Source organism: Oncorhynchus gorbuscha, linkage group LG01 (assembly GCF_021184085.1).
Source record: "Oncorhynchus gorbuscha isolate QuinsamMale2020 ecotype Even-year linkage group LG01, OgorEven_v1.0, whole genome shotgun sequence".
NCBI classification, from domain to species: domain Eukaryota; kingdom Metazoa; phylum Chordata; class Actinopteri; order Salmoniformes; family Salmonidae; genus Oncorhynchus; species Oncorhynchus gorbuscha.
Window position 1 is genome coordinate 17,103,168 of NC_060173.1, and position 285,883 is coordinate 17,389,050.

General features: G+C 43.7%; 2 protein-coding genes and 1 pseudogene across 3 annotated transcripts; 2 read left to right on the top strand and 1 right to left on the bottom strand.

The window, feature by feature from the left end:
* Positions 1-41,052: 41,052 nt before the first annotated feature.
* Positions 41,053-222,363, bottom strand: LOC124040076 (annotated as a pseudogene).
* Positions 66,131-78,008, top strand: LOC124033870 (leucine-rich repeat neuronal protein 3-like). The gene is made up of 2 exons (XM_046346251.1): positions 66,131-66,573; positions 74,508-78,008. Exon 2 carries the CDS (start codon positions 74,891-74,893, stop codon positions 77,006-77,008), a length of 2,118 nt encoding a protein of 705 aa, XP_046202207.1. The 5' UTR covers positions 66,131-66,573; positions 74,508-74,890; the 3' UTR covers positions 77,009-78,008.
* Positions 222,364-273,521: 51,158 nt separating the features above from the next.
* On the top strand, positions 273,522-282,389 carry znf277 (zinc finger protein 277). Of its 2 annotated transcripts, XM_046346262.1 has the most exons (12): positions 273,522-273,540; positions 275,431-275,538; positions 277,780-277,996; positions 279,286-279,374; positions 279,488-279,570; positions 279,981-280,183; positions 280,431-280,563; positions 280,705-280,769; positions 280,923-281,019; positions 281,132-281,174; positions 281,441-281,615; positions 281,847-282,389. In XM_046346262.1, the coding sequence occupies exons 2-12, from the start codon at positions 275,505-275,507 to the stop codon at positions 282,031-282,033; spliced, it is 1,326 nt and encodes a 441-aa protein (XP_046202218.1). In that variant the 5' UTR covers positions 273,522-273,540; positions 275,431-275,504; the 3' UTR covers positions 282,034-282,389. The 2 variants fall into 2 exon arrangements, with proteins under 2 accessions (XP_046202218.1, XP_046202227.1); XM_046346271.1 differs by lacking the exons at positions 273,522-273,540; positions 275,431-275,538 and adding an exon at positions 276,146-276,934.
* Positions 282,390-285,883: the final 3,494 nt, after the last annotated feature.

The window sequence follows — 285,883 nt, forward strand, 5'->3', positions numbered from 1 at the left end:
AAGCCGATTTCTTTTTTTTTCCTCCTGAACTTTTTTAGGCTTTCCATAACAAGGGTGTTGAATACTTATTGACTCAAGACATTTCAGATTTTCATTTTTTTATTCATTTGTAGAAAATAAAAAATAAGTGAATTCCACTTTGACATTATGGGGTATTGTGTGTAGGCCAGTGACAAAATATTGATTTAATCCATTTTAAATTCAGGTTGTAACACAACAAAAAGTCAAGGGGTGGGAATACTTTCTGAAGGTACTGTATGAATCTTATCTAGTAGGCACTCTCTCTGTTACTGTGTGTACCTTTTTGGCTTGGTTTGGTTTGGCTTGGGTTGAGTGACCATATTATGTAGTCACTGTGAGCACTGAACTGGTTCTCAGCAAATATCTCACTTAGAATATTTCTTATATTTTCCCCGATTGCTGCTCCTATCTCTCCCTCCCTCCCGCTGCTACCTCCAATGGGGTAAAGCCAAGGAGTTAGGGCCTGAGGCTAAACGCCCTGTGCGACCCCCTCTGTATGTGGGTTCCACTTGTCAGGTGATGGTGGATATCAGAATCCATAATTTAGCACATGATGCCTCCCAGAGGAGGCGGTGGTTCAAGAGCTGGTGACCCAAGTCTCCCAGCAGCACATCCACTGTCATGACGCCTTGAATAATCACATTTTCATGAATATTAAAGCTGCCCAGATATGAAATGCAGTCAGATCATTTTATTCTACCCTTAAAATCTACAACAACAAGGCAGATGTATATCCATGCAGTCCAGACTCTCCCTGAAAACAAACCAATTTGCTCAATGAATTGTGTGAGTGGCTGGTGAACCATTACTTATGCACTGTAGGTTCACTGCATAATGTAAATGAACCAAAATCAATAGATCGAGGTTAATCTAATCTATGCTATATTTAAACCGTAAGAGCTAGTGGAGTGCGCTGGAGTCAAGGTGGTCTCACACCTCTGTGGTTGAAAGCCCCCAGCCCCAGTGCTTTTGAAGATAGCAGGATAGTCACCGCTGACATTTGGAGGTAGCGCTCTTCCAAGCGTAGGGGAATTGAATTTCAGATGGGCATCGCTCATAGCGCCATGGCCTGTGCTCAGTTTAGACATGTTGCAGCATGAATAACCAGTAAAGTGTAAAAGGAAATGGCTCAGACTCCCCAAACATCAGGTCCTGAAATCCTCCTTTAAGTGATTTTGACACACAAATCCACTTTCCTCAGCGTTTCACCACTGTTAAAATCACATTCTCTTCACTCGGTTATATGAATTCAATTTACTGTTTCATTTCTATTGCTGTGTCAGTAATATGATTGTCATGTTCAATAAGATAATGCTGCTCACCCAAGGGATTCCTGGGGTACTGGAATAAAAGGCTGTGACAGAAGCTGTCCTCTTGGTCATTCTTTAACAGTTTTAAAGCTTATTTGAATGATATGTTTTCTTACAAATGCTTGTTTACTATGAAGACTGGAGGAGCCACTTTGAACGGTTTACAAGCTGCCATGTCTGGAGGCCTTTATCGTGTGGCAAAGATATGCAAATGGTGTACACTGATATTGTTAAGTCAATATGAAGTCAAATTAATGAATGGGTTTTGTATTGCTATTTAGAACAACAGCGTAAACATCAATATATATAAGTATGTATGATTTTTGCCATTCCATGAACAGTGCTATTTTTGAAAAGCAAACAAAATAGAGATTAGTACTAACAGTAATAACATACTCAAAATAAGTATTGCAGTAAGCAACCCCTTGTTTCCAATTTTTAAATTCCCTGTGTCTTCAATTACTGTGAGTCGTTAGATATTGATGGAATTTTTATTTTTTATTTTTTTATTTCACCTTTATTTAACCAGGTAGGCAAGTTGAGAACAAGTTCTCATTTACAATTGCGACCTGGCCAAGATAAAGCAAAGCAGTTCGACACAACGACACAGTTACACATGGAGTAAAACAAACATACAGTCAATAATACAGTATAAACAAGTCTATATACGATGTGAGCAAATGAGGTAAGATAAGGGAGGTAACGGCAAAAAAAGGCCATGGTGGCAAAGTAAATACAATATAGCAAGTAAAACACTGGAATGGTAGATTTGCAATGGAAGAATGTGCGAAGTAGAAATAAAAATAATGGGGTGCAAAGGAGCAAAAATAAATAAATAAAATACAGTAGGGAAAGAGGTAGTTGTTTGGGCTAAATTATAGGTGGGCTATGTACAGGTGCAGTAATCTGTGAGCTGCTCTGACAGTTGGTGCTTAAAGCTAGTGAGGGAGATAAGTGTTTCTGGTTTCAGAGATTTTTGTAGTTCGTTCCAGTCATTGGCAGCAGAGAACTGGAAGGAGAGGTGGCCAAAGAAAGAATTGGTTTTGGGGGTGACTAGAGAGATATACCTGCTGGAGCGTGTGCTATAGGTGGGAGATGCTATGGTGACCAGCGAGCTGAGATAAGGGGGGACTTTACCTAGCAGGGTCTTGTAGATGACATGGAGCCAGTGGGTTTGGCGTCGAGTATGAAGCGAAGGCCAGTCAACGAGAGCGTACAGGTCGCAATGGTGGGTAGTATATGGGGCTTTGGTGACAAAACGGATTGCACTGTGATAGACTGCATCCAATTTGTTGAGTAGGGTATTGGAGGCTATTTTGTAAATGACATTGCCAAAGTCGAGGATTGGTAGGATGATCAGTTTTACAAGGGTATGTTTGGCAGCATGAGTGAAGGATGCTTTGTTGCGAAATAGGAAGCCAATTCTAGATTTAACTTTGGATTGGAGATGTTTGATATGGGTCTGGAAGGAGAGTTTACAGTCTAACCAGACACCTAAGTATTTGTAGTTGTCCACGTATTCTAAGTCAGAGCCGTCCAGAGTAGTGATGTTGGACAGGCGGGTAGGTGCAGGTAGCGATCGGTTGAAGAGCATGCATTTAGTTTTACTTGTATTTAAGAGCAATTGGAGGCCATGGAAGTAGAGTTGTATGGCATTGAAGCTTGCCTGGAGGGTTGTTAACACAGTGTCCAAAGAAGGGCCAGAAGTATACAGAATGGTGTCGTCTGCGGATCAGAGACTCACCAGCAGCAAGAGCGACCTCATTGATGTATACAGAGAAGAGAGTCGGTCCAAGAATTGAACCCTGTGGCACCCCCATAGAGACTGCCAGAGGTTCGGACAGCAGACCCTCCGATTTGACACACTGAACTCTATTAGAGAAGTAGTTGGTGAACCAGGCGAGGCAATCATTTGAGAAAGCTGTCGAGTCTGCCGATGAGGATGTGGTGATTGACAGAGTCGAAAGCCTTGGCCAGATCAATGAATACGGCTGCACAGTAATGTTTCTTATCGATGACGGTTAAGATATCGTTTAGGACCTTGAGCGTGGCTGAGGTGCACCCATGACCAGCTCTGAAACCAGATTGCATAGCAGAGAAGGTATGGTGAGATTCGAAATGGTCGGTAATCTGTTTGTTGACTTGGCTTTCAAAGACTAAATAATAATAAAGTACATTCAGTAATGATACTCCATACTTAGTTGTTATTAAAGGTTTGCCATGACAGTGTAATTGTAAAAAAGTAGCTACCCACTGGACAAAAAATAGTTGAATCAGCACTGTTTCCACTTAATTTCAACAAAACATATCTATGTGATGTTGAATCAATGTGGAAAACTGATTGTATTAACATCATCAACTTAAGGGCATTTAGTATTTTTCCCACCAAACTTTTAACCTAAAGCCAATACATTGTTTGTTTGTTTGTTTAATTCACGTTGAAGTTCAATTCCAAGATGACCTCCTAACATGACCCATCTCCATTCATTATTTTCAAAGAGGACCCTCCATAATAGTCTTGATGGTTAGACCAATACGTAATCTCCCTTTTCCCAGGTCAAATCCAAAATGGGCCTCCTTGGTTGACCCATCTCTAGTCATCCTTTTAGAAAGTATTGATGGTGAGACCCTAGCCATCTCCATTAGACCATCCTCAGGTGCACAATAACTCCGCAGGATGTCCCTGCTGATCTGTGTTCAATGGGCATTGAACTTATCACAGGCTCTTGAGGAAATCTGTATTGACCTGTGTTTCATGACGTACATTAGAGCCTACTGGCTTTATTCTACCATGGTGTCCTGTTCTGTCTGACCTTCCTGAAGGGGAGTAAAGGAACAAGAGAGTGAAGGTGAACTTCTGGAACTGACATATTTGAGCCAAAGTTGTCATTAATAGGACTTTGACAGCTCTTTAACAGTGTCAAAACAATGTTCTCCAATGAAGGAATAGGTGTGAAGGCAAGGGTTCATGGAAATATATTCATTGTAGGGCACCTGGAGCATAATAATTGTCATTAATGTCAATACAGGTCTCTAATTGTCTCTAATTTGCTCCATGAAGCCTTTGTCCAATTGCATGTACCTACACCAGCCATGTTATACCTAATTAAAGATCACAACCTTTTCTCACGGATAGTGACGTGTTATTGTTATTTATGTTTGAGAAATGGTTGTCACTTGTATTGTAGGGGAGATTAAGAACTCATTATAATTGATTTCTAATAATAAAATAATTATACTCATACATGTTCCATAAAGGATTATTTCACCGTTTATCACAACTGCCAGCACTATAAAGGGGCCAAAAAAATGCTTCCTCTGCTACAGAAGAAGTTCAATAAGGCTTTTTGCCACTATGATTTGGTAACACTGCATTCAGTTTGAAATCTGTTTTACCTCAGTTGTACATGGATCCAATACAGAGTAATTCAACAGCCAATCTCAACAATTACATTTCAGTTAATGATTTCAGTAAAATGACAGGGCAGGGACACACCACATATTTTTAAATCTCCTGAACCATCTCCTGTGAAAGTAATTTTTTTGCTGCAAGAATTTGGGAGATAGTATCATGGAGATAGTGTCAACATGAAGCCAAATGATAACTCGTTAAAGTAGTCTACTGTACAACTGCTAAGTAGCTCAAGGACGATGTGCTACACTCACAGCCTGTTCTATTGGTGCTCTCATTCAAGAGAGACAAAGCATGCTGTAGAACCCGTCATAGGTGGAGAGGACATCATGAAGGGTGCTTCCATGTGGAATTTAGAATTCTGGAACCCCACAGCATTTTCGAGAATTGGCAATCTCATCCTCAAATATCAGTTTGTCAACCTGTGGATACAAGCTATAATGTGATGAAAATACTGTGTTTTAATATCTAATAATACATACATCATTATCTTTAAATATTACATCATTAGGTTAACTTTACATGACAAATATATTAAAAGCGAATTTCTTGATAAATTATTAAGGATATGTATTCATGGTTGTGGCTTATGGAGAGTATATAGATCTATTGAAGCTTAATTCAACATGCCTGGTAATACTGCCATTAATGTTATCGTTACAGTATTAAACTCTCAAAACATAGCAAGGCCTACTTTTTTCCATTTTCATTTGCATTATCTTTCCAGACGAGGATGTCGCCTGCAGATAGTGAACTTTAATTTCTGTCCAAGGCTTCAAAAGAACTTTATCATCATGCAACTTTAAATATGCAAAAAGGAGTCCTCATCAGTTGTTATCTCGCTAAACCAATATTATTGTCATTGTCAGTGAAAAGCGCTGGACATGGTGCTCTCTTGGTGCTAAAATGGATTGATAAAAAGCTTCAGCATGGCACGTATAGAGGCTTAGATATTGCCAGAAGCTTTAAGAAGAAAACAAAGGCCTGGCTTAACCTTTTCAAAATACAGCTTGTTAGTTATTATTCTGTGTTATTGGTTATCTTCTGGCACAGAAACCTTTCCAGACTGCATGATTCCTTTATATAGGACTTATATGACTCCTAGAGCAAATGCCCTTCTTTCCACCCATCTCCAGTGAGAACTCTGACTGAAGTCTCACTGCCGAACCACCATCAACAATGGCCGAGAGCAAAGTCTTGGTGCCATATCCAACTCTAGCTTTTCAAAATGGAAGATATCCACTATAACAGGCCTAAAGGACACTCCTCCTGAGTACAGAGTCAGCGGTAGAGGCAAATACTGGAGGCGTAGGGGACATAGATAGACCTCTAGTGTGTAGGGGGTCAACTGTTACAGCCTCAGGGCAGTTCATGATGTTTGTGAATACAATTGAACTATAGATGCTGACATTGAATGAACTTATGATTGTTATTGGCTATTCATATGGGTTTTAAAGGTGTAATGATTCTTAACATTCTGCCAACCATTATCTATAACTACTGTCGGTTGAATAAAACAAAAAAAATGTTTTAAAAATGTTACTTTTGCCTTTAGACATTCTTCTACCCCAATCTGGATGGATATTAAGTGTTGATGAAGAAATAACAGGTTCATGGGTGCTCAGTGCTCAAATTGACTAACCATATACAATTATCTGTATTATTATTTGACCCTGCTGGTCATTTATGAACATTTGAACATCTTGGCCATGTTCTGTTATAATCTCCACCTGGCACAGCCAGAAGAGTACTGGCCACCCCTCATAGCCTGGTTCCTCTCTAGGTTTCTTCCTAGGTTTTGGCCTTTCTAGGGAGTTTTTCCTAGCCACCGTGCTTCTACACCTGCATTGCTTGCTGTTTGGGGTTTTAGGGGTTTTAGGCTGGGTTTCTGTACAGCACTTTGAGATATCAGATGATGTACGAAGGGCTATATAAATACATTTATATAGGGTGCAACAGGTCTGCACCTCAGGAGTAAATGTCAGTTGGCTTTTCATTCAGAGTTGGCCGATCATTCAGAGTATTTCTACCGCTCCTGCTGTCTCTAGAGAGTTGAAAACAGCAGGTCTGGGACAGAGGTAGCACGTCTGGTGAACAGGTTAGGGTTCCATAGCAGCAGCCAGAACAGTTGAAACTGGAGCAGCAGTACGACCAGGTGGACTGGGGACAGCAAGGAGACATTTAGGCCAGGTAGTCCTGAGGCATGGTCCTAGGGCTCAGGTCCTCCGAGAGACAGAAAGAAAAATAGATAATTAGAGAGAGCATAATTAAATTCATACAGGACACCAGATAAGACAGGAGAAAGACTCCAGATATAACAGACTGATCCTCGCCCCCGGAAACATAAACCATTGCAGCATCAATACTGGAGACTGAGAGAGGAGGGGTCGGGAGACACTGTGGACCCGCCCAACGATAGGGCCAACCTGGGGGGGGGGGGATCACATGGATAGGCAGACCATTCCTTAAAATGGAGCTCTATAGGAGAAAGCCCTGCCTCCAGCTGTTTGCTTAGAAATTCTAGGGACAATAAGGAGGCCTGCGTCTTGTGAACCCTGTATGGTTCCGACCTTGAATATGTGGACATCTATAAGTACCTAGGTGTCTGGCTAGACTGCAAACTCTCCTTCCAGACCCACATCAAACATCTCCAATCGAAAATCAAATCAAGAGTCGGCTTTCTATTCCGCAACAAAGCCTCCTTCACTCACGCTGCCAAGCTTACCCTAGTAAAACTGACTATCCTACCGATCCTCGACTTCGGCGATGTCATCTACAAAATGGCTTCCAACACTCTACTCAGCAAACTGGATGCAGTCTATCACAGTGCCATCCGTTTTGTCACTAAAGCACCTTATACCACCCACCACTGCGACTTGTATGCTCTAGTCGGCTGGCCCTCACTACATATTCGTCACCAGACCCACTGGCTCCAGGTCATCTACAAGTCCATGCTAGGTAAAGCTCCGCCTTATCTCAGTTCACTGGTCACGATGGCAACACCCATCCGTAGCACGCGCTCCAGCAGGTGTATCTCACTGATCATCCCTAAAGCCAACACATCATTTGGCCGCCTTTCGTTCCAGTACTCTGCTGCCTGTGACTGGAACGAATTGCAAAAATCGCTGAAGTTGGAGACTTTTATCTCCCTCACCAACTTCAAACATCAGCTATCCGAGCAGCTAACCGATCGCTGCAGCTGTACATAGTCTATAGGAAAATAGCCCACCCATTTTCACCTACCTCATTCCCATACTGTTTTTTATACTGTTTTTATTTATTTATTTTTCTGCTCTTTTGCACACCAATATCTCTACCTGTACATGACCATCTGATCATTTATCACTCCAGTGTTAATCTGCAAAACTGTATTATTCGCCTACCTCCTCATGCCTTTTGCACACATTGTATATAGACTCCCCTTTTTTTCTACTGTGTTATTGACTTGTTAATTGTTTACTCCATGTGTAACTCTGTGTTGTCTGTTCACACTGCTATGCTTTATCTTGGCCAGGTCGCAGTTGCAAATGAGAACTTGTTCTCAACTAGCCTACCTGGTTAAATAAAGGTGAAATAAAATAAATAAAAATGTACGGCAGGACCAAATAAGAAAGATGATTAGGAGCAAGACCATTTAATGCTTTGTAGGTTAGCAGTAAAACCTTGCTCCGCTCTGCTTTGCTCACCACACTGTAGCACCATACACAATACAGTATTAATATCCCACAGCAAACACTCCTACTCATCTTGAGGAGTTAGACCACTTGTTAGGGGTCAAACATGACTTAAAGCGCCGGTTTCTCCCACAGCCTTTTATTACAATAAAGGACTGGTTGCTCCTGCTGCTTTGAGCCTTGTGGACCAGGAGCACAAACCACCACGTCAGGTTAATTTAAAGTAAAAGAGACAATTGTTCTGCTCCTAGCCTCCTACTGTACCATGTACAGTATGGTGGTGGTGTGACCTCAGTTGAAGGAGGGTTAATTCCCTGCGCTCCTCTACAGACAGGAGCCACTCACTGTTTAAAATCTATTACAGGGCCAGAGGATATGCCTCTTGATAATCTTAAAGCCTTTGGGGTGTAGGGGTTGGGGGACATTCTGAGGCGAGGTATGAGCTCCAAAGTCTTGGAGTGACCCTGGACGCTCTCCGATTAGCATAATTGCATTTCAAGCTGGTCAAGACCGTATCTAAGAGAGGAGCAATCAAACCGTCAAATGAGACATGGTGCGTCACTGACTGCCTCAAGATTTCATTACAGAGTAGGTAAAACCGACAAGGGGCAATACCAGGCTAAAAACGATTGGAATATGTATGAACACATTAGAGAGTTGTTTCTTCAATGATTGGTTTTTATTCCCCTTTGCTCATTGTAACATTCAAAGTTTAGCAATGACTCATCTCTTTGTTATTGTTCTCAAGGTATTCTCACTTTAAGATTGGCTGTGGCACATTGGTGTAAGGTAATACTATTGTAGTTATACAATATTGTATTGTAATGCAACCCTCAGGGGACGAAGGAACAGTGAAGATAGACACAACATCGGTCAGCAATAACATACTAACAAGCAGCAGAAAAGAACTGTCCTTGAGGGTTAGAGACATCATCCTGACATATGGCTGACTGATGCTCCTATTATCTCAGGATATACCATTCGGTCAGAATTATTAAATCACTTCATGCATAAAATCTCACTGCGTATGATTTAATGTATTTGTCAGCGAGACAACACATCCTGAACAGACCATAAATTGTGGATAAAAACAATTCTGAATGGAAGGTGGAGTCCTCTTTTTCTGTCTCCGTCTCTCTCTCTCTCTCTCTCTCTCTCTCTCTCTCTCTCTCTCTCTCTCTCTCTCTGTCTGTCACTCTCTCTGTCTTTGTCTCTCTCTCTCCAGTGACAGCAGAGCAGAAGGTGTTTTTCTAAAGATTATTTCCTGAGTCAGTTGGTTGTGTGCCTAAATAAGGGCATTTCTCACCAAGAGGACCCGAGTATCCTAGCAGCCTAAATAAGGGCATTTCTCACCAAGAGGACCCGAGTATCCTAGCAGCCTAAATAAGGGCATTTCTCACCAAGAGGACCAGAGTATGGTAGCAGCTACAGCATGCATGGTCTGTTGGCAAGGTAACGGAATATAAGATTATGAAGAGGCCACCTTTTCAGCTTTTTGTAAACATGGTAAAGGCCAGTAATAACTCAACAGTTCAAAGGTGCTTAAAGTCGTCAGTCTGTAGTACAAACACTATGTTGGATATTCATGCTTCTTAGCTAATATAATGAAATATGGTAGAATCAACTCAAATGTATTTATTATTAAAAAGAAGTATTGGGACAAATTGCTATGCCATTGGTGTGCATACAGATACTTGTGTTTGCATGGATTTACAGGAATTTATGATCTTGGGACTGGAAATCTTACAGTATTCCATTTCAGACTATTTGAAGATGGTTCTCTGTTGAGTAATTATGCATATTTTATCATCACAGCACTGTGTGTGTTGACTCAGTGTGAGGGCCGAAGACACCTGCAATGAGACTTTCTTCTATGAGCCAGACATAGCTGTTCCCATCGCAAAGTCAACAACAACCATTTAGCTACATTTGCTAAATTTGCTAGTAGAAGAGTTCATCAATCAGTTTTATGTAAATCTGGCTCCAAAAAGCATGAATAAAACCTCAATTGTAGTGAACTTCCTTTTCTCTGTTGCAGTCTATTGATGTCAAATTATGAGTTCAAACAAATATGTAATGTTGGGATTGAACATGGATCTGGGGATTCAGAAGAAAGACTATAATAATAATAAAACATAGCCTACGCTCTTAGAAAAAAGGGTTATTTGACTGTCCCCATAGGACAAAAAGGAAAGGGTTCTAAATGGAACCTAATAGGGTTCTACCTGGAACCAAAAAGGGTTCTTCAACAGGTTCTCCTATAAGGACAGATGAAGAATCCTTTTAGGTTAAAGATAGCACCTTATTTTCTATGAGTGTACTCACAAGCAGTGGAAGATCTCTCTTGGCAGTAAATACTTTCATCATGTCAGCACAACAGCATTGTAACGTTCAAGGTTAATTAAAAGTACTCTCCGCAATTTGACATTTGACTTCCTACCTACAGCAGCCAACAACAATGACATAATTCAAATCTGTCAAAACACAATTTGTTGATGTTGATGCTGTCTGTAAGTAGGAAGTCACTCCTTTGTGTATGATGATGTCATCTTGTTGAGTGTACCTTTAAGATTTACTGGTATGTTGGAAATTAAACAAAAACGAACACAAATGTATACAACATTTCAGGTTGTTGTTTTTTTAATACATGTCACAGGATACACTTAAACACCATGATTTTAACTTCCTCTCGAATTGCACTTAGTATGTACATAATGGTGCCATAGCAGATGGCTGCCATTTTATGGGTTCCTAACCAACTGTGATATTTTTTGTGTTTTTTCGCATTGTTTGTAACTTATTTTGTACATAATGTTGCTGCTACCGTCTCTTATGACCAAAAAGAGCTTCTGGAACAGCGATTACTCACCTCGAACTGGACAAACATTTTTTCTTTAATGATGTCATGTTTTGTCATTTATTATCATGTCTTGTCTCTGTGCTTCCCTTCTATTCGTTTCCCTCTGCTGGTCTTATTAGGTTCTTTCCCTCTTTCTATCCCTCTCTCTTCCCCTCCCTCTCTCCCTCTCTCGCTCTCTCTCTCTATCGTTCCGTTCCTGCTCCCAGCTGTTCCTCATTCTCCTAACTACCTCATTTACTCTTTTCACACCTGTCCCCTATTTTGCCCTCTGATTTGAGCCCCTATTTCTCCCCTTGTTTTCCGCTTCTGTCCTTGTCGGATCCTTGTATGCTGTTCGCTATTCTGTGTCCTGTCTCGCCCTGTCGTGTTTTACCTTCTTCAGATGCTGCGTGTGAGCAGGTGTCAAGGTCTGCTACGGCCGGTGCCTTCCCGAAGCAACCTGCAGTCTGTGGTCGAGTCTCCAGTCAGTCCTCTCTACTGATGAGTGGAATTCTGTTTTCCTGTTTTGTTTTCACCTTAATAATATCCAGGATTATCACTTTTGTCTAGAACTGGAATAAAGACTCTGTTTTCGTTAAGTCGCTTTTGGGTCCTCCTTCACCTGCATAACAAATGAGTCCAACGTGAAGGATATACTGCTTCTCCGAGACCAGGCATTAGTGTGAAGAAAAGAGGGAAATACAGGAGGCGGAGATCGGGGTGCTTTGTGAGACTTCGTCGGCGAGTGGGTAACCCGCCTCTACCATCCATTCTATTGGCCAACATGCAATCACTGGATAAAAAACTGAATGATCACCATTCGAGACTATCCTACCAACGGGACATTAAAACTGTAATATCTTATGTTTCCAGAGTCGTGGCTGAACGACAACACGGATAATATACAGTTGGCTGGGTTTTCCGTGAATTGGCAGGACAGAACAGCTACATCTGGTAAGACGAGGGGTGGGGGTGTGTGTCTATTTGTCAATAACAGCTGGTTCGCAATGTCTAATATTAAGGAAGTCTTGAGGTATTGCTCGCCTGAGGTAGAGTACCTCATGATAAGCTGTGTACACACTATCTACCAAGATAGTTTTCATCTATACTTCTCATAGCTGTCTATTTACCACCACAAACCGATGCTGGCACTAAGACCGCACTCAAAGAGCTGTATTAGGCCATAAGAAAACAAGAAAATGCTCATCCAGAAGAGGGTGCCCTTAGTAGCCGTGGACTTTAATGCAGGCAAACTTAAATCATTTTTACGTAACTTCTACCAGCATGTCACATGTACAACCAAAGGAAAAAATCTCACCTTTATTCCACACACAGAAACGCATACAAAGCTCTCCCTCGCCCTCCATTTGGCAAATCTGACCATAATTCTATCCTCCTGATTCCTGCTTACAAGCAAAAATGAAAGCAGGAATTACAAGTGACTCGCTCAATACGGAGGTGGTCAGACGACGAGGATGCTACGCTACAGGACTGTTTTGTTAGCACAGACTGGAATATGTTCCGGGATTCATCCAATGACATTGAGGAGTGTACCACCGCAGTCACCGGCTTCATCAATAAGTGCATATGACGATGTCATCCCAACAGTGACCATACATACATATCCCAACCAGAAGCAACAGGCAACATCCACACTGAGCTGAAGGCTAGAGCTGCCGCTTTCAAGGAGCGGGAAACTAATCCAGACGCTTATAAGAAATCCCGCTATGCCCTCAGACGACCCATCAAACAGGAAAAGCGTCAGTACAGGACTAAGATTGAATCCTACTACACTGGCTCTGACACTCGTCTGATGTGGCAGGGTGTGGTAGACTATTACGGACTACAAAGGGAAACCCAGCCGCAAGCTGCCCAGTGACGCAAGCCTCCCAGATGAGCTAAATGCCTTTTATGCTCACTTCGAGAAAAGCAAAACTGATGCATGCATGAGAGCGCCAGCTATTCCGGACGATCATGCTCTCCGTAGCTGATGTGGTTAAGACCTTTAAACAGGTCAACAGGGAACACCTATATGAGAATGTTGTTCATTGACAACAGCTCAGCGTTCAACACCATAGTGTCCACAAAGCTCATCACTAAGCTAAGGACCCTGGGACTAAACACCTTCCTCTGCAACTGGATCCTGGAATTCCTGACATGCCGCCCCCAGGTGGTAAGGGTAGGCACCAACACATCTGCCACGCTAATCCTCAACACGGGGGCCCCTCAGGGGTGCATGATTAGTCCCCTCCTGTACTCCCTGTTCACCCATGACTACATGGCCAAGCACGACTCAAACACTATCTTTAAGTTTGCTGATGACACAACAGTGTTAGGCTTGATCACCGACAATGATGAGACAGCCTATAGGGAGTAGGTCAGGGACCTGGCACAAGACAAATGAGTTGATTGTGGACTACAGGAATAGGAAGGCCGAACATGCCCCCATTCACATCAACGGGGCTGTAGTGGAAGTAGGTCGAGAGTTTCAAGTTCCTTGGTGTCCATATCACCAACAAAATATCATGGTCCAAAGACACCAAGACTCTCGTGAAGAGGGCACGACAACATATTTTTCCTTTCAGGAGACTGAAAAGATTTGGCTATGAATGGACTATGACATGTTCACATGTATGACAGAAATAGAGAAAGTGTGTAGGTAGGTGTGTAGGTAGGTACAGTATATATATGGCCATGAGTAAGCCTCTCCTCAGTCTTCCTCCACCTCTGTTGTGTCCATGTGCCAGTTCAGCAGGGGTCTCTGCTCTGGAGGGAGGGACGGCTAGATCCTCTGCACCGATTTGGCGGTCAGATGATGTGGGAGGCATGGCCGTGGACTAACCCTAGACACCTATGGAGAGGATGATAGGAATAGAGTGAGGAAAGGAGAGAGACGAGGAGAATGGAGGAGAGAGAGAAGGACAAGGAGGAGAGGAGCCTGGTCAAATAATTATCATACTATCGCTCATTAAATTATCATTAGAATCAAGGGGCAGTTCTATGGCATTAATAACATGGCTGTCGAAGGCTTGATGGACAAAACATGTACATTGTGACTAGTGTTGGCCGTCTTTTTCAAGTAAAAAATAACATGGTAACTGGGGGCGGGGCGTCTGATAATACTAAAAATGTTTCAAGAAAATGTTTCTATTCAAAACAGTGTTTTATTTTTAAGTAAGGTTATTCTCTTAGTTGAGTTGTCACGACAGCAGTTAAATAGACTTTGATTTGAATACAGAAATAGTAGCAGCAGCATATATGATCAGTGAAAAAAGTTAAATGCAGATAGTTAAATAGTTAACCAAATAGCTACACGGACTAACTATTTAGAAGTAGAGGTCGACCGATTAATCGGAATGGCCGATTAATTAGGGCCGATTTCAAGTTTTCATAACAATCGGACATTGGTATTTTTGGGCACCGATTTTGTCGATTTTTAAAAATATTTTTATATTTTTTTTATACCTTTATTTAACAAGGCAAGTCTGTTAAAGAAAACATTCTTATTTTCAATGATGGCCTAGGAACGGTGGGTTAACTGCCTTGTTCAGGGGCAGAACGACAGATTTTCACCTTGTCAGCTCGGGGAACCAATCTTGCAACCTTACAGTTAACTAGTCCAACGCTATAACCACCTGCCTCTCTTTGCACTACACAAAGAGACTGCCTGTTACACGAATACAGTAGAAGCCAAGGTAAGTTGCTAGCTAGCATTAAACTTATCTTATAAAAATCAATCAATCATAATCACTAGTTATAACTACACATGGTTGATGATATTACTAGTTTATCTAGCGTGTCCTGCGTTGCATATAATCGATGCAACGCTGGGGGATGATTAAACAAAAGCACATTTGCAAAAAAAGCACAATCGTTGGACGACTGTACCTAACCATTAACACCAATGACTTTCTTAAAATCAATACACAGAAGTATATATTTTTAAACCTGCATATTTAGTTAAATGAAATCCAGGTTAGCAGGCAATATTAACCCGGTGAAATTGTGTCACTTCTCTTGTGTTCATTGCACGCAGAGTCAAGGTATATGCAACAGTTTGGGCAGCCTGGCTCATTGCGAACAAATTTGCCAGAATTTTATATAATTATGACATAACTTCTTATGGCTGCAGGGGCAGTATTGAGTAGCTTGGATGAAAGGTGCCCATATCAAACGGCCTGCTCCTCAGTCAAGGGGCGGTATTGAGTAGCTTGGATGAAAGGTGCCCATATACAACTGCCTGCTCCTCAGTCATAGTTGCTAATATTTGCATATTATTATTAGTAATGGTATTAGAACACACTCTGAAGTTTCTAAAACTGTTTGAATTATGTCTGTGAGTATAACAGAACTCATATAGCAGGCAAAAACCTGAGAAATTCCATTTCCTGTTTTTTTTCTGGGGGTGGCTGATTTTCAACCAAGGTCTAATTGAAATTACAGCGAGATATGGATGAGTTTCACTTCCTACGCCTTCCACTAGGATGTCAGCAGTAAATAGAACTTTGTCTGATGACTCCAATGTGAAGGGGGGTCGATTGACACAGGAAATAGTCACCACAGCCATGAGTGGACCATGCTTTCACCAGGCGCGTTCACAGGGGAAGGACTTGCGTTCCACCGCTCATCTGAAGTAATTCTAATTCTCTGGTTGGAACGTTATTCAAGGTATATGTAAACAACATTTTAAAGATTGATTCAGTACATCGTTTGACATGTTTCTATTGACTGTTACAGAACTTTTGGACATTTCGTCACATTATAGTGGACGCCCTTTGTGACTTTGGAATTGTTTACCAAACGTGCTAACCAAAGTAGCTAATTGGACATAAATAACAGACATTTTCGAAAAAATCAAGCATTTATTGTGGACCTAGGATTTCTAGGACTGCATTCTGATGAAGTTCATCAAATGTAAGGAAACATTTATAATGTATTTTCTGGTTTCTGTTGACTCCAACATGGAGGCTAATTTGGCTACTGTTCTGAGCGCCGTTTCAGTTTATTGCATGGGTTGCTTTTTCCGTAAACTTTTTTTGAAATCTGACACAGCAGTTGCCACAGGGTTCAATTCTCGGGCCGACTCTCTTTTCTGTATACATCAATGATGTTGCTATTGTTGACTTAGAATACGTGGACAACTACAAATACCTGGGTGTCTGGTTAGACTGTAAACTCTCCGTCCAGACTCACATTAAGCATCTTCAATCCAAAATTAAATCTAGAATCGGCTTCCTATATCACAACAAAGCATCCTTCACTCATACTGCCAAACATACCCTCGTAAAACTGACCATCCTACCGATCCTCGACTTCGGTGATGTCATCTATAAAATAGCCTTCAACACTCTACTCAACAAACTGGATGCAGTCTATCACAGTGCCATCCATTTTGTCACCAAAGCCCCATACACTACCCACCATTGTGACCTGTATGCTCTCGTTGGTTGGCCCTCACTTCATACTCGTCGCCAAACCCACTGGCTACAGATTATCTACAAGTCTCTGCGAGGTAAAGCCCCGCCTTATCTCAGCTCACTTGTCACCATAGCAGCACCCACACGTGGCACGCACTTCAGCAGATATATCCTTTGGTCGTCTTTCCTTCCAGTTTGCTGCTGCCCATGACTGGAACTAATTGCAAAAATCTCTGTAGCTGGAGACTCACATCTCCCTCACTAGCTTTAATCACCAGCTGTCAGAGCAGCTTACAAATCACTGCACCTGTACATATCCCACCTATCTACCTACCTCATCCCCATACGGGTATTTATTTATTTATTTTGCTCCTTTGCACCCCAGTATCTCTACCTGCACATTCATCTTCTGCCGATCTACCATTCCAGCGTTTAATTGCTACATTGTAATTACTTCGCCACCATGGCCTATTTATTTCCTTAACTTACCTCATTTGCACTCACTGTACATAGAGGTTTTGTTTTCTTTTGTTCTACAGTATTATTGACTATGTTTGGTTTATTCCATGTGTAACTAACTCTGTGTTGTTGTATGTGTCGAATTGCTACGCTTTATCTGGGCCTGGTCGCAGTTGCAAATGAGAACTTGTTCTCAACTAGCCTACCTGGTTAAATAAAGGTGAAATTAAAAATAAAATAAAAATGTAATTACATTTTAATGACCAAAGGCTCGTATTTCTGTGTGTTATGTCATAATTAAATCTATGATTGTCAGGATTTGGCCAGGGTTGTTCCGGTTTTTGGTCAATAGATGCCCCCATTGTGCCTTTTGACCTTTTGTTTTCCCTTGATCCCCATTATTATTTGCACCTGTGCCTCGTTTCCCCTGATTGTATTTAAACCCTTTGTTTTACTCAGTTCTTTGCTCTGTGTTTGTATGTTAGCATCCAGCCCTAGTAATCTGTGAGCTCTTGTTGATCCCGGTGGACTCTCTTGTGGAGTTCTGTTTTTTGTTCTAGTTTGTTTGTTTTTGAGTATCCTTTTGAGGCTTTTTGTGCTGTGCCTTCCACCTTGTGGATTTGCCTTTTTGTCTTGGAGGATTGCCTTTGTTCTTGTGGAATTCCTTTTGAGGTTGTGGAGTTACATGTTTTTCTGAAGAACTTCACTTTTTACTTCATTAAATACACCGTCTCAAGTACTGCTGTGTCTGCCTCATCTTCTGGGTTCTGCTGACTATTCGTGGCTCAGTTGGTTTAGTGACTGTTTCTCACTCTGGAGACCCGGGTTCGTAACCGGGTCCTGACAGAAACACAGAGCCAGAAATGAACCCAGAGGCAGCCAGTTCCCAGGACCTTGTTGCCATGCTGTCCCACCACCAGGAGACTGTCCAACGCCACGAAGCCTCCCTGGTTCAGCAAGAGGCCTTAATGGCTAGACATTCTCATCTTCTGTCGGAGATGCTGACTTCCATAAAGCAGATATCTGATCGACTTACCCCGGCAACAGTTCCCGTCCCAGTACCTCAGATTCACGTACCCATGGCAGTTAACCCTCTGGTTGAACCTCGTCTTCCACCTCCCCAACGGTTCTCAGGTGATCCAAGTACTTGTAAAGGGTTTCTCACCCAATGTTCTCTCTCCTTCGAGCTGCAACCCTCGTCGTTCCCGACCGACCGGTCTAAGATCGCATATATCATCACCCTGCTGTTGGAAAAAGCCCTGGCCTGGGCTACTGCTGTGTGGGATGCCCATAGTTCCTGCTGTGCCAGCTACTCTGCCTTTGCTGAGGAATTCAAACGAGTGTTTCAAGGCCCAAGCAGTGGTCCTGACTCAGCCAAACAGCTCCTGACTCTCCACCAAGGTCGGCGCAGCGTGACGGACTATGCCATCCAGTTCCGCACGGTGGCAGCAGCGAGTGGCTGGAACAACGAGGCGCTCATGGTGTGCTTTCTGAAAGGCCTTTCCGACACTATGCAAGATTAACTGGCCACTCGGGAACCACCGGACAATCTCGAGTCCCTGATCAAGTTGGCCTCACGCATTGACCAGCGTCTGAGAGAGAGAGAACTCAACCGTAGACCTCTAGCCCCTATCAGTCCCAGCTCCGAGTCACCACCTTTATCCTCGCTGGCTCCACCGGAACCCATGCAGATTGGATGCATCTCCCAGGCTGAGAGAGACCGCCGGATGAGGGGAGCGACGCTGTCTATATTGCGGCAAACCGGGCCATTTCCGTTCCACGTGTCTCGGGCTCCAGGGAAACGCTCTGTCCCGTACAGACCGGGGGGAACTGTAACGGGAAACATAACATCCTCCCATCCGTCCAACTCCCGTCTGCTCATTCCAGTCATCCTTTCCGGGGACAACCACAAGCTTCACCTTCAAGCCTTGGTAGACTCTGGAGCCGCAGGTAACTTCATGGATGGTGTCTGGGCGAAGGAGAATGGCGTTCCCTCTGAACCTCTAAGTGACCCCATGAGGGTTACTACATTGGATGGAAGCCCTTTGGGATCTGGACTTGTCACTCATGTCACTACCTCCTTGCAACTTTCAGTTTCACAACACCAGGAATTGATGAACTTTCATTTGATCTCCTGTTCCGAGTTCCCTCTCGTCCTTGGATACCCCTGGCTTCACAGCCATAACCCTCACATCGACTGGTCTGTGGGCACTATCAAGCAGTGGGGTCCTACGTGCCAAGCTACTTGTATTTTCCCGAATTCCCCGAGTTCTACTCCCGAGTCTTTAGAATCCATCGACCTGACCCGAGTTCCCGAGTGTTACCATGACCTCAAACGGGTATTTAGCAAACAGAGGGCCACCATGCTACCACCCCATAGACCTTATAATTGCCCCATCGAAATGTTTCCGGGCACTTGCCCCCCCAGGGGTCGGATCTTTTCCCTATCTCCACCCGAACGAGCTGCTATGGATACCTACATCAAGGACGCTCTGGAAGCAGGCCTCATGCGTCCATCCACCTCCCCGGCGGGAGCAGGGTTTTTCTTTGTGGCCAAGAGAGACGGTGGATTACGTCCTTGCATCGACTACCGGGGACTCAATGCCATAACTGTCCGTAACCGTTACCCGCTACCCCTTATGGCCACAGCCTTCGAGCTGCTCCAGGAAGCAGTTGTTTTCACTAAGCTTGACCTGCGGAACGCATACCATCTTGTGCGGATCAGACCTGGTGACGAGTGGAAGACCGCTTTCAACACGCCTACTGGTCACTATGAATACTTGGTGATGCCCTTCGGCCTGACCAACGCCCCAGCGGTGTTCCAAGCGCTCATAAACGATGTTCTTAGGGATATGCTTAACATATTTGTGTTCGTTTACTTGGATGACATCCTCATCTTTTCGAGCTCTCTTCAAGAACACACTAAGCATGTCAGACAAGTACTCAAACGCCTCCTAGACAGCCATCTGTACGTTAAGCCGGAAAAATGTGAATTCCATTCATCCCGAGTACAATTCCTGGGATTTGTAGTGGAACCCGGTCGAGTCCAAATGGACCCCAGGAAGGTAGGGGCGGTAGCGGATTGGCCCACCCCCAAATCCGTTAAGGAAGTTCAGCGTTTCCTGGGCTTCACTAACTTTTACTGCAAGTTCATCAAGAACTTCAGCTTGGTGGCAGCCCCTCTCTCAGCTTTAACCAAGGGTGGCAATGCAAGGTTTTTGTGGGGAAGAGAAGCTGAGACAGCCTTCCAAGGTCTCAAGCAGCGCGTCCTCTCTGCTCCCATCCTGATACTACCGACTACGGATGAACCGTTTGTGGTGGAGGTAGACGCCTCAGAGGTTGGTGTTGGAGCTGTCCTGTCTCAGAGGGGTGAAGACAAGAAGCTTCATCCGTGCGCTTTCTTCTCACACCGGCTTACCCCGGCTGAGAGGAACTACGATGTGGGGGATCGTGAACTCCTAGCGGTTAAGATGGCATTGAAGGAATGGAGACACTGGCTCGAGGGGGCTTCTCACCCGTTTCAAGTGCTTACGGACCACAAAAATCTGGAGTATATCCAGCAGGCGAAGCGGTTGAACTCTAGACAAGCTAGATGGTCTCTTTTCTTCAATCGTTTCCAGTTTATCTTCACCTATCGGCCCGGGTCGAAGAATCTCAAACCGGATGCCCTGTCCCGAGTCTACGCTCCTGCCATTCGAGATGACACGGACATGCCTGTCCTTCCTGCTGCTAAGATCGTGGCTCCGATCTCGTGGCAAGTTGAGGATACCGTGAGACGAGCTCAAGCTATTGAACCGGACCCGAAAGGAGGTCCTGCCAATCGGTTGTTTGTCCCCAAGGCAGTGAGGACTCAGGTCCTTCTGTGGGGGCACTCCTCTCGCCTCACCTGTCACCCGGGCGTAGGTCGCACCTTGGAGTTCATCCAACGTAAGTTCTGGTGGCCTACCATAAGAGAAGACGTTGCCACTTTCGTCAATGCTTGCCCCGTGTGCTGCCAGGGCAAATCTTCTCACCTCCGCCCGCAAGGACTCCTTCACCCTTTACCTGTTCCCCACAGACCCTGGTCCCATATCTCGTTGGACTTTATTACTGGCCTTCCTCCATCCCATGGCAATACTACTATCCTAGTCATAATCGACAGGTTTTCAAAGGCGGCCAGGTTCGTCCCTCTGACTAAGTTACCTTCTGCCAAGGAAACGGCTGAGTTGGTAATTAATCATGTGTTCCGAGTCTTCGGCATTCCTCAAGATATGGTTTCTGACAGAGGTCCCCAGTTCGCCTCAAGGTTTTGGAAGGACTTCTGCCAACTCATGGGGGCTTCGGCCAGTCTATCTTCAGGGTACCATCCGGAGTCCAACGGCCAAACAGAGAGGATGAATCAAGAGCTGGAAACCACCCTCCGATGTATGACTCGTAACAACCCGTCCACATGGTTGTCCTTCATTGTTTGGGCTGAATACGCGCACAACACCTTGCGCTCCTCCTCCACTGGTATGTCCCCGCACAAGTGTCAGTTTGGCTATGCCCCTCCATTGTTCCTGGACCAGGAGGCAGAAGTCAGAGTGCCTTCAGCCTTGAAGTTCGTCAGACGCTGTCGGCTTATGTGGAGGATGACCCGTCTTAATCTTATGCGTTCCTCACAGAGGTACCAACCCTGCGCCCTGGCCAGAGAGTCTGGCTCTCCACAAGAGACTTACCACTACGGGTGGAGTCTCGCAAGCTGTCCCAAAAATACATCGGTCCCTTTAAGGTTGCCAGGAGAGTTAACCCTTTTTCTTATCGCCTACACTTACCCAGATCCCTTAAGATTAATCCCTTATTAAAACATGTTGTTTTTTCTCCCCTTGTCCTGGCAGACAGACCTCCCCCTCCGCCTCGTGTCATTGGAGGCCAGCCGGCTTATACCGTCCATCGGATACTGGATTCCCGCCGGGTGCAGCGGTCCTGGCAGTATCTGGTGGACTGGGAAGGCTACGGTCCCGAGGAGCGCTCCTGGGTTCCTGCCAAAGACATACTGGACCCTGACCTCATTCGTCAGTTCAGGGCCCTCCACCCTGAGAGAGCTGGTAGGAACGTCAGGAGCCGTTCCTAGGGGGGGGATTCTGTCAGGATTTGGCCAAGGTTGTTCCGGTTTTTGGTCACTAGATGCCCCCATTGTGCCTTTTGACCTTTTGTTTTCCCTTGATCCCCATTATTATTTGCACCTGTGCCTCATTTCCCCTGATTGTATTTAAACCCTTTGTTTTACTCAGTTCTTTGCTCTGTGTTTGTATGTTAGCACCCAGCCCTAGTACTCTGTGAGCTCTTGTTGATCCCGGTGGACTCTCTTGTGGAGTTCTGTTTTTTGTTCTTGTTTGTTTGTTTTTGTGTATCCTTTTGAGGCTTTTTGTGCTGTGCCTTCCACCTTGTGGATTTGCCTTTTTGTCTTGGAGGATTGCCTTTGTTCTTGTGGAATTCCTTTTGAGGTTGTGGAGTTACATGTTTTTCTGAAGAACTTCACTTTTTACTTTATTAAATACACCGTCTCAAGTACTGCTGTGTCTGCCTCATCTTCTGGGTTCTGCTGACTATTCGTGGCTCAGTTGGTTTAGTGACTGTTTCTCACTCCGGAGAACCGGGTTCGTAACCGGGTCCTGACAATGATTTGATAGAGCAGTCTGACTGAGCGATGGTAGGCAGCAGCAGGCTCGTAAGCATTCATTCAAACAGCACTTTCGTGCGTTTTGCCAGCAGCTCTTCGCAAGCACAGGGATGTTTATGACTTCAAGCCTATCAGCCTAATGGCTGGTGTAACCGATGTGAAATGACTAGCTAATTAGCAGGGTGCGCGCTAATAGCGTTTCAAACATCACTCGCTCTGAGACTTGGAGTAGTTATTCCGCTTGCTCTGCAAGGGCCTCGTCTTTTGTGGAGCGATGGGTAACACTGCTTCGAGTGTGGCTGTTGTCGATGTGTTCCTGGTTCGAGCCCAGGTAGGGGCGAGGAGAGTGACGGAAGCTATACTGCTACATTGGCAATACTATAGTGCCTATACGATCATCCAATAGTCAAAGGTATATGAAATACAAATGGTATAGAGAGAAATAGTCCTATAATTACTATAATAACTACAACCTAAAACTTCTTACCTGGGAATATTGAATTCTCATGTTAAAAGGAACCACCAACTTTCATATGTTCTCATGTTCTGAGCAACATGGCACATATTGCACTTTTACTTCTCCAACACTTTGTTTTTGAATTATTTAAACCAAATTGAACATGTTTCATTATTTATTTGAGGCTAAATGTATTTTTAATGATGTATTATATTAAGTTAAAATAAGTTGTCTTTCAGTATTGTTGTAATTGTCATTATTACAAATAAATAAATAAAAATTGTCAGATTAATCGGTATCGTCTTTTTCTTTGGTCCTCCAATAATCGGTATAGGCGTTGAAAAATCATAACCGGTCGACCTCTATTTAGTAGTCTTATGCCTTCTATCCCCGAGCCATAAGACTGCTTCATTGTTAGTTAAATAGTTAACCAAATAGCTACCTAGACTATTTGCCCTTTTTGCACTAACTTTTTTGACTCATCACATGCACTGCTGCTACTGTTTATTATCTATCCTGTTGCCTAGTCACTTTATCCCATGTGTATATGTGTACAAGTTACAAGTTATCATTACTTATTGTGCATTTATTATTACTTTTCATTATTTTCTGTTATTTATTTTCTATTATTTCTCTGTTTTCTTTCTCTCTGTATTGTTGGGAAGGGCTCATAAGTAAGCATTTCAATGTTAGTCTATACCTGTTTTTATTTGATTTTATGAAGAAAGAAAATGATGTTGGATCGACTACTAAATATTTGGTTTGTTATTCTTTTCCCACATAATCATGTCTCTGTCAATTAATCAGTGAGCACAAGGTTTACAAAACACACGGGCAAATGTCAACTGCTAATAATGATGCCTGTTATCTTACAAAAGGCCTGTTATTTTGCCTAGAAATGAGAAACACAATAATAATTTGGTTAATCTTGACGGTAAGGCTGAGCTTGGCTCATGCCTCAGGGCTTGTTCAGTGAGTAAGAAATGCCACCCTATTCCCTACATAGTACACTATTGACTAACGCCCTATGGACCCTGGCACAGGTCGTGCAGGGCAGGTGCTCAAATTGAATAGCTAGAACCAAAGATGAAAGGTTAGTATATTTACATGAACCACTACTGGAGTGGGCTATAACATCTGATCTTCGCTAATGTAGGCTAGATCAAGATTTCTCAAAGTGGGGTCCATGGAGTCCCCTGGGGTCTGCAGCCAGATTTCAAAATATACAATGTAATATTATTAAAGGCCCAATGCCGTTGTTTAATATGAATACCAAATCATTTTTAGGTAACAAATAAATACGTTATGATAATAGTTTTTTCACCTGTCTTTGTGCTTGTCTCCACCCCCCTTCATGTGTCGCCCATCTTCCCCATTATCCCCTGTGTATTTATGCCTAAACGAACTGTTGCCTGTTCGTTTTGTTCGTAGAACCTACCAGTGTTTTCCACCTTGCTCCTGTCTTATCTAAGTTCCTGTTTTTCTGCCTGTCCTGAGCCTGCCTTCCGTCCTGTACTTTTGCCCCACTACTCTGGAATTACCGACCTCTGCCTGACCTGACCCTGAGCCTGCCTGCCATCCTGTACTTTTGCCCCACTACTCTGGAATTACCGACCTCTGTCTGACCTGACCCTGAGCCTGCCTGCCGTCCTGTACTTTTGCCCCACTACTCTGGAATTACCGACCTCTGCCTGACCTGACCCTGCCTGCCGTCCTGTACTTTTGCCCCACTACTCTGGAATTACCGACCTCTGCCTGACCTGACCCTGAGCCTGCCTGCCGTCCTGTACTTTTGCCCCACTACTCTGGAATTACCGACCTCTGCCTGACCTGACCCTGAGCCTGCCTGCCGTCCTGTACTTTTGCCCCACTACTCTGGAATTACCGACCTCTGCCTGACCTGACCCTGAGCCTGCCTGCCGTCCTGTACTTTTGCCCCACTACTCTGGAATTACCGACCTCTGCCTGACCTGAGTCTGCCTGCCGTCCTGTACTTTTGCCCCACTACTCTGGAATTACCGACCTCTGCCTGACCTGACACTGAGACTGCCTGCCGTCCTGTACCCTTGCCCCTGTTGTTGTAATAAACATTGTTACTTCGACACAGTCTGCATCTGGGTCTTACCTTAAATGTGATACTGGTGGGGAGGGGAAATGTAAAACTACCTGTTATTGGCAGAGAGGTTTGAAACTCGCTTTGATATTGGTCTATTAACCAATTCCACCTGGTGATGTCACCAGGCAAGCTGAAACTTCCGCCCATGCAAACCTGCTGATTAGAAGGTCCTGTGTAGATTGTACTTTCAACCAGCAACTATCAGAAAATGACACTGATCAAATGTTTTCACACTTTTACAGTGTTTGGTTCATCATTTGTTGTACAATTGTACAATATGGTACAAAACACAGGAAAAACTGAATTTTGACTGCACTGGGCCAAAAGTAGTGTACTATATAGGGAATGGGGTGTTATTTCAGACACAGATGAGAAGAAGGCCTTTCTGATTGGCTCCCGTGGTAGTACATGTCCTGGGGGGTGATGACAGCACCACATAGGCCTCTGGCCATGGCTAATTGTGAAAATGTTTGAACCACCAAAACCGCTGTAGTTTAAAAACTCAGTGGATTATGCTAAATCAATGATGCACGTTCGTCATTGAACTACACTTCTTCCTGACTGATGAGCTGTAGGATACAACATGTGGATTTGGAAAGAATTCATATTAAATAGAATATCATATTCCTTTAAAAATGACTTTGGTCCATGGTTCATTGCTGGGGTTTCGGCACCGAAAATATATCTATAATTATGGTCAAGATTTCCAGATATTATAGTACCAGACAGAACAACCAGAACAGTGCAACTCCATGAGATGCTGTATATTACAGAACCTTCCTTCAATATTCCCCTAATACATTCCACATCAAGCCATCTCTCGTGCAGCAGCAGCATGTTGAGCAAGTGGAGCTTTAGAGTTGAGCTCTGGCCTGGGGATCAGTGTCATTCTCACAGGAGCCAGCAGAAAGTATTCTATTCCACAGAGGAGAGGTGTCAAAGAGAAACAGAGGTTGTGTCTCAAATGGCACTAAAGAGCCCTATGAGCCATGGTTAAAAGTAGTGCACTTATGGTACATTTCCATCAAGGATTTACTCGTGTTTCACCCAAAAGGCTCAGACTTTTGTGTTTCCACCTTCACAGCCTGTCCCCAGTGTATCACTGGGCTGTGGCTTCAGTGGACCTGCTCTGCCTAGGTCCTTGTCGATGGTACATTTCTGCCGGCATTTACATAGCAATGGCTAACTGTGAACATGGGTTAACATCTTCCACAGTTAACACCTTCTCAAAAAGAACTGTGTTGCAGGGGTTGTTGATTCTGCTGTTGATTGTGCCTCTATTACAGTAAAAACTCCACAGAGGGCAAGCACTGGACCACCTGCATGAGCTATCGCTGGGTGTCAGCTTACTGCATTGAAGCAGGCCATGCTAAATCAAGCCAATAAAACAATGGTATAGAGGGTGAGGACAGAATGATATATTGGTCCTGTATTGCAAGGACCAAATCCCAGGAAAGACCCCTGTGCAATACAGTACAGAATGACGCTAGTCCAGGCCACTGGGTCAAACTGAGAGGCCATAATGGACAACTAACCTTCCAATACTGAATCACTGCACTAAAGTGAGTGTGTGCTATGTGTTTCAAATCAAATATAATTTCATTGGTCACAACACATATTTAGCAGATGTTATTGTGGGTGTAGTGAAATGCTTGTGTCTCGACCCCGCCCTGTGCAACTGGGTACTGGACTTCCTGACGGGCCGCCCCCAGGTGGTGAGGGTAGGCGACAACATCTCCCCGCTGATCCTCAACACGGGGGCCCCACAAGGGTGCGTTCTGAGCCCTCGCCTGTACTCCCTGTTCACCCACGACTGCGTGGCCACGCACGCCTCCAACTCAATCATCAAGTTTGCGGACGACACAACAGTGGTAGGCTTGATTACCAACAACGACGAGATGGCCTACAGGGAGGAGGTGAGGGCCCTCGGAGTGTGGTGTCAGGAAAATAACCTCACACTCAACGTCAACAAAACTAAGGAGATGATTGTGGACTTCAGGAAACAGCAGAGGCAACACCCCCCTATCCACATCGATGGATCAGTAGTGGAGAGGGTAGCAAGTTTTAAGTTCCTCGGCATACACATCACAGACAAACTGAATTGGTCCACTCACACTGACAGCGTCGTGAAGAAGGCGCAGCAGCGCCTCTTCAACCTCAGGAGGCTGAAGAAATTCGGCTTGTCACCAAAAGCACTCACAAACTTCTACAGATGCACAATCGAGAGCATCCTGGCGGGCTGTATCACCGCCTGGTACGGCAACTGCTCCGCCCTCAACCGTAAAGCTCTCCAGAGGGTAGTGAGGTCTGCACAACGCATCACCGGGGGCAAACTACCTGCCCTCCAGGACACCTACACCACCCGATGTTACAGGAAGGCCATAAAGATCATCAAGGCCTGTTCACCCCGCTATCATCCAGAAGGCGAGGTCAGTACAGGTGCATCAAAGCTGGGACCGAGAGACTGAAAAACAGCTTCTATCTCCAGGCCATCAGACTGTTAAACAGCCACCACTAACATTGAGTGGCTGCTGCCAACACACTCTCATTGACACTCACCCAACTCCAGCCACTCTAATAATGGGAATTGATGGGAAATGATGTAAATATATCACTAGCCACTTTAAACAATGCTACCTTATATAATGTTACTTACCCTACATTATTCATCTCATATGCATACGTATATACTGTACTCTACATCATCGACTGCATCCTTATGTAATACATGTATCACTAGCCACTTTAACTATGCCACTTTGTTTACATACTCATCTCATATGTATATACTGTACTCGATACCATCTACTGTATGCTGCTCTGTACCATCACTCATTCATATATCCTTTTGTACATATTCTTTATCCCCTTACACTGTGTATAAGACAGTAGTTTTGGAATTGTTAGTTAGATTACTTGTTGGTTATCACTGCATTGTCGGAACTAGAAGCACAAGCATTTCTCTACACTCGCATTAACATCTGCTAACCATGTGTATGTGACAAATAAAATTTGATTTGATTTGATGCTTGTGTTCCTAGATCCAACAGTGCAGTATAATCATACAATTCACAACTACTCACAAAATTCGACGGGGAGCACTTCTTAAATGAGTTGGACGTGAGGGATATACTACAGACACCCGACCAGGCCCAGATCCCCGTAGTTCGCTGGAGAAGGAAACAGAGGTTTCACGGAAAGAGATCAGGGTGCTTTGTGAGGATCAGGTGACGAGTGGCTCTTTTGACCTTGCCTTCCATTCTGCTAGCTAAAGTTAAATAGCGGGAAAATAAATGGGACGAACTGAAAGCATGTACAGTTGAAGTCAAAAGTTTACATACCACTCCACAAAATTCTTGTTAACAAACTATAGTTTTGGAAAGTTGGTTAGGACATCTACTTTGTGCATGACACAAGTAAATTTTCCAACAATTGTTTACAGACAGATTATTTCACTTATAATTCACTGTATCACTATTGCAGTGGGTCAGACCTTTAAACAACTTGTCAAATTCCAGAAAATTATGTCATGGCTTTAGAAGCTTCTGATAGGCTAATTGACATAATTTGAGTCAAATGGAGGTGTACCTGTGGATGTATTTCAAGGCCTACCTTCATACTCAGTGCCTCTTTGCCTGACATCATGGGAAAATCCAAAGAAATCAGTCAAGACCTCAGAAAAAACTTTGTCGACCTCCACAAGTCTGGTTCATACTTGGGAGCAATTTCCAAACGCCTGAAAGTACCACGTTCATCTGTACAAACAATAGTACGCAAGTATAAACACCATGGGACCACGCAGCCGACATACCACTCAGGAAGGAGACACGTTCTGTCTCCTAGAGATGAACGTACTTTGGGGCGAAAAGTGCAAATCAATCCCAGAACAACAGCAAAGGACCTTGTGAAGATGCTGGAGGAAACAGGAACAAAAGTATCCATAGTAAAACAAGTCCTATATCGACATAACCTGAAAGGCCACTCGGCAAGGAAGAAGCCACTGCTCCAAAATCGGCATAAAAATGCCAGACTACGGTTTGCAACTGCACATGGGGACAAAGATCCTACTTTTTGGAGAAAAGTCCTCCAGTCTGATGAAAGAAAAATAGAACTGTTTGGCTATAATGACCATCTTTATGTTTGGAGGAAAAAGGGGGAGGCTTGCAAGCCGAAGAACACCATCCCAACCGTGAAGCACAGGTGTGGCAGCATCATGTTGTCGGGGTGCTTTGCTGCAGGAGGAACTGGTGCACTTCACAAAATAGATGGCATCATGTCATGAGGGAGGAAAATTATTTGGATATATTGAAGCAACATCTCAAGACATCAGTCAGGAAGTTAAAGCTTGGTCACAAATAGGTCTTCCATATGGACAATGACCCCAAGCATACTTCCAAAGTTGTAGCAAAATAGCTTAAGGACAACAAAGTCAAGGTATTGGAGTGGCCATCACAAAGCCCTGACCTCAATCCTATGGAAAATGTGTAGGCAGAACTGAAAAATATGTTTGCGAGCAAGGAGGCCTACAAACCTGACTCAGTCACACCAACTCTGTCAGGTGGAATGGGACAAAATTCACCCAACTTATTGTGAGAAGCTTGTGGAAGGCTACCCGAAACGTTTGACCCAAGTTAGACAATTTAAAGGGAATGCTACCAAATACTAATTGAGTATATGTAAACTTCTGACCCATTGGGAATGTGATGAAAGAAATAAAAAAATGAAATAAATAATTCTCTCTACTATTATTCTGACATTTCACATTCCTAAAAAAAAGTGGTGATCCTAACTGACCTAAAACGGATTTTTTTAAATGTCAGGAATTGTGAAAAACCGAGCTTAAATGTAGTTGGCTAAGGTGTATGTAAATTCCAAACATCAACTATATATGCTACCAACGGTACATTAAAAACTAATATCTTGTGTTTCACCGAGTTGTGACTGAACGACGATGTAAAGAACATACAGCATTTTACTCTCCATCAGCAGAACAGTAGCTTCTGGAATGAAAAGGGGCAGGGGCCTATGCATATAAACTCAGAAATAAAGAAACATTCCTTTTTCGGGACCCTGTCTTTCAAAGAATTTGTAAAAATCCTAATAACTTACAGGACGGACAGCTGATCATCCTCGCAGTGGCAGACCACGTGTAACAACACCTGCACAGGATCAGTACATCTGAACAGCACACCTGCGGGACAGGTACAGGATGGCAACAACAACTACCCAAGTTAAACCAGGAACGCACAATCCCTCCATCAGTGCTCAGACTGTCTGCAATAGGCTGAGAGAGGCTGGACTGAGGGCTTGTAGGCCTGTTGTAAGGCAAGTCCTCACCAGACATCACCGGCAACAACGTTGACTATGGGCACAAACCCACCCTCGCCGGATCAGATAGGACTGTCAAAAAGTGCTCTTCACTGACGGGTCGCGGTTTGTCTCACCAGGAGTGATGGTTGGATTATGCATTTATTGTTGAAAGAATGAGCGTTACACTGAGGCCTGTACTCTGGAGCGGGATTGATTTGGAGGTGGAGGGTCCGTCATGGTCTGGGGTGGTGTGTCACAGCATCATCGGACTGAGCTTGTTGTCATTGCAGGCAATCTCAACGCTGTGCGTTACAGGGAAGACGTCCTCCTCCCTCATGTGGTAGCCTTCCTGCAGGCTCATCCTGACATGACCCTCCAGCATGACAATGCCACCAGCCATACTGCTTGTTCTGTGCATGATTTCCTGCAAGACAGGAATGTCAGTGTTGTGCCATGGCCAACGAAGAGCCCGGATCTCAATCAAATTGAGCATGTCTTGGACCTGTTGGATCGGAGGGTGAGGGCTAGGGCCATTCCCCCCAGAAATGTCCGGGAACTTGCAGGTTCCTTGGTGGAAGAGTCGGGTAACATCTCACAGCAGGAACTGGCAAATCTGGTGCAGTCCGTGAGGAGGAGATGCACTGCAGTACTTAATGCAGCTGGTGGCCACTGTTACATTTTTTGGACCCCCCCTGTGCTCAGGGACACATTATTACATTTCTGTTAGTTCTGTTAGTCACATGTCTGTGGAACTTGTTCAGCTTATGTCTCAGTTGTTGAATCTTATGTTCATACAAATATTTACACATGTTAAGTTTGCTGAAAATAAACGCAGTTGACAGTAAGAGGACATTTATTTTATTTTTTTTGAAGAGTTTATGTAAACAATAGCTGGTGCTGTAGCTCAGTTGGTAGAGCATGGCGCTTGTAACGCCAGGGTAGTGGGTTCGATCCCCGGGACCACCCATACGTAGAATGTATGCACACATGACTGTAAGTCGCTTTGGATAAAAGCGTCTGCTAAATGGCATATATTATTATTATTATTATTATTATTATTATTATTATTATTATTATTATTATTATATTATTATTATTATATTATTATTATTATTATATTATTATTATTATTATTATCTAAGGAAGTCTCGAGGTTTTGCTCGCCTGAGGTAGAGTATCTCATGATACGCTGTACACAACACTATCTACCTAGAGAGTTTTCATCTGTATTTGTCTACATACCACCACAGACCGACGCTGGCACTAACCCGTACTCAATGAGTTGTATTCCGCTATAAGCAAACAGGAAAATGGTCCTCCAGAGTCGGCACTCCTAGTGGCTGGAGACTTTAATGCAGTGAACTTAAATCAGTTTTACCTAATTTCTATCAGCATGTTAAAGCTCTCCCTCGCCCTCCATTTGGCAAATCTGACCATAATTCTATCCTCCGGATTCCTGCTAACAAGGAAACATTTAAGTAGGAAGCACCAGTGACTCGGTCTATAAAAAAGTGGTCAGATGAAGCAGATGCTAAACTACAGGACTGTTTTGCTAGCACAGACTGGAATATGTTCCGGGATCAGTCACTGGCTTTATCAATAATTGCATCGAGGACGTCGTCCCCACAGTGACTGTACGTACATATCACAACCAGAAGCCATGGTTTACAGGCAACATTCGCACGGAGCTTTCAAGCTGGACTCTAACCCGGAAGCTAAAAGAAATCCCGCTATGCCCTCCGACGAACCATCAAACAGGAAAGTGTCAATACAGGACTAAGATCGAATCGTACTACACCAGCTCCGATGCTCGTCTGATGTGGCAGGGCTTGCAAACTATTACAGACTACAAAGGGAAGCACAGCCGAGAGCTGCCCAGTGACACGAGCCTACCAGACAAGCTAAATAATTTATATTCTCACTTTGAGGCAAGTAACACTGAAACATGCATGAGAGCATCAGCTGTTCCGGACGACTGTGTGATCACGCTCTCCACAGTCGATGTGAGTTAGAACTTTAAATAAGGTCAACATTCACAAGGCTGCAGGTCCTCACCGATTACCAGGACGTGTAATGCGAGCATGCGCTTGCCAACTGGCAAGTGTCTTCACTGACATTTTCAACCTCTCCCTGTCTGAGTCTGTAATATTAGCATGTTTCAAGCAGACCACAATAGTCCCTGTGCCCAAGAACACTAAGGCAACCTGTCTAAATGACTACCGACCCATAGCACTCACATCTGTAGCCATGAAATGCTCTGAAAGGCTGGTCATGGCTCACATCAACACCATTATCCCAGAAACCCTAGACCCACTCCAATTTGCATACCGCACCAACATATCCACAGATTATGCAATCTCTATTGCACTCCACACTGCCCTTTCCCACCTGGACAAAAGGAACACCTATGTGAGAATGTTATTAATTGACTACAGCTCAGCGTTCAACACCATAGTGCCCTCAAAGCTCATCAATAAGCACCTCCCTCTGCAACTGGATCCTGGACTTCCTGACGGACCGCCCCCCAGTTGGTAAGGGCCATGCTGTACTCCTTGTTCACTCATGACTGCACGGCCAGGCACACCTCCAGCACCATCATTAAGTTTGCTGATGACACAACAGTGGTAGGTCTGATCACCGACAATGACGAGACAGACTATAGGGAGGAGGTCAGAGACCTGACTGTGTGGTACCAGGACAACAACCTCTTCCTCAACGTGATCAAGACAAAGGAGATGATTGTGGACTACAGGAAAAGAAGGACCGAGCACGTCCCCATTCTCATCGACAGGGCTGTAGTGGAGCAGGTTGAGAGCTTCAAGTTCCTTGGTGTCCACATCATCAACAAACTAACATGGTGCAAGCACAACATGACAGTTGTGAATAGGGCACGACAAAACGTGTTCCCCCTCAGGAGACTGAAAAGATTTGCCATGGGTCCTCAGATTCTCAAAAGGTTTTGCAGCTGCACCACTGCAGTATGATGAGTTGCATCACTGCCTGGTATGGCACCTGCTCGGCCTTCGACCGCAAGGCACTACAGATGGTAGTGCGTATGACCCAGTACATCACTGGGGCCAAGCTTCCTGCTATCCAGGACCTCTACACAAGGCGGTGTCAGAGGAAGGCCCTAAAAATTCCCAAAGACTCCAGCCATCCTAGTCATAGACTGTTCTCCCTGCTACCGCACGGCAAACGGTACCGGAGCACCAAGTCTAGGTCCAAGATGCTTCTAAACAGCTTCTTCCACCAAGCCATAAGACTCCTGAACAGCTAATCAAATGCCTACCCAGACTATTTGCATCCCCCCACACTGCTGCTACTCTCTGTTATTATCTATGCATAGTCACTTTAATAACTCCTACATGTACATAATTACCTCAATTACCTCGACACCGGTGCCCCCCACACATTGACACATTGACTCTGTACCGATACCCCCTGTATATAATCCCTCTATTGTTATTTACTGCTGCTCTTTAATTATTTGTTATTCTTATCTCTTACTTTTATTTAGGTATTTTCTTAAAACTGCATTGTTGGTTAAAACTTCTTATGGCTGTAACCCCGTTAACGGGATGATATGACAACAGCCAGTGAAAATTCAAACCATCAAAAATCTCATAATTAAAAGTCCTCAAACATACATGTATCTTATACCGTTTTAAAGGTAGTCTTGATGTTAATCCCACCACAGTGTCCGATTTCAAATAGGCTTTACAAACGATTAAATAAGCACCACAAACGATTATGTTAGGTGACCGCCAAACCACAATAAAAACAGCCATTTCCCAACCAAAGAGGAGTCACAAAAAGCACAAATAGAGATTAAATTAATCACTAACCTTTGATGATCTTCATTAGATGACACTCATAGGACTTCATGTTACACAATACATGTATGTTTTGTTTGATAAAGTTCATATTTATCAAAATATGAGTTTACATTGGCGAGGTACATTTACTAGTTCCAAAAACATCCAGTGATTTTGCATAGCCACATCATTCAACAGAAATACTCATCATAAACGTAGATGATAATACAAGTTATACATATGGAATTATAGATATACCTCTCCTTAATGCAACCGCTGTGTCTGATTTTTTAAAAACTTTGCGGAATAAGCAAACCATGCAATAATCTGAGACGGCGCTCAGAAGAAATAGTCACAATAGCCGCTTTGTTGGCGTCAACATAAACAAGAAATGACATGATAAATATTCCCTTACCTTTGAGGATCTTCATCTGAAAGCATTCTAGGAATCCCAGGTCCACAATAAATGTTTGTTTTGTTTGATAGTGTCCGTTATTTATGTCCAAACACCTCGCGTTTGGTATACATATCCAAACGCTCATTCTGATCAGTGTTAAGTCGGACAAAAACTTCAAAAAGTTATATTACAGGTCGAAGAAACATTTCAAACTAAGTACAGAATCAATCATTAGGATGTTTTTAACGTGTACTGTAGCTTCATATATTCTGCTCCCATTCAGTCCCACAACACAGTAGAAGTCTCATTCAAATTTCTATAGATGGTTGACATCTAGTGGAACCCCTAGGAAGTGCAACATCATTAATATCTCAAGGGGATGTCATTGGGAACTGTGGTGAATACATACGAAGCTCAGATTTCTCACTTCCTGTTTTGATTTCTCCTCAGAATTTTGCCTGCCATATGAGTTCTGTTATACTCACAGACATCATTCAAACAGTTTTAGAAACTTTAGAGTGTTTTCTATTCAATACTACTAATGATATGCATATATTAGCAACTAAGACTGAGGAGCAGGCCGTTTACTTTGGGCAACTTATTCATCCAAGCTACTCAATACTGCCCCCCAGCCATAAGAAGTTTTAAGGGCTCGTAAGTAAGCACTTCACTGTAAGGTCTACACTTGTTGTATTCGGTGAATGTGACAAATAAAATTTGACTTGATTTGATGTCAAGAAATATATAAATATTAGGACGAGCAATGCCGGCGTGGCATTGACTAAAATACATTAAAATAGAATACGGTATATATATATGAAATGAGTAATGAAGTATGTAAACATTATTAAAGTGACTAGTGTTCCATTATTAAAGTGACCAGTGATTCCATGTCTATGTATATAGCGCAGCAGCCTCCAAGGCGCAGGGTTGAGTAACCGGGTGGTAATTTAACAGTCTGATGGCCTTGAGATAGAAGCTGTTTTTCAGTCTCTCGGTCCAAGCTTTGATGCACCTGTGCTGACCTCGCCTTCTGGATGGTAGAAGGGTGAACAGGCCCTGGCTCAGGTGGTTGATGTCCTTGATGATCTTTTTGACCTACCTATGACATCGGGTGCTGTAAGTGTCCTGGAGGGCAGGCAGTGTGCCCCCGGTGATGCGTTCGGCAGACCGCACCACCCTCTGGAGAGCGCTGCGGATGCGGGCGGTGCAGTTGCCGTACAAGGTGGTGATACAGTCCGACCGGATGTTCTCAATTGTGCATCTGTAAAAGTTTGTGAGGGTCTTAGGGGCCAAGCCAAATTTCTTCAGCCTCCTGAGGTTGAAGAGGCGCTGTTGTGCCTTCTTCACCACACTGTCTGTATGGGTGGGCCATTTCAGATTGTCAGTGATGTGTACACCGTGGAACTTGAAGCTTTTCACATTCTCCACTGCGGTCCCGTCGATGTGGATGGGGTGTGCTGCCTCTGCTTTTTCCTGAAGTCCAAGATGAGCTCCTTCATTTGTTGATGTTGAGGGCCCTGAGGTTAATGATGAGCTTGAAGGGTACTACGGTGTTGAATGCTGAGCTATAGTCAATGAACAGCATTCTTACATAGGTAATCCTCTTGTCCAGATGTGATAGGGCAGTGTGCAGTGCGATGGTGATTGCATCGTCTGTGGATCTATTTGGGGCGGTACGCAAATTGAAGTGGGTCTAGGGTGTCAGGTAAGGTAGAGGTGATATGACACTTAACTGGCCTTTCAAAGCACTTCCTTACGATAAAAGTGAGTGCTATGGGGCAATAGTCATCTAGTTAAGTTACCTTTGCTTTTTCGAGTACAGGAACAATGGTGGACATCTTGAAGCAAGTGGGGACAGCAGACCGGGGTAGGTAGAGATTGAATATGTCCGTAAACACTCCAGCCAGCTGGTCTGTGCATGCTCTGAGGACACGGCTAGGGATGCCATCTGGGCCGACAGCCTTGCGAGGGTTAACACTTTTAAAAGTCTTACTCACGTCGGCCACGGAGAACGAGAGCCCACAGTCCTTGGGAGCGGGCAGCGTCGATGGCACTGTGTTATCCTCAAACAGGCAAAGAAGGTGTTTAGCTTGTCCGGGAACAAGATGTCAGTGTCCGCAACATGGCTGGGTTTCCCTTTGTAATCCGTGATTGTCTGTAGACCCTGCCACATACATCTTGTGCCTGAGCCGTTGAATTGCAACTCCACTTTGTCTCTTTACTAATGTTTTGCTTGTTTGAATGCCTTATGGAGGGATTAACTCCAATGTTTGTATTCAACCAGTCACCTTGCCATGGTTAAATGCAGTGGTTCGCAATTTTAGTTTCCTGCGAATGCTGCCATTTTAATAGTCACAGTGGGAACAAATCCTATACACTTCCAGATGAACGCAGTCACCGTGTCCATGTATATGTCAATGTCATTCTCAGAGGCTACCCGCAACATATCCCAGTCTGAGTGATAAAAACAATCTTGAAGCATGGACTCCGATTGTTTAGACCAGCATTGAATAGACCTTAGCACGGGTACTTCCTGTTTGAGTTTTTGCCTATAGGATTGGAGGAGCAAAATGGAGTTGTGATCTGATTTGCCGTAAGGAGTGCCTTGTAGGCATCCCGGAAGCGGGAGTAGCAGTGTTGAGCGTTTTAGCAGCGAGAGTACTACAGTCAATGTGTTGATTGGAACTTTGGTAGCATTTTCCTCAAATTTGCTTTGTTAAAATCCCTAGCTACAATAAATGCGGCCTCGGGATATGCGGTTTCCAGTTTGAACAAAGTCCAGTTTGAACAAAGTTCTTTGAGGGCCATCGTGGTATCGTCTTGAGGGGGAATATACACGGCTGTGACTATAACCGGAGGGGTACGAACAAAGGAAAGTTGTATTCCTGGTCGTCTTGCGGGTGAGTTACCATTACAAAAGTTATTTCTTGCTGTATGTAATAACACAAAAAACGTTCTGGGCTAATAATATAAGAAATGACACACAAAGAAAACAAAATACTACAAAGTTGCTTGGGTGCTAGATGCAGAGCTGCCGTATCTGTCAGTGTCATCTTGTTTGTGGTGTGGCAGGTGCTCATGGTGTGGATTTAGGTCCATTTCCTGTGATGAACGGTCCTTTAGGACTTACTGTTTGACATGGCAGGGATCAGGAATGATCCGGAATAAATGATTAATCAGCCACTTCGGGATAACGATAAAGAAAGACAAAAGCAATGTGTTTTAGACTTGTGCATTTCTTAGGTTTCAACACACACAGACAGATGCCAAGACTTTCATAAATACACTATAAAATTCTTAAATGACATTTCAAGGCTGCGGAGGTGAGGTGAGGTGGCCTAAAAAGCTAAACTAACTGTTCCACTGTTCCCTCACACAGGAGAAATGAGTGCCAAGGCCTTGTAGACATCAGGGGCCTGTGATAAAAGACTCCAGAATACCAACACCTCTCCCTTCTTCCTCAGAGGTCTTAGTGTAGGGACTGGGAGTGGCAAAACGAGCTACTAAAGGTTGTCAAATAGGAATGGATTTGGTACAATACTCCTTCGCTAATTGCTGTAGTTGGGTAGGTGATAGTCACTGTGACATTTATTGACTTGATCTGGACAACAAATATGTTTGCCATATTTAATTTATAAATATCAACAAACATAACATCATTCAATTACCACACCCTTATGCCGCTGAGAAATGGGTGATTTTTCAGTGACCTGAAAAAGAATAAGATATCGAAGCACCACAATACTATAAAGCAACATTTATTTTTGTTGTTTGGCCTCCGTAAACCCATAGACAAAGCAACCGTTGAACTCAGTTTCAGGCATTCAGCATATTTCAAGCTACAATAAATACATAATCTGATTTAGACAAAAGGTATTACTAGGATATTTGTTTAGGTCTATCTGACCTGACAGCTCACTCAGTGACTACATGTTACACGGCACTTTATACTGCACCTGGCTCTCCAGGAAGCCCAGAGAGCCTATTGGGTCATAGACGAGTAGAAATAACAAAAGAGAGAGAAGAGAAAAAAGAGAAAAAAGAGAAAGAGAGAGAGAGAGAGAGAGAGAGAGAGAGAGAGAGAGAGAGAGGAGCAGGCAGGTAAGTGCTTTACTGAGAAGCGTGTTTATTCACTTCCTAGCAAAAAGGTTCCGTGCCATGTGACCCATTTAAAATGAAGTCAGCACAATAGAAAAATTGAACATTTCTTGCTCTTTGGTTGTTCCTCTACCGCAAAATGGACTAACTTTCATATAACCAGTATCCAGATATTTTAGTAACAAATAACATTTCACATCGGTGGAATACACTTTTTTTGTAAATCCAGACAAGCACTAAACATGTATTGTTATACATTCTACTATTCACCGGTCAAAGAAGCTCAAAGCTTTTTTCTTTTAAATACATTTTAGGAACAGATCCTATAGCATTATGTGGAGTACAGCATGTACTTGAATATGGTATACATCTTGGTCCTGCTAGAAAAACATGAATAGTGCAAAGAGAGATTAAGTATAAGTAAAAATGAGGACAGCAGCTATTTCACTTCTTAGCTGTTGTGACCAGCATATCTGAGAGATGGTCTCTACTGTGTTCAGGAAAACAATACAAACTAACGGCACAATGTCAGTAAGACCAATACATATATTATATATTGAGGTGATACGTAAAGTAGGCCTAATACGCATGCAGAAATATTTTTCATATTTGCATGCATACTACACCGTATAGGCCTACATAAGAAACCACAAGAGGATATGTATTTCCAGTGTTAGGCTTATGTGTCTCTGCATTTAGATATACTATAGGATAAAATGAGTAAAGGAAACAGTTTCACTTTTAATATTCTGTTCAAGGCATGTAAATAAACTGGTCACAATAAGGTAATCCACAAACTCCTCCACAAAACTTCACTCTAACCAAATACTTATTGATTGTAATCCAGCTACAGACACAGTACTGACATAGAACCATCCAAAACCAACTTCAATCACCTGGTGATACCCCAAAAAACAGCAGCTGGGTTTGATGGACCCAGTTAAATGTCAAGTACAAAGTAGTTCCTTTAAAGTATTGGAACGCCACAGATAGATCATTCCCTAGCCTCTGTTCTGCTATGCTGTTTCCTTCCTCCATCTAATGACAGCTCCCTGAAATAACTTTACTCAATTATGACAATTGGTTACTTTTTCCACCACTGGTGCCACCTACCTGCCTGCCTACCGTGTGGAGAAACTGTTCGGAGTTTCTTCCCTCTGAGGGACCAACTTGTGCTAATGAGCAGAACACAAATTACACATTTGGAACCCAGGTTTGTTCGCCAATGCACGGCTATTAAATTATTTTCATTTTCCTCATTAAATCTCCCAGGGTCTATTTAGGCCCATTGTTGAAGTTCCAATGTGGAACTGCTGGACACACATCACGACTCAGACAAGCTGTGCTTAGCTTTTCAATGTCATCGCCCAGAGCCTTATATTTATATCCAAATATAACACTGAGTTTACAAAACATTAAGAACGCCTTCCTTATATTGAGTTGTACCTGAATTCGTCAGGGCATGGACTCTACAAGGTGTCGAAAGTGATCCACAGGGATGCTGGTCCATGTTGACTCTAATTTTTCTCATAGTTGTGTCAAGTTGACTGGATGGCCTTTGGGTGGTAGACCATTCTTGATACACAGGGGAAACTGTTGATCATGAAAAACATACCCCATTCAAATGTTTTGTCTTGCCCATTGACCCTCTGAATGGCACTCATACACAATCCATGTCTCACTTGTCTCAAGGCTTAAAAATCTTTCTTTAACCTGTCTCCCCTTCATCTACACTGATTGAATTGACAAGTGACATCAATAAGGGATCATCAGTTTCACCTGGATTCACCTGGTCAATTTATGTCATGGAAAGAGCAGGTGTTCTTAATGTTTTGTACACTCAGTGTATATAAGGCTTTTATATTCTAATATGCTTTTATATTCTAATATAAGGCTTTTTTATTCTAATATGCGTTTATATTCTAATATAAGGCTTTTTTATTCTAATATAAGGCTTTTATATTCTAATATAAGGCTTTTATATTCTAATTTATGTATTTTATATTCCAATATAAGGCTTTGGCATGGGCCATTCCCATTGTGTAGTGGAGAACTTTGAGCAGAGTAGTGTACAATAGGGAGTTTAAGCAGAGAAGTGGCTTACCGGTCCACAGCTGTTGCTGTCCAGACTGTGGCCTTGATGGTCCCCCTGGATACATTAGTGGCCGTCAGGGACTCTCAGATAGCGGTTCTTATAGCCAAGCGTCCTGGAGAGAGAGGGAGGGCGGAGGTTTGGATCAACACATTTGTATCAACACATTAGCCAGTTATACAACCCAAATTTACTTCAGAACCTAGCTATAAAAGAAAGGCAGTCATTAACATTTATTGAGCTACAGGCTCAATTGAAAACCACAATAAAAATTAGACAAACATTTTAGAGACGAGAATAAAATTAGTCTATCTACATCTGCATTTAGGAAATTGTCCTTTAGTTTCATTATGGTTCATCACCTTTCTACTAAATCATCCATCTGCCAGTCGTCCTCTCATATGCTCCCTTTAGATAATAATCTAATCACCTAACAAGGACAAACTGAATGAAGACCAACATGCTTGTGTGTAATGACTAATGAGATTTTTTTGTTTATTTTTATTTAACCTTGTCACGCCCTGACCTTAGAGAGCTTTATATATCTCTATTTTGGTTTACTCAGGGTGTGATTTGGGTGGGCATTCTATGTTCCTTTTTCTATGTGTTGTATTTCTTTGTTTTGGCCGGGTATGGTTCTCAATCAGTTGTCTCTGATTGGGAATCATACTTAGGTAGCTTTTCCCCACCTATGTTTTGCGGGTAGTTATGCTAGTAGTTCTGTTTAGTGTTTTCTGCACCTGCCTGTTTCGGTTTTGTTTATTATCTTTGTTACTTTGTTATAGTGTTCAGTTTGAATGAAAAGCATGGTCCGATTATTCCTCTTCAGATGACGACACCCGTTACAAACCTTTATTTAACTAGGCGTGTCAGTTAAGAACAAATTCTTATTTACAATGACGGCCTACCAGAAGGGAAAATGCATACTCCTGGGAGAAAAAAAAATATATGTATATATACAGTGGGGAGAACAAGTATTAGATACACTGTCGATTTTGCAGGTTTTCCTACTTACAAAGCATGTAACGTTCTGTAATTTGTATCATAGGTACACTTCAACTGTGAGAGACGGAATCTAAAACACGAAATCTCCGCGTCCACCTCCCATACCACCGGTGCTACCAGACATGAAGCTGGAAGGATGGGAGTCGGATCGATGGGCCGCTCCTCGGTGTCATACAGGCGGGACAGCAGTCGCCCAAGTACCATACGCACCAGAGACACGTGCGCGGCGCGTGTGGCAGAATAGATCAGTATATCATCGATATACACTACCACACCCTACCCGTGAAGGTCCCTGAGAATCTCGTCTACGAAAGATTGGAACATGGCTGGAGCATTCTTCAACCCATACGGCATGACGAGGTACTCATAATGGCCAGATGTGGTACTAAACGCGGTCTTCCACTCATCTCCCTCCCGGATACGCACCAAATTATACGCACTCCCAAGGTCCAGTTTTGTGAAGAAATGCGCCCCGTGAAATGATCCCACCGCCGTGGCGATGAGAGGTAGCGGGTAACTAAACCCCACTGTGATGGAATTTAGACCTCTATAATCAATAGACGGACTTGGACCTCCCTCCTTTTTCTTCACAAAAAATAAGCTTGAGGAGATGGGTGACTTGGAGGGCCGAATGTACCCCTGTCCCAGAGATTCAGTGACATATTGTCTCCATTGCCACTGTCTCCTCCTGGGACAATGGGTACACGTGACTCCTGGGAAGTGCAGCGTTTACCAGGAGGTTTATCGCGCAATCCCCTCGTCGATGAGGTGGTAATTGGGTCGCCCTCTTCTTACAGAATGCAATAGACAAATCGGCATATTCAGAGGGATTGCGCACAGTGGAAATCTGGTCTGGACTCTCCGCCATCATCGCACTGATGGAAACTCCTATGCACCTACCTGAACACTCCTCTGACCACCCTCGGAGAGCCTCCTGTCTCCATAAATCTCAGGATTGTGATTAGCCAGCTAGGGAATGGCCAGCACCACTGGAAACGCAGGTGAATCAATAAGGAAGAGACTAATCCGCTCCTTATGATCCCCCTGCATTACCATGTCCAGTGGAACCGTGGCCTCCCCAACCAGCCCTGACCTTAATGGTCGGCTATCTAAGGAGTGCACGGGGAAAGGTTGCTCTAACGACACCAGGGGAATCCCTAGTCTTAACGCGAGCCCATGATCCATAAAGTTCCCAGCTGCGCCTGAATCGACTAGCGCCTTATGCTGTAGAGAGGGAGAAAACTCAGAAAAGGAAATTAGTTGGAACATATGACCAACAGGGAACTCTGGGTGAGTCTGGTGCTGACTCACCTGGGGTGTACGAGGAGTGCTCTGCCTGCCATCCCAACTCCCAGACGAGCTCCTCCAGCACCGATCGGCAGTGTGTCCTCTCCGACCACACCTGGTGCAGGAGCAGCCTTCTCCTCCGGTCCCCCTCGATGCGCCCCCCCCCTAACTGGAGTGGGAGGGCCTGGAGGTGGAACCAACAGGGCCTGTTCTGGATGCCCGCGGGCAGCCAGCATGTTGTCTAGGCGCATGGACATGTCAATAAGTTCATCGAGGGAGAGGGTGTCGTCCCGACAAGCTAGCTCCCTGCGGACATCCTCCCGGAGGCTACAGCGATAGTGGTCCATCAGGTCCATCAGGGCCCTGTCGTTCCACCCCGCCCCAGCGGACAAGGTCCGGAACTCCAGCGCAAAGTCCTGCACGCTCCTCGTCTCCTGTCGTAGGTGAAACAGCCGTTCACCCGCCGCTCTGCCCTCCGGTGGGTGGTCGAACCCATCAGACAGGAGACGAGGATGCTCACGCTCTCCTCCCCCGAGGGAGTCGGACGAACGGTAACCAGGTACAGCTCCAGCTGTAGTAAGAACCCCTGGCACCCAGCTGCCGTTCCCATCGTACTCCCTGGGGAGCGCCAGACGCAGAGCACCGGATCCGGACGCCGGAGGAGGGGTAGGTGGTGCTGGGGGAAGAGGAGCTGGGGGTGAGGTAAAGAGGCCACTCCTCTCCCATCAGTCCATCCTCTCCATCATCTGGTCCATTGCCGACCTGATACGGTGGAGAATGGCCGTATGATGGAGGACTCGCTCCTACATAGATGGGAGAGGAGGTGTAGCTGCTCCTGCTGACTCCATTTCTTGTGGTGCGGGATTCTGTCACGATCGCCTGGGGTGGTGAGTGCAGAGTCAATTGCAGAGAGAAGAGGAACTGGGGAAAACCATCTTTATTGGGATTCCCAAACAAACGCCCAAAAACAATAGGCGATAAATAGCCAGAAAAATAGTCCGACCCAACACAGGGCAGAAACGGACAGGAACACAAACACGCACACCCTGACTAACAGAAAACAATCCCGCACAAAAATAGGCGGGCCTAACAGGGTTAAATAGACAGAAATCAAGAAACCAAAATAAGCGACAGGTGCAACCAATAAGACCAAATTACCAGTATAGGAAAAAGGGATCGGTGGCGGCTAGTAGACGACGACCGCCGAGAGCCGCCCGAACAGGCAGGGGAGCCACCTTCGGTGGGAGTGGTGACAAATTAGCCTTTTAAAATGATAAACTTGGATTAGCTAACAAAATGTGCCATATGAACACTGGAATGATGGTTGCTGATAATGGGCCTCTGTATGCCTATGTAGATATTCCATAAAAATTCTGCCATTTCCAGCTACAATAGTCATTTACAACATAAACAATGTCTACACTGTATTTCTGATCAATTTGATGTTATTTTAATGGACAAAAAATGTGCTTTTCTTTAAAAAACAAGGACATTTCTAAGTGACCCCAAACTTTTGAACAGTAGTGTATCTTTTTTAAAGGGAATAGGGTGCCATTTGGGACATAACCTCTGTTTGATCAGTTCTCTACAGACTAGTTAAGCTTCAACTATTTTGCCTCTCATCGCCTTTGTGAGGAGTGAGGACAGGTTGGTACACACCATCAATCACCTGGGTACTTAGCTGTGACTGATGTATGGTTCATCACAGGGACATTTTTTATTATGGGAGAAATTACTTTTTAAATTACAATTCTTCTCCTATTCTTTTCTAGGTCAATGTTACATCTGACTACTCTTTAGACCAGGGATGTCAAACTCATTTTGGCCTGGTGGCCATATTCAGTCTAAAACGAGGTACAGAGGACTGAACTGAAAAGTGGTTATATTTCCATGCAGTCAAAATTTGCACAAAATATTCCTCAATATTCTATCATATTTTGCAAATCATATGCTCCCTGACTGTCTAGCTTTCATTCTGGTGATTATTAGAGAGCTGGACACAGTCAAGAAACTGTATGAATGTAGGTCCATTATAATTTCTACAGTTTCAATTTGGTTTTAATCATTTGAAAGTATAGTTTGCCTCTCCCCCCCAAAAGGTTACAAAATACAAATACATAAAAAATGTATACCAAATTTTTGGTTTGTTTAATATATATTTATATTATGTTTGACACCACTGCTTTAGACCTTGGGACAGAAATATTGATTTGGCTGCTGGGAAAACTAAACTTAATGTCTGTTCTCCAGCAAACTGAGGTTCAGTGAATGTCAGGGGTTAGGTCTACATACAGTATCTGAACACAACCAATACAAGAACATACTACTGGCTCCTTCAAAATCTAGTGATCTAGAATACTTTAAAAGTAGGGCATATCTTATCTGTAGTGTCAGGGTATGCGTGAAGGGCTGTAGGAAGTCAGGTGCAGGAGAGCAGATATTTGGTAGCAAACTGGAGCCTTTTATTTGGCGAACCAAAAGGACACGGCACAAATGAACACGAAATACAAATACGGGTTGAACATAACCCAGCGCAACCGGCCTAACGTGCGCATACATGAAAACAGATAAACAATACCACACAAAGACATGGGGGAAACAGAGGGTTAAATACACAACACACAATGAGGGAAATGAGAACCAGGTGTGTGGGAAAACGAGACAAAACAAATGAAAAATGAAAAATGGATCTGCGATGGCTAGAAGACCGTCAATGTCGACCGCCGAACACCGCCCGGACAAGGAGAGGTATCAACTTCGGAAGAAGTCGTGACAGTAGACTAGTCTGCAGTTACACTTTATTAAACCATCTTCCTTTATAAGCAGTGTTCATATACATGTATTAGCCTAATAAATTCATATCAATTGGGGCATATACTACATACTTATAAATAGTTTCTCAAATGGTTTATTAATGAACATTACTATAAGGTGTTCAGCTACCCCTGATATGTTCAGGCAAAAGAACAGTCAGAGTTTTGTGGGAAGACAAAAACAGGATTATAATCCCAAATGGCACCGTATTCCCTACATAGTGCACTACTTCTGAACAGACCTCTATGGGTCCTGGTCAAAAGTAGTGCACTAAATAGGGAATAGGGTGCCATTTGGGACGCAGGCCATAATTTATGTTTAAAGTGAATATACAGACTACTGAATGGATGCTATTAGCATGCGACTCGCTTCCCGGCAGTGTCTAGCAGTTACAAAGGGTTGTGGGGAGATTCAGGAGTTCAGGAGTTTGGGGGAGATTTTCAAACAGTCTCAGCGTTGAGTTGTCTTAAATATTTATGCTCCCTAACTCTCCTATTAGTGTTGTGGGTTTATAGTAGCTGCCTGGTACAGTGGCAGTTGGATGGGGTAGGCATACAGGGCACAGAAACACATGATAATGGACATATAAAACACGATAATGATGACAATGAGGATGATGGCGATGATGACGATGTATAACAGCTTGAGGTGAATTAGACAAGTTAAATCAAACTTAGGCCTGGTTCCAATATCCACGCTAGAAGGAATAGCACTGAGAATGTGTTGGGCATGCATCCTAAGTGGTATGCTAGCATGGACATGGGAACACAGCCATGGTCTTGTTCACCAGCCATGTGTCTCACAGCCTGCCTGGCACCCCAGATTTGGTTGTATATACCTCCAGATAGCTACAGATGTAGGATCTTAATTTGAACACCCTGTTACAGGAGAACTGCTGAAATGTGTAATTTCCTCTTTGAAATTTCTGACTTGATTTTCCCTTACAAAAAATGTATCAAGGCCTACAAAAATGTTCATAATTTCCTGTTGCTGCAAAATTATTTTCCTGCTGTAGCAAACTGCCTCAAATTAAGATTCTACATCTGTATTAATCATATACTTTAAATTAATATACATTTCCTCTCAATGTACAGTATGTCTCCCAGTCATCAGCTTTACAGCATAGCAACAATTTCCCTGACAATATAGCGGCATAACACTTGGGCTTTCTGGGGTATTTAAAGCTTTGATTAGATTGTAACACATTATTTATGTCCCGTAAGCCATCCTTGTTTGGAGATGAATCTCCAAAACGGCCCTATATATCGCTGAGGAGGAGCTAAGCTCAGAGGGACACACACGCACGCACGCACGCACGCACGCACGCGCACGCACGCACGCACGCACGCACGCACGCACGCACGCACGCACGCACACACACACACACACACACACACACACACACACACACACACACACACACACACACACACACACACACACACACACACACACACAGAGGGCTGTAATTGGCTGAGAGGTCTAATCCTCTGTCAGGCAGAGAAGACAGTCTCTCTGTGCATGGCGAGATTAAAACCATAGCAGTGATTTATAGCATGGCTGGCCCCAAAGGCAACACACACACAGCGACCATCCCACCGCCCCCCGTCAGCCATCAAACCCCCATGTTAATTATTCCACTATCTCCTCCCAGGCAATACAAGTGACCTGTAATTTGTTCAGCTGCGCCCATCACAAATTGTTGCCAGAGTGAATTACATGGCGACAATGTGTTATGAGTAGTGGCACCCGCCTCTGTCTAATTCTCCCAATGTCATTTCAATTAGAGCTCCACTGACTATCAACTGTTCGCTTTGGCTAATGTCGAGATTAGAAAGCCTGGCTAGACTACACTCAGTGTTTCAGGGGAATGAATGTAATGATTGTCTTTGCAACTTTGCAAAATTAACTTCACTAGGTCACATACTGTATTTCTATTGTACTGTAACTAAGACGCTGGTAAATTTCTTCATAAACCGGGAGGTCCGTATTTCCATAAGTCTTACGGCTTTGGAGAACGTCCCAGTAACAACCAAGCCTGAGCCCTGTATTTGAATTCACGCTAGCAAAGCAGCTGTGACGGAATATAGACGATCCACCCTCTGATCAACAAAAGAGGTAATAGTCCTTGGTGGCCGATTCCCCCTGCTGCTCATAACAGTCACAATTGTAATCATTTTGTGTGTATGTGTGTGCATGCGTGCGTGTGTGTGTGTACCTTTTCAGTGTGGCCATCACTGAGTGTGACTCCCCTGTCACCTTCAAGGAGAACACTGGGAGGAGGTGTTATATGTAACGAGTCATGCAGCCACTACCACCTTAGACAAAATGAACCTGTCCCGAGTCACAACTCATATAGTCACTACTACCACCTAAGACAACATGGACCTGTTCCGAGTCACAACTCATATAGCCACTACCACCTTAGACAAAATGGACCTGTCCCAAGTCACAACTCATATAGCCACTACTACCACCTTAGACAACATGGACCTGTCCTGAGAAACAACTCATAAAGCCACTACCACCTTAGACAAAATGGATTTGTCCTGAGACCCAAATCATATAGCCACTACTTCCACCTAAGACAACATGAACCTGTCCTCAGTCACAACTAATTTAGCCACTATAACCACCTTACACAACATGGACCTGTCCTGAGACACAACTCATATAGACATAAAGTCAAGACCCAAGTGTCAAATCTTGAAAATGTGAATTTTCTTTCCAACTTGTATCACCATCTAAAAAAGTGCTTTCTGGATAGTTTTTCGAAATTATTTCGATTTTTTTTTGTCAATTATACATGTATAAGAACTGTATGAATATACTTTTGTCGATGGACGGACAGTGATAGTGGTTCCTCTCCATCGCTCGATGGTGACTTGAGAGAGAAGTGGGACTCTGTCGTTTTTTTTTTTTTTTTAACATCCAAAATGACCAGGGGCGCCGCAATTAGATGGGCACGGGTGGGGGACCCCTTGCACCCTCCTGACGGCATTCAAAACCATTAAAAAAATGTTCTCCTGGTAACCTGTTCCTATCACCAGGTGCACGGCTGTCCATTTTCAATATGTTTCAATGGGCATTTACCCTCACAAATTTGACATGCTCAAAAATACAGCAGAAATTCGAAAATGACTGCCCGATGAACTCGGGATGGCCGGGCAGTGATAATGTTTCCTCTCCATCGCTCATTGTGTTGATTTCATCATGTTCATTTGGTGATGGTTTATCACTGTTTAATCTGATTGCAAATGTACTTTCCATTTGCAATATGTTTCAATGGGCATTTACCATCACAAATTTGACATGCTCAAAAGTACTGCAGAAATGCAAAATTGACTGGCCTGCTGAACTCGGGATGGCCAGGCAGTAATAGTGGTTCCTCTCCATCGCTCGTTGTGTTGATTTCGTCATGTCCATTTGGTGATGGTTTTTCACTGTTTAACCTGTCTGGGCTAGGTGGGATGGTAGTGTCCCACCTGGCCAACATCCGGTGAAATAGCAGAGCGCAAATATTCTAAATACACCATTCGTAATATTAAACATTCTTGTAAATACATGTATCTTACACCATTTTAAAAGCTTGACTTCTTGTTAATCCAACCGCTGTGTCAGATTTTTAAAAGGATTTATGGAGAAAGCATAACATGCGATAAACTGAGGACTACACCCCACACACACACAAGTATTACTAGCATTTTCCAACCAAGCATTAGCATCACGAAAGTCAGAAGTAGCAATAAAATAATAAATTACCTTTGAAGATCTTCTTTTGGCAATACAAAAGGTCCAATCTTCACAATAAATGGTCATTTGTTCGATAAAATCCATTTTTATAGCATAACACAAAACATTTTGGAAACGGCTTGTGTCATGAATTCCATTTCCTTCAACTTTCGACGAACCATTCTATGTATTACTCACACTAAACTTACGTTTATATAGTCATGGTTGGTTTCAATGCAATCCTCTGTTTGTTAGTAACACAACCATACTTGATGGTTCTTTTTGAGGGATGTATTGACCGAAAGGAACTGATTTCAACACACCAAACAATGACCTCCTTGCGCGCCAATGATATGACCAGTGATTGACTGTCCCAATGACCACTGATCGTCTTGAAATCTAGCTTGATAGGTAGCCAATGAGCTGAGGTAAACGACAATATCTAATGGTTATACCCGGAAAGACCAGCTCTTATATGATAGTCGAGCATAACACAGCCATTTGCCATTGAAATTTCTACCTGAAGGAGCCACATTGTTTGCACTGAGCAGTATTGAGTCAATAACAGGAAGGAACAATAAGGAACAATAACTCCCACGGCTCCTCTGGAGGTCTCTCATAAGCCTAAATTGCACCCAACCCTGATAGACCAGGCGTGGAGAGAGAATCCCGGTGATGAAACAGTGGTGGTGGGAAGACGGCAGCCAAGGCTTCCCGTCCCACCCCCATATGGGGAACCTCCTGGAGCCGAGGGAGAGATAGAGGAGGAAAGGACAGGATTTAGCAAACTGATTGAGAAAGTGGATAGAGGTAGAGAAAGGGAGAAAGTTGAGAAAAGTTACAAGATAATGGGACATACAGAGAAAACGCTTGGACCTTTAAATTAGGGCTATTTTCTGGGAATTGTCTCGGTAGTTCGTGCTGGAGTTTACGACTATTATAATAATATGGTTACTTGCGTCTCAAGCATTTCTATAGTGTTGGTGGTCAAGGGGTAGGACTCTTGCCTACAACGTGGGGGCCTCGGGTTTGCATCTCAGCCAATGGACTAAAAGTAGTTCTGATTGTAATTCAACTATTGATATGTTTTGCCGGGAGAGATACGGTTGTTAGTATTTGTTTAAGATTTAAACTGAATGTTTGAATTGCTTGTTTAGGATATAGTGAAAGATTAATTCTTTCTAAATGATAGCGAGGCGATTTCGATGTAACACAGTGTCTGTTGCCTAAATGATCTGCTGGAATAACGTATTGAGAATGGAGTCATATTTAAATGACTGAATCATAGAAGAGACAGTTACCCAAATGTAATGAATTCTAAATAATAGCGGAGAGATAATGGTGATAGAGTGGTGCTAGAGTGATAGAGTGGTGCTAGAGTGATAGAGTGGTGCTAGAGTGATAGAGTGGTGCTAGAGTGATAGAGTGGTGCTAGAGTGATAGAGTGATAGAGTGGTGCTAGAGTGATAGAGTGGTGCTAGAGTGATAGAGTGGTGCTAGAGTGATAGAGTGGTGCTAGAGTGATAGAGTGGTGCTAGAGTGGTAGAGTGGTGCTAGAGTGATAGAGTGGTGCTAGAGTGATAGAGTGGTGCTAGAGTGATAGAGTGATAGAGTGGTGCTAGAGTGATAGAGTGGTGCTAGAGTGATAGAGTGGTGCTAGAGTGATAGAGTGGTGCTAGAGTGATAGAGTGGTGCTAGAGTGATAGAGTGGTGCTAGAGTGATAGAGTGATAGAGTGGTGCTAGAGTGATAGAGTGATAGAGTGGTGCTAGAGTGATAGAGTGATAGAGTGGTGCTAGAGTGATAGAGTGGTGCTAGAGTGATAGAGTGATAGAGTGGTGCTAGAGTGATAGAGTGATAGAGTGGTGCTAGAGTGATAGAGTGATAGAGTGGTGCTAGAGTGATAGAGTAGATAGAGTGGTGCTAGAGTGATAGAGTGGTGCTAGAGTGATAGAGTGATAGAGTGGTGGTGCTAGAGTGATAGAGTGATAGAGTGGTGCTAGAGTGATAGAGTGATAGAGTGGTGCTAGAGTGATAGAGTGATAGAGTGGTGCTAGAGTGATAGAGTGATAGAGTGGTGCTAGAGTGATAGAGTGATAGAGTGGTGCTAGAGTGATAGAGTGATAGAGTGGTGCTAGAGTGATAGAGTGATAGAGTGGTGCTAGAGTGATAGAGTGGTGCTAGAGTGATAGAGTGATAGAGTGGTGCTAGAGTGATAGAGTGATAGAGTGGTGCTAGAGTGATAGAGTGATAGAGTGGTGCTAGAGTGATAGAGTGATAGAGTGGTGCTAGAGTGATAGAGTGATAGAGTGGTGCTAGAGTGATAGAGTGGTGCTAGAGTGATAGAGTGATAGAGTGGTGCTAGAGTGATAGAGTGATAGAGTGGTGCTAGAGTGATAGAGTGATAGAGTGGTGATAGAGTGATAGAGTGGTGCTAGAGTGATAGAGTGGTGCTAGAGTGATAGAGTGGTGCTAGAGTGATAGAGTGGTGCTAGAGTGATAGAGTGATAGAGTGGTGATAGAGTGATAGAGTGGTGCTAGAGTGATAGAGTGATAGAGTGGTGATAGAGTGATAGAGTGGTGATAGAGTGATAGAGTGGTGCTAGAGTGATAGAGTGGTGATAGAGTGATAGAGTGGTGCTAGAGTGATAGAGTGGTGCTAGAGTGATAGAGTGGTGATAGAGTGATAGAGTGGTGATAGAGTGATAGAGTGGTGCTAGAGTGATAGAGTGGTGCTAGAGTGGTGCTAGAGTGATAGAGTGGTGCTAGAGTGATAGAGTGATAGAGTGGTGCTAGAGTGATAGAGTGGTGCTAGAGTGATAGAGTGGTGCTAGAGTGATAGAGTGGTGATAGAGTGATAGAGTGGTGCTAGAGTGATAGAGTGGTGCTAGAGTGATAGAGTGGTGCTAGAGTGATAGAGTGGTGATAGAGTGATAGAGTGGTGCTAGAGTGATAGAGTGGTGATAGAGTGATAGAGTGGTGCTAGAGTGATAGAGTGGTGCTAGAGTGATAGAGTGATAGAGTGGTGCTAGAGTGATAGAGTGATAGAGTGGTGCTAGAGTGATAGAGTGGTGCTAGAGTGATAGAGTGATAGAGTGGTGCTAGAGTGATAGAGTGGTGCTAGAGTGATAGAGTGGTGCTAGAGTGATAGAGTGGTGCTAGAGTGATAGAGTGATAGAGTGGTGCTAGAGTGATAGAGTGGTGCTAGAGTGATAGAGTGGTGCTAGAGTGATAGAGTGATAGAGTGGTGCTAGAGTGATAGAGTGGTGCTAGAGTGATAGAGTGGTGCTAGAGTGATAGAGTGATAGAGTGGTGCTAGAGTGATAGAGTGGTGCTAGAGTGATAGAGTGATAGAGTGGTGCTAGAGTGATAGAGTGGTGCTAGAGTGATAGAGTGAGAGTGATAGAGTGGTGCTAGAGTGATAGAGTGGTGCTAGAGTGATAGAGTGGTGCTAGAGTGATAGAGTGATAGAGTGGTGCTAGAGTGATAGAGTGGTGCTAGAGTGATAGAGTGGTGCTAGAGTGATAGAGTGGTGATAGAGTGATAGAGTGGTGCTAGAGTGATAGAGTGATAGAGTGGTGCTAGAGTGATAGAGTGATAGAGTGGTGCTAGAGTGATAGAGTGATAGAGTGGTGCTAGAGTGATAGAGTGGTGCTAGAGTGATAGAGTGATAGAGTGGTGCTAGAGTGATAGAGTGGTGATAGAGTGATAGAGTGGTGCTAGAGTGCTAGAGTGATAGAGTGGTGCTAGAGTGATAGAGTGGTGCTAGAGTGATAGAGTGGTGCTAGAGTGATAGAGTGGTAGAGTGGTGCTAGAGTGATAGAGTGGTGCTAGAGTGATAGAGTGATAGAGTGGTGCTAGAGTGATAGAGTGGTGCTAGAGTGATAGAGTGGTGCTAGAGTGATAGAGTGATAGAGTGATAGAGTGGTGCTAGAGTGATAGAGTGGTGCTAGAGTGATAGAGTGGTGCTAGAGTGATAGAGTGATAGAGTGGTGCTAGAGTGATAGAGTGGTGCTAGAGTGGTAGAGTGGTGCTAGAGTGATAGAGTGGTGCTAGAGTGATAGAGTGATAGAGTGGTGCTAGAGTGATAGAGTGGTGCTAGAGTGATAGAGTGGTGCTAGAGTGATAGAGTGGTGCCCACCGAAATGTTTTGATTCTTATGGATTGACTGATGTAGATTATACATTTTTACATGTTACTTTTAACTATTGGACATTTCATAAGGGTGAAGCCGAAAGAGAAGGGACAGTTGTAAAGTTTGGTTTTAATCGTACGATAGCGGTAAGGCAGAACGTGGCTGGAGGAGAGGTTATATTTTTGTCCACTGGTAAGAAGGGGAGAGTTAGTCACGCTCACTGGGCTATATTTGACTGTAAGCGATTCATGTCTGAATAGTTGAATCGTAAAAGTTTTGTGATAGTTTCAGGTTATTGATTCTTGGTTTAACTGTTTATAGTATAGTAAGAATATTATAATATAGTAAGAAACACGACTGTAAAAGTTGACCTCTATCATGGTTTTCCGTTGTGGTCTGATCAGCCTCATGGCAGGGCCATTTGGATAATGAATTCAAGGTAATTTGTGATACTGATTTTAAGGTAATTGATAATTATGAACAAGTTTATAGTTGACATATTTTTAATTTTAACCAATGAGAAGAAAGAAATGGCATAGCCTTGGATTAATGGTAGGTTTATGTTAAGTATTTAGAACCTAATCCTAGCCAACAGTAGGTTTATGTTAAGTATTTAGAACCTAATCCTAGCCAACAGTAGGTTTATGTTAAGTATTTAGAACCTAATCCTAGCCAACAGTAGGTTTATGTTAAGTATTTAGAACCTAATCCTAGCCAACAGTAGGTTTATGTTAAGTATTTAGAACCTAATCCTAGCCAACAGTACAGGGATATATGACATCTGTGGTGATTCAGGATTATTGAGAGCATTGACCTTAATCATAACCTTAATCAACCTATGTAATAACCTTACAGATTGCCACCATAGACAAGTGATTTTTCTAAAAATCCATGAGTTCAGACAGGGAGACAGTGAGACATTTAACACAATATTTGAAAACAACCTATATTTGATACTGACAGACAGTTAGTAGAAAATGCAGATGGAAGAGGGCTCCCCCGCCCTATGCGGAGGACTAAGGTGACCTTGATGGTCTGAGAGTGAGGAGCAGGAGACCTGGAGCATTACGAAGGTTAGAATATCATAATAAGCCAGGATTGAGAGGAGATAGCAGACACTGAACCATTGCCTAGAAATTATTATTATTATTTTGGCACAACAGGCCGAAATAGTAGCATTGACTAGTGCCTGCGAAATAAGAAAGGAGAGAAAGATTACTATTTACACAGACGAGCACATAGGCGTTTAAAACCACACAAAGCAGCACAGATAAATCTTAACGAGGATAAGACACTTGACAGAGACTTGTTACAGGATAACCATGAATGCAGATCCCAGGGAGAATTGGACATGTGGAAAATGAAAGGGACGATCCTACAAGATAATGTCAGATATAAGGATAATTTACTAATCTTACCTAAATCATTGTTTAGATATGCGGCAATATTAATACATGGGAAGAGCCATTATGTCGGCATTATGTCGGGAGATTATCCCGCGATTTGGACTGCCTGAGACTATTTATAGTGACAACATTTCCAATCAGGTGATAAATAATATAGGTTAAAGATTAAACATTGATTGAATGCATTAATTCCACGATTAAGAGTAGACTAAGGAAAACACATTTAAGTACTGGAATACATTGGGTAAAATGTTTGCCCATAGTGTTAACCTGTCTAGGACTGGGGTTCCGCTAGCGGAAATGAATCACTAACCTTTGATGATCTTCATTAGATGGCACTCATAGGACTTCATGTTACACAATACATGTATGTTTTTTTGATAAAGTTCATATTTATATAAAAAAATCTGAGTTTACATTGGCGCGTTACGTTCAGTAGTTCTAAAACGTGCAGAGAGCCACATCAAATTACATAAATACTCATAATAAACATTGATAAAGGTTCAACTATTATACATGGAACTTTAGATAAACTTCTCCTTAAGCTCTAGAACATGTATTTAACGTTTCAGAGCTCTAGGTCTGATGGTTCTTTGATAGTTCGAATGCAGGTAACTATTGCAGGCCCTGTGTGTCTGTAAGCCCCATACTGTGTCACTCCATCCTTGCTGTGTGTGTGTATGTGTGAGTTTTTCTTGGAAATCTGTTGGGAGAAATGAATGATTTACAGTTCATGAGGGTTGCCTAATCACACATAGGACGTTTTGGAAAGATCTGACCTTTTTAACCCGTTCGAAACAACCCCTATGCCCCCGATTTAGGGAACTTCCGGTTGGCACAGGAAGCTTAAAGTAAACACATATCCTCACTGGGGTAGGCTTTTACAGAATCCTGCGTTTTAAGTCTTTACGTTTAGAACTGACTTATTTACAGAGGGTTGAATGAGTGTGTGTTATTTCAGAAAATCACAGAAATCACATGGAGCTCCGAAACCCGCCTTAACACGTCGCAACTGGATCTGTAACTTTTTGGGAAAATAAAACAAATTTCTTTGACCATCATCAATTGTATATTGTACAATTTCTCGTAAATTACAATAGATAAATGGCTGGTTCTTGTTTTCCTGAAACTGGAGGTTCATGTATTTTGATGTGAAGCGGTCAAATTAGCACTCTATTTTTGTTTTTGACCTTTATTCACAGAAAAATTGCCTTAACTCAAAAAGCCTTGAAGCCTCGACGCCATCTTGTTTCTGGGCAAACAGCCCATCAGTCTAAACCTATGCTCACCAAGCTTCATCTTCAAAGTCTTTTCCGTTTAGGAGAAATAGCCATGTCATGATTGGTGTTGTTTTGTACATTTGTAATAAGTAGCCATTTGCCATCTGGTGGAATTTACCGTGGCAGCAGAAAAATTTCCAACATTTTTAAATTTTATAAAACGGAAACTGAATGTCCGAGTGACTTAATTTGATGACTTGCTGGAAGATCTGGCCCTGGTGCACGGCTCGACACTGTCGTCAAATTTTTAAAACATTTGCAGACGTCTATTAAGGGTCCGTATATTTGCAACATGGAGATTCTCATCGATCATATCATCGATCATACAGCAAATGCCGAAAAGTCTTCACATAGGAGTTCTTCACATAGGCCTTTAATGAGTGATTCTATTTTTATTTTAGACATCCTTTGTGTTTTAAGTTTGATTTGATAAAGCTATGGGGAAAGAGCTCGTTCTGTACGTACTTAATGAAGTCTCCCTCCCGGGCTATGACCCTCTTGATGATCTTCTGCTGGGGATTCTTGGGATACCTGGAACACACACAATAAATTATATCAATAAATATATTTGATAAAGATCATAATAAAAATAAAACCATGGTCACCAAATACACAGAGAAGAAAAATAAATAGAAGTTTTATGTCTTTTACGTTTGTACTGTAAAGCGACTCTATTTACTCTAGTCTACTCTTCAATAAAAACAACATTAAAAATACCCTATTCACAACAGTAGACAGAACTAGAATCACTATACCTCCCCAGCAGTAGACAGAAACATACTATACTGCAGTGAATATTGTGTAGGGTTCAGGTACCAGGATCTCACTCCTCCCCTCATATGTCGGTCTTCCCTCTCTTTCCTCTCCATCTCTCAGCAAGTGAACCTCACAACACAGCGGAACACAAACAAACAGTAGCAGGACTATGCTCATCCACAGCCCATGATAGAGAAAGATCATTCACTTTGTTTCTAATTAACCCTTCAAGTCCTACTCCAGTCCCCTCTTCAGCTCATTTAACACCTGAATATCTCAATAGGTGATCCAGGTATCCTCATGACACAGCACAAGCTCCCCTATTGTTCCTCAAGCAAGGGGGAGGTTGATGACACCAGAGGGCACCATCAGACCAACTCCTTGAATGTCCTACTCCTTGAAGTTTGCAGTTGTGTAGAAAACAACATTTGTTTTACCCTATAGTGTGTGTACTGTACTGTATTTATACTCAGAATATCACTTTTCAACTATGACAGACAAAATGAGAAAAAAAAATCCAGAAAATCACATTGTAGGATTTTTAATGAATTTATTTGCAAATTATGGTGGAAAATGAGTATTTGGTCACCTACAAACAAGCTGTCAGGACCTGGTTACGAACCCGGGTCTCCGGAGTGAGAAACAGTCCCTTAACCAACTGAGCCACGAATAGTCTGCAGAACCCAGAAGATGAGGCAGACACAGCAGTACTTGTGTCATGTTTTGTCTTATATTGTCTTGTCATTTTGCTTTTCCTTCTGTTCATTTTCCCCCTGCTGGTCTTTTTAGGTTCGTTCCCCTTTTTCTCTCTCCCTTCCTCTCTCTCTTCTCTCTATCGTTCCGTTCCTGCTCCCAGCTGTTCCTATTCCCCTAATCTATCATTTAGTCTTCCCACACCTGTTCCCTATCTTTTCCCCTGATTAGAGTCCCTATTTCTCCCCTTGTTTTCCATTTCTGCCCTATCGGATCCTTGTATATTGTTCACCGTGCTGTGTCTTTGTATTGCCCTGTCGTGTCGTGTTTCCCTCAGATGCTGCGTGGTGAGCAGGTGTCTGAGTCTGCTACGGTCAAGTGCCTTCCCGAGGCAACCTGCAGTTTATTATCGAGTCTCCAGTCAGTTCTCGTGATTACGAGTGAAATTGTTTTATGCTTTATTTACCGCTCCGATCTGTCTAGGAGTATTGCTATTTCCTTAAACTGGATTAAAGACTCTGTTTTCGCCAAGTCGCTTTTGGGTCCTCATTCACCTGCATAACAGAAGGATCCGACCAAAGAATGGACCCAGCGACTACAGACGCTCGTAACACTGCCGTCGAGATCCAAGGAGCCATGCTCGGCAGACACGAGCAGGAATTGTCTGCTGCTCGTCATGCCATGGAGAACCTGGCCGCTCAGGTTTCCGACCTCTCTGGACAGTTCCAGAGTCTTCGTCTCGTGCCACCTGTTACTTCCTGGTCTGCCGAGCCTCCGGAACTTAGGGTTAATAACCCACCTTGCTACTCCGGGCAGCCCAAGGAGTGCCGCTCCTTTCTCACCCAGTGTGATATTGTGTTCTCTCTCCAACCCAACACATACTCTAGAGAGAGCTCGGGTTGCTTACGTCATTTCACTCCTTACTGGCCGGGCTCGAGAGTGGGGCACAGCTATCTGGGAGGCAAGGGCTGATTGTTCAAACAATTACCAGAACTTTAAAGAGGAGATGATTCGGGTTTTTGACCGTTCAGTTTTTGGTAGGGAGGCTTCTAGGGCCCTGGCTTCCCTATGCCAAGGTGATCGATCCATAACGGATTACTCTATAGAGTTTCGCACTCTTGCTGCCTCTAGTGACTGGAACGAGCCGGCGCTGCTCGCTCGTTTTCTGGAGGGACTCCACGCAGTGGTCAAAGATGAGATTCTCTCCCGGGAGGTTCCTTCCAGTGTGGACTCTTTGATTGCTCTCGCCATCCGCATAGAACGACGGGTAGATCTTCGTCACCAAGCTCGTGGAAGAGAGCTCGCGTCAACGGTGTTTCCCTGCTCCGCATCGCAACCATCTCCCTCCTCTGGCTCAGAGACTGAGCCCATGTAGCTGGGAGGTATTCGCATCTCGAAGGAGAGGGAACGGAGGATCACCAACCGCCTGTGCCTCTATTGCGGATTTGAGGGACATTTTGTCAATTCATGTCCAGTAAAAGCCAGAGCTCATCAGTAAGCGGAGGGCTACTGGTGAGCGCTACTACTCAGGTCTCTCCATCTAGATCCTGTACTACTTTGTCGGTCCATCTACGCTGGACCGGTTCGGGTGCTACATGCAGTGCCTTGATAGACTCTGGGGCTGAGGGTTGTTTCATGGACGAAGCATGGGCTCGGAAACATGACATTCCTTTCAGACAGTTAGACAAGCCTACGCCCATGTTCGCCTTAGATGGTAGTCATCTTCCCAGTATCAGATTTGAGACACTACCTTTAACCCTCACAGTATCTGGTAACCACAGTGAGACTATTTCTTTTTTGATTTTTTGTTCACCTTTTACACCTGTTGTTTTGGGTCATCCCTGGCTAGTAGGTCATAATCCTTCTATTAATTGGTCTAGTAATTCTATCCTATCCTGGAACGTTTCTTGTCATGTGAAGTGTTTAATGTCTGCCATCCCTCCCATTTCTTCTGTCCCCACTTCTCAGGAGGAACCTCGCGATTTGACAGGAGTGCCGGAGGAATATCATGATCTGCGCACGGTCTTCAGTCGGTCCCGAGCCAACTCCCTTCCTCCTCACCGGTCGTATGATTGTAGTATTGATCTCCTTCCGGGGACCACTCCTCCTCGGGGTAGACTATACTCTCTGTCGGCTCCCGAACGTAAGGCTCTCGAGGATTATTTGTCTGTGTCTCTTGACGCCGGTACCATAGTGCCTTCTTCCTCTCTGGCCGGGGCGGGGTTTTTTTGTTAAGAAAAGGACGGTACTCTGCGCCCCTGCGTGGATTATCGAGGGCTGAATGACATAACGGTTAAGAATCGTTATCCGCTTCCCCTTATGTCATCAGCCTTCGAGATTCTGCAGGGAGCCAGGTGCTTTACTAAGTTGGACCTTCGTAACGCTTACCATCTCGTGCGCATCAGAGAGGGGGACGAGTGGAAAACGGCGTTTAACACTCCGTTAGGGCATTTTGAGTACCGGGTTCTGCCGTTTGGTCTCGCCAATGCGCCAGCTGTTTTTCAGGCATTAGTTAATGATGTTCTGAGAGACATGCTGAACATCTTTGTTTTTGTCTACCTTGACGATATCCTGATTTTTTCACCGTCACTCGAGATTCATGTTCAGCACGTTCGACGTGTTCTCCAGCGCCTTTTAGAGAATTGTCTCTACGTTAAGGCTGAGAAGTGCTCTTTTCATGTCTCCTCCGTTACTTTTCTCGGTTCCGTTATTTCCGCTGAAGGCATTCAGATGGATTCCGCTAAGGTCCAAGCTGTCAGTGAGTGGCCCGTTCCAAGGTCACGTGTCGAGTTGCAGCGCTTTCTAGGTTTCGCTAATTTCTATCGGCGTTTCATTCGTAATTTCGGTCAAGTTGCTGCCCCTCTCACAGCTCTTACTTCTGTCAAGACGTGTTTTAAGTGGTCCGGTTCCGCCCAGGGAGCTTTTGATCTTCTAAAAGAACGTTTTACGTCCGCTCCTATCCTCGTTACTCCTGACGTCACTAGACAATTCATTGTCGAGGTTGACGCTTCAGAGGTAGGCGTGGGAGCCATTCTATCCCAGCGCTTCCAGTCTGACGATAAGGTTCATCCTTGCGCTTATTTTTCTCATCGCCTGTCGCCATCTGAACGCAACTATGATGTGGGTAACCGCGAACTGCTCGCCATCCGCTTAGCCCTAGGCGAATGGCGACAGTGGTTGGAGGGGGCGACCGTTCCTTTTGTCGTTTGGACAGACCATAAGAACCTTGAGTACATCCGTTCTGCCAAACGACTTAATGCTCGTCAAGCTCGTTGGGCGTTATTTTTGCTCGTTTCGAGTTTGTGATTTCTTACCGTCCGGGTAGCAAGAACACCAAGCCTGATGCCTTATCCCGTCTTTTTAGTTCTTCTGTGGCTTCTACTGATCCCGAGGGGATTCTTCCTTATGGGCGTGTTGTCGGGTTGACAGTCTGGGGAATTGAAAGACAGGTTAAGCAAGCACTCACGCACACTGCGTCGCCGCGCGCTTGTCCTAGTAACCTTCTTTTCGTTCCTGTTTCCACTCGTCTGGCTGTTCTTCAGTGGGCTCACTCTGCCAAGTTAGCTGGTCATCCCGGTGTTCGAGGCACTCTTGCTTCTATTCGCCAGCGCTTTTGGTGGCCGACTCAGGAGCGTGACACGCGCCGTTTCGTGGCTGCTTGTTCGGACTGCGCGCAGACTAAGTCAGGTAACTCTCCTCCTGCCGGTCGTCTCAGACCGCTCCCCATTCCTTCTCGACCATGGTCTCACATCGCCCTAGACTTCATTACCGGTCTGCCTTTGTCTGCGGGGAAGACTGTGATTCTTACGGTTGTCGATAGGTTCTCTAAGGCGGCACATTTCATTCCTCTCGCTAAACTTCCTTCCGCTAAGGAGACGGCACAAATCATCATCGAGAATGTGTTCAGAATTCATGGCCTCCCGTTAGACGCCGTTTCAGACAGAGGTCCGCAATTCACGTCACAGTTTTGGAGGGAGTTCTGTCGTTTGATTGGTGCGTCCGTCAGTCTCTCTTCCGGGTTTCATCCCCAGTCTAACGGTCAAGCAGAGAGGGCCAATCAGACGATTGGTCGCATACTACACAGCCTTTCTTTCAGAAACCCTGCGTCTTGGGCAGAACAGCTCCCCTGGGCAGAATACGCTCACAACTCGCTTCCTTCGTCTGCTACCGGGTTATCTCCGTTTCAGAGTAGTCTGGGTTACCAGCCTCCTCTGTTCTCATCCCAGCTTGCCGAGTCCAGCGTACCCTCCGCTCAAGCGTTTGTCCAACGTTGTGAGCGCACCTGGAGGAGGGTGAGGTCTGCACTTTGCCGTTACAGGGCACAGACTGTGAGAGCCGCCAATAAACGTAGGATTAAGAGTCCAAGGTATTGTTGCGGCCAGAGAGTGTGGCTTTCCACTCGCAACCTTCCTCTTACGACAGCTTCTCGTAAGTTGACTCCGCGGTTCATTGGTCCGTTCCGTGTCTCCCAGGTCGTCAATCCTGTCGCTGTGCGACTGCTTCTTCCGCGACATCTTCGTCGCGTCCATCCTGTCTTCCATGTCTCCTGTGTCAAGCCCTTTCTTCGCACCCCCGTTCGTCTTCCCTCCCCCCTCCCGTCCTTGTCGAGAGCGCACCTATTTACAAGGTACGTAGGATCATGGACATGCGTTCTCGGGGACGGGGTCACCAATACTTAGTGGATTGGGAGGGTTACGGTCCTGAGGAGAGGAGTTGGGTTCCGTCTCGGGACGTGCTGGACCGTTCACTGATTGATGATTTCCTCCGTTGCCGCCAGGATTCCTCCTCGAGTGCGCCAGGAGGCGCTCGGTGAGTGGGGGGGTACTGTCATGTTTTGTCTTATATTGTCTTGTCATTTTGCTTTTCCTTCTGTTCGTTTTCCCCCTGCTGGTCTTTTTAGGTTCGTTCCCCTTTTTCTCTCTCCCTTCCTCTCTCTCTTCTCTCTATCGTTCCTTTCCTGCTCCCAGCTGTTCCTATTCCCCTAATCTATCATTTAGTCTTCCCACACCTGTTCCCTATCTTTTCCCCTGATTAGAGTCCCTATTTCTCCCCTTGTTTTCCGTTTCTGCCCTGTCGGATCCTTGTATATTGTTCACCGTGCTGTGTCTTTGTATCGCCCTGTCGTGTCGTGTTTCCCTCAGATGCTGCGTGGTGAGCAGGTGTCTGAGTCTGCTACGGTCAAGTGCCTTCCCGAGGCAACCTGCAGTTTATTATCGAGTCTCCAGTCAGTTCTCGTGATTACGAGTGAAATTGTTTTATGCTTTATTTACCGCTCCGATCTGTCTAGGAGTATTGCTATTTCCTTAAACTGGATTAAAGACTCTGTTTTCGCCAAGTCGCTTTTGGGTCCTCATTCACCTGCATAACAACTTGAGACGGTGAATTTAATGAAGAAAAAGAGAAGTTCTTCAGGAAAACATGTAACTACACAACCTCAAAAGGAATTCCATAAGAACAAAGGTAATCCTCCAAGACAAATAGGTAAATCCACAAGGTGGAAGGAATAGCACAAAAAGCCTCAAAAGATACTCAAAAAAACAAACAAACAAGAACAAAAAACAGCATTCCTCAAGAGAGTCCACCGGGATCAACAAGAGTACACAGAGTACTAGGGCTGGGTGCTAACATACAAACACAGAGCACAGAACTGAGGAAAACAAATGGTTTAAATACAATCAGGGGAAACGAGGCACAGGTGCAAATAATAATGGGGATCAAGGGAAAACAAAAGGTCAAAAGGCACAATGGGGGCATCTAGTGACCAAAAACCGCAACAACCCTGGCCAAATCATGACACAAGCAAGATTTCTGGCTCTTACAGACCTGTAACTTCTTCTTTAAGAGGCTTCTCTGTCCTCCACTCGTTACCTGTATTAATGGCACCTGTTTGAACTTGTTATCAGTATAAAAGACACCTGTCCACAACCTCAAACAGTCACACACCAAACTCCACTATGGCCAAGACCAAAGAGCTGTCAAAATTGTAGACCTGCACCAGGCTGGGAAGACTGAATCTGCAATAGGTAAGCAGCTTGGTTTGAAGAAATCAACTGTGGGGGTAATTATTAGGAAATGTAAGACATACAAGACCAGTGATAATCTCCCTCGATCTGAGGCTCCATGCAAGATCTCACCCAGTGGGGTCAAAATTATCACAAGAACGGTGAGCAAAAATCCCAGAACCACACAGGGGGACCTGCAGAGAGCTGGGACCAAAGTAACAAAGCCTACCATCAGTAACACACTACGCCACCAGGGACTCAAATCCTGCAGTGCCAGACGTTTCCCCCTGCTTAAGCCAGTACATGTCCAGGCCCGTCTGAAGTTTGCTAGAGAGCATTTTGATGATCCAGAAGAAGATTGGGAGAATGTCATATGGTCAGATGAAACCAAAATATAACTTTTTGGTAAAAACTCAACTCGTCGTGTTTGGAGGACAAATAATGCTGAGTTGCATCCAAAGAACACCATAACTACTGTGAAGCATGGGAGTGGAAACATCATGCTTTGGGGCTGTTTTTCTGCAAAAGGACCAGGACGACTGATCCGTGTAAAGGAAGGAATGAATGGGGCCATGTATCGTGAGATTTTGAGTGAAAACCTCCTTCCATCAGCAAGGGCATTGAAGATGAAACGTGGCTGGGTCTTTCAGCCTAACAATGATCCCAAACACACCGCCCGGGCAATGAAGGAGTGGTTTCGTAAGAAGCATTTCAAGGTCCTGGAGTGGCCGAGCCAGGCTCCAGATCTCAACCCCATAGAAAATATTTGGAGGGAGTTGAAAGTCCGTGTTGCCCAGCAACAGCCCCAAAACATCACTGCTCTAGAGGAGATCTGCATGGAGCAATGGGCCAAAATACCAGCAACAGTGTGTGAAAACCTTGTGAAGACTTTGACCTCTGTCATTGCCAACAAAGGGTATATAACAAAGTATTGAGATAAACTTTTGTTATTGACCAAATACTTATTTCCCACCATAATTTGCAAATAAATTCATAAAAATCCTACAATGTGATTTTCTGGATTTTTTTCTTCTCATTTTGTTGAAGTGTACCTATGATGAACATTACAGGCCTCTCTCATCTTTTTAAGTGGGAGAACTTGCACAATTGGTGGCTGACTAAATTATTTTTTGCCCCACTGTATATGACTGTGAGGGGACCAGGGAGCCAGAGGTACACAGGTGTTCAGTTCAGAGTGTCTGGCCAAATGAGGGACACAAAGGCATTGAATAATGACCTGCAGAAACCACACTTTGTTAAACGCTGCCTTCAAATCCCCTGGAGATTCAAACCCGAAATGCCAGTCTAAATAAGAAGCCACATCCATTCGCCATCCCTCCGTTCCATGTTTTCTCACTCAGTCTCCCTCTATCACTCTCTCTTTAACAAACACACAGACACATACACACTCTCTCTGTCACTCCATTCCTCCTACTCTATCCCACACATACACACACATTTAGTCTCTTCCTCCCTCCTTCTTCCTCAGGGATACAGGGGATCATGACTGATTGACAGCCTGCTCAGCCAATCAGAATTACTAGCAGCTCCAAGAACAGAGCCTGCGATTTGAAGAGGGATTGGACTGTGTGTGTATGTGTGTATGTGTTATTAATGACGGTGGAGCTGGCATCACCGGAGCAGAGTGATGGTTGATCAGCTGAGTGATCTGCTCTCTAACTGCGCTGGAGAAAAGGAGGGATAGACAGAGAACAGCCCCCACCCTATCGCTCTGCTCTGCACCCAGCGTCTTTAGCAAGCAAAGACACACACACAACCAAGAGAGCCTTTCTCTGCCTCTCAGCCTCTCTCTCTCTCACACACACACACACACACACACACACACACACACACACACACACACACACACACACACACACACACACACACACACACACACACACACACACACACACACACACACACACACACACACACACACACACACACACACACACACACACACACACACACACACACACAGTGGAACGATATCAGAGCTGGAGCTACCTATCTCTCCCTCCCCTCTCCTGGTTCCTTCTCTCTCTCTCTCTCTCTCTCTCTCTCTCTCTCTCTCTCTCTCTCTCTCTCTCTCTCTCTCTCTCTCTCTCTCTCTCTCTCTCTCTCTCTCTCTCTCTCTCTCTCTCTCCCTCCCTCTGCCTCTCTCACACACACAGTGGAATGGTTTTAGAGCTGGAGCTAAACCATCTCTCCCTCCCTCTCCTGTTTCGCGCTCTCTCTCTCTGCCTCTCTAGCGACGAAAGGAGAAGAAGACGCATGTTCTTGGAAATACACATGAAAAACCTGCTGTGATCTGAGTCTCACACTGTCATGCTGGACTATTGCTCTAAAGCATGTGGGTTCCAGGCATGAGGGTGTGTGTGAAGGGACTCACTTCCACTGGTAAGTTTCTATCTATCTCTCTCTCCTGTGTGTGTATGAGGCAAGTGTATTTGTTTGGTGTGGTAGAGGGTTGGTTTTCAGTGTGACAATGCGGTAGTCCTTGAGTTGAACCTGTGTCTGTGTGGAGGGAGTTAGCAGCCAAGAAGGCAGAAGGCACAGCCTGCAGTTATGTGGGAGGCTTGGCCGGGGATTGGGGTGGGGGTGGAATTGAGGAAATGAAAGGCTGAGGAGTCCATCACAGGCATTTTGTCATTGCTGCTTAAGGAAATGTTTGGATGAATATGTAGGATGCAGAGGTTTCAGAGAAGGAAGTGCCTATTATTGGCATCAGGGTGTATTTTGAAAGCGGTTTGAGAGATTTGTGGTTTTCAGGCTAGAGTGGAATGAAGGAGGTGTTATCTCGGCAGGATCGCTCTACAGGTACATCTGAGAGAAATATCAAAACTGAAGTATACTCGCCTCTGTGTGTCTGTCAGGGATAGAACAGAAGACAAGTCAGGGAATCTGCCATCAGTAGAAAAGACCAGAACTCAACGAGGTAAACCAATAATAAGCCCGGGGTAAAGAGACCCCTTTCCGTTTTCACTGATGGATCATAACACATAAGTACTGTCTGCGTTTACAGTTGGACACTATTTGACTGTATGCCAAGAGGACGAACCTCAAAGAGGATTTATTTAGGAGTTGTCCGCATCTTTTAGGAATCCTGGCGAGACAGAGCCGGAGTGCTGGGCTGTGGAGAACTCTCCTCGAACCAGAGGAAAAATACATCCCCACCACTGCCTGCTTAATTTACCAGAACAGCACCCCCCCCCCAACTCTCCATCTCTCTCTCCCACTCTCTTTCACCTCACCTCATCTCCCTCATTCTTTCTCGCCATCTCCCATCACCCGGCTGCATTTAGGGCTTGTTCATAATTAAACAACGTCACACTGAGGCATTTTTAGTGAGCAGCAGACCTCATTCAGCACGGTCACAATGTTAGCTACTAAATCGGGGTCAGAAAGATGACTGCATCATTCTGTTTTCAAGAACTAGCCTAATTATGCATACAATTGTCTATTTCTATGCAAAAAAATGCACCAATATCATGGGGAATACCCTGGCTACGAACATATTTAAAGAGGCAGTCGTCATATTGTCCTCTTCTATGGTCGTCCTGCTTTCCCAAGGTTTTCTATGCAGACGGGTGGGGACTGGAGTGATGAATCCACAAGAGAAAGCAGTACTGGTGCTTTAGACAAAAAGTGAAAGTGTACACGTTGAATCTGTGATGTCACTCTGCAGACATCACTAAAGCAAAGCACACTGACTGGTTGAACAGAAACAAAGTTTGAGAGGAATAGATCGCTACAAGATTCTGTACCTCACACTCAACACCATTCCATGCATTAACAATGGCTGTAATGTGTGCATCTCTCAAAAACTATTTACTCTATAAAATAAATAAAAATCAGCAGGCTAATTATAATATCAGTAATGTGAAATAGCATTACTATCAAACATGAATTATTTCTGATAAGTAGACGGGTTCTGTTTGTCACTAAAATCTTGACTTAAGATTCACAAGCCAACCTCAAACTCCTGTGTATAACATACCTTTGACAGATTTAGCTCAATTTGGTATTTTTTCAGGTGAAAACTTCCTTCCAATACTATCCTCCCTCAATAAAGCGTCAAATGAAAACCACGCCACACAACCTACCTACCCTGCAAAATCCCCACTACGAGAATATCGGTGTACCGTAGCACATGGATTCAAGGGATAAACAAAGATTGATTTGATACATTGGGAAAACGCATTCCCAGCAGATACAGTATGACTCAGATTCTGATACAATGTTTTTTTATAAAGTAAATCCCATGCATTTTACAGTCAGAGCAGCAGAACTAGTCCTACCTGAGCCTGTGGAAAAGGGCATGTTGACAGCTAACACCCCATGCTTTACCAGTTAATGTATTACGATTGGTATTTATGCAATGAGCTGTGATAGTGATAGATTAATCCATAGTGAAAAATGTGTGTGGTGAGTTCACTGTACCCTACTCATTTTATATGGTGCATACATACAAATAACATTGTAAATCAACAGGCAGGTCATGTTTACATGAATACCATACTGTGTGTGTGTGTGTGTGTGTGTGTGTGTGTGTGTGTGTGTGTGTGTGTGTGTGTGTGTGTGTGTGTGTGTGTGTGTGTGTGTGTGTGTGTGTGTGTGTGTGTGTGTGTGTGTGTGTGTGTGTGTGTGTGTGTGTGTGTGTGTGACAGTAGACCATATGAGAGAGGGTAGATAGGAGGAGGAGGGGATTGGTAGGAAGCCTGGGGGAGTTGACAGCTTAACATCGATCCCTAATTAATTGTTAAATTGCTGTTTATTTGCAGGCGGCGTTGAACAGATGCAAGGGGGATGTCATTATGCATGGGTACCACACAGTGGGTTGGCCTAATGAATGTAGCCATACAGCTAATGCTAATGACAGGCACGTTGCTAGCATAGCTAATGCAGGCTTTCATGGTGGGCTGCTCCGGCAGCAATGACAACATGTAGCAGACTGTCATATTGTAGCAGGTACCGCTAAAGGGTGATATTGTAGCAGGCAGCGCTATAGGGTGATATTGTAGCCGGTAGCGCTATAGGGTGATATTGTAGCAGGCAGCGCTATAGGGTGATATTGTAGCCGGTAGCGCTATAGGGTGATATTGTAGCAGGCAGCGCTATAGGGTGATATTGTAGCCGGTAGCGCTATAGGGTGATATTGTAGCCGGTAGCGCTATAGGGTGATATTGTAGCCGGTAGCGCTATAGGGAACACGAGGGAGCAGGTCACGTTGAAAGAACAGATTTAACTTGGATAGATTTAATGGTAAATCAATACAAAAAGAGGTGGGGGGGGGGCGGCAATAGAAGAGAGGGGCACTTGCATCACTCCATTTTCTTCACCCCACCTCCCCTCCTCTGATCCCTTCACCTCCGATCTGATCCCTTGACTTCCCCTCCTCCGATCCTTTCACCTGCCCTCCTCCGATCCCTTCACTTCCCCTCCTCCGATCACCTCACCTCACCTCCCCTCCTCCGATCACCTCACCTCACCTCCCCTCCTCCGATCCCTTGACTTCCCCTCCTCCGATCCCTTCACCTCCCTCCTCCGATCCCTTCACTTCCCCTCCTCCGATCACCTCCCCTCCTACGATCCCTTGACTTCCCCTCCTCCGATCCCTTCACCTCCCCTCCTCCGATCCCTTCACTTCCCCTCCTCCGATCACCTCCCCTCATACGATCCCTTGACTTCCCCTCCTCCGATCCCTTCACCTCCCCTCCTCCGATCCCTTCACTTCCCTCCTCCGATCCCTTCACCTCCCCTCCTCCCACCATCTCTCCTCTCCTCCCACCCACTCACCTCTCCCCCTCACCTCTCCTCCCTACACTCCCTTACCTCACCTTCCACCCCACCTCTCCCCCTCATCTCAGCTCACCTCACCTCCCACCCCCTCACTTCATCTCCTACCCCATCACCACACCTCCCACTCCCTCACCTCACCTCCCACCCCCCACCCCCCGCCTCCAAACTACAAGACTGTTACTAAACATTAGAAAAGTCAACAACTCTACTGATGCATCACAAAGTGGTGGCACATTTAATGCTTTTCGAGAAAAATTGGAGGATGTGACTGAATTGGACTTCTGGCACTGATTAAAAGACTGTGAAAAGAGATGTGTTGCTATACTGGGCTACTGTAAATGCACAAATAAAACACCACTTTGTCCCCAGCAGCTTTTAAATGGCCACTATTTCCATCCTCCATTTTCTATATCACACTGCCTCTTGTACATACCTGTTTTTAAGTACACATGTTTTGTTTTGTCTGTCTACTCTACCCCAACCCAATTCTATGTCACATTTCTTTGAGAAGTAACATGACAGGTATCAGAGACACTGCACATTCATTCATCAACATTCTAATTTTCACATTAACGTTAAAGAGATTAGCAACAGAGCAAATGTTCATTCTGTAGTCTAAAAAGCTATTACCTTCCAAAGATTCATTAGGCTTAACAACATCAAGACCAGTAAGATCTGTCACAATACCATGGTATATTAATGTGGCAGAATGTCAGGGTGTCACTTCCCCTTGGCGCGGTGGCGCGCTGCACATCACATCCTTTCCCCTCTATACTGTAGCTGCAGCATGCTTGTCACTCGCTGCCTGACTAGCTAGTGAATAAACATGGCGAATTGCAACCACTTCATGACATGTCTACTACATTAGGAGGTGTAGGGAAGGAACACACTGCACTGTGGCCCGTGGACCCTCATCTAGTACAGAGTCTGTTTCACTGTATGAAAAAGGACAGTTGGGTACGCTACCGTTCAAAAGTTTGGGGCCACTTAGAAATGTCCTTATTTTTGAAAGAAAAGCATTTTTTTGTCCATTAAAATAAAATAAAATTCATCAGAAATACAGTGTAGACATTGTTAATACTGTAAATGACTATTGTAGCTGGAAACAATGGATTTTTTATGGAATATCTACATAGGCATACAGAAGCCCATTATCAGCAACCATCACTCCTGTGTTCCAATGCCACGTTGTGTTAGCTAATCCAAGTTTATAATTTGAAAAGGCTAATTGATCATTAGAAACCCTTTCGCAATTATGTTAGCACAGGTGAAAACTGTTGTGGTGATTAAAGAAGCAATAAAACTGGCCTTCTTTAGACTAGTTGAGTATCTGGAGCATCAGCATTTGTGGGTTCGATTACAGGCTTAAAATGCCAGGAAACAAAGAACCTTCTTCTGAAACTCGTCAGCCTATTCTTGTTCTGAGAAATGAAGGCTATTCCATGCGAAAAATTGCCAGGAAACTGTTTTCAGCTGTGCTAACCTAATTGCAAAATGGTTTTCTAATAATCAATTAGCCTTTTAATATGATAAACTTGGATTATCTAACACAACGTGCAATTGGAACACAGGAGTGATGTTTGCTGATAATGGGCCTCTGTACGCCTATGTAGATATTCCATTTATAAATCTGCCGTTTCCAGCTACAATAGTCATTTACAACATTAAGAATGTCTACACTGTATTTCTGATTAATTTGATGTTATTTTAACAGACAAAAAACAAGGGCATTTCTAAGTACCCCCAAACTTTTGAATGGTAGTGTATATCAACCCCTTATCTGCCATACACCCCTCATCCATTTGGAGAATGTCAATATTCAGCACTTAAAAGTGGTAAAATATAGGTAGTGCAATAATTATTTGTGAAGTAGACAGCTTTCATATGGCTATACTGATTTCCCAGATATTCTTTGTTAGCATGCTAGTGACAGAGTGCATTGTTATCTTAATTCCCTATTTATAAAAGTAACAAACACGATTCCATTTTTGTAGTCTTTGATGGGATTTCTGTAAATGTGTTATATTTTTTGTGGTGTTTTAAAAGAGTGCTGCCTTTGAACTGTAACTAACTGTAGCATTTGGGACTTGGGAATGCAATGCACTCTCTACTAAGTGGCAGGCGGCTGGCCTGCCGCGTGTGGACTGATCCCTATGTTTCCTCAGCCCAAATGAGTCCACAGAGGTCAACACCCCTTGACTTAATCGCACAATCAATTGTTTCCTCTTACCACAACCTCCTGGCCTCGAAGGCCACATCTTCTACTTGAGAGAGAGGGGGGGTTAAATTATACATTAAATAATGGGTGCTCTGCTGATACAGCTGCAGCATATCAAACAAAAACACAAGTGGAAAATAAATCCCTAAGGGAGCTAAATAAGATAAATAACTAGAAAATATATTATAGTGCATGGCGTTATCACCCATGTTAAACACAAATAGACAATACATTATACAAGTGCATGGCGTTATCACCCGTGTTACACACAACGAGACAATACGTTATACAAGTGCATGGCGTTATCACCCGTGTTACACACAACGAGACAATACGTTATACAAGTGCATGGCGTTATCACCCATGTTACACACAACGAGACAATACTTTATACAAGTGCATGGCGTTATCACCCGTGTTAAACACAACGAGACAATACTTTATATAAGTGCATGGCGTTATCATCCGTGTTACACACAACTAGACAATACGTTATACAAGTGCATGGTGTTATCATCCGTGTTAAACACAACGAGACAATACTTTATATAAGTGCATGGTGTTATCACCCGTGTTACACACAACTAGACAATACGTTATACAAGTGCATGGTGTTATCATCCGTGTTAAACACAAGCAAGGAGTGTTAGCTACCTGTCGGAGATTAGCCTTTCTATTGAAATAGCATCACAAAGCAACAGCAGCAGCTTTCCAATGCATCTTCACCTCATCTCTACTATTCTTCCCGCAGCTAAATATACTTTATTAACATAATGTTGGAAGAACATTTACCACCACTCAAACATCCATTTGATCTAATTATGAGAGGAAGGCATGTGAGTGAAGTAACAACAGGCTCTTAAGTAATAAAAAGGGAAATTAGCGTGAGCTTCGTGGACACAAACAGGAGAGCATCGCTCATCCAGTTTACAATTTAATACTTGCTCTCCTTATTAGCATGGGGGTTATTTTCTTTTAAGTATATTTTTCCGATCTACTGTGAAAAACATATTTACATAATATGGTTACACACTCTACCACCTGGGCCATATGGAGAAATCTCTTGCCAATAAAACCATTCCCTTGTATGAAATAAAGGAGTCTGAAAATGATCGTTGCAAATGATAGCTAGCATTACCACACTTAAGTATTTATTTCAACACTTGACATAAATAGCTTAGCAATGAAACACCAAATGTGTGTGGATATTACACGTGCTGTATAATATCAGGCACAGAGCAGCTTGGACAGAATCTGAACACAGGTCCTACACAGATGGCTGAGCACAAGAACATTAGGCACACAAAAAAGAAACGACCAGCAAAAATATTTTTGCCTCTTGATTCCACCTGTGTGCGTTGACTGACTGCCATAAACAAGCTAATATATGCACAGTGCTCTGTCATAGGGAGTCTTCATCAGCAGCCCTGCTCTTATAGCCTTACAGACAGCTCATCTACTATCACACACGGAGCCGTGGCTTCTGCACTCAAGGTCACAAATGAATCAAAGCATCAATATGTGCAGTCGACATAAGCAAACCCCGGCACAGACCTGTCACCTGTAGGAACCACTTTGATTCAACTCCTCATACATAATGCAGGAGAGAATGAAGAGACAGAACAAGACCTGTAGCAAGCTTCAGAGATATTTTGGGAGAATCTGAAGTGCCTTGAGGTCATATACTCCAGTTGAAGTGATCGTGGGTAGTTGTGTGTGAGTGCGACAGTTGCTGCGTGTATGTGAATACATAGTTCACAACGGCAGAGTTAGGGTGGATGACGAAATGTAGCTAATTAGGGTGGATGGTAAAACTGGGATAGGCTCTGGCTCACAATGTTTTAGCTGTTCAAACTGTTCTTGATGCAAAGTTTTTGGGAAATGTTTTGGGGGGATTTGTATTACTGCTGTGTGCAAGATCGCTGTTTAAAATTCCAGATCCTCTGGCAGATCTCCTGCCCTGCAGGGATATTAAGTGACTCCAAAGTGCTATTGTGTGCATCCAAAATAGCACCATATTTCCTATATTATACTACTTTTGACTAGGGCCCATAAGGCTCTGGTTAAAAGTAGTGCACTATATAGGAAAAAAGGTGCCATTTGGGATGCACATTTATTAGCCACCAACCTGTCAAATAATATATATAAGGTCAAGTCAATCATAACTCAGAATTTTGATGTCGAAGTGAAAGCAATAAAATCAAACGAGCATAGAATATATGTCTCAATATTCCTAAATGTCAATATATGAAACAGTCTCCAAATAATGCCATGTAGTACTGAATGTATTTTTTTCTGATATTTTTCTCCCCAGATGGAAATTGACACGATGAGTGACTGTGATTGAGGATAATAATGATGGAAGACAGAGTGATCCATCCCCAGCCCAAGCCAGAGCGTTCCTCCTCAACCCTCCCTGTTCTTCACCGACAGACTCCCTGAAGGATACATTGACCTTCACACATCCAACTTGCCTGACAACCTGGCACAGTGTAAATTGAAGAAAGGTTGCTCCTTTACTCTCTGCCAAGGACTAGACAACGACTACAAAAAGGCCAAAGCTTTAGGGACCAGGCATCAGCAGAAATCTGTTCTGTCTCACTGCGGTAACAAATGAGCCTTTATTTGTGAAGTTAACAGTGCTAACAGCTGACTCCATAAGGACCCATTTCTAGTTCAAGGTAATAGGGGGCCAAGATGAAGAAGACTGCGTTCTTGGCTTGTTTGTTAGCGGAGCTTGCTCTGACAGCTTTTGTTCTGGCCTCGGAGGGGGGCGCTGCTCATTGTCCTGCATTGTGCCAGTGTGAGATACGACCCTGGTTCTCTCCAAGCTCTATTTATACAGAGGCTCCCACGGTGGACTGTAATGACTTAGGCCTATCGTCAATGCCAGAGAGACTGCCCTCAGACACACAGGTGCTATTGTTACAGACCAACAATATCATAAGTGTTGAGAAACCTTTGGATTACCTGGCTAATATCACTGAGATAGATTTATCCCAGAATAACATATCCTCTGTGAGCGATGTCCATCTGGGTCCACTTACCCAGCTACTGTCACTGCACATGGAGGAGAACTGGGTTCAGGCCCTGTCAGACAACTGTCTTCCATCCCTGCCCAACCTCCAGGAGTTCTACATCAACCACAACCTGATCTCATCCATCAGTCCTGGTGCCTTTAGAGGGCTAGGGAGGCTCCTGCGGCTCCATCTCAACTCCAACCACCTCAGGGGCATCAACAGGGTGTGGTTTCAGCCTCTACCCCGCCTTGAGATCCTGATGATTGGGGAGAACCCCATTGTTCAATTGTCAGACATGAACTTCAAGCCCTTGGTCAACCTACGCAGCTTGGTTCTGGCCAGGATGAATCTCTCCGAAATCCCAGATGACACTCTGGTCGGCCTCGACAACCTGGAGAGTGTTTCGTTTTTTGACAACCTGTTTGACAGAGTGCCACAGGCCGCTCTGAAGAAAGCCAAGAGCCTGAAGTTTCTGGATCTCAACAAGAACCCCATCGAGAGGATTCAGAGAGGGGACTTTGTGGACATGATCCACCTCAAAGAGTTGGGCATCAACAGCATGCCTGCGCTGGTGTCCATCGACAGCTTTGCCCTCAACAATCTCCCTGAGCTGACCAAGATTGAGGCCACCAACAACCCCAAGCTCTCCTACATCCACCCCAATGCCTTCCAGAAGTTGCCGAGACTCGAAACACTGATGCTGAACAGCAATGCCCTCAGCGCCTTGCACCACAGCACTGTGGACTCCCTGCCCAACCTGCGTGAGGTTAGTATGCACAGCAACCCCATTCGCTGCGACTGCGTCATCCGCTGGATCAACATGAACCTGACCGGCGTGCGCTTCATGGAGCCAGATTCCCTCTTCTGCGTGGAGCCGCCGGAGTACCAGGGCCAGCACGTCCGCAAGGTCCACTTCAGGGAGATGACTGAGATTTGCCTCCCGCTCATCTCGCCCGGGAGCCTCCCAGATCGTGTCACCGTTGGGAAAAGGAGCTCGGTGACGCTTCACTGCCGGGCATTCGGAGAGCCGGAGCCAGAGATATACTGGGTCACCCCCTCCGGGGACAGAGTCATGCCCAACAGCGTGTCTGATAAGTACTACATGCATCCAGAGGGGACCTTTGACATCTATGACGCTACCATGCTTGAGGCAGGGCTGTACACCTGTGTTGCTCACAATCTTGTTGGTGCAGACCTCAAGTCTGTGTTGTTGGTGGTAGATGGATACTTTCCACATCCTTCTGATAATGGCAATGCTTTACATGTGGACGTTAGATCAGTGCAGCCCAACTCTGTTTTGGTGTCTTGGGATAACACTCACGGTGGTCTTATATCCAACATAAAGTGGTTCACAATGGCGAATGCTAAGCATCCCTCCATGGCATACACTGCTAGAGTACCAACCGATGTGAAGGTGTATCGTCTCACCCACCTAAACCCCTCCACCCAGTACCGGGTGTGTGTGGAAGTCACGAGCATGCAGCTCGGACACAACAGGGACTGTGTCAATGTCACCACAAAGGGACTGGCTCACACCGTGGAGAGCAGTGAGAAGTGGGACACAGTGGTGATGGCTGCATGTGCTGTGCTTTTCATCGTGGTTGCTGTGGCTTGCTCCATCATATACACATCTCTGCAAAGCCAACACTTTTACAGGAAGTTGATGGTGGACCAAACTGAGTCAATGCTGGGTCCTAGCACCCGCCCCGGCTCTGCCTCTTCTCTCACAGAACTCTGTGTGGCTGGAGTCAAGGTGAAGGTGACTGTAATAGACTTGCCAGACAACTCCATGTAAAGAAAGAAACGGCCTTGGAGCAGGAAAATGAATGTTCTGGATTTTAAACAAGGTGAAAGAGTGTTGGACATGTGTGATTCATGTGCCCTCTTTTCATGACAATGACAGAGCATTGGGTTCTGGAACTCCTGGAACTTGGAACACATGATTGAACCATAAACCGGCACCCTCACGCATAAATACGTAACCAGCTAATCCCAGACCCACAGACTCTTTTATACAACAAAATTATGTCATTGCAGCAAAAATGTGCAGACAGGTATCTAGATTGCGATATACGGTACGTGGCTACTGATCGGTCATTCATGCAGTGCAACTGCAAAAAAGCACAGCACAAAGACTGTGTCGTCTCTCTCGGTTATTGACTTGTGCTTTATAACGCCTTGTGGAGATGTCTTTGTGGTCCACAATGAGGAATATTTTCTGTGCTGTTTAAATAACACTCAAGGGCCATAAGTAAGAAATACCACTCGTATACAGTTTATAATGGGCAAAACTTGTTAGACTAGTAGACAATAACAGTGTATATGTAAACAATTTTATGATCAAATATTTTTTTTCATTAAAAACAGTACATTGTATTTTAATCGAAATGTAATGCTTTCTCTTACTTACTTGAAATTGTAATTACGAAAGACCCAACTTCAAGGATGACTTGCTTAGAACAATCTGAATACGATATTGGGATGCTCTGAAAGGAACAATCTAAGCTTCCTTTATCAATAACATTCAGCTATCCATGAAATGCAAAATGTTATAATTCATAAATATGAATCCCATAAATCTTTTCATATCACTGTCTAAACCATGCAAAAGGAAAACAGTGTGATGTAGACAAACACAATTACTGGGACTGCCCTTGAAGGCGGACATTTTAACATTGTTACTAAAATGCAATCTCAGGCAGGACGACGTGTTTTGGCAATGACTGGGGAGTAAGAGAGAGTGTGTGTGTGTATATAACTTACACACGGTACTTTATATATGTGTGTGTGTGTGTGTGTGTGTGTGTGTGTGTGTGTGTGTGTGTGTGTGTGTGTGTGTGTGTGTGTGTGTGTGTGTGTGTGTGTGTGTGTGTGTGTGTGTGTGTGTGTGTGTGTGTGTGTGTGTGTGTGTGTGTGTGTGTGTGTGTGTGTGTGTGCGGCATCAGAGAAACCCAATGACTTTGAATTGCAAGATATTCTCTTTCATTTAAAACCCAATATGGATTCCTAACATAAACCTCAGAGAGGTGATGAATCGGCGTCACATGCGGACTGATGGGGGCATTTATCAGAGGGACTCCGCCATATATCAACTGAGTTTCAGCAGCTTGGACAGGGCTTTTAGAGTGGAGCCATTTGTCACCACCATGGGAGCTAAAATATGACCCATTAGAGCGCAGGTAGTGCATAGGTCAGCGAGAACACATGGAGGCTGCTAGTACCGGAGCGCGTTGCAGTGCGTCCCTTCCCTCCGTGACACTGGCGAGACACGGATGCCATTACAGGAACAGCTCAGCAACTCTTGGGCTCGTTTGTTAAGCACTTCACATTATCGCCACCCACTGAGAGGGGAAGGTGACAAATGGTGCGCAAAACGAGGACAAAGTGTCTACTCGGGCTAGAAGTCAGTATGAACAGGGACAGGATAGACAAGGTGCAGGTTCGACATATTGAAGGTGGAACAACAGTACTGCTGTAGGTATTAGAGATGTGTGTATGGTTTTATTTGACTGCACAGTGAGATAATTGCACAACAAGATAACAACAAGATAAGAATGCTCATTAAGGGAACTTGAGTCTTTAGTATATTCCCTGGTTCATAAGGGTAGCTTACTTGAAAGGAGAGCTCTCAGAGAAGAACTGACAGGACCTCCACGGAGGTTTCATCACACATTTTTACTCCTTCTTTTGCCTAGTTTGAACTCCAGATAACCCCACATGAGAGCAAATGATATGTCAACATGCAGTCCACTCAAAGAAAAGGAAATAATATCTCGTAAAATGTTCACACATGCAAAAAAGATATTTTCCAATAAAGGCCCGATGGCAATATGCCCTTCTGTTGTTATTGTTTGTGCACCACCTGGGGGCACGCAATATGGTGAGAAAAACAGGAAAGAAACAGGAAAGAAACTGTTACATATATTTAGAATTGCTCACATAAACTCCCACCGTGCCATATTACAAGGAATTGTAACTGTTAAAATTCCTTGCCGTAATAGCACTAAGAAACTGTTCCTAACAATAAACAAGTTCAACCCCTTTGGATATCAGTGTTTTCTGCGCACCAGTGTCAATCATCAGGGGTTAAAAATGTAGGTGCCATATCATTCAGTGAATTAAGTTAATATTGGAACGAGGGGATGTGTTAAATCACCCAATCCCTCACCAGTAACAGTAGAAACACTGGTGGGTGGCCCTCTTGTGTAAATATGATTAACCCACTGATCATTCTCTCAGGGAAACATACCCTGTATGACAAATAGACAGCAGATGATATACTGTAATTGCATTATGATAGCCATGGGGAGATCTGGGAAAATTAGCAGGCAATGTAATAAATTGTCGTTTTTAATATCATCTTCCAGCCAGGACAGAACAGTATTTGGTTGATTGCACATCTGTAATTAGGATATTATCATTGAAGGTGACAAATTCTTTGCATAGGGAATTCAGAGCTTTACACAGTGATTTATGTGAAAATATGGGATACAGGTGTGTATAGCCTTGAATGGCATAATCCTTGAATATTTACCCAACAACTAAAGAAATACAAACAACTCAACAGAGGAAGTAGAATATTTGTTCAATACATCGGTTAAATTAGCAGGTGTAGATACTCTCAATTAGAAACCTGTGCTGTGGTGCAAATCAAATAAACATTTTAGTCACAGAGAGTGACGGAGACAGGGTTTTTGTGCAGTCTTCTGCTGTTGTTTATTTTCATTTGTGGAAAACATCTGAATAGCCTAATGACCTCTAGTTGAAGTAAACAAATATATCTCATAATGTTTCCACTTCTAAAATGCCCAATTCATCTGAAACTTGTTTGGCCAGATTTTTTTCTACAAAAGGTTGTGTGAAATCATCCCATTTTGAAATATTGCCCCATTATCCTGTTGTATTTGGGATAGACCTCCTGCTCGTTGCTTGGAGTAGCCTACGACATAAAAATAAGAATGTTCACATTTCTCAAGCTTTCCTCAAACTGCACCCTGGGGCTTCAAGTAATTATTTCCCCACTCAGAGGTCCATTAAGATAAAACAACACTGGTGACTTTGTGTGATCTGGTATTGGGGCTTTGTGTGATCTGGTATTGGTGCTTTGTGTGATCTGGTATTGGGGCTTTGTGTGATCTGGTATTGGGGCTTTGTGTGATCTGGTATTGGGGCTTTGTGTGATCTGGTATTGGGGCTTTGTGTGATCTGGTATTGGGGCTTTGTGTGATCTGGTATTGGTGCTTTGTGTGATCTGGTATTGGGGCTTTGTGTGATCTGGTATTGGTGCTTTGTGTGATCTGGTATTGGTGCTTTGTGTGATCTGGTATTGGGGCTTTGTGTGATCTGGTATTGGGGCTTTGTGTGATCTGGTATTGGTGCTTTGTGTGATCTGGTATTGGTGCTTTGTGTGATCTGGTATTGGTGCTTTGTGTGATCTGGTATTGGTGCTTTGTGTGATCTGGTATTGGGGCTTTGTGTGATCTGGTATTGGTGCTTTGTGTGATCTGGTATTGGAGCTTTGTGTGATCTGGTATTGGGGCTTTGTGTGATCTGGTATTGGTGCTTTGTGTGATCTGGTATTGGTGCATTGTGTGATCTGGTATTGGTGCTTTGTGTGATCTGGTATTGGGGCTTTGTGTGATCTGGTATTGGGGCTTTGTGTGATCTGGTATTGGGGCTTTGTGTGATCTGGTATTGGTGCTTTGTGTGATCTGGTATTGGTGCTTTGTGTGATCTGGTATTGGGGCTTTGTGTGATCTGGTATTGGTGCTTTGTGTGATCTGGTATTGGGGCTTTGTGTGATCTGGTATTGGGGCTTTGTGTGATCTGGTATTGGTGCTTTGTGTGATCTGGTATTGGGGCTTTGTGTGATCTGGTATTGGGGCTTTGTGTGATCTGGTATTGGTGCTTTGTGTGATCTGGTATTGGTGCTTTGTGTGATCTGGTATTGGTGCGATCTGGTATTGGTGCTTTGTGTGATCTGGTATTGGTGCTTTGTGTGATCTGGTATTGGGGCTTTGTGTGATCTGGTATTGGTGCGATCTGGTATTGGTGCTTTGTGTGATCTGGTATTGGTGCTTTGTGTGATCTGGTATTGGGGCTTTGTGTGATCTGGTATTGATGCTTTGTGTGATCTGGTATTGGGGCTTTGTGTGATCTGGTATTGGTGCTTTGTGTGATCTGGTATTGGGGCTTTGTGTGATCTGGTATTGGTGCTTTGTGTGATCTGGTATTGGGGCTTTGTGTGATCTGGTATTGGTGCTTTGTGTGATCTGGTATTGGGGCTTTGTGTGATCTGGTATTGGTGCTTTGTGTGATCTGGTATTGGGGCTTTGTGTGATCTGGTATTGGTGCTTTGTGTGATCTGGTATTGGGGCTTTGTGTGATCTGGTATTGGGGCTTTGTGTGATCTGGTATTGGGGCTTTGTGTGATCTGGTATTGGTGCTTTGTGTGATCTGGTATTGGTGCTTTGTGTGATCTGGTATTGGGGCTTTGTGTGATCTGGTATTGGGGCTTTGTGTGATCTGGTATTGGGGCTTTGTGTGATATGGTATTGGGGCTTTGTGTGATCTAGTATTGGTGCTTTGTGTGATCTGGTATTGGGGCTTTGTGTGATCTGGTATTGGTGCTTTGTGTGATCTGGTATTGGGGCTTTGTGTGATCTGGTATTGGGGCTTTGTGTGATCTGGTATTGGGGCTTTGTGTGATCTGGTATTGGGGCTTTGTGTGATCTGGTATTGGTGCTTTGTGTGATCTGTTATTGGGGCTTTGTGTGATCTGGTATTGGGGCTTTGTGTGATCTGGTATTGGGACTTTGTGTGATCTGGTATTGGGGCTTTGTGTGATCTGGTATTGGTGCTTTGTGTGATCTGGTATTGGGGCTTTGTGTGATCTGGTATTGGGGCTTTGTGTGATCTGGTATTGGGGCTTTGTGTGATCTGGTATTGGGGCTTTGTGTGATCTGGTATTGGTGCTTTGTGTGATCTGGTATCGGTGCTTTGTGTGATCTGGTATTGGTGCTTTGTGTGATCTGGTATTGGGGCTTTGTGTGATCTGGTATTGGGGCTTTGTGTGATCTGGTATTGGTGCTTTGTGTGATTGTATCATTATCTAAACTCTGAAACAGGGATACTTCATCTTAGCTAATAAACCAGATATGATTATGAACAACTGAAAACATTGGTTCTTTTATACTTTGATTAGTTTTTGAATGTTTGAATGGGAGTTGAAGACTGCTCTCCCTTACTCACTTTTATACCCATTCTTTTACAAAATCATATTGGATAAAACAGAAATAAAACATTCAACAAAGGGAGAACACACTGATGACAACCAATCAGTGAGTGTTTTGTTTTCTGGGGAGTTGCAGCTCACCACAGGAAGCAGGAAATAGAAATACTCTCACAGAGCTGCAGTAGTACTAGAATTACCAAAGCCTTTTGTAATAAAACGATGGAGGAGGAAATGGTATTTTATGAGTCAATACACACTTTAAAAGCAGGAAGCAGGCAAGCTCTCCAAAGCATTCATCACTGCTGTACAGACCCACACTGTGGGCAGAGTGATGGAAGTCCGAAAGCAGCTACATCTTAAGCTCCTCCACTAATTCATTTATACTGAGCAAAAACAATTACTGAGTGACAGTTCATTGAAGAAAATCAGTCAATTAAAATACATTAAATTCAGAAATGACCAGCCAATCAGAATGAGTTTTTCCACAAAAAAGGGCTTTATTACAGACAGAAATACTGCTCAGCACCCCCACCATCCCCCTCAGACGATCTCACAGTTGAAGAAGCCAGATGTGGAGGTCCTGGGCTGGCGTGGTTACACGTGGTCTGCGGTTGTGAGGCCTGTTGGACGTACTGCCAAATTTTCTAAAACAACGTTGAAGGCAGCTTACGGTAGAGAAATTAACATTCAATTCCCAGGCAACAGCTCTGGTGGACATTCCTGTACTCAGCATGCCAATTGCACGCTCCCGCAAAACTTGAGATGTCTGTGACACATACTGCTAGTATTATATTCATCATCAAACATGATTACAACCTCTGTTCAATGTAAAATATCACCTACAATAACACTACCGGTCAAAAGTTATAGAACACCTACTCATTCAAGTTTTTTTTTTTTTTTTTTACTATTTTCTACATTGTATAATAATAGTGAAGACATCAAAACTATGAAATAACACATATGGAATCATATAGTAACCAAAAATGTGATAAACAAATCTAAATATATTTTATATTTGAGATTCTTCAAAGTAGCCAGCCTTTGCCTTGATGACAGCGTTGCATATTCTTGGCATTCTCTCAACCAGCTTCACCAGGAATGCTTTTCCAACAGTCTTGAAGGAGTTCCCACAGTCCGACTCATCCAAAACCATCTCAATTTGGTTGAGGTCGGGGAATTGTGGAGTCCAGGTCATCTGATGCAGCACTCCATCACTCTCCTTCTTGGTCAAACAGCCCATACACAGCCTGGAGGTGTGTTGGGTCATTGTCCTGTTGAAAAACAAATGATAGTCCCACTAAGCCCAAACCAGATGGGATGGCGTCTCGCTGCAGAATTCTGTGGTAGCCATGCTGGTTAAGTGTGCCTTGAATTCTAAATAAATCACAGACAGGGTCACCAGCAAAGCACCCCCACACCATAACACCTCCTCCTCCATAAGTTACGCCCGGTCCTCATGGGAGCCAGTTTCATTACAGTGCTTGATGGTTTTTCTGACTGCACTTAAAGAAAATTTCAAAGTTCTTGAAATGTTCTGCATTGACTGACCTTTATGTCTTAACTTAATGATGGACTGTCGTTTCTCTTTGCTTATTTGAGCTGTTCTTGCCATAATGTGCACTTGGTCATTTAATTAATGTGGCTATTTTCTGTATACCACCCCTACCTTCTCACAAAACATCTGATTGGCTCAAATGCATTAAGAAGGAAAGAAATTACACAAATGATCTTTTAAGAGGCTAATTGAAATGCATTCCAGGTGACTACCTCATGAAGCTCGTTGAGAGATTGCCAAGAGTGTGAAAAGCTGTCTTCAAGGCAAAGGGGGACTATTTCAAGAATTTCAAATATAAAATATATTTTGATTTGTTTTACACTTTTTTGGTTACTACATGATTCCATCTGTGTTATTTCATAGTTTTGATGTCTTCACTATTATTCTACAATGTAGAAAATTGTAAAAATAAAGAAAACCCTTGAATGATGTCACACCCTGACCATAGATTTTAGGTTGGGTCAGGGTGTGATGTGGGTGGGTATTCTATGTTTTGTGTTCTATGTTTTCTATTTCTATGTGTTTGGCCTGGTATGGTTCCCAATCAGAGGCAACTAGCAATCGTTGTCTCTGATTGAGAACCATACTTAGGTAGCCTGTTTTCCCATTTTGAGTTGTGGGTGATTGTTTTCTGTTTTGTGCGAGTACCTGACAGAACTGTTGCGTTTTGTTCTACTTTTGTTTCAGTGTTCCGGTTACAATAAACAACATGGACACTTACCACGCTGCGCATTGGTCCGGTATTTCCTATTCCTCCTCAGAAGAGGAGAAAAACCATGACAAATGAGTAGGTGTTCTAAAACTTTTCACCAGTAGTGTATACACAGGAAACATCTAATGAAAGGCAATTATGAGCAAAGACTCTACAGTATGTAAGATGTGAATGTAAATATATCAAATGTATGGTGGTTATATCCATAGGATACAATAAATTTCGTTCTATTTAGGTATATCATGGTTATATCTGTAAGGGATGACACTAGAGTAGCTAATCCACCCTTTAGATCTGTATAAACAGAATGTTTTTAGTTCCAGCTGACAATCAAGTGTCACCTCACATGTAGGCCTACAGTTCATCACAAGAGACTAAATCTGCTTTTCGTTCACTGGGCTAAGCGCTTCACAGCAGGGCGCAACTGTTACAGCAGCAACAACAAACTAAATACAAATCTATGCGCATGCACCCTGGCATTAGTGATAAAGCATTTTGAGTTGATTCCTAGTTAATTACCAACTCTATATACACATAGCTCCTCTTCCTGGATCCTCTGATCCCAGTGCTTCTTCATGGCTCCTGTCATTGTGAGCGAGCGCTGAGCACTGAGTGGTAGTGGCTAGCTTAGCTAGCTCTCAAAGGGAGGACTCAGAGAATTCCCTTCAAGCAGCGTATGTGGCATTCAAAAGCAGCGAGCGGCGCTATGCTACGCAGCTGCCTGCCACCAAAGGCCCTGCTATGATTACACATTCCTTAATGAATAATTTACCTTTTCCTAATGACCCGTTAAGCTGGTTCATTTAAACGTTGTCTTCCTCCTCCTAGTGCGGTGATTATAGCAGGTAGCCAAGGTGAGAGAGGTAGATTAGAGGGAATTACCAGCGGCTCAGGAGAGGTTGTCAATCCCCTAGACCTACCGTTGGAGCTAGTGTTGCTGGGGAATCTCTCTCATTAATGCTGAACTCAACACACTATGATGGTCAAATGAAATGTCACCTCAGCGCATGAAAACGTCTGATTAAGACTTGGAAAACCACACTGACACCAAGAGACAAACAAACTTTGTGTTGAATGGTCCTTCCATTCATCTGCCAGACATCCTGAGTTCTGTGTGGTCATCTTAGACAAGAAGTTTGTTTTCCTGAGGGAACATCATAGTGTTCTTAGTAGTCAACAACTTCACTACAATCTGAGATGGCCTTGTGCTTGCCAGTTATACCACAATCTGTTAGAGACTCTCATAGAGTAGGCTACTATTACCACAAAAGCACTTTAAGTAAACCAGCCATTCACAATGTTCCTTAGAGAACCAAAGCACCTTTTGGGTCAAGTATTTTTGGTTGCAAGAATGGCCCTCTATCCATTAATGCTTTTCTGCACACAGAGTGATGTATAAACATTGGTCTGAGCATAGAAGCTTTATAAATGCACTGATCTCTGTGACTCTGAGTTTTCAGCGTGCTCGGTTAGCAGGGCTTTTAGGGCGCTTGGATCCTCTCTGGAACAAGCTCCCATGCTGAGTGCACTTGATGGATGGCATTTTGGCTTAGAGGAGCGGAGTGCTTGAAACTAAATAATTCCTCACAGCCGTACAGCACATCACTTCCCATTCTGGTGGTAAGTGGGTAGCCTATGTGAGTGAGTGCATCACACTATATAACCTGTTACATAGGTTCAGATATATTCCGCTCACTAAGGCTTCAGTAACCGAGGAAACCAGAGAGCCTACCACAGGTCCTCTAGTACTGCTGAAGGTAGGGCACATCCGGAGCGTTGACTCCAGCTTGGCTTCTTTACTGGAGGCTCTTAGCACACTACAATAACCATTGGCTGGTACTGTGATGTGCTTTCTGTTCATCATCCTCTGTCTCCTTCTCGCTCTCTCTATTTCCTTTTCTACCCCCCCCCCTCATCCCCCCCACTCCCAAAAATCTGCCAAATCAGGAAAGATCACAGCCAAGAAACACAGGCCGCTATTTCGTAATGAAGCATTTAGCACAAATAGGTATTAACATTATTTGAATTGTAAATTAGTAAAAAAAGAGAACGGTTGAAAGCTCTTTGGGACTGAGTTGTTCTTGAGCCGCACCGCGGGACTCACTAGAAAGATCATTTTGGAGCAGCATCCTTATCAACAACTTTGATATGGTGACAGAACAGAGTGATGCAAACAATACATGTGTAGCTACTCAAACATTAAAAATGAGATGCTGGCTCAGTCAGTGCCGCTTCACCAGTGTCAGTTTCACAAAACCTTAATATGTAAACTACAAGCTCAATACTGCAATATGATACATTTAAGCTAAGAGAGATGCATCATGTGAACATTAGGGAGACAAATGCAACTGCTGTTATCACCAAAATGGGCCTGGAAAGAGACTCATGAAAAAAAAAATCCTTTCCAAAAATACACAAACAGAATCTCCCCAGCAGGGCCTATTTGAAGGTGACTATTAAGTATTGGCTGAAGATAACAGCATCACTAAAGACTAAAGGCTTAATGCATTTGGGTGATCCGCACTACCTAACGCCTGCCGTCTCTCCGACCGTCCCTCTGACCGTCAGTCTGCATGCTTCTAAATCGAAGACCATTTAGAGGAAGTGACAACTTCAACATCTCTCCTCACAGAGGCAGAGCCCGCTGTGCTGTAAATCTGTAATAACCAGATGGATCATCAGTTAAAACCTTTCGCGTCATTTAGGAAAAACAACTAATTATCCTCGAATCAATCAGTCAATCAGGAAGAGTCTCAGCCTGCAGACTGCAGATGCTGGGCATCAGCTAATCCTACAGCTATCTTGGAGCCGCCACCACCCCACTAAGGTTTCTACGTTTTTGTTAACAGTCTGATTGCAAGTAGCCTACATCACAACACATATAACCTTATATAATACGCCTTTTGAGTGCTGCTACTTTTAAGTAGAACTCTGTTAATGGTGGTCCATCTTCTCAATTCTTGTAAGAGTGGATGCACAATGCACCCAGCAGTAGCCTCCAGCAGAGTGCATCCAGCCATCCTCCATTATGGAATGGGCATCACATTTCTTTATATGTGGCTTTCTACACAACATCCTTTCTTTTGTCAAAAGATATATAGTCATGACCTACATTATTGGCACCCTTGATAAGATTGAGCAAAAAAGACTGTATAAAATAAATAATACAAATACTGAGATACAGTATATTTACTGAACAAGAATATAATATATCTGTCTGCAGATGGCAGACAGAGTGTATGGCGTTGTGTCAGCAAGCGGTTTGCTGATTTCAACGTTGTGAACAGAGTTGCCCATGGTGGAGGAAGGGTTATGGTATGGCAGGAAAAAGCTACGGACAACGAACACAATTGCATTTTATCTATGGCAATTTGAATGCACAGAGATACCGTAATGAGATCCTGAGGCCCATTGTGGTGCCATTCATCCACCGCCATCACCTCATGTTCCAGCATGATAATGCACAGCCTCATGTCACAAGGATCTGTACACAATTCCTGGAAGCTGAAAATGTCCCAGTTCTTCCATTGCCTGCATACATGTCACCTATTGAGCATGTTTGGGATGCTCTGGATTGATGTGTACGAAAGAGTGTTCCAATTCCCGCCAATATCCAGCAACTTCGTACAGCCATTGAAGAAGAGTGGGACAACATGCTACAGGACACAGTCAACAGCCTGATCAACACTACGTGAAGGAGATGTGTCGCGCTGCTTTAGTCAAATGGTGGTCACCAGATACTGACTGTTTTTTCTGATACACACACCTACTTTAAAAAAAAATGAAATCCATAGATTAGGGACAAATTAATTTATTTCAAATGACTGATTTCCTTTTATGAATTGTAACTCGGGAAAATCTTTGAAATAGTTTGTTTATATTTTTTTATTTCAGTGTAGCATGTTATTTTATACCAATACAATTGCTCACAGAAAAACATTTTGTTTAACAAGTATAACAATAAATACTCTAAAAGACAGGTGTCTAGATTATTGCTCCCTTTGTGAGGAAAACGACTTTCAGCCTTTATCTATAATGTTTTATGAGATTGAAGAATAAATTGGGAGGGATCTTAGACAATTCATACATACAGAATCTTTCCAGATCCTTGATATACTTCTGTCTGCGCTTATGGACTGCCCTCTTCCATTCAATTTTTATCTTAAATATATTTATTTAGGGGGTAGTATTGCAGATAAAATGTAGCTTCCATCAATGTAATTGTCAACATAATCTTTTGGCTGGATGGCTGGCTGGCACCCACCCAACCAACCAACCAACCAACCAACCATACAGTTGAAGTCGGAAGTTTACAAGTTTACACAATTCCTGACATTGAATTCTAGTAGAAATTCCCTGTCTTAGGTCAGTTAAGATCACCACTTTATTTTAAGAATATGAAATGTGAGAATAATAGTAGAGAGAATGATTTATTTCAGATTTTATTTCTTATATCACATTCCCAGTGGGTCAGAAGTTTACAAACGCTCAATTCGTATTTGGTAGCATTGCCTATAAATTGTTTAGCTTGTGTCAAATGTTTCGGGTAGCCTTCCACAAGCTTCCCACAATATGTAGGGTAAATTTTGGCCCATTCATCCTGACAGAGTTGGTGTAACTGAGTCAGGTTTGTAGGCCTCCTTTCCTCCTTGCACACGCTTATTCAGTTCGGTCCACAAACTTTCTATAGGATTGAGGTCAGGGCTTTGTGATGGCCACTCCAATACCTTGACTTTGTTGTCCTTAAGCCATAACTTTGGAAGTATGCTTGGGGTCATTGTCCATTTGGAAGACCCATTTGCAACCAATCTTTAACTTCCTGACTGATGTCTTGAGATGTTGCTTCAATATATCCACATCATTTTCCATCCTCATGTAGCCATCTATTTTGTGAAGTGCACCAGTCCCTCCTGCAGAAAAGTACCCCCACAACATGATGCTGCCACCCCCGTGCTTCCCGGTAGGGATGGTGTTCTTCGGCTTGCAAGCCTCCCCTTTTTCCTCCAAACGTAAAGATGGTCATTATGGCCAAACAGTTTTTGTTTCATCAAACCAGAGAACCTTTCTCCAAAAAGTATGATCTTTGTCCCCATGTGCAGTTGCAAACCGTAGTCTGGTGGTTTTATGGCGGTTTTGGGCCAGCGGCTTCTTCCTTGCTGAGCGGCCTTTCAGGTTATGTCGATATAGGACTCGTTTTACTGTGGATATAGATACTTTTGTACCAGTTTTCTCCAGAATCTTCACAAGGTCCTCTGCTGTTGTTCTGGGATTGATTTGCACTTTTCGCACCAAAGTACGTTCATCTCTAGGAGACAGAACACGTCTCCTTCCTGAGTGGTATGACGGCTGCGTGGTCCCATGGTGTTTATACTTGCATACTATTTTTTATACAGACGTGGTACCTTCAGGCGTTTGGAAATTGCTCCCAAGGATGAACCAGAGATCCACATTTTTTTCAGAGGTCTTGGTTGATTTCTTTTCATTTTCCCATATGTGAAGCAAAGAGGCACTGCGTTTGAAGGTAGACCTTGAAATACATCCACAGGTACACCTCCAATTGACTCAAATTATGTCAATTAGCCTATCAGAAGCTTCTAAAGCCATGACATCATTTTCTGGAATTTTCCAAGCTGTTTAAAGGCACTGTCATCTTAGTGTATGTAAACTTCTGACCCAATGGAATTGTGATACAGTGATTATGAGTGAAATAATCTGTCTGTAAACAATTGTTGGAAAACTGACTTGTGTCATGCACAAAGTAGATGTCCTAACCGACTCAAAACTATAGTTTGTTAACTACGTGGTGCACCGGTCTAAGGCACTGCATCTCAGTGCTAGAGGCATCACAGACCCTGGTTCGATTCCAGGCTGTATCACAACCAGCCATGAATGGGAGTCCCATAGGGCCCTGTGTCGTCCGGGTTAGGATTTGGCCTGGTAAATAAGAAGTTGTTCTTAACTGACTTGCCTAGTTAAATAAAGGTTCAAATAAAAGAATAATAAACCAATGTATTCAACATAGAAAACAGAAATACCTTATTCTGACCCTTTGCCATGAGACTTGAAATTGAGCTCAGATGCATTGATGATCCTTGAGATGTTTCTACAACTTGATTGGTGTCCACCTGTGGCAAAAGGCCTCCTGCTGGAACGGGGGCTGGGATTTAAAAAAAAATATATATATATATAGGACAAAACACACATTATGACTAGAGAGACACCACAACACTTTATAAAGAGAGACCTAAGACAAAAATATAGCATCGCAGTAACACATGACACCACAGCATGGTAGTAACACAACATGACAACAACATGGTATCAACACAACATGTTAGCAGCACAAAACATGGTACAAACATTATTGGGCATAGACAACAGCAGAAAGGGCAAGAAAGATTGATTGATTGGACATGATTTGGAAAGGAACACACCAGTCTATATAAGGTCCCACAGTTGACACTGCATTTCAGAGCAAAAACCAAGCCATGAGGTCGAAGGAATTGTCCGTAGAGCTCTGAGACAGGAGGCACAGATCTGGGGAAGGGTAACAAAACATTTATGCAGCATTGAATGTCCCAAAGAACACAATGGTCTCCATTATTCTTGAATGGAAGAAATTTGGAACCACCAAGACTCTTCCTAGAGCTGGCCGCCTGGCCAAACTGAGCAATCGGGAGAGAAGGGCCTAGGTCAGGAAGGTGACCAAGAACCTGATGGTCACTCTGGCAGAGCTCCAGAGTTCCTCTGTGGAGATGGGAGAACCTTCCAGAAGGACAGCCATCTCTGCAGCACTCGAACAATCAGGCGTTTATGGTAGAGTGGCCAGACGGAAGCCACTCCTCAGTAAATGGCACATGACAGCCCTCGTGGAGTTTGCCAAAAGACACTGTCATGACTGGCCTGTTTGGGTCAGGTTACCGTGGACCACACCACAAGAGACATCTCTCACACCCGCCAGAGGGGGAAGAGATCGAGAGGTATGGAGGTGGGGGGTTTTATGTAAATCTTAAGGGAGCAGGCAAAATCCATTTGTCCTCTCACTGTGGAGGAACTGAATGTATGATGGGCCTATAGAGAACCTACCTCAGAACAGTAATGTGCAATAAATGGACGTTGGGACAATATGTTTCGTCAGCCAAAATGGTAGTAATGATGATAGATGGAATATGAAAATGAATGTCGTTTTTGTTATGATATTTAAAGTTAAATGACGACATTATAACGAAAACATTGTAACTTGAAGAATTTTCATAATATTTACCTGATGTTTGCATACTGTACCATGTATGGAAAATGTCCAGATCAAAGAGAAGGTTTTTGTAAAGATGAAAAGTGAAGTTAGTTGTCTAAATGGGATCTGTGTAAAATCCAGACCTTGCCTCGTAACTAGTTATGCCCAGAGAACTTGCCCTAAACTATTTCTGGGGAAAAACATTTGAGTTAAGAATTAACATTGACTAGGTGATCACGAGCTGTAGCCAAGATCCAAATAGTTGTAACCCCAAAATGCAACACGAGGTTGAAGAAGACAAAGGGACCTTTTAACAGTCTGTGTTACGGATGAGTAGTTGTGTCTAAGAGGGTGAATTCAAGCAGGACTACCCGGTTATTCTCTCCAAGGAATCGTGTGTCTACACAGCTTTCATTCCCACGCTGGAACCACCTATATGGCTGTTTAGCCGTCCTCAGAAGACCCCTCTTTCAGAACAAGGGTGTGGAAACAGACCACTAAGAAGAAGGATACTGATATCGTGTGGACAATCCGAGAGTTACACCCGGTAACAACAGAAGTGTCGCATTCAGAGGAGAAGTCGTAACTCGGTCCACGAGGAGATACCCCCTCGGAGACCTTTGACAAGTAATTACATCTTTATATTCTGACCCATAAAAGCGGCAGTTCGGGACAAGGTTAGGGCTAAAATAAACATTGTTTACAAATGTACCCAAGTGTGCTTTTCTCTCTTTCTCTCTCTTTTGAAATCCCCATTTTGTGTAACACATGTAATATTGTGTCGGCCCTCTAGGGACCTGTTTCATTGTCCTAAATTCTAATCAATAGCCTATAATCATTTTAGCTTTTTAGTATATAAATAATCAACTCAATTGGTGTGGTACAGACTTATTTAGTGGGACTCTGGTTTATGCAAATTGCTGGATTATGCGACATTCAGAATGGGACTGTAGAGGAAATTAATTAATTAGTGACTGTTGTAAAATCGATATTCTGATATTCTTTGAGTTAATTTGGGGAATAGAAACTCAATGTCATGTCTTTACTATCATTAAACTGAAGACTTGTAGTTTTTATCAAAGATTCTCTGTAATTAGTATTACGCGATCAAACTGATTAATCATGTAACAGTAATTAACTAGGAAGTTGGGGCACCAAGGAAAATATTCAGATTACAATGTTATAATTTCCTAATATAACCTTTCAGATATTTTATCTGATCAATTAGTCTTCTAATTAAATATTTTTTTATTTTACCTCACGTTAGTCTCATTCCAAACGTCATAAATTGTTGGTTATCTGCACGAAACCAGTCTTCACTATGAGTCATCCATACATCAATTGTCTTAAATCATTTATTTATTACTAACTAAGTAATTCACAGAAATGCATAAACAAACAAACAAAGTCAATATGATTACAGGAAATGATAGGAGAATGTGCCCTAGTGGGCTAAACCGGCATCGCGGCTTGGTGAACACAATGGGGAGTGGGGGTCAGCTGAGAAGTCACTACAGAGTTGATAATTATAACAATTGAAATGCTAATCCTTTGCACATGAACGCTCACTCATTCGGGAACAATTGCAATCAATCAATATATTTACGCTCAGTGTGTGGTCTTGATCGCTGGTGAAAAGCTTGTTTCTTTCGTAGAATTGTCTGTCTCTCTCCCCCTCTCTCTCTGGTGCGGTTAGAGTGGATTGTTCAGAGTGACATTCCTTCATTCGTTATAGAATGGATGTTTTGGCGGTTGTCATTCTTCGAGTTCAATGATACCGAATTCCTAGCTGCAGACTAGTAATTAATATCAAAGACTTGTTCTTTTTCTGTCGGTATTGATAGTCAAAGAGTTTAACCACGTGGTATGGTTAAAATATTCAGCAATGGTCTACAACCTTTGTCAACTCTTAATGGAGAAAAACATGGTTTGGTTGAGAATTTCTCAAAGTTGGGTTTTATTCGGAATTGCAGAAAAGGGGCTGTCCCAGGATGCCTGACTCTAACTGGGCTCAGGGGTGGTCCTCTGATTTAGTTAAAAACTCAAAAGGGAATTAGAGTTTCATACATTAAACAGTCCAAAATCACATTACACACTTTAAAAAAAGTATCACACTCACTCATTCATCTTATACAACAATTAGATGTAAACCTCATATCTGAGGCTATTATATAAACAGCTTTATGGTAATGTGGCCACACCATCTCTCATGAGCTTCCCCAAGTTGTAACAAATGGACCAGTTCGTAGCTGGATTCTTCACCGATCTTTTATACCTTCTCCGGACCATGAAATTTGTTCGGACATCAAGTTCTGTGAGGTGGAAGAAATTCCTTTGTTCTCTATGAAAATTCACTCTGTCTCTTATACTGTGTGGCCATGAGGCAGGGTCTTCTCCTCAGGAATTTACAACCTCTCTCTGACCACAGCATCCTAGTTGAAGGAGGCAAGGGGGAGGCAGGGATAGGGGGATGGGGCTTGCTGTACCCAAAGAGGGCAAAGTCATGACATCAATAAAGCCAAACTTTCCCATGGTGCCCCAGGTTACTGAGTTACAAATTACCTGATTAATTTAATCACGTAATTATAAACAGTTAATTATTCGATGAACAGCAGTCGTCACATTAATCAATCGGCACGACAGCACCTAAAGATTCTCAGACCATGAGAAACAAAATCCTCTGGTCTGATGAAACCAAGATTCAACTATTTGGCCTAAATGCCAAGCGTCATGTCTGGATGAAAGCTGGCGCCATCCCTAAGGTGAAGCATAGCAGTGGCAGGGATGTTTTTCAGTGGCATTGCCTGGGAGACTAGTCAGGATTGAGACAAAGATGATAGAGTACAGAGAGATCCTTGACGAAAACCTGCTCCAGAGTGCTCAGGACCTCAGACTGGGGTGAAATTTAATCTTCTAACAGGACAACGACCCTAAGCACACAGCCAAGACAACCCAGGAGTGGCTTCGGGACAAGTCTCTGAATGTCCTTGAGTGGCCCAACAAGAGCCCGGACTTGAACCTGATCGAACATCTCTGGAGAGACCTGAAAATAGCTGTGCAGTGATGCTCTCCATCCAACCTGACAGAGCTTGAGAGAATCTGCAGGGAAGAATGGGAGAAACTCCCCAAATACAGGTGTGCCGAACTTTTAGCATCATTCTGAAAAAGACTCAAGGCTGTAATTGCTGCCAAACGTGCTACAACAAAGTACTGAGTAAAGGGTCTGAATACTCATGTAAATGTGTTTTTATTTTTAATACAAACCCAGTTTTTGCTTTGTTATTATGGGGTACTGTGTGTAGATTGATGAGAAAAAAAAATTAAAGACATTTTAGAATGAGGCCGTAACGTATAAAATGTGGAAAAAGTCAAGGGGTCTGAATATTTTCCCAATGCACTGCATATACACTACCATTCAAAAGTTTGGGGTCACTTAGAAATGTCCTTGTTTTTGAAAAATATATATTTTTTGTCCATTAACATAACATGTATCAGAAATACAGTGTAGACATTGTTAATGCTGTAAATGACTATTGTAGCTGGAAACTGCAGATTTTGTATCATTTTAAAAGGCTAACTGATCATTAGAAAACCTTCTTGCAATTATGTTAGCACAGCTGAAAACTGTTGTCCTGATTAAAGAAGCAATTAAACTGGCCTTCTTTAGACTAGTTGAATATCTGGAGCATTAGCGATTGTGGGTTCGACTACAGGCTCAAAATGGCCAGAAACAAAGAACTTTCACCTGAAACTGGTCAGTCTATCTTTGTTTTGCGAAATGAAGGCTATTCCATGCGAGAGATTGTCAAGAAACTGAAGATCTCGTACAACGCTGTGTACTACTCCCTTCACAGATCAGCGCAACCTGGCCCTAACCAGAATAGAAAGAGGAGTAGGAGGTCCCGGTGCACAACTGAGCAAAAGGACAAGTACATTAAAGTGTCTAGTTTGAGAAACAGACACCCCACAAGTCCTCAACTGGCTTCATTAAATAGTACCCGCAAAACACCAGTCTCAACGTAAACAGTGAAGAGGCGACTCTGGGATGCTGGCCTTCTAGGCAGAGTTGCAAAGAAAAAGCCATATCTCAGACTGGCCAATAAAAATAAAAGATTAAGATGGGCAAAAGAACACAGACACTGGACAGAGGAAAATGGCGGCTACTTTGAAGAATCTCAAATATAAAATATATTTGATTTGTTTAACGTGTTTTTGGTTATTACATGATTCCATATGTGTTATGTCATAGTTTTGATGTTTTCACTATTATTCCACAATGTAGAAAATAGTTCAAATAAAGAAAAACCCTGGAATGAGTAGGTGTGTTCAAACTTTTGACTGGCACTGTATGTTCAGTAACAGAGGTAGTACAGCCATTCACCATAGGCCAGAATGTATTGTTTAAAAAATCCATCTCCAACAATTTCATTCCTGCCCTACCATTTGTAGACGGCATGTACTAAAACACCACAGAGTCTTTTATATAACTTGACAAAGAGAAACATAAAACCACATTAATAGGATTAATTATTCTATACGTGATTTAAATATCACATGGCAACAACATGTGTACTATGAATGTTTTATTAGCCTCTGACATTTTATTGTTCTTATTAGCCCAGCATTCTCTTCATTATATCGTCCCTGAAGATTTTTCTCTGAATCTTATACATTTTGAAATGATGTCTATGCTGTACTAAGAATATGTTACGAGTTAGTTTCCTCTCACAAATTCCAGGCTGCAGTATGTTACAAATGAATATTCCTGAAGACAAAATGTATAGCGAAAAAGTAACACTGTCCTCCTGTTTGATACAGAGTTTGGGTTGTTCAGCACAGTGTGTGGGTGCGTGTGGGTGGACATTACCCCTGTGTATGTGGAGGTTACCTGTGTACTACCCAGCCAGCTAGAGCTAGGACAATGCTCTCCTCTCCTCCATGCTGAGACAGTGGGGCGGGTTTTTCTCATGAATCCCAGGCTTTATGAATCTATATTCCTGCAGACAAAATTGTTAGCTAACACTCCCCCCTCTGTACAGTACAGATGTTGTTTAGCACATTGAGTTGTGTGTGTAGACATTACCCTTGTGTCTGTGGAGATAACCTAGTACCTACCCAGCCAGGACAATGCTCTCTCTCTCTCCTCTTCTCCATGCTGAGATAGCGGGGTTGGTTTCTCTCTCCGCCAGGTGTCGTGCCATATGGAGGGAGTGCTGGTGTCAGACCTCCAGTGTGGAGTGATTTATGTAGCGCTTCTTTTATTCCCCGCTCTGCCAGCTGCCCTTTGAACCAAGGCCTCTCTATTACCGCCACTATTTTATTGGTGCCTCTCCTCCTCCTCCCTCTCTCCTCTCCTCCTCCTCTGGGATTACAGCTCTATCTTTCATTACGGCCAGTTAATATTTCACCCTATCCCTTTCATTATCCGCAGGCTGGAGAGGTATTGGCGATGTTACGCTGCTTGAAACAAGCAGGTGTGTTGGGAGATGCACTGCAGAAACCACACAGGTGCAACTTGTGTCTGCTAAAATGGTGTGTGTGGGGGAGGGGGGATATACAGGGTGAGTAGTACATGTGATGAGGCACACTATTCATTCATGTAAAGAATCAACTGTAGGACAAGAATCAGTATAACTCATCATTTATTTTTCAGCTGAACTTACACAATATTGATTAATTTATAGACATTACTATCATGTACCAGTTGATGCAGAGCAAGAATTTTCAGTAGTAGAGTACAAAAAATGGTCATATCAACAGCTGAGAGACTTTAAGGAAAGGGTAATACATTTGGGAAACACATGTATTTATCTATTTACTTTCCATGCTGTCTTGAGCCAGCCATGTCACCAGCCATGTTTAGCCATTGTTCAGTCACTGTTTTCAGTTTTCAACATTACATTACCACCCAGAAAGATGCTTTGAATTTCACTGCGGCACAACCCCCCCCCCCCCGCCCCAAATGCCACAAAAGATGAATTGAATGGTTCTCTCTTTAATTTGGTTGAGTCTGTATGTCTGAAACATTTGTTGAATCACTCCTCAAAGACTATACAACTCAATGGCAGGAAACGATTCTCTCCGACCTCCAAAAGTACACCCAGGCCACGTCCCAAATGGCACCCTATTCCGTATATACATGTAGTGCTCTACTTTTCACCAGAGCCCATAAAGAAGTGCACAATATAGGGATTAAGGTGCCATTTGGGACGTAGGCCCTGAGCTCAGCCGAGGGAAGTTGTAAAGCTATCGATCTCTGAGGCATTTAACCAGAAGCAGACTGACTCCACTGTTCAGACTAGACTGACCCATTGATCTAACCACACTGGGCTGCTTACCTAAGGTGACATATCCAATGGTACACACTGCTGAGGCATTCTTCAGAGGGGAACAGCACATTAGGACTCAATATGCTTTGTTGTTTCTCTTGGAGATAGCAATCTTTGGCAATCTTTGAAACTGTCATTGCCAGAATTAGCTTCTGATGAATTTCCAGGAGTTTGAATGTGAGGCTTATTTAACATTTAAAAAAAATCAGGAAATGTCACGAGCATCAAGACAGCGCTCTTTTCAGCACAGCAAAGAAAAGCATGTTTTGAAGTATTAAGGTGTGCCCGCGATGTAAAGAGTTTCAAGGAATTGGGTGCTAATCTGAGTATGGGATGTTTTTTTGTAGATTTGGTATTTTCCTTGACTCCGATGTAGTGACCATTGTCCAAGTGTGTTATTTATATGCTTAAGTTCTTGTGAAGCGACCTTCACAGCTTGCTTGTTTGTCCTCCCCCAGATCCAGTCAAACTCCTTATATCCTGTCATGTTTGCTGTACTTTGAACCTCCACATCTTTATTTTCTAGATAGTCTCATCAATAAAGGATGGGTTTTTGCCTTCTCGTATTGTGTGATAAAAATTTCAAAGAAGCACTTTTCCCCAGCCGCCTCGTCTCAGTAAAGGCCCCTCTTAGCTGCTCTGTCTCTCTCTGGCTATGGAAAGCTCCAATATACTTTCTCAGAAAACAGCCTCCTGCTCCTCAGAAGTGTTCATGTCATTTTTCATCTAATCAGCATCTTTCCAGTTCCTACATACAATTATAGCAATGACCGAAATGACCAACCACTGGAACAGTCATAAACTTGCCTGGAAGAAGACCCACGTGTATCTTGTCCTCACGCACAGTGAGGAAGATGGTTCGGGAGGCAAAGAAAAGACCAAGGGCCACAGTTGGAGAACTACAGAACTTGGCCTCATCTTGGGGTCACCAAATCAACAAGGCTATTTGGAAGGGTTGCCATAGAAAAAGCCTTTATTGAGAGCAACAAACCAATGTAAATCCTGGAGTTTGCTAAACGGCATTGGCACTTGGATAAGAACTGGGTGTTATGGTCAGATGAGATGAAAACATAGCTATTTGGCCATGCACACCAGTGGTGGGTTTGGCCTCGAAAGAAGAATGCAAATGCAGAAAATAACCTCATACCTACTGTAAAATATGGTGGTGGATCTTTGATGTTATGGGGCTGTTTTGCTTCCATTGTTTCTGAGAACCTTGTTAAGGTCAATGGTATCATGAACATTAACTCCACCAAGTACTAGGATATTTTAGGCAAAAACCTGGTTGCCTCTGCCAGGAGGCTGAAACTTAACCCCAAGTAGATTTTCGAACAAAACAATGAGCCCAAGCACAAATCAAAATCCACAAAGAAATTATCAATTGACCACAACATCTACATTTTGCAAAGCCATCTCAGTCTCCGGACTTAAACCCCATTGAAAAACTGTGGATTGCCTGTCAGCCCTGCATTAAAGACCAAAATTGGTCAAATAAAATTGTGATCAATAAAAAAGTATACCAATTTAATTTAAGGACCAAATAACAGCTGTGCCATATAGATTACTAAATAGTTGGGAAGAGATTTTCCATGTACCAATTCCATGGCACATGGTTTATGAACTGATACGCAAAACGACGCTAGATTCAAAACATAGAATGTTTCAATTTCAATGATTATATACAATTCTTGCAGCCAATATAATGTTATATATATATGTTGGATACAACCATCCCAGTTCTGCAGATTTTGCTGCGAAAAGAGAGGATCATTAGATCATTTGTTTTGGTACTGACCATATGTAAGTTGTTTTTGGTCACAGGTCCAGGAATGTCTGAAGATGTCAACATTTACCTGGAGTTAACTCTGTAGATACCACTACTGGGTGATTTGAAAGGTCCTAGTCAATCGATCTATGATATAATAAGAGTTTTAGCAAAAATGTTTATCTTTCATTTAAAATCCGTAGAACTATGTGAATAGAAAGGTTCAGAACTTTTGTGAAACATCACAGACAGTTGAAAAATATATGGCAAATACAATCCAATTTGGATGATGTTCAGAGATAGATGGGAAGGGCTGAATGGAGCTTAAGGGTGGGACTAATAACAACAAGATAACTAACGTAAAATATACTGTTTCTGTAAAATGTATATAGGTTTAGCACCTTTGTGAAACAGCTCAGTTAAAAATATATGACAAATAGAAATCAAACTGTATGGTCTTCAGAAATAGATTGGAGGGGTTGATGATAGCGGAAGGATAGGAGTAAAAACAAACAACAGATAAATAGATTGTGTCCTTAAAATGTAAATACTATGTATAAAATGGAAGTAGAAGCCTAAGTGTTGTTGTTCATTAATTTACTCCAATAAGGGGAGGGGTGTTAGGATTCGTGGAAATTAATGAAGGAAAATGTATGTAAAAAATATGTGTACATATGTACACTCTTGGCATTCCCTCAACCAGCTTCATGAGGTAGTCACCTGGAATGCATTTCAATTAATAGGTGTGCTTTGTTAAAAGTTCATTTGTGGAATTTATTTTATTCTTAAAGTGTTTGAACCAATCAGTTGTGTTGTGACAAGGTAGGGGGGTATACAGAAGATGGCCCTATTTGGTAAAAGACCAAGTCCTTATTATGGCAGGAACAGCTCAAATTAGCAAATATAAATGACAGTCCATCATTACAGTCGATACGGAAAATTTCAAGAACTTCAACTGCAGTCGCAAAACCCAAAATCAAGCTCTGAGGAAACTCGCTCTCATGAGGACCGCCACAGGAAAGGAAGACCCAGAGTTATCTCTGCTGCAGAGAATAAGTCCATTAGAGTTAACTGCACCTCAGATTGTAGCCCAAATAAATGCTTCACAGAGTTCAAGTAGCAGACACATCTCAACAACTGTTCAGAGGAGACTTCATGGTCGAATTGCTGCAAAGGAACCACTACTAAAGGACACCAATAATAAGAAGAGACGTGCTTGGGCCAAGAAACACGAGCAATGGACATTAGACTGGTGGTAATCTATCCTTTGGCCTGATAAGTCCAAATTTGCGCAGTGTCTTTGTGAGATGGCTTGGGATGAGTTGGACCACAGAGTGAATGAAAAGCAGCTAACAAGTGCCCAGCATACAGTTGAAGTCAGAAGTTTACATACACCTTAGCCAAATACAGTTGAAGTCGGAAGTTTACATACACTTAGGTTGGAGTCATTAAAACTTGTTTTTCAACCACTCCACAAATTTCATGTAACAAACTATAGTTTTGGCAAGTCAGTTAGGACATCTACTAATTTACTAATACAAGTCATTTTTCCAACAATTGTTTACAGACAGATTATTTCACTTATAATTCACAGTATCACATATTCCAGTGGGTCAGACATTTACAGTGCCTTGCGAAAGTATTCGGTCGGCCCCTTGAACTTTGCGACCCTTTGCCACATTTCAGGCTTCAAACAAAGATATAAAACTGTATTTTTTTGTGAAGAATCAACAACAAGTGGGACACAGGCATGAAGTGGAACAACATTTATTGGATATTTCAAACTTTTTTAACAAATCAAAAACTGAAAAATTGGGTGTGCAAAATTATTCAGCCCCCTTAAGTTAATACTTTGTAGCGCCACCTTTTGCTGCGATTACAGCTGTAAGTCGCTTGGGGTATGTCTCTATCAGTTTTGCACATCGAGAGACTGAATTTTTTTCCCATTCCTCCTTGCAAAACAGCTTCAGCTCAGTGAGGTTGGATGGAGAGCATTTGTGAACAGCAGTTTTCAGTTCTTTCCACAGATTCTCGATTGGATTCAGGTCTGGACTTTGACTTGGCCATTCTAACCCTGGATATGTTTATTTTTGAACCATTCCATTGTAGATTTTGCTTTATGTTTTGGAAGACAAATCTACATCCCAGTCTCAGGTCTTTTGCAGACTCCATCAGGTTTTCTTCCAGAATGGTCCTGTATTTGGCTCCATCCATCTTCCCATCAATTTTAACCATCTTCCCTGTCCCTGCTGATGAAAAGCAGGCCCAAACCATGATGCTGCCACCACCATGTTTGACAGTGGGGATGGTGTGTTCAGGGTGTTGCTTTTACGCCAAACATAACGGTTTGCATTGTTGCCAAAAAGTTCAATTTTGGTTTCATCTGACCAGAGCACCTTCTTCCACATGTTTGGTGTGTCTCCCAGGTGGCTTGTGGCAAACTTTAAACGACACTTTTTATGGATATCTTTAAGAAATGGCTTTCTTCTTGCCACTCTTCCATAAAGGCCAGATTTGTGCAATATACGACTGATTGTTGTCCTATGGACAGAGTCTCCCACCTCAGCTGTAGATCTCTGCAGTTCATCCAGAGTGATCATGGGCCTCTTGGCTGCATCTCTGATCAGTCTTCTCCTTGTATGATCTGAAAGTTTAGAGGGACGGCCAGGTCTTGGTAGATTTGCAGTGGTCTGATACTCCTTCCATTTCAATATTATCGCTTGCACAGTGCTCCTTGAGATGTTTAAAGCTTGGGAAATCCTTTTGTATCCAAATCCGGCTTTAAACTTCTTCACAACAGTATCTCGAACCTGCCTGGTGTGTTCCTTGTTCTTCATGATGCTCTCTGCGCTTTTAACGGAACTCTGAGACTATCACAGTGCAGGTGCATTTATACAGAGACTTGATTACACACAGGTGGATTGTATTTATCATCATTAGTCATTTAGGTCAGCATTGGATCATTCAGAGATCCTCACTGAACTTCTGGAGAGAGTTTGCTGCACTGAAAGTAAAGGGGCTGAATAATTTTGCACGCCCAATTTTTCAGTTTTTGATTTGTTAAAAAAGTTTGAAATATCCAATAAATGTCGTTCCACTTCATGATTGTGTCCCACTTGTTGTTGATTCTTCACAAAAATATACAGTTTTATATCTTTATGTTTGAAGCCTGAAATGTGGCAAAAGGACGCAAAGTTCAAGGGGGCCGAATACTTTTGCAAGACACTGTACATACACTAAGTTGACTGTGCCGTTAAACGGCTTGGAAAATTCCAGAAAATTATGTCATGGCTTTAGAAGCTTCTGATAGGCTAGTTGACATAATTTGAGTCAATTGGAGGCGTACCTGTGGATGTATTTCAAGGCCTACCTTCAAACTCAGTGCCTCTTTACTTGACATCATGTGAAAATCAAAAGAAATCAGCCAAGACCTCAGAAAAAATTGTAGACCTCCACAAGTCTGGTTCATCCTTGGGAACAATTTCCAAACGCCTGAAGGTACCACGTCTATCTGTACAAACAATAGTACGCAAGTATAAACACCATGGGACCACGCAGCCGTCATACCACTCAGGAAAGAGGAAGAAGCAACTGCTCCAAAACCGCTACAAAAAAAGCCAGACAACGGTTTGCCACTGCACATGGGGACAAAGATCATACTTTTTGGAGAAATGTATTCTAGTCTGATGAAACAAAAATATAACTGTTTGGCCATACTGACAATCGTTATGTTTGGAGGAAAAGGGGGAGGCTTGCATGGCGAAGAACACCATCCCAACCGTGAAGCACAAGGGTGGCAGCATCATGTTGTGGGGGTGCCTTGCTGCAAGAGGGACTGGTGCACTTCACAAAATAGATGGCATCATGAGTTTGGAAAATTATGTGGATATATTGAAGCAACATCTCAAATCAAATCAAAGAGCACATGGCATACAGAGTTTGGGCAGAGTAATACCTGTCATGCAGCGAGAGGCTGCATGCTCCTCAAACAGTGGTTGATGCATGGAGTGAAATAACCAAAGTAGCCCACCTGGCATGATAGAAAAACAAATTGTCGGGAAAGTGGCCTCCATTCACAGCCTCCATTTGCTAAACTAAATATAAGTGTAAATATAAGTGTTGATATTAGTTGGCAAGGTTCTTTATTTCAACATTGTGTTTTGGTATATTTCTAATACATTTTAAGACTGTTTCTGGTAGATGTTTTCTTAGAGCCCTTTTCCCTCAGTCTGATCAGAAATCAAAGTCTTTGCTTACCCCAATTCTTTGGGATGGAAAATTGTTCAAAATGTACATATGCCTTAATTTCTCAAAAATAGAAATACTCTTAGCTTTCATTTGACACACAATTTGTTGGTGCTTATAGGTCCTTTTTATAGGGAAAATCAAATGGAAATTACAAACTTCAGGAGCCTTTTTAAACCTCAAATACCCTTAAAGTTACATTTCCTGCAGGAAAGGTCTCCTGCAACAGGGTAATCAAATTAAGATCCTACAGCTGTAGCTTCAAAAGACAGCACAATTGACAGATGCCATTGAAATTATATCAGTGCCATCAATGCCCTTGATGGCTGTCTCACTGCACTGTCGGTGACTGACAGTCTTGCATGGTCAAACTTAACATGCTGCTCTGTCAGTCTTTTGATGGAGTGGATGTGTGCACGTGTGTGCGTGCATGTGTATGTGTGCCTGTGTGTGTGCCTGTGTGTGTGCCTGTGTGTGCATCAGTGTGTGTGCCCGTGCGTGTGTGTGCATCAGTGTGTGTGCCTGTGTGTGTGCGTGCATGTGTGTGTGTGTGTGTGTGCCTGTGTGTGTGCCTGTGTGTGTGTGTGCATCAGTGTGTGTGCCTGTGCGTGTGTGTGCATCAGTGTGTGTGCCTGTGTGTGTGCGTGCATGTGTGTGTGTGCATCAGTGTGTGTGCCTGTGTGTGTGCCTGTGCGTGTGTGTGCATCAGTGTGTGTGCCTGTGTGTGTGTCTGTGTGTGTGCGCTCGCTGATTTTGATCTGTCATTATCTCCAAGGGCATTTAAGGACTCTAAAGGTGGTCTTACAGGAAAATCAGATAACCATTAACTCTGCCAATCAATAGTCCCTGGTGTCCAAGCTGAACGCTCTGTGCTGGGCCGAGTAGCCAGGCCTTTATTACAAGAGGTTATTTATTTTTATCTTCATTTTTTATTTCACTTTTATTTAACCAGGTAGGCCAGTTGAGGACAAGTTCTCATTTACAACTGCGACCTGGCCAAGATAAAGCAAACAACAACACAGAGCAACACATGGGATAAACAAATGTACAGTCAATAACACAATAGAAAAATCTATGTACAGTGTGTGCAAAGGAGGTAAATTAGAGAGGTAAGGCAATAAATAGTCCATCGTGGCGAAATAATTACAATTTAACATTAACACTGGAGTGATAGGTGTGCAGATGATAATGTGCAAGTAGAGATACTGGGGTGCAAAAAAGAACAAGAAGATAAATAACAATATGGGAATGAGGTAGTTGGATGTGCTATTTACAGATTGCCTGTGTACAGGTACAGTGATCAGTAAGCTGCTTTGACAGCTGATGCTTAAAGTTAGAGAGGGAGATATAAGTCTCCAGCTTCAGTGATTTTTGCAATTCGTTCCAGTCATAGGCAGCAGAGAACTGGAAGGAAAAGCGGCCAAAGCAGGTGTTGGCTTTGGGGATGACCAGTGAAATATACCTGCTGGAGTGCTACGGGTGGGTGTTACTATGGTGACCAGTGATCTGAGATAAGGTGGGGCTTTACTTAGCAAAGACTGAAAGATGACCTGGAGTGGGTTTTATGACGAATATGAAGCGAGGGTCAGCCAATAAGAGGTGAGCATCATGGCAGAGAAGACACAACACACGCCTAGCAGAACCAGCTCGAGGTCCATGCCCTGGTCCAGATAGAGAGGGCTACAGTCCGGTGGGCTTAAGAACATTTAACCTTACTGCAGTATATTTTTCCTCCTTAGCCCCTTTTTTCAATTTTCATCTAAAATGACATAACCAAATCTAACTGCCTGTAGCTCAGGCTCTGAAGCAAGGATATACATATTCTTGTTACAATTTGAAAGGAAACACTTTGGGTTTATGGAAATGTGAAAGGAATGTAGCAGAATATTACACAAAATATCTGGTAAAAGATAATACAAAGAAAATACCAACCGTTCTTTTGCATTTTATTTATACCATCATCTTTGAAATGCAAGATAAAGGCCAAAATGTATTATTCCAGGCCAGGTGCAATTTAGAATTTAGCCACTAGCATCAGTGTATGTGCAAAGTTTTATACTGATCCAATGACCATTGTATTTCTGTTTAAAATGTTGTATCAAAACTGCCCAAATGTGCCTAATTTGTTTATTAATAAGTTTTCATGTTCAAAATGGCGCACTCTCCTCAAACAATAGCATGGGATTCTTTCACTGCAATCGCTACTGTAAATTGGACAGTGCAGTTAGATTAACAAGAATTTAAGGTTTCTGCCAATATCAGAAATGTCTATGTCCTGGGAAATGTTCTTGTACTTACAACCTCATGCTAATCCCATTAGCCTACATTAGCTGTACCGTCCCGTGGAAGGGACACCGAGTTTAGTATACAATGGAGAATAGTTAAGCTGGGCATAGTAAATATAAAATGTATCACAACACACTATAGAGATATACTTAGCACATAAAACATACACTAAATGTTCATGGAATATGACATCATGGAATATGTATTATTCTGTGTAACATTTGACAGGGCCCTGAGATCCTCAAAAGGTTCTACAGCAGCATCATCGAGAGCAGGCATCACTGCCTGGTACGGCAATTGCTCGGCCTCTGACTGCAAGACACTACAGAGGGTAGTGCATACGGCCCAGTACATCACTGGGGCTAAGCTGCCTGCTATCCAGGACCTCTACACCAGGCGGTGTCAAAGGAAGGCCCTAAAAATTGTCAAAGACCCCAGCCACCTCAGTCATAGACTGTTCTCTCTACTACAGCATGGCAAGTGGTACCGGAGTCTAGGACAAAAAGGCTTCTCAACAGTTTTTACCCCCAAGCCATAGGACTCCTGAACAGGTTATCAAATGGCTATTTGCATTGTGTGCCCCCAACCCCTCTTTTTACACTGCTGCTACTCTCTGTTTATCATATATGCAGTCACTTTAACTATTCATGTACATACTACCTCAATTGGGCCGAACAAACAGTGCTCCCGCACGTTGGCTAACCGGGCTATTTGCATTGTGTCTCACCCACCACCTGCCAACCCCCCTTTTACGCTACTGCTACTCTCTGTTCATCATATTTGCATAGTCACTTTAACCATATCTACATGTACATACTACCTCAATCATCCTGACTAACCGGTGTCTTTATGTAGCCTTGCTACTTTTATAGCCTCACTACTGTATATAGATCTTGCCTATGCCGTTCTGTACCATCACTCATTCATATATCTTTATGTACATATTCTTTATCCCTTTACACTTGTGTGTATAAGGTAGTAGTTTTGGAATTGTTAGGTTAGATTACTCGTTGGTTATTACTGCATTGTCGGAACTAGAAGCACAAGCATTTCGCTACACTCGCATTGACATCTGCTAACCATGTGTATGTGACAAATACATTTGATTTGATTTGATATAGCCCGTCTTTTTACTGTTGTTTTATTTCTTTACCTACCTATTGTTCACCTAATACCTTTTTTGCACTATTGGTTAGAGCCTGTAAGTAAGCATTTCACTGTAAGGTGCATTTCACTGTAAGGTGTTGTAGTCGGCGCACAGGACAAATAAACTTTGATTTGATTTGACAACCTATAAAACATAGACCTAGCCCTAGATGGTATGACTGTGAATAGAGAATGGAAACAAACTCTCAGGCATTTTGTCCTCTGAATCATCTAATGTTTAATTAGTTTCTCCACGTTTTAGTCCTTGAAAAAAAAAATATGCCAAAACATACTTGAGCACACCCATGAGATTGGATCTGTTTCATGTACAGGATAAATGAGAAACCTTTATTGGAGTAATTTGAGTATAGACACATGTTCAGTGTAACAAAAAGAGTGCAGTGTCACACAAGAGATTTGCAGTACCATGGACCGCTCCACACACAGCATAAAACACTCATGTGGACCTTTTATCACTGCTTTTCCAGAAAAACTGGGTTGCCACTTCTGTCACAACCCTGACCTGACAGTTCACTAGTTCAAAAGCACCTGAACAAAACTAACTACACAGCTTGTATTTAGTGTTATAAAGGTATCTTACTGGAACAGTAATGACCCTACTTAGCTACAGTAGTCTTCACTCCAGAACAGGCCCTCTAGTTTAACTTCACTGACAGACAATGTAAAGTAACAGGAGATATTGGATTAGTGGTCATCTTTATGACTCAATGAAGCTAACTAGTCATGATGTCACACCCTGATCTGTTTCACCTGTCCTTGTGCTTGTCTCCTCCCCCTCCAGGTGTCACCCTACTTCCCCATTATCCCCTGGGTATTTAAACTTGTGTTTTCTGTCTGTCAGTGCCAGTTCATCTTGTATTTTCCAAGTCAACCAGTGTGTTTTTCCTGTGCTCCTGCCTTTTCTGGTCTCTTTTGCTGGTCTTCCCGGTTTTGACCCTTGCCTGTTTTCTGGATTCGGCACCCGCCTGCCTGACCATTCTGCCTGCCCTGACCTCGAGCCTGCCAGCCACACTGTACCTCCTGGACTGGTTTTGCCTTTTGCCTGTCCACGACCATTCTCTTGCCTACCCCTTTTGGATTTAATAAATATCAAAGACTCAAACCATCTGCCTCCCGTGTCTGGGTCTCACCTTTTGCCCTTATACATGATAGGATATCGACATGCCTGGGTGGTTGACCCTGTGACCCCTGTAGAGCAACGCTGTTTGTAGGTCATCTATAGTGCAGCAGATCAATGGCTGTGACATGAGGCCCCTGACAGCTGATAGATAACAGCCTCCTATTGATTGGCAGTAAATAAAGTGATTGATGGATCGGCCTGAAAATGATTTGGTGACTGAGAGGAGAGGAGTGCATCTGGACTTAGCAAGCCTGTTGGTATAAGTCAGAAGAGGATAGGGAGTAGGAGTGGGAGGAGAAGCAAGAGGAGGCGAAGCAAGAGGAGGAGGAGTAAGAGGAGGAGGAATAGGAGGAGAAGCAAAGGGGGAGGAGTAAGAGGAAGCGGAAGAAGCAGATAGAGGAAGGACTACAGCCAATGATGAAGAAGAGGATGAAAAAGTGGAGGAGGAAGAAAAGGAAGAAGAGCAGGAGGAGGAGCAGGAGGAAGAGGAGGAGGATGAGATAATTAAGAGAGGGTGAAGATGATTTCTCTGGCAGAGTAATTAAAGGCCTTTCTCATCTCCGAGGATTTCTCTCTGGGTTTAATTACGGCCTGCGTCTTGCACTTTTTACATTAAACATGATCCAGCCTGGCTTTTGTGGCTCAATAGCTGCGTTTAGACAGGCATACCAATTCTGATATGTTTTTCACTAATTGGTCTTTTGACCAATCAGATCAGCTCTGAAAAATATCTGATGTGAAAAGATCTAATGTGATTGGTCAAAAGACCAATTAGTGGAAAAAAGATTAGAATTGGGTTGCCTGTGTAAACGCAGCCTACTATGGGTATTACATTAACCTATCCTCATTGAGATATATGCCCGCCTGCACACAGGGCACAGGCAGGCGCACACACACACACACACACACACACACATGCAGTAAATCCAGTCCTTTGTTCAGTTATGCTAATAACCTGTGGGGGAGCACCTAAGGTGATGGATGCAACTGTGACACCATTTCATAGAGCAGGACACTTCCGTCTTCTTTACCCAGCCCAGACCCATATTGGTGCCCCAGTAGGGGAGGTCACAGCCACAGTACAGTTAGCCACAGCCTGCCTTCCTTTGATATCTGACAGTGCCAACTTTCAATGACATATTCCCAGAAACCCAGCCCTGGCCAATCTAATCCTATTCTGGGAGGAAATGAAAGAATACGGAGTTGTCCTGAGAGAGGAAAATAAAAGATTGAGTTATGAAATTCATAAAATATTTTTTTGTTGTTGATGAGGACAGAAGAATACACAATCTAATTGAGTGATGAGGGGAGAAGATGGATAGATGATTATGTATGGTATTATGAAAACCTTTATGAACTATTATGAAAACTCTCCTGTTTACTGCTACGATATATGAACATCATAACTTTACACCCTTGTACAGTACAGGACATATAAACATTATTTACTGTTTCCCTTGTCTGGTGTGTGCTTTTAAAACAGATTATATAAATGTGTAAGAAATAAATACTTGGTTCATGGTTTCCTAGAATCATTATGGAGGATGGTAATCTAGGCCAGAACATTCAAGGAGTATGTGGGCATACACAATAGGACTAGCCTTGGACATGGAGGTTTCCTTGGCAACTGTTCAATTGAAGAGAGTCCACAGAAAGCCATGGAAATGAATCCGGCAGCCTTATGTGTGGTTATCTAAAGCTGAGTAGAGGCAGTTCGTATAAACAGATCTTTTAGCAGAGGGCCCACCCCCATCCTATCTAGTATCCGAATGAATAAAGCATTCTGTTTGGATTTCGTGCAGGGTTCTGACAGATCCAAACAGGGTTCTGTTTATATGGTTACACAGTTCTCTGCTGAACTACTCTTTGTTTTGTGATGCTGTTCCTTGGAATTCCTTCCTGGGAACTGGGTTGACCATTGAAACATGATAGTCTTTGATACCTAACCTACACTGAGCACATCACAACCTGCATATTTTAAAAGCAGTGTTTCACCCCTTGCTTCCCTGAATGCTTTAGTTTATAAAATATTTGATGGAGCAGAGGACATGGAAATGGTACTAGCAACAGTAAGTGCATGTCAACTAGTCCCTTGTGAACTGCATTATAAAGTCAAGCTCTATTGATTGCTGCTGACAAAACATTGTTGGTGCTTTTATACATTTCTTGAACAGTGGGAGAGTTAGTAAAGGCCACACGTTAGCAACATTGAGAGAACTAGGTGAAAGCAAGTCAGCTAGTAGAACATTTGTCTAAGTTGTATATCTAATAGGCCTAAAAATTTCAGTCTCTCGATGTACAAAACTGATAGAGACATACCCCAAGCGACTTACAGCTGTAATCGCAGCAAAAGGTGGCGCTACAAAGTATTAACTTAAGGGGGCTGAATAATTTTGCACGCCCAATTTTTCAGTTTTTGATTTGTTAAAAAAGTTTGAAATATCCAATAAATGTCGTTCCACTTCATGATTGTGTCCCACTTGTTGATTCTTTACAAAAAAATACAGTTTTATATCTTTATGTTTGAAGCCTGAAATGTGGCAAAAGGTCACAAAGTTCAAGGGGGCCGAATACTTTCGCAAGGCACTGTATTTAATATTTGATATTCTTAAAAGTAGCCACCCTTTGACTTGATGACAGCTTTGCACACCCTTGGCATTCTCTCAACCAGCTTCATGAGGTAGTCACCTGGAATGCCACTCATCAGGCCAAAGGACAGATTTTCATTGGTCTAATGTCCATTGCTCGTGTTTGTTGGCCCAAGCAAGTCTCTTCTTCTCATTGGTGTCCTTTAGTGGTGGTTTCTTTGCAGCAATTCAACCATTCGAGCATTAGACCGTTGGACTAGTAACCGGAAGGTTGCAAGTTCAAATCCCCGAGCTGACAAGGTACAAATCTGTTGTTCTGCCCCTGAACAGGCAGTTAACCCACTGTTCCTAGGCCGTCATTGAAAATAATAATTTGTTCTTAAATGACTTGCCTAGTTAAATAAAGGTAAATAAATGTTTTAAAAAATGTAGGCCTGATTCACTTAGTCTCCTCGGCTGCATTCTGAGGTGCAGTTAGCTCTAATGAACTTATCCTCTGCAGCAAAGGTAACTCTGGATCTTCCTTTCTTGTAGCGGACCTCATGAGAGATAGTTTCATCATAGCCCTTGATGGTTTTTGCAACTGCACTTGAAGAAACTTTCAAAGTTCATGAAATGTTCTGTATGGACTGACCTTGCCATAATATGGACTTGGTCTTTTACCAGATAGGGCTATCTTCTGTACACTACCGCTACATTGTAACAACACAACTGACTGGCTCAGACGCATTAAGAACGAAATAAATTCCACAAATGAACTTATAACAAGGCACGCCTGTTAATTGAAATGCATACCATGTGACTGGTTGAGAGAATGCCAAGAGTGCGCAAGCTGTCATCAAGGCAAAGGGTGGCTACTTTGAAGAATCTTAAACGTAAAATATATTTTGATTTGTTTAACATGTTTTTGGTTACTACATGATGTATTATTTCATGGTTTTGATGACTTCACTTTTATTCTACAACGTAGACAATAGCAAAATAAAGAAAAACCCTGGAATGACTAGGTGTGTCCAAACTTTTGACTGGTACTGTGTAAATAACGATTATATAACACCTGACACCTTAACCCCATGACACAAGCCTGATGTCCACAGAAAAAGTGTTTCCCACTGGAGAGGACAGACCATAGAGACATAACATGTTCTTTAGCTATGGGACAGACAGACTGAAATAGATGCAATAATGTCCTTTTTAGGGAGATATAACATTAAACGTTGTATTGCATTAAACGTTGTGTCCCAATTACCATTGACTAATTACCTCTAAATAAATAGTGCATTGCTGAATGCTTCCAGTATATATAATCAACAACTTATAACCAACAATGCGTGTTGTTTGTGAAAAAGTATCTCACACCCATTGCTACAGTATATCTGAGAAGCTGTCTTGACAGCAGAAGATGAAGAACATTATTTATGCACTATAGGCCTAAATCATAAAACCACAATACATATTATTATGAATTATCACTACCTAAACGAGCGATGAGATTGTAATGAGTGAGATTGTAATGAGTTAAACAAGGAAAACAGATCTCCAATATAATTTCATCCAAACAATTAGATTATTTGTTCTGGACCTGGGTAGATATAATAACTACTGTATGTCTGTCTGGAGTGAACCAATTTAATCCCCTGCATTTCATGAGTTTAATCAAGGAAATAACCTGCTAACAGGTCTTTTGAATGTGAAAAAATTGAATAATCATAATATTCAACCATTTGAGAGTCATTGCACTGAAATTCCCTATTTCACTCTACCCTTTATACTAGAGGAGAAGCCTTTTCTCCATGCCTCTGAATAGTGAGCAAACAAAGAGTGGGGAGAATAAGTGTTTGATACACTGCTGATTTTGCAGGTTTTCCCACTTACAAAGCATGAAGAGATCTGTAATTTTAACATAAGTACACTTCAACTGTGAGAGACGGAATCTAAAACAAAAATCCAGAAAATCACATTGTATGATTTTAACTAATTAATTTGCATTTTATTGCATGACATAAGTAGAGGCAGCCAGGAGAGCGGAGGCAGCAGGTAATGGGAGCCAGCGCTTCGAGGGAACACGGCTGGCAAGGAAGCCCGAGAGGCAGCCCCGAATATGTATTGGTGGGGGCACACAGGGAGTGTGGCTAAGTCAGGTAGGACACCTGAGCCAACTCCCCATGCCTACCAGAGAGCGAGAGGGACCGGCCGGGCACCGTGTTATGCCATGAGGCGCACGGTATCCCCGGTGTGTGTGCATAGCCCGGTGCGGTACATTGCAGCGCCTCGTATCGGCCGGGCTAGAGTGGGCATCGAGCCAGGTGCCGTGAAGCCGGCTCAGCGCATCTGGTCTCCAGTGCATCTACTGGTGTACATGGCACCAGCCTTACGCATGGTGTCCCCGGTTCGCCAGCACAGCCCTGTGCGGGCTATTCCACCTCGCCGCACTGGCCAGGCTACAGGGAGCATTCAACCAGGTAAGGTTGGGAAAGCCCGATGCTCAAGAGCTCCTGTGCGCCTTCACCGTTGGGTCTATCCGGTGCCACCTCCACGCACCAGCCCTCCGGTGGCAGCCCCATGCACCAGGCTGTCTCTCAGTCTTCTACCTACAGGTGCTCCCGCCTGTCCAGCGCTGCCAGAGCCTTCTTCCTGCCCAGCACTCACCTCCTCCTTGTAGGCCGTCTCGTCGTTGTTGGTAATCAAGCCTACCACTGTTGTGTCGTCCGCAAACTTGATGATTGAGTTGGAGGCGTGCGTGGCCACGCAGTCATGGGTGAACAGGGAGTACAGGAGAGGGCTCAGAACGCACCCTTGTGGGGCCCCAGTGTTGAGGATCAGCGGGGAGGAGATGTTGTTACCTACCCTCACCACCAGGGGGCGGCCCGTCAGGAAGTCCAGTACCCAGTTGCACAGGGCGGGGTTGAGACCCAGGGTCTCGAGCTTGATGACGAGCTTGGAGGGTACTATGGTGTTGAATGCCGAGCTGTAATCGATGAACAGCATTCTCACATAGGTATTCCTCTTGCCCAGATGGGTTATGGCAGTGTGCAGTGTGGTTGAGATTGCATCGTCTGTGGACCTATTTGGGCGGTAAGCAAATTGGAGTGGGTCTAGGGTGTCAGGTAGGGTGGAGGGGATATGGTCCTTGACTAGTCTCTCAAAGCACTTCATGATGACGGAAGTGAGTGCTACGGGGCGGTAGTCGTTTAGCTCAGTCACCTTAGCTTTCTTGGGAACAGGAACAATGGTGGCCCTCTTGAAGCATGTGGGAACAGCAGACTGGTATAAGGGATTGATTGAATATGTCCGTAAACACACCGGCCAGCTGGTCTGCGCATGCTCTGAGGGCGCGGCTGGGGACGCCGTCTGGGCCTGCATCCTTGCGAGGGTTAACACGTTTAAATGTCTTACTCACCTCGGCTGCATGTTTTCATTGCAGGTCGTGTCAGTGGCACTGTATTGTCCTCAAAGTGGGCAAAACAGTTATTTAGTCTGCCTGGGAGCAAGACATCCTGGTCCGTGACTGGGCTGGATTTCTTCTTGTAGTCCGTGATTGACTGTAGACCCTGGCACATGCCTCTTGTGTCTGAGCCGTTGAATTGAGATTCTACTTCGTCTCTGTACTGACGCTTAGCTTGTTTGATTACCTTGCGGAGGGAATAGCTACACTGTTTGTATTCGGTCATGTTTCCGGTCATCTTGCCCTGATTAAAAGCAGTGGTTCGCGCTTTCAGTTTCACATGAATGCTGCCATCAATCCACGGTTTCTGGTTTGGGAATGTTTTAATCGTTGCTATGAGAACGACATCTTCAACGCACGTTCTAATGAACTCGCTCACCGAATCAGCGTATTCGTCAATGTTGTTGTTTGATGCAATACGAAACATATCCCAGTCCACGTGATGGAAGCAGTCTTGGAGTGTGAAATCAGATTGGTCGGACCAGCGTTGAACAGACTTCAGCGCGGGAGCTTCTTGTTTTAGTTTTTGTCTGTAGGCAGGGATCAACAAAATGGAGTCGTGGTCAGATTTTCCGAAAGGAGAGCGGGGCAGGGCCTTATATGCGTCGCGGAAGTTAGAATAGCAATGGACCAAGGTTTTTCCAGCCATGGTTGCGCAATCGATATGCTGATACAATTTAGGGAGTCTTGTTTTCAGATTAGCCTTGTTAAAATCCCCGGCTACAATGAATGCAGCCTCAGGATATATGGATTCCAGTTTGCAAAGTGTCAAATAAAGTTTGTTCAGAGCCATCGATGTGTCTGCTTGGGGGGGGGGGATATATCTGGCTTTGATTATAATCGAAGAGAATTCCCTTGGTAGATAATGCGGTTGACATTTGATTGTGAGGAATTCTAAATCAGGTGAACAGAAGGACTTGAGTTCCTCTATGTTGTTGTGACCACACCACATCTCGTTAACCATGAAGTATACGCCCCCGCCCCTCTTCTTACCAGAAAGATGTTTGTTTCTGTCGGCGCAATGCGTGGAGAAACCAGCTGGCTGCACCGACTCCGGTAGCGTCTCTCCAGTGAGCCATATTTTCGTGAAGCAAAGAACTTTACAGTCTCTGATGTCCCTCTGGAATGCTACCCTTGCTCGGATTTCATCAACCTTGTTGTCAAGAGACTGGACATTGGCGAGTAGAATGCTAGGGAGTGGTGCACGATGTGCCCGTCTCCGGAGCCTGACCAGAAGACCGCTTCGTTTCCCCCTTTTACGATGTCGTTTTTTTGGGTCGCCGGCATGGGATCCATTCCGTTGTCCTGGGTGAAAGGCAGAACACAGGATCCGCTTCGCGAAAGTCATATTCTTGGTCGTACTGAGGGTGAGTTGACGCTGCTCTTATATTCAGTAGTTCTTCTCGACTGTATGTAATGAAACCTAAGATGACCTGGGGTACCAATGTAAGAAATAACACGTAAAAAAAAAAAAACTGCAGGAACGCGAAGCGAGGCGGCCATCTCTAGGTCAAAACAGAGTTTATATGGACAAATAAAACTCCTAGAATAGAAAGGAAAGTTTGACATTTTCCTATGTCTGAGGGTGGTTTTACCCTTCCAGAATTGGAATTGTATCATCTTGCCACCCAAGGCAATTACTTGAGACATAATGTATAGTTAAAATGCACTAAAGAGGAACAATGGGTACACCTTGAAGATGCACATGCTCATACCCAGAATATGTTTACCTGTATATTTTCAAAGGATACATCTAAGAACATTAACAACTTCGTAGTTAAGAACACTATACCAATATCGAAGAAAATGAAACATACTGTATTCTAGAAGAACCAATATTACTCCCTAAAAACACACCCCTAAGGAACAATCAATCCATGGATAGCTTTTCAGAATGAACTGATATATTGGTCCACATGGAAAGTTACAGGCATAGAAACTGTAAATGACCTGGTAATAGATACAATGGATACAGTTGAAGTCGGAAGTTTACATAAACTTAGGTTGGATTCATTTAAATCAATTTAACGACTCCACAAATTTCTTGTTAACAAACTATAGTTTTGGCAAGTCGGTTAGGACATCTACTTTGTGCATGACACAAGTCATTTTTCCAACAATTGTTTACAGACAGATTATTTCACTTATAATTCACTGTAACACAATTCTAGTGGATCAGAAGTTTACATACACTAAGTTGACTGTGCCTTTCAACAGCTTGGAAAATTCCAGAAAATGATGTCATGGTTTTAAAAGCTTCTGATAGGCTAATTGACATCATTTGAGTCAATTGGAGGTGTACCTGTGGATGTATTTCAAGGCCTACCTTCAAACTCAGTGCGTCTTTGCTTGACATCATGGGTAAATCAAAATAAATCAGCCAAGACTGATTTGTAGACCTCCACAAGTCTGGTTCATTCATGGGAGCAATTTCCAAACACCTGAAGGTATCACATCTATCTGTACATACAATAGTACGCAAGTATAAACACCATGGGACCACGCAGCTGTCATACCGCTCAGGAAGGAGACGCGTTCTGTCTCCTAGAGACGTACTTTGGTGCAAATCAATCCCAGAACAACAGCAAAGGACCTTGTGGAAATGGAAACAGGTACAAAAGTATCTATATCCACAGTAAAACGAGTCCTATATCGACATAACCTGAAAAGCCGCTCAGCAAGGAAGAAGCCACTACCCTAAAAGCACCATGAAAATGCCAGACAGCAGTTTGCAACTGCAGATTGGGACAAAGATCATACTTTTTTTTGGAGAAATGTCCTCTGGTCTGATGAAACAAAAAAATAACTGTTTGGCCATAATGACCATTTTTATGTTTGGAGGAAAAACGGGGAGGCTTGCAAGCCGAAGAACACCATCCCAACCGTGAAGCACGGGGGTGGCAACATCATGTTGTGGGGGTGCTTTTGCTGCAGGAGGGACTGGTGCACTTCACAAAATAGATGGCTTCAGGAGGAGGGGAATGATGTGGATATATTGAAGCAACATCAAGACATCAGTCAGGAAGTTAAAGCTTGGTTGCAAATGGGTCATCCAAATGGACAATGACCCCAAGCATACTTCCAAAGTTGTGGCAAAATGATACAACCAGTAAGTCAAGGTATTGGAGTAGCCATCACAAAGCCCTGACCTCAATCCTATAGAAAGTTTGTGGGCAGAAATGAAAAAGCATGTACGAGCAAGGAGGCCTACAAACATGACTCAGTTACACCAGCCTTGTCAGAAGGAATTGTGGAAGGCTAAACAAAACGTTTGACACAAGTTAAACAATTTAAAGGCAATGCTACCAAATACTAATTGAGTGTATGTAAACTTCTGACCCACTGTGAATGTGATGAAAGAAATAAAAGCTTAAATAAATCATTCTCTCTAGTATTATTCTGACATTTCACATTCTTACAATAAAGTGGTGATCCTAACTGACAGGGAATTTTTACTTGGATTAAATGTCAGGAATTGTGAAAAACTTAGTTCAAATGTATTTGGCTAAGGTGTATGTAAACTTCAGACGTCAACTGTAAATACATTTATTTCTATGACAGAATAAAAAAGAAGTGTAGGACTGACCAATGTAGATATTTTCGATTTCAAATCTTTTGAAAGTCAGAGCAATCTCGAAGGAATTTTATTTTAGTCCGAAAAGAATGTTCATCTGATAGGTAACATACAAAACCTTGCTGAGAGCATAGCATATCCAACTGACAACCTCTTCGAAAAAATATAAACTATTGGAACCAGGACTTAAAAAATAACTGATACTGGCAAGAGATGGAGGGAATGTTTGAACTTAACTAACAAAATTACAGTTATGAAAATGTATACTTAATCCAGTATAAACTATTTTATAAACTGTATGATTCGAGCCCTGAATGCTGATAGGCTGACAGCCGTGGTAGTGTATATAAGACCGTATATCACGGGTATGACAAACATTTATTTTTACTGCATACGTTAGTAACCAGTTTATAATAGTATTAAGGCACCTCGGGGGTTTGTGATACTGTATATGGCCAATACACTATGGCTAAAGGCTGTGTCTAGGCACTCTGTGTTGCGCCGCGCTTAAGAACAGCCCTTAGCCATTGTCACGGTTTTCTTCCTGGGAAGGAGAGGCAGACCAGGCGTGGTTGAAGTTCATGGTTCTTTAATAAGAGACACTTAACATGAACAAACTACAAAACAATAAACGTGAAAACCGAAACAGTCCTAACTGGTGCATAAAACAAAGACAGTGTCACGCCTTGGTCATTGTATCTTGTGTTTTGTTATATGTTTGGGTAGGCCAGGGTGTGACATGGGTTTATATGTTGTATTTCGTATTGGGGTTGTATTAATTGGGAGTGTGTATTATTAGGGGTGTGTCTAGTTAGGCTTGGCTGCCTGAGGCGATTCCTAATTGGAGTCAGCTGATTCTCGTTGTCTCGGATTGGGAACCGTATTTAGGCAGCCTGAGTGCGCGTTGTATTTCGTGGGTGATTGTACCTGTCTCTGTGTTAGTCACCAGATAGGCTGTATTTAGTTTCACTCGTTTGTTGTTTTCATATTTTCTGTTATTTCATGTACCGCTTTATCTTTATTAAAAGTCATGAGTAACCTACACGCTGCATTTCGGTCTGACTCTCTTCAAACAACAGACGAACAACATTACAGAATCACCCACCACGATTCACAGACCGAGCAGCGTGTGAACTGGCAGGATCTAAAGGAGGACGCTATGGACGCAGAAGCAGGGATTATACGACGTGGGAAGAAATCGACAGGTGGGCGGCCGACCCAGGGCAAGTGCAGGAGCCCGCCTGGGATTCCCTACAGCAATGCGAAGAGGGCTATACACGTATGGAATCGAGAAGGAAAGCATTTCTATACAGAGCGAAAACTGAAGGTAACAGGGGAAAGCGCAGAGAGAGAGTGGCTGAGTCAGGAAACAGACCTGAGCCTACTCTCCCTGTTAATCGTGAAGAGCAGTTGCAATGGGAGAGAATGCATCATTTGGAGATTTGGACATGGGAGGAGGAATTAGACGGTCAAGGACCCTGGGAGCAGCCGGGAGAATATCGCTGTCCCAAGGAGGAAATAGAGGCAGCTAAAGCGGAGAGGCGTATGTATGAGGAGGCAGCACGGCGACGCGGTTGGAAACCGGAAAGTCACCCCCAAAAAAATATTGGGGGGGGCTAAAAGGGAGAATAGTTATGCCAGGTAGGAAACCTGTGCATACTCCCTGTGCTCACCGTTGGGCTAGAGAGACCGGGCAGGCACCGTGTTATGCTATGGAGCGCACAGTGTTTCCAGTGCGGGTGCAGAGCCAGCTGCGACTCATACCAGCCCTTCCTATTGGCCGGGCTAGAGTGGGCATCGAGCCAGGTAAGCTTGGGCAGGCTCGGTGCTCAAGAGCTCCAGTGCGCCTGCACGGTCCGGTCTATCCAGAGCCACCTCTACACACCAGTCCTCCGGTAGCAGCTCCCCGCACCAGGCTTCCTGTGCGTGTCCTCGCGCCAGTACCACCAGTTCCAGCACCACGCACCAGGCCTCCAGTGCGCCTCGCCTGTTCAGCGCAGCCAGTGCTTTTCTCCTCTCCTGCGCTGCCGGAGTCTCCTGTCTGTCCAGCGCCACCAGTGCTCCCAGTCGGCCCAGCGCGTCCAGCGCGCCTCGCCTGTTTAGCGCAGCCAGAGCTTTTCTCCTCTACTGCGCTGTTGGAGTCTCCCGCCTGTTCAGCTCAGCCAGAGCCTTTCTCCTCTCCGGCGCTGTCGGAGTCTCCTGTCTGTCCAGCGCCACCAGTGCTACCAGTCGGCCCAGCGCGTCCAGTGCGCCTCGCCTGTTCAGCGCAGCCAGAGCTTTTCTCCTCTCCTGCACTGTTGGAGTCTCCCGCCTGTTCAGCTCAGCCAGAGCCTTTCTCCTCTCCTGTGCTGCCGGAGTCTCCTGTCTGCCCAGCACCGCCAGTCGGCCCAGCGTCACCAGTCTGCCAGGATCCGCCAGAAGTGCCAGTCTGCCAAGATCTTCTAGATCGGCCAGACAACCTTAATCATCCAGGTCCACCAGCCAGCCAGGGTTTACCGGAGCCTACTACCTGCCTGAGCTTCCTCTCAGTACTGAGCTTCCTCTCAGTACTAGGCTCCCTCTCAGTACTGGGCTCCCTCTCAGTACCGGGCTTCCCCTCAGTACCGGGCTGCTTCGGTCCCGGGCTGCCCCTCTATCCCGGGCTGCCCCTCTGTCCCGAGCTGCCCCTCTGTCCCGAGCTGCCCCTCTGTCCCGAGCTGCCCCTCTGTCCCGGGCTGCCCCTCTGTCCCGGGCTGCCCCTCTGTCCCGGGCTGCCCCTCTGTCCCGGGCTGCCCCTCTGTCCCGAGCTGGTCCTCTGTCCCGAGCTGCCCCTCGGTCCCGAGCTGCCCCTCAGTTATGTGGGGATCAGGGTGAGGACTATTAGGCCATGGTCGGCGGAGAAGGTGGATTATCCTAGGACGCGAAGGGGAGGAACTAGGACATTTATGGAGTGGGGTCCACGTCCCGAGCCAGAACCGCCACCATGGACAGACGCCCACCCGGACCCTCCCTATGCTCTTGAGGTGCGTCCCGGAGTCTGCACCTTAGGGGGGGGGGGGTTCTGTCACGCCTTGGTCATTGTATCTTGTGTTTTGTTATATGTTTGGGTAGGCCAGGGTGTGACATGGGTTTATATGTTGTATTTCGTATTGGGGTTGTATTAATTGGGAGTGTGTATTATTAGGGGTGTGTCTAGTTAGGCTTGGCTGCCTGAGGCGATTCCTAATTGGAGTCAGCTGATTCTCGTTGTCTCGGATTGGGAACCGTATTTAGGCAGCCTGAGTGCGCGTTGTATTTCGTGGATGATTGACTCTCTTCAAACAGCAGACGAATATCATTACAGACAGGAAACAACCACCCACAAAATCCAACACAAAACAGGCTACCTAAATATGGTTCCCAATCAGAGACAATGACGAACACCTGCCTCTGATTGAGAACCATATCAGGCCAAACATCCTGACCAACACTAAAACAAGGAAAACACACAAGAACTATGGTCAGAACGTGACAGCCATGGTATATTGGTCATATACCACATCCCCTCTGGCCTTATTGCTTAAGTATGTAATTTGTTATACAAAAGACAAGTGTAAAACTAAGAATTACACAATAATCCATACCTTCTGGGAATGCTATAAAGTCCAAAGTTATGGGCGAAGTTAGAAGGTTGGCTGTCAGGAGTATTACAATGTCAATGTACTTTTAATCCATCTGTCCGTCAGCTTATTTCAAGACATGGCATATGAGGGTGCAGTGAGATATCCTATGGGTTGGACAATAGTTCTTGTCAATCATCTTGAAAAGACTTATACTTAAAAATTTGACCTCAACCAAAACTCCACCATTAACACAATGGAAAGTTCAAATGCTTTGTTATCTAAATATTAAAAGTGCATGGGCACATTTTGAGGCCATGTGGCGGGGAGTGATGCGGCGCTGGAGATGGGGGTGTGAGCAGGTGTGTTTGGGCAGGTGTGTTTGGGCAGGTGTGATGCCGTTGATGTGTGTGTTGGTTTGTATGTTGTCGTTTGTACGTGTATGTTTTATATATATATATATATTTTTTTTTTTATAATCCACCCCAAAAATGAATAATAGACTCTAAATCTATGTGAATAACATTGAATCCCTGGCTGGAATAAGGGCTGGACTTGAATTAGCGGGGGTGTAATGAGCCCTGTGATGAGATACAGGCTGTGTTGGAATGTTAATGCTCATGAAATACCCTACCCCAAAAATGGTAGGAGGATAATAAATGAGTTCAGATAGTTGGTCATACCTAGCTATGGGGTGCACTGTACCTATCTGTTCGACATGGCATAAGGGCTGGACTTAATAATTGGCCTGTGAGTATAGTACAGTACACTACTATGTCTAGGTGCTTTCTTGCCTCTTCTTCATCCCATTTAATTGCCCCGTCGGTGAGAGGTTAATCTTGCATTTTTTTGTAGTCTGTACTAATTCCTCTTCTGGATCTGTTTCTGCGCTCTTGCCAACTCCTTATGGAATTGTCATGACAAATGTTTGGCTTGACAATGACAATGTAATAGACAAAGCACAAACAAATCTGGGACCAGGCTAGTATATACCTAGTTGAGGGGAGGACAACATTGTATTGCTCTCAGCAGGAAGAGTCAATAAACCCTAACAGCAGGGCAAAAGTCTTTATATCGCTCCATGACAACCATTTAAAACCTGTCATTGTTGTTTGTGTTCACGCATCGTCAGAAATGATCCATCTGGTTGATCATAATATTCTACCAAGAGCTCTTTCTTAGTTTAATGAAGCCTATTCACCACTAACACAGACAAACTCACAGTAGTCTACTACAGAGGGGTTTAAGCCTACATCAAGTAGCCACAGTGTATCTTGTCATGTGAACCTGTGCTACTAGTTCCTAAAACTTGCCAGCAGCCATCGGTGACTTTATGAGTATTCAACATTCCAACACAGCTAGTCTGGTTGGCATAATCCACATGATACAAGCTATGATATATGGGTTTAATTATGAAAATATCCCCCAGTTAATTAGGGGACAATTAAGTAATGTGACATGATCACCAAGTTTGTCAACATGATCACCACTGTTTGTTTGAGGACTCAGATCATGCATTCCTATTGAGTGGACTGAAAGTCCTTGGACCTCAAGTATAGGCTTAAGTGAGAGAGGGGGGCTTCAAACGAGTCAATGTGATTTTCAGTTATTCTATTCTTGTCTGTATGAAGTAAACTTAAGAAGGCCAGCAATAAAACAGGGACTAAAAGTAGAGTAGCCTAGCTCCACTCTTCTACTGTTCACTCCAGTAGCCTAGCTCCACTCTTCTACTGTTCACTCCAGTAGCGAAGCTCTGCCATTCTACTGTTCACGCCAGTAGCCTAGCTCCACTCTTCTACTGTTCACTCCAGTACCGAAGCTCTGCCATTCTACTGTTCACGCCAGTAGCCTAGCTCCACTCTTCTACTGTTCACTCCAGTAGCCTAGCTCCGCTCTTCTACTGTTCACTCCAGTAGAGAAGCTCTGCCATTCTACTGTTCACGCCAGTAGCCAAGCTCTGCCATTCTACTGTTCTCGCCAGTACATTTAACATTACATTTAAGTCATTTAGCAGACGCTCTTATCCAGAGCGACTTACAAATTGGTGCATTCACCTTATGACATCCAGTGGAACAGCCACTTTACAATAGTGCATCTACATATTTTAAGGGGGGGGGGTGAGAAGGATTACTTTATCCTATCCTAGGTATTCCTTAAAGAGGTGGGGTTTCAGGTGTCTCCGGAAGGTGGTGATTGACTCCGCTGTCCTGGCGTCGTGAGGGAGTTTGTTCCACCATTGGGGAGCCAGAGCAGCGAACAGTTTTGACTGGGCTGAGCGGGAACTGTACTTCCTCAGTGGTAGGGAGGCGAGCAGGCCAGAGGTGGATGAACGCAGTGCCCTTATTTGGGTGTAGGGCCTGATCAGAGCCTGGAGGTACTGAGGTGCCGTTCCCCTCACAGCTCCGTAGGCAAGCACCATGGTCTTGTAGCGGATGCGAGCTTCAACTGGAAGCCAGTGGAGAGAGCGGAGGAGCGGGGTGACGTGAGAGAACTTGGGAAGGTTGAACACCAGACGGGCTGCGGCGTTCTGGATGAGTTGTAGGGGTTTAATGGCACAGGCAGGGAGCCCAGCCAACAGCGAGTTGCAGTAATCCAGACGGGAGATGACAAGTGCCTGGATTAGGACCTGTGCCGCTTCCTGTGTGAGGCAGGGTCGTACTCTGCGGATGTTGTAGAGCATGAACCTACAGGAATGGGCCACCGCCTTGATGTTAGTTGAGAACGACAGGGTGTTGTCCAGGATCACGCCAAGGTTCTTAGCGCTCTGGGAGGAGGACACAATGGAGTTGTCAACCGTGATGGCGAGATCATGGAACGGGCAGTCCTTCCCCGGGAGGAAGAGCAGCTCCGTCTTGCCGAAGTTCAGCTTGAGGTGGTGATCCGTCATCCACACTGATATGCCTGCCAGACATGCAGAGATGCGATTCGCCACCTGGTCATCAGAAGGGGGAAAGGAGAAGATTAATTGTGTGTCGTCTGCATAGCAATGATAGGAGAGACCATGTGAGGTTATGACAGAGCCAAGTGACTTGGTGTATAGCCAAGCTCTGCCATTCTACTGTTCACGTCAGTAGCCAAGCTCTGCCATTCTACTGTTCACGCCAGTAGCCAAGCTCTGCCATTCTACTGTTCACGCCAGTAGCCAAGCTCTGCCATTCTACTGTTCACTCCAGTAGCCAAGCTCCACTCTTCTACTGTTCACGCCAGTAGCCTAGCTCCACTCTTCTACTGTTCACTCCAGTAGCCTAGCTCCACTCTTCTACTGTTCACTCCAGTAGCCTAGCTCCACTCTTCTACTGTTCACTCCAGTAGCCTAGCTCCACTCTTCTACTGTTCACTCCAGTAGCCTAGCTCCACTCTTCTACTGTTCACTCCAGTCGCCTAGCTCCACTCTTCTACTGTTCACTCCAGTAGCCTAGCTCCACTCTTCTGCTGTTCACTCCAGTAGCCTAGCTCCACTCTTCTACTGTTCACTCCAGTAGCCTAGCTCCACTCTTCTACTGTTCACGCCAGTAGCCTAGCCCCACTCTTCTACTGTTCACTCCAGTAGCCTAGCTCCACTCTTCTACTGTTCACGCCAGTAGCCTAGCTCCACTCTTCTATTGTTCACGCCAGTAGCCTAGCTCCACTCTTCTACTGTTCACGCCAGTAGCCAAGCTCTGCCATTCTACTGTTCACGCCAGTAGCCAAGCTCTGCCATTCTACTGTTCACGCCAGTAGCCAAGCTCTGCCATTCTACTGTTCACGCCAGTAGCCAAGCTCTGCCATTCTACTGTTCACGCCAGTAGCCAAGCTCTGCCATTCTACTGTTCACGCCAGTAACCAAGCTCTGACATTCTACTGTTCACGCCAGTAGCCAAGCTCTGCCATTCTACTGTTCACGCCAGTAGCCAAGCTCTGCCATTCTACTGTTCACGCCGGTAGCCAAGCTCTGCCATTCTACTGTTCACGCCAGTAGCCAAGCTCTGCCATTCTACTGTTCACGCCAGTAGCCAAGCTCTGCCATTCTACTGTTCACGCCAGTAGCCAAGCTCTGCCATTCTACTGTTCACGCCAGTAGCCAAGCTCTGCAATTGTCACGGTCATTGAATGAGGAGGACCAAGGTGCAGCGTGGTGAGCTTACATTTTCTTTATTTTAATCAAAATGACGCCAAACAAACCACTAAACACTACAAAAACAAACTGTGACGCTCAAAAGCAAAGTGCTTTAAACAGAGTCAACTTCCCACAAACCCAGGTGGGAAAAAGGGTACCTAAGTATGGTTCCCAATCAGAGACAACGATAGACAGCTGTCCCTGATTGAGAACCATACCCGGCCAAACACAAAAAGGATCTCTAAGGTCAGAGCGTGAACAGCATTCTACTGTTCACTCCAGTAGCAAAGCTCTGCCGTTCTACTGTTCACTCCAAATCAAATCAAACATTATTTGTCACATGCGCCGAATACAACAAGTGTAGACCTTACCGTGAAATGCATACTTACAAGCCCTTAACCAACAGTGCAGTTCAAGGAGAATTAAGCAAATATTTATCAAACAAACTGAAGTTTTAAAAAATGTGAATAAAAAGTAACACAACGACATAACAATAATGAGGGGTACCGGTACCAAGTCAGTGTGCAGGGGTACAGGTTAGTTGAGGTAATTTGTACATGTAGGTAGGGGTAAAGTGATTATGCATAGATAATAAACAGCGAGTAGCAGCAGGCAGTGTACAAAACAAATGGGGGGGGGATCAATGTAATAGTCCGGTGGCCATTTGATTAATTGTTCAGCGGTGTTATGATTTGGGGGTAGAAGCTGTAAGGAGCGGTTTGGTCCTAGACTTGGCACTCCGGCACCGCTTGCCGTGCGGTAGCAGAGAAAATAGTCTATGACTTGGGTGACTGGAGTCTCTGACAATGTTATGGGCATTCCTCTGACACCGCCTATTATATAGGTCCTGGATTGCAGGAAGCTTGGCCCCGGGGATGTACAGGGCCATATGCACTACTCTCTGTAGTGCCTTACGGTCATATACCGAGCAGTTGCCATACCAGCTGTAAAAAAATTTGAGGATCTGGGGACCCATGCCAAATCTTTTCAGTCTCCTGAGGGGGAAATGGTTTTGTCGTGCCCTCTTCATGACTGTCTTGGTGTGTTTGAAGCATGATAGTTTGGTTATGTAGACACCAAGGAACTTGAAACTCTCGACCCGCTCCACTCCCCAATTTCGTGTTATCCAATTGGTAGTTACAGTCTTTCATTGGTAGTTACAGTTTCATCGCTGCAACTCCCGTAAGGACTCGAGAGGGAGGCGAAGGTCAAAAGACAACCCAACCAAGCCGCACTGCTTCTTGACACAATGCCCACTTATCTTGTAGTTCACCATCAGCTCCTTTGTCTTGCTCACATTGAGGGAGAGGCTGCACCACACTGCCAGTACTCTGACCTCCTCCCTATAGGCTGCCTCATCGTTGTCGGTGATCAGGCCTACCACTGTTGTGTCGTCAGCAAACTTAATGATGGTGTTGGAGTCGTGATTGGCCACACGGTCATGGGTAAACAGGGAGTACAGGAGGGGACTAATCAGCGTGGCAGAGGTGGATCAGCGTGGCAGACGTGTCGTTGCCTACCCTTACCACCTGGGGGCGGCCCATCAGGAAGTCCAGGATCCAGTTGCAGAGGGAGATGTTTAGTCCCAGGGTCCTTAGCTTAGTAATGAGCTTCGTGGGCACTATGGTGTTGAACGCTGAGTTGTAGTCAATGAACAGCATTCTCCCATAGGTGTTCCTTTTGTCCAGGTGAGAAAGGGCAGTGTGGAATGCAATGAGGATAGCATCATCTGTGGATCTGTTAGGGCGGTATGTGAATTGGAGTGGGTCTAGGGTATCCTGGAGGATGCTGTTGATGTGAGCCATGACCAGCCTTTCAAAGCACTTCATGGCTACCAATGTGCTACGGGGTGGTAGTCATTTAGGCAGGTTACCTTTGCTTCCTTGGGCACAGGGACTATTGTGGTCTGCTTGAAACAGGCATGCTTTGAGTACACATCCTGGTAATCCATCTGGCCTCGCGGCTTTGTGAATATTGACCTGTTTAAAGGTCTTGCTCACATCGGCTACCAAGAGCAATATCACACAGTCATCCATTTACATTTACATTTAAGTCATTTAGCAGACGCTCTTATCCAGAGCGACTTACAAATTGGTGCATTCACCTTATGACATCCAGTGGAACAGTCACTTTACAATAGTGCATCTAAATCTTAAAGGGGGGGGGATTACTTATCCTATCCTAGGTATTCCTTAAAGAGGTGGGGTTTCAGGTGTCTTCGGAAGGTGGTGATTGACTCCGCTGTCCTGGCGTCGTGAGGGAGTTTGTTCCACCATTGGGGGGCCAGAGCAGCGAACAGTTTTGACTGGGCTGAGCGGGAACTGTACTTCCTCAGTGGTAGGGAGGCGAGCAGGCCAGAGGTGGATGAACGCAGTGCCCTTGTTTGGGTGTAGGGCCTGATCAGAGCCTGGAGGTACTGAGGTGCCGTTCCCCTCACAGCTCCGTAGGCAAGCACCATGGTCTTGTAGCGGATGCGAGCTTCAACTGGAAGCCAGTGGAGAGAGCGGAGGAGCGGGGTGACGTGAGAGAACTTGGGAAGGTTGAACACCAGACGGGCTGCGGCGTTCTGGATGAGTTGTAGGGGTTTAATGGCACAGGCAGGGAGCCCAGCCAACAGCGAGTTGCAGTAATCCAGACGGGAGATGACAAGTGCCTGGATTAGGACCTGCGCCGCTTCCTGTGTGAGGCAGGGTCGTACTCTGCGGCTGTTGTAGAGCATGAACCTACAGGAACGGGCCACCGCCTTGATGTTAGTTGAGAACGACAGGGTGCTGTCCAGGATCACGGCAAGGTTCTTAGCGCTCTGGGAGGAGGACACAATGGAGTTGTCAACCGTGATGGCGAGATCATGGAACGGGCAGTCCTTCCCCGGGAGGAAGAGCAGCTCCGTCTTGCCGAGGTTCAGCTTGAGGTGGTGATCCGTCATCCACACTGATATGTCTGCCAGACCTGCAGAGATGCGATTCGCCACCTGGTCATCAGAAGGGGGAAAGGAGAAGATTAATTGTGTGTCATCTGCATAGCAATGATAGGAGAGACCATGTGAGGTTATGACAGAGCCAAGTGACTTGGTGTATAGCGAGAATAGGAGAGGGCCTAGAACAGAGCCCTGGGGGACACCAGTGGCGAGAGCGCGTGGTGAGGAGACAGATTCTCGCCACGCCACCTGGTAGGAGCGACCTGTCAGGTAGGACGCAATCCAAGTGTGGGCCGCGCCGGAGATGCCCAACTCGGAGAGGGTGGAGAGGAGGATCTGATGGTTCACAGTATCGAAAGCAGCCGATAGGTCTAGAAGGATGAGAGCAGAGGAGAGAGAGTTAGCTTTAGCGGTGCGGAGCGCCTCCGTGATACAGAGAAGAGCAGTCTCAGTTGAATGACTAGTCTTGAAACCTGACTGATTTGGATCAAGAAGGTCATTCTGAGAGAGATAGCGGGAGAGCTGGCCAAGGACGGCCAGAACAGTTGTTGCACTCCTGCTTGCTTTAGTGTTGCTTGCCTCGAAACGAGCATGAAATGCATTTAGCTCGTCTGGTAGGCTCGCGTCACAAGGCAGCTCGCGTCTAGGTTTCCCTTTGAGGTCCGTAATAGTTTTCAAGCCCTGCAGGAGCAGTAGCCAAGCTCTACCATTCTACTGTTCACTCCAGTTCTACTGTTCACTCCAGTAGCCAAGCTCTACTGTTCCACTGTTCACTCCAGTTCTACTGTTCACTTCAGTAGCCAAGCTCTACTATTCTAGTGGCTAGTAGCCAAGCTCTGCCATTTTACTGTTCACTCCAGTTCTACTGTTCACTCCAGTAGCCAAGCTCTACGGTTCCACTGTTCACTCCAGTTCTACTGTTCACTTCAGTAGCCAAGCTCTGCCATTTTACTGTTCACTCCAGTTCTATTGTTCACTCCAGTAGCCAAGCTCTATGGTTCCACTGTTCTACTCCAGTGGTGGCTGGGGTCTTTTAGAGCACCAGGAACACAAAGTTAGCATTCTGTGTGTAGCTCCTGAAATCCAATGTCGCTAAGTGCTGGTCCATCATGCACCACAGACATTAACCTCTTGGTCCTACCTGGCACGCAGGCGTCCCATCTAGAGCTCTGGAAATGCAAATGCGCTACGCTAAATGCTAATAGTATTAGTTAAAACTCAAACGTTCATTAAAATACACATGCAGGGTATTGAATTAAAGCTACACTCATTGTGAATCCAGGCAACAAGTCAGATTTTTAAAATGCTTTTCGGCGAAAGCATGAGAAGCTATTATCTGATAGCATGTAACACCCCAAAAGACCCGCAGGGGACGTAAACAAAATAATTAGCATAGTCGTCGCTACAGTAGAGGGTCGACTTAACCTGTTAAGTCGACCCTCTACCTCTAATGAATGTTTTATATTTTATTGTGCGGTTTGTGTAGCGCCGAATATGCTAATTATTTTGTTTACGTTTCTATGAACTAAGTGCCTGCACCTTGTGAATTTGGATTTGTGAACTAAACCTGCAAACATAAAGGAGGTATTTGGACATAAATGATGGACTTTATCGAACAAAACAACATTTATTGTGGAACTGGGATTCCTGGGAGTGCATTCCGATGAAGATCATCAAAGGTAAGTGAATATTTATAATGCTATTTCTGACTTCTGTTGACTCTACAACATGGCGGGTATCTGTATTGCTTGGTGCCTGAGCACTTTACTCAGATTATTGCATGGTGTGCTTTTTCCATAAAGCTTTTATGAAATCTGACACAGCGGTTGCATTAAGGAGAAGCATATCTTTAAATCCATGTATAACACTTGTATTTTCATCAACATTTATGATGAGTATTTCTGTAAATTGATGTGGCTCTGCAAAATCACCAGATGTTTTGGAAGCAAAACATTACTGAACATAACGCGCCAATGTAAACAGAGATTTTTGGATATAAATATGAACTTTATCGAACAAAACATATATGTATTGTGTAACATGAAGTCCTATGAGTGTCATCTGATGAAGATCATCAAAGGTTAGTTTTATCTCTTTCTGCTTTTTGTGACTCCTCTCTTTGGCTGGAAAAATGGCTGTGCTTTTCTGTGACTTGGCCCTGACCTGCCATAATCGCATGGTGTGCTTTCGCCGTAAAGCCTTTTTGAAATCGGACATTGTGGTGAGATTAACAACAAGTTTATCTTTAAAATGGTGTATAATACTTGTATGTTTGAGGAATTTTAATTATGATATTTCTGTTCCGAATTTGGCGCCCTGGACTTTCACTGGCTGTTGTCAAATCGATCCCGTTAATGGGATTTCAGCCGTAAGAAGTTTTAAGTGGAGAAGAGTTTATAAAAATCTTTCTCTTGCTAGTCTCTCTCCACAAAGCCATTCTGTCCTCTAACATCAAAACAGCCTGTTTGTCTCCATACGGTGCTCCGTACGGTGTGGTGCTGCTCTCTTTGACGGTGTGTCCTCCTGTCTGACCCACAGGGAAATAATGAAATAAAAAGGAGAGCAAACAGCAGGCAGGTGAGCCTGCCTAAAATGCCTACGACTGCATATGGATGCACTTAATGCTAGTCTATCTGCTCATTAGCCTGCCAATTAGGTGGCCTAATTTCACACTGACATTTAGAAATGTTCCCCCGTTAATGGAAAAGCAACAGTGAGAGACAGAGAGACAGAGAGACACCCAGAGACAGAGAGAGAGGAGAGAGACAGGAGAGAGAGAAATAAAAGTATATCCTCTGAATAATGTTCAAGATGGAGAATCGTGAACTACTGGCTGCCCAGATTGAATGTAGTTAGTAGCGCAACATAACGATGACACATATAAATGAAGGTTCACTCAAACTTGAAAAATAACAAGCACTGCTTGCCTCTTGTCATCATTTATGTCTTTCAACATTTAATACTATAAAGATGTTTACTTCAACAAAGCAAGGGACACATTCTGAAAGCACATCATACATTGATAAAAATCCAGACACGAAGAAGATTCCACTTTCATATCAAAATGAGCTATTTTCTGACTAGGTCTTGAATAGTTTGTATACGGCATTCATAAGGAAGGAGCCATCCAGCTGCTCACTCAACAAATCGGACAACAACTGAGGATAGACCTCAGAAAACAGGCTAATGGTGCTGTGTCATCCGTGAGAGGGTATGAGAGACCACAGGGCCAATCATAAGCCTTTCAGATCCAAAGCCAGTGTCTCTCCATGCATACACCCAACCGCCCACCCACCCACCCACACAGGGCTCATAGCCTCATACAAGGATAGACTATAAAACCATAGAAATATAGTCGCATTCAGCATAGAGACACGAGGGGAGAGGGGGAGGGAGGGATAGGGAGACAAAGAGAGGAAAACAGAGACAAAGAGAGGAAAACAGAGACAAAGAGAGGAAAACAGAGACAAAGAGAGGAAAAGAGAGAAATGCATGAAAAGGGGAAAGAGAGAAGCAGAAAGGGGAGAGACAGGAAAAAGGGAGATGGGGAGAGAGAGAGATGAGTGGGAGGAATTAAAGCCTTGGGCTGCTGTTTATCCACCACCGGCACCCATCCTTCATGTGTAGAGCAGGACCCGTGGACGTAGAGCAGGACCCGTGGACGTAGAGCAGGACCCGTGGACGTAGAGCAGGACCCGTGGACGTAGAGCAGGACCCGTGGACGTAGGGCAGGACCCGTTGACGTAGGGCAGGACCCGTTGACGTAGAGCAGGACCCGTGGACGTAGAGCAGGACCCGTGGACGTAGAGCAGGACCCGTGGACGTAGAGCAGGACCCGTGGACGTAGAGCAGGACCCGTGGATGTAGAGCAGGACCCGACGGCAGCTAACCCTTCCATTTATTTATTTCCTTCTCTCTCTAAGTTCTCTGTCATATACAGTACACACAACATACTCTCTTGCACATACAAGCAAGCTCACACACAAAAGGTATTGCGGCACGCCAGACCATTAATTCAACAGGGACAGTTCACTTTGTCATTTTATCCCCCTCTCCTCCACTGCTTGTACCATAAAAGACATCAGTATCTGGAGATGAGGTCTAATTTGAGACAGATGGGAGTCTGCAGGTGTCTGGTGGCAGGATTTGAAGGAAAGATAAAGAGAGAGAGAGAGAGAGAGAGAGAGAGAGAGAGAGAGAGAGAGAGAGAGAGAGAGAGAGAGAGAGAGAGAGAGAGAGAGAGAGACCGAGAAAGAACAAAAGACAGTGAGATAGACCGAGAGAGACAGAGAAAGAACGAAAGATGTAGGGAAGGAGAGAGAGAAGAGAGTGGAAAAAGAGAGCAAGAGAGGGGGGGTAAAGACGCTGAAGCGTTTCCTGGGAGCGGTGCAACAGACCTGTTTGGCTTCTTTGAAAGAACGAGAGGGGTAGGGAAGGACAGAGAGAGGAAATGGAGATAGAGAAAGGCAAAGAGAGGGACAGAAAGAATGAGTGAGGTAACGAAGGAGAGAGAGAGAGAGAGACAGAGAGAGAAAGAAAGGGGAGGAGGGCGCAAGCATAAAGGTAAAGGTACTGGAGCATTTCCCAGGGAACCGTGCAACAGACATGTTTGGCTTCTTTGCGTCTGACAGCTGTGCAGCAATCTCGTACTACAGAACAGGTTTGATTTTTTTCAACCTCATCCTCGGTGTACATCTGTCCACAACTCAACAACACACTGAAATGAATGGCATTCTTATCTGAGTACAAACAATACCGTTCTGTACTGTAGCCTGGCTTTCTATACCAGACACCACCACACTGCATATGATTTTCATGATGCCAACAGCATGTTTCTTGTGCATGTATATAATAATACTACAGTCAAAATCCACTGGATATGATATAATGCTGTGAGGCAGTGAAGGAGAATTTCTGCAGGTGGGTAGTGTTTGCTCGCTACACTAAGTCCAACCAGACTCTTATTCATCCCACTGTCCTCCAGCATGCTATCAGAAAATCACCCCACTGTCCTCCAGCATGCTATCAGAAAATCACCCCACTGTCCTCCAGCATGCTATCAGAAAATCACCCCACTGTCCTCCAGCATGCTATCAGAAAATCACCCCACTGTCCTCCAGCATGCTATCAGAAAATCACCCCCACTGTCCTCCAGCATGCTATCAGAAAATCACCCCCACTGTCCTCCAGCATGCTATCAGAAAATCACCCCCACTGTCCTCCAGCATGCTATCAGAAAATCACCCCCACTGTCCTCCAGCATGCTATCAGAAAATCACCCCCACTGTCCTCCAGCATGCTATCAAAAAAATCATCCCACTGTCCTCCAGCATGCTATCAAAAAATCCTCCCACTGTCCTCCAGCATGCTATCAAAAAATCTCTCCCTCCCTCCCTTTCCCTCCACATTCTCCCCTCCCTCACTCACTCACTCCCTCCCTCACTCTTCTCTCATGTCTCTCTCTCTCTTTCTCTCTCGCGCTCTCTCTCTCTCCCTCTCCCTCTCCCTCTCCTTCTCCATCGCTCTCATGCTCATCCTTCTCATGTCCCTCTTATGTTCGCTATCTACTTCTCTCTCTCACTCTCCCTCCCTTGTCTAATTAAAATGGTGATAAGAACCAGTGACAAAAGAGGCAGACACAATTTATAAAAGTGACATATCTTTCTGACTGGGCCCTTGTGCTCTCACAGGCTGGCACTTAACATAATCAACAATGACTGTGGATGGGATGGGCAGCAAGGACTGGCACTAGAGACCTGAGATACTCACCAATGCTCGGAAGACCCTACCTGACCAACCGTACATAACGTCCACTCACAGTGCGTTAGCTTTACTTGCTGAAGTACCCGTGTGGCCTGACGTGGGCAGTTGGACACAGTGTAGCTTGACTCCTCTCAATCAATGGTCAGTTGCATACTGTGTAATATCATTTTTTGAAGGTTAATCATACGTAACTTCAACAATTTGTAACGTCAACCATAAGTAACATCAACCATTCGTAACGTCAACCATACATAATGTTAACGTTACTTTAGTTTTTGTGTGCTGACTCCTGGCCTGACATTGAAAGTGGACTTAGTGTTGCCGCTCAACCAGATTCAGTGGTTGGTTACATACTGTCGGTTCAATCAGACCACTGCTGTATTGTTACCTTCTGGGATAAATGGTCAATTAATTCAAATACAACAAGTGTGGGGTAATGTTCTTGCATTTACAACAGAAATGTCAGGGGCTGTTCATATCTACATTCAACATGACTGTAAATATACATTATATTTCTGAAAAACAATTAGCTAAACTAACAGAGTGCTATCTTCATACTAATGAGGCCCATTTTGTCAACCCATGTTATGCACTAATCAAGTCATTTGCAGTGTGCTATCAACCACGGAGTTCAAACCAACTCCATGTTAATGGTAGGAAAACCAGCTAATTGCTATAATACTAAAACTTGTCAATATTAGTTCAATTCAGGTAAATGTCATTGTAAATCAGAAAGTGTACTTATTCAATAAAGATTGGATAAAAAAATACATTTTGTCTGTCCAACTGTCTGTCACAGCAGCGCCTCTTCAACCTCAAGAGGCTGAAGAAATTCGTTTTGTCACCAAAAGCAGTCAAACTTCTACAGATGCACAATCGAGAGCATCCTGTCGGGCTGTATCACCGCCTGGTACGGCAACTGCTCCGCCCACAATCGTAAGGCTCTCCAGAGGGTAGTGAGGTCTGCACAACGCATCACCGGGGGCAAACTACCTGCCCTCCAGGACACCTACACCACCCGATGTCACAGGAAGGCCATAAAGATCATCAAGGACAACAACCACCCGAGCCACTGCCTGTTCACCCCGCTATCCTCCAGAAGGCAAGGTCAGTACAGATGCATCAAAGCAGGGACCGAGAGACTGAAAAAGAGCTTCTATCTCAAGACCATCAGACTGTTAAACAGCCACCACTAACACTGAGTGGCTGCTGCCAACACACTGATTCAACTCCAGCCACTTTAATAATGGGAATTGATGGAAATTGATGGAAATAAATCACTAGCCACTTTAAACAATGCTACTTAATATAATGTTTACATACCCTACATTACTCATACCCATATATCTCATATGTATATACTGTACTCTATATCATATACTGCATCTTTATGTAATACATGTATCACTAGCCACGTTAAACTATGTTTTTGGGTTTACATACCCTACATTACTCATCTCATATGTATATACTGTACTCAATACCATCTACTGCATCTTGCCTATGCCGTTCTGTACCATCACTCATTCATATATCTTTATGTACATATTCTTTATCCCTTTACACTTGTGTGTATAAGGTAGTAGTTTTGGAATTGTTAGGTTAGATTACTCGTTGGTTATTACTGCATTGTCGGAACTAGAAGCACAAGCATTTCGCTACACTCACATTAATATCTGCTAACCATGTGTATGTGACAAATACATTTGATTTGATTTGATTTGCCTGAACGAACTGGCAAGAGACATCAACATTTCATCACACAGCATTATATCAATCACAAGGGAAAGAGAAACAAACCATAGGACGTAGTACTTCTAGATGTATGACAGATAGATTATCTGTGTTAAGAGTTCCTAAAAACAGGCCCTTCAAAAGGCATTACACTGTGAGACATCTCAGACTCATAAATACACCCTCGCAGGAGAGGCCCGACATCTCATTCTGCTACCTGTCTTATCGTGGGAAGCCATCACCACAACGTATTTCCACCATCACACTGGGCTCGCTGTAACAGATGGTGTTCTATCTACTCGATGGCGTCTCATCCCACGGCACAGTACATCACAGACCAGATGCTCTGTGCCATTTTCACGCTGAAACAGAGTGTTTCCAAACGTCAGCAGGAGTCGATGTGGTGAATAGTGAATAGGGAATAGTGGATAGGGAATATGGAATAGGGAATGTGAATTGGGAACAGGGAATGAAATAGGGAATATGGAATATTAACACTTTTTTGGTTACTACATGATTCCATATGTGTTATTTCATAGTTTTGATGTCTTCACTATTATTCTGCAATGTATGAAATTGTAAAAATAAAGAAAAACCCTGGAATGAGTAGGTGTTCAAACTTTTGACTGGTACTGTTTTTTGCAAACTGATGTGTGGCAGGTATTAATGACAAAATAACATGTAGAACAGGCTACCCCACAACAAATGTGGGGCTCAAAACTGGAGGGGCTCTTTGCCCTGAATGACGGGTCGACACTGGTCAAAAGTGACTAGTGTTCCATTTATTAAAGTGGCCAATGATTTCAAGTCTGAGTATGTAGGCAGCAGCTTCTCTGTGCTAGTGATGGCTATTTAACAGTCTGATGGCCTTGAGATAGAAGCTGTTTTTCAGTCTCTCAGTCCCAGCTTTGATGCACCTGTACTGACCTCACCATCTGGATGATAGAGGGGTGAACAGCCAGTGGCTCATATGGTTGTTGTCCTTTATGATATTTTTGTCCTTCCTGTGACATCGGGTGCTGTAGGTGTCATGGAGGGCAGATAGTTTGCCCCCAGTGATGTGTTGTGCATACCGAACCACCTTTTGGAGAGCCCTGCAGTTGTGGGCGGTGCAGTTGCCGTACCAGGCGGTGATGCAGCTCGACAGGATGCTCTCAAATGTGCATCAGTAAAAGTTTGTGAGAGTTTTCGGTGCCAAGCCAAATTTCTTCAGCCTCCTGAGATGCGCTGTTGCACCTTCTTCACCACACTGTCTGTGTGGATTGACCATTTCAGTTAGTCAGCGATATGACGTTGAGTGAGAGGTTATTTTCCTGACACCACACTCCCAGAGCCCTCACCTCCTCCATGTAGTCGGTGGTCCTTCTGTAGCTCAGTTGGTAGAGCATGGCGCTTGTAACGCCAGGGTAGTGGGTTCGATCCCCGGGACCACCCATACGTAGAATGTATGCACACATGACTGTAAGTCGCTTTGGATAAAAGCGTCTGCTAAATGGCATATATTATTATTATTATATTAGTCTGTCTCGTCATTGTTGGTAATCAAGCCCACTACTGTTGTGTCATCTGCAAACTTGATGATTGAGTTGGAGGTGTGCATGGCAACGCAGTCATGGGTGAACTGGGAGTACAGGAGGGGGCTGAGCACACACCCTTGTGGGGCGCCAGTGTTGAAGATCAGCGAAGTGGAGGTGTTGTTTCCTACCTTCACCACCTAAGGGAAGTACAGGACCCAGTTGCACAAGGCGGCATTCAGACCCAGGGCCTCGAGCTTAGTGATGAGCTTGGAGGGTACTATGGTGTTGAATGCTGAGCTATAGTCAATTAACAGCATTCTTACATAGGTATTCCTCTTGTCCAGATGGGATAGGGGCAGTGTGCACTGTGTGACCTATTGGGGCAGTAAGTGAAGTGGGTCTAGGGCAGGGGTGGGCAACTTCAATTGTCCATAAACAAACCCCCCCTCTGGTCTGCGCATGCTCTGTGGACGTGGCTAGGGATGTGTCTGGGCCAGCAGCCTTGCGAGGGTTAACACGTTTAAATGTCTTACCCACGTCGGCCACAAAGGAGAGCCCATGGTCCTTGGTAGCTGGCCTCGTAGTTTGCACTGTGTTATCCTCAAAGCGGGCAAAGAACGTGTTTAGCTTGTCCGGAAGCAAGATGTCGGTGTCCGCAACGTGACTGGTCTTCCTTTTGTAGTCTATGATTGTCTGTAGACCCTGCCACATACGTCTCGTGTCTGAGCCGTTAAATTGCGCCCTCACTTAGTCTCTATACTCGATCCTGTTTGATTGCCTTGCAGAGGGAATGACTACTCTGTTTGTATTCTTCCATATTCCCAGTCACCTTGCCATGGTTAAATGTGGTGGTTCGCACTTTCAGTTTTGCACGAATGCTGCTATCTATCCACGGTTTCTGGTTTGGGTAGGTTTTAATAGTCACAGTGTGTACAACATTTCCTATACACTTCTTGATAAAACTCAGTGACCGTCTCGGTATATACATTGATATTATTCTCTGAAGCTACACGGAACATATCCAAGTCTGCGTGATCAAAACAACCTTGAAGCGTGGATTCCAATAGATCAGACCAGTGTTGAATAGTTCTTAGCACGAGTACTTACTGTTTGATTTTCTGTCTATAGGAAGGGAAGAGAAAAATGGAGTCGTTGTCAGATTTCCCGAAAGAAGGGCTGGTGGGCCTTGTATGCATCCCGGAAGTTGGAATAACAATGGTTGAGTGTTTTTCCAGCGCGAGTACTACAGTCAATATGCTGATTGAATTTAGGTAGCCTTTTTCTCAAATTTGCCTTGTTAAAGTCCCCAGCTACAATAAATGCAGATATATGGTTTTCAGTTTGCATAAAGTCCAGTGAAATTCCTTGAGGGCAGTTGTGGTATCTGCTTGAGGGGGGATATGCACGTCTGTGACTATAACTGAAGAGAATTCTCTTGGGAGATAATACAGCATTTGATAGTGAGGTATTCTAGGTTGGGTGAACTAAAGGACTGTAGTTCCTATAGGTTGTTACGTTACACCATGAGTCATTAATCATGTAACATACACCCCCACCATTCTTCTTCCCGGACAGATGTTTATTGTTTATTCGGTGAGATGAACTGAGAATCCAGATGGTTGGACCGACTCCGACAGTATATCCCGAGCCGTGTTTCCGTGAAACAGAGTATGTTACAATCCCTGATGTCTCTCTGGAAACAAACCACTGCCCTGATCTCGTCAACTGAACGTTAGTGAGTAATATACTCTGAAGCGGTGGGTGGTGTGCGTGCCTCCTAAGTCTGACCAGAAGACCGCTCCGAATCCCTCTTCTCCCCCGGCGTTGTTTTGGGTCAGCCTCTGGAATCAGTTCAATTGCCCCGGGTGGTGCGAACAAAGCATCTGCTTCGAGAAAGTTGTTTTCCTGGTCGAAGTGCTGGTAAGCTACCACCGCTCTGATATCAAATAGCTTTATTATTTAAAAAAAGAATAAGAGGAATAAAAATATTTAAAAAAATAATTATTATTATTAAATAAAAAGAGATTACTTTTTCCACCACTGCCAATGTTTTCCTGCCCTTGTTCCATTTATTTTAATTTGCATGTTCATTGTTATTTGTTGATTATACTTAGCTAGGTCCTTTGAGTTCAAGACAGCAGCAATGAATAGGCTGTGGTGTGTAACACTGTGAATTTTCCCAGGAAGCACATCTTTAGTTTAATTCATTCACAAAGTAAAATATGATGTGGATAACAAAAAAACTAAACCAAGCTCCGACCATAGAGATCCTATTAAATTATTGTTTTTATTCTATTGCTCCAACAACCAGAGCTGGGGTACAGTCAGGCAGATGTCCAAAGATTGACTGAAGTGGGGATCCTTTGTTGCTGGCTCAAAGGAAGTGAGTGATTGAGTGAGTGAGTAAGTGAGTGAGTCGTTTCATCTGGCTGAGTCATTTAAGACTAATTAAGCGATGGTTGCCATGGCCCCCGTCCTCTGGCTGGCTGACAGGTGGCAGTAGAACGCATGACCTTGCTCTCTGCTGGTTACTATGACAGCCAAGAGCTTCCTGGCTCCCCTCCTTTCCCCTGCCATGACACTGCAGGAGATTGCTTTGGATTGAGCTTCTTCGATGGTGTATTTCTTCTTTATGATTTGTTCATGATGCATCATGTGTGGTGGATGTTATTGGCTACAGGCAGTTAGGTTTGCAGTTTGTTGGGTCTGTATTTTGACAGTATTCAGTCGTACACTCACTTCTTATTACTCCAATGAGGATATCTTAAATTCGATGTAATGGAACAACATCAAAAGTGTCCTCCTCAAACATGATTGTAAGAGGCTGGCACACATAGATATTCATAGATCAAATCTAAAGATTTTCTTCTGTAACCTTTCTTTGAATCATCAATCATTGTCTTTATGATATAGTTTCCTGTCACATCCAAATAAGAATCTGAATATTTTCCTTTGTTTAACTGAGAGAAAAACAGTCCTGTGGAGAAAGATTTTGACCATGAAAGCTGCCTGCTATTTTTACAGATTGTTTTAGCTCTCCCCAGAAATAGCCAGTTTGTATTTTTCTAAGCATTTCCTGAATTCTCTCTATTTAGGGGCCTATCAAAACCAATGTCCTTTTGCAAAGCGAATGTTATGTGTTCACTGAATGCTTAGGTTTATTCATTGGGCTCTGTCATTTAAGCACTAAAGTAATTGTGCACTGGATCAAATGTTTGGTCTTAATTAGTAGAAGATTTAGTCATCCCTTTCTCATTTTGCTCTGTTTTCTGACTTGTTGTGTAAGGGATTATGGCTTTTTGTGTATAGGATTCAGCCTTGTTGTGTATTGGATTCTGCTTTGTTGTGTATAGGATTCTGCCATGTTGTGTATAGGATTCTGCCATGTGATAATTATCTTAAATTAATTTAGAGAAAGAGAAAGGCATGGCTATAGAAAAAAGAAAGCACTCATTTCTAGTTCAAATACAGCAAGCAAGCAAACAGTGCAAATTAATCTTACATTATCATAGGTCACTGAATTAATTTTCCAAATGGCAATTGGTGTGATTTCTCCTGGGAAAACTGACTGGCACGTTGGCCTGGCTGGTGTATTGCTGCATGTGAATTTCCAGTTAAGATGAGATAAGATGCAGTCGACATGATTTGTCGGGTAGAGGCATGCAACCTAGGGTGTATTCCAAATGGCACCCTATTCCCTTTATAGTGCCCGCTGGGTCCTGTTCAAAAGTAGTGCACTATATAGGAAATAGGGTGCCATTTGGGAAGCAGCATAACATGCTCTGTCTGTCAGGAGATGCAGGCAACCTAATGTGCAACTGAAATGGTAATCTCAGTCCTAACCCAGAACCAGTACTAACTGAAAGGGCTACTCGATAGTCACTCACTTGGCTCTGTCCAGTGGGTGGAATCGACAGGCAGTTATAACGTCATGAAAGTAATTGTGAGTCGGTGGGTGTGGAATTTATGAGGCGAAGATGTAATATAATTAAGTACTGTAGATGCACTTTGAAAGACAATTTAAACCAGAGCAGTAGTGGTAAGCCTATTCACTATTCACCTCTAGTCAGTCAATGAGGACAGACTAGACATTTCTGATGGTTTTATTTCATCCCATTTACTTATTTATCAATTATTGGATTGACATATTGATTGGCCAGAGAGGTCAATCACCAATCACATCACCTGGTTTCCCATACAGGTCTTAGTCAGTTAATGATATAGAATTTAAAATATACCTATGCTGTGAAACTACACTACAATTCACTTGATGATCCTGTTGAGACACAACAATATGCCCCTTGTAGCTGTGTATCATTTGCTGAGCTAGACTGTTTACCCATTGAAATGTAGGAGACCATTAGGAAACCGGTGTGAAAATGAGTAGATGTGACTTTGACTAATTGCCTCAAACGAGTTAGCCAGGAAGTTCAGGATTGTTTCCACTAATTAAACTTCAGCTGCTAAGTAATTGTTGTTCGGAGACCGAGAGGTCTGTAAGTTAACGTAACTGTTCTCTGGACTCCATATTGGACTAGCAGAACAACTCCAAAAGCCTTGAAGTGCTCTCTACCAGTAAACTAAGCTATTGCCTCACAAACCCACACACAACTCCAGCCATTACTTTAACAGGGCATGGCTATATTTTCCCCAGCCTGTAACTACTATTGGCATGGGACAGTTTATGTGTTACTTGTGTAATTAAATCTTTGGATACCCTTCTGAAATCAATGGGAAGTGCCAGCATAAAGCACAGTCATTGAGCTGGACACGGTCCTGTGTTGAAGGCCATGGTATGAAACAGTTTGGCTTGCAGCAGATATTGGATCTGTCCCAAATGGCACCCTATTCCCTTTATAGTGCACTACTTTTGACCAGGACCCATAGGGCTAAATAGGGAATGGGGAGTCATTTGAGACGCTTCCATTACACATCAATGACAGAACAGAACAAAGGCCTTGGGAGGATTCTAGAACTCCCCAGGAGGCTGGTAACATTATTTGAGGCTATATGACATCAAAGTCACTCAACGATGTGACCTCTTCCTTTTTAAAATCAGTGGGCCTTTGTACAGGTTACCATTATGCAAGCAATTAAGCCTGCGGTGTTACCCCACTTAAAGTAGTGCAGCCTCTCAGCTTGTTCATTTTTAATCCAGACCCATTTCTGGAGGTGGGAGTGATCATCGTTTGTAGCTACCGCAGGCTAATTTTCAGTAGACTACAGGGAGCTAAGATCTGCTGTTTGTCAATGCCACTGATGACTGTTGATCATATACAGTACATGCAATGCAGACTTAGTACATTGTGGTCCAAGCCAAGATGAAGATCCTATTATAGACAAAGATCATATTATAGACGAAAATCCTATTGTAGACGAAGATCCTTTTGTAGACGAAGATCATATTATAGACGAAGATCCTATTATAGACTAAGATCTAATGGATCCACTTCAGTATGACCAGCTTTTTGCCAACGGTGGCTATATCCCATATGGAACCCTATTCTCTATTTTGTACACTTCTTTTGACCAGGGCCCATATGGTAGTGCACTCTATAGGGAATAGGGTGCCATTTTGGAGACACACATAGCTTTTACACTTTTCTATCTGGAGGAGGAGATGTGTTGTGTGCCAATAACGTCACTGGACCTTAGACTCTAATATTATGCAAATGAAACGATCTAGTCTATTTTTTATGAAATATTCATCCTGTAAGGCATGGAAAAACACCTATATTTTTCTCCCTAGAATGGCTAATTTGAATTTTTGTGTGTCATATTATTGTTGTCTGTTTTGTTCCCAGTTCCTGGGTGTACAACCCAGTGGCAGGTCATTATGCACCTGTCTGTAAGCGGTGTCTGGTCTGGAATGCATCTCAAATGGCACCCTATTCTCCAAATAGTTTTTATTTAACCTTTATTTTGACAGGGAAGTCATACAGAGACTAGAGTATATTTTACAGATGAGCCCTGCATAAATAAATTATACACATACAATATACAAAATTAGAAAACAATTTAAGAAAAGCAGACACATATATCAGCATAGAGGTCTCCGGTCATTACTCTGAACTGACCAATGAGGACCAGAACATCTCATTTCAGAGAGCTCTGTAAATTGTTCTACATAAAGGGCTAAAAACAACTAAAAGCAGCTTTACCCTCTGTGGGGACCGAAGGGACCTCCAGTGTTATCCAAGCCTGGTTTGGTCATTTGTAAGTCTAAATTGAATTAATGATGATAGATACATAGTTTCTGCATGAGTGCCTTGCAGATAAACACAAGAAAATACTGCTCTCTCCTTACATAAAAAGTGGCCCAAAACACTTTTAGATACAAAACACAACGGTGAGTTCTATAACCATCATCAGTAATAAACTTAAGGGCACAATGGAAAACAGCATATAGTGGTTTTAGTTTAGATGCTGCTGCATGAATACTGTAAATACTGAACAAAAATATAATCACAACAAGCAACAAGTTCAAAGATTTTACTGAGTTACAGGAAATCAGTCAATTGAAATCAATTCATTAGGCCCTAGTCTATGGGTTTCACATGACTGGGCAAGGTTGCAGCTATGGGTGGGCCTTGGAGGGTATAGGCCCACCCACTTGGCAGCCAGGCACACCCACTGGGGAGCCAGACTCAGCCAATCAGAATGAGTTTATCCACACAAGGGCTTTATTACAGACAGAAATATTCCTCAACAAAAACGATCACGCAGGTAAAGAATGTGGAGGTTTTGGGCTGGCGTTGTTACGCATGGTATACGGTTGTGAGGCCAGTTGGACGTACTGCCAAATTCTCTAAAACGACGTTGGAGGCCGCTTATGGTAGATAAATTAACATTACATTCTCTGGCAACAGCTCTAGTGGGCATTCCTGCAGTCAGCATGCCAATTGCACACTCCCTCAAAACCTGAGACATATGTAGTGTTGTGTGACAAAAATGCAAATTTTATTTAGTGGCCTTTAATTGTCCCCAGCACAAGTTGCACCTGTGTAATGATCATGCTGTTTAATCAGATTCTTGATACGCCACACCTGTCAGCTAGATGGATTTTCTTGGCAAAGGAGAAATGCTCACTAACAGGGATGTAAACAAATTTGTGCACAACATTCTTGAGAAATAAGCTTTCGTGCATATGAAACATTTCAGCTCATGAAACATGGGACCAACCAACACCTTGAGTTTATATTTTTGTTCAGTTTTGATAAAATCCTCATGTTCTAAAATGGACATAAAAGTGGCCTGGACAATTTCCTTTCTATTAACAAAAGTCAGACATGCTTTTTTTCTGTAAAATAAACCAACCATGAACTTCAACTTCTTCACCAGCTCAGTGACATGTTTTTTAAATGACAGTTTGTCATCAAGTTTGATACAAAGATGTTTGTAGGAAAGAACTTGCTCAATTTGTGTACCATTCAAACTAGTCTTTACAAATTCATCTGGGTTATGCCCTAATTTAGTCTATCTTGTTATCTAGAGACTGTTATGTACCTTATTATGTACACTGTACATACTCGGAAGGTGTGGGTGGAGTGCACGCCTCCGAAGTCTGACCAGGAGGCCGCTCCATTTTGTTTTGGGTCAGCCTCTGGAATCAGATCAAATTCCCTGGGGGTGGTGCGAACAAGGTATCCACTTCGGGAAAGTCGTATTTCTGGTCGTAATGGTGGTAAGCTGACGTCGCTCTGATATCCAATAGTTCTTCCCGACTGTATGTAAATTAAGATTTTCTGGGATAACAATGTAAGAAATAATACATAAAACACTAAATATTGCATAGTTTCCTATGGACAAGAAGAGAGGCAACCCTCTCACCCCGCTACCATCCAGGAGGCAAGGTCAGTACAGGTGCATTAAAGCTGAGACTTAGAAGCTGTTTTTCAGTCTCTATCTCAAGGCCATCAGACTGTTAAACAGCCGTCACTAACACAGAGAGGCTGCTGCCTACATACAGACTTTAAATCATTGGCCACTTTAATAAATGGATCACTTTTCACTTTAATAATGCCACTTTAATAATGTTTACATACAGTGCCTTGCGAAAGTATTCGGCCCCCTTGAACTTTGCGACCTTTTTCCACATTTCAGGCTTCAAACATAAAGATATAAACTGTATTTTTTTGTGAAGAATCAACAACAAGTGGGACACAATCATGAAGTGGATCAACATTTATTGGATATTTCAAACTTTTTTAACAAATCAAAAACTGAAAAATTGGGCGTGCAAAATGATTCAGCCCCCTTAAGTTAATACTTTGTAGCGCCACCTTTTGCTGCGATTACAGCTGTAAGTCGCTTGGGGTATGTCTCTATCAGTTTTGCACATCGAGAGACTGAATTTTTTTCCCATTACTCCTTGCAAAACAGCTCGAGCTCAGTGAGGTTGGATGGAGAGCATTTGTGAACAGCAGTTTTCAGTTCTTTCCACAGATTCTCGATTGGATTCAGGTCTGGACTTTGACTTGGCCATTCTAACACCTGGATGTGTTTATTTTTGAACCATTCCATTGTAGATTTTGCTTTATGTTTTGGATCATTGTCTTGTTGGAACAGAAATCTCCGTCCCAGTCTCAGGTCTTTTGCAGACTCCATCAGGTTTTCTTCCAGAATGGTCCTGTATTTGGCTCCATCCATCTTCCCATCAATTTTAACCATCTTCCCTGTCCCTGCTGAAGAAAAGCAGGCCCAAACCATGATGCTGCCACCACCATGTTTGACAGTGGGGATGGTGTGTTCAGGGTGATGAGCTGTGTTGCTTTTACGCCAAACATAACGTTTTGCATTGTTGGCAAAAAGTTCAATTTTGGTTTCATCTGACCAGAGCACCTTCTTCCACATGTTTGGAAGCCCAGGTAGCTTGTGGCAAACTTTAAATGACACTTTTTATGGATATCTTTAAGAAATGGCTTTCTTCTTGCCACTCTTCCATAAAGGCCAGATTTGTGCGATATACGACTGATTGTTGTCCTATGGACAGTTTCTCCCATCTCAGCTGTAGATGTCTGCAGTTCATCCAGAGTGATCATGGGCCTCTTGGCTGCATCTCTGATCAGTCTTCTCCTTGTATGAGCTGAAAGGTTAGAGGGACGGCCAGGTCTTGGTAGATTTGCAGTGGTCTGATACTCCTTCCATTTCAATATTATCGCTTGCACAGTGCACCTTGAGATGTTTAAAGCTTGGGAAATCCTTTTGTATCCAAATCCGGCTTTAAACTTCTTCACAACAGTATCTCGGACCTGCCTGGTGTGTTCCTTGTTCTTCATGATGCTCTCTGCGCTTTTAACGGAACTCTGAGACTATCACAGTGCAGGTGCATTTATACGGAGACTTGATTACACACAGGTGGATTGTATTTATCATCATTAGTCATTTAGGTCAGCATTGGATCATTCAGAGATCCTCACTGAACTTCTGGAGAGAGTTTGCTGCACTGAAAGTAAAGGGGCTGAATAATTTTGCACGCCCAATTTTTCAGTTTTTGATTTGTTAAAAAAGTTTGAAATATCCAATAAATGTCGTTCCACTTCATGATTGTGTCCCACTTGTTGTTGATTCTTCACAAAAAAATACAGTTTTATATCTTTATGTTTGAAGCCTGAAATGTGACAAAAAGGTCGCAAAGTTCAAGGGGGCCGAATACTTTCGCAAGGCACTGTATCTTGCATTACTCATCTCATATGTATATACTGTATTTTATGCCATCAATTGCATCTTGCCTATGCCGTTCGGTCATCGCTCATCCATATATTTATATGTATATATTCGTATTCCATCCCTTAACTTAGATTTGTGTGTATTAGGTAGTTGTTGTGGAATTGTTAGATTACTTGTTATATTTTAAAAAAAAAACTTTTTTTTATTGAATATCCAACCATACAATATACTTGCAGTGAAGCCACTCAACAACTACACCACACCAGTCAACCAACAGACTCCCATTCAGAGCGACACACAGAAGCATTTAGGGTCAACGCCCTACATCTAGGGTCAACGATCTGCTCAAGGGCACGTCGACAGATCTCCCACAAGACAACAAAAAAACGGGGATGCAAACCCTCCAAGATCCCCCCCACAGTTCCCCATAGCTGTCCATCAACCACCCGAGACCGGCCACACAGTCACCCCAATAAAAAATAAAATACAAAATAAAATAAATTCCACCCCCCCCTCCCAATGCACCAACAACCAAGAAAATGAACACAGAAAACAGAAAACAACAATGCAGAAAAAACAAAGGACATCAAGGACAACTGTATATGAATGAGTGCATGTCTGGCACTATTTGCATATGTGTGAAAGTGTATGTATGTATTTGAATGAGTGTGTGTATATGCATGTTTACAAATGTAACAGTATAACCCTCTGCACACATCAACAACAGTCACCCATGAAGCATCGTTACCCATCGCTCCACAAAAGCCGCGGCCCTTGCAGCGCAAGGGGAACCACTACTTCAAGGTCTCAGAGCAAGTGACGTCACTGATTGAAACGCTATTTAGCACGCACCGCTAACTAAGCTAGCCGTTTCACATCCGTTACACAAACACCTGCACAGCCTCAGGCAAACCGGCATTAGCTGTAAAAACACTGCACATCAGTGTCATTCAAACTTACTTTTTACTATATTTTATTTTGACTTTATTTTGTATAATTTATCTGTTTGGCTGGAGACCATTCTATCACCTGCAACTCCATTCCCACAACCCGCAGCTTCACTCAGCCCATCCCACCTATCTCTGCTGGCCACCCAATCGAATAGAATCCACTGATTGCTAGTTGAAGATAAATACTTTTACCAAGAGTATTAGTATATTAGTAATTGACTGACCAACAAAATATTGTCAATTTTAGATCAATGCTATGCATTTTCAGCCATTCCTGAACCTGAGACCAGAAACAGGCTACCTGCAATACCATAATAAATAGTCTATTGATTCTGTTTCCTCACAACAAAATCTGCAGAACATCGATGATTTTCTGCCCCGAATATACAATATTTTGTTGGTGGCAAGAATTCTATATAATAATTTTAGCTGAAAAGCATGAAGTATTGAATCTTGCGTCATTTTATATATCAACTCATACACCCTGTACCATGGAATCGGTACATCAAAATCTCTTCCCAACTATTTTGCCATCTGTATGTAACAGTTGTCAACATACTGGTCATCAAATGAAACTCGTTTGCTTTCCTATTTATGTCATTTTTATTACAAGTTTTGATCCTTTATATTTGGCAGACTGACCAGTTCCCTACCTCCTCCCGCTGCCACCTGCCTCCTCCATTTTTGAGGTACGGCTGTAATCAATTGGTTGTACTCTTGGATTGAGCAGACCTTCCTGTAAAATTCAGAAACTCCACGAAAGGCATAACTCTACCATTCTAATTTACAATATAATTTAAGAACAAAATACCCTTTTCAAACATCTTTCCTATAAATACAGGTATTTTATCAACCAGCACATTTCAGTTCAGCCACAATATTTATTGTAATATTTGGTATATATTTTCAGGGGGATGAAATTTAAATTGTAGCCAGCTCTGCAATGCTTGTTTGAAAAAGTGAGATACTTAGAAACACATTTTTTTTTCAATTAATCGAAAATGAGACATGGCAATCTGCACAATGGCTAAAATGCCATTTTTAAACAATGAATGAGCTTTTCTTAGTAATCTACTTGAGAACCATTTGGGGTTCAAGTAAAACTTTTGAATAAGTGAAGCTTTTAGAGAGGTTTAGTGCTTTTATATTTAATAATCTCAACCCACCCAATTCATATTCATTATTTATTTTATCTGGTTTAGCATCCCAGATAAAGCTAAATATTCTTTGCTCATATGATTTGAAAAACAAATCATCAGGAGTAGGCAGCTCAATAAGTAAGTGAGTAAACTGAGATATGACTGTGGAGTTAATAAGGGCAATTTTTCCATAAATCTACAGGTATTTACCACTCCATGGTTGCAGGATTTTGTCTATTTTTACAAGATTTCTATTGAAATTCATTGTGGAGAACATATTTATATATTTTGTGATATGAATACCAAGTACGTCTACTTCAGCCCATTTTATAGGTAAACTGCAGGGTGGTGTAAAATGTATTTTTTAAAGATCCAATACGTAATATTGTACACTGTACACTAGTCCAGAAAAGTTATCTAGATCTTCAATGAGACATTGCAGGGATCTAGCTTGCGGACTTGATATAAAACTTGAGTCATCGGCATACATGGACACCTTTGTTTTAAAGCCTTGGATTACTAATCCTCTAATGATGTTATTGGATCTGATTTTAATATTCTCTCATCTCGATGGCCATAACGAATATATATGGTGACAGCGGACACCCTTGTTTAGCTCCTCTTAACAATTCAAAACGCTCTGAGAAGTAGCCGTTATTTACTATTTTACACCTGTGGTTGCTATACATTACTTTTACCCATTTTATAAGAGAATAACCAAAATTCGAATAATCTAGGCATTTATAAATAAAATCCAGTCTTACTTTACCAAATGCCTTTTCAAAATCCTCTGTAAAGACCAGGCCTGGCTTCTTAGATGTTTCATGATGTTCTATTATTTGTAGTAGTTGTCGTATATTATCTCAAATGTATTGTCTATGTAAAAAATCTGTCTGATCAGGATGAACAATACCTGGGTGCTATGCATTTTGCTAGTATTTTTGCATCACAACATTGAAGTGCAAGGGGCCTACAGTTTTTTAGACTGGATCTGTCATGCAGGTGAAAGAGGACCCAAAAGCGACTTAACAGAAACAGAGTTTATTCAAGTCCAAACAGGGAATAACAGAAATCCTCTAGTCTGTAGAGGGGAATAACAGGAGAAGCGGCCACAGACTGCAGGTCGCTTCGGGTAGGCGCAGGCCGTAGTTGACAGAGACACCTGCTCACACGCAGCATCTGATGAAGGCAAAAAACACGACAGGACAGGGCGATACACAATCACAGCAAAAACACGACAGGACAGGGCGAAACGCAATCACAGCATGGTGAATACTAAACAAGGAACCGACGGGACAGGAACGGAACACAAAGGAATAAATAGGGACTCTAATCAGGGGAAAGGATCGGGAACAGGTGTGGGAAGACTAAATGATGATTAGGGGAATAGGAACAGCTGGGAGCAGGAACGGAACGATAGAGAGAAGAGAGAGCGAGAGAGTGAGAGAGGGGAGGGGGAGAGAGAGGGATAGAAAGAGGGAAAGAACCAAATAAGACCAGCAGAGGGAAACGAATAGAATGGGGAGCACAGGGACAAGACATGATAATAAATGACAAACATGACAGTACCCCCACTCACCGAGCGCCTCCTGGTGCACTCGAGGAGGAATCCTGGCGGCAACGGAGGAAATCATCGATGAGTGAACGGTCCAGCACGTCCCGAGACGGAACCCAACTCCTCTCCTCAGGACCGTAACCCTCCCAATCCACTAAGTATTGGTGACCCCGTCCCCGAGAACGCATGTCCATGATCTTATGTACCTTGTAAATAGGTGCGCTCTCGACAAGGACGGGAGGGGGGAGGAAGACGAACGGGGTGCGAAGAAAGGGCTTAACACAGGAGACATGGAAGACAGGATGGACGCGACGAAGATGTCGCGGAAGAAGCAGTCGCACAGCGACAGGATTGACGACCTGGGAGACACGGAACGGACCAATGAACCGCGGAGTCAACTTACGAGAAGCTGTCGTAAGAGGAAGGTTGCGAATGGAAAGCCACACTCTCTGGCCGCAACAATACCTTGGACTCTTAATCCTGCGTTTATTGGCGGCTCTCACCGTCTGTGCCCTGTAACGGCAAAGTGCAGACCTCACCCTCCTCCAGGTGCGCTCACAACGTTGGACAAACGCTTGAGCGGAGGGAACGCTGGACTCGGCAAGCTGGGATGAGAACAGAGGAGGCTGGTAACCCAGACTACTCTGAAACGGAGATAACCCGGTAGCAGACGAAGGAAGCGAAATTCTGCCCAGGGGAGCTGTTCTGCCCAAGACGCAGGGTTTCTGAAAGAAAGGCTGCGTAGTATGCGACCAATCGTCTGATTGGCCCTCTCTGCTTGACTGTTAGACTGGGGATGAAACCCGGAAGAGAGACTGACGGACGCACCAATCAAACGACAGAACTCCCTCCAAAACTGTGACGTGAATTGCGGGCCTCTGTCTGAAACGGCGTCTAACGGGAGGCCATGAATTCTGAATACATTCTCAATAATGATTTGTGCCGTCTCCTTAGCGGAAGGAAGTTTAGCGAGGGGAATGAAATGTGCCGCCTTAGAGAACCTATCGACAACCGTCAGAATCACAGTCTTCCCCGCAGACAAAGGCAGACCGGTAATGAAGTCTAAGGCAATGTGAGACCATGGTCGAGAAGGAATGGGGAGCGGTCTGAGACGACCGGCAGGAGGAGAGTTACCCGACTTAGTCTGCGCGCAGTCCGAACAAGCAGCCACGAAACGGCGCGTGTGTCACGCTCCTGAGTCGGCCACCAAAAGCGCTGGCGAATAGACGCAAGAGTGCCTCGAACACCGGGATGACCAGCTAACTTGGCAGAGTGAGCCCACTGAAGAACAGCCAGACGAGTGGAAACAGGAACGAAAAGGAGGTTACTAGGACAAGCGCGCGCGACGCAGTGTGCGTGAGTGCTTGCTTAACCTGTCTTTCAATTCCCCAGACTGTTAACCCGACAACACGCCCATAAGGAAGAATCCCCTCGGGATCAGTAGAAGCCACAGAAGAACTAAACAGACGGGATAAGGCATCAGGCTTGGTGTTCTTGCTACCCGGACGGTAAGAAATCACAAACTCGAAACGAGCGAAAAACAACGCCCAACGAGCTTGACGGGCATTAAGTCGTTTGGCAGAACGGATGTACTCAAGGTTCTTATGGTCTGTCCAAACGACAAAAGGAACGGTCGCCCCCTCCAACCACTGTCGCCATTCGCCTAGGGCTAAGCGGATGGCGAGCAGTTCACGGTTACCCACATCATAGTTGCGCTCAGATGGCGACAGGCGATGAGAAAATAAGCGCAAGGATGAACCTTATCGTCAGACTGGAAGCGCTGGGATAGAATGGCTCCCACGCCTACCTCTGAAGCGTCAACCTCGACAATGAATTGTCTAGTGACGTCAGGAGTAACGAGGATAGGAGCGGACGTAAAACGTTCTTTTAGAAGATCAAAAGCTCCCTGGGCGGAACCGGACCACTTAAAACACGTCTTGACAGAAGTAAGAGCTGTGAGAGGGGCAGCAACTTGACCGAAATTACGAATGAAACGCCGATAGAAATTAGCGAAACCTAAAAAGCGCTGCAACTCGACACGTGACCTTGGAACGGGCCAATCACTGACAGCTTGGACCTTAGCGGAATCCATCTGAATGCCTTCAGCGGAAATAACGGAACCGAGAAAAGTAACGGAGGAGACATGAAAAGAGCACTTCTCAGCCTTTACGTAGAGACAATTCTCTAAAAGGCGCTGTAGAACACGTCGAACGTGCTGAACATGAATCTCGAGTGACGGAGAAAAATCAGGATATCGTCAAGATAGACAAAAACAAAAATGTTCAGCATGTCTCTCAGAACATCATTAACTAATGCCTGAAAAACAGCTGGCGCATTGGCGAGACCGAACGGCAGAACCCGGTACTCAAAATGCCCTAACGGAGTGTTAAACGCCGTTTTCCACTCGTCCCCCTCTCTGATGCGCACGAGATGGTAAGCGTTACGAAGGTCCAACTTAGTAAAGCACCTGGCTCCCTGCAGAATCTCGAAGGCTGATGACATAAGGGGAAGCGGATAACGATTCTTAACCGTTATGTCATTCAGCCCTCGATATCCACGCAGGGGCGCAGAGTACCGTCCTTCTTCTTAACAAAAAGAACCCCGCCCGGCCGGAGAAGAAGAAGGCACTATGGTACCGGCGTCAAGAGACACAGACAAATAATCCTCGAGAGCCTTACGTTCGGGAGCCGACAGAGAGTATAGTCTACCTCGAGGAGGAGTGGTCCCCGGAAGGAGATCAATACTACAATCATACGACCGGTGAGGAGGAAGGGAGTTGGCTCGGGACCGACTGAAGACCGTGCGCAGATCATGATATTCCTCCGGCACTCCTGTCAAATCGCCAGGTTCCTCCTGAGAAGTAGGGACAGAAGAAACGGGAGGGATGGCAGACATTAAACACTTCACATGACAAGAAACGTTCCAGGATAGGATAGAATTACTAGACCAATTAATAGAAGGATTATGACATACTAGCCAGGGATGACCCAAAACAACAGGTGTAAACGGTGAACGGAAAATCAAAAAGAAATAGTCTCACTGTGGTTACCAGATACTGTGAGGGTTAAAGGTAGTGTCTCAAATCTGATACTGGGAAGATGACTACCATCTAAGGCGAACATGGGCGTAGGCTTCTCTAACTCTCTGAAAGGAATGTCATGTTTCCGAACCCATGCTTCGTCCATGAAACAACCCTCAGCCCCAGAGTCTATCAAGGCACTACATGTAGCACCCGAACCGGTCCAGCGTAGATGGACCGACAAAGTAGTACAGGATTTTGATGGAGAGACTTGAGTAGTTGCGCTCACCTGTAGCCCTCCGCTTACAGATGAGCTCTGGCTTTACTGGACATGAATTAACAAAATGTCCAGCAACTCCGCAATAGAGGCACAGGCGGTTGGTGATCCTCCGTTCCCTCTCCTTAGTCGAGATGCGAATCCCTTCCAGCTGCATGGGCTCAGTCTCAAAGCCAGAGGAGGGAGATGGTTGCGATGCGGAGCAGGGAAACACCGTTGATGCGAGCTCTCTTCCACGAGCCCGGTGACGAAGATCTACCCGTCGTTCTATGCGGATGGCGAGAGCAATCAAAGAGTCCACATCTGAAGGAACCTCCCGGGAGAGAATCTCATCCTTAACCACTGCGTGGAGTCCCTCCAGAAAACGAGCGAGCAGCGCCGGCTCGTTCCACTCACTAGAGGCAGCAAGAGTGCGAAACTCAATAGAATAATCCGTTATGGACCGTTCACCTTGGCATAAGGAAGCCAGGGCCCTAGAAGCCTCCCCACCAAAAACTGAACGGTCAAAAACCCGAATCATCTCCTCTTTAAAGTTCTGGAACTTGTTAGAGCAATCAGCCCTTGCCTCCCAGATAGCTGTGCCCCATTCTCGAGCCCGGCCAGTAAGGAGTGAAATGACGTAAGCAACCCGAGCTCTCTCTAGAGTATGTGTTGGGTTGGAGAGAGAACACAATCTCACACTGCGTGAGAAAGGAGCGGCACTCAGTGGGCTGCCCGGAGTAGCAAGGTGGGTTATTAACCCTAGGTTCTGGAGGCTCGGCAGGCCAGGAAGTAACAGGTGGCACGAGACGTAGACTCTGGAACTGTCCAGAGGGTCGGAAACCTGAGCGGCCAGGTTCTCCACGGCATGGCGAGCAGCAGACAATTCCTGCTCGTGTCTGCCGAGCATGGCTCCTTGGATCTCGACGGCAGTGTAACGAGCGTCTGAAGTCGCTGGGTCCATTCCTTGGTCGGTTCCTTCTGTCATGCAGGTGAAAGAGGACCCAAAAGCGACTTAACAGAAACAGAGTTTATTCAAGTCCAAACAGGGAATAACAGAAATCCTCTAGTCTGTAGAGGGAATAACAGGAGAAGCGGCCACAGACTGCAGGTCGCCGGGTAGGCGCAGGCCGTAGTTGACAGAGACACCTGCTCACACGCAGCATCTGATGAAGGCAAAAACACGACAGGACAGGGCGATACACAATCACAGCAAAAACACGACAGGACAGGGCGAAACGCAATCACAGCATGGTGAATACTAAACAAGGAACCGACGGGACAGGAACGGAACACAAAGGAATAAATAGGGACTCTAATCAGGGGAAAGGATCGGGAACAGGTGTGGGAAGACTAAATGATGATTAGGGGAATAGGAACAGCTGGGAGCAGGAACGGAACGATAGAGAGAAGAGAGAGCGAGAGAGTGAGAGAGGGAGGGGGAGAGAGAGGGATAGAAAGAGGGAAAGAACCAAATAAGACCAGCAGAGGGAAACGAATAGAATGGGGAGCACAGGGACAAGACATGATAATAAATGACAAACATGACAGGATCTTTATATTTGCCATCTGGATCTTGTTTTAATAATAGTGAAATCAGACCTTCCTGCTCAGTACCTGACAGACTACTATTTCTATAGGAGTAGTTAAAACCTCTTATGGCTGCGAACCCCGTACAGAGATCAACATCATGGGAAATTTCGGAGTGACTAAGTAAAAATTCAACGTCGTAACATGAAACATTCTTGAAAATGCAAGTGTCTTACATCCTTCAACAGATTAGAATATTTTAATCAAACTTCACTTTGCGATTTAAAATAGCTATTACAGAGAACAAATGCCATGCTTTTGTTTGAGAAGAGCGATCATCAACAACAAACATTTTCCGCCATGACAGTTTTGACACATTCACATCTGAAGGTAAAATTATGACTTACATTCTGATATCTTGCTCTTATTTCTCTTCCTGAGGGTCCCAGTGATCAAATGAAGTGTCGTTTTGTTTGATAAAATCCATTTCTATAGCCTAAAACAAAACATTTTGTAAACCGTTTGTGTCGTGAATTCCATCTCTATCAACATTTGACGGAGCATTCGACGTAATTACACACACTAAACAATCGTTTATCTAGTCATAGTTGGTTTCAGTGCAATGCTCTGGATGTTTGCAACACAGCCAAACTTGATTGGTTTTTTTTTGCGGGGAGTATTGACCGAAGTGAACTGATTTGAAGACAACAAGCAATGACTTCATTGCGCACCAATAATATTAGCGAAGCTTTGTTAATTGACTGTATTTCTGCTCAATGACCACTGATCTTCTTGAAATCTAGCTGGGAATATAGCCAATGAGCTGAGGTAAACGCCAGTATGTGATGGTTATGGGTTGGACCACCATCCCTTGTTTGTAAACGCACGCGTAACGAACTTCATTCTCGCCATTGACCATCGGAGTAGTTGCAGTCACGCTTGTTACGCACAGCAGTGTTTTGGAAAGTAATATTTTGGAAAGTGTTTTTTCAACGATTTCATTGAAGACATCATGGCGAATAAATCAGGGAAAGCGAAGTCCAAGTCTAAGTATACAGATTTGCACCAGATTATAGAAGAGATTGATTTGAGGAATCTTTGAGTGAACACAGTTAGGATTCAAACATTGAGCTGTTTTTGCAAGGACAGGACGTACTTCTGGACTGGTAAGTGCTAATGCGTTTTATTTATTTTTTGCAAAAATATATATATACAGTGGGGCAAAAAAGTATTTAGTCAGCCACCAATTGTGCAAGTTCTCCCACTTAAAAAGATGAGAGAGGCCTGTCATTTTCATCATAGGTACACTTCAACTATGACAGACAAAATGAGAAAAAAATTATCCAGAAAATCACATTGTAGGATTTTTAATGAATTTATTTTCAAATTATGGTGGAAAATAAGTATTTGGTCAATAACAAAAGTTTATCAATACTTTGTTATATACCCTTTGTTGGCAATGACAGAGGTCAAACGTTTTCTGTAAGTCTTCACAAGGTTTTCACACATTTGCTGGTATTTTGGCCTATTCCTCCATGCAGATCTCCTCTAGAGCAGTGATGTTTTGGGGCTGTTGCTGGGCAACACAGACTTTCAACTCCCTCCAAAGATTTTCTATGGGGTTGAGATCTGGAGACTGGCTAGGCCACTCCAGGACCTTGAAATGATTCTTACGAAGCCACTCCTTCGTTGCCCAGGTGGTGTGTTTTGGATCATTGTCATGCTGAAAGACCCAGCCATGTTTCATCTTCAATGCCCTTGCTGATGGAAGGAGGTTTTCACTCAAAATCTCACGATACATGGCCCCATTCATTCTTTCCTTTACACGGATCAGTCGTCCTGGTCCCTTTTCAGAAAAACAGCCCCAAAGCATGATGTTTCCACCCATGCTTCACAGTAGGTATGGTGTTCTTTGGATGCAACTCAGCATTCTTTGTCCTCCAAACACGACGAGTTGAGTTTACCAAAAAGTTATATTTTGGTTTCATCTGACCATATGACATCCTCCCAATCTTCTTCTAGGTCATCCAAATGCTCTCTAGCAAACTTCAGATGGGCCTGGACATGTACTGGCTTAAGCAGGGGGACACGTCTGGCACTGCAGGATTTGAGTCCCTGGCGGCATAGTGTGTTACTGATGGTAGGCGTTTGTTACTTTGGTCCCAGCTCTCTGCAGGTCATTCACTAGGTCTCCCCGTGTGGTTCTGGGATTTTTGCTCACCGTTCTTGTGATAATTTTGACCCCACGGGGTGAGATCTTGCGTGGAGCCCCAGATCGAGGGAGATTATCAGTGGTCTTGTATGTCTTCCATTTCCTAATAATTGCTCCCACAGTTGATTTCTTCAAACCAAGCCGCTTACCTATTGCAGATTCAGTCTTCCCAGCCTGGTGCAGGTCTACAATTTTGTTTCTGGTGTCCTTTGACAGCTCTTTGGTCTTGACCATAGTGGAGTTTGGAGTATGACTGTTTGAGGTTGTGGACAGGTGTCTTTTATACTGATAACAAGTTCAAACAGGTGCCATTAATACAGGTAATGAGTGGAGGACAGAGGAGCCTCTTAAGCCATTGTGCCACAAGTTTGGAAGTATGCTTGGGGTCATTGTCCATTTGGAAGACAGATTTGCAAGCCAGCTTCAACTTCCTGACTGATGTCTTGAGATGTTGCTTCAATATAGCCACATAATTTTCCATCCTCATGAAGCCATCTATTTTGTGAAGTGCACCATTCCCTCCTGCAGCAAGCACCTCCACAACATGATGTTGCCACCCCCGTGCTTCACGGTTGGGATGGTGTTCTTCAGCTTGCAAGCCTCCCCCTTTTTCCACCAAACATAATGATGGTCATTATGGCCAAACAGTTCTATTTTTGTTTCATCAGACCAGAGGACATTTCTCCAAAAAGTATGATCTTTCTCCCAATGTGCAGTTGCAAACCGTAGTCTGGCTTTTTCATGGTGGTTTTGGAGCAGCGGCTTCTTCCTTGCTGAGCGGCCTTTCAGGTTATGTCAAAATAGGACTCGTTTTACCCGTTTCCTCCAGCATCTTCACAAGGTCCTTTGCTGTTGTTCTGGGATTGATTTGCACTTTTCGCACCACAGTATGTTCATCTCTAGGAGACATAACTCGTCTCCTTTCTTAATGGTATTACGGCTACATGGTCCCATGGTGTTTATACTTGTTCATCTGCACAAACAATAGTACACGTGGTACCTTCAGGCGTTTGGAATTTGCTCCCAAGGATGAACCAGGTCTACCATTTTTTTTTTGCGGTCTTGACTGATTTCTTTTTATTTACCCATATGTGAAGCAAAGAGGCACTGCGTTTGAAGGTAGGCCTTGAAATACATCCACAGGTACGCCTCCAATTGACTCAAATGATATAAATTAGCCTATCAGAAGCTTCTACAGCCATGACATCATATTCTGGAATTTTCCAATCTGTTTAAAGGCACAGTCAACTTTGTGTATGTACACTTCTGACCCACTGGAATTGTGATACAGTGAATTATAAGTGAAATAATCTGTCTATAAACAATTGTTGGAAAAATGACTTGTGTCATGCATGAAGTAGATGTCCTAACTGACTTGCCAAAACTATTGTTCGTTAACAAGAAATTTGTGGAGTTGTTTAAAAACAAGTTTTAATGACTCCAACCTAAGTTTATGTAGACTTCCGCCACAGTTATCTTCCGGGAGACTCTCAAAAAACTTGGCTTGACCACAAACCCAAGGGCTCTTTTAAATGTTACCATTGCAAACATTGCAGTAATATTGTACAGAAGAAGTATTTTGTTGACACAGCTTCCTAAATGGAGTATTACGTCAAGCATTTCATTAACTGTAAAACCCCTCATGTCATCTACAGATTGGAATGTCCACAGTGCAAGGTGTTCTACATTGGAAGGACAAAGAGACGCCTTCAAGACTGCTTAGCGGAACCCAAATACGCCATACAGGTAGGTAATGAAGACTACCCCATGGCAAGACCCTACAAGTCCCTACACCATGGCAACCCTGCCTCCCTACAAGCTATGGGTTTTGATCATATTCCAGCCGCTATTAGACAAGGGGACCGTCTGAAACAGTTAAACCAAAGGGAAAGTTTTGGGATTTACGAACTACAGGCCACTAAATACCCTGGTTTAAGTGAAGATATGGGTTTACAAACTACAGGCCACTAAATACCCTGGTTTAAGTGAAGATATGGATTTACAAACTACAGGCCACTAAATACCCTGGTTTAAGTGAAGATATGGATTTACAAACTACAGGCCACTAAATACCCTGGTTTAAGTGAAGATATGGATTTACAAACTACAGGCCACTAAATACCCTGGTTTAAGTGAAGATATGGATTTACAAACTACAGGCCACTAAATACCCTGGTTTAAGTGAATATATGGATTTACAAACTACAGGCCACTAAATACCCTGGTTTAAATGAAGATATGGATTTACGAACTACAGGCCACTAAATACCCTGGTTTAAATGAAGATATGGATTTACGAACTACAGGCCACTAAATACCCTGGTTTAAATGAAGATATGGATTTACAAACTACAGGCCACTAAATACCCTGGTTTAAGTGAAGATATGGATTTACAAACTACAGGCCACTAAATACCCTGGTTTAAATGAAGATATGGATTTACAAACTACAGGCCACTAAATACCCTGGTTTAAATGAAGATATGGATTTACAAACTACAGGCCACTAAATACCCTGGTTTAAATGAAGATATTGATTTACAAACTACAGGCCACTAAATACCCTGGTTTAAATGAAGATATGGATTTACAAACTACAGGCCACTAAATACCCTGGTTTAAATGAAGATATGGATTTACTTACAGGCCACTAAATACCCTGGTTTAAATGAAGATATGGATTTACAAACTACAGGCCACTAAATACCCTGGTTTAAATGAAGATATGGATTTACAAACTACAGGCCACTAAATACCCTGGTTTAAATGAAGATATGGATTTACAAACTACAGGCCACTAAATACCCTGGTTTAAATGAAGATATGGATTTACGATCTACAGGCCACTAAATACCTTGGTTTAAATGAAGATATGGATTTACGAACTACAGGCCACTAAATACCTTGGTTTAAGTGAAGATATGGATTTACGAACTACAGGCCACTAAATACCCTGGTTTAAATGAAGATATGGATTTACGAACTACAGGCCACTAAATACCCTGGTTTAAATGAAGATATGGGATTTACAAACTACAGGCCACTAAATACCCTGGTTTAAATGAAGATATGGATTTACGAACTACAGGCCACTAAATACCCTGGTTTAAATGAAGATATGGATTTACGAACTACAGGCCACTAAATACCCTGGTTTAAATGAAGATATGGTTTTCTCATCTTTCCTGTAGGGTCGTGATGGGTCCATTTGCTGTCATCTAGTGGACATTTTGCTCTATTGCCCTCAGCTATGGTTAGACTGTTGTTGTTCATGTTTTGCTGTATTCTAGTGTACTATGGTATATTTAGCTTTCTTATTCTTGACACTTCTCCCAGTCATATTTAAGGTTAGAACTACCTTTTAGTGTTCTGATACTTCTAGTTTGGAGTTGTATTTTTATGATAACATTGCTACAGTATTTCAATGTGTATAGCATTGCTTACTAGGTGAGTCCAATCAATTGTGTAACCACTCCCTCTTCCAATTTGGGCTAATTGATAAGCTGTTTAAAAGAGGACCTTGTAATCCTCTTTTTTTTGTATTCCCTGACGAAGGCCATGCAGCCGAAATACGTCGGTTTAAAAAAAACTTTGTTTCTATTGAACATGCCATACTAATAAAGGCATTTTAATCAATTATATGAAGAGTGCCTTGGTCCTCCTTTCTTTTTGATGACCAATTTACGCCTTTTACCAAAGAGCACCTTCTATCTACCAAAATGTACTATTGTGTACCTTAGTAGCTCTTCCCTTCCTCCTCTTTCTACTAGTTAAGCATTTTCAATATAATTTACGCAAGCATTGCCGTAGTGATGTTATGTTTAGGTCAGAATCCGGATTGATTAACATTAAGAATACCATTTAGAGATAGATAATAACGTAGCTGTTGTTGACCAATGATTCTAGGATTTTCACAAGATAAGGGAGCCTGGAGACGGGTTGATAATTATCAAGATTTACTAACCCCCCCAACACACACTTGTGGAGTGGTAGCAACAGAACGCTATGACCAGAACACTATACGGTCCTTGGTCAAAAGTAGGGCACTATTTAGGGAATAGCCTTTGGGACTCCCAGGATGTGAGTTAACTCCGAGCAGTCCGACAGGATGTTGTTAGAATAGTTTTGGCATGGCTGTCGTTATGCGAAGGTGTCTGTGTGGCTGTCTCACTGTCGTTATGTGAAACTGTCTGTGTGGCCGTCTGTTTTCCTACAGTGACAGGCCTAGTTCACGACCCTGCCCCAGGGATAATTCTATTCTAGCCTCCATGTTAGCCTCATTAACTGGAGTGTTGGAAGAGTTTTACATCCACATGTCACATCTGTCAGAGGAATAGACTATAGATAAGCATGTCCCAAATGGCACCCTATTCCCTTTATGGTGCACTACATTTGACCAGGGCTAATAGGGAATAGGCTGCCATTTGGGAAGTTGATGTAGTGTTGGAAGATTCACATCCATGTCACATCTGTCAGGAGAGTGGAGCTGGTTTGAAAATGATGGTCCGCCCGTTTTTGCATCCTTTTCATAGCCGCTCCTCCGATTGCTTTGCATGACTCATTAGTATCATTCTTGGGAGCCAAAACAAGGAGAGTAATCAAACTAATAAAGGAGGGTGCATGAGAGTGAGTCCTAAATGGCACCATATAGGCTAGTGCACTACTTTTGACCAGTTCCCTGACCAAAGCCTATGGGCCCCTGGTCAAATGAAGTGCACTATATAGAGTGGCATTTGGGACGTATCCTTAGCCTTGGCGCAGAGGAAATATGCCTTGTAACTAGTGTTGTGTGATGTTCTCCGTCTCCCATCAGGACTCTGACTCATGTTTAAAGCATGTTTGAGTTTCCAGGCTGTCTGATTTATGTAAGTCGTCGTATTTAGCTGCAAATAGAGTCTAAGTTGCAAATGGCACCCTACTACCGATATAGTGCACTACATTTGACCAGAGACCTAAGGGCCCTAATGCACAAAATAAGGAATAGGGTGGCATTCGGGACATACGCTGAAAGAGAGAGCTTATCTCTGAGCCGGCCAGCAGGATGTCTCTCTGTGATTTTGATAATGGATACGGAGACGGCAGCTGGAGAATCAATTGTTGGAGGCATCTCTGTTGGAGCCTGAACGCCTTGTCAGACTTTATGTTTCCGTCTGATAGAGTTACACACGTATCATTTAGCCTGTCTGTTGGCTGCCTTGGACTCTTTTGCTGAACAACTATTTTAGCCAAGAAATATATTCTGTTTGATATTTCATATTCTCCTTTTAGTTTTCTGGGATCAGGATGTTGTAACTTGATAGTTTCCTCTGGTGTTTATCTATTTCTTAATTGATCTGAGCTTCAGAGTGTCTTGTTTGTTTTGTCTCCCTCGTAGTTGTGTTTGTAGGGTTCAAACATAAGTCTCTCTGTGGTTGCATTCTGTCTCATCATCACCCTGTTGGTCAGCCTGCACTGTTAATTATTTTAACCCTTGTGTTGTCTTAAGGGTAAAAAATGACCCTCCACTATGTTTAACAGCAGAGAAAACACCCTAAATTATATTTTTTCAACTTGAAAAACTTTTCCTAGAGTGACCCGAACAACAGAAAAAGTGAAACATCGCCGTTGTTCATATTTCCATGAAAGCTGTACACCACCAGGGTACAAAGATTGTCTTAGGGCCATTTTTGACCCGGCAGTTATAAAATAATTTACGTACCACAAAAAAACACAAAGACACACACACACAATGAGATATTTAGTTTATGTGCGCTACTGATTGAACTACTGCTACTGATTGAACAAATCTAAAACATTCTTGTGCATGTGCAGCATCTCCCCTCCGCTACCCCACACAACTCAGGTTCACAGAAAAAATAAACAACATTTCAGACAAAATAAATACAATTTCAGACAAAATAAAAATGTCTTGAAAGCATTGTTTACTAATGGCGAATGCTGTCAAAGGCTATAAAGGTGCTGCTAATGACAGTCCTTCCAGTTCTCTCTTTGCTAAAGCCATGAGAGCACATTTCAGTGCCCAAGGGTCGTAGATCAGATGTTTTCAGATGTCTAGGAGCAACAAGAGAACAATGATTTAGAAGAGGAGGAGGTATCGGAAGAAGAAGATGGGGAAGAATTACAACCCAGAGCATGATGCATCATCTTTAAAAAAATAAAAAAATAAAAAAATAAATAAAAAGATCAAGAAGAAATCCCACAAATTGAAAGAGACATTTTTGTCAAAGAACAGCAAAATAACATGATCCTTGTCCACATATGACAACCATGGCTGCACAAAATGTCATAAGGATGACCCTAGGGCCCACAAGACTTGCAGTTGCCCATGCCCACGACATCGCCTCAACATTCTACATGTTCATCACACCAGCCATTGAAAAAATTATCCAGGAGATGACAAATTCGAAGGGTTTCCATAAGTATGGAGACAACTGGAAAAGGATGGATGAGATTGACCTGCGTGTCTACATAGGACTAGAATAAGCCTGTAATGGCTGAGATCAGTGATCGTGAGGACAGGAAGCCAGCCATCATCCTGGACTTACAACCACAACAAAGGAGGTGTGGACAACCTGGACAAGGTGGTTGGAATTCACAGCTGCAGGAGGATGACTCCCCGCTGGCCCCTGGTCATCTTCCATAATATCATTGATGTGTCCTCATACAATGTCTTTGTGATATGGAACAATATCAATCCTACCTGGATGTCTGATAAGCAAAACAAGAGGAGGGTGCTCCTGTAGCAGCTGGGAAAGGCACTTGTAACCCCACACATTCAAAGAAGGGAGCGCCTCCACCACACAGCAGCCTCTGCAACGCTTGTGAAAGCTGTTCAGGGGGCTGAATCTTGTCCTGATCCACCTGAGGCTGCAGCTGGGACAGGCAAGAGGAGGAGATGCCATTCTGCCCATAAAGAAAGACTGTAAAACAAATACTATGTGCTGCACCATTCTGCCCCCTAAAGAATGACTGTAAAACAAATACTATGTGCTGCACCATTCTGCCCCCTAAAGAATGACTGTAAAACAAATACTATGTGCTGCACCATTCTGCCCCCTAAAGAATGACTGTAAAACAAATACTATGTGCTGCACATGTGAGAAATACATCTGAAAAGTCCATGTACACACACTTGCATACTGTCCTACATGTGCTAATTAGAGTTGATTGATCTATGTTCTTCACGTTTTTGTTTTCTGTCTATTATCTTAATTCATTGTTATTTATTGTTGTTGTTTATACACCTTATAGGTGGGGGCAATGGTTTAAAAAATGTGAGAAGACTAGTATTTTGTAGTTGAATTCCTCATTGTACAGTATATAAGAATATATCACTATGTCATTAAAAACTACTTTTTGCACATTTCTGCTAATTTCTTAGGCTATACACATGCTATCTCTTGCTAAAACATGTTTTTTTTACACCTATGCAGTAGCTTTAGAAATAATAATAATAATAAACCTCTGCTTTAGTAAAGAAAACAATTATGACAGGTGTTTTGTAATAAAAACAAGTGGTGTCCACTGATAAAATGCAGTCTTCCTGCATGTTGAAGAGGGAAAACCCAGATATTCACAAAGTTTGTGATGAATGACAGGTTGTTTCTTCATGCAAAATAGATTTGGAGTTTAAAATTCAATTAAGCTGCTTTCTTTTAGGGGTTTAGTGAAGGTGGGTCATTTTTTACGCTCAGGACAAGGGGAGTATACAGAATGTTAAGACTACAGAAGGGTAAAACAAATCCAAATATATTTGAGATTTTAGATTCTTCAAAGTAGTCACCCTTTGCCTTGATGTATTGTTTAGTGCTGTGTTGGGTAGTGGCTTTGCTGGCATGCATCCCAACATTTTTTTGGTTTGTTTGCCCCACCAAGACTTCTATGCCAAAATCAGCAATGAAAATGACTCAAGTAAAAGTGAAAGTCACCCAGTATAAATCTGAAAGTATTTGGTTTTAAATATACTTATACGTATCACAAGTAAATGCAATTTCTAAACTATACTTAAATAACAAAAATAAAAGTAAAAGTATTGTGGAAGACGGCAGGTAGCGGTGAGGGGAGTGGTTATTGAGGGGAGATATCTGGCAGCCCACTGGCTCCACCCCCGGGCCTTATATGGACATTTCCTGCCCCAATGATGCGAGGCTGTAGTTCGTTAAGCCAGGGAGTGCTTAGGGATAAAGGAAGAAGCAGCCTGCACAAAGGGGCAGAGTAACGATAGAGCAAAGAGTGGGAGATTATCCGTTGTGACCTGGACTGTCGGATTACCCCCCCTTTGGCTGAGGACCCGAGTGTTAGGATTACCCCTGGAGAACCGAACCAAAAATGAGAACAGCTTGTGGACAGTGAAGTAATTGGTGAATTCCCCCTTTCCCACTGTGTACTAAAATGTTATGCAGGTGAATGAGGACCCAAAAGCGACTTGGCGAAAACAGAGTCTTTATTCCAGTAAAGGAAATATGCAATACTCCTAGACAAATCGGAGCGGTAAACAAAGCATAAAAAACTAATTCCACTCGTAGTGACGAGGACAGACTGGAGACTCGACCATAAACTGTAGGTTGCCTCGGGAAGGCACCGACCGTAGCAGACTCAGACACCTGCTCACACGCAGCATCTGAGGGAAACACGACACGACAGGGCGAGACAAAGACACAGCACGGTGAACAATATACAAGGATCCGACAGGACAGAAACGGAAGACAAGGGGAGAAATAGGGACACTAATCAGAGGGCAAGATACGGAACAGGTGTGAAAAGATTAGATGATTGATTAGGGGAATAGGAACAGCTGGGAGCAGGAACGGAACGATAGAGAGAAGAGAGAGAGGGAGGGAGAGAGAAAAAAGGGAACGAACCTAATAAGACCAGCAGGGGGAAAACGAACAGAAGGGAAAGCAAAATGACAAGACAATATAAGACAAAACATGACACTAAAAGCCCTAATAAACTTCACATGTGCATTCTAGTTGTGCTACTAGTGCATGTTTTGTTATTGAACTTGGTGACGTGGAAACCCCACACCCTTGAACCTGCTACAGTATACATAATTTCAAATTCCTTACATAAAGCAAACCAGACTGCACCATGTTCTTGTTTTTCAGCCAGGGGTACACTGCAAAACACTCAGACATAATTTACAAATGAAGCATGTGTGTTTAGTGAGTCCTCCAGATTAGACGTAATTGGGATGACCAAGGATGTTTTCTTGATAAGTGTGTGAATTGGACCATCCATTTTCCACTGTCCTGCTAATTATTCAAAAAAAGTATGTTATCAGACTCCATGTATGGAGTAAAGTACACATACCCCCAAAAATGGCTGAAGTATTTTTTTTTACTTACGTACTTTACACCACTGATCATTGGCTCTTCAATTTATGGATGTAGTAATGTCATGCTGAAGCATATCTCTGGAAAGGTGATGTATGAACAACATTAAAGGTGTTTTCACATCTTGTCCTCTTTAAAAGAACCCATCTAGTCCTCTTTAAAAGACCCCATCTCAGTCCTCTTTAAAGTGAATTTGGGGGTAAGAAAAATCTAAGGAACTCCGTTATCTTTGTATTCACAATGCCTTTGCCTTTGGATGAGGACACAACTCTTTAGCAAGTTCACTTCACTTATTTTGTGGTCTGAGTTCTCTTTGCATTCACATTGCTATGTTTAGAAAGGAACCTAGATTTTTTTCCAGCATTCACTCAATGCACTTTGGGTTTTTACAGTCCAGGACAAGCCATTTCATCAGAATGTGTTATCTGACAGCTAGATATACAGTGCCTTCGGAAAGTATTCAGAACCCTTGACTTTTTCCACATTTTCTGTTCGTCTTATTCTAAAATGGATTCAATAAATAATTTTCTATAGCAATCTACACACAATATCCCATAATTACATGTCCAATCAATTGAATTTACCACAGGTGGACTCCAAGTTGTAGAAACAGCTCAAGGATGATCAATAGAAACAGGATGCACCTGAGCTCAATTTTGAGTCTCATAGCAAAGGGTCTGAATACTTATGTAAATAAGATATTTCTGTTTTTATTTAAATACATTTGCAAAAATGTCTAAAATGTTTTCATTTTGGGGTATTGTGTATAGTATCACGGCTCAGACTAAGAAACAGATGCAGACAGGAGGTGGATTGTACGAGTCTCAGAGTTTATTATAGTACAATAGTTAGGCAAAAGTAAGTCAAGGCAGGCAAAGAGTCGTGATCCAAATCAGAGTCAGGCCAGTACAGGACAGCAGGCAGGGTCAGGACAGGTAGAAAGGTCAGAACTGGAAAGACTAGGAAAAACAAAAACTAGGCACAGGAACACGCTGGTAGGACTTGAAGGGAGAAGACGAACTGGCAAAAGACAAACAGAAAACGCAGGTATAAATACACAAGGGATAATAGGGGAACATGAGAGACACCTGGTGGGGGGTGGAGACAAGCACAAAGACAGGTGAAATAGATTAGGGTGTGACAATGTAGATTGATGAGGAAAAAAACTGTTCAATAAATGTTTGAATAAGCCCGTAACGTAACAAAATGTAGAAAAGGAAAGCGGTCAGAATACTTTCCGAATGCACTGTATCTTGGAATTTCTGTGCATCCTTGACAATAGCTAATCAATATCTAATCAATATCTAAAAGCCACACTTTTCTCATCATCTTCTCTTTGTTGTGGCACCAAGGTGAGGGGAAACGGTTTTGCAGTAGTCTAGTACAGGGTTCCCCAACTGGCGGCCCGAAATTTGGCCCGTGGGTGATTTCTTTAGTCAAATATGATATCCATTTTGGCTTCTTGCAGTCAACAAATTATTAGTAATTATGTTTCGGCCCCCTGACCATCTGTTCAATAACAAAACTTTTTTTAAATCATGTTTGGTGGGGGAATAATGACAAGTGAACCTGCCTAAAACGGTTGCTATACTGAGTCTAAAACTGTTGCAATACTGAGTTATCACTTCTTTGTAAAAAAAAAGAACTTGAGGCTTTAACTAATCCTGAGCTCACAGAATGAATTTAAGAATTAAGTAGAATATCTGCCTGCTTAAAGATAATGCTGTACTTGTACAGAAATGAAGAAAATAAAAAATAATGGTTGTATGATTTTTGTTGGACATTCCTGAAGTCAATTGGAGCCCTACAGCCCTGTTCATTTAAATGCCACCTCCATAATCATCGTTCCCTTTCCAATTTGCATCCACTACCTGCACACCAAATTTAGGTCTGACATATGAAAAATGTCATCCATGGGTAGAGGTAGAGATAGCAGGACAGCCACAGTTTCCACGTGTTACCGTAGCAACGTGTGAATAGGCAGAAAGAAGAAGTAGTACTCCAGTGTGGAGGGCGGTTGTGACAGACAGGCAGGGTGGCTGCTGAGTACATCATGTGACATGACTGACAGAAATGGTACAAACCACAGTAAGTGAAAGTGGCAGTTTGCAGAGAGTGGTTCAGAGTCAAGCCTAACATCCAGGATGTTAGGCTTGAGATACAAGAGATGACAACGGGCACGCACACGCACGCACACACACACAAGCAGGAGTAGGGAGAGAGGAGAGGGTGCTACATCACATGACAACATGCCCTTATCTGTCCATGATGGACCATTCCTGTTTACACGGTAACATTATGTTGTCTACATCCACTTTCACAAAAAGGAAGAAGGTTCAAATGAAGCAAGGGTTGGGGTGCTTTGGGATTATTTTTTAAGATACTCTTTTAGATGTTTTCGAAAGATGGACAGGGACTGCTGTCCTAGCTTCAGGTGGAAGCTGGTTTCCACCATTGGACAGATAAGTGCTTGGACTGGGAGGAGCGGAAGCTGGCCTCCCTTAGGGGTGGGAGGACCAAGAGACCAGATGTGGCAGAACGGAGTAATCGGGTTGGGGTGTAGGGTTTGTGCATAGTATGAAGGTATGGAGGAGCAGGTCCTCTTGCCGCTCCATAGGCAAGTACTCTGGTCCTGTGGTTGATGTGAGCTTTGACTGTAAGCCAGTGGAGAGTGTGGAGGAGTGGGTGACATGGGAGAATATGGGAAGATTAAACACTGGGCGGCTGCAGCGTTCTGGATAAGTAGCAGGGGGGTGATGGCACAAGCGGGGACCCCAGCCAACAGTGAATTGTAGTAGTCCAGACGGGAGATAACAAGTGCTTGGATTAGGACCTGCGCCGCTTCCTGTGTGAAGTAGGGTCGTACTCTACGGATGTTGTAGAGCATGAACCTGCAGGAGCGAGTCACTGCTTTGATGTTTACAGAGAATGACAGGGTGTTGTCCATGGTCCACGCTAGGTCCTTTGCACTCTGGGAAGGGGGACGCCATGGATTTGTCAACCGTGATGGAAAGGTCTTGGAGCAGGTTAGCCCTTCCTCGTGAGGAAGAGCAGCTCTGTCTTGTCTAGGTTGAGCTTGGCCAACATCCAAGCTGAGATATCTGCCACTTGATAGCACGTGGTGCAGACATGGATCCTCTCCACGTGGTAGGAGCAGCCTGCCAGGTAGGATGCAATCCAGGAGTGTGCAGAGCCTGAGGCGACCAGCCCTGAGAGGGTGGAGAGGAGGATTTGATGGTTCACAGTGTCGAAGGCAGCGGATAGATCTAGGAGGATGAGTACAGAGGAGAGAGAGTCAGCTTTGGCAGTGCGGAGAGCCTGTGTGACCCAGAGAAGCAGAGTGACACATGTTGAAGCCTGACTGGTTAGGGTCAAGAAGACTGTTCTGAGAGCGAGAGCAAGAGATTTGGTCAGAGACAGCACGCTGAAGTGTTTTGGAAAGAAGAAAAAAGGGATACCAGTCAGTAGTTTTTGACATCAGAGGGCTCAAGTGTTGGTTTCTTGACTCGGGACATTTTGAAGTCAGAGGGGACGCAGCCAAATGTTAGGGATGAGTTGATGAGGGAAGTAAGGAATGGGAGGTCTCCAGAGGGTCTGGAGAAGGGAGGAGGGGCTTTTATTTATTTAATCCTTGTTTTACCAGGTAAGTTGACTGAGAACGCATTCTCATTTAAGTGAAAGAGTGGTGTGGAGCCTTCATCTCTTTCCTTCTCCAAAAAACTCTGCAAAGCAACTCGGCAGAACCGTCTGTGTTTCAGCATTTTTTTAAATAAATCCAATGTACTGGAAAGGAGATGGCTTCTATAACTCTGAATGTAGGCTATTGGAAATCCATGTCACAAAACATCACATTTATTGAAAGATTAGAAAGTATTATTTCTCAGCTGATACTTGAGTCAGAGTGTTATCAAGGGGGTGCCCTTGGTGTGCCTGTATCATTTACCATCTTTAAAGCAGGGTCGCTGTGGGAGCTCGTCCTGGGTCCTGAGCAGCAGATTTGGAGCGGGAGTGTGGCACAGACACCCCAGCCTAAGGCTATGGGTCATCTTTCATCTGTTTAAACGGAAGGAGCATCCTCTCCTCTCCTCCTGTCTGGATCTGCTGCCCAGCTGACATGAGAGATAACAGAGATCCCCTAGCAGCAGATCCGGGTTCAAATACTATTGGAAATCTTTCTAACTCTGAGCTTTTGCTCTGGTCTGCATGGAGTGGCAGATGTGCAGGGTTTACAGTTGTGGTACTATTCTAATCTTTCATTAAGCAAGGCAAGCTCAATCAAGCACTGATTCATTATTTGAAAGGATTTCAAATAGTATTTGAACCCAGGTCTGCCAAGCAGTGGTGTTGGAGGAGAATGTTTATCACACACTCCATTGAGTCAGTCTCTCCAAGGACCACACCCCGATCAGAGGCACTGACCATTAAGTCTGTTTACAAGCTTTAGCCTGAGAGGAAGGAAGTGAGTGTGGTAACAGCGTTGGTAGGCTATAACCTTGGTTACAGGTCTTCTCTCCTCATCATTTATCTACATTGGCAGGATAGGGGGTTAGAGAGTGTAATACTGAGTTAGCTCCCACAGTATATACACGTTAACAACATGAGAAATAATAACATAGCCTACAGTACTAACCACAGTATACAGGCCAATTCGCTGTACTCATATTATGCAGTAAATGCAATCGTTAAGCAAGGGCAAATTAAGTTATGGTATCCAAGATGGCGTAGCAGTCAGGCGTATTTTGTCTTCGTCTTGTCGTGTCACGTGTATATATATCTTTTTCTATCTTTTTTTCTTCGCATATATTTTTATTTTATTTTTCTTAACCCCAACTTCAAAACACTCCCCTGCAACCCGCCTCACCCAATGTGGTATGGATCTGCTATCTTCTTTACTTTAGAACCAGAACCCCCAACTGGAGCTAGCCACTGTTAGGGGTCATCAGCTAACCTTTAGCCAGTCTGCACAACGCGATTCAACCCAGAGCTTATCGGACTTCTTTTTCTCCATATCCCCGGATTCCTACTGCAAGCTCTGAACCTCTTCACCTGGATCTTTGCAGCTAGCTAGCTGCTATCTGATTGGCTTCTCCTGGCTAACGTCTCTGTCCCGAAGCAAGCACCAATTAGCCTGGAGCTAGCCTATGCTAGGCACATCTCCCGGCTAGCTGAAGAGGTCCATCAGCCACTCCTTGGGCTACAATACCTATTTTGCCAATTGGCCCCTACGGAGCCCCGCCGATCCATCACGACTGGACTACCGATGTAATCCGCCCGAGGGGATTATTCAACAGGCTCCTCAGTCGCGACATCCTCTTAATGCCCATCTGCTAGCCTGTCTAGATCATACCAGACTGTTAGCTGAAGAGGTCCATCAGCCAATTTTTTTTTTAGCTAATCCTGCTGATCCGACTTCTTCCGTCGCGACATCCTGCTAAGGCCCTTCTGCTAGCCCTGGCCAGTAAGCAAAGGCTAGCTTTTTCAAAACAGAACACTGTACAGTTTATGGAGAATAAGAGCACCTCATCCCAGGTGACTCTCTGATCCACCTCTACGCAGATGATATCAAATCAAAGTTTATTTGTCACGTCTGCCGATTACAGTGAAATGCTTACTTACAGGCTCTAACCAATAGTGCAAAAAAGTGTGTGTGTGTGTGTGTGTGTGTGTGTGTGTGTGTGTGTGTGTGTGTGTGTGTGTGTGTGTGTGTGTGTGTGTGTGTGTGTGTGTGTGTGTGTGTGTGTGTGTGTGTGTGTGTGTGTGTGTGTGTGTGTGTGTGTGTGTGTGTGTGTGTGTGTGTGTGTGTGTGTGTGTGTGTGTGTGTGTGTGTGTGTGTGTGTGTGTGTGTGTGTGTGTGTGTGTGTGTGTATAGGTAAGTAAAGAAATAAAAAAACAGTAACAAGACATTTGAAAATAAGAGTAGCAAGGCTATATACAGACACCGGTTAGTCAGGCTTATTGAGGCAGTATGTACTTGTAGGTATGGTTAAAGTGACTATAAATATATGATGAACAGAGAGTAGCAGTAGCTTAAAAGAGGGGTTGGCGGGTGGTGGGACACAATGCAGATAGCCCGGTTAGCCAATGTGCAGGAGCACTGGTTGGTCGGGCCAATTGAGGTAGTATGTACATGCACGTATAGTTAAAGTGACGATGCATATAAGATAAACAGAGAGTAGCAGCAGTGTAAAAGACGGGTTGGGAGGGGGAGGAACACAATGCAAATAGTCCGGGTAACCTTTTTGATTCATATGACTTGGGGGTAAAAACTGTCGAGAAGCCTTTTTGTCCGAGACTTGGCACTCCGGTACTGCTTTCCATGCGGTAGTAGAGAGAACAGTCTACAACTGGGGTGGCTGGGGTCTTTGAACATTTTTAGGGCCTTCCTCTGGCACCGCCTGGTGTAGAGGTCCTGAATGGCAGGCAGCTTTGCCCCAGTGATGTACTGGGCCGTACGCACTACCCTCTGAAGTGCCTTGCGTTCGGAGGCTGAGCAATTTCCATACCAGGCAGTGATGCAACCGGTCAGGATGTTCTCAATGTTGCAGCTGTAGAACCTTTTGAGGATCTCAGGTCCCATGCCAAATCTTTTTAGTTTCTTGAGGGGGAATAGGCTTTGTCATGCCCTCTTCACGACTGCCTTGGTGTGTTTGGACCATTCTAGTTTGTTTTTGATGTGGACACCAACATCTATAGTTCTGGCCCTTCTTTGGACACTGTGTTAACTTACCTCCAGACGAACTTCAATGCCATACAACTCTCCTTCTGTGGCCTCCAACCGCTCTTAAATGCTAGTAAAACTAAATGCATGCTCTCTAACCAATCGCCACCAGTACCTGCCCGCCCATCCAGCACCACTACTCCGGACGGTTCTGACTTCGAATATGTGGACATCTACAAATACCTAGTTGTCTGGTTAGACTGTAAAATCTCCTTCCAGACATTAAGCATCCCCAATCCTAAATTAAATCTAGAATCAGCTTTCCGATTTCGCATCAAAGCATCCTTCACTCATGCTGCCAAACATACCCTCGTAAAACTGACTATTCTACCGATCCTTGACTTTGGCTATGTCATTTACAAAATAGCCTCCAACCCTCTACACAGCAAATTGGATGCAGTCTATCACAGTGCCATCCGTTTTGTCACCAAAGCCCCATATTACTGCTCTCATTGGCTGACCCTCTCTTCATATTCGCCGCTAAACCCACTGGCTCCAGGTCATCTATAAGTCTTTCCTAGGTAAAGCCCCGCCTTATCTCAGCTCACTGGTCACCATAGCAGCACCCACAAGTGGCACGCGCTTCAGCAGGTATATTTCACTGGTCACCCCTAAAACCAATTTCTCCTTTCGCCGCCTTTCTTTCCAGATCTCTACTGCAATTGACTGGAACGAACTGCAAAAATCACTGAAGCTGAAGATTCATATCTCCCTCACTAACAATTGTAGGCCTGTTCACTGACAACGATGAGACGGCCTATAGGGAAGAGGTCAGAGGACTGGCAGTGTGGTGCCAGGACAACAACCTCTCCCTCAATGTGAGAAAGACAAATGAGCTGATCGTGGACTACAGGAAAAGGCGGGCCGAACAGGCCCCCATTAACATCGATGGGGCTGAAGTGGAGCAGGTCGAGACTTTCAAGTTCCTTGGTGTCCACATCATTAATGAACTATCATGGTCCAAACACACCAAGACAGTCGTAAAGAGGGCACGACAAAACCTTTTCCCCCTCAGGAGACAGATTTTTACCTTGTCATTCATAAAATCTGCACCGGACGATTTACATTGACCCCCCCCTCCCTTTTGTACACTGCTGCTACTCACAGGTTATTTGTTATCTATGCATAGTCACTTAGCCCCCACCTACATGTACAGATTACCTCAACTAGCCGGTACCCCCGCACACCGACTCGGTACTGGTGCCCCCTGTATATAGCCTCGTTATTGTTATTCTTATTGTATTACTTTTTATTACTACTTTTTATTTTTAGTCTACTTGGTACATATTTTATTCTTCTTATTCTTGAACTGCACTGTTGGTTAAGGGCTTGTAAGTAAGCATTTCATGGTAAAGTCTACACTTGTTTTTCTTCGGAGCATGTGACAAATAAGGTTTGATTTGATTTGAACTCCTCTAGCTCCATAATGAGACAGGGTGAAGGCCAGGCAGCAGGCTGTGTACAGCATGCCAGCTTAGTGGAGTCTGCCCCTGGAACAGTCAGAGTAGTCAGCTCAGTTTTCCCCATTGAGACCGTGTCTGTTCTTTGATCTAGGTCGGGCAAAACTAAACATGGCGGTGTTTGCCTTAGCAATCTCACTGGAATAAAGACCTCCTCCATTCCTGTCATTATTGAAAGAGATTGTGATAATACCTCACATCTCAAAATAGGACTACTTAATGTTAGATCCCTCACTTCCAAGGCAGTCATAGGCTCTAATCACTGAACATAATTGCATAAATTTGAAGTGATTTGAAGTGATTGAAACATGACTTAAGCCTGATTCAGTTACTGCGCTAAATGAGGCCTCGACTCCTGGTTACACTAGTGACCATATCCCCCACGTATCCTGCAAATTTCAATTTGGAGGTTCTAGTCATGAAATCTATGCAGTCTACAGTACTCAATCACTTTTTATACTGTAGCTTATGTTTAAAGGCCATATACAGTGTTCCTGACTGAGTTTCTGTAATTCCTATCAGACCTCGTAGTCATGGCAGATAATATTCACATTTTTGGTAACTTTTATATTCACATGGAGAAGTCCACAGACCCAACCCAAGGCTTTTGGAGCCATCATCGACAAAGTGGGTTTGCCCAACATGTCTCGGGACCTACACATTGTCACAATGCATCTAGTTTTGTCCTGTGGAATAGATATTGTAGATCTAAATGTTTTCCATCATAATCCAGGACTATCGAAACATCATTTTATTACATTTGCAATTGCAACAAATAATTAGCTTTACACCCCAAATAAGGCTTATCAAAAGCTGTGCTATACATTCTGGTACAACCCAAAGATTCCTAGATGCTCATCCAGACACCACCTACCTAAGGATGGAGTATACAAATATGTTAACCATTTAACCGAGGATGTAAACTTAACCTTACGTAATACCCTAGATGCAGTTGCACCACTAAACCCTCACGCCCAACAGTAGACTAACTCCCTGGTATACAGAAAATATCAGAGCCCTGAAGCAAGCTTCCAGAAAATTTGTTATACTGTTACATTGGTGCCGTGACCCGGATCACTGGTTGCTGCAGAACAGGAGGAGGTCAAAAGGGGGGTGAGTGTAACGGATGTGAAATGGCTAGCTAGTTAGCGGTGTTCGCGCTAAATAGCGTTTCAATTGGTGACGTCACTTGCTCTGAGACCTTGAAGTAGTAGTTCCCCTTGCTCTGCAAGGGCTGCGGCTTTTGTGGAACGATGGGTAACGATGCTTCGTGGGTGACTGTTGTTGATGTGTGCAGAGGGTCCCTGGTTCGCGCCCGGGTATGGTCGAGGGGACGGTCTAAAGTTATACTGTTACACCAGGACCTCGGATCAATGGACACACTCAAGTTTTTGTATCCTGTATCTCTCAACACATTCACTAAAATAGTCATGGCCTCTAAACCTTCCAGCTGTCTACTGGACCTTGTTCCAACCATATTACTGTTACGTTCCCCAGTTTCTATGTTGTGGGTTTGTGTATATGCATGTGTGTATTTCAGGAAATGGCTTCCGGGATTCCCCCAAGCAGCTGATTGGTCAGCCCCATTGCAGATTGGAACTCTGAGCCCACCCTCTCGTTAGGTGATATAGCTGTCGGCAATAACAAACTCCTTCTGCAGCTAGATAAAAGCCAGTGGTCCTTTGTTAGGAGAGAGTGCTTCTTGGATGTCCTGTGTTGGTTGTTGCACAGAGACAGTGTTTGTTGAAACTTTTTTGGTAGCTGCTACTTCTGAGTTATGTGTGTGCCAATAGGACTCAGTGTTTTTGATTATTGTACTTGTTCACTTTAAGTTTGTATTATTCTGTTTCATTTGTTCCAGAAGGGGAAGGCACCTTGGGAGTGCTTAGGTAGAGGCCTGCGGGCATACATATACCTGTATGTACTCTGTCTTTGCACACTAGGTAAGACCTGGACAGACCACCCCCTGTATTTTGGTTAGCGCGCCAGGTGGCGTTTAAGAATAAGTAAGTGGTGGGTAGGTAAGGTAGAGCGCCCTCCCCTCCTAACTTTTAGGTCCTGTGTAGCTCAGTTGGTAGAGCATGGTGCTTGTAACGCCAGGGTAGTGGGTTCGATCCCCGGGACCACCCATACGTAGAATGTATGCACACATGACTGTAAGTCGCTTTGGATAAAAGTGTCTGCTAAATGGCATATATTATTATATATTATTATATATTATATATTATTATATTATATTATTATATTATTTTACTTTCACTTTCTTTGCTTTGGTTCTGTCCTTTTCCCCAAATGACCGTGTGAAGGAAGAATAAATTCCCTGTAAACAGTGATATTCTCTGTCTCTGTCATCCTTACCCGTACCTACAATCCCATACCTCTTTCACTCCACAGGGAGTTGAGTTGTAGCTGGGTGTTGCGTTCCCTGCAAGAGGCTTGCGTAACAATTACTGAAAAAAGCAAGTTTGTGCTTGGCCCTCTTATGTTGTACATAAACAGCTCCCTATTCTCTGGATGTGTACCAAACTCACTAAAAGTAGCAGTAACAAAGCCTTACCTCAAAGCTAGACCTTCATCTGTAAAATTAAAAAAATAAGCTAATATGCCTACTGTGTGTGTGTGTGTGTGTGTATTATATTTATCTATATATTTTTTTAAGCTGTTGCTCAGTAACTCTCTGCTTTCCTGAAGACGCATGTATATGAAACGCTCCTGTTTGGTTTTAGACCCCATCATAGTACTGAGACCTCACTCGTAAAGGTGGTAAATGAACTTTTAATGGCATCAGACCACGATTCTCCATCTGTCCTTGTGCTCCTAGACCTTAGTGCAGCATTCAACACTATTGATCACCACATTCTTTTGGAGAGATTGGAAACCGGAAGTGGTCGACATGGACAAGATCTTGCCTGGTGTAGATCTTATCAGTCAGAAAGATCTGTTAATCTCTGGACGGTTTGTCCTCTGACAAATGAACGGTAAATTTGAGTGTTCCTAAGGTTCTAGGACCACTACTTTCACTATATGCTGTAGAGTACCTCTTGATGTCATTCAGAAACAACTTTCACTGCTATGCAGACACAGCTGTACATTTTGATAAAACATGTTGAAGCCCCAAAATTGCTTACCCTGGAAGCCTGTTTCAGACATAATGAAGTGGATGGCAGCAAATATTTTACTTTTAAACAGATGCTAGTTCTAGGTCCCAAGAAACAGATCTGTCGATCTGACAATGAATCTCGAGTAGTCTCAAAACTGTGAAGGACCTCAGAGTTGCTCTGGACACTGATCTTTCTTTTTCGATCTTCGTAATCTGAAAGCGTTTGTCCAGAAATGATGCAGAAAAAGGATTTTAAATCAATTAGGCCCCATTCTATGGATTTCACATGACTGGGAATAGAGCTATGCATATGTTGGTCACAGATACCTTTGGGGAAAAAGGTTGGGGCGTGGATCAGAAAAATGGTCAGTATCTGGCATGACCACCATTTGACAAATGCAGCATCTCCTTCACATAGAGTCGATCAGGCTGTTGATTGTGGCCTATGGAATGTTGTCTCACTCCAGGATGCTGGAAATTGATAGGAACTGGAGCAAGCTGTCGTGCACATCAATCCAGAGCATCCAATGAGTGACATGTTTGGTCAGTATACAGGCCATGGAAGAACTGGGACATTTTCAGCTTCCAGGAATTGTGTGACATGGAGCCATTCATTATCATGCTGAAACATGAGGTGATGGCGGCAGATTAATGGCACAACCGTGGGCCTCAGGATCTCGTCACTGCATCCATGTGCTTTCGAATTGCCATAGATAAAATGCAATTGTGTTTGTTGTAACTTATGCCTGCCCATACTTACCCCAGCTCTTCCATGGGGCACTCTGTTCGGAACATTGACATCAGCAAACTGCTGGACCCACACGATGCCATACACATGGTCTGCGGTTGCGACGCCAGGTATACGTACTGCCAAAGTCTCTAAAACAATGTTCTCTGGCAAGAGCTCTGGTGGACATTCCTGCAATCAACATGCCAATACTTTGACTTTGTTGCACGCTCCTTCAAAACTTGAGACATTTGTTTGCAGTTGATGTTATTCTTCAATAACACAAACTCCAAAGCAAATCGGGGGGAGAACATTTTTTATTTGAGAAGGACAAATCATAGATGTTATGCTGGGAGTGACAGTTTAAATTGGAAGTTTACATACACCCTAGCCAAATACATTTAAACTCAGTTTTTCACAATTAATCCTAGTAAAGATTCCCTGTTAGGATCACCACTTCATTTTCAGAATGTGAAATGTCAGAATAATAGTTGAGAATTATTTATTTAAGCTCTTATTTCTTTCACCACATTCCCACTGGATCAGAAGTTTACATACACTCAATTAGCATTTGGTAGCACTGCCTTTATTGCTAAACTAGGGTCAAACGTTTCAGGTAGCCTTCCACAAGCTTCCCACAATACATTGGGTGAATTTTGGCCCATTCCTTCTGACAGAGCTAGTGTATCTGAGTCAGGTTTGTAGGCCTCCTTGCTCGCATACAATTTTTCAGTACTGCCCACAATTTTCTATAGGGTTGAGGTCAAGGCTTTGTGATGGCCACTCCAATACCTTGACTTTGTTGTCCTTAAACCATTTTGCCACAACTTTGGAAGTATGCTTGGGGTCATTGTCCATTTGGAAGACCCATTTGCGACCAAGCTTTAACCTCTTGGTCCTACCTGGCACGCAGGCGTCCCATCTAGACATCTGGAAATGCAAATGCTCTACGCTACATGCTAATAGTACTAGTTAAAACTCAAACGTTCATTAAAATACACATGCAGGTATTGAATTAAAGCTACACTCGTTGTGAATCCAGGCAACAAGTCAGATTTGTAAAATGCTTTTCGGCGAAAGCATGAGAAGCTATTATCTGATAGCATGTAACACCCCAAAAGACCCGCAGGGGACGTAAACATAATAATTAGCATAGTCGTCGCTACACAAACCGCACAAATAAAATATAAAACATTCATTACCTTTGACCATCTTCTTTGTTGGCACTCCTAGATGTCCCATAATCACTATTGGGTCTTTTTTTCGATTAAATCGGTCCATATATAGCCTAGATAACGATCTATGAAGACTGTGTGATAAACGGAAAAAAATAGCGTCTTATAACGTAACGTCATTATTTTAAACTAAAAAAGTAGACGATAAACTTTCACAAAACACTTCGAAATACTTTTGTAATGCAACTTTAGGTATTATTAAACGTTAATATGCGATCAAATTGATCACGAGGCGAAGTATATTCTTTAGCTGTCCATCTGGAAATAATGTCCTGGTAATTCTCAACCAAAATATCCGGTCGGAGACCGGAAGAAATGCGTTGCCTTGCGTCTGTTTGACCAAGAAACAAAGCCTAGGCAAATGACAAGACTCTAGACAACGTGTGGAAGCTGTAGGTAATTGCAACCCCAGCCCCATTAAATGTGGTTCACCTTTATCAATGGGTTCAAGTCGTGCATGGATATATATTTCCATTTTCAGTGATCAGATTTTCCTGCGCTTTTCGATGAAACGCACGTTCTGTTATAGTCACAGCCGTGATTTAACCAGTTTTAGAAACGTCTGAGTGTTTTCTATCCACACATACTAATCATATGCATATACTATATTCCTGGCATGAGTAGCAGGGCGCTGAAATGTTGCGCGATTTTTAACAGAATGTTCTAAAAAGTAGGGGGGTAGGATTAACAGGTTAACTTCCTGATGGATGTCTTGATGTTGCTTCAGTATATCCACATAATTTTCCTTTCCTCGTGATGCCATCTATTTTGTGAAGTGCAGCAGTCCCTCCTGCAGCAAAGCACTCCCACAACATGATGCTGCCACCCCCTTGCTTCACGGTTGGGATGGTGTTCTTCAGCTTGCAAGCCTCCCCATTTTTCCTCCATTATGGCCAAACAGTTCTATTTTTGTTTCATCAGACCAGAGGACCTTTTGTCAGGATTTGGCCAGGGTTGTTCCGGTTTTTGGTCACTAGATGCCCCCATTGTGCCTTTTGATCTTTTGTTTTCCCTTGATCCCCATTATTATTTGCACCTGTGCCTCGTTTCCCCTGATTGTATTTAAACCCTTTGTTTTCCTCAGTCTTTTGCTCTGTGTTTGTATGTTAGCACCCAGCCCTAGTACTCTGTGAACTCTTGTTGAGCCCGGTGGACTCTCTTGTGGAATTCTGTTTTTTGTTCTTGTTTGTTTGTTTTTGAGTATTTTTTGAGGCTTTTTGTGCTATACCTTCCACCTTGTGGATTTACCTTTTTGTCTTGGAGGATTACCTTTGTTCTTGTGGAATTCCTTTTGAGGTTGTGGAGTTACATGTTTTCCTGAAGAACTTCACTTTTTACTTCATTAAATACACCGTCTCAAGTACTGCTGTGTCTGCCTCATCTTCTGGGTTCTGCCAACTATTCGTGGCTCAGTTGGTTAAGTGACTGTTTCTCACTCTGGAGACCCGGGTTCGTAACCGAGTCCTGACAGAAACACAGAGCCAAAAATTAACCCAGAGGCAGCCAGTTCCCAGGACCTTGTTGCCATGCTGTCCCACCACCAGGAGACTGTCCAACGCCACGAAGCCGCCCTGGTTCAGCAAGAGGCCTTAATGGCTAGACATTCTCATCTTCTGTCGGAGATGCTGACTTCCATAAAGCAGATATCTGATCGACTTACCCCGGCAACAGTTCCCGTCCCAGTACCTCAGATTCACGTACCCATGGCAGTTAACCCTCTGGCTGAACCTCGTCTTCCACCTCCCCAACGGTTCTCAGGTGATCCAAGTGCTTGTAAAGGGTTTCTCACCCAATTTTCTCTCTCCTTCGAGCTGCAACCCTCGTCGTTCCCCACCGACCGGTCTAAGATCGCATATATCATCACCCTGCTGTCGGAAAAAGCCCTGGCCTGGGCTACTGCTGTGTGGGATGCCCATAGTTCCTGCTGTGCCAGCTATTCTGCCTTTGCTGAGGAATTCAAACGAGTGTTTCAAGGCCCAAGCAGTGGTCCTGACTCAGCCAAACAGCTCCTGACTCTCCACCAAGGTCGGCGCAGCGTGACGGACTATGCCATCCAGTTCCGCACGGTGGCAGCAGCGAGTGGCTGGAACAACGAGGCGCTCACGGTGTGCTTTCTGAAAGGCCTTTCCGACACTATCCAAGATGAACTGGCCACTCGGGAACCACCAGACAATCTTGAGTCCCTGATCAAGTTGGCCTCACGCATTGACCAGCGTCTGAGAGAGAGAGAACTCAACCATAGACCTCTAGCCCCTATCAGTCCCAGCTCCGAGTCCCCACCTTTACCCTCGCTGGCTCCACCGGAACCCATGCAGATTGGACGCATCTCCCAGGCTGAGAGCGACCGCCGGATGAGGGAGCGACGCTGTCTATATTGCGGCAAACCGGGCCATTTCCGTTCCACGTGTCCCGGGCTCCAGGGAAACGCTCTGTCCCGTACAGACCGGGGGGAACTGTAACGGGAAACATAACCTCCTCCCATCCGTCCAACTCCCGTCTGCTCATTCCAGTCACCCTTTCCTGGGACAACCACAAGCTTCACCTTCAAGCCTTGGTAGACTCTGGAGCCGCAGGTAACTTCATGGATGGTGTCTGGGCGAAGGAGAATGGCGTTCCCTCTGAACCTCTAAGTGACCCCATGAGGGTTACTAAATTGGATGGAAGCCCTTTGGGATCTGGACTTGTCACTCATGTCACTACCTCCTTGCGACTTTCAGTTTCACAACACCAGGAATTGATGAACTTTCATTTGATCTCCTGTTCCGAGTTCCCTCTCGTCCTTGGATACCCCTGGCTTCACAGCCATAACCCTCACATCAACTGGTCTGTGGGCACTATCAAGCAGTGGGGTCCTACGTGCCAAGCTACTTGTATTTTCCCGAATTCCCCGAGTTCTACTCCCGAGTCTTTAGAATCCATCGACCTGACCCGAGTTCCCGAGTGTTACCATGACCTCAAACTGGTATTTAGCAAACAGAGGGCCACCATGCTACCACCCCATAGACCTTATGATTGCCCCATCGAACTGTTTCCGGGCACTTGCCCCCCCAGGGTCGATATAGGACTCGTTTTAATGTAAATGTAGATACTTTTGTACCTGTTTCCTCCAGCATCTTCACAAGGTCCTTTGCTGTTTTTCTGGGATTGATTTGCGCTTCTCGCACCAAAGTATGTTTATCTCTAGGAGACAGAACATGTAGCAGAGAACTGGAAGGAAAGGCGGCCGAATGAGGTGTTGGCTTTAGGGATGATCATTGAGATACACCTGCTGGAGCGTATGCTACGGGTGGGTGTTGCGATCGTGACCAGTGAAGTGAGATAAGGCGGAGCTTTACCTAGCATTGACTTGTAGGGTCTGGCGACGAATATGTAGCGAGGGCCAGCCGACTAGAGCATAGAGGTCGCAGTGGTGGGTGGTATAAGGTGCTTTAGTAACAAAGAGGATGGCACTGTGATAAACTGCATCCAGATTGCTGAGTAGAGTATTGGAAGCCATTTTGTAGATGACATTGTCGATGATCGGTAGGATAGTCAGTTTTACCCGTGTAAGTCGTCCTTAACGTAGGAGACTCTGCTAGCTAGCCAACAGCTAGCCAACGTCTACTGAATAGAACTTCCGCACTTAACAACCCGGTCGCATTCCGCTTCGCTCCACAGGTAGTATCACATTTTTCATTTCATTTCTTTACAGCACAACGGTTTGATTTGTTTGTTTGTTACATAGCTAGCTACATAGCCGTCTGTGTATCAAAGATAATTGTGTAGTCTAGAGCGATTTTCTAGGTTAGCTAGCCAGCTATTGTCGTTCTTTTAACGCAACGTAACGTAATCAACACTGCTAGCTAGCCAGCTAGCTAGCCAGCTAGCCCCCGAATAGCAGCACTGTATAAACTATTACACTCAACGGAACGACTTGATTAGTGTAGTGTCAACAACGCAGCCACTGCCAGCTAGCCTACAAAGTCAACAACGCAGCCACTGCCAGCTAGCCTACTTCAGCAGTATTGTATCATTTTAATCATTTTAGTCAATAAGATTCTTGCTACGTAAGCTTAACTTTCTGAACATTCGAGACGTGTAGTCCACTTGTCATTCCAATCTCCTTGCATTAGCGTAGCCTCTTCTGTAGCCTGTCAACTATGTGTCTGTCTATCCCTGTTCTCTCCTCTCTGCACATACCATACAAACGCTCCACACCGCGTGGCCGCTGCCACCCTAATCTGGTGGTCCCAGCGCGTCACGACCCACGTGGAGTTCCAGGTCTCCGGTAGCCTCTGGAACTGCCGATCTGCGGCCAACAAGGCAGAGTTCATCTCAGCCTATGCCTCCCTCCAGTCCCTCGACTTCTTGGCACTGACAGAAACATGGATCACCACAGATAACACTGCTACTCCTACTGCTCTCTCTTCGTCCGCTTAGTGTATGTAAACACGTGTTCTCGCACACCCCGAGAGCTTCTGGTCAGCGGGGTGGTGGCATCGGGATCCTTATCTCTCCCAAGTGGTCATTCTCTCTTTCTCCCCTTACCCATCTGTCTATCGCCTCCTTTGAATTTCATGCTGTCACAGTTACCAGCCCTTTCAAGCTTAACATCCTTATCATTTATCGCCCTCCAGGTCCCCTCGGAGAGTTCATCAATGAGCTTGATGCATTGATAAGCTCCTTTCCTGAGGACGGCTCACCTCTCACAGTTCTGGGCGACTTTAACCTCCCCACGTCTACCTTTGACTCATTCCTCTCTACCTCCTTCTTTCCACTCCTCTCCTCTTTTGACCTCACCCTCTCACCTTCCCCCCCCTACTCACAAGGCAGGCAATACGCTCGACCTCATCTTTACTAGATGCTGTTCTTCCACTAACCTCATTGCAACTCCCCTCCAAGTCTCCGACCACTACCTTGTATCCTTTTCCCTCTCGCTCTCATCCAACACTTCCCACACTGCCCCTACTCGGATGGTATCGCGCCGTCCCAACCTTCGCTCTCTCTCCCCCGCTACTCTCTCCTCTTCCATCCTATCATCACTTCCCTCTGCTCAAACCTTCTCCAACCTATCTCCTGATTCTGCCTCCTCAACGCTCCTCTCCTCCCTTTCTGCATCCTTTGACTCTCTATGTCCCCTATCTTCCAGGCCGGCTCGGTCCTCCCCTCCCGCTCCATGGCTTGACGACTCATTGCGAGCTCACAGAACAGGGCTCCGGGCAGCCGAGCGGAAATGGAGGAAAACTCGCCTCCCTGCGGATCTGGCATCCTTTCGCTCCCTCCTCTCTACATTTTCCTCCTCTGTCTCTGCTGCTAAAACCACTTTCTACCACTCTAAATTTCAAGCATCTGCCTCTAACCCTAGGAAGCTCTTTGCCACCTTCTCCTCCCTCCTGAATCCTCCTCCCCCTCCCCCCCCCTCCTCCCTCTCTGCAGATGACTTCGTCAACCATTTTGAAAAGAAGGTCGACGACATCCGATCCTCGTTTGCTAAGTCAAACGACACTGCTGGTTCTGCTCACACTGCCCTACCCTGTGCTCTGACCTCTTTCTCCCCTCTCTCTCCAGATGAAATCTCGCGTCTTGTGACGGCCGGCCGCCCAACAACCTGCCCGCTCGACCCTATCCCCTCCTCTCTTCTCCAGACCATTTCCGGAGACCTTCTCCCTTACCTCACCTCGCTCATCAACTTATCCCTGACCGCTGGCTACGTCCCTTCCGTCTTCAAGAGAGCGAGAGTTGCACCCCTTCTGAAAAAACCTACACTCGATCCCTCCGATGTTAACAACTACAGACCAGTATCCCTTCTTTCTTTTCTCTCCAAAACTCTTGAACGTGCCGTCCTTGGTCAGCTCTCCCGCTATCTCTCTCAGAATGACCTGCTTGATCCAAATCAGTCAGGTTTCAAGACTAGTCATTCAACTGAGACTGCTCTTCTCTGTATCACGGAGGCGCTCCGCACCGCTAAAGCTAACTCTCTCTCCTCTGCTCTCATCCTTCTAGACCTATCGGCTGCCTTCGATACTGTGAACCATCAGATCCTCCTCTCCACCCTCTCCGAGTTGGGCATCTCTGGCGCGGCCCACGCTTGGATTGCGTCCTACCTGACAGGTCGCTCCTACCAGGTGGCGTGGCGAGAATCTGTCTCCTCACCACGCGCTCTCACCACTGGTGTCCCCAGGGCTCTGTTCTAGGCCCTCTCCTATTCTCGCTATACACCAAGTCACTTGGCTCTGTCATAACCTCACATGGTCTCTCCTATCATTGCTATGCAGACGACACACAATTAATCTTCTCCTTTCCCCCTTCTGATGACCAGGTGGCGAATCGCATCTCTGCATGTCTGGCAGACATATCAGTGTGGATGACGGATCACCACCTCAAGCTGAACTTCGGCAAGACGGAGCTGCTCTTCCTCCCGGGGAAGGACTGCCCGTTCCATGATCTCGCCATCACGGTTGACAACTCCATTGTGTCCTCCTCCCAGAGCGCTAAGAACCTTGGTGTGATCCTGGACAACACCCTGTCGTTCTCAACTAACATCAAGACGGTGGCACGTTCCTGTAGGTTCATGCTCTACAACATCCGCAGAGTACGACCCTGCCTCACACAGGAAGCGGCGCAGGTCCTAATCCAGGCACTTGTCATCTCCCGTCTGGATTACTGCAACTCGCTGTTGGCTGGGCTCCCTGCCTGTGCCATTAAACCCTACAACTCATCCAGAACGCCGCAGCCCGTCTAGTGTTCAACCTTCCCAAGTTCTCTCACGTCACCCCGCTCCTCCGCTCTCTCCACTGGCTTCCAGTTGAAGCTCGCATCCGCTACAAGACCATGGTGCTTGCCTACGGAGCTGTGAGGGGAACGGCACCTCAGTACCTCCAGGCTCTGATCAGGCCCTACACCCAAATAAGGGCACTGCGTTCATCCACCTCTGGCCTGCTCGTCTCCCTACCACTGAGGAAGTACAGTTCCCGCTCAGCCCAGTCAAAACTGTTCGCTGCTCTGGCTCCCCAATGGTGGAACAAACTCCCTCACGACGCCAGGACAGCGGAGTCAATCACCACCTTCCGGAGACACCTGAAACCCCACCTCTTTAAGGAATACTTAGGATAGGATAAAGTAATCCTTCTCACCCCCCTTAAAATATTTAGATGCACTATTGTAAAGTGGCTGTTCCACTGGATGTCATAAGGTGAATGCACCAATTTGTAAGTCGCTCTGGATAAGAGCGTCTGCTAAATGACTTAAATGTAAATGTAAATGTAAGTTTGGTGGCGTGAGTGAAGGAGGCTTTGTTGCGAAATAGAAAGCCGATTCTAGATTTGATTTTCGATTGGAGATGTTTGATATGAGTCTGGAAGGAGAGTTTACAGTCTAGCCAGACACCTAGGTACTTATAGATGTCCACATATTCTAGGTCGGAACCATCCAGGGTAGTGATGCTAGTCGGGCGTGCGGGGGCAGGCAGCGAACGGTTGAAAAGCATGCATTTGGTTTTACTAGCGTTTAATTGCAGTTGGAGGCCACGGAAGGAGTGTTGTATGGCATTGAAGCTCGTTTGGAGTTTAGAGAGCACAGTGTCCAAGGAAGGGCCAGAAGTATACAGAATGGTATCGTCTGCATAGAGGTGGATCAGGAAATCGCCCGCAGCTAGAGGAACATCATTGATATATACAGAGAAAAGAGTCGGCCTGAGAATTTAACCCTGTGGCACCCCCAAATAGACTGCCAGAGGACCGGACAACATGCCCTCCGATTTGACACACTGAACTCTTTCTGCGAAGTAGTTGGAGAACCAGGCAAGCCAGTCATTAGAAAAACCGAGGCTACTGAGTCTGCCGATAAGAATATGGTGATTGACAGAGTCGAAAGCCTTGGCCAGGTCGATGAAGACGGCTGCACAGTACTGTCTTTTATCGATGGTGGTTATGATATCATTTAGTACCTTTAGCGTGGCTGAGGTGTGACCGGCTCGGAAACCAGATTGCACAGCGGAGAAGGTACGGTGGGATTCGAGATGGTCAGTGATCTGTTTATTGACTTGTCTTTCGAAGACCTTAGATAGGCAGGGCAGGATGGATATTTCCCCAGGATGTCAAGCAAAGAGGCACTCAGTTTGAAGGTGGGTCTTGAAATACATCCACAGGTACACCTCCAATTGACTGTCAATTAGCCTATCAGAAGCTTCTAAAGCCATGACATCATTTTCAGGAATTTTCCAAGTTGTTTAAAGGCACAGTCAACTTAGTGTATGTAAACTACTGACCCACTGGAATTGTGATACAGTGAATTATAAGTGAAATCTGTCTGTAAACAATTGTTGGAAAAATTACTTGTGTCATGCACAAAGTAGATGTCCTAACCTACTTGCCAAAACTATAGTTAACAAGAAATTTGTGGAGTGGTTGAAAACTAGTTTTAGTGATTCCAGCCTAAGTGTGTGTAAACTTCTGACTTCAACTGTAGATGTTCAGTCTCCCCTGTCCTCAGCTTTTCTCCATAGAACAAAGGGACAGGATGCAATGTATAGCCACTCACCCTAGCCTTGGGTTGACCAATCAGAAGTCCCTGCAGTACAACTGGTTCAATGGCCAAATAACAAGTATTCTACTCCAGATTCAATGTACAGAACGTAGCACCCGTAGTTCTGAGTTCAGGAGTGACATTCCACAGATTCTAAACAGCTGTTGAACTGAAACCTAACTCCTATTTACATTCATTCGATCAGTCACTAGCATGAACACAGAAATTGGTTATTAGAAAAGCACAAGAATAGAACACAGAAATTGTCCATCACGATATGTCACAGTTGTCAGGTGGATGGATTATATTGGCAGGTGGATGGATTATAAAGAGAAATGCACACTAAAAGGGATTAAAAAAAATATGTGCACAAAATTTGAGAGAAATTTTGGGGATCTTTTATTTCAGCTCATGAAACATGAGACCAACACTTTACAGTGCCTTGCAAATGTATTCACCCCCCTTGGTGTGTTTCCTGCTTTGTTTTATTACAACCTGTAATTTAAATAGATTTTTATTTGGATTTCATGTGACAAACATAAAAAATAAAAATAAAAATGGAAAGTGGAGCGTGCATATGCATTCACCCCCTTTGCTACGAAGCCCTAAATACGATGTGGTGCAACCAATTACATTCAGAAGTCACAATTATTTAGATTGCACACAGGTGGACTTTATTTAAGTGTCACGTGATCTGTCACATGATCTCAGTATATAAAAACCTGTTCTGAAAGGCCCCAGAGACTGCAACACCACTAAGCAAGCGGCACTATGATGACCAAGGAGCTCTCCAAACAGGTCAGGAGAAGTACAGATCAGGGTTGGGTTATAATTTTTTTTTAGAATCTTTGAACATCCCACAGAGCACCATCAAATCCATTATTAAAAAATGGAAAGAATATGGCACCACAACAAACCTGCAAAGAGAGGGCCGCCCACCAAAACTCACGGACCAGCCAAGGAAGGCATTAATCAGAGAGGCAACAAAGGGACCAAAGAAAACCCTGAAGGAGCTGTAAAGCTCCACAGCCGAGATTGGAGTATCTGTCCATAGGACCACTTTAAGCCATACACTCCACTCCGCTGGGCTTTACGGAAGAGTGGCCAGAAAAAAAAGCCATTGCTAAAAGAAAAGAATAAGCAAACATACGGAACAGAAAGTACTCTGGTCAGATGAGACTAAAATGTAGCTTTTTGGACATCAAAGAAAAAGCTATGTCTGGCGCAAACCCAACACCTCTCATCACTCTGAGAACCTTTTTCATCGGCAGAGACTGAGACACTGGTCAGAATGATGGATGGCGCTAAATAAATGGAAATTCTTGAGGGAAACCTGTTTCAGTCTTCCAGAGATTTGAGACTGGGCAGGAGGTTCATCTTCCAGCAGGACAATGACCCTAAGCATACTGCTAAAGCAACACTCGAGTGGTTTATGGGGAAACATTTAAATGTCTTGGAATGCCCTCGTCAAAGCCCAGACCTCAATCCAATTGAGAATCTGTGGTACGACTTAAAGATTGCTGTACACCAGCAGAACCAATCCAACTTGAAGGAGATGGAGCAGTTTTTCCTTGAAGAATGGGCAAAAATCCCAGTGGCTAGATGTGCCAAGCTTAGAGACATACCCCAAGAGACTTGCAGCTGTAATTTCTGCAAAAGGTGGCTCTACAAAGTATTGACTTTGGGGGAAGGGGGGGTGAATAGTTATGCACACTCAAGTTGTCTGGTTTTTTGTCTTATTGTTTCACAAGAAAAAATATTTTGCATCTTCAAAGTGGTATTCATGTTGTTTAAATGAAATGATACTACCCCCCCAAAAATGTATTTTAATTCCAGGTTGTAAGACAATAAAATAGGAAAAAAGGAACAATTATCTAGGTCTTCTGTGAGGCTATGGAGGGATCCAAATTGTGGGTTTAAAGGATAACATGATTCATCAGTGTACTTTGACACTGAAGCCATTGATTTCTAGCCCCTTGGTATTACTGTTGGATCTGCTTTTAATCACTACCATTTTGATGTCCATAATAAATAGATAACTCTGTAAGCAAGGGCACCCTCATAGACGTCATCCTGACCAACTGGCCCTCCAAATACACCTCCGCTGTCTTCAACCAGGATCTCAGCGACCACTGCCTCATTGCCTGTATCCGCTGCGGTGCCGCAGTCAAACGACTACCCCTCATCACTGTCAAACGTTCCCTAAAACACTTCTGTGAGCAGGCCTTTCTAATCGACCTGGCCCGGGTATCCTGGAAGGACATTGACCTCATCCCGTCAGTTGAGGATGTCTGGTCATTCTTTAAGAGTAACTTCCTCACCATTTTAGATAAGCATGCTCCGTTCAAAAATGCAGAACTAAGAACAGATACAGCCCTTGGTTCACTCCAGACCTGACTGCCCTCGACCAGCACAAAAACATCCTGTGGCGGACTGCAATAGCATCGAACAGTCCCCGCGATATGCAACTGTTCAGGGAAGTCAGGAACCAATACACGCAGTCAGTCAGGAAAGCTAAGGCCAGCTTCTTCAGGCAGAAGTTTGCATCCTGTAGCTCCAACTCCAAAAAGTTCTGGGACACTGTGAAGTCCATGGAGAACAAGAGCACCTCCTCCCAGCTGCCCACTGCACTGAGGCTAGGGAACACGGTCACCACCGAAAAATCCATGATTATCGAAAACTTCAACAAGCATTTCTCAACGGCTGGCCATGCCTTCCGCCTGGCCACTCCTACCTCGGCCAACAGCTCCGGCCCCCCCGCAGCTCCTCGCCCAAGACTCTCCAGGTTCTCCTTTACCCAAATCCAGATAACAGATGTTCTGAAAGAGCTGCAAATCCTGGACCTGTATAAATCAGCTGGGCTTGACAATCTGGACCCTCTATTTCTGAAACTAGGATTGGAAAGCTGCTGCAGTCATCCCCCTCTTCAAAGGGGGAGACACCCTGGACACCCTGGACCCAAACTGTTACAGACCTATATCCATTCTGCCCTGCCTATCTAAGGTCTTCGAAAGCCAAGTCAACAAACAGGTCACTGACCATCTCAAATCCCACCGTACCTTCTCCGCTATGCAATCTGGTTTCCGAGCCGGTCACGGGTGCACCTCAGCCACACTCAAGGTACTAAACGTCATCATAACCGCCATCGATAAAAGACAGTACTGTGCAGCCGTCTTCATCGACCTTGCCAAGGCTTTCTGTCAATCACCAGATTCTTATCGGCAGACTCAGTAGCCTCGGTTTTTCGGATGACTGCCTTGCCTGGTTCACCAATTACTTTGCAGACAGAGTTCAGTGTGTCAAATCGGAGGGCATGCTGTCCCGTCCTCTGGCAGTCTCTATGGGGGTGCCACAGGGTTCAATTCTCGGGCCGACTCTTTTCTCTGTATATATCAATGATGTTGGTCTTGCTGCGGGTGATTCCCTGATCCACCTCTACGCAGACGACACCATTCTATATACTTTCGGCCCGTCATTGGACACTGTGCTATCTAACCTCCAAACGAGCTTCAATGCCATACAACACTCCTTCCGTGGCCTCCAACTGCTCTTAAATGCTAGTAAAACCAAATGCATGCTTTTCAACCGATCGCTGCCTGCTCCCGCATGCCCGACTTGCATCACTACACTGGATGGTTCCGACCTTGAATATGTGGACACCTATAAGAACCTAGGTGTCTGGCTAGACTGAAAACTCTCCTTCCAGACCCATATCAAACATCTCCAATCGAAAATCAAATCAAGAGTCTGCTTTCTATTCCGCAACAAAGCCTCCTTCACTCACGCTGCCAAGCTTACCCTAGTAAAACTGACCTATCCTACCGATCCTCGACTTCGGCGATGTCATCTACAAAATCGCTTCCAACACTCTACTCAGCAAACTGGATGCAGTTTATCACAGTGCCATCCGTTTTGTCACTAAAGTACCTTATACTACCCACCACTGCGACTTGTATGCTCTAGTCGGCTGGCCCTCGCTACATATTCGTCGCCAGACCCACTGGCTCCAGGTCATCTACAAGGCCATGCTAGGTAAAGCTCCGCCTTATCTCAGTTCACTGGTCACGATGGCAACACCCATCCGTAGCACGCGCTCCAGCAGGTGTATCTCACTGATCATCCCTAAAGCCAACACCTCATTCGGCCGCCTTTCGTTCCAGTACTCTGCTGCCTCTGACTGGAACGAATTGCAAAAATCGCTGAAGTTGGAGACTTTTATCTCCCTCACCAACTTCAAACATCTGCTATCTGAGCAGCTAACCAATCCCTGCAGCTGTACATAATCTATTGGTAAATAGCCCACCCATTTTCACCTACCTCATCCCTACAGTTTTTATTTATTTACTTTTCTGCTCTTTTGCACACCAATATCTCTACATGATCATCAGATATTGCACACCAATATCTGTACATGATCATCTGATCATTTATCACTCCAGTGTTAATCTGCAATATTGTAATTATTCCCCTACCTCCTCATGCCTTTTGCACACATTGTATATAGACTCCCCCTTTTTTCTACTGTGTTATTGACTTGTTAATTGTTTACTCCATGTGTAACTCTGTGTTGTCTGTTCACACTGCTATGCTTTATCTTGACCAGGTCGCAGTTGCAAATGAGAACTTGTTCTCAACTAGCCTACCTGGTTAAATAAAGGTGAAAAAAATAATAATAATAATAAATATGCCAATAGTGGACATCCTTGCTTTACTCTTCTTGACAGTGTAATACTTTCTGAGAAGTAGCCATTATTTATTATTTTACACTCATGGTTACTATACATATCTTTAACCCATTGTATAAGAGATTCTCCAAAATTGAAATATTCCAGGCATTTATATATAAATTCCAGTCGTACTTTATCAGAATCCTTTTCAAAGTCAGCCAAGAATACCAGGCCTGGTATCCCAGATTTTTCATAGTGTTTTTTTCTTTCCAGTACTTGTCTTATATTATCTGCAATGTATTGTCCATGTAAAAAACTGTCTGATTAGGATGAATAATATCCCACAATACATTTTTAATTATATGCATTTTGATAGAATGTTGTGTGTTAGGGGCCTCCAATTTTTTTCACAGACTGGATCTATATATTTACCACCTGGGTCCCTTTTCAGTAATGGTCAATTAACTACGATTAGTGGAGGTGGAGGAATTTGAAACTAAAACATATGCTTAAAGTACTAGGCTTCCTCTTTCAAAATATTGTTTGGTGAATCATGGGTGACTCCATCATTTGTAACAAGTTTCCTTGTAAATTATTTTTGGTAGCTTTTCTATGTTAAAACATTATGTGGTGCATTTTTCCCCATATTCCATCTAGGTCGCTTTATTTTTTATAATAACTTGAATAGGTTCCTGCAGTTCTTTTTGCTTTCCTTCTAACTTTACCTGTATGGTACAGTTTTTATTACTATCTATCTGTACCATTATTCCCTCTATTTCCTTTGTTAATATGAACTATTTTGACCTAAATTGCTTTTCTTTTAAAGATGAGTATTGCATGGCCCCTAAAGGCACATTTAAAAGTGTCCCACAATAAAGGGATCCGCTGTACATATGTTGTGTTGGAAAACATCATTTATAAAGTCCTCTGTCCTGGTTAAAAACAAGTTGTCATCCAATAGGCTTTGGTTACATTTCCAATATCCTCGCCCAGATGGAAATTCTGTAAGACTAAAGTATATGTCAGTTATTTGATGGTCCGATCACATTCTGTACCCTATCAACACTCTTTTAACTCCCACGAAAATGTCATAAGAAAGTAGTCAAGACGACTAGCTTGATTAAGCTTCCGCCATGTATGTCTCGCTAGGTCAGGATATTTAAGCCTCCATATATCCACTAGTTCCAATATATCCATAATATTCATGATTTCCTTCTGTGCATGAGGGTAATAGTTTGTAATGTGATTTCCTTTACAATCCATTGAGGTATTTAAAACCATATTATAATCTCCCCCCCCCCTAATAATAGAGTCTTGTATTGCTTGTAGGCTTGATAAATTATTATATATATTTTCAAAGAAGAGTGGATCATCATTATGTGGAGCGTAGAGATTAATAAGCCAAATCTGTTTAACTTGTTGAATCTCATTTTTTTTATTTTTGGAAAAATCAATTTTTCAGGACCAGAAAATAGAATATGCATATAATTGACAGCTTAGGATAGAAAACACTCTAAAGTTTCCAAAACTGTAAAGATATTGTCTGTGAGTATAACAGAACTGATATTGCAGGCAAAAGAATTAGAAAAATCCAGTCAGGAACGCAGCGGTTTCTAAATAAGAGTCCCTTCCTGTGCTTCCCTGTTGAGCAGTGACTTGGATATCAACGAGATTCATTTTTCTATGGCTTCCTTAATGTGTCTTTGTGTATTTCTCGCGCAAAAGACAGAGGTAGCCATTTTTCCACCCGGTCTTGCTGAAAAAAGCTCTTTCCCGGTTGATATATTATCGAATAGATATTTGAAAAACACCTTGATGATTGATTCTAAACAATGTTTGCCATGTTTCTGTTGATATTATCGAGCTAATTTGGAGTGACCGCAATTTCCGGTCGTTTTCTCAGCCAAACGTGAAGAACTAACGGAGCTATTTTTGGCTGCAAAAATATTTTTTTGCTGGAAAAAAGGAACATTTGCTATCTAACTGGGAGTCTCGTGAGTGAAAATATCCGAAGCTCATCATAGGTCAACAATTTAATTTGATTGCTTTTCTGATTTTCGTGACCAGATTGCCTGATGCTAGCTAGGCATGATGCTATGCTGGGCTATTGATAAACTTACACAAATGCTTGTCTTGCTTTGGCTGTAAAGCATATTTTCAAAATCTGAGATGACAGGGTGATTAACAAAAGGCTAAGCTGTGTTTGAATATATTTCACTTGTGATTTCATGAATATGAACATTTTCTAGTAAGCTTTTTTTGTCCGTTGCGTTATGCTACTTAGTATCAGTTGATGACAATTCTCCCAGATCCGGAATGGGTAGTTACAAAGTTAAGTTCCAATAACATATTTAAATAATCCATCGACCTTGCAGATCTGTTTAGACAATTTGCACATTTGGATAAAAATGATTGTTAATTGATATCACCCCTTTTGAGTTTCTTTGTCCATGGGAGAAATACATTTCACGCTCATTGTTGAATGAGTTTCCTGTGAACAAGGTATTATATTCCTTCTCTTTTAGCCAGGTAAATACTGATCGTCTTTTACTACTTGCTCTGGTCTGATGAAACTAAGATTCAACTCTTTGTCTGGAATGCCAAGCGTCACGTCTGGAGGAATCATATGGCAGTGTCAGCATCATGCTGTGGGGATGTTTTTCAGCGGGGGGGACTGGGAGACAAGTCAGGATCGAGGCAAAGATGAACGGAGCAAAGTACAGAAAGATCCTTGATGAAAACCTGCTCCAGAGCGCTCAAAACCTCAGACTGGGGTGATGGTTCACCTTCCAACAGGACATCGACCCTAAGAACACAGCCAAGACAACGCAGGAGTGGCTTTGGGACAGGTCTCTGAATGTCCTTGAGTGGCCCAGCCAAAGCCTGGATTTGAACCTGATCGAACATCTCTGGAGAGACCTCAAAATAGCTTATACTGTGCATTTCTTAATTTATTTCCACAATAAATAAATACTATTTATTTCCACAATTAACAAATAATATGCCTCCCTTTCAGCTTGGGAGAGGAGGGCATCGAATCCTCACTCCACGCCCCCCTAAAAGGTGTAGTTGAGCTCAGCCACCTGAGGACGAACCATCCGTCTCTCTCAATGACAGTTTATAAATACCCACATCTGAACTAAAGGTGAGGAGCCCGCCTGATGCCACCCATTGCTACATTTAACTCCACTAGCTCCAAAACAGGTGCCTCAACTAGAATGACAACATAATAATATAAATAGAGATAGAACATAGTTGTTTATATATATTTATACACACAGTGGGGAGAACAAGTATTTGATACACTGCCGAATTTGCAGGTTTTCCCACTTACAAAGCATGTAGAGGTCTGCAAATTTTATCAAAGGTACACTTCAACTGTGAGAGACGGAATCTAAAACAAAAATCCAGGAAATCACATTGTATGATTTTTAAATAATTAATTTGCATTTTATTGCATGGCATAAGTATTTGATCACCTACCAATCAGTAAGAATTCCAGATCTCACAGACCTGTTATTTTTGTGGACAGGTGTCTTGGCTAAAGAGCTGTAGCATTCATATATTTTATCCCTATTCAGCGAAGGGGCATTGACTGCTGCAGAGCAGATTCCTTCTCCCTCCATTTCCCCTGAGCTCAGTGGAGGTGAGATGAGAAATGGGTTAAGTCAGCCCAGGTGGCTTCTGGGTCGCTGCCTCCAGTGGCAGATCGGATGACTGAATGCTTATTGCCACCCCCCAACCCCCCCGCTGTGGTGCCTGACACCTGCGGTGGCCGAAACACAGACATAGCTCACCTGCGGCATTCTATTTGTCCTCACAACAAGAGATCCACTCAAAGTCCTGAATACAAAAGGGGAAGGAGGGACGAAGTGGCTGGATGGATGGTGTGTGTTGTAGTGTCAGGCCCTTGCCTGACTGCCTGGTGGCCAGACCCCTTGAGGCAGAGCACAAATCACTAGACCAAAAATAACAGCCAGGCTGGGTGCTCCTGCCCTGTGCCTCCCCCTCAGCTTGGGAGAGGGGGGTCATCGAATCCTCACTCCACGCCCCCTTAAAAAGTGTAGTTGAGCTCAGCCACCTGAGGACGAACCATCCGTCTCCCTCAATGACAGTTTATAAATACCCACATCTGAACTAAAGGTGAGGAGCCTGCCTGCTGCCACCCATTGCTACATTTAACTCCACTAGCTCCAAAACAGGTGCCTCAACTAGTATGACAACATAATAATATAAATAGAGATAGAACATGGATTTGTATATATATGATAAAATATTCTATATCAAATCTAGAATAATATGTGCTACATAACGACCACTAATCCTGGCACTGATACATAATTTCCACTATGAACTGAATGTGATAAAGCCTCTACACGCAGATACAGAAACACAAGGTACACTTATACAATTGCTCATGCCTACACAGTACTTGAGATTAGAAAGAACCATCCTTAGCTTTTCCTGGCAGAGACGACCATTCTCAGCTTTATGTCTCCCATATAGCTAGCTGTATAGGCCTAGAGGTTACCAGTACTGAACATCCATGACCCATGTGATGCTGGAGCACAAGCATTAATGACTGGTAGGATGTGCCACTGCCTGCAAAACTGGTAGAAAGAGCGAGAGAGACCTTACTGGAGGGGAAGCACTTCACAAAGCATGAAGCACTGAAACATTAGGAGGCACAGTTTAGCTAAAGCATATATTAATCATCATCCTCCTCTTACCTACTGATAACTCTGTTCTTGTGTTGCTCTTTCGGTTGCCACAGGAAAGAACATTAATGTTTCTATAATCTGCCTCTCTTCTCCCATCCACCCACACACTGCCTTGCTCTGACTGTGTTCTCCTCCTCCAGTCAGATCCAGAGTGAGGTCCTTATTATGGTTTAGTGTGTTGGCAGTGGCTCGCTTTGTCGTAATCTGCAGCCCTCACATCACCGCACCACCACTACGCTAACCCTCAGCCCAATTAGCATAACCGTACTAAAACGCCACTGACGGTGAATTTAACACACAGCTCTGTGTGTGTGTATGTGTGTGTGTGACAGGGAATTGACCACACAGCACTGTGGGAGAACCATAAACCATCAGCAATCTTTCAAAATAGTCCTCAGAGGAGTTGAGCTCTGAAAAATAATCTCAGACGGATTCTTGTTTAAAAGGGACATTTTAGAAAGTGAGCTCCAAAAGTATTGGGACAGTAACAAATTGTGTTGGATTTAAAATTATACCATGAGGTTAAAGTGCAGACTGTCAGCTTTAATTTGAGGGTATTTTCATCCATATCGGGGATAAACCGTTTAGAAATTACAGTACTTTTTGTACAAAGTCCCCCCATTCTAGGGGACCAAAAGTATTAGGGACAAATCTGGGGACAAATTCACTTATATATGCATTAAAGTAGCCTAAAGTTTAGTTCAGTAACCTCACAGTCATTGTATCATTTCAAATGCAAACTGCTGGAGTACACAGCCAAAACAACAAAAAATGTGTCACTGTCCCAATACTTTTGGAACTCACTGTATTTGTAATTTGGAAGGATAAACTATGTTAATCCCTGGGGATTCAAAATGCACTGTGTCAGTATATGGTTATCTGTTTAGAACTCTACCCTTGAGGAGTCACTACCTTTTTAACTTATCCTCCATTGACACACTTCTACCAATGAAGAAGCAATCCAGGGTCACTTAGTCTGTAGGACTACCCCTACCATTGAAGCAAGTGAACTCAATAACCCTCAGGTCACAACTATGTCTGGTTTGGTTCCTTAAACAAAAAAAGAGGATCATGCTTACACTATCTCTGAGTTGGAAATGTGTCACTAACAGTCTAAATTAAGAATCCTGTCCCTCTGGCATTTCAAACACCAATTTCCTTCCATCCAGAGCACTATTTTAACTTAAGGCTTTTATCATAGCCTCAATGTGTCAAGTGAGTAACCTGCCCACTGCGCTCAGCTCACTTGGTGTGGGCAGGGTGCTTCCAAGCTGCTGCTGCTTCTGTTTTTTGAGAAATTAGGGAATTTTTCATGTCGAGGTAATTCCCATTTCATTGCATGCCTGCTGATGGATGTGAATGCCAGCAAAGCAGCTTTGATGTTTGTAGAATTACACAGCAGCTGAATGAGAGGAATATCTCCTTGCTGCATAAGCAAAGGACCCGCTGGAGCTGATGACAGGGCTCCCATGTAATGAACAACATCATTTGTGTTTGGAGACTGACTGTTTTTTCTTCTCACTATCTCATTGTGAAGGCAGGTTCAGAACATCAGGAAGAGGAAGAGAGAGAGAGAGAGAGAGAGAGAGAGAGAGAGAGAGAGAGAGAGAGAGAGAGAGAGAGAGAGAGAGAGAGAGAGAGAGAGAGAGAGAGAGAGAGAGAGAGAGAGAGAGAGAGAGATAAAGCAATAAAGCCAAGGGAGGCTGAAAGAAATGTAGCTGAAGTGAAAACAGATCACCACATCCAAGCGGGCATTTTCTACATTCCATGAAAACCTGCTATCTACGCAGTTTCTTCCGAATGCAACTCTACCTCATTGTGTTCCTGCAAGCACAATGTTTTATCAGATATAGATTCTGATTTACAGTGCAATCCTACTATTAGGAATACGTCTCATTATTAAGTACCGGCAGGTTGACGGTACCTCAGACCCATAGCTCATTTCCCCCAAGCCGCCCTGCTTCAATTTACCAGCAGCACCTCTCTCTCTCTTTCTGAGATTCTTATTGCACTGGCCTGCTGCTGCTTCTCTCTCCCTTCATATCTCATGTTGACACATACAACCACTGAAGGACTCTCTGCCATTTTTCTCGGTTGTTGACTGTGGAATTTTACCCCAATCAACTTTTCGGAGGCACATCCGAGTTCAAGGCGACCTATTTAAACTGAGAAATTTACCAGAGGCGGAGGCATTCATTCATCACATCTGAAAAAGTGTAATGGAACAGCGAGCTGAGTCACTGTGTTAGAGAGGGATGTGAGGGACCACAGCAGAGCATTAGAGAGGCAGAAGAGTTGAAGTAGGTTGAAAATTAGTAATCCCCTGTGTTGGGCTGAGATCCCGCTAACGGGATCGATATGACAACAGCCAGTGGAAGTGCAGCGCGCGCCAAATTCAAAACAACAGAAATCCCATCATTAAAATTCCTCAAACATATAAGTATTTTACACCATTTTAAAGATACACTACTTGTTAATCCCACCACAGTGTCCGATTTCAAAAAGGCTTTACGACGAAAGCACACCAAACGATTATGTTAGGTCAGAGCTAAGTCACAGAAAACACAGCCATTTTTCCAGCCAAAGAGAGGAGTCACAAAAAAGCAGAAATAGAGATAAAATGAATCACTAACCTTTGATGATCTTCATCAGATGACACTCATAAGACTTCAGGTTACACAATACATGTATGTTTTGTTCGATAAAGTTCATATTTATATAAAAAAGATTGCAGTATAGATTGGCACATTACGTTCAGTATTTCCAAAATATCCAGTGATTTTGCAGAGAGCCACATCAATTTACAGAAATACTCATAATAAACATTGATAAAAGATACAACTATTATGCACAGAATTATAGATGCACTTCTCTTTAATGCAACCGCAGTGGCAGATTTCCAAAAAGCTTTACCGAAAAAGCAAACCATGCAATAATCTGAGTACAGCGCTCAGAGACCAAAACAACCCAAACAGATATCCGCCATGTTGTGTAGTCAACAGAAGTCAGAAATAGCATTATAAATATTCACTTACCTTTGATGATCTTCATCAATGCACTCCCAGGAATCCCAGTTCCACAATAAATCTTTGATTTGTTCAATAATGTCCAAATACCTCCTTATTTGTTTGCGCGTTTAGCCCAGTAATCCAAATTCATGATGCACGATCACTAGGAGCAGACGAAAAGTCAAAAAGTTTTGTTACAGTCCGTAGAAACATGTCAAACGATGTATAGAATCCATCTTTAGGATGTTTTTAACATAAATCTTTAATAATATTCCAACCGGAGAATTCCTTTGTCTTCAGAAATGCAATGGAACTCAAGCTAACTCTCACGTGAATGTGTGTGGCCAGCTCGTGGCTCTCTGCCAGACCTCTGACTCATTCCCTCTCATTCGCCCCCACTTCACAGTAGAAGCATCAAACCGGGTTCTAAAGACTGTTGACCTCTAGTGGAAGCTTTAGGAAGTGAAATTTGACCCCATAGACACTGCATTCGATAGGGAATGAGTTGAAAAACTACAAACCTCAGATTTCCCACTTCCTGGTTGGATTTTTTCTCAGGTTTTTGCCTGCCATATGAGTTCTGTTATACTCAGACATTCAAACAGTTTTAGAAACTTCAGAATGTTTTCTATCCAAATCTACTACTAATATGCATATATTAGCTTCTGGGCCTGAGTAGCAGGCAGTTTACTCTAGGCACGCTATTCATCCAAGCTACTCAATACTGCCCCCAAGCCATAAGATGTTAAAATGGTTAAGGTAAGGTTTACTTAAAAAAAAGAAAATTAACTGAAGAGAAAGCTATCTAACTCCAGACAAAATCAAAAACTATAAACAAATCAAATTTCAAATCAAATCAAATGTATTTATATAGCCCTTCGTACATCAGCTGATATCTCAAAGTGCTGTACAGAAACCCAGCCTAAAACCCCAAACAGCAAGCAATGCAGGTGTAGAAGCACGGTGGCTAGGAAAAACTCCCTAGAAAGGCCAAAACTTAGGAAGAAACCTAGAGAGGAACCAGGCTATGTGGGGTGGCCAGTCCTCTTCTGGCTGTGCCGGGTGGAGATTTTAAGAGAACATGGCCAAGATGTTCAAATGTTCATAAATGACCAGCATGGTCGTATAATAATAAGGCAGAACAGTTGAAACTGGAGTAGCAGCACGGTCAGGTCGACTGGGGACAGCAAGGAGTCATCATGTCAGGTAGTCCTGGTGTAACGACGTTCGTCTGTTGTAAGAAGAGAGTCAGACCGAAATGCAGCGTGTAGGTTACTCATGACTTTAATGAATGATATGACGGTACATGAAATAACTGATATAAGAAAACAACAAACGAAACGTGAAACTAATTACAGCCTATCTGGTGACTACAACACAGAAACAGGAACAAACACCCACAAAATACAACGCGAACTCAGGCTACCTAAATACGGTTCCCAATCCGAGACAACGAGAATCACCTGACTCCAATTGAGAATCGCCTCAGGCAGCCAAGCCTAACTAGACACACCCCTAATCATACACAATCCCAATTAATACAAACCCCGATACGAAACCCAACATATAAACCCATGTCACACCCTGGCCTACCCAAACATATACCAAAAACACAAAATACAAAGACCAAGGCGTGACAGAACCCCCCTAAGGTGCGGACTCCCGGACGCACCTCAAGAGCATGGGGAGGGTCCGGGTGGGTGTCTGTCCATGGTGGCGGTTCTGGCTCGGGACGTGGACCCCACTCCATTAATGTCCTATTTCCTCCCCTTCGCGTCCTGGGATAATCCACCTTCTCCGCCGACCATGGCCTAATAGTCCTCACCCAGATCCCCACATAACTGAAGAGCAGCTCATGACAGAGGGGCAGCTCGGGACAGAGGGGCTTCTCAGGACAGAGGGGCATCTCAGGACAGAGGGGCATCTCAGGACAGAGGGGCATCTCGGGACAGAGGGGCATCTCGGGACAGAGGGGCAGCTCGGGACAGAGGGGCAGCTCGGGACTGAGGGAAAGCCCGGTACTGAGGGGAAGCCCAATACTGAGAGGAAGCCCAATACTGAGAGGAAGCCCAGTACTGAGATGAAGCTCAGGCAGGAAGTAGGCTACGGTAAATCCTGGCTGGCTGGCAGATCTGGAAGAGACTGGTTGTCGAGCAGATCTGGAAGAGACTGGTTGTTGAGCAGATCTGGAAGAGACTGGTTGTCGGGCAGATCTGGAAGAGACTGGTTGTCGGGCAGCGCTGGGCTGACTGGCGGCACTGGCGGCGCTGGGCAGACTGGCGGCGCTGGGCAGACTGGGAGCACTGGTGGCGCTGGGCAGACTGGGAGCACTGGTGGCGCTGGGCAGACTGGGAGCACTGGCCGCGCTGGGCAGACTGGGAGCACTGGCCGCGCTGGGCCGACTGGGAGCACTGGCGGCGCTGGACAGACAGGAGACTCCGGCAGGGCAGGAGAGGAGAAAGGCTCTGGCTGCGCTAAACAGGCGGGAGACTCCGACAGCGCAGGAGAGGAGAAAAGCGCTGGCTGCGCTGAACAGGCGAGGCGCACTGGAGGCCTGGTGCGTGGTGCTGGAACTGGTGGTACTGGCGCGAGGACACGCACAGGAAGCCTGGTGCGGGGAGCTGCTACCGGAGGACTGGTGTGTAGAGGTGGCTCTGGATAGACCAGACCGTGCAGGCGCACTGGAGCTCTTGAGCACCGAGCCTGCCCAAGCTTACCTGGCTCGATGCCCACTCTAGCCCGGCAAATAGGAAGAGCTGGTATGTGCCGCACCGGGCTATGCTCCCGCACTGAAAACACTGTGCGCTCCATAGCATAACACGGTGCCTGCCCGGTCTCTCTAGCCCACCAGTGAGCACAGGGAGTTTGCGCAGGTCTCCTACCTGGCATAACTATTCTCCCTTCTAGCCCCCCCCAATAATTTTTTGGGGCAGCTTTTCAGGTTTCCTTGCCAACAGTGTTCCCTCGTATAGTCGGCTCCTATCTCCCGCTGCCTCTGCTCTACTTAGTGCCTCCACCAGTTCCCATGGGAGGCGATCTCTTCTGGCCAATATTTTCTCCCAAGTGTAACAACCTTTACCATCCAACACGTCTTCCCATGTCCATTCTCCGAATAATTCATCCTCCCTTTGCTGCTCCAGCTATCACTGCCTGTTTAAACCAGCGCCTCTCCGTTTTAGCCAGCATGTCTTTTTCTTTGACTCGATTCGCCTGTAGCCCTCTTCGTACTGCTGAAGCGAATCCCAGGCGGGCTCCTGCACTCGCTCTGGGTCGGCCGCCCACCTGTCGATTTCTTCCCACGTCGTATAATCCATGCTTCTGCTGTCCATAACGTCCTCCTTTAGCTCCTGCCAGTTTACACACTGCTCGGTCTGTGAGTGGTGGGTGTTTCTGTAACGACGTTCGTCTGTTGTAAGAAGAGAGTCAGACCGAAATGCAGCGTGTAGGTTACTCATGACTTTAATGAATGATATGACGGTACATTAAATAACTGACATAAGAAAACAACAAACAAAACGTGAAACTAATTACAGCCTATCTGGTGACTACAACACAGAAACAGGAACAAACACCCACAAAATACAACGCGAACTCAGGCTACCTAAATACGGTTCCCAATCCGAGACAACGAGAATCACCTGACTTCAATTGAGAATCGCCTCAGGCAGCCAAGCCTAACTAGACACACCCCTAATCATACACAATCCCAATTAATACAAACCCCAATACGAAACCCAACATATAAACCCATGTCCCACCCTGGCCTACCCAAACATATACCAAAAACACAAAATACAAAGACCAAGGCGTGACACCTGGGGCATGGTCCTAGGGCTCAGGTCCTCCGAGAGAGAGAAAGAAAGAAAGAGAGAATGAGAGAGAGCATATGTGGGGTGGCCAGTCCTCTTCTGGCTGTGCTGGGTGGAGATTATAAGAGAACATGGCCAAGATGTTCAAATGTTTATAAATGACCAGCATGGTCGAATAATAATAAGGCAGAACAGTTGAAACTGGAGCAACAGCACGGCCAGGTGGACTGGGGACAGCAAGGTGTCATCATGTCAGGTAGTCCTGGGGCATGGTCCTAGGGCTTAGGTCAGTTGAAACTGGAGCAGCAGCACGGCCAGGTGGACTGGGGACAGCAAGGAGTCATCATGTCAGGTAGTCCTGGGGCATGGTCCTAGGGCTCAGGTCCTAGGACCATGGGAGTACGACCCTGCCTCACACAGGAAGCGGCGCAGGTCCTAATCCAGGCACTTGTCATCTCCCGTCTGGATCACTGCAACTCGCTGTTGGCTGGGCTCCCTGCCTGTGCCATTAAACCCCTACAACTCATCCAGAACGCCGCAGCCCGTCTGGTGTTCAACCTTCCCAAGTTCTCTCACGTCACCCCGCTCCTCCGCTCTCTCCACTGGCTTCCAGTTGAAGCTCGCATCCGCTACAAGACCATGGTTCTTGCCTACGGAGCTGTGAGGGGAACGGCACCTCAGTACCTCCAGGCTCTGATCAGGCCCTACACCCAAACAAGGGCACTGCGTTCATCCACCTCTGGCCTGCTCGCCTCCCTACCACTGAGGAAGTACAGCTCCCGCACAGCCCAGTCAAAACTGTTCGCTGCTCTGGCCCCCCAATGGTGGAACAAATTCCCTCACGACGCCAGGACAGCGGAGTCAATCACCACCTTCCGGAGACACCTGAAACCCCACCTCTTTAAGGAATACCTAGGATAGGATAAGTAATCCCTCTCACCCCCCCCCCTTTAAGATTTAGATGCACTATTGTAAAATGACTGTTCCACTGGATGTCATAAGGTGAATGCACCAATTTGTAAGTCGCTCTGGATAAGAGCTTCTGCTAAATGACTTAAATGTAAATGTAAATGTCCTCCGAGAGAGAGAAAGAAAGAGAGTAGGAGAGACTTAGAGAACGCACAATTAGATTCACACAGGACACCGAATAGGACAGGAGAAGTACTCCAGATATAACAAACTGACCCTAGCCCCCCGACACATAAACTACTGCAGCATAAATACTGGAGGCTGAAACATGACGGATCATCCTGAGCGCATAAATAGCACACTGAAACAGTGACATGAGGCCAACTGTACATGGAGGATATTTACCAGCTACTTAGCGTAAAAGCATGACCATAAATCTTTAAGCAGAGAAGATATGAATACTTAATTTACTGCTCTGATGAACAGGAATTTATACATATATAAATATTAGTAAAGTGATGAGATTTCACAGGGTATTCAATTAATTTACTAATTCAGTCCATTCTTATTAACATGCTGAATGAAATGACTGCCTCTGAGCAAGTCAGAGGGAACAACGTATTTTATTGAACGTTTAAGAAAAAAATAAGCACATTTGTGAATGCAGGTGTGCATGCTCGGAGCACTATATGCGTGTGTGTGCGCGTGCATGTGCACATGTGTGCGCTTGCAGTTTCGCAGAGAGGGATCCTTAGCTCAGAGGGCAGTGGCCTGCTTTAACAGAAGCCAATCCCCGGACATCACGCTCCTGCTGCACTCAAACAAATGACAAATAATGACAATCTTACAGCCAGCAACCACCAGGCAACAGACATGGGAAAACATCCCTATCTGGTAGATAGGAGACGGACTGAAGTGATCACTTTTGGTAAAACAAACCCTTTTAACCTCCCACATTTAACCTCCATACCATTCCTTCCCTTCTCAACCCTTCCCCTCTCCTCTCCTCCATTCCCCTCCTTCCCTTTCCTGGCCTCCCGTCTCTCCCAAGGGGCCAAAGTGTGCAGTCTGGGGTTTGTTCCTCTGTTTCAACAGGGACCTCATGGCTCATGGAAGTCTGCTCCCCTGTTCCTGTCTCCAGGGACAGGAACTCCTACCTCCACTGACCGCGTTCCCGCTGTTGCCCCAGCAACATTTCTGCAGGGGGGAGATTGTCTGCTCAGAGTCTCCTAGATTAAGTATCTCAGAGGCTTTTGCTTGCCATTTTTCCCCCTCTGTTTTCTATTTTTTTCTAAACCCAATCCCAAAACAATGGGCTTTGGTCATGGCTGGCTAAAACATAGCTTAACAAAGCTGGGATGTACCGGAGTTCTGTGAGCTGTAACTGAACTGGATTCTGTTGATGCTAATTACACAAACTCAATACAGTCCAACCAAACTGGAGGAATGCTGTTTCTCTCTTCTTGGCATCCCCACTTCAAAGACAAGCAACAGGAAGAGAAGAAAGTTCAGAGAATGAAGACTTGAAGCTTTTGAAGGTTTACCGAGCTGCTGCTGTGCATGCCATGAATATTCATACACTTTTAGAAGGGAAAAACTTTTGCGTCAACTTTAAACTTCTGTTTTTCTCTCGTCTTGTACCAGGATGGTAATCGCAAAACGTTGTCATAAACAAATGAACACTGCCAGGAAAGGGGATTTAGTCATCTGTTATGACACCTGTTTATAACACGTGGAGTAGCACTTCTCCCTTTCCACAAGAAAATTAGATTTAGCAGAAATCTGTTTCCAGGGCTGCTCAGAACCAAATGGTTATGTTCACAGCAGAACATAAAATCAATCAGCTTTGTAATGGTCTTGTCTGAAAGCATGACAAATACCCAATGTGGTGGATAGCTTTACATACAGTATATGCACTCATAAACATGCTGACAGAACCATTTTCCTCATCCACTGCTATGGCCTGGCCTTGAAACGAGGAGTAGTCTATTCTGTAAATAAGAAATTACTCAGAGGACCGGAATATTCACTTGGACAATTTGTGTTTAAAATGAGTACCAATTACAGTAGGAAATCAGTCCGACTTGCCGTAGCAGTAGTTCAATATCACATTTGAAATGTAAATACAGTACAGGCCAGGGTGAGATTCTTCGGTACATAATAAAGCAGCTTTTTGTGGTTTTAATGAAATCCCTCTCGATCAATGCTGTCAATACAGATCGACAGTATTTCACATTATAACTGTTGTCGTCTGGAGATAGAGAGTAGGACCAAGGTGCAGCGTGGTAAATGTTCATGTCTTTTTAATAAACAAACTGAACACTGGAACAAAAACAATAAACGATGTGAACAAAACTAAACAGTACCGTGTGGCCCAAACACTCACACGGAAACAAACACCCACAAACCAAAAGTGAAACCCAGGCGACCTAAGTATGATTCTCAATCAGAGACGACTAACGCCACCTGCCTCTGATTGAGAACCATACTGGGCCGAACACAAAAACCAACATAGAAAAACAAACAGACTGCCCACCCTAACTCACGACCTGACCATACTAAAACAAAGACAAAAACACAGGAACTAAGGTCAGAACGTGACACATGTTGCCATTTTTAATCATTCTCAAAAGCATGTAGATTAATTGGTGGATATGCACATCTTAAAAGAATAAGATAATAAAATAAGGTTAGGATATGATATGATGATATGAAGTGCATTTGGGTATTAGGAAAGTGCTATATAAATCATATGTATTATTATTATGTACATGGGTGATCTAATGCAGGGATCATCTCAATACCAGAGATAGATAGTTTGTGAACAGACACAAATACACACAGCTCCTTTATTACCATGATATACTGCTGAGTGTGTGTACCACAGAAATATAATTACTAGAATGGTTATTCTCATTCTAGTCAATGAGTCTGTAAGACACTGCCGTATCACTTAGTAACAATGTTACCGCGGTCAATGCTGTTTAAATCATTTTCCATATAAGATTCAAACAGTGCTCTCAGGCTAAACCCAATGTCAGATTACGTTAGATTAGCATTCCGTGCTAGCCCTCTCTCTCCTTCCTACACTCCTCCTTTCCTGCTCCCTGTCTTCTTCCCTCTTTCTCCCTCCCTGCCCACCTCCCTCAATCTTCTTCACTCCCTCTCTCCACTCTGCCAGGAATAGTGCCTCATAATGCAAGGCTCTACGCTGACCTTTCTCTTACAAGGAGCACGTGTGCGCCTCAGTTGAAAAATGTAGGCTCATATGCAAGTAAAATGTTCTCACTGTAGAGCTCTGTAATGGCTGAACAACACGTCCCCTGCAGGGAAAGGAAGGGAGAGGCTGCCATCTTGGGGTAATTATGAAAGAGGGATTTATCCTGCCTGCTTTCCTGCCTGCCTGCCGCTGTCTGTCTGAGTCCACTCAACCCACAGGGCACAACACATCAAACCCCACAGCAATTTATTATTTATGATATGTAACCTTTATTTAACCAGGTAGCCCCATTGAGGACAGAATAGCTATTGTCTAAGGGAGAAATGCATTAATGGGTGATATGTGGACATTCATGCTGAATTAGAATAATAATGTAGAACCAAAATAAATTAAACATTTCTGAAGCAATGTACCAATGGAGACAGAGGTTGTCAAACCCAGTTAAGCTGATGAAAACAGAAAATACACCAAGCAGTTACATATTCCTTAACTGTGTCTTTTAGGTGTGGTTTTTATATACAGTTGAAGTCGGAAGTTTACATACACCTTAGCCAAATACATTTAAACTCAGTTTTTCACAATTCCTGACATTTAATTCCAGTAAAAAATTCCCTATCTATGGTCAGTTAGGATCACCATTTTATTTTAAGAATGTGAAATGCCAGAATAATAGTAGAGAACTATTTACTTCAGCTTTTATTTCTTTCATCACATTCCCAGTGGGTCAGAAGTTTACATGCACTCAATTAGTATTTGGTAGCATTGCCTTTAAATTGTTTAACTTGGGTCCAACATTTCGGGGTAGCCTTCCACAAGCTACCCAAGCACACGCTTTTCAGTTCTGCCCACAAATTTTTATCTAGGATTGAAATCAGGGCTTTGTGATGGCCACTCCAATACCTTGATTTTGTTGTCCTTAAGTCATTTTGCCACAACGTTGGAAGTATGCTTGGGGTCATTGTCCATTTGGAAGACCCATTTGCGACCAAGCTTTAACTTATTGACTAATGTCTTGAGATGTTGCTTCAATATATCCACATAATTTTCCTTTCCTCATGATGCCATCTATTTTGTGAAGTGCACCAGTCCCTCCTGCAGCAAAGTACCCCCACAACATGATGCTGCCACCCCCATGCTTCACTGTTGGGATGGTGTTCTTCGGCTTGCAAGCATCACCCTTTTTCCTCCAAACATAACGATGGTCACTATGACCAAACAGTTCTATTTTTGTTTCATCAGACAAGAGGACATTTCTCCAAAAAGTATGATATTTGACACCATGTGCAGTTGCAAACTGTTTTGGAGCAGTGGCTTCTTCCTTGCTGAGCACCCTATCAGGTTATGTCAATAAGGACTCGTTTTACTGTGGATATAGATACTTTTGTACCTGTTTCCTCCATCTTCACAAGGTCCTTTGCTGTTGTTCTGGGATTGATTTGAACTTTTCGCACCCAAGTACGTTCATCTCTAGAAGAAAGAATGTGTCTCCTTCTTGAGCGGTATGATGGCTACGTGGTCCCATGGTGTTTATACTTTACTTACTATTGTTTGTACAGATGAACGTGGTACCTTCACACAATTTGGAAATTGCTCCCAAGGATGAAATTGGCTGATTGGCTGATTTGCTGTCTCCAATTGGCTGATTTCTTATGATTATGTCAATTGGCCAGAAGCTTCTAAAGCCATGACATCATTTTCTGGAATGTTCCAAGCTGTTTAAAGGCACAGTCATCTTAGTGTATGTAAACTTCTTACCCACTGGAATTGTGATACAGTGAAATAATCTGTCTGTAAACAATTGTTGGAAAAATGACTTGCGTCATGCACAATGTAGATGTCCTGATAGACTTAACAAAATTTGTGGAGTAGTTGAAAAATGAATTTAAATGAGTTTTAATGACTCCAACCTAAGTGTATGTAAACTTCCCACTCCAACTGTAAGACCTCTTGGGTTGCCAACCTCACCTGCACAGTGTTTTTGTCATGTTTTTTTTATGTGCAAGCTTTTGTTTTTCACTTGTCTTCTTTAATGTGAATAAATCAAACTAAAACATGTCTGCCTATTCATAACCCCTTGCTCTTCCACATCAAACCTGAATACCATCAAAGCAACACAACACAAATGCATCAGACATTTACGTTTTACATTTTAGTCACCACCAATAAATCTACAATAATCGATCATTTCAATAAGCATTTTTCAACGGCTGATGTTCTGAAAGAGCTGCAAAATCTGGATCCCTACAAATCAGCTGGGCTAGACAATCTGGACCCTTTCTTTCTAAAATGTCAAAATTGTTGCAACCTCTATTTCTAGCCTATTCAACCTCTCTTTCGTGTCGTCTGAGATCCCCCAAAATTGGAAAGCTGCTGCGGTCATCCCCCTCTTCAAAGGGGGAGACACTCTCGACCCCAACTGTTATAGACCTATATCCACCCTGCCCTGCCTTTCTAAAATCTTCGAAAGCCAAGTTAACAGATCTCCGACCATTTCGAATCCCACCGTACCTTCTCCACTATGCAATCTGCTTTCCGAGCTGGTTCATGGGTGCACCTCAGCCACGCTCAAGGTCCTAAACGATATCATAACCGCCACCAAAAGACTACTGTGCAGCTGTCTTCATCGACCTGGCCAAGGCTTTCGACTCTGTCAATCACCGCATTCTTATCGGCAGACTCAATAGCCTTTGTTTCTCAAATGACTGCCTCGCCTGGTTCACCAACTACTTCTCAGATAGAGTTTAGTGTGTCAAATTGAAGGTCCTGTCCTGGAACTCTGGCAGATTCTATGGGGGTGCCACAGGGTTAAATTCTCTGACACTTTTCTCTGTATATATCAATGGTGGTCGCACTTGTAAATGAGAACTTGTTCTCAACTAGCCTACCTGGTTAAATAAAGGTGAAACTGAAACTTATCCAGAGCGACTTACAGTTAGTGCATTCATCTTAAAATAACTAAGTGGGACAAGCACATATCACAGGCATAAAAAGTAACATTTTCCTCAATATCGTAGCTACAGTAGAGTCACGGAGCTAGAAGGGGTGTCTCAGAAGAAATCTCAGAAGCCATCGCAATAACAAAAACATAAGTAGGCTGGGATTAGTGCGCCCAGGGACTTGAGTCTATGAGGAGAGAGTGCGAGAGGATACTTTTTTCAGGGGAGATTTTGGCTGATTCTCAAATAACACCCTATTTCCTTACATCCCTATGGGCCCTTCTCAAAAGTAGAGCACCATATAGGAAATAGAGTGCCATTTGTGACGCAGACTTTTTCATTAGCAGCCAGGGCCACATTTGGCTTCCCACGGTGCTTCAGAACAAAGAGTGTGTCTGAAAGCAGGGACCCTTGACGTGGGACGTGGCACTCTAATTGGAGCCTTGGTAATCCTCTCTCTCCCCCCTCCCTCTCCAGTCTCGGCTGTGGAACCAACAGTGTCAACAGGCTCTCTACTTTAACAACGGCACAGGGGAGCAGATCGTCACTGTTCAGCCAGCCGTGGGCAGATGCCTACTCCACACACACAGAGAGCGAGAGAGAAAGAGGGAGGGGAGGGGTTAGCAGACCAGCTCTGCGTGCTCCTCAGCGCAGCAGGGGAGTGGAGGAGTGATTGCGGGGAAGTAAGGTGGTACACGTCATCTACTGACGTGGATGAGGATTAGGAGAATAGTTTAGAGAGGATGAAACTCAACTCGACAGCCTGCCCTTCACTCTATGGATTACGTGGTGTATTGCAGTGTTTCCCAACTCCAGTCCTCAAGTATTTCCAACAGCACAAATGTTTTTTGTATCCCTGGACAAAAACACCTGATTCAACTTGTCAAGGGCTTGATGATTATTTGACAAGTATAATCAGGTGTGCTTGTCCAGGGCCACAACAAAAAATTATACTGTTGCGGGTACTGAAAGACCGGAGCTGGGAACCACTGGTCTACCACTGGAGGCTTGGAGAGAAGCACTAATTATATCAGCCTTGCTAGGTAGAGTCGTCAGTGACTCAAAAGGTCAGCTGGATATATCAGGATAAAAAAAGAAGATGAAACACAGATATCGAACGGACAGAAACATGTTGTTTCCATGTCAACATGCAGTACAGTAAGGATGGATGATGTACAGGCCAAGGCTTGGGGCGAAATACAACAATCCTGTCATTATTCATGAACACACATATGACAAGTACAGTACATCATTGGTACCACAGGTGAAATCCACTTGATTTTAGCAACAAACAAGGTCCCAGTTTGTATGACAGCAAATAAACAACAGTGTATGTAAACGTGGATAAATTGTAGTTACTTGCAGGACTGACACAATGTCATCTCGTCGTACTTGGTAGTTCCTCACACTCCAGCGGTTCAGCAGCATCATGTCAGAACCTGTCACATTCCCCTCAGGACACATAGAGGGCTGAGGAGACACACACACATGTACCCACACAAACAAGTCATAGACAAAAATTTGAGGATCGGGAGAAGTACAGCAGCATTGTCATTAGTGTCCTCCTGAACAGAAATACAGCAGCTAAGGTCAAGGAAGGGACAAACATGGGACTGACTGACTGACTGAACACATAACACCTGAATACCTCAGGGACCTATTGTTCTCAAAGTGACATATCGTTCTCAACGTGACATACTGTTCTCAAAATGACATACTGTTCTCAAAGTGACATACCGTTCTCAAAGTGACATACCGTTCTCAAAGTGACATACCGTTCTCAACGTGACATTACTGTTCTCAAAGGGACTTATTGTTCTCAAAGTGACATATCGTTCTCAACGTGACATACTGTTCTCAAAGTGACATACTGTTCTCAAAGTGACATACCGTTCTCAAAGTGACATACCGTTCTCAAAGTGACATACCGTTCTCAACATGACATACTGTTCTCAAAGGGACTTATTGTTCTCAAAGTGACATATCGTTCTCAACGTGACATACCGTTCTCAACGTGACATACCGGTGTCGTGTCTTTACTATCATTAACTGAAGACTTATAGTTTTTAGCAAAGATTCTCTGTAATTAGTATTACGCGGTTAAACTGATTAATCATGTAACTGTAATTAACTAGGAAGTTGCGGCACCAAGGAAGAATATTCAGATTACAAAGTTATCATTTCCTAAAATAACTTTTCAGATATTTTATCTGATCAAATTAGTCTTCTAATTAATGCATTATTTACTTTACCTCACGTTAGTCTCATTCCAAACGTCGTAAATTTTTGGTTATCTGCACGAACCCAGTCTTCACTATGAGTCATCCATACATCAATTGTCTTAAATAATTTATTTATTACTAACTAAGTAATTCACAGAAATTCTAAACAAACAAACAAGGTAAATGTGGTTACATGAAATGAGAATGTGCCCTAGTGGGATAAACGGGCATGGCGTTTTGTTAGACAAAAGGGGAAGTGGGGGTCGACTAAGAAGTAACTACAGAGTGATAGTTATAACAATTGAAATGCTAATCCTTTACACATTCGGGAACAATTGCAATCCACATATATATTAACGCTCAGTGTGTCGTCTTGATCGCTGTTGAAAAGTTTGTTTCTTTTGTAGAATTGTCCATCTCTCTCTCTCTCTCTCTCTCTCTCTCTCTCTCTCTCTCTCTCTCTCTCTCTCTCTCTCTCTCTCTCTCTCTCTCTCTCTCTCTCTCGGTTGTGGTTAGAGGGGATAGTTCGGAGTGACATTCATTAGTTTTGTTATAGAATGGATGTTTCGGCGGTCGTCATTCTTCGCGTGCAATGATACCGAATTCCTAGCTGCAGACTAGTAATTAATATCAAAGACTTGTTCTTATTCTGTCGGTATCAATAGTCTAAGAGTTTAACTGTATGGTTAAAAGATTCAGCAATGGATTACAACCTTTGTCCTCTCATAATGGAGAAAAACATGGTCTGCAACCTTTAGCCATCTCGTAATTGAGGTAAGCTTGGTCTGCTGATCTAAAACCTGAGTGGGGGTTTTATTCAGAAGGGCCGAAAAAGGGCTGTCCCAGGAGGCCTGACCCTAACTGGGCTCAGGGGCGGTCCTCTGATTTAGTTCAAATCAAAAGGGAATTGTATTTTTCTTCATGAAACAGTCCATAATCATATCACACAATTATACAAACAGTATCATACTCACTCATTCATCTTATACAACAATTAGATGTAAACCTCATATCTGAGGCTATTATATAAACAGTGTTATGGTAATGTGGCCACACCGTCTCCCATGAGCTTCCCCAAGTTCTGACAAACGGACCAGTTCTTAGCTGGATTCTTCACCGATCTTTTATATTTTCTCCGGAACATGAAATTTGTTCTTACCTCAAATTCTGTGAGTTGGAAGGTAACGTAATCTCCGGACTATAAGCCGTTACTTTATTCCCACGCTTTGAACCTTGCAGTTTATACAATGACGCGGCTAATTTGGGGATTTTTCCCGCTTTCACAAGATTCATGCCGCCAAAAAACTGAGCACCGTCACATAATGTGACGGAAATCGAGCGCACTCAAACTCCCCATCATTCTGATTACGGTAGTAATTTTGTCACCCTCATCATGGCAAAGACACGGAGAAATGCATATGATGCAGCTTTCAAGTTGAAGGTGATCGATCTGGCTGTTGGAAAAGGAAATAGAGCTGCTGCATGGGAGCTTGGCCTTAATGAGTCGATGATAAGACGTTGGAAACAGCAGCGTGAGGAACTGACTCAGTGCAAAAAGACAACAAAAGCTTTCAGAGGGAAGAAAAGCAGATGGCCCAAAGTATTTGCAGCCACTCGACATCAGTGTAAATCATGCATTTAAGGTGGCGCTCCTTGTTCAGTGGGAGGCTTGGATGACAAGTGGGGAGAAATCCTTCACCAAAACGGGCCGCATGCGAAGAGCAACTTATGTTCAAGTCTGCCAGTGGGTCTTGACAGCGTGGAAAAAAATCCACTATCATCAACGGGTTTCGAAAGGCTGGACTGCTCCGTGTTGAAGGGGCAGCATGAGCTCAGCGGGGTATTTGCCTCCGGATGAAAGTGACGAGAGCGACAATGAAAACGATCCAACATCGGATCAAGCAATTCTGAGGCTATTCAACTCCGACACCAAAGGAGATGACTTCAGTGGTTTCAGTGCACAGGAAGAGGAAGATAGTGACCAAGTTCATTTGTTTCAATGTACCGGTATGCACCTGCGGCTTATAGACATGTGCGGCTTATTTATGTACAAAATACATATTTTTTTATAATTCAGTGGGTGCGGTTTATATTCAGGTGCGGTTTATATTCAGGTGCGCTTAATAGTCCAGTAATTACGGTATTCCTTTGTCCTCTATGAAAATTTACTCTGCCTCTTATACTGTGTGTCCATGAGGAGATCCTCAGGAATTTACAACGTCTCTCTGACCACAGTAGCCTAGTTGAAGGAGGAAAGGGGGAGGCGGGAGAGGGGGATGGGGCTTGCTATACCCAAAGAGGCCAACGTTATGACACCGTTCTCAAAGGGACCTATTGCTCTCAAAGGGACCTATTGTTCTCAAAAACATATTGTTCTCAAAGGGACCTATTGTTCTCAAAAACATATTGTTCTCAAAGGGACCTATTGTTCTCAAAAATATATTGTTCTCAAAGGGACCTATTGTTCTCAAAGGGACCTATTGTTCTCAAAGGGACCTATTGTTCTCAAAGGGACCTATTGTTCTCAAAGGGACCTATTGTTCTCAAAAACATATTGTTCTCAAAGGGACCTATTGTTCTCAAAAACATATTGTTCTCAAAGGGACCTATTGCTCTCAAAGGGACCTATTGTTCTCAAAAACATATCATTCTCAAAGGGACCTATTGCTCTCAAAGGGACCTATTGTTCTCAAAAACATATTGTTCTCAAATGGACCTATTGTTCTCAAAAACATATTGTTCTCAAAGGGACCTATTGTTCTCAAAAACATATTGTTCTCAAAGGGACCTATTGTTCTCAAAAACATATTGTTCTCAAAGAGACCTATTGTTCTCAAAAACATATTGTTCTCAAAGGGACCTATTGTTCTCAAAAACATATTGTTCTCAAAGGGACCTATTGTTCTCAAAAACATATTGTTCTCAAAGGGACCTATTGTTCTCAAAAACATATTGTTCTCAAAGGGACCTATTGCTCTCAAAGGGACCTATTGTTCTCAAAAACATATTGTTCTCAAAGGGACCTATTGCTCTCAAAGGGACCTATTGTTCTCAAAAACATATTGTTCTCAAAGGGACCTATTGTTCTCAAAGGGACCTATTGTTCTCAAAAACATATTGTTCTCAAAGGGACCTATTGTTCTCAAAGGGACCTATTGTTCTCAAAGGGACCTATTGTTCTCAAAAACATATTGTTCTCAAAGGGACCTATTGTTCTCAAAGGGACCTATTGTTCTCAAAGGGACCTATTGTCCTCAAAGGGACCTATTGTTCTCAAAGGGACCTATTGTTCTCAAAGGGACCTATTGTTCTCAAAAACATATTGTTCTCAAAGGGACCTATTGTTCTCAAAGGGACCTATTGTTCTCAAAAACATATTGTTCTCAAAGGGACCTATTGTTCTCAAAGGGACCTATTGTTCTCAAAGGGACCTATTGTTCTCAAAAACATATTGTTCTCAATGGGACCTATTGTTCTCAAAAACATATTGTTCTCAAAGGGACCTATTGCTCTCAAAGGGACCTATTGTTCTCAAAAACATATTGTTCTCAAAGGGACCTATTGCTCTCAAAGGGACCTATTGTTCTCAAAAACATATTGTTCTCAAAGGGACCTATTGTTCTCAAAAACATATTGTTCTCAAAGGGACCTATTGTTCTCAAAAACATATTGTTCTCAAAGGGACCTATTGTTCTCAAAAACATATTGTTCTCAAAGGGACCTATTGTTCTCAAAAACATATTGTTCTCAAAGGGACCTATTGTTCTCAAAAACATATTGTTCTCAAAGGGACCTATTGTTCTCAAAAACATATTGTTCTCAAAGGGACCTATTGTTCTCAAAAACATATTGTTCTCAAAGGGACCTATTGCTCTCAAAGGGACCTATTGTTCTCAAAAACATATTGTTCTCAAAGGGACGTATTGTTCTCAAAAACATATTGTTCTCAAAGGGACCTATTGTTCTCAAAAACATATTGTTCTCAAAGGGACCTATTGTTCTCAAAAACATATTGTTCTCAAAGGGACCTATTGCTCTCAAAGGGACCTATTGTTCTCAAAAACATATTGTTCTCAAAGGGACCTATTGTTCTCAAAAACATATTGTTCTCAAAGGGACCTATTGTTCTCAAAAACATATTGTTCTCAATTGGACCTATTGTTCTCAAAGTGTCATATGGTTCTCAAAGTGACATACTGTTCTAAAATTGACATATTGTTTTCAAAGTGACCTATTGTTCTCAAAAACATATTGTTCTCAATTGGACCTATTGTTCTCAAAGTGTCATATGGTTCTCAAAGTGACATACTGTTCTAAAATTGACATATTGTTTTCAAAGTGACATATTGTTTTCAAAGTGACATATTCCTCTCAGAAAAGAGAAGTGGCATCCTCCTGCCATGCCATACTGTGATGGCTTCAGCCTATGTCCTTCTGTGTCTACTGATTCAAACTGACATATACGGTTGGCAAAAACACAGAAGCTGTCACACCCTGATCTGTTTCACCTGTCTTTGTGCTTATCTCCAGCCCCCTTCAGGTGTCGCCCATCTTCCCCATTATCCCCAGTGTATTTATACCCATGTTGTCTGTTGCCAGTTCGTTTTGTTTTTCGTCAAGCCTACCATCTTTTTTCCTGTGCTCCTGTCTGTCTCTAGTTCCTGTTTTCTATCTTTCCCGGTTTTGACCATTCTGTCTGCCCTGACCCTGAGCCTGCCTGTTGTTCTGTACCTTGCCATACCACCCTGGATTACTGACCTCTGCCTGCCCGTGACCTGTCGTTTGCCTGCCCCCTGATTTTGTAATAAACTTTTGTTACTTGGAAACTGTCTGCATCTGGGTCTTCTCCTGAGCCTTGACAATAGCTGTCTATAAAACATCTTACCTTTCAAATGTAGTGGTGTGGAAAGGTTACTCAACCATATTAAATTTCAGATTAATGTGTGCGTATATTTTCTGTCATGGAATCTACATACCTTGTAGCATTCTGCATTTCAAGAAGCATTTTAAGAAGCATTCAGCATTCTGAGAATAGGTCTATCAACTCTATGTTCAGATTTTGAGATCACGGTTCATATCCACCAAATGTCTCAGAGTAGGAGTGCTGATCTAGGATCTGTCCAGGTAATCATATACATTATGATCTTAAAGGCTAAACTGATCCCAGATCAGCACTCCTACTCTGAGACGCTTTGTGGATACATGCCCAGGGGTCAGAATTGTCCTGAGACATGGCTGTAGGCTAACTAGCTTCATAAGATTCTAAAACCACACAACTCAGGGGCATGGCAAAGGTCAAGAATAATCTATTCAACAACTCATGCTTATAGAATTATGCACAAAACTACTACAGTGAGTTACAGAATACATCAGTTTGGACACGTTCAGACCGAACATCCCAGATTATTTTCCTACTAAACACAACACAACCAAATTCTCTTCTCTAACCAGTGAATCCACAAACAAGACTAAATCAACCATTTCACTCTCAGTGGGAAATGGAACTCCACAGGATTCTACAACAACCATAATGACAACTATTGTATAATAGTATAGGCCTATAGACCATTAAATCCCCCCCCAGAAATAATTTATTCTTACAACTTAGTTTGTCACAAACTGTTTGTCACTTTATCGAAGAGCTAGTGTGTGACGAAGCCCCGCTCCAAGAGGCGGGTGACATGACACAGGCAGAATGATTCATTAAACAGGATGTGCACAGGCCATTTCATGCTTGCTGGGGTAATTGACAGAATATCTCTTATCTGTCTGCTGAAAATAAATATTCCTACGAGTGCTGCCAGTCGCGGAATGTATCTGTTACAGTTGGATACGTTATCGTTTTCACTTTTAGTCATATTTTACCATATTTCATGCTGTATTGTCTAACTTGCTAGCTGGAAAGCACCCTAGAATTGATAAAAACTGAAAAACAATAACACTGGAAAGTTTAATAAAATAAGACTGTCTGGTCAACAATTCTAATATTGTGCTGCAGGCAACCCAAGGCAAGACAAGGGGTGTTGTGAGGACTGTAGCAGCCTTGTAGGAGGAGAGGCAAAGTAAAGCAACTGTCTGCCTACGCAAATTTAACTCCAACAGTGGAAACAGAATTCAGCATGTGAATGTATTGATTCACTAAGTAGTAGTATAGGATGAAAGGAGAGAGATCAATAACCATCTTCACTATTAGTTGTTCTTAGAAAAACATATAAATACAAATTAACTATCTGTAATTGGACGTCATGAGGGATGGTACAAAGGAAACAAGAACTATGGATTGACATTTAATTTGACTTGACTGAAACGTCTTTATTTAAGAATTTCAATTATTGTTCCATAGAAATTCAGATTTCTTTCATCAGTGATGGAGCTCCTACAAGGCCCTTCAGTTCCCATGTTACAAGGCTATTGCGCTGTATAGAGTCAACCTTTCCCAAGAGGCTGAAGTTGCCGTCCAACACTGAACACGGAGGACAAGACCCAGCCAATGCGATGAAACCAATGGGTCTTAGTTGCCTGACTGCCTTACCTTGATACCTGTATAGCTACATGTGTATACCTCTAGATTAATTCTGTTTGACAGCGAAATGAAACATGGGTTTGAGTATTTTAAATCAAATCCAATTTTATTTGTCACATACACATGGTTAGCAGATGTTAATGCGAGTGTAGCCAAATGCTTGTGCTTCTAGTTCCGACAATGCAGTAATAACCAACGAGTAACTAACCTAACAATTTCACAACAATTACCGTATACACACAAGTGTAAAGGAATGAAGAATATGTATGACTTGCATTAAAAATAGAGTTTGAAAACAAGTGAGGTGAGGCCAATATTTTCCATTATAAAGAGAACTTCTCCCTCTCTCTCGTTACGGTATGATTGATGCCAAGATTCCATTACCTATGCTACAAAGGGAATTGGGCTTTGAAAAAGTACAATAAGATCAGAAGGAATTGATGGGGGGTAGAGAAAGAGAGAGAGACAGAGAGAGAGAGAGTCTCACCTGCATTGACGCTCCCTCCACTCGTGCTACATAGGCGAAGCGGTCCAGAACAGTGATGGTGACTGGCACTGCCACGAAGAACCCGCTCACAAATGCCAGGATATACCTGCACTCAGCCTCTTCTGAGCCATCACCTGGGACAGAAGAATACAGTTCAGCCAATCACCATCAAAGAAACCATCAGAATGGGAACACTGCTATAAGAACTTGGCATTCAACAACCAATGGAGAATCAGATAGTAGGGAGTTTGTATTGAGAAGATCAGAATCAGAAAGCATGTTTATCCTACCAACAGGACATTAAAAACTGTAATGTTTCACCGAGTCGTGGCTGAACGACGAAATTAAGAGCATACAGCTGGCGGGTTATACACTCCATCGGCAAGACAGACAGCAGCCTCTGGTAAGACACAGGGCAGGGGCCTATGCATTTATGTAAACAACAGCTGGTGCACGATATCTAATGAAGTCTCAAAGTTTTTCTCGCCTGAGGTAAAGTATCTGATGATAAGCTGAAGACCACACTATCTACTTAAAGAGTTTTCATCTGTATTTTTCGTAGCTGTTTACATACCACCACAGAGCGAAGTTGGCACTGAAATCGCACTCGATGAGCTGTATTCCGCCATAAGCAAACAGGAAAACGCTCACCCAGAGGCGGCGATCCTGGTGGCCGATGACTTTAATGCAGCGAAACTTAAATCAGTTTTACAAAATTTCTATCAGCATGTTAAATGTGCAACCAGAGGGAAAACAATTCTAGACCACCTTTACTCAACACACAGAGACGCGTACAAAGCTCTCCCTTGACCTCCATTTGGCAAATCTGACCATAACTCCATCCTCCTGATTCCTGCTTTATTTAAGCAGGAAGCACACGTGACTCGGTCTATAAAAAAGTGGTCAGATGAAGCAGATGCTAAACTACAGGACTGTTTTGCTATCACAGACTGGAATATTGTTATGCAGGTGAGTGAGGACCCAAAAGCGACTTAACAGAAACTGAGTTTATTTAAGTCCAAACAGAAATAACATAATCCTCAATCCTTTACAGGAAATGTCCAAACGGGGATAACAGAAATCCTCTAGTTGTAGAGGGGAATTGCAGGATAAGCGGCAACCGACTGCAGGTCCCTTCGGGTAGGCGCGGGCCGTAGCTGACAGAGACACCTGCTCACACGCAGCATCTGAAGATAAGGCAAAACACGACAGGACGGAACAAGTACACAGCGAACAGCAAACAAGGATCCGACAAGGACAGAAGCAGAAACAGAGAGAGAAATAGAGACTTAATCAGAGGGCAAAATAGGGGACAGGTGTGAAAGAGTAAACGAGGTCGTTAGGAGAATGAGGAACAGCTGGGAGCAGGAACGGAACGATAGAGAGAGAGAGGGATAGAGGGAGGGAAAGAAACCTAATAAGACCAGCAGGGGGAAACGAATAGAAGAGAAAGCACAGGGACAAGACATGACAATATATGACAATACATGACAGTACCCCCCCACTCACCGAGCGCCTCCTGGCGCACTCGAGGAGGAACCCTGGCGGCAACGGAGGAAATCATCGATCAATGAACGGTCCAGCACGTCCCGAGATGGAACCCAACTCCTCTCCTCAGCACCGTAACGGGAAACGATGAAGAGGGAATCTAGTGCAATAACTATTATAAAAATGAGACACGGGTAGAGAACTGTAAGAGTTTGAGCAATCAGGACCAAACAGGCCAGGAGAGTAACAACTAGGGACAGACTGAGACACAGCAAGGCTAAGACCAAGAACAGGAGAGAGGCGGTGGCTGTGGACAGACTGAGACACAGCAAGTGCAGGAGCAGGACCAGGAGAGATGCGGTGGCTGGGGACAGACTGAGACACAGCAAGGCCAGGAGCAGAAGCAGGAAGAGAGTTACCGGACTTAGTCTGCGCGCAGTCCGAACAAGCAGCCACGAAACGGCGCGTGTCACGCTCCTGAGTAGGCCACCAAAAACGCTGGCGAATAGAAGCAAGCGTACCCCAAACGCCGGGGTGGCCAGCTAACTTGGCAGAGTGAGCCCACTGAAGAACGGCCAGACGAGTAGAAACGGGAACGAAAAGAAGGTTCCTAGGACAAGCGCGCGGTGACGGAGTGTGAGAGAGTGCTTGCTTTACCTGTCTCTCAATTCCCCAGACAGTCAACCGACAACACGCCCCTCAGGGAGAATCCCCTCGGGTCGGTAGAGGCTACAGAAGAACTGAAGAGACGGGATAAAGCATCAGGCTTGGTGTTCTTAGTGCCCGGACGATAAGAAATAACGAACTCGAAACGAGCGAAAAACAACGCCCAACGAGCCTGACGCGCATTGAGTCATTTGGCAGAACGGATGTACTCAAGGTTCTTATGGTCAGTCCAAACGACAAAAGGAACGGTCGCCCCCTCCAACCACTGTCGCCATTCGCCTAGGGCTAAGCGGATGGCGAGCAGTTCGTGGTTTCCCACATCATAGTTACGTTCCGACGGCGACAGGCGATGAGAAAAATACGCGCAAGGATGGACCTTATCGTCAGAATGGGAGCGCTGGGACAGAATGGCTCCCACGCCCACCTCTGACGCGTCAACCTCGACAATGAATTGTTTAGTGACGTCAGGAGTAACAAGGATAGGAGCGGATGTAAAACACTTCTTGAGAAGATCAAAAGCTCCCTGGGCGGAAACGGACCACTTAAAGCACGTCTTGACAGAAGTAAGGGCTGTGAGAGGGGCTGCCACTTGACCGAAATTACAAATGAAACGCCGATAGAAATTCGCGAAACCGAGAAAGCGCTGCAGTTCGACACGTGACTTAGGGACGGGCCAATCGCTGACAGCATGGACCCTAGCGGAATCCATCTGAATGCCTTCAGCGGAAATAACAGAACCGAGAAAAGTGACGGAGGAGACATGAAAGGCGCACTTCTCAGCCTTCACATAAAGACAATTCTCTAAAAGGCACTGGAGGACACGTCGAACGTGCTGAACATGAATCTGGAGTGACGGTGAAAAAATCAGGATCTCGTCAAGGTAAACAAAAACAAAGATGTTCAGCATGTCACTCAGTACATCATTCACTAATGCCTGAAAGATAGCTGGAGCATTAGCGAGACCGAACGGCAGAACCCGGTATTCAAAATGCCCTAACGGAGTGTTAAACGCCGTTTTCCACTCGTCCCCCTTCCTGATGCGCACGAGATGGTAAGCGTTACGAAGGTCCAACTTAGTAAAGAACCTGGCTCCCTGCAGAATCTCGAAAACTGAAGACATAAGGGGAAGCGGATAACGATTCTTAACCGTTATGTCATTCAGCCCTCGATAATCCACGCAGGGGCGCAGGGTCCCATCCTCCTCCTTAACAAAAAAGAACCCCGCTTCGGCGGGAGAGGAGGAAGGGACCACGGTACCGGTGTCGAGAGCTACAGACAAATAATCTTCGAGAGCCTTACGTTCGGTAGCCGACAGAGAGTCTAGTCTACCCCGTGGGGGAGTAGTACCCGGAAGGAGATCAATACAACAAACATACGACCGGTGAGGAGGAAGGGAGGTGGCCCTGGACCGACTGAAGACCGTGCGCAGATCATGATATTCCTCCGGCACCCCTGTCAAATCACCAGGCTCCTCCTGTGAAGAGGGAGCAGAAGAAACAGGAGGAATAGCAGACACTAAACACTTAACATGACAAGAGACGTTCCAGGAGAGGATAGAATTACTAGACCAATTAATAGAAGGATTATGACACACTAGCCAGGGATGGCCCAAAACAACAGGTGTAAAAGGTGAACAAAAAATCAAAAAAGAAATGGTTTCACTATGATTACCAGAGACAGTGAGGGTTAAAGGTAGCGTTTCACGCTGAATCCTGGGGAGAGGACTACCATCCAAGGCGAACATAACCGTGGGCTCCCTAACTGCCTGAGAGGAATGTCATGTTCCCGAGCCCAGGCTTCGTCCATAAAACAGCCCTCCGCCCCAGAGTCTATTAATGCACTGCAGGAAGCTGCCGAACCGGTCCAGCGTAGATGGACCGACAAGGTAGTACAGGAACTTGACGGAGAGGACAGAGTAGTAGCGCTTACCAGTAGCCCTCCGCTTACTGATGAGCTCTGGCCTTTTACTGGACATGAAATGACAAAATGACCAGCGGAACCGCAATAGAGACAGAGGCGGTTGGTGATTCTCCGTTCCCTCTCCTTAGTCGAGATGCGAATACCCCCCAGCTGCATGGGCTCAACACCTGAGCCAGTGGGGGAAGATGGTAGTAACGGGGAGAGGGGGGACACTGTTAACGCGAGCTCTCTTCCATGAGCTCGGTGACGAAGATCTACCCGTCGTTCTATGCGAATAGCGAGTTCAATCAAAGAATCCACGCTGGATGGAACCTCCCGGGAGAGAATCTCATCCTTAACCTCAGCGTGGAGTCCCTCCAGAAAACGAGCGAGCAACGCCGGCTCGTTCCAGTTACTGGAGGCAGCAAGAGTGCGAAACTCTATAGAGTAATCCGTTATGGATCGATTACCATGACATAGGGAAGACAGGGACCAGGAAGCTTCTTTCCCAAAAACAGAACGATCAAAAACCCGTATCATCTCCTCCTTAAAGTTCTGATACTGGTTAGTACACTCAGCCCTTGCCTCCCAGATTGCCGTGCCCCACTCCCGAGCCCGTCCAGTAAGGAGAGATATGACGTAGGCGATACGAGCAATACCCCTGGAGTACGTGTGGGGCTGGAGAGAGAACACTATATCACACTGGGTAAGGAACGAGCGACATTCAGTGGGCTCCCCAGAGTAACACGGTGGGTTATTAATTCTGGGCTCCGGAGACCCGGAAGCCCAGGAGGTAACCGGTGGATCGAGGCGGAGATTGTGAATCTCCTCCGAGAGGCCGGAGACTTGGGCGGCCAGGGTCTCAACGGCATGTCGAGCAGCAGACAATTCCTGTTCGTGTCTGCCTAGCATCGCTCCCTGGAACTCGACGGCAGAGTAGAGAGAATCCGTAGTCGCTGGGTCCATTCTAGGTCGGATCCTTCTGTTATGCAGGTGAGTGAGGACCCAAAAGCGACTTAACAGAAACTGAGTTTATTTAAGTCCAAACAGAAATAACATAATCCTCAATCCTTTACAGGAAATGTCCAAACGGGGATAACAGAAATCCTCTAGTTGTAGAGGGGAATTGCAGGATAAGCGGCAACCGACTGCAGGTCCCTTCGGGTAGGCGCGGGCCGTAGCTGACAGAGACACCTGCTCACACGCAGCATCTGAAGATAAGGCAAAACACGACAGGACGGAACAAGTACACAGCGAACAGCAAACAAGGATCCGACAAGGACAGAAGCAGAAACAGAGAGAGAAATAGAGACTTAATCAGAGGGCAAAATAGGGGACAGGTGTGAAAGAGTAAACGAGGTCGTTAGGAGAATGAGGAACAGCTGGGAGCAGGAACGGAACGATAGAGAGAGAGAGGGATAGAGGGAGGGAAAGAAACCTAATAAGACCAGCAGGGGGAAACGAATAGAAGAGAAAGCACAGGGACAAGACATGACAATATATGACAATACATGACAGTACCCCCCCACTCACCGAGCGCCTCCTGGCGCACTCGAGGAGGAACCCTGGCGGCAACGGAGGAAATCATCGATCAACGAACGGTCCAGCACGTCCCGAGATGGAACCCAACTCCTCTCCTCAGCACCGTAACGGGAAACGATGAAGAGGGAATCTAGTGCAATAACTATTATAAAAATGAGACACGGGTAGAGAACTGTAAGAGTTTGAGCAATCAGGACCAAACAGGCCAGGAGAGTAACAACTAGGGACAGACTGAGACACAGCAAGGCTAAGACCAAGAACAGGAGAGAGGCGGTGGCTGTGGACAGACTGAGACACAGCAAGTGCAGGAGCAGGACCAGGAGAGATGCGGTGGCTGGGGACAGACTGAGACACAGCAAGGCCAGGAGCAGAAGCAGGAAGAGAGTTACCGGACTTAGTCTGCGCGCAGTCCGAACAAGCAGCCACGAAACGGCGCGTGTCACGCTCCTGAGTAGGCCACCAAAAACGCTGGCGAATAGAAGCAAGCGTACCCCGAACGCCGGGGTGGCCAGCTAACTTGGCAGAGTGAGCCCACTGAAGAACGGCCAGACGAGTAGAAACGGGAACGAAAAGAAGGTTCCTAGGACAAGCGCGCGGTGACGGAGTGTGAGAGAGTGCTTGCTTTACCTGTCTCTCAATTCCCCAGACAGTCAACCCGACAACACGCCCCTCAGGGAGAATCCCCTCGGGTCGGTAGAGGCTACAGAAGAACTGAAGAGACGGGATAAAGCATCAGGCTTGGTGTTCTTAGTGCCCGGACGATAAGAAATAACGAACTCGAAACGAGCGAAAAACAACGCCCAACGAGCCTGACGCGCATTGAGTCGTTTGGCAGAACGGATGTACTCAAGGTTCTTATGGTCAGTCCAAACGACAAAAGGAACGGTCGCCCCCTCCAACCACTGTCGCCATTCGCCTAGGGCTAAGCGGATGGCGAGCAGTTCGTGGTTTCCCACATCATAGTTACGTTCCGACGGCGACAGGCGATGAGAAAAATACGCGCAAGGATGGACCTTATCGTCAGAATGGGAGCGCTGGGACAGAATGGCTCCCACGCCCACCTCTGACGCGTCAACCTTGACAATGAATTGTTTAGTGACGTCAGGAGTAACAAGGATAGGAGCGGATGTAAAACACTTCTTGAGAAGATCAAAAGCTCCCTGGGCGGAAACGGACCACTTAAAGCACGTCTTGACAGAAGTAAGGGCTGTGAGAGGGGCTGCCACTTGACCGAAATTACGAATGAAACGCCGATAGAAATTCGCGAAACCGAGAAAGCGCTGCAGTTCGACACGTGACTTAGGGACGGGCCAATCGCTGACAGCATGGACCCTAGCGGAATCCATCTGAATGCCTTCAGCGGAAATAACAGAACCGAGAAAAGTGACGGAGGAGACATGAAAGGCGCACTTCTCAGCCTTCACATAAAGACAATTCTCTAAAAGGCACTGGAGGACACGTCGAACGTGCTGAACATGAATCTGGAGTGACGGTGAAAAAATCAGGATCTCGTCAAGGTAAACAAAAACAAAGATGTTCAGCATGTCACTCAGTACATCATTCACTAATGCCTGAAAGATAGCTGGAGCATTAGCGAGACCGAACGGCAGAACCCGGTATTCAAAATGCCCTAACGGAGTGTTAAACGCCGTTTTCCACTCGTCCCCCTTCCTGATGCACACGAGATGGTAAGCGTTACGAAGGTCCAACTTAGTAAAGAACCTGGCTCCCTGCAGAATCTCGAAAACTGAAGACATAAGGGGAAGCGGATAACGATTCTTAACCGTTATGTCATTCAGCCCTCGATAATCCACGCAGGGGCGCAGGGTCCCATCCTCCTCCTTAACAAAAAAAGAACCCCGCTTCGGCGGGAGAGGAGGAAGGGACCACGGTACCGGTGTCGAGAGCTACAGACAAATAATCTTCGAGAGCCTTACGTTCGGTAGCCGACAGAGAGTCTAGTCTACCCCGTGGGGGGAGTAGTACCCGGAAGGAGATCAATACAACAAACATACGACCGGTGAGGAGGAAGGGAGGTGGCCCTGGACCGACTGAAGACCGTGCGCAGATCATGATATTCCTCCGGCACCCCTGTCAAATCACCAGGCTCCTCCTGTGAAGAGGGAGCAGAAGAAACAGGAGGAATAGCAGACACTAAACACTTAACATGACAAGAGACGTTCCAGGAGAGGATAGAATTACTAGACCAATTAATAGAAGGATTATGACACACTAGCCAGGGATGGCCCAAAACAACAGGTGTAAAAGGTGAACAAAAAATCAAAAAAGAAATGGTTTCACTATGATTACCAGAGACAGTGAGGGTTAAAGGTAGCGTTTCACGCTGAATCCTGGGGAGAGGACTACCATCCAAGGCGAACATAACCGTGGGCTCCCCTAACTGCCTGAGAGGAATGTCATGTTCCCAAGCCCAGGCTTCGTCCATAAAACAGCCCTCCGCCCCAGAGTCTATTAATGCACTGCAGGAAGCTGCCGAACCGGTCCAGCGTAGATGGACCGACAAGGTAGTACAGGAACTTGACGGAGAGGACAGAGTAGTAGCGCTTACCAGTAGCCCTCCGCTTACTGATGAGCTCTGGCCTTTTACTGGACATGAAATGACAAAATGACCAGCGGAACCGCAATAGAGACAGAGGCGGTTGGTGATTCTCCGTTCCCTCTCCTTAGTCGAGATGCGAATACCCCCCAGCTGCATGGGCTCAACACCTGAGCCAGTGGGGGAAGATGGTAGTAACGGGGAGAGGGGGGACACTGTTAACGCGAGCTCTCTTCCATGAGCTCGGTGACGAAGATCTACCCGTCGTTCTATGCGAATAGCGAGTTCAATCAAAGAATCCACGCTGGATGGAACCTCCCGGGAGAGAATCTCATCCTTAACCTCAGCGTGGAGTCCCTCCAGAAAACGAGCGAGCAACGCCGGCTCGTTCCAGTTACTGGAGGCAGCAAGAGTGCGAAACTCTATAGAGTAATCCGTTATGGATCGATTACCATGACATAGGGAAGACAGGGACCAGGAAGCTTCTTTCCCAAAAACAGAACGATCAAAAACCCGTATCATCTCCTCCTTAAAGTTCTGATACTGGTTAGTACACTCAGCCCTTGCCTCCCAGATTGCCGTGCCCCACTCCCGAGCCCGTCCAGTAAGGAGAGATATGACGTAGGCGATACGAGCAATACCCCTGGAGTACGTGTGGGGCTGGAGAGAGAACACTATATCACACTGGGTAAGGAACGAGCGACATTCAGTGGGCTCCCCAGAGTAACACGGTGGGTTATTAATTCTGGGCTCCGGAGACCCGGAAGCCCAGGAGGTAACCGGTGGATCGAGGCGGAGATTGTGAATCTCCTCCGAGAGGCCGGAGACTTGGGCGGCCAGGGTCTCAACGGCATGTCGAGCAGCAGACAATTCCTGTTCGTGTCTGCCTAGCATCGCTCCCTGGAACTCGACGGCAGAGTAGAGAGAATCCGTAGTCGCTGGGTCCATTCTAGGTCGGATCCTTCTGTTATGCAGGTGAGTGAGGACCCAAAAGCGACTTAACAGAAACTGAGTTTATTTAAGTCCAAACAGAAATAACATAATCCTCAATCCTTTACAGGAAATGTCCAAACGGGGATAACAGAAATCCTCTAGTTGTAGAGGGGAATTGCAGGATAAGCGGCAACCGACTGCAGGTCCCTTCGGGTAGGCGCGGGCCGTAGCTGACAGAGACACCTGCTCACACGCAGCATCTGAAGATAAGGCAAAACACGACAGGACGGAACAAGTACACAGCGAACAGCAAACAAGGATCCGACAAGGACAGAAGCAGAAACGGAGAGAGAAATAGAGACTTAATCAGAGGGCAAAATAGGGGACAGGTGTGAAAGAGTAAACGAGGTCGTTAGGAGAATGAGGAACAGCTGGGAGCAGGAACGGAACGATAGAGAGAGAGAGGGATAGAGGGAGGGAAAGAAACCTAATAAGACCAGCAGGGGGAAACGAATAGAAGAGAAAGCACAGGGACAAGACATGACAATATATGACAATACATGGCAAATATGTTCCGGGATTCTTCCGATGGCATTGAGGAGTACACCACATCAGTCATTGGCTTTATCAATAAGTGCATTGAGGACGTCGTCCTCACAGTGACTGTCCGTACATACCCCAACCAGAAGCCATGGATGACAGGCAACATTCGCACAGAATTATTTTGCCACTATGGCCTATTTATTGCCTTACACCCCTAATGTTACTACATTTGCACACACTCTATATAGACTTTTCTATTGTGTTATTGACTGTACGTTTGTTTATCCCATGTGTAACTCTGTGTTGTTTGTGTCACACTGCTTTGTTATATCTTGGCCAGGTCGCAGTTGTAAATGAGAACTTGTTCTCAACTGGCCTACCTGGTTAAATAAAAGTGAAATAAACAGAGTTAAAGGGTAGAGCTCCCATTTTCAAGGAGCTTATAAGAAATCCCGCTATGCACCCCGACAAACTATTACAGACTACTAAGGGAAGCACAACCGAGAGCTGCTCAGTGACACAAGCCTCCCAGACGAGCTAAGTAACTTCTATGCTTGCTTCAATGCAAGTAACACTGAAACATGCATGAGAGCATCAGCTGGTCCGGATCACTGTGTGATCACGCTCTCTGCAGCCGATGTGAGTAAAAGCTTTAAACAGATAAACATTCACAAGCCCGCTGGGTCAAACGTGTACTCCGAGCATGCGCTGACAAACTGGCAAGTGTCTTCACTGACATTTTAAACCTTTCCCTGTCTGAATCTGTAATACCAACATCTTTCAAGCAGACCACCATAGTCCCTGTGCCCAAGAACACTAAGGTAACCTGCCTAAATGATTACCAAACCATAGCACTCACGTCTGTAGCCATGAAGTGATTTGAAAGGCTGGTCATGGCTCACATCAACACCATTATTCCAGAAACCCAAAGCCCACTCCAATTTGCATACCACACCAACAGATCCACAGATAATGCAATCTCTATTTCACTCCACACTGCCCTTTCCCACCTGGACAACATGAACACCTATGTGAGAAGGATATTCAATGACTTCAGCTTAGTGTTCAACACCATAGTGCCCTCAAAGCTCAGCACTAACCTAAGGGCCCTGGGACTAAACACCTCCCTCTGCTACTGGATCCTAGACTTCCTGACGGGCCACCCCCCAGGTGGTAAGGATAGGTAACAACACATCCACCACGCTGATCCTCAACACAGGGGCCCCCCAGGGGTGCATGCTCAGTCCCCTCTTGTACTTCCTGTTCACTCATGACTACACGGCCAGGCATAACTCCAACATCATCATTAAGTTTGCTGATGACACAACAGTGGTAGGCCTGATCACTGACAACAATGAGACAGCCTATAGGGAGGAGGTCAGAGACCTGACCGTGTGGTGCAAGGTCCTTCTGTAGCTCAGTTGGTAGAGCATGGCGCTTGTAACGCCAGGGTAGTGGGTTCGATCCCCGGGACCACCCATACGTAGAATGTATGCACACATGACTGTAAGTCGCTTTGGATAAAAGCGTCTGCTAAATGGCATATATTATTATTATTTATTATATATTATTATTACAACAACCTCTCCCTCAACGTGATCAAGACTAAGGAGATGATTGTGGACTACAGGAAAAGGAGAACCGAGCATACCCCCATCTTATCGACGGGGCTGTAGTGGAGCAGGTTGAGAGCTTCAATTTCCTTTGCTTCCACATCACCAACAAGCTATCATGGTCAAAGCACATCAAGACAGTCGTGACAAAACCTATTCCCCCTAAGGAGAAAATATTTGGCATGGGTCCTCAGATCCTCAAAAGGTTCTATAGCTGCACCATCGAGAGCATCACCACCTGGTATGGCAACTGCTCGGCCTCCAACCACAAGGCACTACAAAGGGTAGTGCGTACGGCCCAGTACATCACCGGGGCCAAGCTTCCTGCCATCCAGGACCTCTAAACCAGGCGGTGTCAGAGGAAGGCCCTTAAAATTGTCCAAGACTCCAGCCACCCTAGTCATAGACTGTTCTCTCTGCTACTGAACGGCAAGTCTAGGTCCAAGAGGCTTCTAAACAGCTTCTACCCCCAAGCCATAAGACTCCTGAACAGCTAATCAAATGGCTACCAAGACTATTTGCACCCCCGCTTCTGCTACTCTCTATTGTTATCTATGCATAGCCACTTTAATAAACCTACCTGCATGTACATAATTACCTCAATTTCCTCAACACCGATGCCCCCGCACATTGACACATTGACTCTTAACCGGTACCCCCTGTATATAGCCTCCACATTGACTCTTAACCGGTACCCCTTGTATATAGCCTCCACATTGACTCTTAACCGGTACCCCCTGTATATAGCCTCCACATTGACTCTTAACCGGTACCCCCTGTATATAGCCTCCACATTGACTCTTAACCGGTACCCCCTGTATATAGCCTCCACATTGACTCTTAACCGGTACCCCATGTATATAGCCTCCACATTGACTCTTAACCGGTACCCCCTGTATATAGCCTCCACATTGACTCTTAACCGGTACCCCCTGTATATAGCCTCCACATTGACTCTTAACCGGTACCCCCTGTATATAGCCTCCACATTGACTCTTAACCGGTACCCCCTGTATATAGCCGCACTGTTGTTATTTACTGCTGCTCCTTAATTATTATTTTTTCTTATCTCTTACTTTATCTCTTATTTTAGCGAGGTAACTTATGTCAACTCTGAGTTCAACTCGGGATAACCGGTCATATGAAAGTTCCTCACCTTTATCCAGGTAAATTTATATGGCAAAGAATCCTTCAGAACTAACCTGCTCCTCGGCAGGCAAACTCACGGCTATCTCCCCTTTCCCTGAATGAAAATTACAGAGCTGCGAGTTGAGGACCAATTAAATATTTTGATTAACAACAGTTACAACACAAAATACAAACATATCTTACAAAAAAATCTCACAAATTAAGGACCAATGAAATCAGATTCCCTTCCTCTCTGAAAGATTGTGTCATCAGCACCTTAATTTGAAGAAGACGACTGATTAAATATTTTATTAATCACAATGTTGTTGTTGTTCAAAATAGTCATTAAAATAATTATCACATTATACATTTAGTAATGCCACGTTGCATTTGAAAGTTCATGCCCAGTAAATTATTTTAACAGATAAACCTGTGGGGGAAAAGTGCTTGTGCATTGATAATGCCAAAGCACATCAAAGATAGTAATAAAATAAAACGGCACCTATTTCACTGCATAGCCTGCTGAATTTCCAAGATAACTTTTCTCTCATGTTTATTTTGGTAGAAATTTAAATGTGGCACTCACTAACCCATGGATTAATGGTTAAGCATTAACTCAATGAATATTGAGGCATTTGACTAGCCATGTGCGACATGCACATGTGGTTACAAGCCTGCTTGAGTTAGCAGCAGCTGCATGATCAATATCCACCTTCGTAGTATGGATGAAGCCTGAGCTGGAATGTGAAGCTAACTGAAGCTGGCTAGCTTTATAAAAGCCTGAATAGATCTAGCTTCAGTCGTAGTATACTCCTCTGGCAGATACTCAAAACTTTGTTGTGACTGAGCATGAGTTTGAGACTTTTGAAAGTATCCACTTCAGAGGGATATGAGTCAGATGCAGTAATTCTAGTATCAAAATTGACTACAAAGTGTAAATAGGATAATTTTGGTCATAAAGTCAGTCTTGTCAAAAACTGAGTTTTGTGAGTTCATCACGACCTCCTGGAGGGTTGGGTATGGATTACTAACAAGCCCACTTTTGCCAATGATGCCCAATATTAGGGCAGGGAATTGCCAGGAACCTCACAATACAATAGTATCATGATACTTAGCTGCCGATACAATATCTACTGGGATTCTCACGATTCTATGTGTATTGCGATTCGATACTGTGGTTCCATTGCGATTCTATGTTCCAAACATATTGCTCACCATATGTCTGCTGCAGAGGGACAAGTGAGACCCATGAGCAGTGGTGTAAAGTACTTTTAAGTAAAAAATACTTTAAAGTACTAAAGTATTTTTTTTAGTATCTGTACTTAACTATTTATATTTTTGATGACTTTTACTTTTACTTCACTAGATTCCTGAAGAAAATAATGTACTTTTTACTCCATACATTTTCCCTGACACCCAAAAGTACTCGTTACATTTTGAATGCTTAACAGGACAGGCAAATTGTCTAATTCACGCACTTAAAGAGCAAATCCCTGGTCATCCCTATTGTATCTGATTTTGCAGACTCACTAAACACAAATGCTTTGTTCATAAATTATGTCTTGAGTGTTGGAGTGTGCCCCTGGCTATCCGTAAATTTAAAAAACTAGATAGGTTTGCTTAATATAAGGAATTTTAAATTATTTATACTTTTCCTTTTGATACTTAAGTGTATTTAAAACTCAAGTAGGATTTTACTGGGTGACTTTCACTTTTACTTGAGTCATTTTATATTAAGGTATCTTTATTCAACTCAAGTATGACTGTTGGATACTTTTTCAACAACTGCCCATGAAGTCATGGAAAAAAAGTGCTGTTGTTCAACAATCTTGGGCAGATGGCCAGGATATGGATTTAATCTGACTAGCTTCTTCTTGGGCTGTGAGAGGATGATTTGCATGGCTAACATTAGACCTGAAGACAGGTTTGATGCAGCTAGCTAGCTATGTTTGATACATGTTGCCACCTTGTTTTCAATAATGTTTCAACTCAAACTGGCTCGCTACTGTAAGGTTCCTGCTTAATAATCAAGCAAACTAGCTAGCTAGCATTTGAGGGCTTCAGCTAACCCCTAAAAAGATGCCAACAAGCAACAACATTATTGTGGATTTTCTATGCATAAATAATGATGACAGGTCACCAGATAAGGAGGCAGTGGCCAGACACCAGTACTGCTTCAGAGTAAGAGAGGACAGGACCACCATTAATAATGTAATCAGTGCTGTGTGTGTTTGTGTCTTGCATGTTGTAAGGAGGTGCCTCCATATCCATAGTGCTGCAATGGACTACTCCTGGGCCTGGGTGAGTAATGCCAACCAGTCAGTGCCATGCTGGCACATGTGCCTTGTGAATTAGTTGTGAATCACAATCTCTGATTGGCTATGTCCAACTGTGTATTTACTGTTGTCATGCAGGTGAAAGAGGACCCAAAAGCGACTTAACAGAAACAGAGTTTATTTAAGTCCAAACAGGGAATAACAGAAATCCTCTAGTCTGTAGAGGGGAATAACTGGAGAAGCGGCCACAGACTGCAGGTCGCTTCGGGTAGGCGCAGGCCGTAGTTGACAGAGACACCTGCTCACACGCAGCATCTGATGAAGGCAAAAACACGACAGGACTGGGCGATACACAAGCAAAAACACGACAGGACAGGGCGAAACGCAATCACAGCATGGTGAATACTAAACAAGGAACCGACGGGACAGGAACGGAACACAAAGGAATAAATAGGGACTCCAATCAGGGGAAAGGATCGGGAACAGGTGTGGGAAGACTAAATGATGATTAGGGGAATAGGAACAGCTGGGAGCAGGAACGGAACGATAGAGAGAAGAGAGAGCGAGAGAGTGAGAGAGGGAGGGGGAGAGAGAGGGATAGAAAGAGGGAAAGAACCTAATAAGACCAGCAGAGGGAAACGAATAGAATGGGGAGCACAGGGACAAGACATGATAATAAATGACAAACATGACAGTACCCCCCACTCACCGAGCGCCTCCTGGCGCACTCGAGGAGGAATCCTGGCGGCAACGGAGGAAATCATCGATGAGTGAACGGTCCAGCACGTCCCGAGACGGAACCCAACTCCTCTCCTCAGGACCGTAACCCTCCCAATCCACTAAGTATTGGTGACCCCGTCCCCGAGAACGCATGTCCATGATCTTATGTACCTTGTAAATAGGTGCGCTCGACAAGGACGGGAGGGGGGAGGGAAGACGAACGGGGGTGCGAAGAAAGGGCTTAACACAGGAGACATGGAAGACAGGATGGACGCGACGAAGATGTCGCGGAAGAAGCAGTCGCACAGCGACAGGATTGACGACCTGGGAGACACGGAACGGACCAATGAACCGCGGAGTCAACTTACGAGAAGCTGTCGTAAGAGGAAGGTTGCGAGTGGAAAGCCACACTCTCTGGCCGCAACAATACCTTGGACTCTTAATCCTGCGTTTATTGGCGGCTCTCACAGTCTTCCCCGCAGACAAAGGCAGACCGGTAGTGAAGCCTAAGGCGATGTGAGACCATGGTCGAGAAGGAATGGGGAGCGGTCTGAGACGACCGGCAGGAGGAGAGTTACCCGACTTAGTCTGCGCGCAGTCCGAACAAGCAGCCACGAAACGGCGCGTGTCACGCTCCTGAGTCGGCCACCAAAAGCGCTGGCGAATAGACGCAAGAGTGCCTCGAACACCGGGATGACCAGCTAACTTGGCAGAGTGAGCCCACTGAAGAACAGCCAGACGAGTGGAAACAGGAACGAAAAGGAGGTTACTAGGACAAGCGCGCGGCGACGCAGTGTGCGTGAGTGCTTGCTTAACCTGTCTTTCAATTCCCCAGACTGTTAACCCGACAACACGCCCATAAGGAAGAATCCCCTCGGGATCAGTAGAAGCCACAGAAGAACTAAACAGACGGGATAAGGCATCAGGCTTGGTGTTCTTGCTACCCGGACGGTAAGAAATCACAAACTCGAAACGAGCGAAAAACAACGCCCAACGAGCTTGACGGGCATTAAGTCGTTTGGCAGAACGGATGTACTCAAGGTTCTTATGGTCTGTCCAAACGACAAAAGGAACGGTCGCCCCCTCCAACCACTGTCGCCATTCGCCTAGGGCTAAGCGGATGGCGAGCAGTTCACGGTTACCCACATCATAGTTGCGCTCAGATGGCGACAGGCGATGAGAAAAATAAGCGCAAGGATGAACCTTATCGTCAGACTGGAAGCGCTGGGATAGAATGGCTCCCACGCCTACCTCTGAAGGCCAACCTCGACAATGAATTGTCTAGTGACGTCAGGAGTAACGAGGATAGGAGCGGACGTAAAACGTTCTTTTAGAAGATCAAAAGCTCCCTGGGCGGAACCGGACCACTTAAAACACGTCTTGACAGAAGTAAGAGCTGTGAGAGGAGCAGCAACTTGACCGAAATTACGAATGAAACGCCGATAGAAATTAGCGAAACCTAAAAAGCGCTGCAACTCGACACGTGACCTTGGAACGGGCCAATCACTGACAGCTTGGACCTTAGCGGAATCCATCTGAATGCCTTCAGCGGAAATAACGGAACCGAGAAAAGTAACGGAGGAGACATGAAAAGAGCACTTCTCAGCCTTTACGTAGAGACAATTCTCTAAAAGGCGCTGTAGAACACGTCGAACGTGCTGAACATGAATCTCGAGTGACGGAGAAAAAATCAGGATATCGTCAAGATAGACAAAAACAAAGATGTTCAGCATGTCTCTCAGAACATCATTAACTAATGCCTGAAAAACAGCTGGCGCATTGGCGAGACCGAACGGCAGAACCCGGTACTCAAAATGCCCTAACGGAGTGTTAAACGCCGTTTCCACTCGTCCCCCTCTCTGATGCGCACGAGATGGTAAGCGTTACGAAGGTCCAACTTAGTAAAGCACCTGGCTCCCTGCAGAATCTCGAAGGCTGATGACATAAGGGGAAGCGGATAACGATTCTTAACCGTTATGTCATTCAGCCCTCGATAATCCACGCAGGGGCGCAGAGTACCGTCCTTCTTCTTAACAAAAAGAACCCCGCCCCGGCCGGAGAAGAAGAAGGCACTATGGTACCGGCGTCAAGAGACACAGACAAATAATCCTCGAGAGCCTTACGTTCGGGAGCCGACAGAGAGTATAGTCTACCTCGAGGAGGAGTGGTCCCCGGAAGGAGATCAATACTACAATCATACGACCGGTGAGGAGGAAGGGAGTTGGCTCGGGACCGACTGAAGACCGTGCGCAGATCATGATATTCCTCCGGCACTCCTGTCAAATCGCCAGGTTCCTCCTGAGAAGTAGGGACAGAAGAAACGGGAGGGATGGCAGACATTAAACACTTCACATGACAAGAAACGTTCCAGGATAGGATAGAATTACTAGACCAATTAATAGAAGGATTATGACATACTAGCCAGGGATGACCCAAAACAACAGGTGTAAACGGTGAACGGAAAATCAAAAAAGAAATAGTCTCACTGTGGTTACCAGATACTGTGAGAGTTAAAGGTAGTGTCTCAAATTTGATACTGGGAAGATGACTACCATCTAAGGCAAACATGGGCGTAGGCTTGTCTAACGGTCTGAAAGGAATGTTATGTTTCCGAACCCATGCTTCGTCCATGAAACAACCCTCAGCCCCAGAGTCAATCAAGGCACTGCATGTAGCACCCGAACCGGTCCAGCGTAGATGGACCGACATAGTAGTACAAGATCTAGATGAAGAGACCTGAGTAGTAGCGCTCACCAGTAGCCCTCCGCTTACTGATGGGCTCTGGCCTCTTACTGGACATGAATTAACAAAATGTCCAGCAACTCCGCAATAGAGGCACAGGCGGTTGGTGATCCTCCGTTCCCTCTCCTTAGTCGAGATGCGAATCCCTCCCAGCTGCATGGGCTCAGTCTCAAAGCCAGAGGAGGGAGATGGTTGCGATGCGGAGCAGGGAAACACCGTTGATGCGAGCTCTCTTCCACGAGCCCGGTGACGAAGATCTACCCGTCGTTCTATGCGGATGGCGAGAGCAATCAAAGAGTCCACATCTGAAGGAACCTCCCGGGAGAGAATCTCATCCTTAACCACTGCGTGGAGTCCCTCCAGAAAACGAGCGAGCAGCGCCGGCTCGTTCCACTCACTAGAGGCAGCAAGAGTGCGAAACTCAATAGAATAATCCGTTATGGACCGTTCACCTTGGCATAAGGAAGCCAGGGCCCTAGAAGCCTCCCTACCAAAAACTGAACGGTCAAAAACCCGAATCATCTCCTCTTTAAAGTTCTGGAACTTGTTAGAGCAATCAGCCCTTGCCTCCCAGATAGCTGTGCCCCATTCTCGAGCCCGGCCAGTAAGGAGTGAAATGACGTAAGCAACCCGAGCTCTCTCTCTAGAGTATGTGTTGGGTTGGAGAGAGAACACAATCTCACACTGCGTGAGAAAGGAGCGGCACTCAGTGGGCTGCCCGGAGTAGCAAGGTGGGTTATTAACCCTAGGTTCTGGAGGCTCGGCAGGCCAGGAAGTAACAGGTGGCACGAGACGAGACTCTGGAACTGTCCAGAGAGGTCGGAAACCTGAGCGGCCAGGTTCTCCACGGCATGGCGAGCAGCAGACAATTCCTGCTCGTGTCTGCCGAGCATGGCTCCTTGGATCTTGACGGCAGTGTAACGAGCGTCTGAAGTCGCTGGGTCCATTCCTTGGTCGGTTCCTTCTGTCATGCAGGTGAAAGAGGACCCAAAAGCGACTTAACAGAAACAGAGTTTATTTAAGTCCAAACAGGGAATAACAGAAATCCTCTAGTCTGTAGAGGGGAATAACTGGAGAAGCGGCCACAGACTGCAGGTCGCTTCGGGTAGGCGCAGGCCGTAGTTGACAGAGACACCTGCTCACACGCAGCATCTGATGAAGGCAAAAAACACGACAGGACTGGGCGATACACAATCGCAGCAAAAACACGACAGGACAGGGCGAAACGCAATCACAGCATGGTGAATACTAAACAAGGAACCGACGGGACAGGAACGGAACACAAAGGAATAAATAGGGACTCCAATCAGGGGAAAGGATCGGGAACAGGTGTGGGAAGACTAAATGATGATTAGGGGAATAGGAACAGCTGGGAGCAGGAACGGAACGATAGAGAGAAGAGAGAGCGAGAGAGTGAGAGAGGGAGGGGGAGAGAGAGGGATAGAAAGAGGGAAAGAACCTAATAAGACCAGCAGAGGGAAACGAATAGAATGGGGAGCACAGGGACAAGACATGATAATAAATGACAAACATGACAACTGTTGGATTCCATGACTGTATGGTGACAGTCTTGCTCCCCCTCCCTCTCTCTCTCTGTTATAGGAGCTGGCTTGGATCTGTAAGTCAGGCTCTTTCATGACCAGTATCTGTGACGAGAGGGTCTAGAGCTGGTCTACTGGCACTGACAAAAACGTCAGAAGGGACGAAAGATGATTACTAATAAGACAGGACATCACAAGTGTTTAGTAATATCAGAATCACCTTTATTCACCAAATACATTTGCATGTAGAGGAATTGGACTAAATTAACAGATTTTACAGACAGTCAAACTGAATATGCGGACAATATATCCCCACCCTTTCAATACATGTGTCACTCATCAACTCTATCTTGTTTTTCTACAGATGGAGGACATAAGTGAGGCTTTGGTCATGGAGTCCTCTGACAGAAAGATAGGTTGATACTGATGTCTGAATTAGGAAAGATTGTGTACTCCGAATTAAAAGGATACCAGACACATCTAGAACTTTTCAATGTGAATGACAATAAAATACAAGTTTAATATTTGCACATAGTTATATTAGCATAATTACTACAGTAACTACATAACTACAGTATTATGTGAAGGATGATTTATTCTACATGAAACTGTTACACTTGATAGTTATCAAAACACTTTGTTTAAAATATCTACATAAGTTCAGCAATTGTATTTTTCTCATATTACTCTGTGGGCTACTCAGTATGAGAAGAGTGCCATCCTCCTACATCTTACATGTGCTGTAGTTATTGAACTCTGCCTGCTGGATCTAAGAAGCAAACTCGGTCATATCTAGGATGGAGCTGTGCATAGGAATAGAAATGCCATTCAAGTTCTGGTTAGAAAGCTGAAGTTGTACTCAACACACAACTGATTTTGATTTGTTAGGTAAAGTGTCTTTAAAAGCAATATGATATTTCCAGCAGAAAAGGTTTTGTCTTTGTAACACGAACACATCCATGGATTTGTTGTTGATGTATCTACAGACAAGCTGGGTGATCTTTGGGACATATAAATAGCATTCACTCTATTTCTATGGTTTGTGCAATGTCCACTGGTGGCCTACACCTGCAGGGATATTTAGTTCTGGGATTTGGCTCGCGGGAAAAGATCTAACAGCGGACAGGATAGACAAGACAAGACACAACTAGCCAGTTATAGAATATTGTGTTGTAGGACTCGCAATAGTTGATATCTCATTCACAGTAAGTATTTATATGATGTGATGAAACAATGAAGCAAATTTGAAAACTACTTTAGTGTTGGGGAAGCTACTCTGAAAATATAATTTACTAAGCTACCAAACTGGAAGAAGTTAAGCTACACTAAAGCTACCCTTAACTAAAATATATTTCGCTTGACGAAAGTTGCTTTGAAAAAGTAGTTCACCACGTCCAAACTACTTCATGATATATCATATCTAAATCTGAAATAGACTATAAATTGCAAGAACTGATTACTCTGAGGTCAGATTTTAACAGAATGTGTAATTTAGACTATTACACACAAAAACTGTTTTAGTGAGAATTAGGCAGATCTGATGTCAAAAAAGAAAGGACAATTCTTGCCTACTTCATTCATAATTCATGTTATTTTTGTGTGTAGTTCCAGTAGTTAGCTACACCACTACATGGCAAAAAAGTAATTAACTACTGAAAACACTACCGAGATCTGAATTTAGTTAAACTACAACCAAGCTACTGCATTTAGTTCACTACACCCCAAAACTGCCCATAACTGACAGAGGCTGGACCATCCACTCTGTGACTCTTCAATGACATCCAGCTCCAACATCTTCCCCACTTCTTGTTTTATTGCCGCTCTCTTCACCTCTGACACTCTGTAAGGTTTTTTATGGGCGGGGTTGAAACCAACAGCTGCTCCACTGTGACATCATTGGACTGGTGAAAGGTGAGTACACTAGCAGGATTTACAGGTACACCATCTATTACCTTGACATTCTGTCTGGCGTTCTGTAGTGTGGGATCTTCTAGCTGAGCAGTACCAAACCTTCCCCTATTCTGTGTTACATCTCATGGGCATAAGAATTTCCAGGCCTCTCGCCCTTCGCTTCCTGTTACTCTTCTTCCACCATTTCTGGCCCATTTATCCCTACTGGTTTTCCTGCCTCTTCGTCGCATCCTTCCCCTTCTTCTCCCAGGAGAACTTGAGTGTCGGCTACGGGAGTTGGGCAGGTAAGTACTAATTTGTTAGTTTTCCTTTCATAGGTCAGGGAGTTCTTTGGTAGAGGTTTCATTTTCTTTTCACAGAAAAATGTCAATCGTATCTGGCATGCCCTATTACTGGCATCGCAATCTCCTGTAAGTCCTTTGCACAATTCTTGAAAATATGGGCAGTTGCGATCCAGTAGCACGGGATATCGCAGGTTCTCAGTCAACCCTAGGTTACCTCTGAACCGCCCTCTGGTGGTGTTAATCTCTACATCTGCGGTTGGGTAAGTTTGGGTGTCCCCGTGTACACAGGTGATGTCCCTGGTTGGAGCGGCAGTCCTCTGCAGCTGGGTTAATAGTGATAGCATGATGAGGGAAACCATGCTCCCGGAGTCTAGAAGGGCATCTACTTATTTTCTTTGAAACAGTACTTTACTGAGGTGAGTGGGTGGCGGTGGGATTGGATATGGGCAGAAATTACATGGCAATGGTTTATATTGGAAATGTCAACCTGCATGGGTTCCTCCTTCCTGGGACAGTGCCATGCGATATGCCCTATTTCGCCACAGTGGTAGCACTCCCGGGTGTCGGTATCAACCCCTCATCTTTGCTTCAGGTTGGAAACCCTGATCCTGGCGCCCATGTTCCCCATCCTCTCTTTGGATTCTTCCTTTCCAAACCCAGGGAGTCTCCAGTTGGGATGTCTTGCTTCCCCCTCCTTTGAGGCCTCCCTTTTCCTGGGTGGTTCTGTCCGGACGACTGGGTTTGAGCAGTTCGTCAGTTTCTCAGCATCTCTCAATGAGGTCCACCACTCCGTCCGCTGTGGTTGGACTTCCCTGGCTGACAACCTTCTTTAGCTCGTAAGGTATGGTCCGGATGTAGTGGTCAATCACTATTCCCTTCCACGATGTCCCCAGTACTGAGAGTTGCGGGCTCTAGCCATTTTTTTGCTAGGTGAACAAGGTCAAACATCTATGACCTGGGTGCCTTCTCAGGTTGATATGTCCAAGTATGGAACCGCTGGGCCCTCAAAGAGACACTGACTCCCAACCATGATACATTAAGATGGCAGCAGCACAGTTTTGCTGAGCATGGTGTGTCACACTGTTTGTTTGTTTCAAGTGTTACAAGTTTTTCTTACCTAGCAAAACCGTTATAGGCTGCGAGAGTTGTCATTAAACAACAGGCAAAATCTAAAATACAGGACCGAAGCAATTAAAACGTTAAATTGACATCTGTTGGTTTCTACACCAGATGATAAAGCCAGTGTGGTGCCCTCCCTGAAAGCAGAGAGGATACATCTGTGCTGTGACTGACGGTCTAAACACGTTGGGCAGACTAGCCTTGGATACTCCTCGACAGTCAGGTTTTTATCTGTGCTTCGCCACTCTACCGGAGTCTTCGGACTCCTCTCCTGCCCCGCTGTGCAGTGGAAGCAGGAGGTTGGTATCTGCCCTGTGAAATAACGTTTAGATGCACTGGGCTTCCTAGCCCAGGATACCCCGCCCAGGATACCCTAAACCCTACTTTGACTGATGGTATAGCAGCTGTAGTCTTTCAGAGGGATCCGATTGTTTTACCATTTGACTCGTACTGTGACATGCTCATAAAATCTTCTCATCTACAGGGTTTGGTCTGGCTAAAACTGTGTTTGTTGTATCAGATGATTGTAGTTTGGATTATTTTAAATCATCTAAGCACAGAGAAATTTTAGGAAGAAACAAATCAAGGTGTTTTATTTTTCTTCTGCTTTTCACCCAAACCAAGGCCCATTGGCTATGGATGAACTTCCCACTCCAAATTATTTTAAAACTACATCAGGTTTGGGAATGATACATATTAATGCAAGGTGTTTGATGCCAAAATTAGACATGATAAAAGTCTGGGTTCACTCTGCTGACCCAGATGTCTTAGTACTGTCTGAGACCTGGCTTAAGAAATCTGTTATAAATCAGTCTATAGCCTTGGATGGTAATAATGTTTATTGAGGAGATCGACAATGTAAGGGGGGGGGGGGGGGGGGGGTATAGCCATCTATATTAAAGGCATATGTGGTTTGATAGGATGTTATAGACCATAGACCACCACCATCTGCAAAAGTAGAATCAGTGGATTCTCGGGCTGAACTGATACATGGTTGGGGGGGGAAAATGAAATGGTCCTCATGGGTGATTTAAACTGGGATTGGTTATCTCCAAACTCTGAAGCAATAGAGGACTGTGTAATACATGACATTTTACTCAAATTACAAATGCGGTTACAAGACTCAATCCCAAAGACATCCTAAGTCAACACTTATCGATGTTATTCTAACAAACAATCCGCATAAATTCTCGCCCGTTGCATTAGAGACACCAAAATCCAGTGCCCACTCGGTTCATAGTCAAACAAAATTGTAGGCAGTTCTGTGAGCAGGCATTCCTGCATGAACTTTATGCATGCAACTGGGATATGATTGTGCTTATTCCAGATATCGAAGAGGTATTCTCCTATTTTTATTCTGTGTTTTCTACTATCTGTGATTAACACATCCCTCTCAAAAAGTACCGGGTAAGAGATAGAGACAATCCCTGGTTTACAGTGGAATTATCTGGTTTGATCCATAAACAAAATACACAATGGGCCAAAGCCAGAAAGGGTCATTCCTAGACTGAATGGCAGTTATTCAGGACACTGAGAAATAAGTGCACCATGTCAATACGGAAATGCAAATCTAGCTTCTATTTGGCATCTACCAAGGCAAACCTCAATAACCTCTAACGAAATTATGGAAAACAATTAAATCCATGAATGCTAACATGTACTCCTTTGGTCTTCCGCTGAAATTGACCTCAAATTCAATGGATGTGACTGACAAGAATAAACTGCTAAAGTTGGGAATTTATTTGATAATGAACTCCTTCCAAACATCTCTAACGTGGCTGTGAATGAAACTGTCACATGCCGGCCTACGGTTCATTTATTTGTGTGTCACACTTTTACATAAAGGTGTAGATTTGTCCCAGTTGGATAACTATTGTCCCATATCTAAACTGTCTACACATTTGATTTGAACACAGTGTGTAGCTCAGTAGGGTATGAAATCTGAGTTTCGAAGGCTGACAAAAGGACTCCCCAGGGCTCAATTTTAGGTCCAATCCTTTTTACACTGTATATAAATGATTTAGGGAAGACTGTTGACTCTGCAAATCTCCATCTGTATGCTGATGACACAATTATTTATTCTAGTGCGTCTAATATTGAGAAGGCTTTTCAGGACTTACAGTTGGACTTACAGCTTTCCAATTGAAGCGTGCTTAATGAAAGGAAAACAACGTTTATGGTTCTCTCTTCCCTGAAAGTTAACAGATGAAGTCATTTGCATATTTTAGCTATAACAGGCCAGCTAATTGATAGGGTCACCTATAAGTTTAACTTTAAACAGCACATTGTTACCTTGACCAAGAAACTGAAGTTGAAATTGGGTTTCTATTACAGGAACAAATCTTGCTTTTCAATGTTAGTCAGAAAAGATCTTATTCAAAGCATTTGATCATTTCTGGATTATGGTGATATTGTTTATATGCAGGCCTCAAAGTACCTTGAAACACAGTGTATCATGGTGTTTAAGATGCATTATAAATGCTAGATCACTTACCCATCACTGTGATTTGTATGCTATGATGCAATGGACCTTTCCACCAGGAGGCTAAAGCACTGGGACACTTGTGTACAAAGCATTGATGGGACAACTCCCTTCGCATCTCAGTTCTTTACTGACCAGATCCGTTACTCAATATGGTCTTCGTTCACAGTCACTGCTGTCCTTGTCTGTTCCTAAGGCTAGAACTGAGATGGGAAAACAAATGTTTTCACATAATGCCCCTTCATCCTGGAACATGCTTCAGAAGATTTAAATTAGGGGAGTTAGTGTCTTTGCCAGTTTTTAAGACTCTGATCAACAACACTGTTTGTGTTAACTAATCTTCAGTTGTATTTTTAACTTGTGACGCTGTCTTTTGTATGTATTCTGTAATGCTTTATGGACACGCTGCCATTTCCCTGTTTTGCCTTCTTGCCAGGTCACCCTCGCAAAAGAGGTTTTTAACCTCAAATGGGTTTTACCTGGTTAAAACTTAAAGCGAGGGGGCACTATTTTCATGTCCGGATGAAAATTGTGGCCAAAGTAAACTTTCTTCACTAATGTGGCAGTTTTAGATCTTTGTAAGTCAGGGTTTATACATACACAAGCCACAGTCCAAGTGAAGGGTTAAACTGGTTCTTTATTTTCAGGTTTCAGCAAAATTCCTGCTATACACAACTCAAAACAAACAGAGTAAACACTTTGTCATCACTTTGTCCAATTTTGGTCTTTGGGGGTTCAATCATCAGCTCCTTTCTTCTGGTAAACCTCCTTCGCCACTGTATGCTCTGTTTCCCCAATAACCCCCTACTCCTTCATCTGCTGGGGTCCAAGGAAAGACAAATAAAGAAAACCTAGAGCACGTTAAGTAGAGGCCCTGATTGGTTTCACCTGTCTGCAGTTTGGCTCTAATTATAACTGGAGACAGGTGTGGCTGTTCTGCTGCAGTCTAGAAGTTTCCCCTGAGCTGTCCATGGTCCTGCCTCTGGAGAATACTTCACATTGCTGTCAGTGGTCCTGGCAGCCAGAAAACACAGAAACCTCGCAGGCACATACCGTCCATCCAACACACAACCCCTAAAACCGCTATACTATACACAGAACTGAGTTAGCTCACCATCTTAAGATGGCAAATCAGTCAGAAGGGGAGAAGTTCTCAACGTCAAAACTGTATTCTCTCTATAGCAAAGCTAGCTTGGCTTACCGTGCTGTGCTCACTACTGCCCTTGTTTGTTGTGATTGAATGGCAAAGACAAACCCAATATTATTTCGCATGTTATTAGTTAATTGTGGAAATAAATTAAGATATGCAATAATTTTATATATATATATATATATATATATATATATTTTTTAAATAACAGTATAAAATACAATCGAGGTGATGGCATTGGAAATGTTTTTGACTGTTAATTTGCTTCCGTTCTGTAGGTGGCACTGTGTGCTTTTTTAAAAGGATGGTGACCAAGAATCTCTCAAAGGCCCAGGTGGGTAGAGGTGGTCTGCCAGTCACTGGGAAAACAACCTAACTTGGGATGGGGGGGGGTTAGCAGGTGGAAAAGTAGAGAACAACTGTAGGGTTACTCAGTAGCTGTGCAAATATTATGCTACAGCTATGTGGACATGGAATCATTGGGGTACTCTTTAATGGTAAGTTTACAAACATATATTATGAGAAATATCATTTAAAATTGTATCTCATTATGGTAAATGGTGAAATAAGAAAAGCCAGTTATAATTGTAATGGCATAGCAGATAACAAGAAAAGGCTATCAGTATTTACCTGGCGAAAAGATAAGGAATATCATATAAATTGTTGACAGGAAACTCATTCAACAATTTTAGATGAACTTGTGTGGAAATATACTTCTCCCATGGGCAAAGAAATTCTAAAGGGGTGATGATATTATTTAACAATAATTTGGATCAGAATGTGCAAATAGTCCAAACCGATCCGCAAGGTACTGTAAGTATTCAGACCCTTTGCTATGAGCCTCAAAATTTAGCTCAGGTGCTTCCTGTTTCCAATTATCCTCTTTGAGATATTTCTACAATTTCATTGGAGTCTACCTGTGGTAAATTTCATTGATTGGACATGATTTGAAAAGGAACACATATGTCTATATAAGGTCCCACAGTTAGCAGTGCAAGTCAGAGCTAAAAGCAAGCCATGAGGTTGAAGGAATATTCCGTAAAGCTCAGAGACAGGATTGTGTCGAGGCACAGATCTGGGGAAGGGTGCAGAAAACAAAATCTGCAGCATAGAAGGTCTCCAAGAACATAGTGGCCTCAGTCCTTCTGTAGCTCAGTTGGTAGAGCATGGCGCTTGTAACGCCAGGGTAGTGGGTTCAATTCCCGGGACCACCCATACGTAGAATGTATGCACACATGACTGTAAGTCGCTTTGGATAAAAGCGTCTGCTAAATGGAATATATTATTATTATTATTATTATTATAAATGTAAGAAGTTTGGAACCACCAAGCTCTTCCTAGAGCTGGCCGGCCCGCCAAACTGAGCAATGGGGGAGAAGGGTCTTGGTAAGGGAGGTGACCAAGAACCCAATGGTCACTCTGACAGAGCTCCAGAGTTCCTCTGTGGAAATGGGAGAACCTCCCAGAATGACAACCATCTCTGCAGCACTCCACCAATCAGGCCTTTATGGTCCAGTGGTCAAATGGAAGCCCCTCCTCAGTAAAAGGCACATGACAGCCTGCTTGGAGTTTGCCAAAAGGCCCCTAAAGACTCTCAGACCATGATAAACAAGATTATCTGGTCTAATGGAACCAAGATTGAACTCTTTGTCTGCAATGCCAAGTGTCACGTCTGGAGGAAACCTGGAACCATCCCTATGATTCTGTCATTTGTAACAAGTTTCAGCTAATTATTTTGGTAGCATTTCTATGTAAAAAATATAAAAAATATTTGGTGCATTTTCCCCAAAATTTAAGCCCTAGAAATCCAGGGCTTAAAAACAAAAGGCGTCATTGTATGCTGATAATTCATGTTTTCTTTAAATCCACAATTTGAATCCCTCCATAGCGTCATAGAGGATCTAGATCATGTTTCTAACCTCCTGGATAACAACCCAATTATGATAAGTGTACTATATTATATATTGGATCACTAAAACATACAACTTTTACATTACCGTGTAGTTTACCAATAAAATTATCTGACGGTGAAGTGGACATACTAGGTATTCTCATCCCGAAAGAAAGAAATGATCTCACTACAATACATTTTAATAGAAAGTTGGCAAAAATAGATAAGATCTTGCTTCCATGGAAAAGAAAATGCCTGTCAATTTGTGGAAAAATATACCTGATTAGCTCTTTAGTCATATTGCAGTATACGTTTTTGCCTATGGCACTGCCTAAACCCAGTGGTGTAAATAGCTTAAGTAAAAAATACTTTAAAGTACTACTTAAGTATTTTGGGGGGTATCTGTACTTTACTTTACTATTTATATTTTTGACTACTTTTACTTTTACTTAACTACATTCCTCAAGAAAAGATTGTACTTTTTACTCCATACATTTTCCCTGACAACCCAAAGTACTCATTACATTTTAAATGCTTATAAGGACAGTAAAATTGTGAAATTCACACACTTATCAAAAGAACACATGGTCATCCCTACTGCCTATGGTCTGGAGGAATCACTGAACACAAATGTATTTGTAAATAATGTTGGAGTGTTGCAGTGTGCTGTCTGGTTTGCTTAATATAAGGAATTTTACATCAATTATACTTTTACTTAGACTTTGATATTTAAGTATATTTTAGCAATTATATTTACTTTTGATACTTTATTTAGAACCAAATACTTTTAGAATATTACTCAAGTAGTATTTTACTGGGTGACTTTCACTTTTACTTGAGTAACTTTCTATTACGGTATGTATACTTTTACTCCAGTATGAGTACTTTTTCCACCACTACCTAAACCTAACATCTTGATTTTTTAATTATACGAGCAAAAAATATTAAATTTTATTTGGAATGGCAAGCCAGACAAAATAAAAACAGTCCTATTTATATAATGAATATGAATTTGGAGGGCAGAAATGATTAAATATTAAAGCATGAGCCCTCTCCCTAAAGCCTTCAGTTATACAAAAGCTATACTTTAAATCCAACTAGTTCTCTAGCAGATTAGTAAGAATGGCTCACCCTGTGTTTAAGAATGGCCCTTTTCTGTTTATTCAGATTGCAACCTCTCACTTTCGGTTATTTGAAAATAGAAGAATCTCCAAAATATAGCATTTTTAAAACAAGCCATGGAAAGGTGGTTGCAATTTCAGTTTAATCCAACAGAAAATACAGAACATATATTACAACAAATATTATGGTTAAACTCAAATATACTGATTATTTTTTTTAAACATGAAAATAATGGTATAGTCTTTGTAAATTATATCATAAATAGGACTATTATTTAGAATTCAAGGGACACGTAACCAGCATGTCTACCACAGCATTCTGCAGCGATACGCCATCCCATCAGATTTGCACGTAGTAGGAATATTATTTGTTTTTCAACAGGACAATGACCCAAAACACACCTACAGGCTGTGTGAAGGCTATTTGACCATGAAGGAGAGTGATGGAGTGCTGCATCAGATGACCTGGCCCAATTGAGATGGTTTGGGATGAGTTGGACAGCAGAGTGAAGGAAAAGCAGCTAACAAGTGCTCATCATATGTGGAAACTCCTCCTAGACTGTTGGAAAAGCATTCCTCGTGATGCTGGTTGAGAGAATGCCAAGAGTGTGCAAAGCTGTCATCAAGGCAAAGGGTGGCTAATCTAAAATATATTTAGATTTGTTTAACATTTTTTGGGTTATTACATGATTCAATATGTGTTATTTCCTCATTTTGATATTTTCACTATTATTTTACAATGTAGAAAATAGTAAAAATATAGAAAAACCCTTGAATGAGTAGGTGTGTCCAAACTTTTGACTGGTACTGTATATGTCTCAACGCAGCATCTCGATTGTGAAGGGAGTACTCTCTGACCTGAAATTCTTCATCGGAGATGACCAAATCCCAACAGTGTCTGAGCAGCTGGTAAAAAGCCTTGGAAGGTGGTATGATGCAAGCCTGAAGGACAAAGACCAGGTGCAACAGCTGCGCAAAGACATCAGTAGTAGCCTACAGTCCATCGACAACACCCAGCTACCTGGAAAGTTAAAGGCCTGGTGTCTGCAGTTTGGTCTCCTACCCCGGGTGTTGTGGCCCTTAGCACTGTATGAGGTTCCAATCTCAACAGTGGAGAAGATGGAAAGAGGAGTCACAGGCTACTTAAAGAAGTGGCTCGGAGTTTCACGATGCCTTACCACCATAGGCCTCTATGGGGATGGTGTCCTCAAGCTGCCCCTCACCAGTCTAACAGAGGAATTAAAGTGTGTAAAAACCAGGCTCCAGATGACACTGAATGAATCTCGAGACCCAGTGGTGAGCAACAACGCGCCGACCTTGGCAACTGGGCGCAAATGGAGGCCACGAAAAGCAGTCCAGGAGGCAACAGCAGCCCTCAGACATGCTGACATTGTGGGTCATGTTCAGCCAGGGAGAGGACGCCTTGAGCTAACTAGCCGTGCTGCTTGGAGTAAGGCCACTGCACCAGAGCGGCGGAAGATGGTAGTGCAGGAAGTACGCCATCAGGAGGAGGCTGCAAGGTGAGCCAAGGCAGTCTCTCTTGCCAAACAGGGACAGTGGACTCGATGGGACAGTGTGGAGAAGAGGAAGATCAGCTGGAATGATCTGTGGGCCATGGAAGCGAGGCGGTTGAGCTTTTCCATCAGAGCAACATATGACGTCCTTCCAACACCAGTTAATCTTCACCAATGGTATGGTGAAGATCCGGACTGTGCCCTCTGTTCCATGCCAGCCAACCTCAGGCACATTCTCACAGAGTGTAAAACAAGCCTCACCCAAGGACGCTACACTTGGCGTCACAACCAAGTCTTTAAAAACCTTGCGTCCGCTCTGGAGGACAAGCGAGCTGCCACCAACTCCCTACCACCCACAGCAGCATAACACTCCTTACGGAAAAACTTTGTCCGCGAAGGGGCTAAACCACCGAAGAGCGGCTCTACACCATTAGGGCGAGACCAGCTGCGGTTGGCCCGCGACTGTAAAATGCTAGCTGACATTGGCCGGCAACTTGTGTTTCCTCCGGAGATCGCAACCACCACCCTAAGACCTGACATGGTGCTCTGGTCCCGTTCACTCAATAAGGTCTTCATCATTGAGCTCACAGTACACTGGGAAAACTCAGTAGATGAGGCTTATGAGCGAAAACATCTGCGCTATGCTGATCTAGCTGCCGAAGCACGGCATCATGGCTGGAACACAGAAGTCCGACCAGTGGAGGTGGGCTGCAGAGGTTTTGTGGCAACATCTACAACCAGACTGCTTAGAGACCTGGGAATTAAGGGCCAGAGCCAGCGTTCGGCAATCAAAGCTGTATCAGAGGCGGCAGAAGGCAGCAGTCAGTGGCTCTGGATGAAGAGGAAAGACCCCAGCTGGGCCCTGAAGTGAGAGGGCCAGGAGGTATGCGGTCAACAATGCTTGACTCAGGGAGGAGGACGCCCCTGCCATGCATAGTCCCATGGGATGTTGGCTATCAACAACAATGCAACTCCTATGACTAATTGGGAATGGGACGCAAGCGTAGGATTGATCACCCTGTCGCTGGCCGCCTTTGGGGAGGGTGTATAGTGTGAAAGGCCGAAACACCCTAGGAACCAAAGGTACACTACTGACGATGCGCTCCCCAAATTTCACCACGCTCACTGTTCATTAACTCTTGGAAGTGCTTGCACAAAGGATAGTAACATCTCATCCTGTGTTCTTGGAATCAACAAATTAGCTAAAGTTAAGACGTCAGCTAAATGATATGGTCATTATTTAAACTTGCTAGCCAGTTAACTTAACATTAGCTAGCTAGCTAGCTAACAAGCTAGAAATGAACCAAAACAGATCTGGATGATCTTCAGAGACAGAAGCTGATCTACACCCTAAATATATATATATTTTTAAAAGACACACCCAAGAAACAACCAATCAAACCACACCCCCAAGACAACTCCCATTTGCCTTCAGTCATGGCTGCTAATATTTCAAATGAGGATAGATGAAAAATGAGGCAAAATCAGGAAGTGCAGTCGCCCTTTAAGATCAACCTGCAGCGCTCTGTGCTCAGCCTCTGTACCTCTGGCCCTATGACTGCTCTGTTCTGCTCCGGCCCCAGTTAACCTGCTGTAACGAAGCTAATTAAAAATGCCACGCACAGAGCAGGTGGAATCAACCTACATCCATGGCACTCACACACACATTGCTGAGGGAACACACACACACAATTATATAGCCTATGCAGACACACACACACACACACACTGAGCCCTACAGCATCTGACCCAAACAAATTCATGATTTCCGCACCCCTGTATACTTTATGTCCTATTTAACACCATCATCTATTTTCCCAACCCACCATAGGGTATTGTAAGACATCAGTTACCATGTGGTAGAGGGAGAGGAACACCAGCATGAAGGCAGAAAATCAATAGTAGTATAACAATCCATCCTGACATGACCATATTGCCATTCTTACACTTTCATAGATTACATAATCCATATCAAAACCAATTGAATCAAATAAGGTATTAGGCCTATAGCGAGCTACAGTGGGTGTGAGGGAGGCACGGAGCAGCTGTCCTGCATTAGGCCAGCTTTCCTCCTGTGCTGACTGCTTTCAGTGTGTTTATATTAACTGACAACCTTGTATTGATTCATATCCACCTAGCCAATACAGTATAGATCTGTAAATCTATTATGATACTACTACCACCCGATTACCTGGTATCTGGAAGCAAAAAGTATAGTTTCTCACACATTTTCCCCACACAGTCTCCATTCATCCATGAGAAGACTGCAGAGTGAGGAGACAGAGAGAGAGCGAGAGAGAGAGCGAGAGAAAGAGAGAGAGAGAGAGAGAGAGAGAGAGAGAGAGAGAGAGAGAGAGAGAGAGAGAGAGAGAGAGAGAGAGAGAGAGAGAGAGAGAGTATGAGTAGAGAGAGAGAGAGAATGAGTAGAGAGAGAGAGAGAGAGAGAGAGAGAGAGAGAGAGAGAGAGAGAGAGAGAGAGAGAGAGAGAGAGAGAGAGAGAGAGAGAGAGAGTGAATGCAGTATCAAAGAAAGGGTCAGAATGAAAAAGGTGAGATAGAGGGTATAGCTTGATGTGTAGCCTGAGGTAACGGTAACGGCTTATAATATGTCTAGGTAACACATTCTGTGTGTGTGCAATGAGCATGGGCTAATGCATGGGGAATCAACTCCCCCCCCCCCCCCCCACACACTGAGCCATGACCAACCACCCTCGGCCTCATCTCTCCATTTTTCTCCCCACCATAGGTTTTGCGTTTTCTGTCACTGGTCTGAAATGTCTTCCTTTGCAGTGCTGCCAGATTGTTGTATTATATGTAGGCCTACCAATAATGCATGAAGAGCCTGAGCGTGGCATTGTTTACTGCGATGTGACAACTGCACTCAAGCACATTAAAGTGTGCTCCACTGATGGAAAAAGCCTTTGTCAAGGCTGAGGCAAATGCATTAATACTGTTGACACGGTGACAAACGAGTTAACGCACCACATCTCTCTTTGGGCATTTGTATTCATGATGATACCCAGCTCTGTAACAAGCTGTGGCAATACTCTAGACAGATTATCTATCTATCATAAACAAACATTTATCTGGTAATGTTATTCTATTGTGCTGCTTTGAAAAAGTGGGCATCTGAGATTTTGTTGATAAAAAGAAAATGGAGTGTAGTTGTTATAAAGTAATGATCTACCTTAGTAGTCAGTTTATGAAGTCCATGTCTGAACATTTCCTAAAAGACATTGGAACTAAGATTGGAACGGGCATAGGTCACCGAATGTTGATCTACCGTTCATCTGCCATTCCTTTGGTGTGGTGTGTTTTAGGGACCAGTTCGTCATGGTGTGTTTTAGGGACCAGTTCGTCATGGTGTGTTTTAGGGACCAGTTCGTCATGGTGTGTTTTAGGGACGTCTGACTTCTGGCATTTTCGCAGAATCGGTTTCCTAATTATGACGACACACTGTTCAGAGGTTCTAAGGGTAATTTCCATGTAAAAGGACCCGTGAGCGGGTGGGTGTCAAAAGAAAGCTAAGAGTCTATCCTTTTGAGAAATTAAGGCATATGCAGTTGAAGTCAGAGGTTTACATACACCTTAGCCAAATACATTTAAATTAAGTTTTTCACAATTCCTGACAATTAATCCTAGTAAAAATTCCCTGCTTTAGGTCAGGCAGCATCACCACTTTATTTTAAGAGTGTCAAATGTCAAAATAATATTAGAGAGAATGATTTATTTCAGATTTTATTTCTTTCATCACATTCCCAGTGGGTCAGAAGTTTACATACACTCAATTAGTATTTGGTAGCATTGCCTTCAAATAGTTTAACTTGGGTCAAACGTTTTGGGTAGCCTTCCACAAGCTTCCCACATTAAGTTGGGTGAATTTTGGTGGATAACTGAGTCAGGTTTGTAGGCCTCCTTGCTAGCACACGCTTTTTCAGTTCTGCACACAAATTTTCTATAGGATTGAGGTCAGGGCTTTGTGATGGCCACTCCAATAACTTGACTTTGTTGTCCTTAAGCCATTTTGCCACAACTTTGGAAGTATGTTTGGGGTCGTTGTCCATTTGGAAGACCCATTTGCGACCAAGCATTAACTTCCTGACTGATGTCTTGAGATGTTGCTTCAATATATCCACATCATTTTCCTTTCTCATGATGCCATCTATTTTGTGAAGTGCGCCAGGCCCTCCTGCAGCAAAGCACCCCCACAACATGATGCTGCCACCCCTGTGCTTCACGGTTGGCCAAACAGTTCTATTTTTGTTTCATCAGACCAGAGGACATTTCTCCAAAAAGTACGATCTTTGTCACCATGTGCAGATGCAAACCGTAGTCTGGCTTTTTTAATGGTGGTTTTGGAGCAGTGGCTTTTTCCTTGCAGAGGGGCCTTTTAAGTTATGTTGATATAGGACTCGTTTTACTGTGGATATAGACACTTTTGTACCTGTTTCCTCCAGCATCTTCACAAGGTCCTTTGCAGTTGTTCTGGGATTGATTTACACTTTTCCGCACCAAAGTACGTTCATCTCTATTAGACCGAATGAGTCTCCTTCCTGAGCAGTATGACAGCTGCGTGGTCCCATGGTGTTTATACTTGCGGACCTTTGTTTGTACAGATGAACGTGGTACCTTCAGAGGCGTTTGGAAATTGCTCAGAAGGATGAACCAGACTTGTGGAGGTCTACAATTCTTTCTGAGGTCTTGGCTGATTTATTTTGATTTTCCCATGATGTCAAGCAAAGAGACACTGAGTTTGAAGGTATGCCTTGAAATACATCCACAGGTCCACCTCCAATTGATACAATTATGTCAATTGACCTATCAGAAGCTTCTAAAGACATGATATTGTTTTCAAGAATTTTCCAAGCTGTTTAAAGGCACAGTCAATTTAGTGTATGGAAACCTCTTACCCACTGGAATTGTGATATAGTGAATTTTAAGTGAAATAGCCTGTCTGTAAACAATTGTTGGAAAAATGACTTGTGTCATGCACAAAGTAGACTTGTCAAAACTATAGTGGTTGAAAAATGAGTTTTCATGACTCCGACCTAAGTGTATGTAAACTTCCGACTTCAATTGTATATGTTTTTCAACCATTTTCCATCCTAAAAAATAGGAAAAGCAAAGGCTTTGATTTCTTGTCAAAGATGGAAAAGGGGTCTTGGAAAACATATACAGTGGGGCAAAAAAAGTATTTAGTCAGCCACCAATTGTGCAAGTTCTCCCACTTAAAAAGATAAGAGAGGCCTGTAATTTTCATCATAGGTACACTTCAACTGTGACAGACAAAATGAGAAAAGAAAATCCAGAAAATCACATTGTAGGATTTTTAATGAATTTATTTGCAAATTATGGTGGAAAATAAGTATTTGGTCACCGACAAACAAGCAAGATTTCTGGCTCTCACAGACCTGTAACTTCTTCTTTAAGAGGCTCCTCTGTTCTCCACTCGTTAAATGTATTAATGGCACCTGTTTGAGCTTGTTATCAAATAATAATAATATAATAATATATGCCATTTAGCTGACGCTTTTATCCAAAGCGACTTACAGTCATGTGTGCATACATTCTACGTATGGGTGGTCCCGGGAATCGAACCCACTACCCTGGCGTTACAAGCGCCATGCTCTATCAACTGAGCCACAGAAGGACCAAAGTATAAAAGACACCTGTCCACAACCTCAAACAGTCACACTCCAAACTTCACTATGGCCAAGACCAAAGAGCTGTCAAAGGACACCAGAAACAAAATTGTAGACCTGCACCAGGCTGGGAAGACTGAATCTGCAATAGGTAAGCAGCTTGGTTTGAAGAAATCAACTATGGGAGCAATTATTAGGAAATGGAAGACATACAAGACCACTGATAATCTCCCTTGATCTGGGGCTCCACGCAAGATCTCACCCCGTGGGGTCAAAATGATCACCAGAACGGTGAGCAAAAATCCCAGAACCACATGGGGGGACCTAGTGAATGACCTGCAGAGAGCTGGGACCAAAATAACAAAGCCTACCATCAGTAACACACTACGCCGCCAGGGACTCAAATCCTGCAGTGCCAGACGTGTCCCCCTGCTTAAGCCAGTACATGTCCAGGCCCGTCTGAAGTTTGCTAGAGAGCATTTGGATGATCCCGAAGAAGATTGGGAGAATGTCATATGGTCAGATTAAACCAAAATATAACTTTTTGGTAAAAACTCAACTCGTCGTGTTTGGAGGACAAAGAATGCTGAGTTGCATCCAAAGAACACCATACCTACTGTGAAGCATGGGGGTGGAAACATAATGCTTTGGGGCTGTTTTTCTGCAAGGGACCAGGACGACTGATGACCAGGACGACCAGGACGAAAGTCCGTGTTGCCCAGCAACAGCCCCAAAACATCACTGCTCTAGAGGAGATCTGCATGGAGGAATGGGCCAAAATACCAGCAACATTGTGTGAAAACCTTGTGAAGACTTACAGAAAACATTTGACCTCTGTCATTGCCAACAAAGGATATATAACAAAGTATTGAGATAAACTTTTGTTATTGACCAAATACTTATTTTCCACCATAACTTGCAAATAAATTCATTAAAAATCCTACAATGTGATTTTGTGGAGAAAAAAAAACTACTTTTGTCTGTCATAGTTGAAGTGTACCTATGATGAAAATGACAGGCCTCTCTCATCTTTTTAAGTGGGAGAACTTGCACAATTGGTGGCTGACTAAATACTTTTTTGCCCCACTGTACCAGAAAAAGTCTTTAACGGTATTAATCTCTCTCTCTGAATATTTCTCAATATGCAAAGACGAATAATGCATTTTTCTACCTTTGTTTACCTATTTAGGATACATCACCATGAAGAGAATTACATTCATATCCATAGTTATGCATTTTTGTGCAGTACAAATCAGGGACCTGTGATGAAATTCCATTACTGCAATTATGTTACCGGGTGTTGTTAACTCAACGTGTCATATAATAGCTGTCACCCAATTCTTTCTGCATCTGAATCTTTGATTCTTAATTTGGAGCGGATATCTAACAACGTATTTGGAAAACGTTGTCGCATAAAATAAATGAGGGAGATTTTACTGACCTTCTGTTGCCAAACTTTGCATCTGCACAGTTCTTTCAGGGAAATTTGCAATTGGATTTCCAGGGCTCTGTCTTCCATATCAGCCAATGAGTAATGTTCACATAGGAAAGGCATCTCTGCCTAGTAAATCCACCAGGGATGATACGCTAACGGCATTTTCACACATAGTTTTGAGCTATAGTTCGAATCAGAGTTTGACTATTTGTTACATTGTATTGTTTTTCTCCATTTGGTCTGGTTAATTTCACATTACCATTATCAAAGGAATTCAAATTCCTAAAGAAAACCATGTTTCCCAGCCTGGTATCATAGACTAGACATAACATAGTCAATGTAAATCCGGGACACTCAAATTAGTACGAGATGTTACGTTAGAAGATTACTTAAGGCAAGGTTACTTAAGGCAAAAACGAAAGGAAGCTGGTTGGTCATGGTGGATGGATGGGCTTATAACACGAACATCGAGCAACCCAGAGGTTGCGTGTTCAAATGTCATCACAGACAACTTTAGCACCTCAGCAACTTTGCTTGTGTTGCCCGGTATATTGGTACCACGGTAATATCACGGTACCAAAATGTCATGATACTTATAATACCAACTTTTTTTTGTCCCTACCAATCTAAAGAACCTGCTGGAGCCAATTATAACATTTTTATAGAATCATTTGTTTCTAAGTTCAGTTAAATGTTTTAAGCAACAGCAACTAGTCTCTTGTATGCACCAGTCCAATGATGTCCACTTCACTTTCATGTGTATATCCCTTTGGGCAGCTGCAATCAGCCAGCCACATTCCTTACCAGCCATCACTCACCTGCTTCTCTCTGTCCACTCTTCCTGCACATCTATTCCCCCCATATGTTTTTAAAATATAATTTAGCCTTGATGGCGAGCAGGGATGGAGACCCTGATCAGTCTTCTGTTTTTACATTTGTATATTTGATACACTGGATTAGTGCACAGAGTGAGAAAAGTTGATACATTGTACACCATTTAATCCCTGATATAACCAGGAGCACAGGCCAGTCTGAGTATTGGCTTTGCAAGTTCGCTGTCACGCAGCAGTGCCATAGGAAAAACAGCTTCGCGACAAGCAAGCTTACAGCAATTAAAATGGCTCGTCTCTAGCTCAAACAGTTTTTAAAAATATGACATAACCGGAGTTACTTTTTAATCTTCGTTAATTTCGCACGCATTTGATATAATTTCACAAACCATGTCGCGGCCCGCTAATTATTGGTTTGATAACAAACACCATTGTTCAAGTCATGTTACCTAGCTAGCTAACAACCTGGTAACTTGACAGTAGTCCTAGGCAAATTCGATTGCCACAGGAAGAAAGTAAAAGGGTCTGCTACTCATGAGATGTGCTTCAAAAGGAAGGATTTATATAGGCCTAACTATATAAAACAATTGATCTCTTTCTGGTGCTCCTTACATTCAGTTTGGTGCCTAACATTTTTTACATTTGGGAGCAGTGTGTGTATGTTTGTGGTAGAGAGAGTGGTGTGTGTGTGTGTGTGTTTATGAGAACGAGGGAGACGTGTGTCTGTGTGTTAACTAAAGAGTAAAGGTTTCATGCAGTATTTTCCCCTTACTGCCACAATGACATGCAGATCAGTATGCATGTACAGTATATTCCTTCCTCACATTCCTCCAGCCAACTCACAGGTAGGCCTTTGCAAATATTAGCAAATTAGCCATTCTACGCAGTATTGTATGATACAGTGAACAGTGTGTAGTTAAATTCAATATGTGTTAAATTGAGTAAAACTGTGAATATCAGTGACAGGTTTTTGGTGTAGCACATGCACATAATGTTTAGAAAACAGGAGCAACCGTAGGTGGGACGGGGCGAACAAGAAGCTAGGCCACTCTGAATTTTTCCCCCGTGGTATCGCATTACAACTTGGTATCGTGATACTTGGCCTGGTATCGTTAGTCAAATTTGGTATTGTGACAACACTAAACTTTACAACTACTTAGCATGTTAGCTAACCCTTGCCCTAACCCTTTTAGCTAACCCTTCAACCTAACCCTAACCCCTAGCCTAGCTAACATTGGTCAGCTAGCTAACATTAGCATTAGACACCTAGCTAACATTAGCCACAACAAATTGGAATTCGTAACATATCATACATGCTGCAAATTCATAACATATTGTATGAATTGCAATTCGCAACATATCATACTAATTATAATTTGTACCATATTATACGAAATGGATAATGGACATCCTGTCAAGGCTCAGGAGAAGATCCTGAAAGGAAAGGGCAGGCAGAGGTCAGTACAGAACGGAGTCCGAAACGTACAGAACGGCAGGCAGAATGGTAAAAACCGGTAAAACTAGAAAACAGGAACTAGAGAAAGACAGGCGCAAGGGAAAATGCTGGTAGGATTGACGAAAAAAAACGAACTGGCAACAGACAAACAGAGAACACAGGTATAAATACACTGGGGATAATGGGGAAGATGGGCGACACTTGGAGGGGGATGGAGACAAGCACAAAGACAGGTGAAACAGATCAGGGTGTGACACATCCACAAATTAATACATACCATAGGAAATATAACATATCATACTAAATGGAATGTCTCGGGTTTATGTACAGAACAATATGAAATGGTCTGAAACCAGGTTGCAGCCTCAGCCCAGCCCAGTTCCATGCGAGTAATGTGTTTATTGGACAAAAAATATTAAATTAAATCCATTAATGATTATCATGAAGCATCACTTGTGTGTCCCAATATTCATATTACTTTTGTTTTGGACTTCCAACAACATATGCGAGGAAACATAGCTGCTCTAACTGAGATGGGAATAGACTAGATTCAGTAGACTATATCCCCGGTATAGACCCCGTCTCCCCTAATCTTGCTAGGATGCGCTTAGAAATGCGCTGCTACTGACAGAACGTTTCAGAGATATCAAGTTATGATGCTGCGTGTATTTCATCAAATGATCGCAGTCAAACAACCAACAATAACGCTCAACTCTGGCTATTTTCCTTTGTTTGGTTCTGACTGCGCTCGCATCTACAGCGAATCGCACCACATTAAGAATTGAATGTGTCCAGGGCCACCCTCTTTGAACGAGAGAGAGTACAGAGAGTCCGCAGAGTACGACCCTGCCTCACACAGGAAGCGGCACAGGTCCTAATCCAGGCACTTGTCATCTCCCGTCTGGATTACTGCAACTCGCTGTTGGCTGGGCTCCCTGCCTGTGCCATTAAACCCCTACAACTCATCCAGAACGCTGCAGCCCGTCTAGTGTTCAACCTTTCCAAGTTCTCTCACGTCACCCCGCTCCTCCGCTCTCTCCACTGGCTTCCAGTTGAAGCTCGCATCCGCTACAAGACCATGGTGCTTGCCTACGGAGCTGTGAGGGGAACGGCACCTCAGTACCTCCAGGCTCTGATCAGGCCCTACACCCAAATAAGGGCACTGCGTTCATCCACCTCTGGCCTGCTCGCCTCCCTACCACTGAGGAAGTACAGTTCCCGCTCAGCCCAGTCAAAACTGTTCGCTGCTCTGGCTCCCCAATGGTGGAACAAACTCCCTCACGACGCCAGGACAGCGGAGTCAATCACCACCTTCCGGAGACACCTGAAACCCCACCTCTTTAAGGAATACTTAGGATAGGATAAAGTAATCCTTCTCACCCCCTTCCCCCCCTTAAAATATTTAGATGCACTATTGTAAAGTGGCTGTTCCACTGGATGTCATAAAGTGAATGCACCAATTTGTAAGTCGCTCTGGATAAGAGCGTCTGCTAAATGACTTAAATGTAAATGTAAATGTAACGAACCACAATGAGTTGTTCAGTGCGCCCCTGAGTGCAGATGGGGATCACACCCCTGCAAACAAACCAAACTAAGAGTTAAAAAATTGCACCAAACAAATTTGGTGTGAAAATAATGTCCCCTAAGGAACCAAGGGATACTGATTTCAGCCAGCTGTTACTAGTTTCCCCCAAACTCTTTGCAGTTCTGCCTCTGCATCATTTCTCCTCAGTAGGGTACCACCCAAGACTTTACAATGTCAAGACCAGACATAATACTGAGTAATGTATCAAATTTCAGAGTCAATTAAATGTATGCAATGAATGTTATAATCTCAAATAACCTCATAATGATTCATAATTTCTTTGTGGTGAACATGTAGTAAAAAATGTAATGTAACCAACCTCCAAAAGAACTTCAATGCCATACAACACTCCTTCCATGGCCTTCAACTGCTTTTAAATGCTAGTAAACCTAAATGCATGCTCTTCAACCGATTGCTGCCCGCACCCGCCCACCCGACTAGTATCACTACTCTGGACGATTCTGACTTAGAATATGTGGACAACTACAAATAACTAGATATCTAGTTAGACTGTAAACTCTCCTTCCAGACTCACATTAAGCATCTCCAATCCAAAATTAAATCTAGAATTGGCTTCCTATTTCACAACAAAGCCTCCTTCACTCATGCTGCAAAACATACCCTTGTAAAACTGACTATTCTACCGATCCTTGACTTCGGTGATGTCATTTACAAAATAGCCTCCAACACTCTACTCAGCAAATTGGATGTAGTCTATCACAGTGCCATCCGTTTTGTCACCAAAGCCCCATATATTACCCACCACTGCGACCTATATGCTCTCGTTGGCTGGCCCTCGCTACATATTCATTGCCAAACCCACTGGCTCCAGGTCATCTATAAGTCTTTGCTAGGTAAAGCCCCGCCCTATCTCAGCTCACTGGTCACCATAGCAACACCCACCCGTAGCACGCGCTCCAGCAGGTATATTTCACTGGTCAACCCCAATGCCAACACCTCCTTTGGCCGCTTTTCCTTCCAGTTCTCTGCTGCTAATGACTGGAATGAATTGCAAAAATCACTGAAGCTGGAGACTTCACCCTCTCTAACTTTAAGCATCAGCTGCCAGAGCAGCTTACCGATCACTGTACCTGTACACAGCCCATCTGTAAATAGCACACTCAGCTACCTCATCCCCTTATTAGTATTATTTTTTTGCTCTTTTGCACTCCAGTATCTCTACTTGCACATCATCATCTGCACATCTACCACTCCAGTGTTAATGCTGAATTGTAATTATTTCACCTCTATGGCCTATTTATTGCCTTACCTCCCTAATCTTACTACATTTGCACACACTGTACATAGACTGTACATTTGTTTATCCCATGTGAAACTCTGTGTTGTTGTTTTTGTCACACTGCTTTGTTTTATCTTGGTCAGGTCACAGTTGTAAATGAGAACTTGTTCTCTACCTGGTTAAATAAAGGTGAAATAAAAATAAAATAAAACATGCAGAAGGATACAGCCAAGTGTAACAGATGTAAATCGTACTCTCCTTGCGTTGTGTCTTGTCCAAATAATCACATCAGCCAGTGGTCCCGGTTGAGCATCATTTATTTCTGTTGCGGTTGTTAAATGTTAAACAGCACGTTAGTTGTGCAGTATTGATGGCTGTCTATGGCAAAATCCCTTGCATCACATTTAAGAATATATATATATTTTATGTTTTATTTAAATGTTACCTCTCATCGCTACAACTCCCGTACGGGCTCGGGAGAGACAAAGGTTGAAAGTCATGCGTCCTCCGATACACAACCCAACCAAGCCGCACTGCTTCTTAACACAGCGCCATCCAACCCAGAAGCCAGCCGCACCAATGTGTCGGAGGAAACACTGTGCACTGCGCCCGGCCCGCCACAGGAGTCACTGGTGCGCGATGAGACAAGGATTTCCCTACCGGCCAAACCCTCCCTAACCCGGAAGACGCTAGGCCAATTGTGCGTCGCCCCAAGGACCTCCCGGTCACGGCCGGTTACGACAGAGCCTGGGCGCAAACCCAGAGTCTCTGGTGGCGCAGCTGGCGCTGCAGTACAGCACCCTTAACCACTGCGCCACCCGGGAGGCCCCTGCATCACATTTTCATACTGGATTAACAAAATACAAAAATACAATACAAAATATAACATGTGTAAATACCTGTTGTTAAATAGGAAACAGCACATTAGTTGTGCAGGGCTTAACGGTATTGATGGCTGTCAATGATAAAATCTGTAGCATGAAGACAACTGTGTTAGCAGTGGGCTTATGTGACCACTACGTCGGTGTATGCTAACAAACTTATTTACAGCAATCATATGCCAAAGCACTTCCCAGAAAGACCCTCAATCCCTAACAGGTACCATATACCCACACATGTATAAATCAGTAATGTACAGCAAACTTGTACGCATTGGAAAATAGAAAACAGTATTCAGAACGTGACCTACCCCTTGCATCACATTTTCATACTGGGAAGACCTGACGTTCGTGATCGCCCCCTATCTGCAAGCGGGGCCAATCACAACACGCCTTATTGTCATCAGAGTTGAACCAACCAATAAGAATGCTTGAACATTAAATACACCTTTCTTTAGAGGCAAGTGGAAACAAAACCAACCCTGTTACACAAGCACCAGTTGCCTAGCTGCTCTCTCACTAAGCCACGCCTATAGTGCATTGGGAACTCAAACTTTTGAGCACAGCATGTAACAGACAAACTCCACGGCACATCGGGCTACAATCGCTGCTTATCTATGGTCTGTTTTAGCTAAGAGTCAAGCAGTTTAATGAAGGGAACACATGAATAAACAGCTTCATAGATGTAGCAAGCAGACCCCTGCCCATTACTAGAGTACTGTAATCATTGGTATTAGCATGCCTCCGGGGTCCCACAGTTCCAAAGTTGAAAGGTTCATGGCTTACTAAAAAAATGTACTTATGAAAAATAAACGGTAGCTATTTGGTTATGATAAGAAAACTGTATTTTTCTAGATGTTTAAAGACCCCCGAAGCAACAGTCAGAGCTGCAGACACCAACATATTTGAAATCAATAATCACCATTGGCATGTGGGGGAGTGAGGGCAACAGAGCTAGACCCTTAGCTAGTATAGGGGCATTTCCATATAAATGGACTCATGAGCACCAACATGTGAAGTTCATAGGAGCATGTCAAATTGGGTGTCAAATGAAAGATAAGGCTCTATATTGATGAGAAATGAAGGCATACAGTGCTTTCGAAAAGTGTTGAGACCCCTTGACTTTTCCACATTTTGTTACTTTACAGCATTATTCTAAAATGGATTCAATTGATTTTTCCCTCATCAATAATTGTTCATCCTAAAAATTAGGAATAAGCAAAGGCTTTGATTTCTGGTCAAACAGATGGAAAAGGGGTTTTAAGCAACATCTAAAAATACATCAAAACACAATGTTGGCCTCCCGAGTGGCGTAGCAGTCTAAGGCACTGCATCACTACAGACCCGGGTTCAAACCCAGGCTGTGTCACAACCGGATGTGACTAGGAGTCCGATAGGGCGGTGCACAATAGGCCCAGCGTTGTTCGGGGTCGGAGGGTTTGGCCGGCGGGGTCATTGCACTCCTTGTGGCTGGCAAGGCACCTGCAGGCTCACTTCGCTCATCAGTTGAACCGTGTTTCCTCCGTCACATTGGTGCGGCTTGCTTCTGGGTTTATTGGGTTTATTATTATATTTTATATATATATATTTATATATATATTAAGCGGGCAGGGGTTAAGGCGCGCCGTTTGGTGGCTCATGTTTCGGAGGAAGCATGACTCGAGCTTCGCCTCTACCAGCCTGTTGGGGAGTTGCAGCAACGAGACAAGATCCTATTTGGATGTGACAAAAAGGGGGTACATGTAAAAATTAAAAATTAATCATAATAATGTTGAAGTAAAGACCCCTGCTAACTAACATCAATACTTATTTACCTTCTGTAAATGTAAGAAACATTGCCTTGTGCCTTGTAATTCTGAAGGAATGACTGAAAAATCAGTAATGGAATTACTGCAGTTGAATTGGCAACAATGGGAAATAACATTAGTCACAAACCACAGTTGGGTCACCTGCTACTGTCCTCCCTTTCACTGGCATACTGTTATGTTCAGCTCATAACTGGTGGTCAAAGCAAGACTGTGAAAACAGTCTGGACAACCCCTCACTGTCCTTCTCTCTCCCACTCTCTCTTCTACCTGTCTCCAGTTAATGTCACCTCTCCCAAATCATACTGACACTTACCATGACGCCTACCACCTAATCTCTTTCCATTTACTGTAACAAGCATCCTCACCCCCTGAGCACTGACCGAACACCAGACGTCCACGGACTTGAAAAGTTTGGTCAGTCTGCCCTGGGTTGACCAAATCTGAACCAATCATAGACGTCTATGTTTCACAAGTTTGGACAGCACAGTACAGAACAGTAAAGTAAAGTACAGAACAGTACACTACAGAACAGAACAGTACAGTACAGTTGTACATTAGAGTAGAGTTCAGAACAGTAGAGCACACTAGAGTACAGTACAGTATAATCTACTGTATTGTACTGTACTCTACTGAATTGAACATATCTATTTTACTATACTCAACTATACTGAACTCTACTGTACTCTAATGTTCTGTACTGTGTCTAAACTTGTGAAACAGATGTCTGTGATTGGTTCAGATTTGGTCTGGTCCAGACCAACCAAATGTGTTTTTGTTTGGAGGCGGAGCTCACTAGAATAATAACCAGTGTGTAGAATAATACCCAAATATGCAAAAGAAGGATACTACATATTTCTATCTTTGTGTACCTATTCAGGATACATCACAATGAAGGGAATGATATTCACAATTATGCATCTCTCTATAGGTCCCATGATTTAATTCCGTTACCATAATTCCATTTCCAAATGTAAATCCACTTCACCTACTGTAGTTCAATAACCAAAATAAAAAAAATCAATCTCAAGGTGTCATGTCATAGCTGACACCCCATTCTTTCTGCAGACATCTTTGATTCTTAATTTGGAGTAGATATATTTAACAGAGTATTTGGAAAACATCTTCACATAAAAAAACTGAGGGAGATTTTACCGTAATTCTGCTACAAAACTTTACATCTGCACAGTTCTTCCAGTAAATGTGTTTTAGTGAAGTTTTCTGTGTAAATTGTTCAAAGTACTGTAGTCCTTGTGCATAGACTTGTATGGTTTGTTAAATGTTGAAATCAAGGGTTTTGGTTTAGCATACATTTTAAAGTGAAAAATCAGTCAAAGCATAATTCCTTTAACGTGGAATTGCCCATAGCCTAATGGAGGGGAAACAGTGGTCTGAGGGCTTGCCATGCAAATTTAACCACCACCAGGCCTGTTGTCAGTTAGCCTAAACCCATCACACCATTCCTGAAAGGTTCAGTGGGTTCAAACTGCAGACACCACACTGAGAGAAATAAACGAATAAGTAACAAACAAGTCAACTTTGTCTCCTGTATGTTAAAAACACCAACTATCTCTCTCTGTCATCTGTCTCCCTGTCTCTTCACCAACTACAGGAATAAAGCACTAATTAGAGAATCACATTATCAATATGAGAGACCGTTTTTTCCATTAGAGAGATGGCATCGAGCCCCAGCAGCAGATTGATTTTTCCTGATGAGTGCTTAATTAAAGACAAGAGTCTACTGCAGACGGAGAAGTAGCACCTCACTGCCTCCATCTGTGACTACCGCTACCGCACTGCTCAGCAGGTAGTGTCCATGTGGCCAGTCCACACGGCAAGTTGTGTGAAATGGTGCATGGTGGATGAATGTATCCTTCCTAGAAGAAGGGGGAAAATGTCTGCTGTGATTACTCCATATTATTAATTAATCTTATCCCTTTGTGATTCATATACTGTAATACAATCCATTTTGAGTAGTAGGCTATTTGGGTGGTGGGATAGTCTTTAAGAAGTCTTCAAAGGTTGTATAAAATAAGTTGTATACTGACTAAACCCTTTACCCTAATCACTGTCTGTTTATTCATCTCTTCCAGACACTGAGCAGCCTGGTGTGATGCAGGGCATCAGCTAAAACTAAGTTGACTATTGGAGTGGTGTATTAGGGCACAAGGCGAGACCCAGATTCAGACACAGGAGGTTAGAGCCCAAGATGTTTATTAACAATCCAAAAAGGGTAGCCAAGAGAATGGTCGTGGACAGACAAAAGGTCAGAACCAGTTCAGAGTTCCAGAGGTACAGAATAGCAGGCAGGCAGGAATGGAGTCCAGAAAAACAGGCAAAGGTCAAAACCGGGAGGACTAGTAAAATAGAAAAGCACAGGGAAAACTACACTGGTTGACTTGAACATACAAGACAAACTAGCACAAAGATACAGGAAACACGGGGATAAATACACCAGGGAAAATAAGTGACACCTGGAGGAGGTGGGGACACTCACAAGGACAGGTGAAACAGATCAGGGTGTGACATGGTGTCAGTTTGACTGTAAGCTTATGGGTACAAGCCCAATACCCAGGCCCACAAATGGGATTTGTCTCCCAAGCAGAACATCAGACTCACTGTTTGCCTGCACCTGGAAGATGAATTACGACAAATCGCTGCTTCTGATGACTTTGGGTATTCAATGGGAAGTTTAAGGTCTGAGTGACAATGTAGGCTAATCACTACGAAGGGTATACCTATTTAGGGAAGTAATGTGGTAACTGCCACTCTGAAGTGTAGAATTCAATAATCTAACAAAGATAAATAAAATGTACCATTCATGAACTTAGTCTTTATTCATGCAGCAGGTAAATAATGCCATAGAAGGTTTTGCCATATCGAGAAAATTGAAATACTGCTAACTTCCCTTTTCGTCCTCATGCTAGCTAGCAGTAGCCACAGCAGCCATTATGGAATGGCATATTGTGTTGAACAAAAAGGAGCTGATTGGCTGACACTGCCATTCCAAAATGGCGGTGTCGGATACTACTAGTTAGCATGAGGACAAAAAAGGCAGTTTTCCAGGAAATTAGCAGTATTTCAATCTCTTCAACGTATCAGTGTGGATAAAGGCAACATTTGGAGTACAGTTGCATATTCCATCCCTGCGTTGAGGTACGTTTCCCGACCCATATCTCACGCAGGCTCCATAGTGTATTAATGTAACCATGATTGTGTACAGACTCCAATGCAGCTCAGCGTAAACAAGAGTAATGGTAGGGTAGGACTCTTCTGGCAAAATATAGGGCACCCCCAGAATCTCACATTTCCCTTATTTTTTTTATTTTTTTCAGATACCAAATCAGTAAGCTGCTATATTGATTTCATATATGGGTTATTGATCTGATAATGAAAATATAACTCTTCCCCTCCGCCTTATAGTAAACATGTAAAAATGTTAGAATGTATTGTTGTATTTGTGAATCCACAAAAATGCTAAAGATTTTTGGTTTCATGTGTTTTCAATTGCTAAAAAGTTATCAAACACTTTTGAACAACTGGTGCTTTAATTTGGAGCAGATACTTATGGGTTTGGTAAGGAACATATTGAAGAGAGATCAGAGCAGGAGCCTATCATTCTTATCTCTGCTGGGACAGAACATCTTGTACTCTCAGCTGAATGTCTTAAATGGCATATGAAGAGAAATTGGGTATTGGCTACAATATCTCCTCATTCATGCTTAGAGCTATGAAAATACAAAAAGGAGTGAATTATTACTCACACAGCACATTCATCCTGACTCCTTAAACCATTTCTGTGGAGAAATTGAGCCTCACAGCTACATAATATGGAAATTGAGGCCTGGGAGTAAAAAAAAACTTCTTAACAAAAAGGGGAAATGGGTGATAGTGAAATAATTTAATGAAGTATGCAGAAGTAAATGTGCCAATTAATAGCTAGAGCATGTCACGTTTTCCCGGCATGGAGATTCAGCTCCGAATCTTGTTAAGTGTTTGAGTTTTTTTAGATAATAAATTAATCAAGTTTAGTTATATTCAGCTCAAGGCTCTGACCTTGGAGCAGGACAGTAGGCGGGTTGAATATGGTAAGTAGGCTAAGGAAGGACACTGAGGATGCTCTACAGTAGGATTTGTTTATAGAGCCTGTCCGATTCTCATATTGGTTGTCTTTGATCATTCTGGAGAAGCTGCTGGGTGGACATCCTCTCAACACATAGCTGCCAATGGCAAGGACAATACAGACATTAGCCTGCACTGAATTCATGCATGAACACTGTGGTCTAACAGCCGTTCAGAGAGGAAAGCCATAGAGGGATAAGATTATTTTCTCCAATAATGCTCAGATTATTTGTATTTATGGTAAGGATCATCTGGAAATACATAACAGGAGAGTGCCTCAGGTATGAACTACACAATCTAAGTGTATTTATGTATATGCTGTTTATTTCTCATATCCAATACTTCACTACACCTCTGCATCACTAAAGGAATAATAGAAAGCTGTCAACTAGACATCTGGATAGGTTTATCACAAATCTTGTTGCATTGAACACGATGTGAGAACATTATGAAATGAACAAAAGCCGCTATGGCTTTTGAAGAAATAACTTAAGTCTTTAAGAGAGAATTGATTGTGAATGGTGATGCTTCTTTTTAATGTAAACTTGGCAAATGCACACTGAAACCATACGATGGTCTTATAGAAGATGTGCTGCTCAGCTTACCCATTGAACACAACAGACAACTGTTTACAAAGAAAGTAAGCAATGACTTTCCAGTTGTTGGGTGGGTGTGTAGAACTAAACAGATTAATAAACGCAGCATTTTCCTGAGAAACGTGTCACTCGTGGTTGAATATAATAGAGGGTGGATAAGAAGCACAGTTTGAAATGGGAACAGCATACACATAGACTTATAAATCAAAATCCACATTTGGAGAAGACAAAGCTTCACTGATAATAAAGAGTTGGATTTTCCTTGAGGGCTTAATTAAACCCTTAGAATCAAAATGCTATTATCAGTCCCCAACCCTGCACTGCAATTGACAGCATGGCCACTTGTCTTATGAGTCACCAACCATTAGGGCCCTCTGATATTTGTTAGGTAACAATATATCAACATCGCTGCAACGTTGATGAGACATAAACGTGTTTCTCTGAGGGGCTAATGACTTAAATGCTATATGGCATGATACGCACCCAGTAGATATGTCTAGCCTATATAGGGAATAGGGTGCCATTTGGGACGTAATCTATGATTTAAAATAGGTGGTTTACACACCAGTGCTCAGTCTGAAAGAAAAGGATCATGCTTCTGGACACTAGGCAGAGTCAGACAGTGACCCATGCGGGTGGTTCTTCCCACATAATGACATCTTTTGAGAATGCAGACTTCTAAATGATAAAAACAGGTGCTGAGCAGGTAGTTGCTATGCAACAATCGGGTGCGAAGCTAGCAGCAGCAGCCAGGTGGGCTTCAGCAGAAAGGAGTGAGCACACACAGAGGTGGTTATTAGAGACCTCGGAACACTGTGGGGAACTCTAAAAGGCTGCTGGAACCACAGGTAGGACGGAGACTTTTCCAGTTTAATAGGCAACCTGCAGCTTGGGCTTGTCTGGTGAAAGAGTGTCGAGCATAGTGGTTCTCTAAATTGTTTCAAATTCAGAGTTGTAGACTTGAGTCCAGAGCGCTATTGTAATGCACAATACTGTATTGATTGCTTCTTTTCACATCCATTGTGTCAAAGAATGAACATTCTGTCTGTCCAGGCAAAAAGAAATACACATTTTCTTATTGTAAAACATAAATATAAAGGAAAAAATGAGGCACAGAGATTAAATAGATTGGAGTTGATTGAACTGTTTCATGACAAATTGATGCTATTTGAGCATGCTGTTATAAATACATTTGAAAGTGAGATTGCCATTGCCATCTATGACACTGGTTTATCTCTGAAATAATTCTATCCACAGATAATAAGAGCATATTCTCTCTTCGGTATTTGGAGTTGAGATTGGTTGAGCAAAGAGGGGAACAGTGGGCTGAAACAAATCTACCTCCCTCACCACCACAGTGGAGGCTGGTAAGGGAGGATGGAATGTAATGAATGGTACCAAACACCTTCCCTTAATCACCACCACTCCCTCCTCTCTATCCCCAATCCCTGGAGTTTAATTAGGCTCTCTAAACTCTGTCTGAATAATGCAACACCTGAGCACACCTGAATGTCTCTGCTCAAACAGACAGAATGAGAGAAAGAGAGAGAGAGAAAGAAAGAGGGACAAAGAGAGAGGGGGTGGAGGGGGAGAGATGATTTGCATTTTGCGCAGTACTTCCTGGTAAGCCTGCCCTCCAAAGCTATGGCCTAGAAGAAAATAACATAGATATTTGTCCACAGATGGGAACATTATAGATTATGTCTACAATAATTTACATTCAATAACTGGGTTTACGTCTTTTTTCTTAAGTGTATGACCATTTGAAATGTGCTTGAAATGCAATGACAAATACTTTACAAGACTACCATCTAGTGGTGTTTTACACATTTACAGCTGGTCAATTATCCTTCTCCAGTAGAGGAGAGGGATGTGGAAGCGCGAATGAGCAAGGCGGGGGCTAAGGAAATTATATGGGCACTGGTGGAGCAGAACTGGCAGGAGCAGTGGAACAGCAACACTAAGGACAGGCTTCTATTCCCTGTTCAGAATAAAGTCGGGGAGGATGGTATGAAGGGACAGAAGAGAGGAGGCCATTTTTACAAGGCTACGGGTGGGACACAGCCGGTTTAATAAGTCATTATCTGTGATAGGGAAGCGTTCAACAGGAAGGTGTGATTACCGCAAGACATTGGAGGGGTGGGTATAATTTGTGGAACGTTCCAACAGGAATCCGTTCCAAACACGTCTTAAAGTACAAGGTTGCCAACAAACGCATACAATGTAACATGATCAATTCACCTAACGTTGGGCTAAATAACTGTCGAGTAGGCTTCAACTCACCACGTAGCCTATTCTTAATGTTTGTCAATAGGTTACCAGAGTGAGGACAGACATTTTTCGGAATAAACATGGTGAGTGAAAAACGTTATTAATTAGCCCACTCCCAACCCGGTTTCGTAATATGCCACTACACGAGTTTGTATGCGTTATTTGTGGGCAACCTTGTTATTTACGAAGTTTTTGGATCAGTCTCCTGTTGGAACGTTCCAAAAATTAGACCTACCAACATTGGAACATGTGCTGTGTGGGCAGTATGGTAGGGAGGGAGAGAGACTGAGAATGGGGGAGAATGGGATCCAGCATACTGAGTTGAACATAGTTAGATCAAATATATAACAACATATTTGTGATTGTAAGAGAAACGTAGCTGGCAGATAGGATTCAGTTCCTCCCAGTACAGTGGGTGGCACTAATGCACCATAACGTTGAATGCCAACTGCCGATAAACTCCAAAGAAGAAGAACAGCAGTGTACCGCCGATAAACCGAACAGAAGAGCGTCAGCCGTATTGACCACGTGACATTTGAAGATGGCTGCCTGCGTGGAGAAAAAAATAAATTCAGGTACGTGTCACTATCTCTGGATAACGCAAACAATTAACCCATATGACTCTATAAGAAGTATATATGAACGCAATGTCCTATTTAAGAAATACATAATTTAATACACGTTAACCCTTCAATATTGCTAAAGAAGTAGCCAGCTGTTCAACTTGTTAGCTAGTTGAGCTAGCTATACCTAACGTTATCTGTAAAATGCAATTCTGACAACTTATTTTTCAGGATTTACTCATACGGTATAATGACTTTCGTACAAATAAAGTAGCTAAGTAATGTGTATAATGTTTTGGAGTCAGTTATTCACAATGTGATATTGTGCTTGTACTCATTGGGGCCGATTCAGACTTAAGAACTTTACGCCTTTTCTACCCCTTTCCTACGCACTTCTCAGTATTTAGTATTCAGACTAACCTTACTCAGTCCCATAACGTGCTCTGCAGTTGTGGCTACCCAAAATATTTTCTTGTGGAGTTTTCATTCAATAGGATTTTCAGTAAATTATCTTACATCCATACCGTTTAAATACGGTGTACATTTTTTAGCTCGAATTCTGTCAACCGAATAGAATATATAAAGTGGTTCAGAATATTAAGGATCAAAGAAAGAAATTCATCAAATATATGTATATTCCTCTGTTTCAGCAACAATTGGTAGATTTGAAAGGGGTACACAGAATCTCTGAATGTCTCCCCTATGTGGAAGCTAGGTAGTAAATTGCAACAGCACTAGGTTGCATTCAAAAGACATTTCCCCGTAACGTGGCGGAGACTCACGCTTGAACATTTTACTTTCGGTTTTGGTCCACCAGCTTCAAACGGTTGTAAAAATGTTATTTTTGTTATTGAAAATATATTTCACAGCGATTTTAATGGTACAAGGATTCCTTACACGATTCAGTATTTGATTTCTCACAAACTGAAATTGAGTTAACTGTAGAATTTAACAACCAGGAAATGAGCGGGCTGCTTGACTCGATTTCCACTAGATAACTCAATCACAAAATACAATATAATGCAAAAAATATATATATAATCCTATGTGTAGCTCCTTTAAAAATAGTCAGATTTTGTAGATTATTTAGATTTAGTAAGTAACGTTATTTATGACTCAAATTCTACAACCCATGCTGGAATATTCGCGTACATAGAATTATAATGGTGAGAAAAGTGTACAATAGTAGGCTATACCCTCATTTATTGCCGGCAGTAACCATGGAACTGTGTGATGACGGGCAAAATATTGTGCCATGAGTCGGGTTCTGTTACGGTTTGGTCTGCGTTCCGCTCCATAACGATTTAAAAAGCCTACATGTCTTTCAAAAACATATATTATCAACTGTTACTAATCCTCAGCAACAACCACACGGCCGTGACGGTGTTTACAGAGGAAGCAAATTAAGGTAAACGAAACAATGTAATTAAATTGAATGATAATTTAGGTTATACCAACTGAAGGGAACTAAAAGTAAATTGACAGTTGAATGTGTGGTTATTAGGCCTACTGACGGTCGATACTGATAGTGGCTAATATTTAACATGATAGAAATGGTAAACCACTAAGTCTGGGTAGCCTGAAATTAAGACATTCTAGGATGCCCACCCTGCTAGTTAAAAGGCTGTACAATTTAAATTCTGCATAATGGTACAGCATTTCAAACTGTACTATGGTAAAGTTGATATGCTTCTGTTAGCCATATGACTGGTTTCAAATTTGTCTCCAGCGATTTATACGGTAAAACAGATCTAAAACAAGTGTCATTTATATTTATTATTCCCTTATCTAGATGGATTACTTATTTAACTAGCTCTTATCAATAGCTCTTATCAAGTTGTACATTTAAAGTGCATGGAGAATGGTGGTGTTTTTATTGGGGAAAAATAAAGTAGATGCTTTATCCACTTGGAACCGGCAGGTTCGCTAGACCTTATTCGTGTTTTCTTTGCGCATAAATGTGGAATTATTAGGGAATTAAGTCAAGGTCAGAATACAGTGTATCTGTAGACACCACACCTTCATATATTCGATCTCCATCCCAAACGAATAGCAGGTGAATAGCATGCTGTTCTCATGCTTAAGTTCAAGATCTATATGCATAGAGGTGCATACAAAGTGAATTACATTCCATTTACGCGCGCTTAACTTTTTTTTTTGTCATATTGCTTAGTTTTAATGCTCCATTTTTGAGAAGGGGTGAGAATCATATCAAGCGATGTTTAATAAGAGCATGTTTCACTCTCCCCTCAGATGAACAGGAGTGGATACTGGAGCCTCTGTGTTTCCCTGAGCAGCCTGCTACAGACATCGGCACCAACTCATCCTCTCATCATGACATGGAGGTGGTGACCTGTGTGCTCTGCTCTCACTCCGCCCCTTTGTCAGAGAAGGACCGCCTCCTAAAGCACCTAGTACTGGTGCACAAGCTGGTCATCGCTGATGTCAAACTCATCGCTGACTTTCCTAAGTATGTATCAGAGATATTATATTTGAGTATACAAAACCATTATTTTCATGACAGCTTTCACCCGGTCAGTCTATGATCCCTTATTGATGTAACTTGTTAAATCCACTTCAATCAGTGTAGATGATGGGGCGGAGACAGGTTAAAGAAGGATTTTTAAGCCTTTAGACATTGAGCCATGGATTGTGTATGTGCCATTCAGAGGGTGAATGGGCAAGACAAAATATTTTAGTGCCTTTGAACTGGGTATGGTAGTAGGTTCCAGGTGTACCGATTTGTGTCAAGAACTGCAACGCTGCTTGGCTTTTCACATGCTCAACCGTTTCCCCATGTGTATCAAGAATGGTCCACCACCCATAGGACATCCAGCCGACCTTGCACAACTGTGGGAAATATTGGAGTCAACATGGGCCTGCATCCCTGTGGAACGCTTTCGGCAGCCATGTGTGGGCCTTGGAGGGCACTGGGGAGTCAGGTCCAGCCAATTAGAATTAGTTTTTTCCCACGAGAGCTTTATTACAGACAGAAATCCCCCCCCCCCCAGATGATCCCGTTGGTGAAGAAGCCAAATGTGGAGGTCGTGGGCTGGTGTGGTTACAAGTGGTCTGCGGTTTTCTAAAATAACTTTGGAGGCGGATTATGGTAGAGAAATGAACATTCAATTATTTGTCAACAGCTCTGGTTGACATTCCTGCAGTCATTATGCCAATTTCATGATCCTTCAATTTGAGACATCTGTGGCATTGTGTTGTGACACAACTGCACATTTTAAAGTGGCCTTTTATTGTCCACAGCACAAGGTACACCTATGTAATGACCATGCTGTTTAATCAGCTTCTTGATATGCCACACCTGTCAGGTGGATGGATTATCTTTGCAAAGGATAAATGCTCACTAACAGGGATGTAAACAAATTTGTGCACAAAATGAGAGAAAATCTGGGACATTTCTGGGATTTTTTATTTCAGCTCATGAAACATGGGATCAACACTATGTTGCGTTTTGTATTTTCAGTCCTGACCACAACTAGAATACATCTATTTCTATGGTCCTAATTATCAAGTTCCCTATCACAATTGCGGCACAGGTTTGATGATGTTTGATCTATACAAACAGTTATAAAACCGTAATAGCTGTCATGAAAACTGGGATAAATCACATGGAGAGATTGTCAATCGTGGCTGGCTACTTTTTGTGTACAGTTCCCTCCCTCTTCTCCAGAGGAAATGTATCACATACGGCCTGTCTCATACAAAATATTAATTGTGTTCTACTGTGTCCATTTCTTTCAGATACATGGAATACTGGAAGAACAGAATCTCTGAGAAACCCATCACAGATTTCTGCAGTGTGATCAAGACTAACTCGCAGGGCCCTGTTGGTAAGTAGTATTAATTTACTATAGATAGCCTTGAGGTTCACAATATCGCTGCTTCTACTTTACCCTGTTCTTGCATTATATTATTTAATATACCCTCTTTATGTGCTTTTCAGAAAAACAGGAGCACTACTTTCTTCTGTGCGATGTCCTGCCAGAGGACAGGGTCCTCAGAGAACATCTCCAACAGAAACGACTGGTGAGTTACATTTTAGTCATTTAGCAGACGCTCTTATCCAGAGGAAGTTACAGGATCAATTAGGGTTAAGTGCCTTGCTTGACAGATTTTTCACCTAGTCGGTGCTGGGGTTTGAACCAGCGACCTTTCAGTTACTGGCCCAACGATCTTAACCGCTATGTTATCTTTTCAGAACAAGCTCTATTTTATGTATACAATATACTGTATGTCCCTAGGCTAATATTCACAAAGCATCTTAGAGTAGGAGCTCTGAGCTTGGATCAGGTCTTCCCTGTCCGTAGAAACATTCTTATTATAATTTAAAAGACAAAACTGATCCTAAATCAGCACTTCTACCCTGAGACACTGACTTCCCACTGGGACTGCATAGTTTAATTTATGCTACTAACTCACACTGTGTTGGTCTACAGGAGGAGATCCTGGAGCAGCAGCAGAGGGAGAGGGATGACAACAGCTTCCATCGCATCTGCATGTTCTGCAATGATGAGTTCAATGGGAACAGGTCGTCACTGCTCAACCACATGGCCAGGGAGCACTCGTTCAGCGTGGGACTGCCTGACAACATAGTGTACTGTGTAGAGTTCCTTGACCACCTGCAGAGCAAACTGGATAAGTAAGTTAGTTTTTGGAATGGATATCCTTTTTATGTTAATGTTTGTTTATGCTATTTTTATCATTTGAAAAGAAAATTGTTATCTGTGGCCATCTGTAATTCACTAATTGGTAACACTGTAGTAAAGTTTTCCAGTACTTTAGTTTTCACTGTGAATGAGTGCTGGTTGGTGTCATACATTAGCATTACTCAACCAAACACTGTTTCACAGAGCTTTGAGTGTTTCATTGTTTTTTTTTGTTCCCAGTCTGCAGTGCCTGTATTGTGAGAGAACATTCAGGGACAAGACGACACTGAAGGATCACATGAGAAAGAAACAGCACCGCAGAATCAATGGCAACAACAGCGAGTATGACTGCTTCTACATTATCAACTACCTGGTACGCTCAGTGTTGTGAGAATATAATTAATATAAATGCATATTGCCATATTTGACCTGAAAATATATTATTTTCACATTTAATTAAGGGTCATCAAATAATGATAAAGTGATGAAGACTGGTCTATTTTCCCTGCGACAGGAGCTGGGGAAAACATGGGAAGAGGTCCAATCTGAGGATGATCGGGAGATGGAGGATGAAGATGAGTAAGGATTGTCCTAGTGACACAGTCATTGTTGTTTGAGATGGTCAAACAGTAGGTTAGATTTGTAATCAGTGTTCTCTAGGATTGAATGGTATGCACTTTTGCAGTGTTGTATTTACCATTGAGGAAATGGCTCTGTCTGTCCTCTCTTCAGTGATTGGTCAGACTGGCAGGCTCACCCAGTGTGTGCTGTGTGCCTGTTCTGTGAGCAGCAGTCAGAGAGCATGGAGAAGATCTACACACACATGGAGGTAACAGTCCCCTTATGCAGTTGTTGACAAATTCGGCCCATGGTTTGCCGGTTTGGGAGCAGCTACTTCAATATGGTTCATGGATCTGTTTTTCTTCACCATGCATTTCCAGGAAACCCACGGATTTGATCTGCACAAGTTGAAGACCGAACTCGGTAAGTAATATTGCACAACTGCTATGCTTTGTTGTACAAAACCCACCATTAAAAACAAACACATACACCCATCCAAATGAATGGGCATACCAGTCTTTCCCATACTAGGGCTACATTTACAGGCAGCTGACTTAAATTTTTCCACAAATTGGTCTTTTGACCAATCGGATCAGCTCCTTTGCCAATAATTAGGCAAATGACCAGAATTTGGTTGTGTGTGTATAAAAATGCAGCCTAAGTGGCCTGATAAGCATGTCTTCTCCCAGATCTGCGGTTCTACCAGCAGGTCAAACTGGTAAACTACATCAGACGAGAGATCCACCATTGCCGTTGCTATGGTTGCCAGGAAAAGTTTGGGTCCAAACCTGAGGTTATACGTCATGTAATGGAGGCAGGTCACGTGATGCAGCTACCAGAGACGTCAACCTGGGACCAACCACAGTAAGTTTGGAGCTCTCGTAAGTGATGTGCATGGAAAATGTATTGTTTACTTGTAATATTAACTAAAACCATATTAGTAACAATACTATTGTTTTACTACAGTTTAAAAGTGATGTGTTATTGGCGTGCTGAATGAATGGTATTGTCAATTGCTCAGCTCTCCATCTGGTGGCTATTGTGACTGTTTCTGATGTCTAAATGCCAGTCATTACAGCTCATTCTCCAATCCAGGTATTACTTCCCCACCTATGAGAACGACGCCCTCCTCTGTGCCTTGTCGGACAGTGACAGTGAATCAGAACACACAGGCCCTTGGAGAGACGTCCCTGTCATAGCTGAGGACATCTCTAACCTGAAAGTCCTGAAGCAGACCAGCGTCCTCAGCCACCTTCTGAAGAACACAGACAGCTCTTGTTAAAAAGCTGGATGGATGGACCAATGATGTAATAAACTCAGGGGAGAACGGCTCATAGAGGGACACAGTGCAACAACTTCTCGCTTCGCTGTATCTCCAACAAGAAGGTGATGCCCATCAGACACTGTGCACTTAGCAGACCAGCACACATGTGCAGAAATGAACATGGCCTGTTTCACAATAATTTCCTGAGCCTGGACTACATTTATGTATTATTTAATGTCATACTTGGTACAAATCACAATGTACAACATACCTGCAGGTGGATTTGTTTCATATAGTATGACTGCTGACAAACGTGACCTCACTGCAGAGATGTGACAATTGCTAAATGTAAATAAACACTGAATATACTATAACTGATGATTCCCTCTCGTTTAGCTTGCTTATACAATAGTTGAAAGAATGGCAGGTAGCCTAGTGGTTAGTGTTGGACTAGTAACCGAAAGGTTGCAAGATCGAATCACCGAGCTGACATGGTAAAAATCCGTTCTGCCCCTGAACAAGGCAGTTAACCCACTGTTCCTAGGCAGTCATTGAAAATATGAATTTGTTCTGAACTTACTTGCCTAGTTAAATAAATAAAACAACACTACATTTTCTAAAAACCCTGAGCTGCAGTAAAGTAAAAAAAACAGTACAGATTTAAATTGGAATCTATTTGTTACTTAATAGAGAGGGGATGGACTTCCATTTTCTAGTGCTTTTTGTCAACCTTGGTGGTCTTAAAATGAATGTGTTGTGTGGCTTTGTCCAGAACCACCTGCCGTACAGTCGACCCCCAAACTACAAAGTACTGAGTGTCTCCACCACGTCGTTCACATCAGGACTCTCATTCAAACATGTCACTGAAACGGACAAATGCAGAAGTAACACATTTTGGATAAGTAATCCGTTCAGTTAAAATCACTATCAATCATAAGCAATTCATCCTGTCAAGACGTTTCAATATTCATATTTTGGAAATGTGGGTGTCAGATTATTTTCAGTATTTTAGAGGAAAACATTACCTTAGCATCTCTACTGATACATGGCTGAAGCAGGTGTGTAAGTTGAGTTTAAATGTCACATGCAGCGTGTTACATTTCAGGGCACTGAACCTAAGCACAGAGAATACCTTCTGTAAGTCATGGTCCTCTCAAATGCACAAAAAAATGTAAAACAATTGTCAAGAGTTCCAGAAGGCATGCCTAATCAAGCCAAGCTCAATGATTTCAAAGAAAAGATCTGCCCCCATCTCCTCACATCAGTGTGAGAGCTACCTGTCCCAGGGACGTCAAGGATTTGTTGATGTCTGTCGTTTGGCTTCTGTCTTGGTGGGGTCCGAGCTCATCGCCAAGTCACACAGGGTCAGGGTATTGTGAGACGACACACTCTGTACCCTCCAGTCAGCGTGAGCAACAGGTGGCCCGAGAGTTGAAGAGGGAGAGGCTCTTCCTAGCAATGGGTTCACAACCATACTGGTATTGACACGACTTGGTAGGCCTACCTTTTTTTTTTTGGTTGAGCCAATCTATTCTTTTCTCCATTTCCATCAAGTTCAGAATGCCGTCCTCGGTCTTCAACTCAACGTGGGTCAGCCCAGACACAGAGATGGACTTCCCCTAGGTCCATATCTCTAATGAACTGGTGGGACTTTGACAGGAGATCATTTAGGTTAGGGTTTCCCAAATCCGGTCCTGGGGCCCCTCGGTACACGTTTTGTTAATTGTCCTAGCGCTACACAGCTGATTTTAAATAATCAAAGCTTGATTATGAGTTGGTTATTTGAATCACCTGTGTAGTGCTAGTGCAAAATCCTAAATGTGCACCCAGGGTGGGCCCCAGAACAGAGTTAGGGAATCGCTGATATAGGCTGTCATTGTTGATTTCCAACATGTGTGTAAGTCGTCCTAGAGCTTGTCTGACCATAGGCTAGAATGCAGACTACTGTATATCCATCCGCACAAGACCTTACTATGGCCAGGGTCCCTTCAAATACTTCCTCCTGCATGGAGAGACAAATTGAGAGAGCACACCGGGACAAAATCTAATGCCATAACAAAAACAAATGTTCTAATTACAAAAGTTGGTGGCTCCTTAATTGGGGATGGACTCGTGGTAATGGCTGGAATGGTATCAAACATAAAAAAAACATGGTTTAAATGTGTTTGCCATTCCATTTGCTCCGTTCCAGACATTACGAGCTGTTCTAACCTCAGCAGCCTCCTGTGGTCCTAATCCATTGGGTTCTGTGTTTCAATTAAATTCACCTACCTGTGAGGTGCTGAAGGGTTAGACTTTATCAAAGAGGAACTTGTTCTTGGTTCCCTTGTTGTCGACCAGATGCTCCTGGTCTGAGTATCCCCCTGGAGCTTCAGCAGCTTCTTGTAGAGGGCCTCCTTGTAGAGCAGGGATGGGTTGTGGGGGCCACAAAAAAAATCTGAACTCATCATGGGGGGGGGGGGGACAAAACATTTTTAGCGCCCCCCTTTTAACTGTATGCTATGGGTCATTGTCCTGCTGGAAGACTGAAACAGGTTTCCCTCAAGAATTTCCCTGTATTTGGCACCATCCATCAATTCTGAACAGTTTCCCAGTCCCTGCTGATAAAAAAACATCCCCACAGCATGATGCTGCCACCACCATGCTTCACTGTGGGGATTAGGTTCACTGGGTAATGAGAGGTGTTGGGTTTGCACCAGACATAGCATTTTCCTTGATGGCCAAAAAGCTCAATTTTATTCTCATCTGACCAGAATACCTTCTTCCATATGTTTGGGGAGTCTCCCACATACCTTTTGGCAAACACCAAAAGTGTTTGCTTATATTTTTCTTTAAGCAATGGCTTTTTTCTGGCCACTCTTCCGTAAAGCCCAGCTCTGTGGAGTGTATGGCTTAAAGTGGTCCCATGGACAGATACTCCGATCTCCGCTGTGGAGTTTTGCAAGTCCTTCAGGGTTAGTTTTTGTGGGTGGCCCTCTCTTGGCAGGTTTGCTGTGGTGCCATATTCTTTCCATTTATTAATAATGAATTTAATGGTGCTCTGTGGGAATTTCAAAATTTCAGATTTTTTTATAACCAAACCCCTGATCTGTACTTCACAACTTTGTCCCTGACCTGAGAGCTCCTTGGTCTTTATGGTGCCCCTTGCTTAGTGGTGTTGCAGACTCTGGGGCATTTCAGAACAGGTGTACAGTCGTGGCCAAAGGTTTTGAGAATGACACAAATATTAATTTTCACAAAGTTTGCTGCGTCAGTGTCTTTTAGATGTTACTATGGAATAGTGACGTATAATTACAAGCGTTTCATAAGTGTCAAAGGCTTTTATTGACAATTACATGAAGTTGATGCACAGAGTCAATATTTGCAGTGTTGCCCCTTTTTCAAGACTTCTGCAATCTGCCCCGGGCATGCTGTCAATTAACTTTTGGGCCACATCCTGACTGATGGCAGCCCATTCTTGCATAATCAATGCTTGGAGTTTGTCAGAATGTGGGTTTTTGTTTGACCACACGTTCTCAATGGGATTAAGGTCTGGGGAGTTTCCTGGCCATGGACCCAAAATATAGATGTTTTGTTCCCCGAACCACTTAGTTATCAATTTTGCCTTATGGGCAAGTTGCTCCATCATGCTGGAAAAGACGTTGTTCGTCACCAAACTGTTCTTGGACGGTTGGGAGAAGTTGTTCTCGGGGATGTGTTGGTACCATTCTTTATTCATGGCTGTGTTCTTAGGCAGAATTGTGAGTGAGCCCTCTCCCTTAGCTGAGAAGCAACCCCACGCATGAATGGTCTCAGGATGCTTTACTGTTGGCATGACACAGGACTGATGGTAGCGCTCACCTTGTCTTCTCCGGACAAGCTTTTTCCA

Coding starts and splice junctions, on each gene's coding strand:
- LOC124033870 (XM_046346251.1), top strand. CDS start 74,891: ATGAAGAAGACTGCGTTCTTGGCTTGTTTGTTAGCGGAGCTTGCTCTG.
- znf277 (XM_046346262.1), top strand. CDS start 275,505: ATGGCTGCCTGCGTGGAGAAAAAAATAAATTCAG. Junction 281,020..281,131: donor AGATCTACACACACATGGAG/GTAACAGTCCCC, acceptor ATGCATTTCCAG/GAAACCCACGGATTTGATCT. Junction 281,175..281,440: donor CAAGTTGAAGACCGAACTCG/GTAAGTAATATT, acceptor GTCTTCTCCCAG/ATCTGCGGTTCTACCAGCAG.